The sequence below is a fragment of the Calonectris borealis genome, chromosome 17 (genome assembly GCF_964195595.1).
Source record: "Calonectris borealis chromosome 17, bCalBor7.hap1.2, whole genome shotgun sequence".
Classification (NCBI taxonomy): Eukaryota; Metazoa; Chordata; class Aves; order Procellariiformes; family Procellariidae; genus Calonectris; species Calonectris borealis.
Window position 1 is genome coordinate 12,555,803 of NC_134328.1, and position 288,358 is coordinate 12,844,160.

Here is a 288,358-nt window from a genome sequence, read left to right on the forward strand (position 1 = left end):
CATTAGCCTCAGGCAGACACACGGCATGGAGAGCTTCAGCCAGCATATTTGAAGTTTGGCAAAGTTTGAGCTGCTTCAAACAGGGCCTGGCAATGGAAGGTGTCAGGAAACCTACAGCAGCGCTGCTATAAAAGTGTTACGATGATGGGCTGCTAATGGATGGCATACTGTATTGATGCTAGGATGATGCTCTCTGTATAGAGATCCAAACGGCAAAATAATTACTCTCGCAGTTACAGCTAATGCTGAAGGGATGCTCTGTGCATGTGTAAGCATGGATTTTTTGGGAAGGGGGTGAGGAATCTGGGGGATCCCCTGATCCCTAGGACCAACCATGGCTGTGCAGTCACTCAGCAGCATAAATGTGCATCATCTCTCCCCTTCCCCAGCATATATGCAATCTCTGTGTTAGTGGTAATCTGTATTTTTACTCATTAAATGCCTGGTGGGATAAAGATCATCATCTGTCACTCTAGAGAGGCCGCATTCATGTGTAGCCATGGACCTAATTTCAGAGTTATCAGAGCCTTTTTTTAAAGCTAAAACTCCACCCAACGGTGCTCTCTTTTTGACTATTGCTTTTTTAGCTGTTTGTTCCACCTCTGTTACTCTGAAGGAAGGTGGTTTCCTTCCCACCTGTAGAAAGGATGGCTGTTGCACCTACTGGCATCACACATAGTGAGTGAAACCACCACTCAGGTTTCTCACCTGAAAGAAGTTAAGACTCACCTAGCAAGCAAGTTGACTGGAGTCAGAAGTTTGTTATTAGGGCAGCTGAGTCCTGTGAGGTTTTTCTCTGGGAATGGGAAGAGGTCGGGGAAGAGGGTTTTCAGGTGTGAATGACTTAAAAGGGAAATGCAAACCTGTGGAAGTATCTATGCATAGCCTCTGTTTATAGTTAAAAGTAGCTACCTGCTGAGCAGAATATCAATTATTAAATGGTGACACTTAGGTCTCACCTATGCTGTTATATTTTTAACTAGTGGCTGGCACGGCAGGCTCAAACTGCAGCAGTGCAACAGTTCAGGGCTGGCAGAAGCTTGTCATCCTGTTCTGAGTCAGCATCATCTGTTTCCAGAGCAGACAAAATGTCTTGATTGCTTCTGTGCGACTGTCGGCTCCTTTCTGCACTGGGACACCTTAAATTGAAGTGTCTCCTGTGCAAGGGTTGCTCTAGACCTGGCAGTGTCATGGTCGGGAATAGCTGAGGGAAAGGACCAGCAGTGAAGGAAGGAGAGAGAGGAGGACTGAACCTGACCTGGTGCTTCTTAAAAGAAAAAATCCTTTGGCAATAAATAAAATTTAAAAAAAGAACAGGAAAAGAAGAGAGGAGACCAAGCGCCTTAATGTTATTTATAGTTCAAACTTTACTGCTGTAGTAAAGTACAAGCAAACTCCTTCTGTCTGATTCATGAGGCACTTGCGAAGTTTTTGGAGCTGCCTACAAAAATGTTCAAATCCTCTCATGTTTCTCAGCATCCACCTCCAATCTATGTGTGGAGCTGTGTTTGTGTTATTGTATGCTGCCTTAAGGAGGTGTCTGGGGCAGCTCAGGCAGGACTGGCAGGTGCCTGAAGGTAGAATATCTGGACTATAGAGAAATTTTGTTTTCCTTCCTTGGGTTGCATGAAAACCCTGCAGTCAGGGTTAGGGAAGTAGCCTCCAGCTATGACCACTCTGGTTTTCATACCTGATGTCTACCCATTTTTTTTCTATTAGAAGAATCTAATAATTCCCTGTTAACCCTTGTTCTTCATATAGCTTCCTTGGGAAGGAGGGATGAGAGAGACTCAAAAGAGACGTGTAGAACACCATCCCACCTTGGCTTCAAATATACATTATATCTTCATGGTCATGCATGTCATCATTCCTGCAAAAATTTCGATGCAAAACTAGAAGGGCTTGTGTGTGTGTTTAGCCTATTAGTCTGCCAGTAACATTGCTGGAACATGTGGCTGATGTTTTAATTTTTAACACTTTCAAGTGCTACTGCTAAAAGCATTTGTACTAGCTGGTGGTTTGTTCATGTTCTCCTTTGGCATCTCCTGTAACCTTAAGAGACTCTTCCAGAAATCACTGAATATTTTTGCCCTTTGCAGGGGAAGGGCTTAGGCCCTTCGAGTGTTCCTCATAAATAACTAATCACTTCAACATACTGTTCAGCAGGGTCAGACCTTAGAGTAGAAGAGAGAGAGATACCGGTACATCCATCCTGGCTATAGCGTTTCAATCTAAAGGGTGGGCTTCATGGTATTTGCATGAGCTAATCCCTGTTGCTCTATGCCTAGGTGAGCTTCTCACATGGAAACGTGGGCCACCTTTGCACAAAATTTTGGTGCCTTTCCAGTGCTGTCTGCCCTCGGCCAGCCTCACGCAGACAATACCTCGGCTTCTCCACTTGTGCACAGGCGTCCAGCAAGATGCTGAAAAGTGTGTTCGCCGGCAATCCTAGCTTGATCAAAACCTGTAGTGTCAGAAAAAAGGGATCAATAGGCATCCCAACAGAAATGTGGGTAGTTTCTTTATAACCATTTTGTGTGCTATGGATACCCACACATCTCCATACGGTGTGTTCACGTTCATTGAGGAAAAACCTTGAAGAGCGCAGTTAGTTCTAATTACATGCACTTCTTCCCTGGCTCCCTTAAATTTGGGAGTTCAGAAATATGCATATTTCATTGAATTGCCTTCTAATTGCTATAATTTAGAAAAGGCAAGGAAAAAAAGCTTGTCAATTCCCTGGAGTCAGGACAACTCGGATACTTGTCATAAGAAAGCCTGGTTACCAGGCATATAAATCCATAATGCTTCAGATATTCGGACCTGAAGGATGTGTCTGAAGAAGGGAATTTGAACTCCATGACTTATTCTCATTGTTCCCCTGGTCAATGAAGCATTTGAGGAACAAGCCACTGTATGCTTTATAAATAGCTCAGCTGAAGTTTTCTTTACTTCCTCTAACGTGTTCCCTCTGCAAAGAAAATCCACAGTATCTGTCTCTGCGCAGTGTTTTATAAGATTTGCATGTCACTAAAAGGAAAAAAAAGATGAATATTCTCTGCATTGAGGTGAGGTGGGTGGGGAGGCAAAGGGTGTTAAACAGATGTCAAAGTTGCTACTATTTATTTTTGCCCACTGAAGGAAGTGGATGCTGAGCAGGGCGGGTCGGTTCCTAACAAGGAATAAGATGCAGTTTTACAATCTACAGTCTTGCTCTGTTTAGCCATTTTAGTCTCCGCTGCAGTGTGTTGGAAGAGGGGGAGAGTGCTGAAATTCCTGGGAAAATCCAGATAAATTCTGATTGAAATTGGAGAAAGAGTTGGCGGGGGGGTTCCTCCAACTGAAGGACTATTCCTTCGCCTTTTCCCCATCCTAAGCACAATTAAATCTTCTTGCAAGGAGGATTTGCGTATTGAAATCATAAACAACACACGAACCAAACCAACCTGGTGCCTCCCATCCCCTGGTATGTCTCCATCCCAGAAGGCTGAGCTTGGCACTAGGCTCTCAGGGTCTTCAGCACAATTTTCAGAAACCGAATCCACACGCTTCTACCCCAGCGCAGCTTCACACAGGTTGGTTTGCGCGTAGCAATGCTGCCGCGACTTCGTGACTTTGACCTCAAGGAAGTGTATCGGGTTCAGTGGAAAAACAAATGAAGGGAGGGCCCAACCCCTCACCCACCCCGTGTGTGTGCCCGGCGTGGGGATGGCATTTATCGCTCTGCCAGTGGGAAAGAGCTGTGGGAGCTGCTCGTGGAAATGTCGCCTGCAGCTTTCCCTGTCAGCAAAGGTGATTGACGTGTAAGGTGGAATTCTACCAGCGTGACTGGAAAAGTGGTTTTATATGGATTTTCATGGAAGAGGCTTTCATATTAAAGCACAATTTCAGATGTGATCAGACGTGATGGGAGAGCTTTCTGAGCTCCCGCTGGATCCTCCTGCCCTGGGCTGTCCTGCGCAGTGCTGCGATCCCACCCCTGCGTCCCTACAGTTCTCACACCCGTGCCTACCACAGGCTTCCTCTGCATTAAATTATAGGAAGGCTAACCCAAAATAAGTTGCTTTGAAAAATCTAAGGCTTGCATTTTGGGAACATTCATTGGATTTGGAGATTCAGTGGTATCTTGACCAAGTGCTGCTATTGACCGTGAAGAGCAGGTTGCGTTGCGGAGGAGCTTGTGGGGCGCAGTGCACGTGTGCTGCTCCCTTGGGCATCCAGCTCTGGTGATGGGGCAGTCCGGGCGGCCAGAAACATGAGCCTGAACTATCAATTGTCTGTGTTGCGGAGATTTTTGATTTCCCTGAGGTACTGAAACAATTCTGATCATGGTCTTGCTACTGATGAATGTGTGCTGTGTGCCAGGACGTGCAGGAACCAAAGGCTGGTGGAAGGGATTCTCCAGGCTCCAGGTCTACTCTTTATAAGAAAGTTTTAAAGCTTTTCATCACGGACTAGTTGGCACATGTTTGTGGAGAGTCCAGCTCTGCTTTCTCATCATTGCAAATCAAAATAACCTCAGAACTACGTTTTTACTGTTACTCTAAGTGTCCTTTCTCTTTTTGTCAAGCAAAAATAGCAGAGTACCCCAGGGATCAGGCTGTCTTCCCCATCCCTGTTGAGTCTGAAGGGGCTCCATCTTCACCTCCATCTTCCGTTGCATGATGAAAGGAGCCATGAGGCAGTGCAGCAACTAGCCTGTTGAGTAAGGGTGAGTAAGTGAGGAGTAGCTATAGGTTTAATTGCAGTGTACGGGTGAGTGCCCTAACTGATGCCTGTGCTACATGTGCTCGCTTGGGAACCATACAGAGAGCGCAGTTGCCATCTCCAAGGAAGATATGCTTAGTGTTACTTTGAGCTTCTAATATTGCCTTGCACTGTAGGAGACAAGTTTCAGGCATCGAAGCAAGGCGACTGCTTTGTTAGTCCTTTCTGACTCTCTTAATTTTGCTTTTGGCAGTTTGACTGGGACACCGACAACTCTGCAATCCTGTCGCTTACTTTCTCAGAGTTCATGAGCTCTGCTGTCTTCGTGGTGGAGGTAACAAAGAGGTTTGAGTCCATGTAGCCTGGAGCACAGAGAGCCCGTAGTGGAAACCAGCAGCTGTCTTTCTTGTCTATCCCTGAGCCGAGAGCGGCTCCGGTCCCCCAGGGAGTGCAGGGCGCGGAGCTCGGGCTGCACCTGATCAGCAGCTCCGATGGGGAGATGCTGCTGTGGAAATGAGGGGGAAAAAGCACTTTATAGGGTTTGTCCTTCTCTTTCTTGATGACACCCTCATCACGCGTTACACCACAATCTCTTCCTCTTCCCCTCCCCACCCCCTACCGAACAAAATTTTTAGTATGTGGGCTGTATATTTGTTTGTTTTGCATTTTTCCCAGTTGTTTTCTATGCTGAAATCTCAGGATTGCTGGTTAGCTGGGAGGTTTTCTAGAGCGCTGGGGGATTTGTGGGACTGGGACTTTACAAGGGGAGGAAACGGAGACGCTGAGGAGACGGGCATGCTATTGTGAGCTGAAAATCTGCATTCAGATTTTGTTTTTTATAAATACCAGTCAAAACTGTCTGCTTGGAAGAAAAATACTGCATAAAATACTCTCTTGATGATTTCCCTGCCTTATCTCCACACAGGAAATTCACAATTTGCTAGACCCAATTTTTCTCTGGTGATTAAAAACATACAAGTACCTTTTAGACTGTAAAAGCTGAAAGATATTTTCTCCTCTAAGCCTGACTCCTTAACTACCTGTGCTCTCATTTCTCTCAGCTTCTGTGAACTTTAATCTCTTGTCTGTAGCATTTCATGATTTTAGGTGGTGAGTGATGCAGGACTTGATCTGCAGATGTTTCAGAAGAATATGTATTTGTTTTTAAAAACACTTCAAATATTCACAAGGAAAATACTTCTTCTTGTCTGTTTTCCCCCAAAACAAAAATTGAGATCAAATTTTAGTGGATAGTCCTTAAACACGCATATCCAAAAGTGCCAAGTGCACTGCTTTTGGAAAATCAGAAGCAATTTGCACAGGCCTGTTCGATTAGCAAATAGATGAAATGGGTGAAATTTCATTCTTGGCCTTTGGATCAAACCAGGAGTTCCAGTCTTGCAGACCCCATCGCAGTCCCGGCCATTTCAATGGGATTATTCACATGAGCAGGGCAGTGTCAGCCCGCGGGAACAGTGAGTCGCCTGCGTGCTGCCGTCCCGTCGGCAAGGGGACGCGGGGACAGCACTCCATCCCCCGGGCACGCGCGGGGGGACACCACGAAATCGTCCTTAATTCACTTCAGTGCGGAACCAGCCAGTTTAGCCCAAGTATCACTATCGGGCCCAAACTGTAGTTTTACTCTATAAAGGAGTTTAAGAAAATGTCATTCGAAGCTTTTTCTGCCATCGAATCATTCTGTGTTAGGTTTGAGAATCTGTTGCTCCTGGTAGAGGTCTAAGCAAAAACTAAATACTGCAAAGATATTTACCATTCCGGCTTATTTTGGGAGGGGGGTGAGGAAAGGCCTGATAAGTTATGTCCTTGACCGCATGTAGTTAAAAATACTATTTGGAATATAAACTTCCTTGTCTGAAGACCAGCTTTATGCACGAAGTCAAAAAGCACAAAAAGCAGTTCTCCTCCTGGCCTCCATAAGTATATGTTAATGCTGCTGAATCCTGGAAATTATGCAGGGCATGCTTTTTAAATGTTGATTTTGACTTCTTGCCTGGGACCAAGTGTAAAGTCTTTCCAAGGAAATACTTAGAAGACTTGCAATGAAACCCAAAAGCTGCTGCCAAACCTTAGTTTTTAGAAAGGGAGTAGGGGGCAATCCAGACTGTTAAAAACTTCCAGTTGTTTGTAATTAAATCCACTTCTTCTGTGCACAATAAACATATACTTAGAAAAAGATCATTTTACATAATACTTATGCGGTTTACTGCTGCTCTTCAGCTGCTAAAAATCAAGCAGTAGGTCTGCTATTTTAGTCTGGAAAGGTTACTGGAAGCTGGGAAGCAGGACTGATGCAGCTGTGCCACCACAGTGGCACGTATCCAGCGGTGACACGCAAATCGAGCCAGGGAATCCTTTTCTCATCGAGAACCATCTTTCCCACCTCTAACTAGTTGAAGTTTGTTTTGGATTGACAGGGATGGGAATGGGAATGAAGAGGAGATAAAAATATCCCGTCCGCACATCTCTCCTCGCCAGCAGCAGCACCACTCGTGGCTTCGGTGGAAGCTATGGGATTGCAGGAACTTCTCATTGCACTGCTTGCTTCTTTGAGGGCTGGCAGGAGACAGGACCGCTAAATCCTCATCGCTCTCCCCACCCTGAGGTTGGTCTGCCACAGTTCATTCAAGATCGTTCAGGAGATGCCCCTGGGGCTGAAGCAACTGGTAGGTCTGTCGGAAAGCCCAGCCCAGATAACACCTTGCTAGGGAACAAAGAGGCCAAAGCTTGAATGAGATTTTGTAACCCCTTGTACAGAGAAGGGATGCCATCAGGTTGGGGAATGTGACGGATTCATGATGCCTCTGCTTATGTCCTGGTGAAGGGAGTCAGCTCAGGCTCCAGAGCCGTCCATCTCTTGTCTCTTGTCAGTACTGCAGTCACCTCCAGTTTTGCTGTTATTGTTGCTTAATGCCAAAAATCAAATTCTGTTTGTGTATATACACTTCGTTATGGCCACAAAAGTGGCATCACAGCTTTCAGTGTAGGCACCTTGATTTTCCCAAGCAAAGTACCAAAAAGATCTCTGATTTTCAGTTAATGAAGTTGCTTATAAACCCAGATCTTCTCCCTTTGTTCTTTATATGCTGATTGCTACATGCACGGACACGTAGCCCTAACTAGGAGCTCGAATGAGAGCAGAAGGCTGCTCCCACCCATGAGGGACAAAAACTTTCAGAGCCCTGCCCAGTGCGTGTGACTGTCCTGCCTTAGACATCTTGCAGGTGGCAGCGCTAGCTGGGGAGGGGACAGCCTGAGCGTGAGTCTGCCCAGGAGGTAAATTTTGTATCTACCCTTGGCAAAGGAGGGAATTTTTTCTAGGATGGCGTGAAGAAATTGTCAGTTGTTACTAGGCAGGTTGCAGGGTGCTGTGAAAGAATAGACACGAGGCATGGAAAGAGCAGAGAGGAGCAGCTGAGAGATATTATCTAATAAGTGACATAAGAAAAGCCATGAAGCCTTGCAGAGCAGATTTGTTAGGATTAGAGATGAAAATCCTTGTTGCTTGCTGAGATTATCCCCCAGCATATGGCAGGGAATGTAGCAGAGATGTAGAATTAGCTGCTAATGATCTGGACACCTCTTGAAAACAGATGTTTGTAGTCCTGTATAACTGCACGCTGTTTAATTCGGCTGAAATCTGGATTACTCAACAAGAGGTTTGGTGTGGTATTCGAATGCTTAGTATCTTCATTTCCCACTGATCTCACGCAGTACAGATCATCTTTTTCTTAGGAATACTGCTGGAGTAATTTTATGTGAAATTGGAATTGAGAATTCAGGAAATCACAAGCAATGCGGTGGCAGCAGACGGCGTTAGCCAAGAGCCAAAGAGGCGGCGTGGGGAGCTGTGGTCATCTCTTTGGGCAACCAGTACATCTCCATTGCACCGTGGTGCTACCCTGCTGCTATTGCTTGAGGATGGGCAGTATTTGTAGTTTCTTTAGAGGATGACGTATCGATAGATTAATATGGCTAACGATGCTGCAGTTGAGGAGAAATTTGCTCATGGCGTTAGGTGTGAATGCCTGGCTTTTGGAGGCAGAGGTGTATCGTTAGTGATGCGTGTTTGTTTCTTAGCTGAATACATGTGCATATGTGACAGCGTATTGTCACATGTTGCTTTGGCTGTGGAGGAATGCAGGAGATTTGAGCAAGCCATACATGAATGGAGGACTTTATCCTTATGCCTACTTTAATATCAAACTATAATTGAGATTTTTATGTGTGCAATGTTAGAAAATTCAACACCATTCCAACAGGAAGAGTTTCTGTCAGTTTTTACCAAGTCTTTGTTAAAGGCTGTTTAGTTGGTCCTTATTAAAACCTTTAAGCATCATCAGCTTGAGCATCCACCCATAAGCTATGGATGCTGAACTCCGTGTCCCCGTTCACCGGTTACAGGCTGGATGAACGCAGTGAGCAGAGTGTTGTACTGGAGAGAAGAGAGGAGGGAAGCTGTGTCTGCCCTCGCCACCCCTGGCAGCTCCGGCTTCCCCCAGGAAGCATCTGGGGTGGTCACCAGTCCCCTCCTGGGGCTGTCAGCTGGGGTGGTCACCAGTTTGCTCCTCCACGTGTGCTTTGTATGCCATTAGAAACACGGGGCTTGAGTTATCTGTGGTCTACAGCTTGTGGTCCTGTGAGAAGGGTGATCTCCCCTGACCCAGTGCTGATCTCAGTGGGTGCTCTCCATGACTAGTTGGTCTCTGTCCTGTCTGCTCCATCTTGTTGTCCCTGTTGGTTTGCCTGCTGCTCCGTTCCCTGGCACGCTTTCCACAGCTGCACTATGTCAGATCTGCTTTCAGGAAAATACGTTAGCCTTTCTGAACCCTTACCACTGACAGGATGCTTTCTAAAAACTCACCTCACTTTTATTTTAACAAATGCTTTATCAGAACCTCTTTTTCTACAGCTCCTTCTCTCTGGATTCTCAGTTCATTTTACAGCTTCTTCATTCAGAGCCTGCTCCCTTCCCTCCTGCTGCCATCAGTACAAAACTTCTTGTCACTGCTGGGTTTTCTGTTGTCCTTCCTATCGTTGTCTTATCTCAGAATAACTCAGCTAAAGGGGAGAAGTGCCTAATTTCCTTTCTGATGCCTTAAACTACACTTCAGGTCCTCTGCATCTCACTCAGCTATTTCCTAATCGAGATTGCCGAATTGGTTGGTACCTCTCTTGCTTCCATGAAGTTTTCTGGGTAACTGTGTCTTCTACCGCCCGTGCCCAGGGCTGACCAAGGCTCGACACTGCTGCACCGGCAAATGCAAACCCCCCTTTGTTACCTGTTTCCCATCAGGTAGTTTTGGAAAGCCCTTACTCACCCTGACTTGGAGCTGTTGTTCATAAATACCCGACTCATCCGCTCCGTTGTTTAAGGCACTGAAGTTTCTAACTTAGGGATGTAGTTTCCCCTAGCTTCTCTTTGGGGTCTCTGCATTTACTTAAGCCTTATTTAAGCAATCTGCTCTGATAATGTTCTCACTATGCTTATATTTCTTTATGTTCAAAATAATGCTTCCTAAGGTCTCTTAATTTACTTACCTCAATTTGGGTTATTGGAAGACATCTTCCTGGAGTTGGAAGCCTTTATTGTTCACAGGGGAAAAAAGTTTGTTAGTTGTCAGTTCAGTTCATCTTTTTTCCACCGCTTCCTTCATGCTAAACTTCCTTTTGGACTTAATCTCTTACAGTAAAAGCAAGACCTTAACCTCAACCCTTCTTTGTAAGTGAGATTCTTTTGACCTGGCGTCATCTTTGTTACAAAGCTTCACACGCTGCAGTACAATAATATTTTTCTTGTGGTGCAATGAGCAGCACTGCAGACGCTGTTCCAGATGGGGTCATTTTTTCTCTAAATTAGCAACTGTCTTAATAGATATTTTATGTGGCTTCCAAACTATGTGGTATTGCTTGAACGAAAATGTAATTCCACTGAGAGATTTCAAACCCAACTTTTGCTGGGCTTCCAGAAACAATTTTTTAAAAATTTATTTGCACAGTCAAAACAAGTTTGCTAGCGTACTGTGTTTGCATTTTGAAGCTGCATCTTCAGAATCAGATTGAAAATATGAATATTCTTTGGTATATTTTTCTCACAGAACAGAATTTTCATGCAGGCTTATGTATTAATCTAAGGGTTAAACTATGGCAAATGTGTCTTGAAACAATTGAAATATTTCTTTGCATCAAGAGCGGAAAGCCGAGTTCTCTGCCACTGGAGATACTACACTCATACGTTACACTCAGAGTGGTTCTGTCATTTTAAAATAATCATTTGAGAACGCAGTTTTAATTTGGACAACTTGCCTCCAAATCCAACAGAGTAATTTATTCACTTGAAACTTCCTTGGAGGGGTAAGAGGACTCTTTTATACAAATCAGCCATGCTGCGGGCTAGCAAGCAAACTCCTTTGGTGGCTGCTTTAGCAGGACGGGAGTGGGCTCTCAGGAGCATTCGCTTGAGTTCTCCTTTGTCACGGACAAACGTGGAAAATGCAGTACATGTGAAAAATCCACCAGGATATACTACAGGCCTTTGGGTCACAGGCACCTTCTTACAAATTTAAAGCCCTATGGACAAAATATAAGTCAAGAAGCCTCAAGAACTGAGAGTTTCTGAGAACAGCTGAGGAAGTGATCAAGGGACCGGACTTCGACCCCCTGCAATAGCAGGGACGTTGATAGATGACATGTGAGAGAGGGCCAAACGGAAAAGCTGAGAACAAGAAACTCTGTTTTTTTGTGTCTAAACACCTTTGACACAGACAAGTTGTATAGTTCCATATAATCCTAAACCCTAAATTTTTTGATAGTTGCAACAGATCTAACTTGGTAATTGTCTTTCACTGGGGAATTAGTAGTTCATCCATGTGACCCTGGAAAATGTTGGAGGACACCCATCGAGGTTTGTTGAGAATGGAAAGCTTTCAATAACCTGACAGGCATATGGCCTGTGGTTTTTTTCGCCATGCTTAACACCAAGGAAAGCTGCCCCTTAAAGAACCTGGAGGGTATGGGAACCCCGCACAGGGAAAGGATACAGTTCTCAGTGCAGATGGTTTTGCCTGAGTGAGTGGCAAGAATAATAATATCGGACTGGCGTACTGAAAAACCACGAGTGTTGGTGGTCGCAAGAAAAGCGAGAATTGGTCTTGTGCCACTGGTATCAGTACAGTGCCGGGATGTAGCTACTTTGTGGTTTGGTTTTTTTTTTAATCCCCGGGCTTCAAATAATCTTTATTAATAATAATAAATGAGCTTTCTTATTTAGAACAATTTTCTACAAATGAGTGATTTTTGTTATATTGAATTGCTGTTTGGTAATCCACATGATGGTGAAACTTTATTTTGACTGCTAGAAAGCTCTTACTTAGTTTTCAGAATATCAGTTTCTAAATAGTTGGATTTAATTTATTCCAGAGAAATTCTAAGATTTTTGAATTAGGTTATTCACCTAATATCATTGGCATGGTCAATAGCTAACTATTAAAGTTAAACCTGTGCTGTTTCTAAGTCTTTTAAGGTTGCGGGATCTGTCTACTGCTTTTGAGATGGAGAGTTTGCCGTTGGGTCCCATATTCTCCTTGTAGCTCTGTGTCCATCCTGGCACATCTGGCCTGAGCCGTCGGCACACTCAGGCATTCCCTCTGCTAGGCAGGACTTTTTTTTTATGCCAAGAACAGAAGGACTGTTCCAGTTTTTTTACAATTTCATCAAGTGAAATGCCCTGAACCAACTTCAAGCCTTGCCCCACAGCGTCGCAGCATCCGTGCTTCCGAGGACGGGCAGCTATCGCCCCGCGCGCGATTCACGCCCTGCCCGCGGGAGAATGGCCCGGTGCCGGGCAGCGTGCTCCAGCTCGAGAGTCGTCACGGCAAAGGCGCTGGGCAAGACCTGATTCTGCGCAAGAATAGCTCTTTGTGTTTGTGCGCTCGGAGTCGGGCGCGTTTTGTGTTGGAGTACAGAAATGGCTCGTCCTTTTGACGCTGGAGGCCTGCGAGATGCTGTGGCAGCTATTGTGTTTCAGGAGAGAAAGTGGGATTTTTGTGTAGCCGAAGTGCTGAAGCTGTGCCTGTGGGGTAGGGGGGATCCCTGCCAACTCCCCATGGGAACAGAGCCGGGAGCGCATTAATTTCTTACGTCTGTGGGGGCAGTTTGGTTCGGTTGAACTCTCCTGTGAAGATGTTGCAAGAAGAGTGCGTGTCTGGTCATGAGGAATTTCTCCATGTTGCATTATTAGATTTCTATTTACTTTTTAGCTTTACCCTCTACCTGCATCCCACTCTGCATAAAGAAAATCCTGCTTCTGTCACTTGGGAAGCAGCACTTTTCCAGCACTTCCCAAAATTCCCTCCAGAAAGAGATTATGTCACATCTGACCCAGATGCTTATGGAAAACAAAGTGTCTCAGCGCAGTGAGTTCTGGAAGAGACCCTCACACGCCGGAGCCGATCACGGCAGCGAGGACAGTGTTGGGGGAAGAGGGCTTTTCCTTGGGTTAACTCAAGTAACAGCCAAACACTTAGGTTTTCATTAGTAAGGGAGAGCCAAATGCTGGCTGGCCCTATTTCCAAGCTGGACCTTTCCGTTTCTCAAGTGGGAGTGGTGTTCTTGGACCGCTAAAACCTCCAGTATAGTTTCTCCTGTCCTTCGATGAAGGATTTGTTTGTTGACACTTCAGTGGGTTGTGGCTCTAATGACAGCAGCCCTCGTGGCAACCAAGACAGAGCTGCTTGGTGTTGATAGTTCCTGGCTTTGTCTCTGCTTCCCAGATGTGGTCTGATAGAGGTTCTAATGATCTTGTAAGTCATAAGTAGGAATAATTCTCAGTACAAAAGTTAATTAAGTGGATTTGTATTTCTCCAGCTGTCCCCTCTGCATATCTGTGGACCAGACAATGCTATGCAGATCGCTTTGTCAGGTATTTCTTTTAATAGCTTGTCCGCAAAAAGCAGATGCGTAGGATGAAACAGAAGGCTCCTACTTGCTCAATAAACGTTTAAAAAGTTAGTTCTGGACATATTTTAAGATAACTTTTCAATGGAAAATAACTGACTGAACCTATCATGGTAGTGTTTCCAGTGAAGTAAATGTGGTATAAAGTTCACATTTACATTTCTTTTTATAGCTCAGAGGGTCTCATCTTAAAGGGGTTTTAATAGGTGCCAAATGTTCTCAATATCTGTCAAGGTCAATTATAGATGAGATTTTTTTTTTTTTCTTTTTGCATGGAGCAGGAAACATGAAGCATCTTACTGGAATTGTTCCTAGAAGGTTTGAGCCTAGCAGATGTATGAGGTTTTCGTATGTCTTGGTAAAATGCTAAGTCTGAAGCTCAGCAAATTACTATGCTGGCTGTTAACAGAAGATTCCAGCTATGCTGGTTTGGCAGGAAAAGGTACGAGATTGAAAGATTTCCACCCCCGCCAAATGGAGATCTCTTGGTAGGTAACTGATCCCAGGGAGCAGCTCGGCTGTCCGTCTGCCCACTGTCTCAAGTCGCGTTGAGCCTTCTCGAGGGCTTCAGCAAGCCAAAACTCAGGGGTAGAATGTGCTCCTCTGGTTTCCAGCTATAAACTCGGAGATCGATATCATGTCACAACTAGAGGAACTGTTAAAATTGGACATCACTGTTTGTTATTACTTATTTTTAAAGCTTGACTCTCTTAACTAATCACAGAACACTATAGACGAAAGGATTCATTCATTTGCAGATCAAGTACTGAGTTACTTTGTGCTCTATCCTTTGTTTTCTTATCTTTTCTTGACAAATGTGGATTTTAGGGCATCTTTCTTCGATTTCTTTCCCTTTATTAATTTTATCCCTGCCTTTTTACACTTGCAGATGATTTTTGACATATGAGCAGTAGTCCTTACATTGATGTATTTTTATAGGACTGATGCTGTAGTTGTCTCTAACCTGTGGCAAAACAGTCCGTATACTTTAGGATGTGTTGTCAAGCACACCTGCTTTGTGATGTTTCTGCTCTCTCAAAATTAAGGTCACGCATTTTCTGAAACACTGATAAGGACGTTTTTAATATTAAATTCTTAAGGACACAGACAGTTGTTGAATAAAATGATGGGGAAATAGAGTGCTGCAGGCATATTAAAAAAAGTTGTGAAAGTTCTTTTCAGTCTTCACTCTTTCCCTTTACTCTTTCTCCGTTAAGCAGTCAGTATTAATCGGAAATTCAGATGTAAAATTGACAGGTTTCTCCCCTCCAATATTTTTTTTTAATTGATTTTATGTAATTAATAAACTACTACAGTGAAAAATATTGAGCATACGGCGCAAAACTCAGAAAGAGAACACAATATGGAAGTCCTGTGATTAAAAAAGGATGTTATCAAACGCAACGTTGCATTGGCAGAACTTCTGAACAGAGTTTTCTCAGGCTGGCAAGTTGTAACTTCAGTTAAAAGACTGTTTTTCCTTCAGCCTGTTTCACATCGGAGTAGGAAAAAAATGGGGGACTAGTTACATTAATTCAGAAAAAGCTGAAATATTACCATAACCCATGGAGAACATAGGTGTCCACTACCCAACACTGGAAATAGATGTGCACTTGGGGTAGAATCGAAGAAAACGATCACGGATGTGGGTGGATCTTGGCTCTGGCACTGAGCATCCCACACGGTACGTCAGCATCCTGCAGGACCTGGCTCCTGCAGGAAGGAAGGTGGGAAGGATGCCGTGGAGGATGTAGCAGGTGGAAGGTGCAGGAGGAGTGTGGGTTTATTTGTGAGGGCCAAGAAGCCTTTGTGGGGGAGGATGCTATTAAAGGCCAGGGAAAACGGAGCAAAACAGTGTCATCAGCCTGCCCGTAAAGGACTACAGCAAGTCATCTCTCTCCCTTAAGAGAATGTGGTGTTTGCATCTTCACCCCCAATTTTTTTTTTTAGTTCCATGAACAGATATGATTTCTCACACCTTCTCATTTCACCCAGAGCAAATAAATTATACTAAAAAAAAAAAAAATCTGAATTAAACTGTTTTCTTGTCCTCCTTCCACTTTATCACTTTGTGCGACTATTTGAAAGGGTAACTAGGTGCTAACCTTGAATGTTACATGTTAGTCCTAACTTCTGCTCATTGTTTACCACAATAGTAGGGCCGCTGTGTGACAGCAGTAGTATAAGTAAGTGTCAACATGGGTCGCTGATATTTTAACAGAAGACTCTAATTCATAATAAAACTAAGTAGAGGTTTTTAGGGTGAGTTAAATTTATTGCAGCAGCGCCCTCAAGTGCTACGACACTTTAAAGGTCTGATGGTGTCTCTCCCACAAGACACTGGGGGTTTATTTTCTGGGGCTTGATTCTTTAGCATGTTCAGCCCACTAAGAACATATAAATTATTTTGATGTAATTTTTGAGTGCTCACACAAATCTGTGAGACTATTTAAATTAATAATAGCATGACGGGAAGTGTGCTGGTTTTGGAGTTTCTCTTTTAATTGCTCTGTGGTAAGGAAGGTGTTGTCAGGACCAGTTTGGTTGGAAGTGATGGTAGAAGGAGTCCTGGGCAGAGGCACTTTCAGGTCAGTGATGGGCCGGGTCCTGCACAGGATGCCAATTTGTAGTTTGGGATGCTCAGTGCCAGCAGAGCCCAGTGCATAGCTTTCTAAACTGTTCTTCAGCTCCCATGGCCCTTCCTTAGTTTAGGCTGTGGAGATAAGGAGCAGAATCTTCTCTGGTGTGACTCATTGCCTTAATGAAGAATTTGTCTGGATTTAGACGTGGTATTCATTTGGTACTGGGATAACCATGTCTGGTAGGCTGTCGACCAGTACACTATTTGTAATCGTATAAACTGTATGGACATAACTATGGCAGGATAAAGCAACCGTCTTTAGAGGTCTGCTAGAGGTGTTACACCATCCTAAACATACCAGCATCATTACAGTTGTGCAAGGAGCCTGTAGCCCGTGGACTCGCTGGACTGCGGTTTTGCCAGCAGAATTCCAGCTCTCCTTGAGGCAGCTGCTGGAGGGAGCCCAGGTTGCAAGCCCGCTCTTCAACTTCTGAGCAATAAAGCCACAGTCACTTCCAAAATTGCAGCATCTACTTTAACCGTCTGACAAAGCTGGCTGTGTGATTTCCTCCATTCTCTAGAATTCCCTTCTGTTAAGCTCTCCACCTCTTGTCTCCCAGCACGTATGATCAAAGCAGGTCAAGTCATCTTTGTTCAAAAGCAGACTCTCCGAGTGATACCGGTGTGTCTGGAGAAGCAAATTTAGTCCGAGAGAATTATTCCACAGGGGTAATGCAATCATAGCAACTAATAATTACCTGGATCTGCAAAATGAACTTTCGAGGCATTGCTGTGAGCAGAAGGCATCAATTATAATACTCCCCTTGTAAAAATAATGCCCTTTCTTCCTAATTCTTAAGGATTATTTTTGTAAAGATACTTCAAAGTGTCTATTTTATACTCCTTGCATATACTATTCAAATGTGTATTTTTTAGTGTCCTTTTGTGTGGGTTTCTCGGGATCCAGAGGGAATAGCAATTGCAATAGTGATAGCAATCTGTGGAATGAAGAATTGCAACATTTGGGCCATACCCACTCAATATTTGAGTCTTGAATGAGTATTTCTAGAATAAAACAGGAAGAAAATAAGAGGTCAGAGGGAAGAGAATTTAGAAATCATTCAATTATTTGACTTATGAGAAAAATAAAATAGTGACACATCTTTAAAATAAACAAATATAAAGGTCAACGGCCATCTGGAGACCCAGTAGCCCAGGATCACTTGGGCTTTTTTTGGCCACTTAAACAAGGAAGTTTTAAATCCTTTGACCCAAGTGCTGCTCTCCGCTACACACGTGGGGTTTCACACAACTCCTTCGTTAGGTGACCTGAGGCTGCTTTTGGTTTGCACGAAGCAAAAAATGACGGCTTTTCTTTCGCTGGAAGTTTTACCACTCTGGAGCAGTGCTGTGAAGAGTTGAGTTACTTGGTTCAGTCCCTATTACAGGTGCCTTGGTGCTCCCTGGTACAGGCTGGGGGAAGATGCTCCTAATTATTACAGGTAGATTTTCTCCGTTCTCAGGTGAGACACCCCAGACTCCTTAGATTTTCTGGACCAAAACAGAAGGGCAGTGTGTGAAATACTGCATGTTACGTGTCTGTAGGCAGGCATAAAAGACGGTGAGCTTTGTATTCATAGGAAAGCTGTTGTCTCTTAACTGTCTCTTTTTCCCCAGCATAATTTATTTTTTTTAGTGTAGAGGACTTATCTACATATACAACGTTATTTCTGTTTTATTACATTCTAATCCATTTAAGGAGCAAGATGACTCCATTCCAGTAGGAATTATCCCAGAATAAATATGGCCTCATACAAAGCCAGGTTTTTGCTGCTATCACACCCAGTTTGGCTCATGGGGACCGGTCTGCCTGTTTGTCTCCGTACCCTGCACAGCTCTGGGGTTGTTCTCCCTGGATGTCCCCCTCCCACTTGAATTCTGACATGCGGTTACATGCACCCCTGCGGTCACGGTTTCATATACCTCGAATTCCTAATCCTGCCCTGTAATCCTGCATGACCACAGCTAGAGATGCTAGATTTCTAGTCTTTTTCTGAAGGTGAAATGCCCAGTCATGTCTTAGCAGGGGACGCTGGACTGTGACATCTGGAAGCAGCAAGGCACTCCCCGGTCAGGAGCTTTGGCAGAAATGTGGAAGTGCTTCAAGGCAGAAATGGTCTCCAAGAACATCTTGCAGGGTGGATGCATGTTAGTAAGAACTGGAGTGTATTTTCACAAGAGATACACATGCTCCCTTTTCTCCTCCCCTTTGCTTCTGCCAGGCTGGAGGTGGATATCTGCAGGATATTGAGTGATGAGATCTCTACAACACTACTCTTAAATATAGTGAACCCCAAGCCAGGCACTCTTGACACCAGAAATGGCCATGAGACCTGTGTTGGAGCCCATGCAGTTCTGCTGGGGAGGACACCAACAAACATCATGCCCTGTATTCCAGTATTGCAGGGACAACTTGCATTGGCTCTTTGTTCTCTGTGCACCTGCTCCACCATTGCCCTCCAAAAAGGAGGGGGGGGAAAAAGAAGAAAAAAAAAGGGGGGGGGGGGAAGAAGTGGCATTGCCACTTAATGAATACTTGGCAAACCTCCAAGGGGAACACCAGGGAGTTTGTTTTTTCTAACAGAAGAGGGGGCCAAAGCTGCAAGGACTGAGGGTGGGTTTCAGGGTTCCAGGTTAAGAAAGGAAGAGGGTGAAAATGGGAGGGAGCCAGGGAAGTGAAGGAGCAGAGAAAAGGGACTGAGGGGTTTGCAAGCTTGTGTGGCTGGGAAGCAGTTGAAAATGGAGACTTGCTCAGGACTCAGCCCGAGCAGTGGGCTGGGGGGGAGAGGAGCTCCAGGCTGGAGAGGACGCGGCAGGCAGCTGGCTTTGCAAAGTGCGTAGGGCAGGAGTAGCAGGGAGGCTGCGATCCAGGAGCCTCACCAGGTGGGATAAGGACCTACTGGCTCAGGGTTTAGAGACGCATTCAGAAGAAAGATGCCAGTACTGGAAAAACTTGTTGCATTTTGTAGCTGCCCAAGCCAGCTGGGTCCTTTTGGTTTTAAACCTGGGTCTCTGGGTGCACAGGACAAGCATCTCCAAACAGCATTCTGTGTGTGAGACGGGGGGGGGCAGTCAGCCTGCCCAGGGAAGCTGGGGCCATGCCTGCCCAGCTCTGGGGTATGGCTGCCACCGTCCTCTGGCTACGGTTTTTACATCTGCAATGGGTTATTATTTGCAACTCAGTTGGGAAAAAAAAAAAAAAAAAGTAGTTCCTCGAGCTATACTTTGCCTTAATAATAATATCAATTTCTGTAACGTTACTGCACAAGCATTTATTCATAGCTTGGGTGGAGTTGTACTTTTTTGTCTCTGTCTTGCTTCTGCTTTTGAAACCCGGGGGCATAGCGCTTCCATAGCAAATTCAGGCCTTTTGCAGAGATTTCCACTCTCTGCCTGGTTAGAAAGTACTCCCAGCCCTTGGGCTGAACTCTTTCTCTTGCTCAGAAAAATACTTTGCACAGCAACCGCAACAGGACAGGTTTCTCATGGCAGGTTTGCCCAGGGATGCTCACATCTTCCTGTGTCTTCTGAATGCATGCTTGACTGTCGTTCTGCAACAACTCAGTGAAGACTGAAAGAAAGGATAATCTGAATTTCTTGCAAACACAGAGACAGTTACAACACTGATAGCAATGTGGCAGTGAAGTTTCCATTTCCCTGCTTAAAGCATCTCCTCCCAGAAAGGCATTTGCAGAACCACTGCTGCATTCTCATATTAATGACTTTCAGGATCATGGTTTCCAGTGATTGTGCTTCTAGCCTTTCTGAAAGCAGCCTAAAAATGGAAATTGGTAGAAATCTGTATATTACAATAAAAAATTTAAAATGCATACGAGCACAGCTCCAAGAAAAGCCTGACCAGCTTGCTGCACGTCTGTTTTGGTGATACGTGAAATTTTGGAAAGGCACCAGTACACATAGACGCTTTTTGTTCCTGTATAAACAAAGCAATGTGAGTGTATACGTGGTGGAACTATGGAGGGAAAACTCTTGTGCAGACAAGACGTGAGGTGATGTGATTTCGCAGTGAGAAGCCAAAATCAAGAATAATATCAGAAAAGCAAGTGAAACAGGGCTATTAGGAAGAATAAATGTAGGTAATGGTGTTGCCAACTGTTAGAATCATTTTTTCTCTGGGTCCCACCATGGTTATTACTTTTTTCCTCAGAGCTACAATCTGTGGAGCGCTGGCACTGAACTTCTGCTGTCAGTCCAAACAAACCACATTTTCTTGCTCTTAAGAGTACTGAGAAACGTTTCAAGTGTACCCAAAAGACTCATAACTGGAAGGTATATTTTCCTTTAAACTCTCATAACTTTTGGAGGGTTTGACCCCTTATTTTTAAGTGGCTGGGATTTGCACATTTGTGATAAATTGCACTAAAATACTGTTGTTTGCTGGTGGTGGTGTTTTTTGTTGCCACTGCTCGGTGATGTGTAACTTGTCATCCTGCCTCTGAACCAGGATTCTTTGTTTCGGTAACGAGAGAGTAAAGCGAGGAAACCTATGCTTCCAAGAGAGGAAATTTTAAAACTCCGAAGCGTGTCGGTATTAGATGGGAGGTGGCATTAATGTGGCACCTGGGTTTCCTAAGCGGGAAGGTGTGGCTTCCACTGAACCGGGCGCTGCGCCTCACCCTTGGGACTTCGTTTCAGTCTCGCAGCTCTTTCTGCTGCACATGCAGCTTGTGAGTCCTGCACAGCTGCTAATGGAAATTTTTAACATCGGATTCAGAAGCCATTAGTAACAGTGAAGGGATAAATTCCACATTGTTAAAATCTCCTGCGTGAATAATTATTGCAGATAACGCTGTGTATTTATGTCTTTGCCAGTTGTGGTGCCACTTGTAGACCAACTCCTCGAGCTGACTCTAGCATCGCCCTCGAGCCGGCTCCAGCCCCTCTCCACCCCCAAACCCAAGAACCACGTGTAGAGTTGTCTGGAGTCAAACCAGGAGCCGTTTCCAGCATCATGTCTAGAGCCACCTCTAAAGCCATGTCTAGAGTCGTTTCCAGCATCCACCTCTCAGTGCAACTCTAAAGTCATTTCCAGAGCAACCTTCAGACCTGCCCTTGGGTCTGGGTCTGCAGTGGCTCCCACCGCTCCTCTAGAGTGAATTAACGTGTTGATCACATACGGAGCCAAGCTGGAGCTGCCTCTGGAGCCCCCCCGTTGCTGTATGCCAGGCGAGGTCCTGCCCGGCGCTGGGGCTGCCTGCCAGTCCCCGACCACCTCAGCTTTCCGTGCTGCCTCCCTAATTGTTCATTTTTCAAGCATGCCAGGAAGGGCATGGGGCAGCCTGCATGGGTGTCTGTCTTTTTTTTCTTTTCCTTTTTTTTCCCCCGTCCCTTATCCTGATCTCCCCTGGAAGCAGCAGTCCCTTCAATGTGTGCTTTGTGGAAGCAGAGCTGTCTGAGCCCTTTAAGCGGGAGATGAGCTCAGGTAGAAGGAACGCAAAGAGCTCCTTTCATCAGCCAGGGCCCCGCCAGCGGCTTCGGGGCATGTCCGGCCAGTTATAAATGGATCATGTGTTGCTATTTTTAGCTAAGAGAGGATTGTAAATATAAAAGGGTATAAAGTGCAAAACTTAGCAACAGTGGCGTTTGTTTGCTTTTTCTTTTTTCTTTTTTTTTTTTCCCCCCTCCCCGTTGGCAGGAATGTGTTTGGAGAGGAATGAAGTTAAAGCAGGAGATTTGCTGGGTGATCGCCTTTGGACTTTGCACTGCATGCAACTTTTTTTTGTATATGTGTGTGTATATATATATGTGTATCTCCATACAAAGGAGGGGCAGGAGGAGGGGGGAGTACGGGCTTTTCTGATACTGTTTAAAGAGATCCAAAAGTGCAGCCTGACATGAAGTGCAAGCGCTGGAGGGAGAAGCGGGGGGAGCGAGCGGGCCGTGCGTGCAGGGAGGACGGGGGGAGCGGGGGCCGTGGCGGGGGGAAGCCGCGGGGAGCGGGGCGGGACGGGGGGAGCGGTGGGTGGTGGGGAGGAGCGGAGCCCTGCCTGCATGGGGACAGAGTTCAGCAAATGGAAAACACTGACATGGGTAAAAATAGTAACAGCGGGGTTAAAAATAGCATCTGGTGAAATAAATGTGCAGTAACTTCTGAAACCCTCTTGGGAACTTTTTCCTTCTGATCCGCTTCTGCCCTGCTCCCTCTTCCTTCTCCAGCAAGAAATCCCAAAGCAAAACCCTCTGCAGATTGAAAACATTAAAGCAGCACCCTGCACACTGCAGAGGATGAGCTTTGGTTACTTTTTGACATTTTTATGGATTTTTTTGTTTGTTTGTTTGTTTGCTGAAACTTTGTGCCAGAGAGGGGGGACAAATTCCTCTTTCGCTGAGCCTCTCGCGTAGTCCTGGGACAGACCAGTTAGAAGGTCCTTGGGGTTGTTTCTCACTTTTTTTCTTTCCTTTTCACCCTTTTGGTGTGGGTTTTTTTGGTCATCTTTTTTTTTCTTTTTTTTTTTTTTTGGATGGTGGTGTTCTTGCTTTGGTTTTTAAGACCCTCTTATCGCTTCTAGGCACGTAGACTTCAGTGCTGTCGTCCTGCTCCGGCCCCTCAGCCCTGGCAGCAGCAAACCCAGCAGGCAGACGGATGACAAACCTTCCGCAGATGTGCGGAGCTGCGGCTCAGGGGTCAGCGGCCATTCCGGGGGTGTCGGGGAGCACCGGGGCTCCCTGCAGAGGAGAAGGTGCAGGCTGTTCTCCAGGGGACCGCAGGATGGCAAAGGGAGGGAGCAGCGAACTGGGCAATAGGAAAGGACAGAGAGACCTTGAGTAGCTTGTTCTGTGGAGCAAAGGGTTGGCTGGTCCCTTCTCTCAGTGGGGCTGAAGATGCTGAGGGCTCGGGGCGTGACGGTGGTGCTGGGAGGGGGTCAGGAGGAGGAGAGGCTGCTGGGGGTGGGATGGGCAGGGGTGCAGGGGAGATGCTTAGGAGGGCAGGAGGGATTGCAGAAATCTCCTTAGAGATCTTTTTGCAGCTCTGGCTATAAACTTGGCTTGTTTTGACTCGACTAGATAACTGAGGCAGAAGCAATTGTTGTGACAGACAGGCAGACCTGGTTCCTGAAGCTGCCCCACCACAGGATAGGGACAAACGGAAGGGTCCTGTAGTTTAGAGGCAATTACAATTTTGATCACATTTTTTTTTTTTCTTTTTTAACTAAGCAGCTGAAACTTTCCACCTGGCTCTTTGTCGCTCAGGTTAAAGGCACCGGGTGTTTCGGGGGTGCATTTTGTAACGTCTCCTCTCTGGTTAGTTATCTTTACTGGCTTTGGATGGAGGAAGTGTCCTGGCGGGGCTGGCAGCCTGGGCTCGGCGCCGTGCTGCGGGCTGTGCCCAGCCTCCGCTGCGCCCTGGGCAGAGCTGCGCTGAATAACCTGCCCTGCCCATGGAACCCCTCTGTTTGTATGCTCCTCGGCTAATAAACACGAAAAACAAACACGATAAATGAGATTACGCGAGTTTCTGTATGGAGACATTACTGATGCATCTGGAAGTCATTGGTTTTAAAAGGCAGGTTGATGCCTCTCCCTTTTTTCAGGTCCGGTGTTAGTCTTCAAGGTGGTTTCAAGTGCTTCTGCCATGGCTGGAGGTGAAGGGGAGGGCATTTTATCTGGCAAAGTGAGAAGGGAGGCGAATGTCCTTAATTGTATTTAGCAAGCTAAGCTCTGAGCATTTAATTACTTTTTTTTTTTTTTTAAGGATTGGACATTCCACAGCTTGTTTCTCTAGATCATTTTAAATTAGTTTTGATGTTTAAATATACTTCATATGAAGCCTGTCTAAATCCTTTAACCAGTATATTTTTGAAAGCACAAATATGCTTTCATTTGATAGAGTAGCTAAAAAAAATATTTTTTGTATTTGAGCAAAGCTGTTTTGTTTTTAAATTAGGTTGTTCATATCCTTCTAATTTGATCATTTCATATTTGATTCAGCACATAAAAATGGTGCAGAAACTCCTGTTATGAATCTAAACTGAACATTCATTTTCTTATCAAAATATTATTATAGAAAAATATTAGTCATTCTTCTTGGCATAGTAAGCAAAGAAACATGTGGATGTGTTAATTTATTCCAGACCCAGCAAAGAGGGATAGTTTATATAAGTAAAATAAATAATTCTTGCCTATTTAATAATTGGATCACTTTAACAATAGTTGACTAATAGTCAGATGTCTGAAACACATCTTGCCTGTTTCTATTCTTTAGGGAATGTAACACTTAAAGAGTGTTTTTTCCAGGAATTGTCATTTTTAAATTGTTACCTTTTTACATACTTAATATTTGTTGCCCTCCATAATTTATTAAGTCAGAACTAGGAGAAAACAGCTCAAATGTAGTTGAAATTAATCCCTTGGGAGTCTGCAAAGAAATTAAACTGAGATGATAAATCTTGTGAAGGAGTAAGAGTTATTTTAAAAGTGTATTATTTTACTGTCTAGCATAGGTAAAAAAGATTTTGATTCTCAGAAATAGTGATGCATTGGTTAGTCATTTATTGGTTTTGATTGTGTTAATGGATTGTCTAATATGTCTAATTCCAAATTGCATTGGTGGTACCGGAGTGAAAGTAAAAAGAGTGAAAAAATTTTCTCACTGCTGTAGTATAAATGTGTCTGCCTATAGCATATGAAATTCCTGTATTTCTACATACGGCTCTGCTAACTTGTTAGTTGTTAAATTGTTAGCATTGCCTTTCCAGTTATTTTGCTCCTGTTCATAACTGCTTTAACATTTTGTTATGTTTTCCCAACTTTGAGAATGCAGGTGGCATGTCTCTTCATGGTGGTAATTGATAAGAGCTAGCTAAGATTAACTCCTAGGATTATATTGTTTTAGATAACAAAATTCCACAATTGTATTTTTTCATTTGCCTGAGCTTTAAAGAAATCAATCCCGTGATTGTTACTTGTAAGTAATAAAAGTTAACCCCCCTCCTGCCAATGGTATGATGGTGAGGATATTGTACATAGAGTGCAAACATACACAGTAAGTACTTAAACACTCATGGGTATTTTTACTACCCTCTAAAATAATAAAAAATATATAAGTATCAGAATCTAGAGTGCACTAATAACTTACATTTTATTTGAAAGGGATAACTTATATTATTAAAATGTCAGATAAACTGTATTTATTTTATATAGAGAATATATTAGAGAGTTTTGAGAACATGTACAATATTAGTAATTTTTTGACAATGTAAAGATAGAATATCTCTGGAAAGTCACAGCTGACGTCTTGCATTCCTTGTTTGTTCAGAATGATTTTTACAGAAGTAGAATTTTTGGATGCATGGTAGGGAATTCAATACTGTTCTCTAGAAACTTAAAAGAATTACATTTTGTTAGCAAAAATTAAGACAGTAATTGCAAAGCAAAAAATCTCTAAAAAGAAGATAATTACCATTTTTCTTGATAAACTTTTCCTATTGCATGTTATCACAGTAAGGACACAAGGCGGGGGAAGTTTTGAATCAACCTTTTTGATACTTGCATTTTTCCTTGGAACCTGCCCCCCTCTCCTTATATTTAATGCATTGAGTTCAAAACGGCATAAATAAAATTTGTTAATTTAAATTATTGGATGTGTCTTCCTCATATTATAGTTACAAATTTATACATAGATGAATAAGATGGATATAGTTAATGTTTTTCATAATTTTGATGTAGTTTTTAAAATGAATTTAGAGTTGGTCCAATTTTTCATGTAAATAGTTCTACATGATTATCAGATTAGTATACTTAATTTTGTCAGCGTTACTATAAACTCAGTACTCAAAGGCATGGAGACACATGAGACAAATGAAACTGCTTTACATGTATTTGAAGATTATTCTGTACATTTATGCTGGCTCAGTGCTAAGGAGTCAGCTTTGTCCGAAATGTGAACTGTAACCGTAGCATTAAACATGCAATTGCAACATCTATTTTTAAAGGAAAAGCAGGGAATTTGATAGCAGCAACCATGATTAGAAATTTAGAAATCTTAAATAATGGGAGAAAGTAATACCCAATAATTTATTTTTTAACTCTAAAAATAAAATCAAAATTCCTAAATCTTGGTGAAAATTGATTTTTTAGCATTTTTCTAGATACTAAAAAATGAGCACAGGGAAACTAATATTCTGAGAAGCTGTAGCATGGCATTTCTAAATAAAAGAAGGAATGGAATTAGTGAGATACTAATTATGACACTTGTTACTGATCCTTAGTATTTTTTTTCCCCAGGAAGAGTTAGTTAATCAACACAAGGAGAATGCTGAAGGTCTTTGGTGAGAGAACAGGAGCCCAACTTACTCTTGACACAATTCAGATAGTAAACCCCACCAAAGAGTGTCTCAAACCAGCAGACTCGCAGCTCGTGGGAACGGCCTCTGCCAGGAGCTCGCTGGAGATCTGCTCGCGCTTTCCCAACCTCTGCGCTTCTCTTTCCTGTGTGCGATAGCAGGAGCAGACATTTAAATTACTTCTTATTACAAGGGAGGACATTAACATCAGGAGGCCACACTGGATGAGTAGATGCATGACTAGTTTAGCGCTGATTTTGATTATCTATAACTATTTGGCAATACTAGACCTGCTAAACTCTAGTCCCTTTCCATTTATTTGAATGTATTTTTAATCATTTTCCTGAGTGAGAGATGTAGGGAAAAGGAAGCTTGGCAAAAAAACTCAGAGTATTGACTTGCTGCTTGCATATTTGGGAAGGATTCCCTCTGAAATATTCCTAAGGCTTTAGAAAACTGGAAAGGAAAAAGAAACTTATTACAGTAAAACCACTGATGTAATTAACATTTCCTAAAGTGATGCAAGGCTTTCAGTTACCTAAACACTTTGTTTCCATGTTAATAACAAAACTGAGAGAGATTACCAACCTACAATTTTAATTTTTTCTGTCAGATCGTGCCGGTTCTGTTACTATACTGAGATCCTAGTTTTAATTGTTGAAGTCTTTTCTCTTGCTCATTAGCTCTGCAGCTCTAACCCCTGCCACACAGCTCGTGTGGTGGATGGAGAGCTGCCGGTGGGTCTCCTTCCGTGGGGCAGCCCCCAGCCCCAGCTCCCCGGTGCAGGTCTGAAACCTGCAGAATATAAAATGTCTGTTGGGAAGCTCATGTGGTTGATTTGCTTGATTTTAACAAATGTGAAAAAAAAAAAATTTGTAGTCATGATTATGTAGTGATTAATAGCGCTTACCCAGAATTTTAAAATTTTTTTCCCCTCTGCAGATCCCTTGCAGTCAGAAGTACGTAGCCAGGTATCCAGCACATACCACTGATATCTTAAAAAATCACCTCTCAAAGATCTCTCCCTTAGGCAGCATAGAGCTGCCAAAACAGACTCCTGCCGAGTATCAAAGGGCATCCCCTGCAAAGGAACCAGGTTTCTCCCAGCAGTTTTGGCAGAGCAGCTGTCTGGCATAACCAGAGCTGCAGCTGGATAGTCCCAGCCCTGCTCATCCTGCTTTTTTTGTAAGGAGTTTATAAATACACACCGCTGCTCATACAGTTACCCAGAGTTACAATTTTGTGAGCGGATAGGCTGTTAGATTGAGTCAAAAGTACTAAATGCAACGTGCGTTATCAAACCCACGGAAGAAACTGTTCCCAGTGAAAACTCTCCAGCTGCCGGCAGTGGCCCTGGCTGCTCCGCCGCAGTCGCTGGCACTGGTTTCTCTGCACTTTCTACACATTTAAAACAATGGAATATTCCCAAAAAACAGACAGCTGCTGCCAGCGGTTCAGAGGGAGCCCCTGCCCGCGGTCCTTCGCCCTCCGTCGGGGGCTCCGCAGCCACGAGGTCTGCAGCAACGTGCTTGCTCAAATGCTTTCGCGCAGCCCGAGGGTCTCAGACGTCTGTTAGCGCTCATCCTACAAAGGGCCACTCTCGGGGTTTTAATGCGTGAGCATTAAAATTTGGCCCAACAGGGTCCCTCGACCCTGCGCAGGGCTCTCGAGTGGAGCTCACGAGCCCCAGGGAGCCTCCAAAGGGAGCAAAGCCCAAGCCCAGAGGAGGATGCAGGTGCTTAGACCTCGGTGTCAGCGCTGCTGTAGGCACAGGAGTAATGCATGTACAAATGCAACTTTAGATAGAAGGATTGGAAAAACATACTAGCTTTATTGTTATGGGTTCAGTCAAGCTGGCAAGCGAACCCACTGCAGAAATAATGTGGCTACAGACTTCTGGCAAAGCAGCGTCACCCCAGACCGCTCAAGGGAGCACCCATACTTTCTACTGAGCGCAGTCGAAGCGGCAGGCAGGGTTTGTAAGGCTCCGGCTCCTCTTCTGCGCGCTGCCCGGGGAGCGGGCCGACGCTGGTACAACAGCGGCAGGTCAGCTTTCCCATATATGGGAAAACCCTGCTCTAATTTTTAAAGCTATGTGTTGTGGCAGTGCTGAATATGGGAATTTTATAAGCAAAGCTGAATGCTCGTTATGTTCATTTGTGTGCCAGGATCTGGATCACTGTCGTTGCGGTCCCCACTGCAAGGTATGCGTGCAGCCGTTATGCAGGCAGGTTCCCAGCGGTTTTCCACCTATTTAGAATTCTCTAACAGAAGTGTGAACCAGGAATATGGCACGGGGGAAGGCATGATCCTGAGATGCTCTAGAAAAGCAAATGAGCAGAGGGCCCCATACACAGGACATCTTGCATTGGTAGTTTGGTGAGATAGCCAGTAGAGGATAAGGATGGGCATTGCAGCAGTAAATGTGCAGGTTCAGAGGCATTATTTATTAATACGTATTATTTGGATTTACACTGAGCTCATCCCTCTACTAATCTGAATGCTTTACTCTTATCCAAGCCGTTGCAGGCTGCCCATACAGCGAGTAGACAACCAGCCTGTCATTTCTGTAATTCTCGTAATCTAATTACTGCCTGCCAGAGCAGCGAGTAACTTCTGCTAAAAATCCATGATGTACTGCCTTGATGCAGATGTCTGATCTGGAATAAGGATCAGCCAAAAATTTACTGAGGGCTCCTGGGTGTATCAGGAGGCTGAGGTGCCTATGGGACTGTGACCATGGTTGAATTTTTCTCTTGGTTGGTGTTCACCTGTGTGTGATTCTTACCTACAGCAATTAAAAGGCTGAGGAAAATGGGAAGGAAACAACCATGGCTGCCTCTAGGACAAGGTAGCTGCTTTGTCCTGTGGGCAAATAGTTGTATGAAAAAGGCTCTCGCCCTGGCAGCCTGGGACAGGCAGACCTGCCCTCCAGGCACTGCTTAGCATTTTGGGTGCTCTAAATCCGCTCATTTGGGTTTTTTGTTTGTTTGCTTTTAAGGAAAAAATAGAACATTAATTATTATTTGTAAAGGGCTAGATTCTCACTACAGAACAGCCCCAGTAAAGTTAAATCATACAGTAGTTACTTTGCTTAATATTTTAAGCAAAGTTTTGCTGCCATTGCCGTGCTGACCACTATTTTTGAGCCAGCAAGTGTTCAGAAGTGCCTGGTGGTGCTGTTTGTGGCTCCCCTGATGTTTATCTATTGATTTGGGGTGGCAATGAAAACTTTCCTTTGATGCAAGCCTGCCTAGTCCAGCAACAGAAGTGCCAGCATGAGCAGGATGTGAATCGAGAAATTTTTTTTATGGACTTGTTTAAAACCAGCCATTTTGCAGCCCTTCCAAAAAGAAACCAGAAATGAAACCCACGCTGGCAATTCCTTTCGTGGTCCAGGTCACTGCTGGTTATTCCCACCACGTGCCCTGTTTTAGGGGCAGCACCTGTGAGAATGTGCCGTTTTCTCAGTAGCTGGAGAGGAAAACATTACAGGTACTTGCTGGCTGGAAAAGAAAGATGCAGCAAGCAGCAGCTAGTTGCAAAATAGCCGCTTTAAAGCAGAAGCTGCCTGGCTCTGCCAAAGCTGAAGGGCCAGCCCCAGAATGGAATGCTTATAAAAATAAGATGGTAACCATGCAGCAGAGAAGAAGTAGAGACCAGGAAGTTTCAGTGTTACATACAACATGATACTCTGCTTGGAAAAATATTGTCACAATTATAGAGATATGGGCCTGGATCCATAGCTGAAAGGCATAACCCAGTACCTATCATTAGGGTGATTTTAATCTCTCATTTCCAATTTTGTCTGTGGAAGAAACTCTTTTTGGCTTGAAAATTCTCATGTGAAACGTTGAGCCAAAGGAGATGTGTCTCGTCTGGGGAAAAGTTTGAAGTAATTGGTTAAGGCTGGTTTTGAATTATAGAGGGGGAGAAATTTGTCTTATACCATTTCAAAACATAACAGTGTATTGATTTATTTAAAAATTTACAGGATGATGGATTTATTTTAGTTTAACCATGTTGATACTTATTTGATGGTTTGGATTTTCAACAAAATGAAAGAAAGTGCTCCTTTCATGCAACCTGATGGGGAAATGAAAACAAGACAGCGACATTTGAAAACATGAATGCTGCAGCTCCTCAGTCATCCTGAATAACAGTGGGATATCTTGATTTTCAATACTTGAGAAATCTTGCAGTCTGTACAAAGAAGGTTTTTCTCCTTTTCATTTTTTTTTTAATAGCGGAACCTGACTTCTGTCATCTTGCTTTAAAAGACAGGCTATTCCTTGAGCTCTAATTACATCCAGAGAGCCAAGTTTCTGCTGGGACAGGGGCTGCAGATATGCAAGAACTAGTGTAAACTCTCTGACTTCTTTCTCCTTCAGGAGTTGCAGAGATGCTTCAATAAGCCCATGGGGGGCACTGGGGAAGGGACAAATCTCATCAGAGGAGGAGTGCTGGGCTGACACTTCTCCTATTTGTGCTGTCAACTGGGAAGATGCTAAGTTCTAGCACTCCTCTGGGTTTAAAAAATATTTAAGAACATATAGTCAAAGTGCTAAAGAGAAGGTGTACTAAAATTCCTGCTAGCCTCAAATCTTACAAATTTTAAAAAAATGCTAAAGCCCTATTTAAGTACTCTGTCTTGCTGTCTTGCTCTCTCTTCTGTTCTTCCCCCACTTCATAGAGCATCAGAACAACAACACAGACACTGAATTTTCATCTTTACCTATTAAAGACTACTTCCACAAAAAAATCACTTTCTGGCTTTATAACGAAGATGTCTCTGCTGAAAATCTCTTTCCAAAGAAGGTGTGCCGCCTTTTGAGCTGTTGGTTTACAGGCAAGCTGTGGTATCCTGGCACGAAATTAATAAATTACAGACACTTAACCACTCTTCTTTTCTTTACAAATGCGTAACAGCCTTTGCAATCAGAGAAATGTGTTGACATAATAACTTAGCCTATAGAATATTATTCCAACAATTAATTTACTTTCCTTGTTTTTTTGCTCTTATCTTACCACAGCAGGGACAGAGTGGTTCATCTCTTGGGTATCTAGTTGCAGGGCAGACAGTTTGTGTGTAGGTGGAGGGTATTCCACATGCGTTTTCCTGCGTTTTCCTGCATTTTGTGCATTGTCTTGAACTTTCAACCCTCTTAGCCTCGTCTTCAGTGGAGGACGTGCACCCGAAGTGAAATCACCCTACGGGCCGGTGCTTTGGTTATTTGTGTTATGTCAGGCTCTATCCGTGTCTGTCAAAAATGCTCTTCTAGCTCTCCATGGGGTGCTGTGTCTGTTACGCTGGAGGTTTGGCAAATCCTACCAGGGCTAGAAAGCACTGAGAGGAGACCCAACCCTTGACTGCATTATTTGGGTCCAACCCTCCCCTTTTGCAGCCCCGACGTTTGATACACGTACTGGTTTATATCACAGCCCCAGACCCTGCTCTGGTTCTGTTGCCAAAATTTTCTGCTTCTGCTGTCCTCTATCTTTAATAGATAATGCTTTGAAAGAATTTTATTTATTAGAAAGACCTTGGCTGACATGATTCACCTCAGCAAGCAGTGAACGTATATATATATATGTCACCTTTATGAGATCTGCTGAGACACTCTGTGGGCACTCAAAGGTGGTGCTTCTGTCAAAGATGTTGGTGTTTACTTTGCAAGCAAGGCAAAACTCTTTAGAACCAGCAAAAACTAGGTCTAACAAAAATAGTTTAAGTAAACAAAGATGTTTCTCTTTTGAGAGGAGGTAGATGTGCCTGTGTAAGGACATGATCCCTATGGAGTCTGCCCCACCACAGAGTATAAACAAAAAACAAATCCACAGTGGAAAGTAAAAAAAATCAGCTTTGTTGCTCTTCCTTTTCAAGCGTCTCGTCATTAGGACATGGTTGGTTGGTGTGTGCTGGCTGCTGCCTGACGGTGTTTCCCCAATAGCATTTTCCTTACTAGATGTCTTGAAGAACAAGAGCAGATTCCTCCTCTACATGTGTGGCTGAAGAGTTTCAGTTTCCCACCAAAATTAAATGGGGGCATGTATAACTTAATTACATGAGCAGGTCGTGTATAGCGATGTTGCAGAGCGTCCCCCTCCCCATACCTTAGCCTCGGTAAATCTCTGCCTGCCTTGAACTGATGGGATCTCTCGACCTTTTTTTATAGATGTTGTGGAAGGCAGGTGACCTCTGTAACTTAGCAGCTGCTAATTATTGTCCTCTGCTCCACCTCGGTATCACCTGTATTTCCAGGAAAAATATGAAAACGTTGTGAAGCATGCAGGATGGAGGTCACCTTTAAGAGGCATCCTACAAAGTTTCTTTCCTTGGGAAAGGATTTGTTTCTTGTTAGGAAGCTTGTACCTCTACTTAAACTTTTTTTAGTCCGTAAAAACAGAAGGAAGATGCCGTAGCCTAACTGCATAGCCTGTTTTGTATTGCTTGAAAACAAATTGTTTCCCTTGACCTTGGTGGGAGTTTGGATGGAGTTGCAGCAAAGGAATATAGCTTAAAATATAGGGTAGAGGATGATGTCTGCCCCCTTTTAAATCTATGATAACCAATAAGCTTAAGTAACTTCGTAAGAAGTTATTTCAGAAGGAGCCTGAACAGTGGAGAGGACTGGTATTTTAATTTTAATAGATTATGATCATTTGTCTAGGCAGAAAATTTAATTCATTTCTGCGTCAAGCTGTATTTTTGGCTTATAAGACTTAATGCCTTTAAAAAACACCAGTCTTGATTTAAAGACTTTAAGATGTAATATAAATACTTTGAAATGCAGACAGTAACATTATGTTATTTAAAAAAAGTAACAGAAAAATGTAATATCTGTGATACTATCAGCATGCCAGATATCATACCACCTGAAACTTCTTGGGAGGTTTTCTTACAGCCCTGTTAGCTCAGACCCTGTGGATCAACTTTTGCACATTTTTCAAGTCAGCAAGACTGCAAACAAGGATTTAGAGACTGTAAAGTAGTAAAATTGCAAAGGAGAGACACTGGAGTTGGAGAAAAGGGACTCTCATATTTAGTTTCTTTTTCTTGGCATTATTTAGACTCCCAAATGACAAAGTTTCTAGTTTTCTAGCACAAAGGAGGCCTCATGCTGTTCAGGATCTGCTGTAAAGTTCTAGTACAGATCATTCTGTATCCCAAACAATTTATCTAGTTCAACGATATTTTTATTTCACAGCTACAGTTTATAGACCCTAGTCTAATAGATGGTATTTTTGGAAACCTCCCATTTATCTAACAATAAAAGCCAGGATGGACTGTCAGCTTCCTTTTAGATTTTCCTGAATTCTCTCCCATTAAATCAATAACATTTTTTTTTTAAATTAAACTTTCTTTTGCTTTTAAGGAGAAAGACTAAAAAGGAAAAATTAAAATTTATTTAAAACAAATACTGAGGCATAGAAAAGATATACAACATTAATTTCAAATAAGTTAAATGATCTGGGTGGGTTTTGTTACAACATTTACATCATAATAAAATGTAATTTTAATCGCAGGAATGTAACTGATTTGCAACATATACTGTGAATGCTAGAAGTAAATGTGAGCAGACCGTTGTAACTTTTAGTTTGTGCACATCAGTCTCACGTCTTAAATCCGAGCTGTCGGGAGAGAGACCGGGAGACTGGAGAGAGAGAATCCGATCAAAAAACTCTTTGACAAATGGACTTCCAGAAAATAACAACATGCCACCTCCGTTTTTGACTAGACCCAACTACCTGAAAGGAGCTTTATGCACATAATCACTCGCAGTAGCCCTTTCATTTCTGTCACAAAGGTCTAAATAAATGAATTGGCCATCTGCAATTAATTCGCATTGTACAAATAGTTTGAAGACTGAGTCGTCTGTCTTCCGAACAGAACAATCTATTTTTAGCTTTTCAAGCAAGCCTGTTTTGTGTTCTTTGTAGAGTCAGCGACATTCTTTCAATTTTTCAGCTTAATTAACACAAAAGAAATTGTAATCTGAGAAGGCAGCAGAAACAAGAACCCCCTGAAAACCATGAATTTGCAAGAAAGCAGAAGATGGCAGCTTTGCAAAAGATAGCTAGCAAAAAGAAAGAAAAAAAAGTTCAGAACAGTTTGTGGATTTTGCCTGCATAATATATAGGCTAAATTTATACATACAGTTTATTGATTTACAGTGAATACTCACAGGTCTCGCAAGTAATTTTGGATTCTTCATTCTGAAAATTATGAGGGACACAGAAAGAACATTTTTGCAGGAGATAGTAACTACAACAGAAGAATACTTGTGAATAAAGCAGGTTTCTGTAGAATTACGTACACACGTCTGGCCTGGGTGTGAACGTTGGTGTGTGCCCCTGGATGGTTGAGCGAACACCGAATCCCCTCCGGATGGACTCTGTGTGCTTGAGTTGTGGATAAATCCTTATTTCAAGCTCAGATATAATCATATAGATATAATTTTTATTAGAATCATGCCCTGGGAAATGCAAAAATATCCATGCATCACAAGATGTATTCTGCACTACGTTAGTTAGAAGATTTGTAGTGGTCGTTGGAGGAAAGGAAGGCACAGCTTACTGCTCCGAGGGGTGCAAGTTAAAATGTTAGTTCTAGGTACAGCAAAAGGAAGTGAAAAGCTGAATAACCAACAGAATACCAACTGCAATCAGTGAATGTTCAGAAATAGTACTTTGAAATAACAACTAGATTTCTGTGCCTGCTGGCAGGTGCTTTTCTGTTTAGATATACTAAATATACAGCATTAGCATTTGCTGTGCATTAATATCATGCACGCATAGCATGTAAGCTTCCCAATTAAATATCTTCCCAGGTATCCGTTTGTGGGTGCTTGTTTGAAATACACAAACAGAAGGAGGAGCAGCCATAAACACTCAGCCTCCCCTCTTTGAATCCAGGCAAAGAGCTCGGAAGCCTGAAGTACAACTCCAAAAAGCATGCCGGGGACCTCGGCTGGTGGCCGCTGCAGCACAGGGAGTGGGAACACGTATTCCTGCAACAACCGGTGCGACTATAGCCTTACGTTTCTAAGTCACTTGCACCATCTTTTAAAAATAAAATGTAGATTCTAAGTCGTGCAGTATTTAGAGGCATTTAATTGCCTAAAAATACAGCAAAGTTCCTAATGGGATTCTTTTTCAAATGGCAAATAGGTATGGTATGGCAAATAGATCCAGCTGGAAGCCCTTTCAGAGGTCTACCTGCATCTTTACGTACAAAGGTACCTTTTGAAATCTCATCTCCAGGTGCTTTTGAAAACTATTCCCAACGGATTTCACCAGCCCAGCCATCCTGAGTATCAGCTTAATCTGGTTCCTTCCCAATACTTCTGTACGAAGAAGTCATATCACACATTACAGAAAAAATGTGCAGAAAAAGGGTTTGTTTAACAAGCTGAATTTAGTTCCCAGAACTGTAAGTACCTTCAAATGTATCAAATTAAAGTAGAAGCTGTGACTGCTGATTAAAATATGATTCTTCGGTTTGTTGCAGAATGCCACCAACTTCTCTAGCTGTAACCGGTTTTGCAATAACAGAGCCTCACCTTTTAAAATAAGTGCTGGGGGAGATTTCTTTCAGTGCCAAGGGCTTATAAGACTGTATCCTCTTTTTCCTTCACTGTAGAAACAGGCTCTATTTTCCATGTGTAAATGAAAAGTGCAGCTGAGCAGCTAGGGGGGAGGAGGAGGAACATCAACGTTCTTACTAAGAAACAATAAGAAAGTTATAAAGCTGCTGCAAAGTCCCAGTGAAGGATTAAGAAGGTGTGTAACTGGTGTGTCCAATCAACTGGCAACGACACTGAAAATAAAAGGGAATCGCGAGCAGTGGTGGGACGGTTGGTTTGCTCACCTAGAAACTCAGGAAACCCGAGTACGGTAACCTGTAACAGTTTCTTTAAAAGTTATCTCACTTGTTTTAACTTCAAGGTCTTCACAGTGCCAGATTTGATATGCAATTCTAACTACAGGTAGTATGAAAGCTGCTGATCAACGCTGAAATTCCTGATGAATATTAAATACTACAAAAAAAATCAGTTTGCATGCTTGTGCATGAATTTGCACTGTGAATTTGCCCCACACAATACCAGAGGAGGTAGAGGAGAATGAATATTATATCATCTTTTTCAGTATCTAAAAGCAGGTGGAAGAAAGTAACAGGCACAACTAATCAATGAACTGGGATTTAATTATTATTTGAATTTTACTTGCAGAAGTTTTCCATTCTGGGCAATATGCAGGCATGCCTTTTGTGTCTCAGGGCTAAATATAATCATACTACTAATATGTTAATAAGTGTTCACTGCTTTGATTTTTATAACGATTGTGGATATTCATGAAACAATTTCAGTGCATTAAAAGCAACAAGATAGATTTCTGTGATCTCCATACTCTTAAATTTTTGAGTCTTTGTTCAAGGAAAAGTAAATTTAATTCTTAAAGTATAGTTAAATACCGTAACAAAACAGGAAATATGTCCTAAAGTATGTTTGTTTTAAGCCCCATAAGAAAGTCTATTTAAGGATTCTTCTGTAAGGATGTAAATTCTGAAATACTTATTTAGTGTAACTGTTGTAAAATATGTGAGGTAGTCAATCATACCTTTGGCTTTTATACCCAGCCAGGTTACTTGCCAACATAAACAAAGACTTAAAGGCTTATTTTTCAGACATTTCAGACAGAATCCAGTGTAAACCTTTCACTTAATCCATAATATCCTAAATATTAATTAAGTATTTCTGAAAGTAATCAACCAAAATTGTAATTTCTAAAGACAGCATGAAGGTATCTTCCACTTCATCCATTTTATTCTCGCATGCTCGTCTCTTAAAAGAAATAAAATATTTCCTTTTTTTTTTAATGCAAGGCATAATTTGTTGATCATTTCTTTAAGAGGTCTGCACCCAATATATTCTCTGTTGAGTCATAAGTCAAGTCTGTAGACCACTGCATTGTTAAATAACAGTAACTGTTCTTCGCTGCTGAATCACCCATGGGAAGGGTAGATACAGCACCCAGACTATGGGCACTGAGCGCTCCAGCAAGTAGAGGGACAAAGTACTCCATGCCCTTAAGGATTCAAGAGAATTGTTTAGGTAATTGGCTTCCACAGCCCTTCTCCATACTCTTAGCCCTGAAAATACCCTCCTCAACAGAAGTGAAGAGACATACCCTTAAACCTCTGTCATCAGCTGGAAACTAACCTTCTTGCAGAAGGAGTTCTACAACAGGCTTCTCAGAGACAGCAGGTTCAGCAGCGGCGTCAAGGGCCATGTAACAGGCAAATTGCAACTAATCCTTAGAAATTGGCTGGCCCGCTTTCCGTGAGGAATGGCCAGAAATCAAAACTGGATAGTGTTGTTCAGCTGTCCCATCCATTCACGTTCTTTACTCCCTACCGGTGGTCTTCCCTACACCTCTTCAGGGACCCTGGCATGAGTCCCTTACCTCTTTGATCTACATGCAAGCCACACAAGAGGTCCTTCAAGAATATTGAGAAGAGGTTTCACTGCTCAGCGTTTTTCGGTTTTGTTTCATTTTCTTCACAGACGTTATCTTGTTATGGCATCGCATATAAATATGAAGGCAGTCTTCATGTACCATATGCACGAAGAATCAGATACCTTCAGGATGTATTCAACATAATGCATCCATTTGGCATAGATAGCCTTCTCATCTAGGAGGCTGAACAAGCAGACCAATGGTATTTGTGCATATAGTTTGTTCTGCACGTCCACAGTGGCCCTTTGGTCAGATTATATTTGAAAAAAACGCAAATGTATGGAATAATTTGTTCAGTTGATGCTCCTCACTGTACGGAGAGGGTATTACTTGCTGGTCTCCATCACTGTGAGCCACATCAGAACATAGATTAAGTACTCCAGCAGTCTAGCTCTCCAGCAGTAAGTAGCTGTGGTGCTTCACTGTTTGATCTGTAGACGGTGCTGACTCCAAGGCTCACTCTCTGTTCCACGCCTCATAGTCCTCGACAGGAGCTTCTATTTGTAATTTAAAGTTGTCTTCACTGCTTTCATCTGTCTTGCAAAAAGCAGAGGAGAACGTCCATGTTCATGAAAAGGCATCACAGAAGGGTCACCAGGTCTTTTCCTGTTCCTCCTCCTCTCCCTACTTTACGGATGCTTACTGCCAGCGTAAAACACGAAAATGCTTTTTCCATGACAAATAAGGAGTGAGGGACCATGTCAAGCAAAAGCCGTGGGTCTAACTAAGCATGGCACAAATCCCTGGGTCAGAACTCGGAACTCAGCCTCCTGTTCTCTTATTGAGGACTTTTCTGGTCTACTAATCAAAACTGAAAGGGCCTGGCCTTTTAAGGGAGGGAGGAACCTAAGTATTTGTGGCTTACATTGATTTTGATGGGAGTTGTGGCTGCTTGGCTGTTCTAAAGTATTTTACCCTCGCTACCATAGTTGCTTCATGAGGCTCCCTCATTTCACACCGGGCAGTCCCAGCAGAGCAAGACAAAATGTCCATAATATATGGAGTTCTGGATAAGTGATATGGTAGTTGGAGATCTGTATGTTTAGCACCTTAATATTCTAAGTATGCATTTTCCTAAGTGTAACAGAGTAAGTTTTCACATTGTGGTGAGTAAGAGACCTTTCTGCCAAGACGGAATTGCCGTTTCCTCACAATATATTCCTATGTTGCTGCAAAGCCCATCAGACAGTAGAGGGAGCACAAGATAGCAGTCACTTTTCCCCGTGCCATGGGATAGCAGCACTAATTGTATGTAAAACAGCTAACAGAAATGGAAGAAAGAAGTAAAAGGGTGAAAGCCGTGTTGGTTAGTAGTATACTGGAAGTGGATGAAAGGGCTGGAGGGAACAGGTTAAATGCCTGAGTATTAGGGAATGAGGAGCTAAATATGGCATCTTAATACGGCACGTGGCAAGAGTCCAGATCTGTTAGTTCACAGATCTTAACCTGCTTCCAATATTTGGGTTTAAGCAGGATTAAAAACCAGGAGGGGAGGTTTTTTGGGTTCTGGTTTCGACAGCGATGGAATCTCTGAAGAGCAATTTCAGTGCTGTGGCATCCAAACCCAAATTCTTGTCTTGTGGGACCTTGGGATCCAAGCTGCAATCCAAGCGTCGTTTCTTCAGTCCGTGTGTACCAAACGTTTGATAACTATGCTCTACAAAATAATTTGTGTGCAGCTACAAGATGTAGTTAGGTGATCACGGCTCTCTGGAAATAAAACATAACACTGACAACTGATGTTCATATCACAAATAGTGTGTGAATTTAGCTTCTACCCCTGGTTTAAAAAATGTAGCATCTCCAAGGTATAATTTTCTTATGCTCTGCATTAGACATGTTTACGTTATGCAGTACCAGAGCTAGGACAAGTTGCTAAAATGTAAGGTTTCTTAGGAATCAGCTGCTTTAATGACTTTGTTATAACCGAGGATATAAATGAGAGTGACATTTATATAACAGACTTTCCAGTATAAAAGCCAAAATCTGTTGGCTATAAACACTCACAAAGCTTTAACATGAAAAATTATAACAATCAGGGGTTAGATGGTACATTTAGAGAAAATGTAGGGCGAGATGCATGAATCTACTGCTTTTTTCATCGCCTTTTTCCAAGTGGAATGACTTGAGCTGAAGTTAACTTTTTACTACTTAAGAAGATTATATGGTTCATAGAAAAATAATTCAAACTGCTTAATTTTTAAAGCTTTTTTAATAAGAAAACTTCAAAGAGGTTCATTTTAGAGTAGGATTCAAGTAATGTAGGTAAGGTAGTTAAATATTCCCTCACTGAAATGTAGTTTGAAAAATAGTCTTTCATGGCACCTATACAAGTATTTCTATAGATCCTTATCTGTAAGAACCGCAACATATTTCTTTTTTTTAATTAAAGATCATTATAATTGCTAATGTATGATTGTTTGGGGGCATATGTGAGTCAAACTGTGGTTTTGAGAACACAATTTTTGAGAACACCTTAACCTTCACTGAATCCTTCGCCCTGTGCTGTAATGTCTGTGCTGAATTACAATATAGGCTGGTGTTGGAGGTGCCCTATGTCCTTGCCAAGGGGAGGAGCACCTCCAAGAGGACAAATGAGAAAGCTGGGAATCATTCAGCATAACTGAGGAACAAAATTTTGTAAGACAGTGACCATTTTGCAGAGAAGCTGATTAGCAGTTTGGGAAAGGAACAAAACAAAGAACCTTTGAAACCAAAGTGAAGGGGTAGAAGAGGGGTTCAAATTATTTAGGGAAGGGACAATCTCTCACAAAGAAGCAAAACTTTCTAGAGAGAGCAGAGGCAGACTCATTGCTGCTAGAAATGGCGTAATCAGGCCAAGAGGTGAATTCAAGCCTGTTTGGTTTTTTCCATGTATTTGTTCCTTGCTTATGTGTTTTTGTTAGGTTTTTATTGTTTTTTGGGGGGCAGTGGGGGTTTTTTTAAGACTTATGCCTCTGTGATTAAGAGGTTCCTTTGCTAAGCCTATATTGCTTTCTTTCATGGTCCTTTAAGGATACTACTGGAAAACCAGAGTTTCTCACAGCCGATATACCCTAGGGTAATGTACCGAAAGAACTGTCTCCAGAAAATTGTTCCATAAGCGTTGATGTGTCCAGATAGTGGCTTACACCATGGAGTGCTCTTCAGCTCGGGTCTTCAAAGCTAGTCAGGAGTGATTCATTCACGATGTATATCTGTCTAGACATGAGAACTTGATGCAATAAAAAGGTTTCTTACTCAGGTAGTAAGAGACTGTAACAATTACATAATTGTTACTAGGGCAGGAGGTCTCAAGTCATGGTAGATTATTACTGTCATGTCTTGCCCCATCTTCTTCTCCGCATGCAGACCAGTTTGGAGTCTTTAGATCCAGCCAGTGAATTTAGGTGCTTTTACTACCTCTCACCTGAGTCGTTTGCTCCTGCTTACAGGTTTCACATTGATGCTTCTATAAAGTGACCTCCTGTAGGACAGGACACTCTTTGGGGCAGTGAGATTCTGCAGTCCATTTTCTTAGCCAGTGAAAGCACTGCTTCAGTGCTTCACGTGCTTAATTTCATAATAGAATTTCAGTTTCAACTCTCTGGTAATGCGGGTTCCTTTATTCATCCTTAGGCAAGGAATTTCTTAGCCTTTTTGACTTTACTCTTAAACAGTACTAAGCATATACAAATTGCTGAAAAATGGCATTCTTGCAAGTCTTTACTGCACAGTTTGATGTTGTAGCTCGTGTGACAGATTGGGTCACCATCCTTATGCGCATCAGCTCGTCATGCCTTCCCTCTGATCTGCTTGGCCAGTGTGGGCTGATGCAGTTCCTTTCATAGAGAGTCTGAAGTCCATTCTTTCTAGCCCCCTTTCTTCCCTCCAAGCCAGCGTTTAGGGTGGAGAAGAATTAATTCTTCTTACTTCTAGGCTGAAAGTTGGGAGACAGTCTGTGATAGTAGATCATGGTGGCTCTGTTTCTGCTTTGTGGCATCGTCGTTCAGCTGGGTGCGGAGTCTCTCCAGCAACATGAATGCTTTGATCCACCATCGAGGGTATGATACCAAATAAATGTAAACAAACCTTATAGCCAAGATGATGTTCACAAAATAAAACGGGGTTATCATTTTGATGGAGAACTATTGTCGGGGTGTCACAATTGCCTTGGTCCCTTTTGCCTGCCAGAACTGTGAATTTATAAACTCCCTCAGTTTCCTCACTCAAGGAAAGCAAAACCAGGAAGCTTAAACTCCATTTTTCTTTCAAATTAATATTAATGGCAAACGTTATGAGGTACTTGCTCAGCTGTGTAATAATACACGTCCATTCATGAGATGGTCCAGACAGAATGGAGGATTAGGAATACAGAATTTAAGACTGAATTCGAAAAGGCAGCACAGGAACTTCAGGCCCCAAAATATCCTCAGAAAGTTTGGCTGTATTTCATGCTGTCGGCCAGGATTCTCCTTACAGCACCACGATATTCATAATAAAGAAATAAATTAAATCCACCCCTTCCTGTATGCCTCACAACACACAGCACTGTGCATGCTCAGCACATGTGTAGTTTTGATAAAGAGACATTATCGAGCCTGAAATCATTTTAAACAAAACAAATAATGTGGCTGCCCAGCACTTCCTCTGGAAGTAGTTCCTTGGACAAATCTTCCTTAACTCTCACATGTATGGAGTTAGTATATATATCCCTCAGTAACACCAATTCATAGAAAGAATGTTTCAGAATAAATGTACGGCTGTGTATTTTATATATAGGGTGTGAAATGCAGCCATGCAGGAGGGCCCTGCCTTCAGCCTGGGATCGCCGGTGCCAGGAGGGACTCGGCGTCTTCCAGATGCCCCACAGCACCGGGCAGGCGGGGGGAACAGATGCCCCCGTGCTGTCACCCAGGGCTGCTGGCTGAGGGCAGGGCGGGTTCCCGGTCTCTCTTCTTGTTTATGGGCTGTTTATGGGCAGAGCAGCTGCAGCTTGGAGGAGGCAGCGGTGATGGCAGCGGGGTAAAAGCCGTTGGATCCCCTGCCCCTTGCAGCATCCCTGGGTCCTTGGCCGTTCTGAGGGCAAGGTGGCTTTCCGTCAAAGCCCTCCGCTGACATGGCTATGACCCCACCGAGCAGAGCGGAGGGGGGCTCTCTGCGTGCAGCCTTGCAGTCTTCGTTCCCACCGGGCTCGCCGGGAGCTCGGTCACTTGGGCTGACACCCGGAAAGCGGGTAGCAGCCTCCGAGGCTGGTTCGGGTCCCTGGGGTGGAGCGTGCTCCTCGCCTCCGAGGAGCGGGGGCTCAGCCGCGCCACTTGCTCTCTGTTTACATAGCATAGACTAAGCTGTAAAAAGCCGATTGCTTCAGAAGCGAATAGGTCACTCTTAGACAAGAGAGCACGCACAGAGCAATGGAAAAACAAATTCGTTATTGTAACACCAGAGAGCATAAAGCAAACCTGGAGGTGACCTGCAAAAGAACACAGCACCGGGTTTCTGCCCTCTTTGGTGCTTTATGGTGTACAAAGAAAGATTGAGAAGTGTGCAGGCATTTTTTTTTTTTTTCTATTTTCAAAATAAAAAGTATCTTTGTCTGGTACTTTGAATGTAGCGAGCATGCTGATTCTAGCTTTCCCTGGTTTTGCTGGAGGGCCTGTGGGAGAAGGACTCAACAGATTACTAGCAGCTTTCTCAGCGTTTTCATTTAAGAAAAACAGTGTTAAGATTTTGAACAGAGTCTTTTTTTTTCTTCTAATGCTGCTGAGAACGTCTGAGTTAAAGAGGTGTTAAGAAAAGGAAGACAGACTATTAAAAAAAATCGCTTCCTTTTTGAATAATTATTTTATGATGAAACGTGTAGCAGAAGGGCTTAAAGGTCACCAGTGAGATCAGGGCCCCTTGGTTCTCGATACTGTGCAGACATGTCGGAAGTAAACAGCTTACAACCTATATGAGAGAGGCAGATAAAAGACAGTTGGAAAAAGAGGCACAGAAAGGGGAAGTGGCTCGTCCAAGGTCACGCACGGATCGGTGGCTGTGCTGGATCGAACCATCTGCGGTAGATCAGGTCTGCTGGATCCTGTTCCCCTGTTTGATCCCCACGCTCATCAATTCTCTGTTGACATTTTGTGAGTGTTCCAACAGGCCCGAGCATCCCCCTGGGCTGGGTCCGTAGGAGGGGATAATCCTTCACCTCTGCTGGTTTTAATGTGGCAGAAGCAAAATCCCAGTGTTGGATTCTGGGTTCTGACCCAACCTGAGGCTGGAGCTGGGTCCAGACCCCGACTCCTGCCTGGTTCCTACAGCTCTGGCAATGAACGTCTTTCCTGGCTTTGTCCGAGGTAGAGCAACAAGGGAAACCTTTCACTGCACACCTAAAGACTTGGAGATAATCGATTGGTTTATATACATTTCTAAAATCTGACACACACACACCCACACACCCCCAGAAGGACTCATTTGGAACACTGGGAAAGGGTCTAAATTCTGCAACTGCCCTAGGGTGTGTGGGGCACTCTAATTTAACATCAAGGCACTTAAGAAGTAATGATGCCATTAGTTTGCCAGACAGGCGGATTCTTCCAGGAAAAATAGGGTACAAAAGACCCCTATTCTATAATTGTGTCTGTATGTAATTTTAGGATCTAGGCTTAACGTTGTTCCATCTAAAGAAAAAGATGGGAGAAAATACCCTTTCTTAAAGGGAACACTTTCAGGCCTTTAGCAGGGCAGAGACAGAGGAGCAAAATCACAGTTCTGTTTTCCTTGCAGATCGTCTCTAATAATGGCTCCTGGTATGGAGAGTATTGTGGTTTGCTAGCACTAAAATGTAAAGTTATTTTGACCGTGAAAGTCTGAACGTTGTTCTATTTAAAAAAAACGTAAAAGAAGGAGAGGAATGTTTACAGCACATTAAAACCTGTGTGACAACTTAGCAAGAACTATTTTAACAATCCTCTTATTCCCCTTCCTGTTAAGTGCCATAAAATGAGAACGCAGTGTCAGTAGTAACATTAGCACGGAGGGATGGCTCACCGTGCTGCTGGAGAGCAGGCTGGGTCAGGCTGAGCCTAAGCTACGCTCAGCCCCAGCTCCCACCCTGCTCCGGTGGGAACCGCGGCCGGTGCCGGGCTGCTCGGCTGCCCTGTGTGCTGGGGAGGGGAAGCCAGGAGCCTCTCCTCCTCCGCTGACCCCCTCGGCAGGAGAAAGGCTTGGGAGTTTCGTGCTTTTTGCAGGAGCTAACTATAACCCGGTATTTAGAAAACACAGCCTCTGCTACTACTGCCTCTGTGGGTTTTGTGACCCAAACGTAACAAGGATTAAAGCAGAATAATTCTTTATAAAAAAGTTTGCGGTCGGGGGTAGGTCTGCAGTGAATGTTGACAAGTATCGAAACTAAATCTGAGAAAAGACTTGTTCCAATTTTTTTTTGTAATCGGCATTCCATATGTGTTATGCGGAGAGCGAGGATGTGCTGCTACTTCTGTTACATAAGAGGGTTTTTTTTAATAAAGCGCCATGCAGAATGCATGAGTAGTGAGAAGGAATATCAGGAAAAAAACCTGCCAGAAAATAAGAAAAGCTACTAGGTGAAAAGCTCTTACTCAGTCTGTTATTTCCATAATTCCATGGGTTCCTTAAAGTCTCTTCTAATGTTTCTGAGGAAAAGCCTCAAAGTGGAAGGAGGGAAGCAAGGGGTTTTTTTCTTTGGTTTAAAGGAAGGTCTTGGTTAATTCTATTAGTAGACTTTGGGCTTGTTTTTATTTAAAAACAAAACAAAAATCCCTCTCAAGTTTAGAATTTCTGTATGGAAAAATTCTTCTTCTTTGCCAGAGAGGGAAGTATCTCCTTTTCATTCTGTTTGTTTTGGAGTATCTGTACTTAAGTGTTTTGTGTTTGTTCTTTATTGAATACATTAGTGGTGCATTAATTTCTTCCTGACAATGCTCGTTTCATTGCATTCGGATAGGCTTGCTCCTTCCCATATGACAGACAAACTTGTCGTTTTACTTGATGACCCTGCTTTGCCCTCCCTGGGTTTGATTGATAATGGCCTAATTTCCTACCTTGTTTACCTTTTAATGCTTTTTAAAGTGATTTTTGTTCTGGCCGCCGCAAAGGAAACAGCTGAAAAAAACCCCACGTTGGATTCTTGCTCCAATTCCAATCTGTTTGCTTTGTTTTTCCTTTTTAGATTATTGTTTGGCTTTTTTGTTTGTTTCTCCTTTAAACGGGCTTGAGATTACTCAAGGGTTCCTTGTTCAGCAGGTCAAAGGGTAACTTGGAGACTTTGAAACCGTCTCCCTTTTTATCACCGAGTTTCGTTCTTCCAAGAGTCCAAAGGGTTTTGCAGGACGATAGCTCGTGGAGGATGCCTCCATCTAAGGAAAGCGTGAGCAGCAGACCTGAGTCATTGCAAGAGGCCACGGGAGCCTTTTTAGTGTTCAAAGCAGATGAAAAAAACACTGATCTAAGTCTAAATCAGAACCTTAATTAATCCTTACATAAACTAACTAAAAGACTAAGTTTACTGGGGATTAAACGCATTGAGATTGATAGGTTTGATACTCAACTACCAGTCACTTCTATGGCCCAGGATGAAGGCCCACAGTTCTGTATTTCTGAAGCTAAAAATTTTAACAGACTTCAAACCAGAGAGGTATCGATACACAAAAATATACAGTGTGTGCTATTAAAAAATGTCCTTTAACTGAAAGAGTCAATCTGTCCCAGAGGTAATCCCTGCTTTTAAAAGAGGGAAGTTTGTTCGAACTGCTCAGCCACGGCACTGTGAATTTGGAGGACAGCAAAATGAAGCGTTGGGTAATGTAGGCTCCTTAACAAAAATTCACAGCTACTTTTATTTCTGCATAAGATTTTAATCCTCAAAGGTGCTATGCACAGGGGGAACTTCTTCTGCACCTTTCTAATATAAATTCACTCACTGTTTATTTTTTCCCAGTGCTTTAAATCCCTTGAAAACCTTAGCCAGAAAAAAAAAGCACCTCTAAAATCTTCATTTCTTACAAAGATATACAAAGATAATAAATTTCAAATCAATTGCAGCATGGAGAAGAATGCATAGTGGGGTGGTTTTTTTTTTAGACAAAGCAAGGTATAGACATTGTCCCACAATAGCATATGTTCAGCTGTGGGGGAATTATAGTGTTGCAGATTCTCAGTGAAAAAAGATTAAACTATCTTCCCCTTGGGAGTTCACCTTGACAAGATTAGCAGCTCTGCCCCAAACTCTTAGGGGTGGAACAGTCTCACAGGTGTGGGGACTAGGGAGAGGAGAAAACTGAGATGCATGGCTGTAACTGCATTTTCAGGTTTGTAGTGAAGGGACCCATAGTTTGTTGTTCACTGCTCCACTCCTTGACAGCTTTAAATCAGAGAGTATTTTTCTGTTTGGTTTTTTTTTCCATACACGCAAGCCTAGCTCTCTTTCGGTTCATCCTGATATCAATAGAGAGGAATGTTACAAAGTTTACAGTCTAGGTTTTCAAGTGGAAAGAGTCTGAAGTAAATCAGAGAGAGAGGTGTTGCTATAAGAACCATTCGTTTCATGTGTTCCCCAGATTAATTGAGCTCTGTATCCTTCCATGAAAAAGACTTGCTGGAAATAGGCTCTTTCCTATCAACAGAAACAAAGGAAATTGTACAGTTAGATCACCACTATCGCTTTTTCTTTTTGAGCTACAAATTTTGTCTTCTCTGCTGTGTCTCCTCAGCCGCGGTAGGAACCGAAATACAGGCTATTCCAGTGGCAAGGAAGGCTGACAACCTCCTCAAAAGCTGCAGTGCCATTTCAGTCCGGTTGCTAAGGGATGCTCAAGGGTGATGTCGTCTGTATCTTCCCTTCCAAATGAGCACATTGGTTTGGTCACAACTCTACCCCCACAGTTCACAGCCTAAAGTTTAGGAGGTCATGTTCACTGTGGACAGCATGAGCCTGTAAGGGACTGTACAACTGTCCCATCTGAAAACTAATTAACCGTTCCTTTTTTCTGGAGGCTGGGGCACCCGAAGTGCTCAGTACCTTCAACGTACTACCAAATGTGAATTGTTTGCAATAGGAAATAAGGGTGTTTGTCACCTGGAGGGTTTGGAAGGCTCTATGGTATAGGATGGACATCCTGATCTGGGTCTCATAATCACCTGCAAAAACAAAGAGTAACTCGAGTGAATTCAGAGCTTAGGCTCTTGTCAATTGAGAGTAAAACTGATACAACATCAGAATCGTAAGCAGAAAGTTTTATCCATTCAGTTAGAAAGAGAAAAGAATGGAACAACATGAAGTATGTGTCTCAGAAGCATTTTTTCAACAGGCTTAAAATCTACTCTGTTAAGAAAATAGTAACTGCAAAAACAACTCTTGCATCTACATTGTCCAGCCAATGTCTGTGAATTTTACCACAGTATTTCCTTGTTTCTTACCTATACAAGTGTGAGTATCCTCATGCACAATAAGGGAGACTACCACAAGGAAAATGCATTAAAATGTATGCAATGGTCTGTCAAATATAAAGTAAATATATTAAAATGGGAAAAAGATAGTATTTTTCTTGAGGTCCTTTTGAGTGATTATACCAATAGGTATTATATGTAAATCTTAAAAGGACAGAAGTTTATGTGTGTAGGGTGGGGAAAGCTTAAATGTGTACTTTTCAAAAAGTTCTCTCTCATTTGTACTGTTATTGATAGTCTACTTCTACTTTATTTCTGAATCTTTTTAACCAGTTGTGTATCAAGCTAATAGAGTTGTCCTAGCTGGGAAGAGTAAAGTCCGCATAAACAATGCACTTCAATAGGACTACTCAACTGAGTAGAGTACATGTTTATTTACAGGATCGGGCTATTGTTACAAATCTTCCCTTGGTCTCAGACACCAAACAGTAGTTTTTGGGGCAAAAGCTGTGGAGGGAAAATGGAGAAAAGAATTACAGTGAAATTCCTCTTTCCCAAAAAATTATGAAAATTAAGAGATCTGATGATTTCCATTAGAATGTAATAGAAGTTGGGCCAATGGGACTAAAAAGCCATTAACTGAAGTTATCAGGTAGACTGAAATGGATTACAGATACATGAAACTTTCCTATACACGTCCCCCACAAATATTCCATTGAAATATTATTCACTTTGAATTATCCTGCCGCCTCTCCTTGTGAGATCTTTTCTGGTTTGAGAAGTGAAACAGCAGAATATTGTCTCACACTGCCAAACTCCCTGTTCTTTTTGAGAAATCCTTAAGCTAAGGTGCATGTTGGTCTCTCAGAGTCTTTGCATTCACTTCAGGCTGAAAAAAAATGCAACAGAATCTGAGGCTGTTGGCTGTTACATTTAGACACAGAAGGAATATCAATGAATTTGAATTTCATGTGTAAGAGTGCAATGCTCACAATCTTCTGTGTGTAAACTCTTATCTCCCATTAATTTAAATAGTGCAGGATTGAGTCAATAGACATAAGTCTTCTAATGTCTCTTACAGCCACTTCCACATTCGTGTTACTTTGCATTTTTGGAAAATATTTCTGCTTAACATGCAGCAGTGTCCTTTAACACCCTCTTTTGAGTATTTTCAAGCCTCAGAGAGTTAGACTTTTATCACAGAGGCACTATGCCCATATATATAGTTATTTCATCTTTGCATTTATTTGTTCCTAAGACTGCAGGTTCTTCAGAAGTGAGCTTTAATTTTACGGTGAGTTAGGGGTCAGATTTTGCCTGTACTTACCCTTCTGGTGGCAGGAGTCTCATGAAAATGCAGTTCATGGATTTTTACAAGATGGAAGCTGATGTGACTAGTTCCAATAAGAAACACAATTTACTCTAAAGACGCATCAGCAGCATTATGTTATTTAAACAAATAAAAAAGAATGAGAACAGCTAATGTGTTGGTATGCTCGCTCTTCAAATGATGCTCTCCTAATCAGAACAGCACTAGAAAAAAATCATGGCAATTGGGTGGGTTTGTGAAGTACAGTTGGTGCCTTATGTCTTGTGTCCTGTCGTATTTCAGAAAGACAAAAAAAGTTTGTAATTGCTGATAGGTTTAACAATTTGGGAGTTTTCTTTTTTTTTCTGTCGCTTTTGACACTTCCAGACTTTAATAACACCTGTAATACAAGGAGCTAGTTATTAATTCTGTCATAACTGGGAGTTTTGTGAATTAGCCGAGTGTGTTTTCCCTTTTCAACTACCTCATGCTGTGTTCAACCTAAAGAGACAGAGGCACAGGGTATACATACCAGGAGGGCAGCAATTCCTGTGCCCCAGCGTGGTGGCTGACGGCTGTTAGAGTTTAACCTCGCAGAGCCCGTCGCGGTTTGTGTTTGGGACAGGGATGGGTGTGCGCTGCTGGACAACGGCGTTTACACAGCAATGACTCCATTGTCAGCAGATGCTTTGGCATTTTTACTGCTCCTCTATACCTACACTAACGCCGTTCACCAAGATTTTAGCCTTTTGTACATCTCCAGCAATAATTTTTATCTTGTTTGTGTATTCCTTCGTGTTTGGAGCCTGAGATAGGCTCCCTTCCCCCCAGCTGGAGGGAAGCAAAGCCTGGAGGCTGGGGCAGATTTTCGCTGCTGCGTGAGGTGGCAGATACTGGCATTTCTGCATTCTCTTCATACCTGCGACCATAAAAAAGCTATGAGGTTTTATAATTTTCAGTCTGAATTCTGCTTTATTGAGTCCTTTATGCCGTCTAAACGCCACAGTTAAAATATATTTGAATAATGTATATTACATGGGAACAAGACAAATAAATAAAAAACCTATAAAAGATACAAGGAATTATAATCTTTGCTTCAGATGAATTTGGGCATTGCTGAGCCAAGTCTCTGCAAGACCTTTTAAAACTGCCTTGGCTCAAAACAACACCTGGAGAAGTCAGTAAGAGTCTCCCCACTGACTGCAAAGCTCAGGCTCTGTGTACCCCAAAGTTGTGGCATTTAAGAATAGACTGAAAGTGCCAATAACTCGTCAAAGACCAAGATTTGGTGGTGGTGGTCCCTGTTTCTCCTGAGGTCCACCCCTCTTTCAGCCAGGGCAGCTAAATAGGTGTATCTGATGACACTGACTGTGACCTTCTAGTTGTTTGCTCTATTCACATAATTGTTTTACTGTAGGTGGTTCTAAATATAGTAACTGGATGATGTAAGAAGGTGTTCATGGGAATAGCATTGTAGATAATAGAATTTTGCAAATGAGGATAAATAATTTATGTATAGTAAAGGGCATTTCACTAATCTCAGGAGGGTAGAGAAAAAAATACCTGTGTATTTTAGGGAACCAGGTTTTACAAAGAGTGAAGCACCAGTCTTTGTTTTCCAGACGTAGCTGATACGCTTGTGCATGAAAACTACTGTGTCATTTATACAATGAGGTTTGAAAAAGTATTTTGTAAAACAAAATGGAGCTAGATACCAAAGGCAAAACCATCGTAGAAGCGACTGCACGCATCAAGTTGTACTCCCCCGGTCCAGCCAGCATAATTTGTTAGCTTGTTTCCCCCTGTCCCACCTGGGTCCCTGGCCGCAGCCCTGAGGAGGGCACCGCATGGGCTCGCCCGAACCCGGCGCCCCGTGGGCCGCGTTGCGTGCGAGGGAGCTGCCCAGCGCTCGGGAAATGTAATTGCCCAGAAACACGCGCATTGGTAAAAATTAATTCATACACATCAGCGTCTGCAGGATCGTTCTGTAGGTCACTAGGTGGATATTCAAAGTTCATCAACTGAGAAAATGTATAAATATATACATACAAAAATATTTAGTATAGTAACTTCTGCAATAATTATTTTTCAAGTGTAGTATAAAGTGCCCCGGGGCACGACTCCGTTAAAACTTATTCAGAATTCTACGAATTTACCCCCCAACTCCTGCAAATATTTTCTCGGCTGCTTCCACCCCGTAAAGCCCTTCCTGAAGACCGCTCGCCATCAGAGCGACTGCCGTACCCCTGCGCTGAGCGTCCGAGGGGAGGGGTGCCGTTAGTTCCAGCACCGCACCGCGCTCCCCAGCTGTCCCCGGGCTCCCTGCGCGGCAGCACCCGCCGGGGCGGCGCGGGGCCGGGCTGCCCGCTCCACCGCGGGGCGGGAGCGGCGGGGCCGGTTCGAAGAGGGCGCCGGCGGCGGCGCGGGCTGACGCGGGCTGTCATGTGAGCGGCCCCGCTCCCAGGGTTCAGTGTGGGCCTGCTTGCCCCACCCCGCCGCTCCGCCGCCTCCGTGCAGCTCAATAGGGGGAAGGAAAAAAAAAAAAAAAAAAAAAAAGGGGGGGGGGGAGGGAAAAAAAAAAAAGAAATGCGGGAGAGAGCAGGAAAAATAAGACGGGGAAAAATCCTCCCGTGAGGGACAGGTTTTGCTCGGGGGGAGAGACCAAACGGGCCTCTTTTTTTTTTTCTTTTCTCCCCCCGCTCCCCGTTCGCTGGAGAAGCCGAGAGGATTCAGCCGCCTGGAAACCTGATGTGAAAAAGCAGCACAAGGAGAGGGGAAAAAAAAAAAAAAAAAAGAAAGGAAAAAAAGGGGGGGGGCTTGGATTGGACCCCCCCGCCCCGGTGAGGGAGGAAGGACCCGCGGCGGCCGGAGGGCGAGGAGCTGCGGCGCCCGGCGAGCGAAGGGGACCCGACCTCCGCCGAGAGCCGCGGCTGGCGTGACCCCCTCGGCGCTTCAGCCCGTCGGCGCGGGGGGAGAGGCGAGGAAGAGACATTTTCCGATCCTCCCTGCCGAGGATTTGGGGAGGTTTCCGCGCCTGCAGCCCGTGCCTTTGGATCTAAAGAGGATTATTTTTTTTTTGGGGGTGGCACTGAAGCTGGATTTGTTCCTGTGCGTGCGGCGCGGGGGGGGGCATTACTGTTCCCTCTAGAGGAGCCGGCGGCCCGGCCGGGGGCGCGGAGATCCCCGCGGATCGCTCCGCATCGGGCCCTGCCGCCACCCCCCTCCGGGGAAAGGTGCGCTGAGGGGATCGGCGCGGGGCTGAGCGGGGGGGCGGGGGAGGAGAAGCAGCTGCAGCTGCCGGGGAGGAGGCCCGGCGGAGCAGCAGCAAAGTCATCGCCATCGGCCCCCCCTCGGCTGGCTCCGCGCTCGGCTCTCTCCATGTCTCTGGCTCTGGGCAGCGGCCGCCACAGCAGCGAGTAGGGGGGGAGGAGGAGGAGGAGGAGGAGGAAGAAGAAGGGAGCCCGGGAGAGTGCCTCCCTCCCTCCCTCCCTCCCCCCGGCAGCCCCGGCCGCCTCCCGTCCCCTCGCCCCGCGTCCCCTGCCTCCCCCTCCCCAAGATGGGCTGTTTAGGGAACAGCAAGACGGAGGATCAGCGCAACGAGGAGAAGGCGCAGCGGGAGGCCAACAAGAAGATCGAAAAGCAGCTGCAGAAGGACAAGCAGGTCTATAGGGCCACGCACCGGCTCCTCCTGCTGGGTAAGGGGGCCGCGGGCAGCGCGGCGCCGGGGCAGCGGGCCGGGGGCCGGCGGCCGTCCCCTCCCCGCCGGGGGGAGGGCGGCGGGGCCGCGCACCGGCCCCCTGCCCGGGCACGGGGAGGCCCGAGGGAGAGGTGGGGCCCGGGGGGAGCGGAGCTGCAGGGCCCACCCGTTCCGCGGGGCCGGGGGGCGGCCGGCGAGCCCGCTCCCGCCGGGGCCGCGGGGATCCGCTAGCGCCCGGGGAGGTGGGCCCGGGGGCGCCGAGGAGACCGGTGCGGTCCGGAGCAGCCTGCCGGGCTCCTCGGCCTGGCGGCGGCGGGGAGGTCTCGGGCACCACCCGGGGCGCCGCGGGAGGGGGGCCGGGGGCAGGCCCCGCAGGTATGGGGCTGCGGCTCGGGGCCGCTCTCCGCCCGCGGGGGCAGCGCCCCGCCGCCGGGGCAGAGGGGGGAGCCAGGCCGGGGCGGGGAGCGGGCCTCGGGGCCGGGCGTGAGGAGGTGGCCGGGATGCCGGGCCGGCCGCCGGCGAGGGGCGCGGGAGCGTCGGGCCCGAGGGGGAACCTGGGAGATAAACAGGGCAGGGCGCTGACAGGGGCCGCGGGCCTGCCCCGGGCGTGCGGAGCGGCGAGCAGCTGCCGCCGGGAAGGCCGGTCACCGCGGCCTGGCAGGAGCCGGGGGCCGGGCGGGGGAGGCGGCCGGGGCTCGGCCGGCCCGGGGCGCTCCCCTCGCCGGGGGCTGAGGCAGGGGTGCCGAGAAACGTGCGTCCAGGCCGGGGAGAGGAGGAAGAGGAAGGGAGGAAGTCGGGGAATCGTTTGGGGGAAACGGAGGGAGGATGTCGGTCCCGGAGGGAAGCGCGGCGGCCGGCGCTGGGGATGAGGGAGCTCCTGTGGCGGGGGGAGCAGCGGCAGGGCCGGGCTGGGAGCGGGCGGCCCGGCGGGTCTTGGGCACGTCCTCCGTCCCTCGGCAGGCTCGTTAGGCTTACTTCTGTCGCACCATTAATTAAGGCATCGCGCGTTTGGAGGGAGGGGAACGTTTGTAGCTTGGTTTCAGGTATTATTTCAGCGGTTAATTAAGGTTACCTGCATGTGTCATGTTTTTCAAGAGATACGTTTAGAAATGCAGGTTATGGCTTCAAGGAAGGGGAAGGTCCAAAAAGCGTTACCGGAGAGAACAAGAAATGTTTGTCAGACTCATTATTTCAAAGTATTTTAAAGTAGTGTTTTAAAATAAGATACAGTTACGAGATCTCGGTTGTTTTGGTCACGCTGAGGGACCGCTTGTGCATGTTGTGCAGGGGTTTTAGCGTGGAGCAGAGGCTAGGCCTCAGTGAGCCGACTCAGTTTTGGTGTGAAACAACCATAATTTGGAAGAAAAAAGAATTTTTGAAAGTTGTGAATTTGGAAGTGTACTCTTAGCCGTAAAATCTTCCAAATACTAATTTGAAGAAGGAGGCTTAACATAAATGGAGAATGACTGTGGGACTACAGCAGCACCTGCAGCACTGAGGAGTCTGCCAGGGCTCCAGCAGAAATCTTTTAACAGGATAATTTGGACTTCAGCTCTTGTGGAATGTCTTGGACTTCCAGATTTCCAGCTGAACATTACAGAGATACGTGGAAACCATTTCTCACCAGATGGGTTACTTTCATCAGAGGCAGAATTTCAGAAAAGAGAAACATGATGGGCTCGCCTGGATTTTCTTTCTGTTTTCTTTAGTTTTGGTGGCTGAAAAATAGGTACCTGTAGATAAAAATTTGCGGGTGTTTAGCGATGGCTGTAAGGTAATCCGTGTGCGTGTTTTAAAGTGATAGTTCAGCTGTTGCAGTTTCTAACGGTAGCTGTCATGAACTGTGGACAGTATAATACAAACTCACTGGTAAAAAATAAAAAAGCTCACATCCCTAATTATGTTACGTTTACTTTATAAGACGCGTGAAATAGAAAAACAAGTACTTGGGAAGTATTCTTAATATTTTCACATCATGTTCAAACAGCAACGAAGAAGAGCTGCTAGATATTCTAACGGGTTTATACTATTCTTTGTAGGCCCCACCGCTGTACACATGTTTGCCCTTTCTGCTACGAGCAGGCTCACTGAAATTAATGGAACTCTCCTTGGTGGTGAAGTTAAATGTATGTGTAATTGTTGGTAGGAATAGGGCCTTAATGAGTAGCCAAATAATAGAAATAGTCTTATTCAGAAATTTAGATGTAATACTTCATTTTGGTTCACTGGTGGTGTTTCTGATCCAGAGAACCCAGAAACGTCAATACCAAACTGTATGCGTTTATAGCAAAAGCAACAGCTATCTCCTCCCGTTCTTGGCCTAAGTGAAGTAAAGATTTTGGCTCCCAATGCTTATAAATATAAGATGTGATTTAGAGTTACAGCTGAAATTTTGCTATTAATTATTCTGAATGGAAATACGACTACAGCATATACCACTATTCCTGAATAATTCTTAGTTGTGAAGAGGACCCAGTCTCTATCTTAACCTGTGTTACTCATTCTTGATTAGTTTTGCCACCTATCTTCATTGCATGATGCAGTATGCCTGAAGAGACAGAGTGTGTATGTTATAAAATAGTAGTTTAGGGGAGAAATGGCGCTTGTATAAAGAGTTGTAGATAAAAACTGCTCTCTAAATGCTTACAAAACATCAGTGAGCAAGGAGAGGAAAAAGGAATAAGGCTCTGGTATTAAGATGGCAAAACATGCAAGCAGATTTTATGGAGAGAAGAGCAGGACTATTAGGAATTCATAGGGGGGAAGGAAAGGAAGGAGAAAGCAGAGGGGAATGCATTTGTCAGAAAATGAAAAATATAACTGCTAAAATACAGTTTTGAACGTGAGGCTCAAAATGGAGGCTTGTGCTGTCAGTGTGTGCTAGCAGAGACCTGGCATCCTATAAATACAAACTGTACCTCTGAGCCCATTCTGCCACAGACATACGTTTTCTGTTGTTCAGACATAGGCTAATGAGAAGAATAAACGAGTAGCCAGGAGACGCAAAGGGGAATCTTGCTAAATTTTGCCAGGTTATGATACTACTCTTGCGAAAATACGTTTGCTTTACATAGAAAGCTACCGATCTGGTAGCGTGGAGCAGCTCAATTAAATGCTGCTGTTCGAGTCTTTTTAGCGTGCATGGAAAAGCGGGTACTATAGGCGGATGGGTTGCCCTGTGCGCTGGCATCCGTGCAGCACCGCAGAAATAGCATACATCTACTTATGGAAACTGGAGTAAAGTGGAGTGGGTTTTTTGTACTGCAGGTATATAAGGGAATCAGAGGAGAGCTGCAGGGGGCTGTTTGGAGCATGCAGCCACAAAAGGTGGTCTTTGCGTCTCGTTGCGTATGTGATTGATTTGGAACGTGTAGAGAGGGTGGGAGGTTGCTTACAAGACACAAATTAGAGGAGGTTTCTGTAGTTTTGTGGGTGGAGGCTTAAAGGGGATGCCTTCCTTTTTCAGATGTGAGTATCCACGTATTTTATTTCTTGTGATTTAAGTTACAGTCTTTTAACTGGGTGATGATAACTGCAGCCAAACTTAAAATATTTTAAGGATCTAACAAAAATGCTTCAGTTTAGTATAGACTTCAGTCAGTCTTTCTCTCCATCAAATAGTAGTGACAAGGCAAGCAGATTTTCAAGTTCCCTATCTTGTTCTCTATAAAACGTTGAAGTTGTCCGTTTTCCTTCCAAACCCTGCAATCTGCTTTTAACGTTGACACTGGAAAAAGGACAGAGAAATGATCCAAGATTCAGATCTGACACATGACTTGAGCTGGGCATTTATTTTTAGCTACAACTGAAGTTTCCAGTGGCAATTATTTCTTTTTCTTTCACTTTTCACTCTTGCACTAAGAAAACCAACTTTCTCGATTTTACCCTGAAGAAAAAATTCTAGTGTGTCCCTTCATCACTCATGCTTCCTTCTGAAATTTATTTGCTTTCATTTTCTAGGTGCTGGTGAATCCGGTAAAAGCACAATAGTCAAACAAATGAGGATCTTGCATGTGAATGGATTTAATGCTGAGTAAGTGCATTTGTTTTTTCACTTTACAACCTACCTTGTGTCTGTGTGCTGCACAGTAGTCATTGCTGTTGCTTTATATCTTGATGTATTTTCCTCTTGCTACTGTTAGGACCTCTAGAATTTGGATGTGTATTTTTAGATGAGATTAATAGACGTTAACTTGAAGAAATCATACACCAATAATAAGTAAGAGCTAACGGTATAAAATGATTTATATCAAGGTTCAGTATAGCTGATTTGATTAAGGCTTAAGTTTTGTGGGTTTTTTTTTTTAAACTGCAGTTTCTTTCACAACATGGCTGACACTGATTTACCTCTGCTATAGCACATTGATTCATACTGCTGTAAACATGCCTCCTGTTAGTGTACAAAATGAATGCAATTTTCTTTATTTAGAGCAAGTAAGGCTTTTGTTTCTGTCTCCTCACAAAATGAGACTGTACTATGAATTTTGGGGGTAATAGGTCAGATTTTCTTCTCTCTTCTGTTGTGTTTGCTTGACCAGAGGTTTGTGTTAAATTATGTTTATAAAAGTTTTTCTTGTTTACACTTAAAATCTGTTCAATTATTTGATAGTTGTGAGGAAGGGGATGGCATTAAGATATAGAAAATGGAAATCTATTATTCCGTCTGAGAAAGATTTGTGTTTGCTAACTTTTCATCTAACCTTGCTAGGGAGTAGGAAGAGATTCTTCTGCATGTTAGTTTACGCTTGCAAGCATCTCTGTGTGTGTGTGTGCGTGTATACCAAAACCTGCTAAATTAATTCTAATTGAATTAAGCTGTTGGAATTTCAGAGCTTATTTTCTGTGTTTAATTTCTTTAGATTATATTACTGGTTTTGTCTTTCTTGTTTTCAAACATAATGTTTTTGTATTGGCATCCTCTAGCTTCTAGTAGTATCATCTATTTTGTGACTCCTGCCTGTTTGGGAAGATTAAGCTTTCACTAGTCTTTCCGTAGTTAATTCTTTAGTAAGAATGTCTGAGCTGAAAGTTTAGCCAAGGAGCCTGGACAATACTTCTTCCTAATCCCCAAATGCTAGTTCAGGATAAGGTACACAGTCTTTTGGAAGAAAGTTCAGACTGATTAGTAATACATTACATTCTGTGCTACATGTTTGTAGCTCCTCTTTATAGGGAATATTTTCTTTATCCAAGACAACTCTTTTTCTTAAGTGCCCAGTCCTGCATCCTGTTACTGCTGAGTTGTCCTGTTATTTTGGCTGCTCTTGTTACTAAAGACCTCTTAAAAGACTTGTGTGACTTAAAAGATTTGCGTAAGTTGACTTCAGTATAGCAGCTCTCAACATTAGGTGCTAAGAAAAAAGTTCATCAGTGAAAGTGGAAGTCAGGGATCCCTGGCACCTTTAAAAATATCAATCCATTTAACCAACACAGTTCTAAGTTTTCTAAGCAAACCGGTGTTCTTAAAGAGATGCTGCTGCTGTGTAATGAATGGTGTATTACATGGGTAGATAACCTTCTCAACCCTGCAAGCTGCATACCCAAATTTGTGCGAAACTGGGAGCCCAGAGACCCATTATACAAAGCCTGCAGAGCTGGGGAGGGACTGGGACACACTCTGGGATTTGCAACAGAGGTGCATTCCTCGACTATCTCACTTCGGTGTTGTACGTTGGGGCTGAGTTGAGCGTGCAGCTGGATTCCAGGGCAACATGGCAAATTTGGCCTCAGGAGCCTCTGCTGGCTTCTGCCTTCTCAGAGCAAGGGATTTGGACTACCTAGCAGCCCCATGCCAGCACAGCCCTGCTGCCAGTCACATAGCATACCCCAGTGTGTGAGCCACACTTGAATTGCTGGGGAGCTGCATGCAGCTCAGGAACCATAGGCTGTCCATCCCATGGCATATTGTCTTGCAGTCAATCCTTTGTGCTTGTCCTTTTGTGGGTGTATGTATTGGAACATTCAGGTGCATAAAATATCAAATTAAAAAGTGGTATGTATAAAATGTACAAGAAATAAGTTATAATGCATCTAGTTTTAGGTTTTTGTTGCCCAAAATAATCAGTAGATCGTAACATACACTTTACATGGGGGAGAAGGCTGTTTTTCAGTGTTTTGAAGTTCTTGCAAGTTAGACATTAGTCCTGAAGTAACTTGTATTTTCTTCGAAGTAACTAACTGTTCCCTACATTGTCCTGCTTTCCCTGCTATCCTTTTTGCCCGATTCATTCCCTTTCTGCCCTACTTACCTTGTGGAAAAATGTTGTGGGATTCACCTAATGAGAGAGAGAGCATGGAGGTTTTTTGGAAGAGTAGGAAAAGTAAAGCATTATATCTCTTAATGTTCTTATTGGTCGTTCTAGAACATAAACTTGTTTGCATACAACACCACAGCTGATGTGATGAATAACACCAGAGAGGTTGTGAAAACTGTAGTATGCTGGAGATGAAGAGACATTTTTTAGTGTTAGTGTCCATGTACATAACTGTAGTTTTGAATTACTTCTGTTGATGGGGCTTATTCATGTGGCTTGAAAGAAATGCAGTTTAAAGCCCTGTCTAAAACTAGTTTGCCTTTGATTTGGTTGCCCTGTGATAATTGATGTTTGAAGCAGAAAGAGGATACCTGTTACAAAAGGTGTCTAATGTGCTACGAATAAGGGAATTGAAAGTTTTTCTTTAGTGTTACTCAAATACTCTTCTTAATTTCTGGTGACTAAACAGGATATCCAGTGCTAAATCTACTAGCTTCCTTCAGTGAGTGTGGTGGTTTTTCGCTTTGTTTTTAGGATTCTGCTGCTAAACAGGTGAAGGGACAGTTGTCATGTGCATGTAGGTTAATTGGCCTCATGTAGAGTTGTAGCATTTAACAAGGCGAAATCTATGTAGTTCTACAAAACTAGGAAAAATTTCCTCTGGGATTCCAATCCTTGATTGCTTTAGCTAATTAATTATTTGAGGCACTGTATGGAATCAAGTGTTCCAGGTAATTAATATGCTTAATAGTTAACAATGCTAAGGTGAATTTGAAGGTGGTTAAGGTTCTAGCCAAGTTAACTACAGTAAAGACTGTTTAAAAATTTTTCAATTTTTATAATCTGTAGCTGAGTTAGAGACAAATTTTTTTTGTGTGTGTGTGTTCCTGTTGTGAAGGTGTTATGTGGGAAGTAACTGTGCTGTGGCATTGGTAAGCGGAGTAGAATATTGGAGAAGCAAGGCATGGTCTACAGCACAGGTTTTTCTGGATGGAGTTTTTGAAAGGGCTTAGCCCGCTTCCAGCTCTTGCAGAAGAGCTTCAGTTGGCTGTGCTATCAATTGACGTCTTCCTACAGCAATTTCATAAGTAATGGGAGTGTGGCTTCCCCACAGTATTCTTCCAGTGTGCCTCATCTTTAACGTGGAAGAGCTGCATTTTAAGCATAATGAAGACTCCATATCAACCAAATTCTCTACTCTTTGCATTACTGCCAACAACAGAGCCCCTTGTTATGTAGAAAGGGTTTAAATTTGACTTGTAATAGCAGGAAGCCTGTGACTTCCCTTCCTTTCCTTCCCTCGCTCCTCAACACTTCAGCTGTCTTTTCATGAGGCTGTTCCAGAGGACTAGGTCTCTCCTGTTGCATACTGCATTTTGTGAGCATCTACTGATAAAGTGGAGCTAAAACCTTCTCTTCTTGACTGTGCAGAAGTTGAGATGCCAATCTTTATGAACCAGAAAGGATTAAAAATGGGAAAGGGAGGACAGGAGGAGTAAGGAATATAGTTGGAAGAATTAATGTAAATGTATGATTCAGGTTGAAGAGGAAAAAAAAAAACCTCTTTTCTGTGTTATCTTGGGGCTGGGGTTCTTTGCTTCTAAGACGATGGCCTTTCACTGACTTTTATTTTAAAGTCATCTTTCCCCTCTGTGATCACTGTGGGTTTGGCTGACAGACCCTAAGGAGAGGGTCATTGTCATGCATGATTTTAGCAAGTGGGAAATTGGCAAGGGTGATAGACAATTTTGAAGCGTCATGGGAAAAACTAGGACAAGCAGAAATATTTAGATAGAAATAAATTGTTGAAATGTGACTTACGACATCCACTACAAAGATTGACAAATAAGGGGAATGTGCCTTTGTGATTAGTAAGTTTGGATAGTATTTATGATTCAGGAAGTCTTGAGATTATAGAGAATTTCAGATAACGCTTCTCAGCCTCAGTTTGCCAAATGACGTTGTATAATGATGACTTTATTTCTTAAACTGGTATGTTGAAATGTTGAATAGGAGTTTGTATACTTACCAAATCTGTTAATGATGATGGCAGAAGCAGAACTGAATAGCTTTATTTTCAAGACTTAGATGACAAATATGTTTGCATTTCTCTTGTACTTTTAAAAATTATTTTCTCTTAGCTGGGAAGTTAAGAAAGCCAAGTCGCCCTCTTATAGGTTTGGAACTTTTTCTCTTTTCTCACCTAGATTTAGTAGTTTGTGAGGAAGGGGAAGTAGTCATTGATGCTTTCTGATCTTTTCTTTATACATTTCATCCACCAAAAGTTGAACTGCAGTACCACCATTATTTCACATAAACGAGTAAATGATGTTACCTAGTCACATTGGTCAGTGTCAATCTCTTTTGTGACTGAAATGACTTCTCTCTCAGTAACTTTACTCTTCTGCTATCTGATACTGTGTTTTGTTTTTTTAACTTTGGTCTTTTTATGTGTGTGATTCTACGGGAGGGAAGTTAATGTTATGAGTGAGGAAAAAGTATAATATTTTTAACTATGTCTTTTAAAATAATGAATTCCCTCCTAATGGCTAATATTAGTTTGTATACACAAACGTTATTGCTCTGTTTTTATAGTTCCTTTAGATTTGTGTACCAATACCATGTTTTTAGAATGGTCACATCAGTTCCTTGCCAAGAAACAAACTGACTTTATTGTATTTTACTCTACTGGCAACAAAAATAATTTTTTCCTGGTGTTTGAATAACATTGAAAATTGGAGGGGGGGGGCTTGGTGTGTGTGATTTCCCTCCCCCCCCTCTTCTTTCTGTCTTTGCATCATAGTGTATATTGGAAGGCTTCTGCAGATTTGAGGCAGAGAGCTTTTTTTTTTTTTTCTCAGCTCCTGTTCCAGGACACAGACGAGGTGTTGCTGTGCTGGAAAATTTGTGTGTACATGTCTGTTCAAGACTATCAAAAGTTCCATTCCAGCTGAACAACTAGCTACGGGTTTTGATCAAAATTTGTGCCGTAGAACATAAAGTGAAGGTGTGGGCGGAGAGGGGAGCAGGATATGTATTTCAGTCTATTTTAGGTCTTTTCCTAAGAACTGACACAGCTGTATAATTGAGTTTTGTCAATAGACAAGAATATACCAACAGCACATAAATACTATGATTAATAACTGAATGCTGCATATAGCTTGTAAAAGTTTATGCAAAATGTTTATGCAAGTTAAATATAACTTCCATCAACTTGAAAGAAATGGGAGGTAATATCTGGTGATGTTAAACAACCTAAGCAAACAATAAATTCCTTAATTGTTAGGATGTTTAATGTTATGTTTACGTGCTTGAAATTATCTTTTCTTTGGAAATACTTTTATTTCTACAAAGGGGAAAATTCCATTCTGTGAAAAAGTAAACTCAATTAAGCAGCATTAATATTTCGTTATGTTATAAAGAAAAAAGGAAAAAAAAGTTCCCAGTTTTTGGGTTTTTCAAATTTCTTGTGGTATCTTGCCCTAAGATATGAGACATTCTCCATTAGGAACGTGTGTAAATGTTTTGCATTTAAATCTACTACTCAGGTGTGATTTTAAATATTGTCAGATGAGTTTTCAGAAAATTCTGACAGGTTATACCTACACTGGGCCTTATTTGGCAAAGAGCATTAACATACTGTGGTGCTGAATATTCTAATAGGCAATGGAATAACTCCTTTACCTTGCTCAGAGGCATTCTGAAATCAAGCCATTAAAATATTTCCATGTGCATGTGAAGGGAAATTTCTTTTTCAGGGTGCAAAATGATGTTATTTAGGTTCCTGAAAGTATCACAGAAAAGCGATGCATGAAGGAATCTAAAAGTTTAAAAAGCTGGGTAGTTCTGTCTGTTTTTAGATGCTCGTGGCAGGCTCAGGCTAACCATAAGTGGAGAGATGACAACACAGTATTGAAAGAAAGCATAGACTTTCATTTTTACATTATGCTTTATTTTCAACTGCCTGTTTTGTGTATTTGCTTTGTCAAGAAACTCTTACTTAGGTAAAAGAAGGAAAGTGAGAATTGAACATAAAAATGTCGTTATTTTTATAATTGCATGGGAAACAAAGTGTTGCTCATAGCAGAGCATGCATCTTATCTGCATTTACAGGTTGGTGGGAAATGTTGAATTCTCCTAGCAAAGCAATATTTAAACTACCAGTTTTATGTTGTTGCACGTTGAGAGCTCTCTGTCCTCTGAATTACTGTTTCTGGCCTTGCAACTTGACATTTGTGCCTTCAGTTAAATATTTCAATTTTCTGATTTAAAACAACAACAACAACAACAAAACCAATAGTAAACTCATCCCTTAAGCTAAATTTGCGTATGTTGCAGACATGATTTGGCATGTAAAGAGACTGGCCAAAAATATGGCAGTAGTTTTATTTGTTTTGAGGTTTAAATTTCACAAAAGCTTTTTCAGTATGCCTAAGCAGCTATCAACCTAGTAGAAAGCTTTATAGTTAGAGTTGTAGAGAGCTTGGAGGGTAATAACTATGAATAGTGGAATAAGCATGAGTGATGTAATCTGAGAAGCAAAAGAGAGAGACAGAAGAGAGCTTAAGACTTAACTATGTGGAAAACATTGTGAATGGGTCTGGGAGGATTTTGACTTTTGATTGTAGATGTGGGATTTTATCCATTAGTTTTGGTAAAAACAAACAAATGAAAATAAACCCTGTTTTACAAAATTTACAAGTTTCCTTTTACCTTTTCAAAACATAAAATAAACTGTTCTGTGGGTAGCTGAGCTAATGAAGTCTGATTTCTGTAACTTGTTCTGTGTCTCCCAACTCTTTCTGCAGTAGTCCCTCCCAGTCCCCTACAGCATCTGCAGTTCCTCCCCACGGGACCCATAGCTTTCCAATTATCTCCTGTTTCCTCCAACCGATGCAGTCCTCGTTCTAGTCCATAGCCCTGATGTTCCCTGCAAATTGACCCCTAAGTACTCTTGAATCTTCCTGTCCTTTATCTTTATTTTTTTCTGCTTTTCCTGCTACCTGGACAAAGTCAGCATGTGCTGTGGCTGGTGGAGATCTACATGAACTCTTCCTGCTTTTCCTCATTGGAGCACTAATTCTGGTCTCTCTTCTACTCAACCTCTGATCTTCATTTCTGGAAATTAATCTCTGCAACAGCAACCCTCCTTCAAGTTTGGTTGAAGTTGGACAACAGTATCTGAGAGAGAGTGAGACTGAGAGAAAACAGCTAAAAAAAGTCCTACTTTTCCTCAATTCACTCTGAATATTTTTTGAAGTATTTTTAATCTGCACATTCATGAGTTAAAGTAGAAGTGGTGTGTTTTTCTCCATTTTCTTATCTTAAGCAAACATCTACTAGTATAAGCCAATCTATCATATTCTATTTAACTTGTTATTTAATAAATCACAAACTACATTAAATACCCCCAAAAAAAGCTTTAGATAACTTCAAAAATATAGCTCTGTATGGAGACTATTAAATATATATCTATATTCCACACTTCAGTGTCCTTTCTGAAAAAAATTCAGTGTATCAGGTTTTCCCCAACTCTTCTCAAGAATTAGACCTGCAGCGTGATTACCTTTTCTCTAGCCAGTGTTATGGAATCAGTATTATGTGAAGAATTTTCTTCTGTAGTATCTCACTGGATTTCTTCTTGTCCTGTATATTTTGGATGGGCAAACTGACCAGTACTCTGATTTCCCCAGTAAAAAATGGTTTACTGATTTATCCAGATGGATGCTTGAATTACTTTATATATGATCAGAATACTTTTTATCATCATAAGCTCATGGAAGGTTACCTTTTTGGTATTAAAACTATACCTTCACATTATTGCAGTCCCTGAAGATTCCCCTTACTTGATTACATAGCTACGTTTTATCTGTTGCCAGTCATTCCAGCTGGGGAATTTTTTTCAATTTCATTATGTTAAAACCTAGTGTGTTTGTCCCATAAGATATAATTCATTATTAATAAATGCTGTCCCTTTCTCAGCTCCTTCTAGCAATCTAGATATGAGTGTTATTTCTTGTTCCTGTTTCTTAGGTTGCTGGGCTACCTGCGTTGTAATGGTCTCTGTGGGATAGGTTCAGTAAGAGCAAAGATGTGTCCTGTTGTTTCTCTTCTCTTGGGCTGGGGGAACAGGTTTGTGGGGTTCTGAGGGATTTTTTAAAAATGAAAAACACTACTCTTGTTCCAGTTTTGTAAGCATCCTTCCTGAGCGTCTCCTAGATCAAGGCAGGCGTAGCTGATGCTTTGAAGTATAATCCAGCAGGCAAATTTATCTCTATCTTTATTTTTAGATATATCATGCGTTTGTATATTAGGATTGCCCAAGTCCCAGCTCTGATGAAGATCTGAGATACAGAAATTGTTCAGCTTAATCTTGGTCAGTCAAAGCGCTCAGGTTGAAATGAAGGAATTTCCACTGATGAGGGTTTTTTTTTTAACATGTAACTTGAATCCTGATGTCAGATATAATATGCCCTCCATTTTACTTTGACAGTTGAATCTTGAGTTCCTAGTAAATGCAAGAGTATTTAGGATACAGGGCAAGTGTAACTGCACCAGCTTTTAATAGTTATTTCCACAACTGTACTCTAATGTAAACATGCAGTTAATTAGAATTATTTGTTTACAGCTGAGCTTGCTTGCTTACTTAGAAACAGCAATACACTGAGGTATGTTTTTGACAGCTAAGGGGCAAAATTACCCGCTTTTTGAGGAATGTAGTAGTGGAATGCCTTGATGAGATGTTCTGTTTTAAGGTGTTTGCTATTACAAACATGCATGAGAAAGCTTGTGACCTTCTCTATTAGCTACCTGTTGCTGACTGTATTCTCCAAAGGGCTATTTAATAAGCCATTGTGTTCACTTGTCTTTTTAGTTAAGGCACCAGAAAATAATCATCTCTCCCAGCTGCACCCTTGTAGCCTCCCAAGAGTGGTGGGTGAACTAATGGAGCAGGCAGAGGTATGCTGTATTTCCTTCTGAGGTTTAGTGTAGTCCCAGGAGACGTTACATTTAGCCTTGAATGGCAACTTCACAGCTAGCTGGAGGATTTACTATTGCCTTCTTAAACATTGTGATTTAAATACTCTCTTCCTGTCTGTAGGTCTACGTGCATAGATACACTTTTGTTTCCTTCAAGTTAAGACATTTTTATTCTGTTTTGCCAATACAATTATCTATATAATATAAATGTTCATATTAATTAGAAAATGTTGCAAGGAAATGGGTATCAGTGAAGTAAGTTTCTTCCTTAAGTTTGTAATGAAGAAGGATGTCTTGCGCATATCTTGCTTTTTTTTTCTTTTTTTTAATAGATAAAAATGTGTAATGGGACACTTAGCACAGTAAGTTCAGAAAACTGTGTGTAATACCTGTTTTAACCCTGATAATTTAAATAACTTAAAAATAAATATGCTAGCTAAATTTGATTTAACGTGGCATTACTGTGGAAAAATTAAACCAACTGGTTTCATTAATTTTAACTTAATTGCATAACAGTGATGGGCATAGCTTCACATATTTTGTGTTGCTTTTAACAGTTTAAGACCATTTAAGATAAAGATGAAAACTTAAAGTTGTAATAACTTTTTTTTTAAATAAGCAGAAGATAATAATAAGGACGTAGCCATTTGCTGAAAAGATTTTATTAAGTACCTTTTATTTAATTTTTTTTGTCTTCTGAAATGGGAATATAATCACAGCACTGCATTATTCATGGAAAAAACTATAAGCACAATGCAAACTGAGGAAATTTATTTTTTCTTTAAAGGAGTGAGAAAACTGAAAGGAGAAAGGCTCAGTTGTACTCAGGGTTCTCGGGAAAGCTAATAATACTCTGACCCAATCTACTACACAAGCCCCAAGTCCATATGCAGTTCAGAAAGAGCAGCTCTAGTTCTGTCCTGGCCTGTATTTTCTACACTTCCAAATATTTGACAAAACAGTTGCAGAGGTCAGTGTCAGTAAGAATTTTAAGTTTTCTGATACTTTGTCTCAATGTATTTTGCAGCAAGCATGTTATACAACTTTCTGGAAGATTTGCTTTATGGGGTTGTTTGGGGTTTTTTGTTGTTAAATTTCTATAGTGTAGGAAGTTAATGAATTTTCAGTACTGGGTTTTGAAGCATACAAAAATAGATGCCTGTAAATTAGATGCAACCTTTTACTTTTGGTATGTAAAAATGATTAATGTTGTTTCAAAATAGTTACTCATAGGAACACATTCTGCTTATGCTGAACATTGTAGATAAAAATACGTTCCATAACTTACACATAAGAGACTTAAAAATTGCAAATGTAACTATTTTGCCTTTTAGTTTTTTGAATTGAAATTGGGAGGGAACTGCGTCACTGGACTCTAATTTCACCAAGCTACTGGGAACTTGGGATGCTTCATACCTGCTCTGTGTTTTGCCTTCACTTAATTGGACAGTCTTCATTTTATGTAATTGCATCTTATGCAATCGTATGTTTACTTTCCTTATGTTTATCACTGAAGAACTTCACAGCGTTCTGTTACCTCAATATCTTTTTGACACTACTGGCAAATAAGGGGCTAGAAAAAAGTAAAAAAGACTGAGTTTAGTAAAGCATTTCTGCTTATTTTGCACAATCGTAGGAAGTCAGAAAAAACACTTTGAAATAATGTAGGCAACATACTGTCTGGCTTTTTTCCTCACAATTTTATTCATACTTTGGAAACATAAAAAGAGTTGTCCAAAAGAGGGAGGGAAGGAGAAGGGAAAGTACATAGAAGTGATAGTCTTAGATGATGTCCATAAGTAATATTTAATATGCACACATTATTTAAAAAAAAAAAAAAAAGGCAGGCCTACTAGATATATCACCCTTAGACAGAAATGGAAAGTTAATCCGATTCAGTCCCAGAATAAATTTTAAAAATTTACTTCTCTATGGGATTAACTGGAATCAGCTGAGACCTCTGTTTTGTTAGTTAAAATTAATCAATTCCATTCTGATAATTTTTTTTACTTAATTTTATTTTTAATAGTATTGTTCGGGCACAGATTTATTACTGAATGCAGAAGGTAAAATGATACATAGATTTTTATTCCTTACCAAAAAAAATATGTTAATTTCTTTGTAATTCTTAGAAAAAAGGGAACAATTTCCATTGCTTAAAGTAAGAGATTGCCCAGATGCTTGGCATCAAATTTGGGCATTTTAATTTATTGTTACTACTTACTATGGTTTCTTGCAACAAGGGTGTATAGGAAGATCGTGTTGAATGAATCTGTGCATTGTGTGAATGTAAAAGTTGGCTTACTGATAGATCTCTCTGTGCAGTGGTTAATATAGGCAATGAGTGGGACCGCTGCTGGGAAAGCCTCCGGGGAACTAGTGGTTACATATATAAAATCATTCCTTAGATTGCTGACTGATTCAGTCTGAAACCCCTCTCTGCAAACTGGCCACGTAGTTAACTGGGAAGGTCAGGTTACTCTTTTAGGGATCTGAATAACGTGTTTAAAAGTTGTACTTCAGAAATTTGTTTTAATACAGCTGAATGTGAGACAGTCTCAGGGGAGTCAGAATGTAGATTGTATCTGTAAAATTGGAACAGGACTTGACAGTCAATTAGTTAATTACCTTAGTATGCTTTTTTTGTGGCAAAAAGACAAATGCAGGCTAGGATGCCTAAAACAAGGGAGAGTGAAACATAAGTAATAAAGTGGACTTCCAACACTGATAAAAGTGTTATTAAAATAGTATAACACATGCTGGTGTCTTCACTTAATGAAGGATGTAGAATTACTGGGAAGAATTTAAAAGAAAGGTCACAGGAGTTGTACAAGGTTCTGAAGTAGGGTGTCCAAACGCGATTTCATTGCCATGTAGAGGTAGTGCTATGCAAGAAAGATACGTAAAAATGAAGGCAGGTGTGAGATTCAGTTCCTTAACATTAGAGACACTTTAATTGAAATAAACTGTTGGGGATTTGAGCTCTCAGGGAAGGACAGGTTTATTTTTAAACTGTATTTCAATCCAGCTTCTGGAGCTTTTCTGATGCAAGTGTGCGTGCTGGTGGTGGCCGCTCTGGCCTTGGGAAGCACGAAGCTTGTTTCATGTGCTGCAAATTACCCACTTCCTTTGCAGCTATGGGCTTTTATTTTTGCTTTTATTACCCTGAACATCATTGTGATATACGCAATTCTGTGTTGGTATTTGAAGCCTTGAAGCCCTGGAGTCCTGTGTTTGCCTGCAGGCATTAGAGAAGTGGGGAAGCGTGGGGGTTGACTTTTGGTTTTGTTTTTTCCCTTTAGATAGTTCGCTAGTTGTGTTTTGTCACTGTTTTCACTTCCTTCTGAAGCATCAAAGATTGGGCAGGGTCTGAGGTGATGTTAGAAGATCCTTTTTTGTGCCAGACTGGTTGATTCTTACTCACATGATCCAGATAAAGTTAGCTGAAGAGCTTGAGATAAGAAAGAAACTCTTTCACTAGGAACTGTTAGGCGTGTTTCCATGTTCTGCTGTATAAGGCTTTTTTGACCCCCTTGAGTTATTAGGGCAGACTTTCTGTAATCAGTTCTCTGCCATTGCAGGAGTCTTGGGTGCTCAATCTCACCTCATTTCGAATCATGACCTTCAGGAAAAATTGTTTCATTTGAAATTTCAACTTGATACTAAAGTATATGGAGAAGCACAGTGGCTTATGGTACACTAAAAGCAGACTGAAGTATTCAACTGTCCTCTCTGGCCTAAAATTCTTCAAAATACTTATGAAATGTCTGTGTTGCCTGGTTGTTCCTTGCTGCACCAAACTGCTAACCCAGGTACAAGCCCTGATTCTGAAGTCTCTTCTGTACAGGCAGACACGTATGTGCCTGAGGAGGTGGCTTAATGGATTTAGTGGGACTCTGTGATTATGGATGTCTGTATTTTGAAAGAAATAGAAAAATTTCACCTTAGTGTGGATAATTCAAATGGGTATAGCTTGAGTGCATTAGTATCTCTTAATGAAACCAAATATAGTTCTCTTCAATTCCATTCATTCTGGACCTTATCTCTCTTTCTGATACGTCTCACTAGTTGCCAAGCAACCTCAACAGTAGTTCTGCACATCCAGCAGCATTTAAAAAAAAAAGAAGAAAGAAGTGAGTAGTTGTTGCTGAAAATAAGATGCCTTCTGATGACATGAATGAAAAGAGTTACGAGAGAAGGAAATGGGGAGTGGCGAGTTTGGAGCTGATGTTCTGAAAAAGCTAATAATATTTAGCACTTAAGTAGTGCTTTTTATTTTCCAAGCACTAATCAAGCAATTGTAAGACTATTAAATAAAGACTATTTTTTCCTTTCAGCGAGTGAAGCACAATTATGTTTATGCTTCATAGAGCAGAGGGCAGGATTTAGTCCCAAGAGGGCGGGAGTTAGTTTAGCGTATGTATTTCTTTCTCTGACCTGCATTGACTTCCTGTGTTTCTAGTTGGACTGCAGATTAACTGGAAGGTCTTGGAAGATTTTTGTTTGTGTGTTTGCTGATATGTAGCCATCACTATTCATTTCATGCTGATGCACCTGCAATGTGTTTTGTTAAAATATTTATCACCTGGAAGGCCCTCCAAACTAGAAGTATGACAGATTTTGTGTAGGTCCTTCATTACTTGATAATGTTGTAATGCTTATGAAGCAATAAATAGAGCTTATGTTTATATTCTGTCTCCTGTGCGAAATGTGATGGGAGCAGCAAACAAACTACCATAGCAAAGGGTATTGTAGTGAAAATGAAATCCTATTTGGGAAAATGATTCTGGTTTTAGATTGTTAAGTTTCTATGATAGCTTCATTTCAGTTTAAAAAGAAAACTATATATTACACGTAGACTGACTAAAGCAACATTATTGAGGACACAAATAAGTTAGAAAGTATCTGAATTAAGATTGCCTTGAGTTCATTTTAATTTAGGATGCCATTGCCAATGACTGCCTATATGAAAAGTAATGTTAAATTCTAAACTAACTCCTAAAAAGCAGTAAGTAATTCTAATGCATTTTTTTTAAAGCAGGTTCTGACACTGTGAACACTCACTTTCCCTCAGTCACAGTCTGTCTGGAATTACTTAGTTGTGTGCCTTTAAGCTATCGGTGAATTAAGCTATCCCACAAGTTTTGGTTTGGAGAACTGTTGGTCCAGTCACAATTTAATGCTTTCCTTCTCGCTCTTTTTTTTTCTGAAGGTGGTGGTCTTAGAAACGCGCTTATTCCACTTCTGGGTGAAAGTAGTAAAAAAGGGATGTACTGCAAATGTGTCAGAAATGGGCATATGTCAAGCCCCTGGTTCAATTTATACACAAACTAGAATGTATTCTGAATTACACATTCAGTGTCCGTGGAAGACACATACACGTGACGGACATGCTTCAGACATAGTGAGGCTTTTATATGGTGTTTTGTGCTAAGTCTGTGTTTACACATTGGATGTCCACAGGTGTTTTTGTCAAGAGGCTTCCATTTTGCCATTGCTCAGGATAAAATGAACAAGAAGAAACAGTGTAATGTAAGAGGCATTTTCTGTGTGATGCAGATAAACACAAAAAATGAACACTCAGTGTGCAAATTCACAGCTTATCGCTGCAAAGCGACTTCCTGATATCCTGCTTCCGCAGGAGTGTAAGATGTTTTAAAGGTAGTATGATACTTTAAGCTGTATTAAGAGAACATACACATTTTGAAATACAGTCTGTCTGTTCATTGTCTGCATCACAGACCCAAAGGAGTGCATGCCTGAGAAGAGTTGGTTTTTGCCGTATGTGTGAGAGGGGTGGTACATTATTCACCAACTGCAGTCGCAGTGAATTTGAGTCAGCTGGTGCTAGGTTGCTTGTTGCTTTTAATGTGAGGACTAAAAGCAATACTAGATAATTCTAGGTTTAAGGATAAATTGAATTAATGAAGGCATACAAAAGAACTACACTTGGAAAAGTTAAAACATAATGAAAAAACATCCCAGTGTCATGTAGCATTTTTACCATGTTCAACATCTAAGGTTTATTTGTGTTGGATGAAAATTTCTTTTGACACACTGCAGCAAATAGAGGTAATTTAGAGATAGAAAAGTAGTCTCTGCATGTGTCTGTGTGTGTGATGTGTATACAAAATCTGTTTGTAGTGGTGGTATTTTTATCCTCATCTTCTAAGAGAAAAAGACCAGTCTTCGTTCATGCTTTTTTGTAATGCATAAAATGTGTGGATTTTGGCAGCTGTCTTTTGCCTCTGGGCTTATAAGTAGGTTTGTCCGTGCAAGATGTGTGTAATTACTATATATAATGTGATGTGTTAGCTGTTGCACCAGTATTGCCATGTAAACTCAGCTGCCCTTTTTTATATATATGTATTCTCTGTGTACCTAGTTTTAAAAGGGTAGATATTATGAACTGGTTGCTCAAGAGCAGTATGCTATAAAAAAAGTAATAAGCACATCAGTAAAAGTGTTGGAGGTAGTAATAAAACTGCACTATAATCCTTCTACCAATTTATTGAACTCTAACTATTGTTATCTATGACAATTAACTGCTACATATTGTATGTTAACCCTTTGTATAGTAGTTGTATAGGGAATGGTACTCAATATGACTGCAGTGCCTTAAACTTTAGGTTTTCAAGCAAATGTGTTATCTAATTTGATAGTATTCACAGTTTGCTTGTTGCCTTTCTTTTTTTGTCTAGCTTTTGTTTCAACAGAAAAGGACACCCAGTTACTTTGTGGAGAACATCTTTGTCACAAAAATAAATGTCCTTTTTGCAAGATAAAAGTAAATACATTACTTATTTCAGATTTTTCTTCAGTATCTTTAAAAATAATAATACTGCAAAAGGTGGTAAACATTTAAGCACTGAAATCTCTACTTCTTGGGTTAGATTTTTTAAGAAGCTTCATTTGAAGGTATTATAAAAGTGATTACAATAGAATTGTATCTGAATGTCGCTGGACTTCTGAATTCTCTGTTAATTCTGTTGGGGAAATCTAATGAATTAAGATTTGGTAGAAGGCAAGTTGCAGGACCCCTTGCAGTTGGTGCACGTGAAGGGGCTTGGCAGATGCAGTGCATCGTCTTCCATCATCACTACCGTCACTGCTGGGAGAACGGGTTGAACCCCCATTCGGAAACAGCCTGTTTCAGGACCTCACCACAGCCTGTTTGAGGACTCAACAGCTGTTTATGTGTTGTAGGGGTTAGTTGGGCGTGAGTGCAGTCAGAGGTGTCAGAGTGGTCCAGGCCCACCTCTCGTCTACAGGGGCATTGTCTGAGCTGGTGCAGGGGCGGCCATGAAGGGCCTGCAGGTACCCGCCAGCTGCCTGCCTTCTGGATTCATTGCGTGTGCGGGCGCCTGCTGAAGCAGTTGTCACTGAATGTAACATGGGACTCCTGCGCGATGCTGGGTGTCCAGGGGTGGTTTTGATTCCTAGAGCAATTTGCATGTGCTTAATGTTCACTAAAAGCTGGGTTGTCTAAGCTCAGGAGTGCGGCTGTAAATATTTTGGAAAGTTGTGTAGCGGATGTATGATAGTAAGGGAGGTGAAATGATAAAGGATTGCTTCTCATTAAATACAAGGAGTCCCTCTTAGTCTAAGGTTCAAATTATCTAAATTCAGTCTTCCTGAAGGTGATTGTTTATATTTAAAAATGTCCTGGTATGTCCTCAAACTGTTGAGGAGTTGGAAGTTGAGACTACAGCTTTTTTAATTCAGTTGTGTTGCCTTGGCACAGAGGTGGAGTTTATATATGCTTGTAGCCAGCGTCCCTTAATTCTGAGAAGATCTTTAAAATGGCAGGCAATTATGTTTGAAGTTTGGATCTCATGATGTCAATACAGATACGTAGTAAAATATTCCAGGGTGTGGTGATACTTAATCATTAATGATTGAGACTTGGGGCATTTCCTGAATATTAACGCTGGATATGAATGTTGATTGCCCAAGGTGAAATTATTGCCCAGTTACTTATTCTCTCCCCTCTCGTTTTTCATCGATTGCTAATGCAGAAATGATAAATGCATAGTTAGGTCAGACAAATATTTGAAGTATTCTCTGAGGCACGGTGCTCGAGACAGAACACTTTTACTGCCTTTGTAGCTTGCGGATTGTATAATTATCATGTAGTGTGAAAATGGTTATTTTAATTTTTTTCCCTGTAGTGACTTAATATGTAGTTACACAACTCAGACTGTAAGTTGTCCAGTGGGATTTCTTCCCTCAGAATCACTTGGTAAAATTCAGCATTGTCATAGGATTCTGGTTTCGAATGATGAAGCTGATAAGACAATTTTCTCTAATTGTGCAAGTGTAACTGCCACTAAGGGTAAACTGATACGATGCCACACCTTGGATGTACTTTAATATTTAATCTGCCCCTTAGGAAAGGTTGAGGATTGACTAGCTAATGTCAGTACAGTGCTTTATAAAAAACCTACTCATAAAAATGTTTATGACTAGGTTTATGTGATTTACGTTTTTAGAGAAATGTAGCTTTTCTCTGCCAACACCAACTATTAATAACCTACTAAAATACATGACTTGTTTAAGTAAATGTATTTGGAACATGCAGCATATGCGGTTGGTTATGTTGTGTTCTATAGGAGGTCTAAACTCCTGAAAAGTCTTGCTTAATTCCTGCATGAAAGTCTGTGAGGAGATGCCAGTGAATATCATTATGCTGTAGGTAGATCTGTGATGTTATCTGGTTTCCAGGTAGTAGATTCATAGGGCATTTCTGCATATTGTTTTCATGTGTTGAAAATACGCTCTTGTAGCTTGTGGGAATAAACTTGATTTCTCTTTCTGTTAAGCTTTTTGTGGAGAAAGAGATTTTGTAATTCTGTATGTTAAACATTTCGGAGGAAAGCCTTGTCTGTCTTGCTGTTAGTGGTTACTAAAGTGGGGTGCATTCTTCCCTTTCTCCTCCCAGTAGCTGGGAACGCATCTGGAAGGAGCACAGTCTGCCAGGGCCAGGAGCGCAGCAGGAGCCACAGCGCCCGTCCTCGTGCCTCTCTGCGGGACCCACGACAGGCTGAGCGGTTGCTGGCAGGGTGGCTCCTGCTCACCCAGCCTTCCCTCCGGCACACGGCTTTCCCAGGGCAGCCCAGCTCTCCTAAGCTGTGTCTCCCCCCCTGCCTTTCAGCAACTTTCTAACAGCGTACCTTTCCCCAGGTACAATCCGGCCCATTCTTATACAGAAAAAGGGAGGAACAAAAAAGTTTGAGAACTGCTTTTTCAGAAAGTTGACAAACAGAGCTGAGAACTGTAGCTGCAGCTGACTGAGCAAAAGAGCTGTACTGGTGAGCTGTGCCGAGCAAAAGAGCTGTGCTGGTGAGCTGTGCCGAGCAAAAGACCTGTACTGGTGAGCTGTGCCGAGCAAAAGACCTGTACTGGTGAGCTGTGCCGAGCAAAAGACCTGTACTGGTGAGCTGTGCCGAGCAAAAGACCTGTACTGGTGAGCTGTGTTGCACTGCTGCAGCAGCCGAGTTACAGCAGTACCCTTGACAAGGTGGGCGACATTCAGTAAATTGCTATTGGACCTCTCTGGTCAGGCATATAAAAGTAAGCCAAACGCAAGTGTTTTGGCTCTTTGTTGAGGCAGGTCGTTTTTTTTTTTTTTTAATTATTATTTTTAAGGGGAAGGGGGAGAGGAGACATGCTCTGTTTCGTCTCTTGTTCTCTCCCTCTCTTTTCCTCTCCCTTTCCACCCCACCTTGTGTTTGACCCCTTGGCTGTGAAGCAGCTTCTCTTATTTAAATGAAGAAATGTTTCGTGTAATCTGTTTTATATATCTGATAAATAATATATTTTAGAATTTTACAGATATTGATGAGTAGCCAAATTCTTTTAAATTTTTTTAATCAAATTTGTGGTACTAAGCACATATTCTCTGTAACATAGTGGCATCTTGGTCTGCTGAAATTTCTAGGAAGAGAATTTCTAAGAATCCATGCCACACTAGGTTAGACCAATGGTTTGTGTAGTCCAGTATCATGTGTCAGAAATGGCACTTGTGGAGGATTAGGGAAAAAGTGTAAGAGAAAGATTCACAGTGATTCCTCTTCAGGTCTCTTGCCAGATTCTGCCACTGGCACTTCAGGAACTCCAAGAACTGAGATTCATAACAAGTTTTAAAGTTGAGTCACATTCAGAACGTTTTTCTGTTTCTTTAAAAAGACTAATACTTGAATAATCTAAAAAGTTCTCTGTTTCCTTTGAAGTTTCTTGTTTTCCTTTTTTCATTTTATTGTCCATGAATAGAATGCAAATCTTGCAAATTAGTTGTGCTGCCTGGTTAATACCTCTGCATTAGCTGGGACGCCATGGAGGTCAATCAGATTCAAATAAAGCCAAGGTAACTCCAGCTTCTCAATGCTTTTGATACGTTTCTGTTGCAGCCTGGTAGCAGCAGGTTGGATCAGTAATTGTGCCCAAGCTATACTAAGTAATTTGCAGTGTTATAACTTACAGCAATATACACGCTCTCTTGAGATTATTTTCTTCAGCCGGGTGTAAGTTTCTCATTTAAACAATATTATTAATATTTAAAGGACCATATGTTATGAAAGTAATTGACAATTATAGGAGAGTGCTATATATTCTAACTGATGTGCTAAGTATCAGCAAATTATTTCTCATATAACTTTTGGCCTAACATTCTCATTTATTATATACTGTCGGTATGAACTGTATCTTTTACTTTTCTGTTACCATTTAGAAATGTCAGGTCAGGGCCAGGACACGATAATTGTGCCGTTGTCATAGCTTGACTTAAATTACAGCAGTATAACTTCCCTTTTATCAGGGGAAATTATAATGTGCTTATTCAGGTATAATTAATTTCCAATTTTAAGCTCCGTAAAAGGTCATTCTTCTTACCGGTTGAGTCCAAATACATGTAGATGTTGAATACACTAAAGTGAAAGTTTCTTCACTGCATCCAGTGTGACTTTGAGACTTCTCAACAAGAGCTGTTTGGAATTTTTTTCCAGTTAATTTGTGTGGCATCGGAGAAGGCGCTAATTTGGATCCAGAATGTTTGTCCAAAACATCAGTGAACCTTCCTGGTTCTAAATGGTACCTTCCTGGTTAAATGAACTCTCCTGGTACTAAAGATGGGGTTCCCTGGAGGCCCAGGGTCATGGTATATTGTGGCCTGCGGGGAACGTTCTTCGCTTCCAGAAACAACATTTACTAAGCAGATTGTTTAAAAAAATACATATTTTTTTGTGTTTTACCTGAAATGTTTGGGTTTTTAATATTGATATTTTAAATGGGAAAGACTTTTTCATTTTGGTGGTGTTTGTTTTCAACAACCTATTTGTTAAACTGAGCGGTTGTTCAAGTTTTTTCTTTTACACCGCGTACGTTCAGGCTTAGGTTTGCACAAACGGGAGCTAAGTAGGCAATGAATCAGGTTATAGATGCTCTGTATCTACTTTGTGCTCAATTTAATATAAATAACTCCACAAGGAGCAAAGACTCAGCCTCTTGTGTTTGTTGGGAAGTAATCTGCATAAGAGGAAACTCACGTGGAAAAACTACTCTGCCAACCTAAAAAAAATTGCTTAGAAAGTAGTCTTGTAAGACTCAACTGCCTGGCACAGAAGCAGATTTTGTAAGGCACATGAGATAAGAAGCTGAGAAGAAAGTTTTTTTGTATCTACCCATCTGTTTAGGGCTAACTTAGGATTAGTTCAGGAGTCAGTCCTAACTGTGTGCCTAAAAACCATAGTTGCATTCTGTATTCACTTAAGCTTTTGTAACTAAAAATAGCTTGCTGTGACACAGTTAAGGAAAGTATTGTTCTCTTACTACGCAGTTGTAAGTGAATGGGCGTAATGGGAAATACAATATTTAGGTAAGGGAAATGTGTATCGTGTTTTCAGATTCATTTCTACAGCTCCTCTGTACTGAAAGAAGATTTTTTTTTTCCCCCCTATTTTGTTAAATGTATGGGATTTGTTTAATAAAGCATTTCATCAGTTAACTTGTAGTATAGTTTTATGTAGATTGGCTTAATCCAGCGCAAAATTATTTCAGAAGTAGCAGCACAGAAACTTGCACTTCTTTCAATAAATTGACTCCAACTTTTCTGTAAATAGACCCCTAGATGGCTAGAAATAAAATATGTATTTTTGATGTCTTTTAGTTGACAGCGTCTTCTAAAGTCAGGCCGGCAAGAAGAACAGGTAGGTGGAACCTGTTGCCTGAAACAATACTCCCTGACGCTGGCTGAAGAATTTCACTAATGAGTTTAATGTGATGATGACTATATCTGTGCTTGGAAGGAAGTGAGGGTATTTTTGTTGTTGTTGCCTGGTAATATTTAATGTTTATTTCCAAATATTTTTCTTATATCATCTTCACTTCTGGTAGTGCAAAACTTTTAATAACTGGAAAAGAAATGAAAAGATTTCGTATCATATTAAATATAATTATAGAAATCAGGGTGATACTTTAAAGGCAGCTATTGCCTGATACATGTTGAACTCTGAACCATACCTCTTCCTAATCTGCTTTCAGAAAAACCTTTGTGTTACTGTTAGGAACTATTTACATGTGTGATTTTTGTTCAGTTTTCAACATTACCTTCTAGTCTAGGTGGAAAATAGAATATAATCTTACAAACTCCAGGTAGAAGACCAGTTTTTGTTTGGCTTTTTTAATTGATTATATGTGGGGGGTTGTTTCTCGTGGGGTGAGTCGTCTTCCTATCAGCAAAGCAGTTCTTGTCCAGAGACGCTCAGCTGCCATGTGCGGGTCTCCCCGTGCTGGCAGCACCTGGTGGCTCCTCTCCTGTCCCTGCCCAGGTGGGAGGGGAGGAGTGCGGAGTAACAATTAAAACCAGTAGAAGTGTTGCTTTAACCTGTTTGAGTACACTGTTTATACAGGTGGTTGCAAACAGAGGTGGTTACAGTGTTAACACAGAGTAGTATGCTCTGCTGTATTTTTTTCTAGACCTCTTCTGCTGAATTGGCATGGGTAAAGTGGCAGTGCTGCTTGGGTTTGCTGTCCTCTTCTGTTTTGATTGCAGTTACATACACAAATAAGTATTGCAAAAATATTTTTTTTTTCCTTAAAGCATGGACATGGGAAATGGTTTATAAAGGCATTTACGTAAACTCTGCAGAAATAAAAAATCCAGACCATCAGAGGTAAATGGTACTAAAAGGTCAGAGTTCGGGCTTGTTACCAGTGTGGTGTAGCCTTTGAGACCGGTTTGGTTTTGGTGTCAAGTTGCTTTTAGAGAATTTCTTTATGCAAAAATTTGATTCTTTGCACTTTTGCCTTATGCTTGCTCTTTCCAGTGCTGGCTTTGAAATTCAGCATAGTTGATCTCTTTTGCATGGAAACTTGATTATAATTAAACAATTTCTGTGTTAGTTCTTGCGCTGTTAAGAGAGTTACTTTGCTTGTATAAGTGTGTAAAGGTATCTGTGTGTAAATACATTGGAACTTTACTTGAGTTTAAAGTTTAATTTGGCTGTACTTAGAGACTGCCTTTCTTAAGATCGTAATTTCTTCAAGTGATTTTTCATTCCTGTTACTTTGTGAAGGGCTAAAACAGAGAAAACTTTTTCAGAACGTGAAACTGATTGTCCAAAAACGCTGGCAATTGCACAAGTAAGGTAAAATGGAAACTTTTCCTTCTGTAATTTTACAGTTTCAGGAGACATAGGTGGTGTTTGTAGAAATAGGAGATTTTAAAATATCCGAAATCAGATTTTAAAACATCCTTTTGTATCAGGAGAGTCTGTGCTTCGTTGACTTCTTTGTTTAAGGCTAATAATCACAAAAGTTTCCCGTGAGCTGTGTAGGAGACGTGAATACTTCGGTTGTTCACTTAACAGATACAAACTATATCTTTTTCTTTTATGTTGAGGGCAGCCTTAACTTGATATGAATGACCCTTTGCTATAACTGAGCCGATGTTATTGTACCTCAGAGCTTTAGGATTGGAACATGCTAATCTAGAGAGTAAAGTTTTCTATTCCCCTAGAGGAAAGCATCACTCAAGTGAGGTTACGGGAGGTGTCAGAACAGGTTCGGTGTTGCAGTTACTGTCTGCAGAGGGCTGAATGTCACCCAGCTTTTTCTTTTCGTAAGAAAAAGCAGGTTGGTTTAGACCAACAACCTTTTACTCCTGAAATTTTCTTTAGAACGATGCTAAGACTTGTGCAAGATTTCCCCTGCTGGATTCCCTCTTGCGAGTCTTGCTCAGTCCCCAGTCCCCACAGCGGTATTGCATTGTCGTAGCTGCTCTGAGCAATTCCCAGCTATGGTAAGCAGTGCAGTCCACGTCTCATGCAACCTCGAGTTTTGGCACAGTCTCATCTCAGTAAAAATGTAGTACTAACATTAGTGATATGGGAGATGCAATATAAACAGCAATGCAGTCAGGTTACTTGGAACTGTGCGGGAGTTTTGATTTTGTGATACAAATGCTCTTTTAATGAAAATAACTGATACTGAATTTTGCTTGTTTTAACTCTCATTGTCTCATGTCATGATATGGTTGTTTCTTACTACATAGAAATGAACAAGAAGTGTGTGACTGCGGCATTGGCAAACCTGTCCTTTATAAACATGAGGGTGGGTGTTAACCTGCGAAGCTTCATGTGAGCTGTAAGAATAAACATCAGTGTTTAGGGGTAATGAAACTACGTGTTTTGTTTCTAGTGAATGTTGGTAGACTTGCTCTGTTGAGGATTGCCTGCTCACTGACACTTGTGCTAGATGTAAGGGAAGATCATTTAACAATGATTGGGACTTTGGAAAAAATACTTTAAAACCACTCTGAATAAAGAAGAAACTGCTTTGAATTCTAAAGACAGGAAAATGTAGCAAAAACATTGGGCATACTAACCTGAAATAAAGACGACCTTGGTTGAGAGTTGTGTGTGATGCTGAGGAATTTGCTCATAGAAGAGTAATGAGATGTATTTTTTTTGGAGGTGTGGTATGTGGCGTGGTTTTTTTTTTCGTTTGCTTTTTGGCTTAAAAAAGGAACCTAACATGATGCTTTGATCTCCTGAATGTTTTTTGGAGAAAAGCTTACTTCTGTCATAGTTACTCTGAATTGCCTTTTGGAGACATAGTCACTTTGCCTCCATTCCCTTATCTACAAGGGTAATAAGCTTGTACTCTCACACAGTACTGCTATGATAGATGTACACAAGTGAAGTAGAGGTACTAGAAGACAAAGATAAACTCACTTGTTATACAAAAATAATCATAAACTCTATTGTGATAACTTAAAAAGCTTTTTGTTAGAAATTGTCAGAATTATTATTAAAACTGTTAACAGTAGTAGCACTACAAAATGTGTTGATGTACCACACTAGACACACTGTTTTAATAAGCTGAGAATTCTGGCAAAAATTAGAGACTCTTGCAGTGACATAGATTCAAAGCATTCTCTTTTTGAATTGTATCTAAGGGAATTTCAAAGTTCCCTACTAGTGTACTTCATTTTCTATAAATTCCATCTAATAAGTAGTACTATATAATTCCCTTGCTGAAGATATCTCAGAAAACATAATCCACAAAAAAGCTATTTATTTTTGTCTTTGCTGTGTGTTCACTAGCAAGTAAAAAAAAAAAATTAAGAAAAAAACAAGAAGAAAGGAAAAAAAAAATAGCAAAACCCCAACTTAAACACACATTTGTTCTCAATCATACTTGTTGACAAATCAAGGAGTGAAATAGCTGTGTTAATTTTAGGTTCTATTAGGAACAGTCAGAGGAAAAACTACACTGTACCAAATTTTGAGTGGTAGTAAGGGAGGGAATAAATTTTAGTTGAAAGGTCTGAGACAGCATTAGAATCAAGACAGACCTACAAGTGGTGGTCTTGCATGGCCTTCGTTTTCCCTGTGCTTGAAAAGAAGTTTTGAGTCCCCCTAACTTACACCACAAGAAAAGTAGAACTAGCTGCTTTGGTTTTATACCGTATGGGATGCTTACATGATATAATGGGGAAGGAAAGACAAATAATAATCAGCTTCAATTTTATTCCACTCTAAAGTGAGGAAAAGGTTTGGAATTCTTGAGATGTTTGGCAGAAGAGATTTGTTTCTCAGTTAGCCATACGTTTCCCTTCTGCATTTGTTACTGGCTGGGGATTTGGTAGTAAGCAGACAAACTGTAACATTAGCTTTGGTATGGAGAGGGAGAGTTGGTCCCTGGGTGCAGGGATCATTTAATTGACATTGACTTCTTCTCCATTGTTTGTTTCAGAGCAGGTATTACTTTGTATTATATTAGAAACTGTTAAAATTCACTTTACATTTGGGACAATATGGCTATATAACCAAAATTTTTCTGGAGCTTTTCCGATTTACGTTATGAGTGCAGGGGTAGATCTAGATGACTCTTGTGTGTTACTATTTAGTGAGACTGATTTTCTCCTGGAAAACGTCTGTAAAGGATTTTTCAAATTGTTCTGTTCTCTTCCTTTTTTAGGAAACTGTTTTCTAAAACTTGGTAACAATTTTTGGAGCCATATTCAGATAAAACAAGATCCAGAATTTTCTAGTGAGTGGTTTAGAGGTCAAGTCAGTCACCTCTGATTTACAGAGGCTGTCCTAGCTAGACATTTGCAGAGCAGGTGGTTGGTTTTTTTTTAACATCTTTAACACTGCCTGTATAAAATATTTTAAAGAAATGATATTTTTATTTTAAAACATCTGAATTTGCCACACATTATACGGGTATGAGAGAGGCATGTGTACAGCTTTGAATATCCAAAATAATTGATGTTACAGAGGAGTTACTGAACTATTAAGCCAGTTACAGTTGAAACTGTATTACACTGGTGTCTATACAGGCAAGCTTACGTTTGAAAGGCTGTAGTACTAATATTTTCAAACTGCATCTAATAGCATCTTATTTAAGAAGTGTAACTAGTAGCTAAGGTTTTGATCTTCTCTGCAAAAGACTGCTTAACTGTGAATCCCCCCTGTTTCGAAGCAAAGTGTGATGGGCATAGGTGACATATGGCCATAACACAGAGCTGTGGGAGAAGAAGAACAAACTAAAGATATGTGGACATCTTGCATATGAGAACTTGCATCTTGTTTTATCTTCAAAGACTGCGGAATAACTTGCATCTCTGTGTTTACATAAGCAGAGCTATGTTCAACTTATGGCAAATTTTGCTTCCAAAGCTTTTATAACTTAATTGTTCAGTGGAAGAATGCCGTTTTTTCTAAATATAACATAGGATATGCAGCATTCTTAAAGGTTCTGCGCATTCTGGCCCCCATCCATCACAGTACTTAAACCATGAGTAGCCCTATTAAAGTTGATAGAATTACTCATGTGCTTAAAATTAAACATGTGCTTAAGTGCTTTGATGGATTAGAGCCAAAGTTGTCAGCACCTTGCTTTGTTATGTGCTGTGTTACACCTGCCTCTCCGTGCGCTAGCCTGGATCTTTAAGGGAGAGATTTTCAGATTTGCTCGTTCCAATATTTAGTTACTGTATGTTCTAAAAATGCAGTTTACATGCTCAGTCATAGTAAATTCATACACTGTCTGGAAGTATAAATACACAACTACAACTCTTGAAATCTAACAGTACTTGACAAATTTCACAAGATTTTTTTCTGGGAATTTCAGTGGGAATGTAGTGCTAATTGTTTACATGGAAACATGACATCTATAACGTTTTTCACAAAACTAGCTTTCTATTGAAATCTGGATTTTAATAAAGTGTATAATGGAAGTCACGATTTAGATATGACAGCACACTGTTAAGAATGGCTGTGAACTTGAACTTCCCAAAAGTTAAGATCAGTAGCGGCTGTTCTAGTTTCTGCTGATAATGCTGAGTTTGTAAGCATTTAGGCAATTCTTTAAGGCTGATGCTAAAGTTCCGTGTACCTGACAGCTCTTCATCCTTGGAGATAACTCTGGAAATCTTCCTTGATTCAGATTTTGTCAATGGTAAAAATTCCAGATTTACAGCTGTAAAGAAAGTAGTTGATTCAGTGAAAGCAGTCTTAACACTGCCATAAGAAACGTGTGGTGAACAAAGCATTTAACATTAATATCTCACTGAAATCTAAGGTCAGCTTTCAGTGACAGCTGCGTAGTTTAATAAACAGTTCCTGTGTTCCTGTCCAAATTGTCCCCCCTGTTTTTTGGGTACTAAAAGTCTACATTGACTGCCTTAACTGCTTTCCTCTTCAGGAAATGAAACTCATAGGGCGCTCATCAAATCAATATTTCAAAGTTTAGACAAAAGTGCTTTGAAAGTGCCTGAAAACTAAGGTGAGAACGAGACCCCCAGTAATGTTGCCTCTTCAGACTGTCATTCTGAACTTAAGGGCTATCAATACTAAATCCTGCAGCATTTAGAAAACTTAAAGGTTTGGGTCACTGAGAATTTAATTGAATTTTTAAAAAGTAACAGGAAGAATGGTGAAATATGTTAGATAATTATTTTTTTGAGTGAAGCAAAAGCAAAATTTTTAGGAAAATGCAGTCATGTTGTAGGTCATTTCACAGTGAAGGGGAAGCCTTCTTTGTTTCATGCCTTGATTAACATTTGGAACTGAGTTTTAAATTGAAATTAATAATTGAGTGAATATTTCATAGTGCAGTGTGTATTCGAATTTTCTGTCCTAACTCTCAGACATTTTTTTAATTAACTTAAGAGCTATTTGGTAGCAAATAGCTCTTTCTAAGTACCTGTTGTTAACTGTTACTGATCAGATGACTCAGTGACACTTTGTATTTGCCCAGGTCAGATATATCTGTAAGAATTTTTGGGATCAAATTACACTTAAATTTGAATCTTTATGAGCACATGTGCATTTGAATATTGTAATAATTTTCCTAGGTGTTATGTTAGCAAATCTTGATTGCACAAAAATTTTTTGAACAACTAAAGTGTATGTCCCCCATAAGCAAAAAAGTAGCTATTTCAGTTGTTCTCTCAGTGAAATTGGAAAGCTTTGTTATCACATTCAAAGCTCTTTGCATATTTTAGTGGCCTTTAGTCGTATTAAATGAAGAGATTGGAAAGGTGGAGTGAGAATGGAAGTAAGTAATTCAGACAAAAGTTACAGTGAATGCTTGTAGAAACATGTTTTGTAGAACTTACCTTGTTTCTGGTAGGACACCACACTGTACGAATTTGAGCCTTCCCCTTTTTCCGTTTCTATTGTGCTGTTGTCCTTCCGACATCTGTCTTAACCTGCTAACGTGCAGGGTTTTGGATTAAAAACCTTGGGGTTTGTCACTGTTAGAGGCAAACACCTTGCAGATCGCCTGTCTACAATATCACGTGCCAGAAGTGTTTCAGATGATAATGGATATAATCACTAAAAAAATCAGATGATTTTCAGGACTGACCATCTTCCGCCTGTCTCGTTACTACCTTCCCTACCGCATTGCATCCTGCTTGGGCTGGTCTGTGTGTATGCTTACTTGGCACCCAGTGTTCCGGCCATTTTTGTTTTAGGGCTTCTTTCCATTTAATATTGGCAGTTAGCCAGCTGTGTACTTTTTTAGTTTTAAGTAGCAGTGAAGTCATTAGCCGTTATAAGAGTTACTCCTCTCATTCTTGTACACGAACACCTGAAGAGCTCTGCGACATGATTGCCCTCTTTGGAAAGCTTCATACCTTCTCCTGGTTGAAGAAATAACTAGAATACAGACACTTACAAAACAGTGTCAGAGCAAATGAAACTCATAGGGTGCTCATCAAATCAATATTTCAAAGTTTAGACAAAAGTGCTTTGAAAACTAAGGCGAGAACGAGACCCCCAGTAACATTGCCATTACCTTGTCTGTATTTTAAAGCAAAGTCTCTGCAGTACCAAGGGTGAAGTGATGAACAATACAGCAAATATCCCAGTTTTAACAGAAGGTGCTGCTGACCCATGTATACTGCAGTGTCGGGTCAGCATGTACTCACACGACAGTATTTTTTCTGGACGTGAAGAGATCGATAGACCCAATCAGGTAACTCAGGAGACCCTAGCAGATTGGATCTGCTGTGAAGGATGGCTGTACAAGCAGACAACTTGAAACAGCAGAGAGTATGTCCTGAGAGGTGTCGTGTGCTGTATTTCAGTGCTATTGCACATAAACGTTTCAAAAAGGTGACAGCCAATGTGCATGTTTCCTTTTTTTCTGCGTTAATAATGACCACATTCACAGTGTAAAAATAAATAAACAAATAAAAATGTCTTTGTGCTTCCTGACAGCAGTTTGAAATGGTTATCTCAAAATAGTGAATTGTACAAGGCAAGATGATTCAGCAAGTTTGACTTGAATCCTCCTATTCCTGCTGGTTCTTTCCGTACCAGAAAAGAATCACAAAGTGTACTCTGAAGACTCTAGCCTTGTTAATTATTCTATGAGTATCTAAAGAGAATGCTAAACTTTTGAGGACACCTTTTATTGTAATATGCTTAATTACCTGTACTTAGAGGAAGAAAACGAAACTGGTGTGTTACCCTCTGTATGCATGCCTGAGGAACTAGAGACCGAGTTTGCAATTTACAAAAGTGTTTAATTGCAGGAATTAAAAGGCCTTTGTCAACCCCATACATCACAGAGCTCTTTGCGAACGCTTCTATTTTCATTCCTTACCTAAACTATTGCTAGTTAATTAGCTGAGGTAAATGGAGCAGCATAAGCAGAATTATGCTTCTTAATATTGGGTCTGTGATGGTCTCTTTGTGCCACTTACAGGTATAAAGGGACTGTAAACCAGTTAAACTGGTTTTACATAGGAATTTGCAAAGCCGAAGGGGAGTCCCAAGGCGGCTGAGACCCAGAATAGCATCTCTGTGCCACATCCACCTGGGCAGATGGAATGACAGGGTGCCATGTGCCTGGGGTGTTCCTGCCTGCTGGAGCAGCCCCGGGGACAGAGCCTGCGGGTGCACGTCCAGCCACCCTCCGGGCTCCCGAACTTCATCAGGAGCCAGACCTGCCCACAACCAGGCTTCGCATCAGGGAGCCATGGAGGCAGAATAAAGTTACCCTTTAACCTTTACACCTGGGATATCACAATGAGCACAGGTGAAATAAACCTAAATATTGAGTTAATTAGGTTTATATTTAGGGACACCTTTTTTTGAGTTTTATAGTAATTTCATTATGGTACTGTTCCCTAAGATAAGAAACAAGTCACGCTCCTAGCCCCTAACACTCCAGTGTAAATAATGATCAAAAATAACATCATCTCTGCTTTCACAGAGCTGTGATGCATTTTTTATCAATGCTTTGTATTTCTTGCCTTTTAACTTAGAGAATGATTCTGTCATTCTGTAAATAGAAGGTATCTCTTTCTGCTTATATTTCTTATCATATGTTCATCTGTTTATGGCCACATAGTAAGATACGCATGTAACTCGTGGAGGTAAATATTGTAATGTATTAAAACAAGCAATGGTAAAGCAGTTTGTAGTGGTTTTTGCAATATTTGAAAGGGAACTTGTGGAAGCCCTGTGTGTATTGTCTGTTCCACATATTGTATTACATGTGTGTGTGAAAGTGATTATGCTAAGTTCTCCCAAATCATTTAGGTCACAGTTAGATCTGTGCAACATAATTAATTTGTAACCGTGTCTTTAAATCAAAGTATGACAAATCATGACAAAATTATTCAACCTGTTGGGTTTTTCTTTTTCCAAAAGGTGTTCTTTACAGAGAAAGCAAATAGTCTATCCTCATAGCTATTCTTTTTCTACTATTATTATTATTATTTCTTCTCACAGTAAATCATCTTTGATAGCTGGATGGTACAATTTATTGTTACCCAGAATCTCAGAGAAATAAAACCAAGAATCTTCAAAGTGAAGTAGATATTGGGGGGGAAAGGTGGTGTAAGAGGAAGAGCATAGTATTAGGGAGGGGGAATGACATTTCTGCATCCAGCAGCAAGGGTCTGTTGCTTTCGGTGAGATGCTTGATATGTATGTGGTCAGTGTTACCAGCACAGCATTGACTGTAGGGTGCTTAGATTACATTTTGTCAGCTAGCTATGCCTTTGGGTAACTTTATTTCATCTTACAAGGTGACGCAGTTATCAAGAACAAAGTATTGATGTGGTTAGAAAATCTCTTTCAATTCTGCTGCAAGTGAGGACCCAACTAAATCATATTTCCTGTCGAAAGCTGTACAGAGTTACGGCTGTGCAGCTGATGCATGGTAGCTCCTACCCCATGGTACCGCGTGTGCTCGTCCTTTTTGTTCTTGAACAGTACAAAATAGAAAATCTCTTTGAAGTTGGCAGTATTACTGAGGTATCTCTGTGGTGTGATATAAATGAGGAGTTCGATTTGCAAAAGATATTCAGTGGGTTTTGCTATTGCTTTTTAGCAGTTTTGGCTGTAGAATTGTACTTTGTTATAGGTCTAAGATGAATTACTTCAGCTTCACTCTGAATACTCTAGCACGTATTTTCCCCCGTTTTCAAGTGCCTCTACCTTGGCCTCTGCCCTGTTTGCCGTTCTAGCTGTTATATTTTGAGATAATTGCCATGTTGTTCTGTTAGAAATAACCCAGGCTGCTAAACCAAATTTATCTTATTGTTGAATTGTAAAGTACCACAGAATTTTTGTAATGTCGATTGGTAGCAAAATCTTAATTGAATTTCCTTGCTTGTGGTCTCGTGTCTGAAGATCTTGACTGCACTGCTCTGTTTTTATGAGGTGGATTGGCAGGTAGTGCTGTTTGCATTTTTGTTACCTTCCATAAGGTGCAGTAAACAAATTTTAATGCAGATTTTATGGAATCCATGAGCATGTTTCACTGCATCAGAGACACCATATTTAGATGAATAGCTATGTTTAAAGCCCACATGCCTGTGAAGTGTGTGACTGCCTGTCAAAGAACTGAATTGTATTTTAAAATGAAACTGATACGTTAACTTTTCATTTGCTTTCAATGTGTAATTGCGATGGGCTTTTGGAGGTGAGCAGAAAGGGGACAGCTACTTCCCTGTGCGTTCGTGTTTGCTGGTAATACCTGAAAGCAAACCGAGATGCACCTGTGTTGAAACACAACAATGTCATTTTCTCCTATAAAAAGCCAGGGGCAAATTAATTGTTTTGTAAGATTTTTGTTCTGGCTCTTGTACTTGCAAATTGATTCACTTAACTGGCAGTGCTTTGCACGGGCAAGGGAAGCTTTTCACTTGCTATGTCAGCAAGTTCAAGAGTGAGCGAAGTTTAACAGTGCTTCAGAAATAAAGGTAATTTATGCATTATCCCGATCACTGAAGGTAGATAGAACTGGCTGTTTACAACCCTGTAAAGAAGACAAAGGCTAATGCTCTGTATTAACATTACGTGATTACATTTTAATATGCCCTGTTAAAATGGTCTATATATACTCTCCAGGCATGTAGATTTTGCAGTACAAGTTTAAAGAGAAACTTTCTGCTTTTTTATTATTTGCAACAGCATCCTGAGAACTACAAAAAAGTGGGAACATAATTAATAAAGAACATTTTAACATGGTTTGGGGGTATTATTATATATACAAAGCCAGTCATTTTAAGTAGGTGTCCTTGTGTCGTATGGTGTGCTAGACAGGCTCACTTGTAGTGAAATAATGTATACACACTACTCAATTGCAAACCATTATGTGGCATTATTTATTATGCTAAGGCTGCATATAGGAAATCATGTGTTAAAAAACAAATTGAGAAAGAAAATGACATTTTTCAAAAATGAAAGCTAGCATTTATATCTGCAGTATGCAAAGAGCATTCGAATATTTTGTATTCACATGGTAAGTATTCATGTTCCAGGGTATGTTCCTTTTTTAGGCCATGTTCATAGTAGGATTAATTGACAATTATAATTTACCCTCATTAAAAGCCTTTTTCTGTTGCATATTATCTGATCAAAGTCTTTTCACATTCACTCAAATGATGCACCCCACAGCATTAAATTCACCTCTTCACAGTGTTCTTCATGACACGTCTAATGTTGGGTTCCTAAAATATTCCTACGTTTAAAATGTAGAGTTTCCTGTGTAATCAGGGGATTTGGGGGAGATGTGGGGAGGCTTTCCCCACTAACATAGATAACTGATATATGTTAAAATGATAACGCTATATTGCCATGGCTATCTTTCCTTTTAAAGGAGAAAAAAAATGTATTGTTGTTGCTTTACACTGCATGTTTCAGATTTTTTTCTAGCTATCTTATCGTGGATTTGTAGGGTTTGAAGAAACGTATCACTTCATTTCTGTTCATAAAACCTATCTACTTTTTCCTGGAAAAAAGATACTACATTCTGATTTAAAACTAGGTAGTTCTTTGCATTTTTCTCTTCAATCTTGTCTGATCTCTGCTGGTTGAACAGAACTTTGCAACAAGGCATACAGCTTTTTAACCTGTCAGTAGTGACCAGGAAATTCAAACTTCTTTGCTTTCAGGGATTTAGATTAATGGTATAAAGGGATCACAGGATTTATTACTTCTTTTTGTACATATTTTGTTTTGACCATTCATTTTGGCACTGAATTTTTTAAACTTTTCTACCTGTGAGATGTTTATACTGGGTGAGCTGAATCCTTGGTCCTCTGGAATGTTCTTTTTAAACTTTAAATATTTTTTCCAAGATCCAAGTAATGGTTATTCATATTATCTGGAAGGTAAACCAGAAATGAACATAAAAATTAAATTAGTTTACTTTCTGATAATCTGTTTGGTAATGTGTTCATTGCATAAGATTTGATAAAGTCTAAGTAAAAAGGTTGCCATTTTAATGGTAAAGCTCAGCCACAGGTGGAAAAGTTCTTTACTAAATACTGATTAAGTTTGTTTTCAAGGAACATTTGATTTTCCTGACCTTTTATGTCATTCTAATTTCATGTAATTTGAATTAAAATGTCATCTTTTTTTATAGTACCTAAAATAGACTTTATTAGTTTTCCTGAAAGCTATGTGCAGCTTTGCTTTGGCCCATGTAAATATTGAAACCAGCAGGATTTGAGATTTTTCTTATAATCCTCAACTAATAGAGTTTAATGCTTTGTTTGGCCTACCCTACACAGCCTAAGCAAAAGTTTTAAACAAGATTAAAAATATGACCTTATTAACCCATGGCATCTAAAGATACAGAACAGGCCTGCAGAGACATCAGTCATTCATTAGCCAGGATAGCATGGTGCCATTCCCAATCTACTCAGTCTGTTCCAGGGGAAAGCATTTTGGGAGCCCAGCTTTTTTCTTTTGTAGTTTTGGCCATCGTGCCAGCATCCGGGAATAAGAAAGAAAAAAGCAAGAATCTGTTTCTAAGTTGAACATTCAGTCTTCGTGGTTGGGGAAAATAAAGTTCAATTACTTTTGGAAATGTGAGGTGCAACCTGGCTGGGATTTCTCAAAAACAATTGTGGCAAAGATAAGGGACAGCAGAGGTGAGGCTTAGCTTTTGTTTACTGCACTTCATTAGTCCCTGAATAAAATGAGTTTCACCTTTCTTTGTTTGAAGAGAAGTTACAGTTGTATGTAAGCTGTTGGATGGGTAATTGATGAACATGTTGAGTTCCAGAAGAATAAAATACCTCATTGTCATGGAAAATTTATGCTTAGTAAACATTACAAAACACAAAATGACATGATACATTCATTGCTGTGTAATAAGAGTCCTTGTTTACCAGGCATGCTATAGGGCCATGGCAACAAAACCAGAAATAGGAACTATGAGTATTCTTGTTGTAAAGATGATGATGGTTATCAAGCAGTTTGTTAATTGCTGGAGTTTTATATCACTCCATATTCATTATCACTTTGCAGTGCTGCTAATAGCATGAGGATCATTGAAGAGGTGTAAATGTGAAAGTTTGACCGAAATCTATAATAAAAATAATCTGTTTTATTGTATGGTATGGAAGAATCAGGTAAATGTTAGCCACAAGTGTTCCAGGGGAGAGAATATAACTACAGTTTGCTTTAAAAAAACAGAACAAAACAACACACTGAAGACTGTCTAAATTTCTGTCTTTCTAATGATGTTCCAAAACAAAGCAAAATGACAGAATATTATTTCTTTACTTAATCCTTTAAAAATACTGGTATCTTGCTTAACTTTCAGCATATCAGTTGCCCTTTTGATCTCAATAGGGTGGAATCTGGATACATGCTCATTAAGTTCAAGACCCAGCTGAAAATTGGAGGCAAAATCAAGCCAGACAAATTGCTTACACAGTCATTGATAAACATTTCCGGCTTTCATACCATTATTTACATTTTCTTAATAAAGGAACATAATTTTTAAAAAACAGTAAGTGGCTGATGTTTTTGCAACCATACGTGCACTAGCTGAAAAATACAGTATTTGTACACCTACTGTAAGTCTTGGTTTGTGGAATGGAGAGTTTCTTAAGACCTGGGGCAATAGAAAGTATGGAAGATGGGAAGGAAGAGGGTGAAAAGGCCTCAGTTTTTCCTCTCTTTTTCTGTCTTATTTATTTTCCTTAGTTCAGTGCTTTTGGCCTTTCCTGGCTCACTGCCTTGTTCCCATCAGCGGTGCCAAATCCCTAAAGCAAAAAACTGGTAGTCTTCAGGAATAAGGTGGTCTGTAGGTGGATCAAGAAGTCTAGGGAAACCAAGAATTTATGTCTGATTATTGATCATTTCATTTTCTTTCTGCATCAAGCTTCACTGACCTTCCTTGCCCTGCCCCATAATTTTGAGAACATATGCAGTGGTCAGTGATGAGGAGCTGATGTTTAGGGATAATCGTATTTGTGTTTGGTAGAGTTCTGCCACTGATTCAGACGTGTTCTCTACACAGCTAGGTCATCCTGAGTGAGGTGATTTGATGCTGCTGTTTGCTTTCCCTCTGTAAGAGCAGCACTTGCATTGCAATCATGCTTTCACAACTGTAGAATGTATAGCGAGATCCTCCACGTCTATATCTAAAAGGCAGCTAACATGCGCCTGGCACGGTGATGTTTTCCTTGACCCTATCTTTTACAGAAGTTGCATTAATCTTTCATTTGGTAACCAAATTCCCACCACTCTTGGACGTCTGTGTCTGCCTTGTTATTTAAGTACTTTTTTTTTCTGCTGTTCTTCTGCATTCTTGATTGGTGAATATGCTTTCAGTTTCGTTTTGGTTGTTGGTTGTGAATGATTATAGAAAGGAAAAAGTGATAAAAAGCATTTGAAATATGAGTACTTGATTAACTCAGTACAATGAGGTTTTCAAGCTGTGGTCTGTAAACTGAAAGTGTGAGCACTACCTTTTAAAGGGTAAAAAAAGAAAACATACTGTTGGTAGTTTCAAGTCTGGGATACTGTGCTGGAAAATGTTAGTTTTCAAAATGAAAAAAATTAAAAATAGTTGGTATAAATATGCAGATAATAAAAGCGTTCTGTAAAAACAGTTTAATGAAGATTAAAAGGTCACTTAGTCAATTTAGGTGGGTTTTTTTAGTAATTACATGGCTAGCTTGGTTTACCTCAAAGTAGTAATTTTATGCGAGAAATTAATAATGTAAAGATTTTGTCTTAGTGCGTTGCAATTAAATTACAGTTTACAGACTCAATACTAGTAATACCTTCAGGATGCTAATTCCTGGTTATACCAAATGTTTGATTATGCATTTCATTTGATTGCACTATTTAGCATTGAAAATAACTATTGTCAGATTTGACATAAAATACAATACAAATATAGTAGAGCAATGGTTTACACTCTAGCTTGCTTGAGCCTGGTGCTTTTTAATTTGGCTGCAGTTAATCTCAAATGATAGTGCTCATACAAAGCATTCCAAGTGTTTTTTTAGCCTACTCTTCTGCTTGTAGTTAAAAGGTAATTTTACATATTTGCACTAGTCCTTTTATGATTTATTTTAGATTTCGTGTTCGAACTGTTAGTTTAAACGTCTCTGTCAGGTTGAGTTCTCTGTCCTAGCTTTTTCTGCTATGACATCATTTTTGTGCTGTAATTTTTTTGTACTTTGAGGTTCTTTGGTCTCATTTGTTTCTACTTTTAATAACTTACCTGTTTTTTTTTTTTACTCTATTTGTTCCAGTTTATCCTTTTCTAAATAACTTCTACATATGTCTAGTATTTTGCATTCAAATGAACCAAAATCTGTTGGATTTTGCAGAATGTCTTAGTCCCAGTCTAAGACTGCAGTAAGTTTTTATTTAAGCACAATTAGATACTAACTTTTGGATACAAATAGATGTTTACTGTTTAAGTAGAAAAGTTATGAGATAGTTAATCAAGTCTATCTACAAAAGTATTCAATGACTGAGAGCACTTTAGTCAAGAGTGACAATACAGTTTTGATAGAATACTTTTCAAGTTCATGTTCTGTTTCAAAAAGATATTCTGCTTTTATGGTTTACAAATTAATAATGTATTTTTTTATTACAGGGAGAAGAAAATGAAAATTCAGGATATTAAAAACAATATTAAAGAAGCTATAGAGGTAAACTTACGAGCTATTGTTTTTAACTATTCAAAGCTAGCTATTTAGATACTCTCTGCAATTTTTTTTTTTTTTCCTTTGCAGACAATAGTGACAGCAATGGGCAATTTGGCACCTCCAGTTGAACTAGCCAATCCAGAGAACCAGTTTCGAATCGACTACATCTTAAATTTAGCCAACCAGATAGACTTTGATTTCCCACCGGTAAGTAAATAATTCGAGTTGGCTGCAGCCATGTTTTTTGCAAATGATTGTATTTCACTGCACTGTAGTAAATATTTACAAAAAACAGTGAGCTGCTCTTTTGGGAATTACTACAGTAGGTGTCTTTGGTCAGTGCTAATCAAATAAAGAATGTAGCAACGCAGCTAGAATATTCAGGCTGATCCTTTATGAACACAGAGACCCTTGTCTCCTCTCTACCAAAATAATCAGCTACAGTTAAGGTGAGCAGTGCTGGCAGTAATGTTTGGATATTGTTGGGAATTGCCCTGCCCAAAAGGAGTGAAGATATGCACAGCAGTCTGTTGATGATTAGCTGGCATTTAGTGATACTGTATTTTTCTCTTTTGGAAGAATAGTAGAGTTTTCTTCCTGATTCAGACATGTTCTCTGACAGCTGTGTCAGCCAGACTTTCTGCAGAGGCTCCACATATTACGGCCTTGCCCCAACCCTCCCAGTCCTGGTTAATCATTCAAAATGCCAGCAGCTGTAGAGCAAATGCAGAAAATACAATTATTTGTTTGATGGCATAACTTTGTGCCCACTCACTGTGATTAATTTCTACTGTATCTCAACCAGGCCAGTAGCAGAAGCCCATGAAAATACAGTTTGCAAACACTGAACTCTTAAACACTGAGAAGGTATTAATTACCATGAAGTACCTTACACTTGCTGTAATACAGGACTGTTCCAAAGTTTGTATTCTCTCTCTGTGCACTGTTCCAGAGGGCTGAGGGTAGGAATTATGATGATGTACCAAAATCATGATCCGTTTACACCAGAATTTTGTTTCCAGCAGTAGTCAGTCCCAGATGCTTGAAAGTGCAAGTGCAAATAGTAGTAAGGTGTGGGATAGTTTGCACCACAGCAAAGTTTTCGTAACTCTGATTTATAAACATTATTGAACAAGTGAGTCTGTGAAACCAGTGACAGTTACCTTTTGCAACTGTTGCCACTTCTGGGAATTTCTCTGCTTCGGTCAGCCTTTATTAAAAGAAAAAACCAAACAACCAAAACCACAGACTTTGTGTACAAGGCAGAAGTAATGTGCTATTAGCAATTAATTGGAAATATTGGCATTTTAAACTTCAAATCCAGTAATTTTCAAAGTTAAGAAAGCACAGGCAGGTTGATGGAGAGGGGGATGTATGATTCTTCTGTAGCACATAAAATGTAATATTAGTCATTTTAGCTTAAAGAATCTTAAATAAATTAGAGATTTTGAGATTTTTAACTTAACAGCTCTTTAATTTTGACACTTGTCAGTGTTATTCATAGGAATATTTGGTGCCTTCATGGATGATCTCTCCTGCTAGGGGGACAAAAAAATTCGTGCTTTGAAGGTAGTTTTAGGAGAATATTCGAGAGAAAAGACAGCGGCTCCTTACTCCACCCTGTGGCTCTTGAACTGGCTGTGTGCCCGCAGCTCTCCTACTGCCCATTGTTTTGTGATAGTTCAGGTTGTGATCTGTAACAATGCTGTAACAAGTTCCTGTGACCTACCTCGTACTGAAATACTTGATTTTCCTTGTCTCTTCTATCTCAGAGGGTTTTTTTCCTTGCATTCAATCAGAGTGCAGTGATTTTTTTAATTTTTTTTTCTTTGCCCTGAAAGCAAGGGGTAATTGTGTGGTGGTAAGTGAATAAGCCAAGTGTGTATGTGTTACATTAATTTTTATATAAAAACCAGTTAATATTCAGTATGTATTATCTCTGGTAGGATACATTGTAGCAAGCCCTTGATGTCTAGAGGAATAGAAATATACTTACCAGGTCCATAAATAATTTCAAGTTCAGTGAAGAGTCTTTGATGTGTTGAATGACACACAACTTCAGAAATAACAGTGCTCCAATAAAACTAGTTTTTCTTCTCTGGCCAAAGGTGTTGTGTTAAATTTTTAAGCCCTGAGTCTACAGAGGTTTAGGCGTGTGCATAACTGACTAGTGGCTAGCTTCATTGGCATGATTAACTATTTCATATGTAAATGTTTGTAGGGTTGAGGTTTTAAACTGGATTTACATTAGCCACTAATTTTGACAGAGTATAGTTGGCCCTTGGTAATTATATAAGCTAATATGTATCTGATTTCTGAGTTTGTCTGAATGTAGGTTATAGTCCTTTGGTACCTGAAAAACTGAACCTCCATTTTAATTACATATTTTAAATCAAGTTAAGATTTAGAATATCCCTAGATGCCAGCTCTTAGTGCATAGTATCAAAAATACATGATCCTTGGGTACCTCTATAAAAATAATTTTTACTTCAGATTAATTAAAAGTACTTTGAAGAAAAAATAATTTTCTGTAAGTGGAAAGGATAGCCTTATGCTAGTTATGCTTTATGTCTAAGGAAGTCTTGATTATCTACTTTCTCTTCTAGTACACTGGTGGGAGGATTTCATAAACTAGCAGCTTAACTTTTTCCTATATAGCATATTAATGCAGAAGAAGGGAGGGGAATTTTTAGCAATGTTAGCAGTATGTAATGCTGTCTGTTTTGAGTTGTAGAACTTGCTTTCTGTCTCTTCCATTTTCTTCATGGGGAATCATATTTCAGCTGTTAAGAAGACATACTTTCCTCAGTATAGTATTTGATGCTGCTCTTCTCTGCCATAGGAAGAACATGAAGGTAGGGAGAAAGAACACTCACGTACCAAGGAGATACTTTTGAGGGCTGTGAGTACTTAGCGCCATACTCTTTTAAAATACAAGGCCGTTTTGCTTTCCTTTAAATGCCCATTCATCTTTTCCTAAACGTTAATTTAGCAAGCTCTCCAGAAGGCAATGCACGGACATACAGAGTTCAGCACTAGGATTGTGTAATTCTCCAAATACAGGAAATCTTCTTCAGAACATAAGAGGCCTCATCCTTCTTCTGTACATGAAGAAGTATTTTAAATGAAGTTTAAAGTACACACCAAAATCTGTGTTTATAATCACCTGTTGTACAGGTGGAGCTAGAACTCAAGCCTCCTAACAGCAAGGTTCAGTGTGATGTGAAAGGCAGAAGAAAGTAAAGGAAGAATGTAGGAGCTTTACAGTGCAATGATAGTATAGGGGTCTGGTTCTACATATCTAGGATTCAAAGAGCAAGTTCTGTATTCTGATATTCTAATTCTTTTCTTAGTCTGTGTCTCCATCTGTTTGCTTTGCAGTTTTTGACTTAGAGGAAATGTGTGTCATTTGTATAGAGCGTATTGTATTGAATTAAAAAAAGAAGGAAAAAACCCAACTCAATTTAAAAATAATGTTGGTACAGTACAATGCTAGGTTAAACATTCCCTTTAAAACTGAAAAATTAGTATGTTGGAGATTTATTAATTCAGCATGCTTGGTAATAAGCAATTAGATTTCTTGAATACAAATAGTAGCATATGGGGAAAGGAAAAGGGTAGTACTTACTGAAAGGAATTCTGTCCACATAACCATGCTGATGATTTAAAGTATTGCAATATTTAGTAGATCAAATCTGTAGTTCCTTTTGTAGTCCTTCCGTGTTGTTTCACCATATTGTTGTTTCACTCTATATACCATTGGCAAGAACCTAAAAGAGTTTCACTCTTACAGCTGATAGTCCAATTTGTCTTGTCTTCGGTATGTTTTCAACAGACAGCTTCTAAAATGCAAATTACAAAAAGAAACCCAAAACTATGTGACTGAAGTGAATTGATAAAAGCTAGGAACATAACCACATTGAAAACCTGTGGAGAATGCCAAGTAGTAATATTCTAGGCAAAACAACTGAGTACTAAGTTCATGTTTTTATGTGAATGTTTTTACCTCGTTGTGGATTTCTAAAATAGCTTGAGGGCATAATATCTCCATGGGTAATGGAGTGCTGTTCTGATTTAGTTTTGCAAAATACTTTGCTGCTTTTGGGGGTAAAATCTATCCTTAATTAGTATTAGGCTTGTTGCACAGCCTTTTCCTAGAGCAGAGCAGAATGGAAATAACAGAAGTCTGATCAGGTCCATGTAATCTATTGTTAATATGAATAACACTGATAAATATTTTATGTAGTATTCTATTTGCATCGTTGGGAAACATATTCTTGCTAAAATGACAGGACATTAAAGTCTTGCAAAAAAACTCTAGCCCTGCTAGTTTGAATGAACACTGAGAATAACAGAGAGATCATGCTTTTCGTGGAGAAGTACTGAAAGCAGAACTCTATTTTTTCTAAACCAGTACCAATTTTTAATGAAAGATTATCATTTAAGGAGGACCGTTATCATTCCCTTTATTCAAGTTGGGTTTTTATCATGTGATTAAGTTGTCACTGGCCAGCATGATGACTTTAAGTAAAGGAAAAGGAAGTTGAAGTAAGAAAACCTCCAAGTTAATCAAACTGAACTCAGTTGAGATAGCTGAAGCATTTAATTTTAATAATAGAGCTGGTTGTGAATGCACATTAGTTAAAGCCTTAGAAATGAGGTAGTAACCTTTCTGTGTCGATGTATTGCTACAGATTTGAAGGTACACATGTAATTACTGCTGCTGGGCTTGTGTTTTAAGATTATATCATGATAAATAATATTTTTAAAAAAGAAATTTGTAAGTGATTTAGAAATTATAAAATGAACTATGCTCATCATTGGGGCTCTCTAATGAAACAAGTAGAAAAATCAGTTTGCTTGAGCAGTAAATTTGAGAGCTTGCCCAAGTTTGTGCTAGAACTGTTTTTTAGTTATCTCTCAGTAGCTATACTTCATAGGAGTAAATTTTACTCTTTAATTTTACATGTAACCAGATTAATACATGCTTTACAGGGACAATGTGGTGTGTAAGAACAAACACCTCACAAGTCAAAATTTCAGGCTGTTTTTACAACTATTCCATCAGTTAAAATGGAAAATAAAAACAAATGATGCTCGTAGCTGAGGCTTCCAAAATGGCATTTCTGTTACTATTGTCCTTTGATGCATTTAGCTCAACACAATTGTATGTATATGTTTTCAATGTCAAAAATCAACCTCATAAGTATTTTCAATAATTCTGACTAGCTGTATATCTGTTTCAAATATAGGGTGGTGTTGGGTTAGCTGGGTTATAGAGGTGATATTTTTATTCCTGTTCTGCACACCAGGCAGTGGTTAGGGTATTTTCTCCATCCCTAGTACCAACTAGAATAGCGGCCTTTTTTCTCATCCCTTTCTTTTTGCTCTTACTTTTAGAAGAGGAAAAGAAATGCTCTTGTTCTATGAACATTTCTCTTTCCATGATCAACCAATTTGATCCAAGCTGCCAAATAAAACCTATTTATTTTGGGTCGCAGTCCCTTTATAATTCTCTGGTTTTAATGAAATACTCAAAATAGCAGAACAGTATTAACAACTGCCTATTTTTAATTGATCTGGACTCAGCTGAGGAAGATGTCTCTTGAAAATACCATAATAACTTCAGAAAGATTGTATTCAAAAAGTAGTAGAATCACAATATTAGCTATGGAAATGCAAAATAACTGGAGAATCACTCCAGCCTAGATCTCTCTGGCTCTCCAAATCTAGGAAAATGCATGCTTAAAAGAGATGGGATCGTTTTTAGGGTGTTGGTGAAATTGTCTCCAGGTTTTTTGGTCCCGGTTTATTTTTTATTACACTGCTCCATTGTAGTTATTTTGAACCTCCCACTACCAGTGCTGCTGAATAGTTTTATTATGGTTTCTGAGTGGTGTCTTTGAGGCCGAGCTTTACCACACGCTGGCTGCAGCCCCAAAGCCAGCTTGGCATCCCTTCTGCCCACAGCCATCCCTTCCCTCTCCTCCACACCATGATGTGCCACCCTCACTTGCGCCAAAAAAACCTCTGTTGGGTCCCCAGCGTAAATCAGACCATTGAACTGATCCAGGTTAAAAATAACCCCAGTAACCCTTACTCCTTCTCTCTTCTATTTTGGAGGGGTTATTTTTAACAGGGATCAGTTTTGAGGGCTGGTTTACAACATGGCAGTGTTGGTATAAATGAGGTGGTACAAATTGTGTAATACGTTAATGCGCAGCAGGGTCAGAGGTAGGGGTAGGAGTCCTTAAAATTATTTTGACACCAAAATCTTCAAGAAAATAACAGGAGAATATAGTCTCAGTAAGAAAAGATGTGAACTGGGATCTCTTTGCTGCCAAAAGTGTTCCTTAATTATGTAGGCAACAGAACAAAATTATCTGTCCCTGTAGATAATCACCCTGATGTGTATAATGATAGATATATTATTATTCCTGTCTAAATACATCATGGAAGAAGACGACAGCTGTTCTGGTTTGACAGCATCGCTAGCTTTATAATGTAATGACAAACACATTTGCTCTAATGGGGGACATTTCCCATGAGGCCATCTTAAATGTCACAGATTTTGGGGTGGGGAAGTAGGCAAAACATTTTCTCTGGTGGGTATAGCCATGGGAAGCTGGGAAGGCTGGGAGATGGAGCCTGGTTTCTTGGGTGTCTGGATAGTATTGTATAGAAGTTAGGCAGCTATCACAGCAAGAAGATTCGGGGCTCTTGCTCTTTCTTGTGTAGACTTGCCTTTATTATTTTGACTGTCCTCACTGTCACCACTGTCACTTTCTTTTTTTAATGCTCTATATATCTTAAAATCTCTAAAATAGTGATAATATATGTATCTTGGAGATGTATTTAAGCATTTTGAGGTGCAAAACTGGTAGAAAATGTGGATATGTGAAGTATTTTTAACTCAAGAATGTTAATGTTAACAAAAAGGAATGGGGAGTATTACAGACAGTATCAGCAGAGTGATGTAGTACTAGATCCTCTGAAATAATCTTTACTTACTCTTTTTTAAATCTCCATTATCTTATCTACACAGAGCAGCTCCTTCTAAATGGACTTCTAGATAATCCAATTAAGTTTACCTGATCAGAGTTTAACACGACTTAAATAAAGCTGTTTTTCCTATCCTTTAATAGCAGAAATAAATTCTTGAATACAGATTAATTAAAGAGTTATTTTGAAGCTGCCTTCTAGTATAGGGACTCTGAGGTAGACAGCCACTTGACTTCGTTTCTGTTTCTCATCATTAAAACATGTGTAACTAGTAATTATTTGCAAACAAATCTCCTGAAATCTCTGATTTTTGTCCACATGGGTAGATGCCCGATAGGAATGTTTTATTCTTATGAATGAATAGCAGTATCTAGCAAATTCTGACATTGCTAACCTATTTATTGGAAGTGATTTTTTAAATTTCAGCTTCAGTCTGCAGTACCCTGAGTTTTAGTTAGGCTGTGAACTAGCCCATTGCATCATACTAAGAAATATTATGTTGACACAAAGCTTTTTTCATGAATAATTGAAATGAAAATGTATTGAGTATAACCATAAAGTAGTACGACTTATTTGGTGACTAGACATTATTTTAGTAAGTAAAAGCAAATACTACTACAAAACTTAGTTTTTAGGTTCCCAGGCAAATTCCTGGTGGCCATCTTTTTTGACAGCAGTTGTCATAGTAGTTGTTACCTGGAATGGCAAGCTTTCGGATGTGCCGGAATTCCCCGGTGGTCCCACGTGGCCGCTGTGGCTGTGCTGGGAGCAGCTGCCTACGGCGCGTGGTGGAGAGGCTCTTGCACTCTGGCACGTGTGCGCTGAGAGGCAGGGGTGTCTGTGTCCGTTGGCAGCTGGTAGGTGAATTCAGTGCAAACCACTTTCAATACCATGCATTCTACTGTCCTGTTTCTTTTGGTCGACGAAACAATAAAGTCTTTGGGATTTCTGTAGGAGGATGCATAATTCATGCAAAGCTTTTTTTATTTACAGCGGACAACTTGATTTTTTTTTAAAAAAAGTAATTCTTCAGTAAAATATATAATTAGAAAGAGCGTGTGCATATATAGTAAATAAACTTTAATATGGGAAGTCCTTTCTTTTTATGCCTAAGTGTAAAGCTATTTAAATTAAGTAAAAAATATTTATGCTGTATATGTTTTGACTGCTAAAGTTTTCCAGAAATCAAAGCACTGACTAGGTAGGAACCTGGGCTTTTTTGAAGTGAAGAAACAATTTGTAGCATCCTGTAGAAAAATTAATTGCTCTAGTCCATTTATTTTGCTATACCATTCGGTAATTTGACATTAGACATTAAAAAAAGGTTAGTTTCATAATAAAACTGGAAAAAAGAAAAAATATCCTTGAAAAGTACAAACTCATTGCTTCCACAAAGCAGAATGCTGTGGTGACTGGAAACAATTACTTAATTCACCAGCTGCATTAAAAAAGCTTCTTTTTTAAAAAATGTTTTTTGGTAAGCCTTTAGTTTTGCTATACTTCATGCATCCAGCTAGAATTACTTACTAAATAAAGTTAATATGCTGTTTTTCTTCATTTACATGGAACTTTGGTCTCCATCTAAAACAAAGCTCATGGACAAAAAGAAAATGTAGCAAATAAGAAAGTGGCATTGCCTGGCTGGTGATGAAGTAAAAAAAGTAAAAATCATTTTAAAACATATTAAGTTATAAAATTGCTTACATCCATTTATACCATATTGATCTGTTTAGCAAAAGTAACACACCCAGACTGTATGTATCAGGAAATCAACATATTTGATGGATACCAACTAATGAGCATGAAGCTTTGAGAAATACCAATTTAAATATTATGCATGGTAGGTTTGATTTTGATAATTCAAGTCAGCGGTTTATATTTTTACTTTAATAGAAAATCTGGTTTATCTTGCTGTCTAGTAATGAAGGTTGTATTTTTGTTGATTTGTCTAATTGTCCCTCTTTTCCTCAAATACAGGTTAAGTCCCCTAGTTTGCACCTTGGTTTAGAGTTTCTTTTCTTCACGAGTTTTAATTTGTAGGAAAAAGCTTGAGAATGTATTTTTCTGAAGAAAGTAGAAAGCTATCAACTAGCGCATCTCTGTAGGAGGAATTTCATGAATTGTTAAGCCTGTATTCAGTAAAATTACATACATATTTAGGCCAGTCTTTCAGAAGAACAGTAATATTACAGTACCTTGACTTTAAATATAGCCTAAATAATGAGTACATGTGTATTTAATAAAAAAAAAAAAAGTCAGTCTCCCTTCTGACTTCTGTGAACAGAAATGAGATGAAATGTAAGAGCTAAGCAGCTTTACTAATTAGCATTGCTTTTCTATATAGTGATTAGTCTCTCGATTTGGTTCCTGCGGTACTTCTTGCTACACCTGATTTGATTCTTAAATGTGGCAGCATCTGCAGGAACAACTCTTGTCTCACCTTCTGGTAATCCAGATTTTATTGCCAGTAACAGCAATTTCTAACTGCAGTGAAAATGGGGATGCCGTTACTTCTTATGCTTCAGTTTGTTACATGCAATAAAATAAAACATATTCTGTGCATGAAGTGAAAATATTTTTGGCTACAAAATTAAAGGAATGTGCCCTTTGAATTCTGCAGTGCCTTCACTGAGGTGTTCACGTAGTTCTGTTGAAATCCCATAAAGTATTTCCTTAACTTGGAGAATCTACAATCCAGGACTTTAGACAATGACATTATCTGCACATCTTTTCTGTAGTGCAGTTGTTTTTATAGTACAAAAAACCCACCCTATATTTTGCTTTATTATTAATTTATTTGATTAACATTTGAAGTAAGTGCTAATGCTTTATTCTGCACTTGTATTTTTATGCAGTAAATTCCCACCATACCATATTTATAGGTTCATAAGTTCACGTTTAGAAATTCATTTGAAGAAATCGTGACTTAATTTCTCTTGATACATCTTCTTTGTTTTCCTCAGAGCAGTCTTAAAGAGCAAGAACAGATTAATTCAATTTCTCTTGAAATAGAAGAGCTGTCAGCTGAATTAAACAGGAAATAGGCATAAATTTAATATAGAAATTCTTAAGCATTTTCTGGTTTTAATCACCGTAACAGACTATCACAAAATGGTGTACACATAGATGAAATAAAATTTTACCTGTGAGCCTGCCTGGTATTTTATGGCTTGAGAAGAGTTTCTGTGAGAGTCTATGTTAAGACTAAGCAGCACGCAAATGTGCAAATTGCCCTGTGGACATGCTTTTTGGGCATACAACAAAAAGTGCCTTTGGGCCTAAAAATTCTGTAATGTACAAAGACTTGGAAATGTGATGGTAAACGTGCTTCTAAAAAAATCATGACTTTGGAATTTTAATTTAATTTACATCATGTCAGATAAGTAAAGGATGAGCTTGGATAAGCATGGAAGTAGCTAAAAAGAAAAAAGTGAAAAATATTGTGATCTATTTTACATTTTGATTCTCTGGAACACTCTTGGCTCTTTTTACACGTGTCCCTCAGTGCTAAATTTAGACTTGTTTTTCATTATTGCAATACAATATATACAATATATTGTATTCGGCAAAGTTGTGCAAGGTTACCTTTTTACGTGCAGTCATCTGTGACTTCCCAACAGGGAGACTTTTACACGGAACAGAGGAACAGCGAGTGTGCCGTTAGTTTATGAAGTTATGACAGAATTTTAAAAACATGTCAGGTCTCAAATCTTGAGAGAGATCCACAAGCACAGGCCTTTCACTTGTCAAACTCGAATGGAAGCTGGCGAGAGCTCATGTGGGAATGAAGGTGTGTGGATGCACCGGTATTTGCTTGTGTATTTGCTGCGTGTGTGACTCTGAGTTTTGATTCTGCCACAGACCTGTTGTGCCCGTAGCTGACTGGGGCTGTTAAGGGTATCGTGTATTCTAAATGCGAGCATCTCTTCTGGTAGAGTCCTGCTGTTCAGAGAACCACAGGTTGTCAGGGGTTTCAACTTGCCTTTGGAGAGTACATGACATTTCTTCAGTGTTCCAGTAAAATTTAAGATTTCTTAAGCTCCCAGGAAACTGGGTAGCTTTTTACTCTTAAAAAAAATCCTAGCAAATAAACAGAACTTTTAATTAAATCTATTGTAAGTGTATGTGAGCTTGATTTCTTCATGTAGACTTGTATTATTAGTCTGTGAATGCTTCTATGAATACAGATTCTGCTTCTTCAGAAAGATTGTAAGATGATTAGTGATCTGTCCTTGGGATTTGTCTGAATTTAGAATGAGGAGGAACTATTTATCTTTTACCCTTTTCTGTTGGTGGAAGTTTCTGGCAGAAATAGGCAAAATTTTTTTTTGCCAAAAATAGGCTTTCCAACCTGAAAGGGGGCAGCAAAGTTGCAGTATGGTCCTGGGTTCAATCCATTATTTGAAATGGCATTTGTTCTTAGCACTGCATAAAGTAATAAGGTCATTTGATTTGACTATTTGTTTTAAGTTTATTGTATATTCATTACACAAAAAGCAACTAAATGACGTCGTATGAAAGACATTTTCCAAACCCTAATTTAAGGCTCAAAGGAAATTTCTCAGAGTTTTATTAAACCTTCCTCCTTAGCCAGAGGTCTACAAAAATAGCTGATGGTTGAAATGCCTCTACTGCCCCAAGAGAGAGCTGGAATGGTATAGAAGACTTCTTTGTGAGACTTTTGTGCTATCAGTAAGTTTAATCCATTAATTAATGGCCTTCTTTCCGTGTATGAGTATACTCTGAAGAAGCAGAGGTACATTGATTACTCGGTTTAAAATTGCAGAGGAATCTTGATGAAATGGGGAGTAGGGTCCACATCTGCCAACTTCCATCTTAGTGCTCTCACAAAAGTGAGTTCTTCCTCCCTAATGAGCGTGATGTGCTTTAAATAGGAGTTGTGTGAAAGGATTAAATCTGAGCAGTGTTCTTGTATCAACAGATTAAGCTTCTGTGGCGACTAAACTTCTTGTGAAAGTAGAAATAAAAGAGAAATAGTGTGATACCATGCTAGTGAGGCCTTTTAACCAAAGGCACTTTGTAGATTATGGGTATGGAATTGTGTGTTGGCACAATATTTCTCAAATACTGTGGTGTTTTGAAACTCTTAACAAAGGGGAAAAATGAAAGTTCAAACTTCACAGGAGCTTCTTAAATAAAATTCCCTTCTCATTCTCCATTCCTTGCAGCCATATTGAGTTTAATTTGTGCTACTAGAAATGTGAAGATACCATAAGCAGAAACCCAAAATATTTCAGCATCATTCTTCTTTTCTAAGTATGAAAAACTATTGATAATGAGACTGAATCCTTGCTGAAAATATTTCTGACTCAGTTATGGGAAGTGCTGAGTACTCTGGCCTCTCCCAAAGAGTTTTGTGTTCAGCTCTGGACACGTGCCAGTAACTGGAGAATATCTTCAACTATTTGTAGGTATGCGTTTCCTTTGTGATATCATCGGCATATTTTCCCTAAAATAGCAAGCAATAATTAACACTTGTTCACACCATTAGGAATGCAGATGTTTCCCTAGTCAAGTAAGTGGCTTATTAAACTGTCTGATTTGACAAATTTAACACATTCTAGTATCCCTGCCCAAACCCAGGGAGAATGACAAGATGCCATCAGGTTCCTTGTCTGAGTCGCCTTACAGTTAATAGTAATCACTTGATTTCAGATATGAGCAATGAAAAATAAATCAGTTTGTCGTGTATTTACTTATCCTGGAAGGAGAAAATCAACTTGTGTAGTTTGTCTTGGAATGCACCATGCTGCCTTGCCGTCCTGTGACCTTGTCTTGTTCTAATGCAGTTCATTAGTGGAATGCAGCAGAACTGCCTGACTGCCATGAAAGTAAAGTTCATGTGCCCTCACCTTGCAGAGTTGGTTTGTAAAGGGGTTTGAAACCAATGGTCAATGTTATTTTTAAAAGCTGAACACGTTGGGAAGCAAATGTCCTCCAAGATACAGTTTTACAGTTAGAAGCTGGTTTGGTTTGACCTTTAATCATTAGGTTTGTAAGTGGATGACCTATTTAAAACTCTTATTATGAAATGTGCAACTCCATGGGACAGTGAACTTTGCCCAGGAATTGAATCCCGGTTTTAACCACAACATTGTGTAATGGTTGTACACACCTTTTAGTAGGTAAGGTTTTTTTTCAATAGCATTGACTTTTGCTGGAATTAGTAAATAAGCTGTTCTAATGACATATCCACCCTATATTATATTTTACAAAGAAAAGGTAATGTTGCATGTCCATGCTAAGGTTCCTGTGAACATGGTGTCATAGTGGCAAGAACTGTGCCAATGTTTTTCCCTGCCAACATCCTAATACCTATAAAACATTTCTTCATAAACATTTTTTAAAAGTCTCTTGAGTATTTATATATCTGGAGGGAACAAAACCTTGTAGACAGTATGTCCAGTTTTTCTCTTTCATTTTTCTACGAGTATTTTATCCTTTTAGAATGCCTCTCCAAAGCTGATCTTGGTTCCTTTATTTTTTCCCAGGCCTGGAGTTTGTCTCTTGAGGATTTTTTTTTTTAACAAGCAAAATGCTCAACCTCCAAGTTCTTCAACACTTTCTCTCATTTGACTTGTAATAAAACCACTGTTTACCTGCTGCCATTTATTCAATTTGCTGACATTTTCTAATACAAGTACATTTTTAACTTGATTAGACTCTGCATTGCCCCTTTTCTAATCCATAATTGTGTCAGTAAGATCTTTCTGGAACAAAGTTCTGTTTTCCAAGCATCCCTTTTACATGATGATTTCCGCTGATGGGTTTTTTCTCTAGAGGTCTGTGTAGATTCCTGTAAGTGAGTACAAGTGATTTACAAATGTTGCCTGTTGACTCGTTGTATTGGGAAACTTTCATCAGGTGGAGAAAGTGTTGTCTAATAAATAAAACGTTCATACCGAAATACATTTCTTTTCACATAATATGACTTTTTGAGTATCATGGTGTTTTGGTATGATGAGAGATGAGGCTTCCTCACCATCAGCAAGTCATGGTCCTTGATACTTCAGTTATCTAAGTAAGACCAGAGAAGGTTTACCCAGACAGTGGATTTTCTCAGAGTTTTTTATAGTTTCACAGAAGCTTAGCCTGTTAGTTAGGGATTGTGCCTGGAATTCAAACTATGCCCCTGCCCAGCCTGAACACATTCAAAGTCAAGCCCTGTTCATTCTGTTCAGATTTGTGTTACATTGGCATTGTTTTCCCTAGGTGTTCTACACAAGGATTTATCCCTCTTTAGGGTTATGTTAGCACTTTGAAAAGTGTAAATTCTGGTCTAGTGGTAAATAAATGCTACAATCTTGACGTAATTCTTAGGAAGAATTCACTTCTCGCCTTCCTTGGTGATCCCATGCTGTCATCGCTTATGTTGACTTTTGTTGCTTTACACAGCTTCAGCAACAGTTTGAACAGGATCTTGGGTGTGTATTGTGTGACTGCAGCATTTTTTGTTAATGGAAAATGACATAACTTGAATATTTTTTTCATTTTTAAGTACGCATAGGGCAAGAATGGATAATGTGACCTTCTTTGCAAATACTATGGATCATTTGGAAGCTAACACTTAAATCCTGTTTATTGTGGAATGTCATCTCAAACCAAATTGTTATTTAGTATTATTTGTTTATTTTAGCTGTTTTGTTAGGAGTTCCATTTTATAGTGCAAGAGAAACCTGTGTGGATGCTGCTGTAGAGTCTGTTACATTAGAATGTGCCAGCAAATGAATCAGTGTTACGGAAACAAGAACCAGACATGTAAGGACTAGTTTTCTGGCTATGTCTTTTCAGGAAATTTGCCTGCTACTTTTGGTTAATTTGTTTCCTAACTCATTATTTTTAGAGATCTCATACAAATTAGACCTATTTAACTCACAAAAACCACCCCTGTTGCTAACTTGATTTTTCTAGTGGCCTCTGAAGCCCCTGTTTTACCTAAATACGTAACAAATCTTGTGGTTTTACTTGCCTTCCCTGAGAGTATCCCCAGGCTACATTCCATGACTCAAATGGGATGCTGAGGATTTCTTATGTTATTCTTTTTCTTAAATATTATTTCAGAATTGTGGTTAGTGTAGGTGTATTGGGGAGGAGGGAGAATCTGGTTTTTTGCAACTAGCTACTATGTCTTAATTCCAAAATCAGTCACTAGTATAAGTAGGCTTCTATAAAGCAAGAGTGGAACTCCGTAAGCCTGGTTCCAGCTTTTCTTTGGTGATACAGTTGTGTAAGCTGGGTCAGCATTAGTCCCAAAATGTGTGAAGATGTATTTGATGTGGCGTAAAGACAAAAGGTTCTTTATTAATAACAGGCCTTCATATTTGGCTATTACAAGTCATGTAGTTCGGTTTTAAAAACAAAATGAAAACAAACAAACAACAAAAGAAGACCAAAAGAAACAGAAAAAACCCACCCCCAAAAAAACCCACTGTGTCTTAGTATAATAATCTATTACTCATTACTTGTTGTAGATCCTGATTTTGAAATGCCAATGAAAAGTTCAAAGAATGTGGACTTAAATTCTTTTTCCATCCCACATGAACAGTTAATAACCATATTGAAAAGATTGCATAAATATTGCTGGTTATAGTTCAGATTAGCAGGACAGACATAAAGGGAGTATTAAGTATTTTATTGCTAATTTGGCCTAACGAGGCACAAACATTGATCATTATCCCATTATTATAATCCACATATTTTCTTAGAAGTTAAGAACTGCCTGTAAAACACAGGGTGGACTCTTCTGAACAATACGTAACTGTTCTGTTAAACTAAATCCTAGGCTCTTTATTATCAATGTGTTTATGCTAGGGCCAGGAACTGGATTTACTTTTCATCCCATTTTAAGAGTCTGATTGCAGAAACTACTCCAAATGTTTCTCCAAAGGTATGATGGAGTTCATAAGTTGTTTGAAATAATTGCTTTATGTCAGTTCTCTACCAGAATGTCATAGTTGTAGTGAGAAACAGTAGTGAGGAAGGCTTTTGTATCTCATTTTTGTGGCAGAGTTTCATTATGCTATGACTTTTTTTTCATTAAGGCACTGCCTCTTTTCACTTTAAATGTGCATTTGTAGGTGATGAAAAATCTTTGTTTTATTGCATTTTCTGTAAACTTATCTTCGCCTAGTTATTTGTTTACTTACTGTAATGCAGGATGAAGCAAGTATTTTGGGGTATATTTGGAGATAATTGGCTTGGCAGATGCTGACCCCAGTTTGAAGTAGATGTCTATTTTAGAACCATATCTCTGCCAAGTAGTTCAATTAACTATCTGAAGTCTGGTGTAAGTTATCTTGATTAGATGGGAAATTTAAATGGTGTGTGTCCATTTGAACCAGCTGCTGTTTCAGGAAAAAACCTTGTACAATTGACGATTCAATTTTTCAATTTCCCAGCTTAGTAGTAATAAGTTGAGTGAGTCATAAGATGTTCTGTATTAGACTACTGTTACTTTTAAAAATAAATATATAAAGCCACCCCAAAATGGGTTTGGCTCAAATACAGTGAGATTCCAGATAATTCCCCTTCTCTACTTTCTCTTCCTACTCCTTTTTGCTTTGGAAAGATATTTTCCTCACTATGCTGTGATACAGTTGAAGATTGAAGATAATTGATAGTCCCCCAACTGCCAAAATATTGGAAACCTTCAAAATGAAAGCATCCAATGAACATAATTCCAGCAGTGAGAGAAAGAAAACTGAGGACTGGAATTAAGATTTTGATTAATCTTTTACTTCCTTTAACAGCAAATGGTCGTACAATCTACAAATACTAAAAATCAAGTAAAATCTTCTTATCTATTTATGAAAGAAATTGTCTTCTTGTTCATAAAAGCAGGGAACAAACTGAAAAGATTCATCTAATACTATCTATAAACTTTTTAATCTCTTTAAGAAATTAGAACAGAATTTTACCATAGAGTTTTTTAGATGTGTAGTTTACTATCTTTGTGTCTATGTGCAGCTAGTGAATATTCAGTAGCAATAAAAGCAAGATCAAATTTACATTTGATAGGCTGTTTCCATCACTGTTATTCACAATTGTATGATCACACAATCACATATGCATCTTGTACCTGCCAAAAAGAGGATGGCTTGAAAATCTGTATCACTAAATTTACTTTAAGATGCCATTTTGCATCTTCAAGATGCCATTTAAAGCATCTACTGTTCTGGCACAGTTCAGGTGTTGGTTAACATTCTGGTAGGAAAGTGAATTTTTTAAAATGATATTTTCAAGTGAGACCTTGGAAGTCAGATTTGGATGTGACCCCTTTTTTTGTACTACCCTGATAGTAAAAGAATGCGAGAGACTGATAACCCAAGAGAGGGAGCGATTCCAAAGCTAAGTTAATGGAGGAACCTTGAAGCAGTAAAATGGTGATTTAAAATAATATATTCTTTTTCTTTAAAATATTTCGACTGTAAAGAAAAGGGGTGGGAGGAGAAATAGAATATATACAGAAACTATTTTAAAGATCCTGGATGCAAAAAAGCTGATTTGAAATAAGTTACCTGATCCACTTAAAATCACAATAAAAGTATTTAGTCCAAAATACTTTAAAAGCTCTGAGAGATAGCCAAGAAAAATCCACGGTCATTGATGAAAGTAATGCCCACAGTGGTGTGTGTATTTAAGTCACTAGGCTGCTGCTGTTCTTTCTAAGTCTATTCAAAGTTCTTAGACTGATAGCCAGAAATACAATTACATTGCACACGCCCCTGTTGGAGCCAAAGTACATCTTTTATATGCAAAAAGAATGGGCTTCTGGTTGTGTTTTATACTTGTGTTACAGGTTCAACAAAACTGAAGCATTGCATTTTTGGCTGTCTGCTTTCGTATCTTGGCTCATAAATTTTTAAGGTTGACACAATCAAAACACGATTTAGCTTTGTATCACTGTATTTCTTCTGTAGTTCAGTATCCTTTTCACTGTAAAAGAATAAATTCTGCAAATATTTAGAATTACGGGATACAGAGTTAAGTAAGATACAGATGTCTATGTAGTCCCCGAAGATCCTCACTAGCTTGGAAAGTCAAGTAAAACCTAATCATCATTTGCTACCTTTATGTAAGAATTACTGAGAAGTAGTGTTTCATTGAAGAAAAAAAAATCTTGACAGCCAAATAAATATAACATGCAGTGGAATCATGAGTTAAAGAATAAATGTTGCCAAATAGTATTGCTTATTAAAAATGCCAACAGAATTGCCATTAATGAAAAGTTAACCCTCCTTTCAATATATAGTTGGACTCAATCAAAGTGGTTGAGAAGCAGTTCTTTAAGTGTTACAAAATGTTAACGTCAAAACAACTAAGAAAGCCAACTGAACTTGTAGGCAGGTTCTAAAAAATGTTTAAAGTTTTTTGTTAATCGTGCTACCATTTATTGTTCATTACAGCAGTAACAATACGTTACCGTTTGCTGATTCTCTTTATGTATAATCCATTTTGCTAATACTATTTTTACTCTTTCAGGAGTTTTATGAACATACAAAAACACTTTGGCAAGACGAAGGTGTGAAAGCCTGCTACGAGAGATCTAATGAGTATCAACTGATCGATTGTGCACAGTAGTAAGTATTGTTTCTATTCTCCTGGATATTGACTGCGATATACACATTTTTTTATTGAATATTAATGACAGTGATTTGGATGGTCCTGATGCTTACTTTTCCTTACCTTGGAAGAGGAGCGTATGCTACATAGTGAATTCTTGGTAATCAGCTATTCAGAGAGGTAAGATAAAATGGCATTCAGTTAGACAACAATATCTGTATCGAAAACCTTGCAGATGCTTTCAAATGGTCTTAATACAGGCTGACAGCTTAATGCAGTGGACAACTGTGTTGTCTCAAAGACCACATTCCCTGCTTCTTCCACTTAGACCAGTTCCTTTCCAAATGACGTTTTCAGATACTGCAGCAAGTTGTAGTGAGTTGGAAGGCACGTTGGTGTGAAACATGCTCATGTTTGTAGCTTTTGTTTTTAGTGCAGTTTGTTTATTTGAAAACAAAGAGATGGCAGCAACAATCATGGGCAGCAGCCTGTGATCAGTCACCAAGACTTCTGCTTGTGTGTCTTCATGCACATATCAGAGCATGATTCATTCTCTTCAGCTATTTATACCACTGTGATAATTAGTATTGTCATGAGAAACTGCTGCATGTTTGCAGTTATTTATCACATATAACAATATAGTATGGTTCAGAACTTTTTTATGGCAAGATGTTTGTGATAATTGTGACCATTCCTGGTATTTTTGTTGTGTATACTCAAGAATTGCAGGACTTAAGTTTGGAATAGTAGTGGTTAAAACTGTTCTTTGATAGTTTATACTCTCTCTACTTCTTTTGGAGAAGGGTCAAGGAAATGCAGGTTTCTCATTTCGCATGATGATGGACGGCTGCAGTTTGTCTACTGCTGCATGTCTTAAACCACATTTGATGAAATGAAATTTGTAAGGTTCTTTTTTTGTTTGTTTCTTTAGGTAGACTTAAAGGTAAATCAACAATTAGCTATGTTTGAAAAGAGACCAGGGGGATAATTTTACTATTACTTGCACAGCTCCAGGTCTTTAGGAGCCTCTTTGAAGTTCTGCCATTGTTTCTAGTGTGAATTTGTTTCATGTGTAGCGATGTCTTTTGCATTAGGTGACTAATGTTTGATTATTTGGCATGGATCTTTTTGCAAGTTCAGTTGCTACAAAATAAAAGATACTACAAGATTTTCGTTTTCTGTCAACTATCCAGTAAATTTTGTCTTTCCAGTGTAAAGCTGATAGAAATGGGGAAAAACCAGTTTTGTTTCTGATAGTGTTTGGTTGTCTGTTTCTGGTTAGCATTTGTTAATCGTCAACTTCTATGACGGGAAGAAGTAAATATTGTTAAGCACTGAGGGGATTTTGTGTTGCCCTTTTTTGGAAGAGGAACAAATTTTGTTCTGCCCTGAATGCACAAAAGAAAGCTAAAATTCTTATCATCCCTGATTGCTGGACATTGACTTTTTCATGGGCCAGTAAGGGGGGTGGCCTTCATGATGGTTTTACCATCCTGCTCCATCTAGTGGAACACTTAATTCTACATCATGGGCTGTTGAGCCAAAAATAAACCTTGTACATTGCTGACAAATTTTTTTTCTAAGATACCATTGCTGTCTCCTTCTAAAAATATTTCATAATTCTAATATTTATTCAATTTGATAGTAAAGTATATGGCATTATTTTCTTGCAGAAGGCGCTGTCTGATTGTTAGTTTTGGTAGTTCTTGTCCTTCCTGGCATTTTTGATCATGCAGTGGTGGTGTTTTTAGTAACAGAATATGCAAAGTAAGAGCTTTTTAAAGCAAAATGTTTGCTTGCACGTTAACGTCACTTTGAAATTCTGAACTTGTTTTTATCGTATTAAATTTTCAAGGGACCTGACAAAAATTACTTCCTGTAAAATCTGACATGATTGGTATCTTGATATTAACCTGGTGAGCACACTCCAAAAAAAAAAAAAAAAAGTAGCAAAGGCAAAATACAAAATGTAGTTGAGATTTATCAAGTAACGACTATTTTAATTTGAATGTGCAAGTTACTGTCATTAGGGATAATAGAATTTAAAAGAGAAAGTTGAGCAAAATGTGTTGGAGTTGTCAGTTCTTTCAGAGAAGAGTCTTGGGTTCTAAACACTTTCCCCTTTTGAAGCTCCTGTTTAAAACAAGAAAGGCATACTTAAAATGGAAGGGGGAAAAGTGGCTTTTCTCTTTCAAGATCAGTTCAGCTTCCAAAAATCCCTTCTTGCTCTTGAAAGTTGAATAAATTCTTAAATATTAATGGATTCTTTGTTCGGTCAATTATTTTAAAATTCTAAACAATGTTTCTCGTTCACAAAAACTAACTTTTTATAGTTGTTTGTAAAATTCTTAATTTTTTTTAAACTGTCATTTTTTGAAATGTGAATTGCTTAGTGTAAAGTTTGTCTTGTATGGGCTCATTTAACATTCTGCATTTTTTAAAAAAAGGTTTTTTCAGTTTTGGAAGTGACACGTTTATATATAGGAAGCTTCGCAAGGAGATTCTGCAGAAAGTTTAAAAATCAATTTTGTCTGTCTTTTAGCAGGGAACAGTGAGTTTAGGGGCTGGTCTGTGTCGCCTGCCCTCGGGCAGCGGGCACATCGCAGGGCTTGTGGTCTGCCTGTGCGGCAGCTCTCCCGGGCAGCAGGCCGCGGCAGCACCCGGCATCCTGCCTGCTGTCTTCTGCGAACTGGCGCAAGTCCTTTCCCTCCTCTATTTCCATCTTTTGTTAATGGTGTGATGGTGGCAGTGAGGTACTGGGAAGGCCACCAGGACTTACCTAGTTCCCTTCTGTTCGACGTTGCCGCTTCTACAGTTCTGCTTGTCATGGATAAAAACTGGTTCTCCGTGTAGGCAGCTTAGCTGTAGTCCAACAGCAGGTCTTTTCAGAGTTAAGGGCTGTACGGCATAGCTGCAGGATGCTAGAGTATCTTGAAAAGAAAGGTGTTGGGGAGATGGAGGCTTAAACTTTTGCAGTTTGTGCTGAGGAAAGAAGGGAACTAGCTGATGAGTCGGGAGCTCTCCTAGATGAACAAAGGGCGAGGGGAAAGCCACTTTTTGCTGCTTGTCCTTACCCAGGAAAGTGGGAACGAATATAATTCTCAACCTAATGTGTTGCATCTACCTAACTCGAATGTAGGTGTTTAGAGTCTGGGAATGGTATTTTTCATCTGCTCCTGAGCAGTAACTTTAAATACTACAATACTTCCTGCTGACTTGCTACAATTTTTCGGTGTCTCCCCATAAGAAGTTAACGTTAATATGCACTATTACTGTTGCTCCACCAAGTTCCTGGTTGCATTGGCTCTGAAAAGACGACTTTACCAAAAGCCACAGGTACCGTCCTGGCTTTCCATTTAACTGCAGTTGTGATCTTCGGAGGTGTGAAGCTGGGAGGCCCGGCCAGTAACCTCATCTGCTGGAGAGCCCTGCTGGTATCCTGCCCTTTATCCTCAAGCTCACTGGCTAAATGAAAATGTCACTTCGGAGGAACCCTGTTCATTTTGAAAGAGTAGCTGCCTCTGCTCACTGTGAGCTTTACTGTACTTCCTGCCTAGGCATATTTTACAGTCTTGAGAGGCAGAGAAAGGAAAGGAGGCTGTTTCCCTTTTCTTAACTGGACTTACTAAGTAATTAGTTTCAATTCTGCTTTTAGAACAGCATGGTCTGTGAGGTTGTCACCAGTTTCTCTCTGAGAGGAATGTATTTTAGCTGTGAGGAGGGAGCATCATCTATGAGGAGACCAAATTTCATTGCTCTTGCATCTTGTGGGGATGTATAGAGAAGGGAACGAATGTTTGTGCTGAAGCTGCTGTGTGATACCGCTCTTGGCTAATAATAAACAGAAGAACACAGAAGAGTCTAGAATATAGAAAACCCCGAACGGTGATAAATAAATGATTTACCATCCTTCATATTTCTTCCCTGAAGGCACAGGATTGCATTTTATTTAGAATATATTACTTAATATTAAGAATATAGGAGCCATTTCCACTGTAATGTGCCAAGACCTGTTTGTCAAATATATGCCTTCTGTCAAATGCAAACAAACATGATCTCTTTGAAGTGCTATTGTTGCTAATACTTCTACCTCAGTTTTCATTTGAGGAGCTCTGTTCCTAAAGCCTCACAAATACACAGAGTAGTCAGAGTAAGTAGGATCTCTCCCATACAAATGTGCTGTTTGTGGCACGAGGGCATGAAGGATGCCAGCACTATCCTGTAAGGGCTGACCCAAAGTCTGTGGATGTCCTGAAGAAAATTGCTTTGATGTCAGTAGTCTTTGGATTAGCTATGTAGCAAATCAAAAGCAAAGCCCGGGTACATGAGCATCCTAGCGCTTTTTCTAGACTTGCTAATATTACGCTGTGCCCCCAGATCCTTGAATTTTTGCTTTAGTTAGCCTTGGCCACCAATTTGATTTTGTGCTTCATTTTACACTATGCTTTCTCTGCGTATCTCCTAGCTGGCGCTTCCTGGTTTTGGCTGGGGTGGAAAAGGAAATAATGTGAGAGACAGTCTTTGCAACCCATTTCACACCCTCTGATATCAGGAAGGGCTGGAAGTAGCATGAGGGAGCCCATTCTCACGCTATTTCCTGCCGCCGGCCGCGCGGCTTTTCTCCTGCCGCCTGCCATTTCGGGGAAGGAGAAAGCACGGGGAGGCGGCTGCTAGGTGCGGAGTCGCGTTTCTCGAACTTCAGCACCAGCAGAGTCACTCCGATAGCTTGAAACTGTGCCAGGCTGCTCCAGAAGAGTTTTATGAGAAGTATTTTTTAAGATGTTTGTTTTTAAAATACTTATCAAAGAAAGGCGGGGAGTGCAGCTATTAGCTGACTGCTGTGCAGGGCTGCTAAAGGATCAGCAGATGTGGACGCACTGTTTTTTTAATTTCTAATTTGTTATGGGTTGTAAATTCTTTATATTTTTATTAAGACTTACGGTGTGTTTTATTTCTGCATTTGCTGACTTGTAGAGAGCAATTAAGAGCCCCGATTTGAGCACTTAATGATTTTCTTCCATGTTGGTTTCACTTCATGACAAAGTTCCCTTCATGGAACATGTAGTAAAGTGCATTTGCTTTTTAAATAGTGGCTGATTTATCAGTGGTACTACTGTTAGTCTAGTTTCTTATTCATATTATTTATTACTTTTTTTTTCTTTTTACTTTCTTTCCACTTGATGTGATTTTGGCAGAGTGGTTGCTCTTGTCTCCTCCAGCTCTGCAAGCTATGTCTGCATATTCACATTCAACAGGACAGGAATTTCCCTGGCCTATATTCCTGGCATACATGAGCTTCTTACGGACATTAACAATTATATTGTTAAACATTCCTGTGAGGAAGAATAATATTCATGTCCCCTTTCACTGATCTAAAACTGATGAGCTTGCCTACTGCTGCGTGAATTCTTTGGCAAGCCAAAGAATAGACCCAGATCATCTAACTTGTAAACCTTAGTCTTGATTATAAAACGCACCTTACTTTATTCCAGAGCACTTAGACATAACTGAATTAGGGTCTTCTCCCTCCTCTTCCTCAGCCTGAGGGAATAGAGGATCATGTTTTAAACAAGGCTAAATTTCAATTTTAAAAAGAAAAAAAATACAGCCCTGGTTATATTTCTTCTGCAATCCAATGGGGTATTAGGTGCAGAAATAGGTTGCTGTAGATGATGGGAAGCACGGTAACTCCTGTCTTTGCATGGCTTTAGTGAAGTCACTACCAACAAAACGAGTCCAAATATGTAAGTAGCTGAATTATACCTAACTACTCCATGTGTCTGCCCTTTCTTGCTGACTGTCAATACAAGGGATGTGCCTGCTGGCAAGTGCTGTGAAAACCAGATTACCTAAATTTAGCCAATAAATGGATTATGAATCCAACACATGTTCCCACTGTTGTCACAGCTAATCATAAACTCATAATTTCAAGCTACACTCAACCCCAGATAAACTTCTCTGTCTTCAAAATAAATTACATCCCATTATGAAGCAAGATAAAACAAAAGGTGTCCTGGAATAGCTTGCCTGAGTCTTACGAATTAGGAGCACCAATAAGTGAAAATACTAAAAGTGATGAGCCATAATGACAGAAAGACCTTTACAAGTCCAAAATGTGAATAATTTAAGAAGTCATACCACAGGCTTTTGAGGTCTGTGCAATGCCCACCACATCATTCTGAACTATTGTGAAAGGGTTTAACTGTTTGCTCCAGGAATCTGATTTCTGCCTCCACTTTCACTCGCTCTGCCACTTATAACCCCCCCAACCCCCCCCGCACCCATCACCTTCATTCATTTGCCTCTTTTATTTCTCCTTTGTTCCACACATCTGTTAATGTGTCAGTTCCTTTCTGGCCTTCGGCTACAGATGCAACTTCCTTTCCATGTCTAGTTGTAAATATTAGGGATTTGCCTTCAGCCGGAGGCAGGGCTGACCTGATACGAAGAGCGTGAAAAAGCTGGGTTGGAATTTCTTCCCCAATTTCTTGACCCAGTCCTGCATCCAAATAGTCACTTTGCCTTTTAGTTTAAGTGTATCACTTGCTAATGCCTGCAAGAGTTAAGGATAAACCCTAGTGCAAGTGTTCATGGGTGCCTGATTTAGTGGAAATGGATGTTCATTTCTCAATGTGTTATATTTACTTTCACATGGAAATGGAGCATTTGCTCGCACAACAGCTATTTCTTTCTTTCAGTAACAAATTCACATGCACAAAATTTGCTCGGGTTACGCACAAGCTTGCTCAAGAGATTTTTGAAACTTTGGCATGAATGTTAACATTTTGTTTAAATAAAATTTGTCCATAAAATAGTAAATTTCCTCTGTGATCATAGTAGACATCCACATGATTTGTTCAGTAGATTGCTGTAGATAGTAGGTTTTCCTCTGACAGCTACGTTTCATTTTGAATGGCAAAAGCACATCACGACAGTGTTGTGAAGGCAGGACTAAGTAACAAGCATATTGACCTTTTAGTTAGCCGGTGAAGAATACTGTGTTGAGTCCAGCTGGTAGTTTGCTCAGGATGTCTCTCTTGGCTAATATTTTACTTTAATAGTCTGCTTTAAAACCAAAGTTGATGTTATCAAACAATGTGAATGTATGAGTAACTACTACTGTATAAACCTAAGAATGATGCAGCTTCATAAGATAATTCGGTGCTAAAATACTTGGCTACAGTTCAGAATTCTGCAGATGAACAAAGTTGTTCTGTAGCCCAATTTTCTTGATGGTTTGCCTATACCCATAGAGTTGATTAACACAGAGTTAAAAATAATTCACTAGAGGGAATAACAGATTCCTTGTTACTAGTGGTAAAAATGCCAAACTGTGTTGTTTGATAAAGAATATTATACTGCATCATCAAGTGATTTTAGACATTTTAATAAACAAATAATACAGATAAATGACAAAATGTGCATAAGCCCTGAGATTTCTATTTCAAAAAGAGAAAATAAAATAATCTTGAGCTTTTTTAAAGCAAATGTGAGATGCATATTTTTGTAATTGCTTTCAAGTCTGTTTGGTACAGTAATATGTGGACTTCTTAGTCAACATATTTCTGATACCTATCCATGCTTCTGCTTTTTTTTTTGTGGCACTGTTCTCTGCAAACGTACAAATGCAAATGCAGTGGAATTTTTTTGTGGGTGACGGGGAAGAGTTGAAATGCAATACAGCAGGAGATGGAATATAAGCCAAAACCTTCTGTTAATTAAACTTTTACTAATTTCTGCATTTTAATGGCAACAGTTTCCCCTTTTCTTCCCACTCTTTCCTTTTTCTGTCCTCAAAGTTTTTGTTGTGGCATTAATTAGTAGTGTGAGAGAGTATGCTAGAAATAATTTTAAAACATCTTTTTTCCACTGAGGGTTTTGGAAGAGATGCTGTGAATATCATATTGGTCTCTTGCACTGTTGATAGGTAGAAGTTTGTAATAGAATGAGAATTAGTGAACTACGGTGGCAGGGTGCTTGTTCTGCAGATAACTCTGTGATTTGTATACATGTGTATATCTAAAGCTAAACTTACCTGGGTTTAGTTATGCAAAACAGTTAGAGTTGCCACCTTGAAAAGTAGCGTTTCCAGCTTTTAGTCAAGAGGGACTTTGAAACCCATTCCATATGGTCATTAATTCAAAGACATGTTTTCAGGGTGGGGTCAGATCAGTTGCTTCAACATGCGTAGGGTTGATTTTTGTTGATTATTTTTGTCGATTATTTGTTAAGTTTTGAGACTTCATAAGTCATTTTCCATGTAATTAAAATGACCAGTATTTTTCAAACAACTAATATATTCATAAACAAGATTTCATGTATGCATTCAAAGCCCTAACTCAACGCGCAATCCATTTTGAGCGATTAATCAGTGTTGTTATAACTTGACACACAATAATTTATTCAAGAAATTAGTATGTTGCATTGTTACACAAGATCATTAAATGCAGCTACTAACATAGCATTACTACACAATTTTGTTTTTCTTTCATGATTGCAAAGATTAAGAAAAATTCAAGAGGCTGGATTCATCCTTAGAGGAACTCTCTTAAAGTAGATGGAGTTTCTCCTACTGTGAGTTAATTCATTAACAACAGGTTTCACAAATATCGCTGATCGCATGGATTCCTTGGTATTCTGCCGAGCAGCCGTTCATCCTGTAAGCGATGCCATGCATTCCTGGCGTGAGGGGATCTCACTATTGTAGTAAATGCTGTATCGGGCTACGAGGGCGAAGCTGATAAACACGCAATTGGTGCATTTACTGCAAGACAGGCCCAACGTTTGACGAGGTTTGACGTACTCAGAAAGCCAGACAATTGGCGGAGCTACAAGTTAGAATAAGAGGAGGATTTGTGTTTATGTAGACTCTGTAAGGTTGTCATGCACGTAGGGTATACTAGACTTTTGTATTTATTGAGGTTTTACCCATTAATTTAAAAAATGTGCTCAGTTTTACTGTAAAATCCCCATAACTTTATTAAAAAACAGAGCAAACATCATCGTGAACTGTTAGTATCGGACTTAATGGTATAGTGGACTTGGATTACTGTAGTGGTGTAAAAACCATAGCTGTCAAGTGTTGAGAATCAATCAAAGCGACTGTTAAAACTTGTATTAGTTCCTGAGAATTAATTTTCACTCACCCTTTCCTCCCATGCTTTTGCAACCTCCCTTTGTGCAAATAGAAAAAGCCTTGAATGAGGTTTGTTTTGAGCTGTGATTCGAACAAACAATTCGATATGATACAGAAACAAGCAGAATAAAAGACTTCCATACGGGCTGGAACAGCCTTCACTAGGAATCCCTCCCGCAGGAGGAAGATCTGCAGCCGCAAAATACAGGGCAAGCTATAAATAAATGCTTGAGGAAAAGAGAAGGAGTGCGGCGTTGATTGCATCATTTTTGCATTACCTATGTAACAGCCTGGCGTTCCCTGGGTGGATTTGGTATTAGGAGTGCCGGGACAGCTGACGCGGGGTGCAGCGCTGGACTGGCTGTAGGCGCTTGCGGGGGGGACCCCTCGGGTCTGGCTGCTGCTGTGGAAGCAACAGTAAATGCTGCTCCAGCAGGAAATGGCTTGCTGAAATGGTGTGCTTCTCCGGGCGCTCCGACAGCGGCGAACGCGGAGCAGGTGTGACCGGTATTTTTAGGATTTTGCAGTTTACTCGCCTTGGTGGGTGAGTAGCTGCTGGAACTTTTTGCCTGACCTTGGGATCTGCTGTTTCTGATGTTCGCCGTCAGCAAGCACGACAGCTTTTGGAGCATGGGTTGTTGTTTTTATGAGAGCTCTTATCGCTCATGCTGTATTGCTGCAGAAAAGGAACATTTCAAGATTAGAAGATGACAATTAGGAGAATAATTTTATCAAACTAAGACCTAAAAAGATATTGTAAAGGACAATTAAAAAAGGACTTTAAAAAAGGACTTAAAAGCAAGAGTGTTCCGAAAGATAGGAGGCAACAGAAAATTTCTGATACAAGGATGAAATGAGGCCAGTACATTTGCTGGTAGAATGTGAAAGCGCCAGGTTCGATTCCCAATTATTCCCTGGGCTGAAACACTGCAAATACATCACTGCCAGTCCCAGGGAGAGGGAGGACTCGATGCCGTTGCCTTGCATGTTCTCGCCCTCCTTTTCCTCCTCTGTTAACTCCACTGTTTGATGATACACCGAAGCCTTTCCTTCAGTGGGGACTTAAATTTAGATCTCTTTTGTCTGGGTGCTTGCCTGCACTCGTAGGTATTGCTGAATTTATTATTTCTGAGAGACCCCTGACAAAGATGTCTGCAGTACATTTGGTATAAATTTACCAGCAGGCTCAAAAGTTTATTGAGACCATGTGCTTGCATGCAGAGAACATGGTCATAAAATCCTTACTTCAGGAGGGGCAAGCTGAAAATTAAAAAAATAGATTAAGCTCATATTAGGTGAGCAAGTTTATCAAACTGAAGCTGAACTTAAGTATTCTTTAAGTATTTTTTATAGTATGTGACTGAATCCTAAATAAACTGAAAGAAATTGCTAGCTAATTTTACATGTGATTAAGAATAATTTTGTAGGCAGGATGTCATTTATAGGTTTTGTGATTTGAAATACCATTTTTGAACTGATTACTGTGTGGTATATTATACATTGATTTTGAGGCTGAAAAGTGTTAAAATCCATTGTATTGTTAGATATAATTCTGTGTTAACTATATTTGTATTGTGGTACACTAATTAAGTCTCCGAGAAGGACATCCACCAATAAAGCTAAATTGTAGCGTATTCATTATGCAAGTGAGGGTTTTCAGTGTCTGGATGGTAATTTACACTTGAAAGGTGTTGGCTGCCCAGTAAATTTGCTGTGAAGTGCCTTGGGTGCTCTGCAAGGTTCCCCTTCCCCCAGAGGGCTTATGTAAACTGCAGCCGGAGTAAAAGCTAGCGGGGGGGCTATTTTTAGCGAGGCTGTTGCAGCTGGGGGAGGGAAAGAGCCTTGGGTCCTGGAGGAGGGTCTGCCAGAGGAGCGTGGTGCTGGTGGGAGCCGCATCCAGCCCGGTTCAGGTGGCCAGGTAGTGCTGTATGATCTTTGCTGAGAGATTCGTGGTTTTACAATTAAAAAAAAAACCAAAAAATCTTCCGAAGCTTAGGTGATTTTTATAAAATAAATTAAAATAGCAATATACATGCAAAATCCCCACAGATTGTGTTAATTTGCCATTTTTTTTCATATACTACCAACGTTAGTAATAGTTGCAAAGTTGCTGAAGACCACATCTGGAACACACTGTCCACCACTTTTGCTGTTAAGGCATCTCAGTTAGATTTTAATTACTCATTTGTGATGTTCTAAAATCAGGGTCAGTGTGGAAAAGTTAGGCATCTTGAAGCTTCGTACCTGGCAAGGCAATCTTCTTAGATTAGTGTGTGGCTGGTCTCTGGATATTCTTTCATCACACTGAGTCTCAAGAGTGAACCAATCTTGCTTGAGTCTACTGATCGTTATTTTATTTTTGTCTTTTCATTAGCTCTGCCTATCTATGTGTGCCATGAAGAACAGATTTTGCAGTTAAGGTGTAAAGTCTCAGTTCTTTTCTTGGTTCAGCCGGAATGGCTTCTCTTCACCATTTCTGCTGGAGGACTTCACTGTTCATTGCTGTTCCATGGAGATGAACTGCTTTAGGATCCACACGTTTTGTTATTAAAGGCCAGACTGGGGTGACACTTAGTTTCCCCATTTGTAAATGGTGTTGTGATATGTCTTGTCTTCAAGAGGAATATAAAAGCTCACATCTGCAAAAACTCCTGGATGATTTTGGATAGTGTGAGGTTTTAAATGAAATCAGATGAGTGAAGGATGTTATTGTTCAATCTTTCATGGTACTAATGCCAAGAAGTATTGCAATGTCATCAAGAATCTTGACACGATGAAGTGGTTTTGTAGAAGGCATGAGAGGATGGATTTAGAGATCTTCTCTTGTCTTACCAGCATAGATGATATATTCCCCAAATGGGCATTCCAGACTCTAGGATCTGCTATGTCACATTAAAATGTAGGTATTAGTATGTTATCTCTGTATTTTCAATGCCAACTCTAATTCTCTACACCTATTGTTAAAAGTTTGTTTCAAAAATAAGGCATGCAGCATGTATGAAGTGTGGAATCGTCTTCTATGAGGTTACAAGTATAACATATATTCATTATTGTCACAGTGTGTTATCAAGGGAACCAGTAATTAAAATTTCTAGTTTTAAAGAGCTATTTGGAAAAGAACGTGTCGGATTATAACTCACTTTATTGTGATTTATGTGGCTCGTTCAGTAAATTTGCAAATATCGATACGCTCCGTGTTGTGAATTCCTCTGTGCTCTTTCAGAGCTCTTTGCTACGCGAGATCCTTGACCCTTCACCATTGCCTCTGGAGTACTTCACCATCCACCTCTCCTCCACGGAGCTGAACTACTCTCAGATCCAAGCAGTTCGTTATCATTTATCATTTTCACCAGCTCTCTTCAGACATTTCAGTTTTCCGTTTCTGTTTTCCTCTCCACCTTCTCGCGCGGGCGGGTTGAGAATTATGCAGCTGCGCAGAGGCATTCCCTGCTCATAAGGAGGGTGATTGGGGAACGGGCAGGGAAAAACAGGGCAAGGCAGGACTGGACAGGTCAAAGCAGAACTGCTTTCATTAAACTAAAAAAAAAAAAACCCCACCAAACCCCGAGCCTGGCCCTCAACCGATTTTTAGGATCAGAAAGGTGTTGAGCCGTTTCCCAGTTTCAGTCTGATTGGAGCCAAGCCTTACCAGACGCTTGGGAAGCCGTAGCTCCACTGCTGCTTAATTGCTTCTTGTTTTGAAAGATAATGAGGAACTTTATTTAAAAATAGTAACTTCAGTGTTCAGTCCATTAAATTTGTCACTAAGATATTTTCATTAGACTCCCAACTGTTTTCTTATTGGAATTGTGAACTAAAAATAGGTAGGATTTCTGCTGTTCTGTGCAGAGGCTGGTACCTCTATTTCAGCTCTGACTTTCCCTAATGATGTGAAATGTGTTTGTTTCCCTCAGAGCCTTCTTCTGGGCTGTATTTAAGAAGGTCCTGCTAATTATGCCAAAATTGTGCGCTGTGGTTTTCTGATAAAGTCACGTGGCTGTAGAGAATATGAAACTGATTTCCCTCAAGACAAGTCTTACAAATGAAAGATTAGTGCCGCACCCACTACATTTTTCTTTTTTCACCAGTCTGTAAGACATGTTTGTAATAATGCTACAACTACCTTTTAAAAACAAACAAACAAACATACACTAATGAACACAGGTTTGTTACTATTATTATGAGGGGTGCAATTTATCCTCTCAGTTCTCATGAGCAGTCCCTTTGTTGTGCATAATTGAAATCACGGTGTAGATTGTGAGATAAAGTGATAATTACCATGTTTATATTGTATGAAACATGGCATTTTTTTGAAACAAAACTCTGTAATTACCAGAATCTGTACAAGCGTATACTGCTTTTATACATATATGGATTACAGGGCGAACTGGGTTGTAGTATCCACATTTAAATAGTGTATCTTCTAAATTCTGAACTGTTTCACATTTATTCCTAACGTCCGGACCACAAAGCATCATAATAGATTAACGCTGGACATGCAGAAAATGGAAACAGATTTTTACTCTACGGAGATAGATACATGTATGTCTATGTAAATGTCTGCAGTTTGCCTGCATACTTACTTAGAAATCAGTAATACCTTAGAAAAGTTGCATTTTTCAATTGTGATGTTAGTTGAAGATTTTTTTTCTTCCTTGGGATACCTTTTGAGTGTAACTCCACTAAACATCTGCAGCTTACACTGATGAAAATGAATGTAGGTAACAGGAGGAAGTTGTACTGCAGAGCAGTGTGGGGCTTGGGTGGTTGGGTTTTTTCCTTTTTAAAGGCTTGGTGTTTGAAGCCACAATCAAGAAAGTCAGTGACCCGAATGTAAATTATATCGGCCTTTATTTTTTTTTCTTCTCCATTCTATTGTCTTTAAGCAAAGAAACAGAAAATCGTAAGACATGTTAATAAAACGTAGGTCTCTCAAATGGAATTGGGTTCATTCAAAGGAGGGAATTTTCTTTTTTAGTTAAAATGAAGGGTATGCTTATCTGCAGAAGTACTCCAATGATGTTCCCTTAAAACCTGTATTTAGATGCAGTGTATAATTCTGGCATGGTTTATTAGCGTCTCGGATCTTTTTTAATTTTCTCATCTGCTTGTTGGCAGTCTGTTCCTTGGACTTACTGTGCATTTATACAAAGAAGGTAACTAGTTTTACAAGCTGAAGCTATAGGATCTAAAGGGTGGGATGGGGTGAGGGAAAAGTGCCATGTTAAGAGCTCTGCACCTGTCACTAGTTTTGAGCATCACAATCAATACAGGGCAGCTAGTGTGTTCAAGATGCTGGAAAATGTAGAAGAAAATAGAGAATGGCTATATTTAGTAGTTGCATATTATTAACTTCTGTGTAATATATCAGTTGCTGTGCTTAGGCACCCTTTTTTGTGGTGAATCTAATAATTTGCTGCTGAGTGGAGGAAGTAGAATTAAAATACTGCAATGTGATAAAAGCTGTGTTTCACATATGGTTATAATGTTTATAGACTGTGTATATATAGGCACCTAATATAGTTTAGGTAATGTAAGAACACACCTCCTTTCCACCAGAACCATTGAGCTTTCTCTCCAGACTTTCTCCCTGTCTGACCCATCTGATCTGAGTCTCTTCCACCTTGCAGTCTTTGCTAGCGTTCTTAGTGTAAACCATGATCCGGAAGCTCTAATTATAGTAATGCAGAACAAATGGAAATCCTGGAATTGTCTTCAGCACTCTTGAATCGCAGTTTCTGGTGACAGGTATCAGAGCAATAGGTGAGCCAGTTCAGGCTACAGCTGGGTCACGATCGTTCCACTAGAGCTGCTGCATGCCTCTGCTTCCTAGCACAGCTTTGAATTGCACGTGTATTACCAGATCTGTGGGCTGTGAATGTCAGATGCCCACTAAGTTTTAGGCACATATTTGAACCGAGACTGCAACACTGAAGGGTGCTGTACATCCTTTAGTGCTTCTTTGCAGTGAGACATTACTTGGATGTTGAGCACAGCTGTGTAAGGGCGGCCAAAGCCCCAGCTGGGTTCATAACCCCTTAACGTATGTTGATGTGGGAATATGCACTACATTTGGGGAAGAGAAATACCTTCTTAGAGCCCTTCTTGTCTTCCCCACTGCAGCAATTCTACTCACGATTTTTAGTGTCTGTTTTAGTTCAGCTCTTCTCCTGAGGCTGTTTAAATGTTCCTTTCACGTAGAAGAGGAAATTTTTAATCTGTTAATAAATAATTCAGGTTTAGGGTTTCAACCATTTAAAACGCAAACATGAGACACTGCCCTCTGCAGACAAAGAGATGGTCGAGATGTGTGTGTCCTCTACTGGAATCTTATGGCTTTCAGTCATCCAGTGGAATTTGGAAATTTTCTGGAACTTGAATGCATATCTTGGGCTCTTCAGTTTGGCTTTTCTTTCCCTCGGATTCCCTGCTGCCCGGTTATGATTGAGTGTATGGGGGCGGGGAGTCCACCCACTTGTGGTGCAAAAATGAGTTGTTATTCATAGCTTTGTGATACTTTCTTTTCAGTGTAATAAAATAAAAAAAGCATAAACAAGCATCCCTGGAGTTTCAGAATTAATGCCCGCTGAGATGAAATTCTTTTCTACCTCTCGGTGTTCGTTTCATGCTACCTGCATAGGTAGAGCTCAACACAGCATTTTGTACTTGCTTCACAACCATAATGGCTGGAATCTTTCTTTCTCCTTTCTCCTTCCCCCCATCCCCTGAGGAAAGGGGGGCTAAAATTAAGGTTTCCAGAGAACATGGCAGTAATTTAAATTTAGCAGAGTTTTGTACAGTATACCTCAGCGCAGAGGTTCTCTTCAACCTCGGTAGAGGGTGGTTTGTGGTCAAGGCTCTGGCACTGCCTGGAGGCACAGAGACCCATGTCAGAAGAGAAGGATGGGGTTGTGGGAGAAGACTCCCTGCCCAGGCTTTCTCAGTCCTTGGCCTCTGTGTAAAGCGTGCCGAGAAGGAGGCCAGTGAGGATGCTGAGACTGCAAGGGCGGTGCGTGTGTGTCACCTTTACTACCTCCTGAATCTTAATATTCTCCTGAGTATAGGGTTCCATTTCAAGATAGAGCTATCCGTTCTGCTCTTGAGGGTTTTTTAAATTATAATGCTGAAATAATTATGTTCTATGAATAATATATTTAGTAATTGTGTAGATAATTACAACACGTTTACATAACTAATAAATAGAGTCAATAAAGCTAGTTTAAAAGAACTAATTCCACCTGAAGCAGATACATTATCACTTCCTCATTGTAACATTGTCTTAAGCTAGTTAGAGAATAAGGGATTTTAAAAGTCCTTCCAAAACTTCCCCTTGCCTCCTTTTTCTGTGCACTCACCCAACAACTCTTTCTCAGACATGCACGTCCATCACCCACAGGCATCTCTGCGCACTTACTCCAGTCCTATCTCGGTTCCATGTTTTGCAGCACCTGACTGCTCGTCTATGAGTCAGGGAGCTGCCATGGAAAACCTCTCTGTGCCGAAACAGCGACGTGACTCTTGGCTGAGAGAGGAAGCAGGCTAAGGTTGTGCCTTGTCAGGGATTTTACTTTTCCTGTGCACACTTCATTCTAAATTCTTTGTTACTTTAATCTTAAAAGCACACAGCTTAGAAAAGTCCACGTTATAAAATAGATTTTGCAAATGTTAAAATATGTTTTGCAAATATAAAGTATATCCTACTGTCTGTTTTACAGACATTTGAACGATTAGAGCTTCTAATATTGTTTTTAAGGTCTTTTATAGCCAGTTTTCTGTTTTGAGAGGTGAAATTTAAAGGAGTTCATATTTTTATAATTATTAAAATTCTGCTTCAGGATAAGTTAAGTCAAGTTAGCAGGTCAGTGGGGAAGAGAGGGGTAAGGGCCAAAGTATTTTATTTAAAAGATTCTAAAATGGCATATCATGTCACTAGCTAAATTAGTGCTGTTTGTGAGCCTTTGTAAAGCCACAGTATTCTCCAAGGTATCCATCTTAATTGTAAGCTTAAAAGCATTAAATATTCAAATGCAGTTTGGGGAAGTATTCCGTAGTCAATGACTATGTATTGATGTTATCACAAACAACGTGTGAGTAAGCGAAGGTGGAGGGTCTGTATTAGATTTTCCTTTTTAGGGCAGTGAAAATTTAAGCAAAGAGCAAAATCATGAAACTGGATGACTGACAGTTCTTTTTGTTTGATGTGTTAAATTTCTATGAGAATAAAAGAGGGCTCCACTTTTCTGGAAACATTGTCATTCCCTGTGAATGACTCTCCCACAGTAGTATGTTCACCTTTATTGTTTACCTTTGAATTTGGCTTCAAGCTTGATTTCTTGCTCCTTTTATCTGCCTGAATGTAATGTGTACCAGGGAGAGACAAGCACTTAAATTTGCTTTCTTCATTTTATTGTACGGCAAGAGAAAGGTATTTGCAGGCGATGCTTTTCATAGTAGCCAAAGATCAGTGTCACTTACTGCTCAAAATTAACAGTATAAAATTGCTATTGTAACTTTGTATCACTTGCTTGTTTTAAAATGAATTTTTTAAAGTATGTCTGGTATTAAATTTCATTTCAAGAAAAAAGAAGAATAATTTTATATTATAACTCACTTCAGAATGAGAGGTGTGCTCTTTACAGATGCTTTTAATACTAGATGCCAGGTTGTGTGCCTCCTTTTACAGAGGCCTGGAGTTGTTTTTCCCAAGTTGGAAAAAGAACGTTTAAAAAAAAAGGGGGGGAGGCCGGGGAGCATGCCTCTGAGAAAAGCAAAAACTGAAATGTGAGCTGCTGTGAGCTGTTCAAACTGTCGGCTCCCGAACAGGTATTGACAGGTAGTCCTGTGAAGACACTGACTGCTGTTCCAGTCCTGAGCGCCTGCAGCAAGCATCACGTGTGACGCTGGCGTAAAAGCAATGAAACGTTTGAGCGTCCTATGAGCAGAATAACAGTCAAAATTGCAGAATAGCAGTCAAAATTACTGCCTTTTTGCAAAAGAACCTAACTCCCTAAAATAGCGAACAAAAAAATCTCAGTTGGGATGGCGCCTAAGTAGGCAAAATTCCAGTGTTGGATTTATATTTTTGCATGTTAAATACATGTGAGCTATTTCTCTGAAGACCTTTGTACAAGTGTATTTAAATAAGGCAGTGAAGTCCTCCCTACCACCCTGCTCAAAACCCAGCAGCGGTTTGTCCTCCCATTGTTTTGGGCTCGTCTGGGGCCTGATTCCTTCCCCGAGCTATCACTGCTTCCCTAGTTCCTGCGGAAACTCACTCCTGGGATCAAAATTGCTTTTCTGTCACGTGAGATCATGGCAGCTCCACCTACCTCCGTCTCTAAAATTTCTGTTAAAAATGATGTTGCCCGGTTTTCAGATAGCAGTTGGGGAAGTGTCTGGTCCTGTATTCTCAGTGTTTGGGGTTTAGGTTATACAAGCCACACGCAAGCTGAAAAACGTGGGAGCTGTCTGAACCTTTGATTTGTCTGTTTTTGCAGATAGCTCTGTTTCTTCAAATTATAGAAACTAGTATTAAGTATTAGCTTATTAATTCTTTTATCATCTGAAAGGCATGTGCAAATATCAATAAATAATGCTGATAAAGCATTTTGTGGCTGTCAGATAGTATATATAGAGTCTTATTCCTATTTTAGATCTAGCTCTTTGGTTGTTTGGGGTTTTTTTTTTACTTCTGGCTGTGTTTTTTGGTCCCAGTTGTTGAGGGAATACACTTTTTTTAACATTTTAAATTATTAACAAAATTTTTATTTTATTTATTATTGATGTCACTAATTTTGCCAGAATAATGCAATTTTAAAATTATATCTACATGGTGGTCTTTATCAACTGAAAGCAATTCTACTGATTTGATGGCACTGGAGGGAGCTAAAGACCATGAGGACAAGGTTCATATAAATACTTTGTTGAAACACAATGAAAGGATATCCCATTAGGTTCACCTGTTTTAATTGCTCAGAGCAGCCTACGGTAGGGGACATATACTTACAAAATGCATAGGTTGTTGCCAGATTAAAAATGACATCTGAAATTGAAGCAAGCATTCATTTGCTGATTTGAACTCAAAGATGTTGGGGGGTTTTCAAATAAATTTATATTCTCTATATTCTATACTCTTTAATTCCATTAAAAATTATTCATATTGATTTTTGCCTAAATGACTTTGCTTAAACAGTCTCCTTAGTCTAAGTTAGCAGCAAATATTCTTAAACCTGTCTAAGAAGATCCTTATTGCACCTGATTGATTTAAATAGATTTTGAAAAATGATTAAATTTCAAATTTCCCTCCAAGTTCAGCCCCCACAGAGCACAGGAGTGATCCAGTCAGTGATGCAGTTACGTTGGTTTCTTCTGCTGTATATAAGATCTGTGACTTCAGCTTACAATTAAAAACAGCTTACAACAGAAAAATCCCTGACCTTGTTCGTAGATATAGACCTTTTTCTACCTTCCAGAAAACAGGCACGGCAAAAAAATATATTAAGAATATGGATATTTAAGGAGGGGGCAGATTGGGAGAGAAGTTCACAATCAGCCATACTTGAGTCCTCACTAGTCCGCCTTGATGGCTTTATAGATAGTAAAGACCATGGAAACAATATGTTGTTTTCTTACAATTAAGTATTAGATTTCAGCTTTTCATTCCTTGTGTAAAATTAAAAATGGTAGTCTTCAGTGTGCTGAACAAGCTATCAAACTTGATGGAGTAACTGAAAAAGATACCAAACTTGGTGGACTACCTAGGAGTTTGATTCTTCAAGGTGACAGTCTTTGAGAGTCACAGGAGGTCAAAACCATTTCAAGCATCAGGAAAGACAGAAATTGCAGCAGGTAAGTCACAGAACAGCCCAGCTCCCACTCACCATGCCCGATTCCCACCCCTCACGTCCAGGGATGGATTTCCCTGGGAACTCTCCAGGCCCAACGTACCACTCGCCTTTCGTTCTGCTTCCAGTAACGCACGAATTGTTCAGAGATGGCCGATAGGTTGATTTCTGATTAATTCGCTTCTTGTTTTACTTTAAACACTGATTTGTTAATAGAGATAAGTAAAAATGAAGGCAGGCAGACAAAAGTGTGAGGAAGAGAGAACATCCCGTATCTAAAGCCATAGATTTGATAGTGTTTTGCAAGAGACGGGATCCTTAGATCCGAGTCTCTGGTGTGTTTGGCCCACCAAAATTCAGGAAGAAAAGTTGGAGAAGAGGGGCAGAAAGCAAAGTGAAGTGAGAGATTTTGTTACGTGAACGTTTGATCGCTTCACCTTTTCCCATGTTTTTTGTCTTTTTTGCAGCCTACTTAAAAAAAAGAAAGAAAATGTTAATAGGGATTACACCTTGTTCCTCCCCGCTCACGCACACCACGTTCCCGCCCCGGGCTTGCCCTGGAATCAGATCACGACGTAGTGATCTCATCCATACCGTTACCTTTCATTTCTGTACCCAACCTTGGCCGTGGATCCGCTTACGTTTCTTCCTGGCATGGCGAAGTAATTTTCTGGGGCGGGGTGAGGGGCTGTTCTGAAGTTATTTGACATATACAGGCTTGTATTGCGGAGTGAGCCTCGGAGGCACGCAGCAGTGAGTTGTTTTTAATCGGTCTGTTTTGGTGGTTGTGAGAGTGTGAAAATACCTTCGTACAAGTTCGCAAAGTAGGAGCGAAGGCAGCTGGAGCAGCGTCAAGTGTTTGGGATTTGTGTTGGTTATCGGTGGGGGGGGGCTGTGCGGGGCGGGTTTCGTTTGGAAACTGGTAATCGAGTACGGTCACAGGCAGATGGCTGCAATGTTCGGGATAACATGTGCCCCCGGTCAGTGGGAAGCGTAAAGGAGCACAAACGATCTGCCTGGGGGAGGCATCCCTCCGAAGCCATCGCTGGAGGAGGAGGGATCCGTAAGCAGCATCAGGTCGAGGTGAAGAGTTAATGGCAGAGGGGATCTGGCAGGCTTTGTGTACACAGGCGTCCTGGGGGTGCTGTGGAGGCCCTTCCAACGACGACTGGAGTGTTGGCCAGGTTTGGGTTACCTTGTAGAGTTTTCTGCTTTACAGCCCTCTCCCTCTCACGATTCTCCCAGGCAAAATCAGAACGTTTGTTCATTATATGAGCCAGAAAGGGCTATCTCGTAATAATTTATGAATTGCTTTCTTAAGGAAGGAAAAAAAAACATAGTTCTTTTTTATATAATTTAAATCAAAACTTGCAGTTGATTATAGGCTCTTAAACTAACTTGGAGTATCTTTATAAAAACCAATAAATCCTGAATTGCACTGCATTGCATGTTATAAAGTACATTTTCCAAAATACTTCTGTGAAAACTGCTGTTTTCTGAAACGTACATTGTTCAGATGGCAAATGAGCAAACTGGATGTGGTAAAAGAAGGGGGAAGGGGAGGGAAGTTTACATACAGCTTTAAGCCTGGATGGAAGTTACTCTACAATTTTTAGAAATGAAAATATCCATGTAGGGACCTAAAGGAATCCTGTGGGCTGATGGTGCAGTTTGTGTGGAGCGCGTGCACAGTGCCTTTATGGCATACGGAAGATATTTTACTGTGGCTTAAATGCTTATTATAGTTGCAGTTTTTTGATTGCTGTCTGTCGTCTCTATTGGTTTTTGATAGAGCAACTAAGCTTTTGTATTTTGGGAGCGGTGTTCACTGTGTTATATCACGCTGCCTACTATTTCCCGTGTCTGTGAAATAGCAAAGTCTTACAACTTCAGTCTGATTCCTGAACTGTTGCTTTCATATGCTGCAGAAAATATTGAATCTCCTGATTATACAAATGTCTTCTGTTGGGTAATATTGACAAATACACTGAATAACATTTTTGACATAACATTCTGTTCCCACACAGATAATTTGGATGTAATTGAATGGGTTGATCAAGAGTCTGTGCTAAAAATACGACATTTTCTCACCCACTAAGTGAAAGAAAATGCTTGCTCAAAAGGCAGTTTTGTCAAGCAGAGCCGTTGGAAAGTGGGCTGGGTTATGCCGCGACTACTGATTCTGCCTTCCACCTCTGCAGGCACGGCTCAGGTCTGGCCTGAGTTGCAGGCACGGCTGGTTTGTAACCTCGGGGTAGCTTTGTCCCTGGTGAGGGTCCGCAGCGACGACGTTGGGGGTGAGGAGAGCAGCCGCGCTGCAGCCTGGCAGCGGGGCTTGGGGAACCTCGTCTCCTGCCAGGCTCGTGGAGGCACTGGGCGGCCTGTGGGTGACTTTAGCCGGAGCAAAGCGCTCCAGCCCGTGCAGGACCCCATCCAGGGTGCCTGTCAGACTTGCAGGAGCGCTTAAATACACCGGAGCCAAAAATGTACAGAAATAGAGGGGGAAGTTTTGAAGATGTCTTTTCTTCTGTTTTTCCTTATTTTAATGGTCTCCTGGGCAAAAGACTGCATTGTTACAGTTTCAAAAGCGGTATGGTTTTGCTGCAGACTAGGCAAAAAGAAAGAAAAATAGACCTTAGAGAAAGATTGACTGTTTAGTATGCAATAAAGTAACTTTTATACTTTTCCCAATCTCCTATCAAATAAATCTCGTGCTAACAAGCAATCAAAACCGTTCCTCTGCCTGCCGCTCCGCACAAGCCGAGCCGCATTGTACCTTTCCAGCCTTTGAAACTGCCTGTGCCTATTTTTATTTGTCAGGCCGGGGCTGGGCTGGCCCCATTCCAGATGTGTCTCACAAGATTTGGTGCCGATGAGCTATTTATAGCACTGTGGTTCCATTGTCATGGCAACCGTGCTAGAGGCCAAGGCGGCTGGGAGCTATTTCTGGACTTGTGCTGTAATGTAAAACTGATTGGGAAAGTTAGTGCATCCTCTAAGCCAGACTAACTTTAGACAGGCAGAGAAAAAAAAAAAAAAAGGACAACTACAACCTCTTTAAATAGATTTTTTTCTTTCTCTCCTACCTTTTCCCCATTTCTCTTTTTGATCGCTAGCAGTTTTTGAAGGGATGGTTTGCCTTCTGCTGGATTTCTCTAAATTCATTCATGCCTCCTGGCCTCCCGGCGGATTACGCTTTTTTAATTATGCAGTTTAGGAAGCAGGGCGCGTAACCAGCCTTGGTTTTAGGGCAAGGTTTGTATTTCATGGGAACACAAAAATAAGGGGGCTTGGCTGGCTGGCTGCTGGGGTATGTTCAGGGGGTTTTGCAATAGTTGCAGTTCTTTATACCCCGTAGTTTTAATATTCTATTTTTTGTGTGTGCTTCATGTTCTCCACACCATATAAGGAACTGTAACCTTGATTACCACAAGATGATTCCAAATATATGGAGTCATACTTTTCAGCTTTCTCATTATTTGCTTCAAAATTAGACCCATGGTGCCCCTCCGCCTCCAAGTGGCTGGAATGCTGCGAGGTTCTTCTGTAATTACAGCGGGGGCCGCTCTCAAAATCACTTTTCTGGTATATGTTCGCCTTAATACTATCTATAATGAAATTCTGAGCTTTAGACTGCTTTTAAATCTTTTTGTGTGACTTGCTGCTTCGATAAGAAAAACATAATAACCAGTTGACTTGAAATTGGAAATAAAAAAAAATATTTGCAGCTTCTTGGGAAAGTTTTCTAAAGAGTTGTCTTTTGGTTTACTTCTGTTCTTATATATATATATAAGTCTTATACTGCGTTTTGAAGTTCATTTCCAATATAAATCTGGTTTTGAGTGGGGTCTTTATGTCTGAGAACTGACATGCAGAATTTCGTTACAGGAACATCGTATGTGAGGTGTTTTTACGTGCAATATAGTGCTCTCATAATTATACCAATAATATTTATTACAGTACTGGCTCTATGTGCCTGTCTCTGAAGGCTTTTTTTTTTCCCCCCTTAATTTTCTTTGTGAAGTAGTTATGAAGTAATTGCAAAGGTTTTGATGGAATTTTTTTTCTCTCCGCTTATCTAGTTTTCTTTAGGGGGAAAAAAGAGCTATGCCTTTCTCAATATTTTTCAATCGTTCAGTAATATGTTTGTGGCATGTCTTCTATGACCACCTGAACAGAAAAACTCCACTTCTGCAAATCATAGAAAATATCAGTATACCTTTAAAAACAAACAAAAAAGTGTACTAATGCCCCAATTTTAATTTTTAACTTCATTTTGATGAAAAACATGACAAGTTTGTTTCATATACTGTCCGTGTTTGCAGGATACCATAAATACTAGCAGATTGACTGTTTGCTTATTTTATTTGTATCGTTCCTGTAACTTTGCCTGCTTTTCTCCTTCTCTTGCAAAATAAACCAGCTGAAATGTAAAAGAAATCTTTACCACCAGTTTAAGGAATAGGATTTCCCCCCCCCCAATATCCTGCTTGCTCCCAAGAAGAGCAGAAACGGGCAGACTTGAGGGTCAGTCGATGTGCACATGCATGCTTGCAGCTGAAAATAACTCCTGTGCCCTGGGGTTATTGTCGGTGTATTGGCCTGCGTGGAAGCCTTGGTTTTGACACTGTAACAGACCTGGCTTTCCAGGGTTTGGAAAACTCGTCTGTATTAACATGTTTCTAAACTGTGTTAAAGTTACAGCTCGAATACCCTTTTAAAGAGAGTATTATATCTTTGTACTAATCCTGTGACTCTGGCTTCAGCATAGACAAAATAGCTAAAGAAAGAATTTATCAAATAGTTAACTGTTTAGCTTTTAGAAAGTTGTTACTGAATGACTGAAAAGGGAGTGAAGTAGAAGTAAAGCATGATCAGTTCTGAGAAATAAAAAATACACTGTTGTTTATAAACACTATTAATGTTGAGTTAAACTTCAACTTAAAACTACTTGGGGGAGCTTTGAGTTAGTTTTGTAGTCTTGATAGGGTATAGATAAATAAATAAAAATCTGCTGGGCATTTGCACAGTTTCGTCTTTAGGAAGATTAGTAAACAAATACTAATTTATTTTCGGACATAGAAACCTGAATTGTAAAGACTTTTAGAGGTGATCAGGGTAAATACAACTTTAATTCTTAGTAAAATCTTGATATTTCTTAGTAATATTCTGGTTAATTCTTAGTAATATCTTGATAAAAACACATGACTCAGAGGAAATGAAAATTCTGTTTCCAGTGACTCAAGGGACTCTGGGCAATTAACTTACTCCCTCTGTGCCTACCTTTAAAACAGGGTTAATGTGAGGTGTGCATTTCAGGATGCGATGGTAGAGGCAGGAAATGCAGCATGAATGAAGGCAGGCAGGAGTTGAGAGTATGATTTACTGTCTGTAAAATACCTGGAGGCTTTCAGAGGCAAGAAACTTCACAAATACGGAGTTCCAGTACTACAGTTGAGCGTTACAAGTTATAAACAAATGTTGTATTTAGTTGCGATTTAAATTTTGAATTCTTGATTTGCAGTGTCTTACTGACACTAAAGATGAGATCTTAATATGTGTTTTAAAAGAGACATTTTGTACACAAATTCAGGTTATGACTTGACAAAAAAAAAACTGATGGAAATAAAGCTCTTCAAATATAGGTGTGTTGTCAGTTTGAAGAGATCTTTCCAGTGTTGCTCTAGACTGAAAAAAAAAAAGCTCTTCTTCACAAAGCAAAAAAAAATTCTTGTCTGCCAACCATTTCGTCAGATCACAGAGAGTAAAATTTCAAGTTACTGTTTATTGAAAAGACTATCAGGGTATGCTCAAGGAAAGGCAGTCTGATTTCCCCCTCCCCGTTCCTCCCAAAACGGCGAAGTTGTGTTGTTTCTTGAGGTGGAAGATTTAATGTGTTATATGCCTTCTCAGTGGGGAAAAGTGAGTGCAGGCTGCAGTTCTTAGTCTGGCAGCAGCATTGTTCATTCAGGAAATTCCCCCCACATAGGGATAAACCAACTCTCTGTATTAAAGAACTCCAGAATAAATCAGTAGCTGCTATATATCTTGATCTGAAAATTGGGACATGGTTTTGACATAAGAGGCTTATTAAAAATTCGGAAAGAATTGGGGATATGTGTATGACTTAATTACTTTGACCTGCAGGAGCTAAGGAAAGCTTCTGTGTATCTTTCTGTATGAAGTCTGCCTCCTAAGTGCACCCCTTAAGATTAAAGACATCTGTTTAAAACATTCCACGTGTGTGTTTCCTTCCCTGAAGCTGAAGAAAGGGACCCAAAAATAAAATGCATTTTTTATTTCAGGTTGGTTTAAATTTTTATTAATACCTTTCATTTTAATACCTCAGGGACATATCTGCTGCTGTCCTAGAGATGCTTCTTCTCCAGTGTTGCTGACTACAAATGACCTAAAGTTGTCTTTTTTTTGTTTTTTTTTTTTGTTTGGTAACGTGTCATGGCAGTATCGATTTTTTATAACAAAGGCAAAAGTGACAGTATTTTGCAGAGCAATAACTGATCCTGTTATTTAGTCATGTCCAGAATCTGGCCCTAAGTGAGAATTGGCAGCAACGCTGAATGAATGATTTGCTTTCTGGAAAACAGCTTTCCCATATAATCTCTGGGAAAATTTTGCAGAAGAAAAAAACTGACTTTGTAACTTGGTGCAAGACTTGCTCGCAGTATAAAATTGGGTTTCATGGTTTGACAGTTTTATTTGAATTATTTCACCAAGGTCACTTTTCTTTCTCCCTGTGAAATTCATTGCTGACATAGTAAATGGGCATATCTCCAGTAGACTTAGAACAATCTATAACAGCAGTGAATTCAGCACACAAAGTAGTACTGAAGTGGCCTCACTTATGTTTTGGGTAGAGCATAACAAGAACTAAAAATAGAAATTAATGATGGTGAATTTGTTTTTATTTTGAATTAGGCTTTGTTCTCATCTGACTTCATTGTCAGTTTAATTTACTGGATAAATTATTTGGTCTTGACTAACATTGACTTAGAAGTCTCTGGACATAGTGTATTGATCTTTTCTGAACTCTCATGCTCCCACTGTTGCTCCTTATTTTAGAAGTATCGGACTAGATCGAATTTCTGCTACTCTTTCCTCCTTACAGACACATTTATTTTTCAGTTGACCGACTGAAAGAATAATCCCCTTTCTTTATGTTTGAGCAAAAAAGCAAACTGGTTTTTAATGTCTTTAGCCCTTTCTAAAGTTGCTAGAGCAGACTTTTATGAAAAGGCACATGCACAGGAGGAAATCTTCATTTAACGTATTGCTTTGCTCCATTTTCCATAAAATGCCACTGGAAGCAGGGTGAGTTTTCTGGTAACTATCACACAGCGAAAGACTTCCTTCTTGAATGAGCATTGTTACGATATGAGATGTTACTGAATGTTGGAACTTGTTTTGGGGGGAAGAAGAAATGTTTATTCCATTTGAACTTGTTTTACCTGGCATGAACGTTGCTATTGGAATTCATCTCAAGTACAGTACTGCTGCTCCTATGTGGCTGATGTTTTTCAAGGAAATCATAGGCCTAAAAATAGTCTGCATAAACAACAGTAAGAGGTTTGTACTTTCAGTTCCAGGTTTTAGCAATATCTTGTTGTTATTTTCTAATTGTCAGTTTCCAAAATCCACTAAGCTGATTAGCAGGGTATTTAAAAACAAAACAAAACAAACAAAAAAAAAACCAAAATGAAAAACCCACCTCTTGTGGAACCTTGCATAAAATGTTACGCTTAGATAAATTCAGTACAGAAAGGCTGGGTCATTGTAGTAATCACCTTTATATCCTTATGAACATGTTATGTCCTGAACATTCCTCAAGCATCCTCCAACTTGTGAAATAGCCACATGACTCTGAAACTGTGGTCTTAGGGGAGAATATAATGTGGAAACACTCGCACTAGTTGGAATTCATGGTTGTTGTACGTATTTAACATCCTCTGCGTACTGAACAAAAAGCTTTACTCCTTTCCCTTTGGATCAAAAAAAGAAAAATAAAATTACTTAACAGCCTGGAAGAGACAAGGAAAAAATCCAGCTTGCAAATTGCAGAACACAATTTGTCATCAATTTTATCCTTGTATATCTGTCTCCACGTCACTTTTTGTGATGGAAATTGATCTTTACGCTTTGTCTTGTGTTTTTAGTAGCATGTTTACTAAGATACATTTTAATGTGTTTAAAATCCTGTAATTCAGACTAAACAAAAACTACTTTTCATTTGTCTCTGAAACAAGACGGTCATCTAGTTCCTGGTGAAAAGGGCTGAAGCCGCTGTTAAAACATAGGTTTTTTTTCTCCTTCCCCTGCTCTTCATTAGGTGTTTTAGAAAGTCAGTTGGGAAGCAGGGGCCGAAACTGAGGGCTAAGACCCTTTCTGATTGTAATGGGGGTTTGGTTTCTGATTTGTGAGTCTGGGGCATGGCTTCCTTTCCCCCCCGCCTTTAAATTGTTGCCTGCAACCGTAGTTAATGCACTTCCAGCATACCTACCTATGTTTAGGGATCGGAAGGGAAAACTCACCTTTTCTTTGCAATTTCTGCTTCATAAAGAAAAGAATTTGTGCAAAGGAATTTAAAAGGAAACTTAAAGTATATTGGTTTTAAGACTGTGATTAATCATTAATGTTACGGATAAAGTTAACTGCAGAAGCATTGCTAGATCTCCGAATAATACTGAAATGGGAGGTGTCTGAGCACGGTGTAGCCCTGCTGCATACTTGGTGTTGGACAATGAGATTGGGGTGCGAATAGCATAAAACCTGCGTCCTGAAGCTGCTGGTTTGCTACGTCTTCGAGTCTCATAGTAACACCACAACAAAACAGAGTTAACAAATTGGTTCCTTGAGATTTTTGCTCTTTGAGTTGAAGTGAAAGATAATTAGGAGGTTACAGTTAATTGGTAAAAAGATTTTAAAAGACTCCAGGATATCCTCTTTTAGGTAATGCCTAATGAGTTTGAATAAAATACATCTTTTTATACCCATTTGGCCTACTACTGCTACTTCTCCAGAAAGTAAACGGAAAAACTACTACGACAATTGACAGAAGGATCAGTATTCCCTCTCACTTAACTGAACTTGTGATGAAATTGGTTGAGGGATTTCGTTTATTAAAAGAATTATAGTGACGATAAATTTTTAAAAAATACTCATTTTACTTTCAGGAAAGTTACATGTAGGCAATTTATTTGAGTCATTGCTTTACTGTTAGCAGTAGCAGATTATATTGTACAATTTATATGGACAAATTACCTAAATTAAACTACTTGTATGTTTGTTAGCAGAGGGAGCAGAGTGGGAGGGGGTTGGAATGAGATTACCAGACCTGATTAATAAAACTGTGGATTTGGCCCTCTGCTGGGTGGTGCTAGGAAATGCATGTTTTAAATACTAGCGTGTGTATGTTGAGCAATTTAAGTGTATTCAGCATTTTGTGAATCTGAGTGCATTAAAATATAACAAATCTTATCTGGGAACCTGTCATTTACTAAAGCATTAGATAGTTTGTCTAATTTGAGAATGAAAAGTTACTCTTTTTCTTTCCACTCCCCAGTTTTCTAGACAAGATTGACATAGTCAAACAAAATGAATATACACCGTCTGACCAGGTAAGGAAAGTTTCGTTAAGAAATTACACAATTTATCTACTCCTTCCGTCTTTGAGGAAGACTATCTCATTAATTTTCTAATTGCCATTTGTGGCACTAAGACAGATATTACCATGTACTGTACATATTTAGTATTCCAGTAAAAATTACTTTGTTATTTGGATTGAGATTATGTTTATATATGTAAATGTACTGTGAAATGAAGATCTGCCTAGATTCCAGACTTACATCATGCTTCTGTGACACTTAAAATTCAAATAACCATTTGAATGAGTAATTTATAATGTTTTGCGCCCCTTGCTGAATAACCATCGTGCACTTTCTTTGATGCAAAGTTGGTTGGTATCTTCTCAGCCCCGCTGGCTCCCACTGTAAACCAGATTTTGTAAAAATAACCATGTTAGAAGATTCTGGGTTTTTATCAGAATAGGAATTGTAGTTTTCATTTTGTTACAGATAATCTGAGGATCTTTTTAGGACCAAATCCCTAATCCAAAATATTCCTAACTTTCTGCCCATAAATAATGCAATTAAAGTTGTTCAAGAATAAGTTAATCACTCATCCTTTTAAAAATCTAAGTTTTTTTATAAATGAGGCTTTCTTATTACTGAAATAATTCTATTTTCAAGAAACAAAGTATTAAAAATATGGGTTATTATATTTGAAATTTGGAGCAACTAATCTTCAGACATGAAATTTAAAACAAGTATCGGTTTTATATTGGAGGCTAACGGTGTCAGGAGTTTAACTTGTATTTACTTATACTTAGTATATAGTACTAAGTATAGTACTTACAATTTACCTCTAGTAATTACTTAAGTAAAGTGAGTATTTAAGTAGTTACTTAAGTGAAATAATTACATACTTTTACTTCTGTAAGTAACTGTAAGCACAAGTACTTATGGTGCTTGTTTTGGGACCATTGACTGCATTGAAACTTCCCACAAGTATACTGTAAAACAGACCCATTTGGATTATCCTCTGCGATGTTACATGTTTCTCCTAAAAGAACTCTTGAGCGTAATTATCAAATCACTTCCTTTCTTCCCCCCCCCCCCCCCTTGAGGTGGGTGAGTGCTTTTTTTTTTTTTTAAAAAAACATCATACTTGTATTGATTTCTAGAGATGCAGAGCTCCCGAGAGTCCAGTTTTCCAAATTTGCTTCTATTTATTGGGGTGTTTGAATTTTTAAACTGTTTCAAACACAAGTTAGAACAATGTTTAAATATATACACATTTCAATATGAGTATTAAAATAGCCAGACAACAATAATTTACTATCAGAAAACTGATGTTAAAATGTAGCCATTTTGTTTAATGATTTATCAGTGTTGTCTAACCTTTGGATTTTGTGTGGTTTTGACTTTGACTAACCAGTTTGGTACCTATGTAGTAAGAACAGAGCTTTTATTGTGCGTATAATTTTTTTTTACAGTCTGTTCCACTTACCATGATCTTGTCTGCTGCAAATATTAAAATTTATCTGCTACTTAGACCCATTATGAAGAACACCAAAACTTTCAGTCCTAAATTATAAAACTTCTAGTTGAATTCAAAGTGGTATTTTGTAGTTAGTTATGTTTGGACTGCGTATTCAGTCTGCAGCCTATGCAAATGAGGTTCTTCTAGATCAATTACCCACTAGGCACTGTATATGGCCGGCAGTGCTTTGCAATACACAGTAAATAAAAGCCAATACAGTTTGTTTTTAATAGGATTTTGTAGCACTTACAACAATTCCAATTGTTCGTAGCTCACAACTTCTGATTGTTGTTTTTGTCTCTACAGGAAATTTCAAATTTTATCTTTGAAAAGCCCAATTCTTATAAGATTTAACCAGTTGAGCTCTCAGTTCTTTGAAAGAAAAAATGGAAAATTCTGACACCTAGACACTTCTTTTAATAGCCAAGCACTGAACAGTTGGGGAAGAGATCTATCTTCTGGGGTTGGGAATTATTTGGTGGTAGTTTAAAGATCCTGTTGTGTGCCACAATTCCACTGAAATCTGTGAATGCATGTTCTAATCCCTAGGGATGGGTCTGCACTGTTCTGAACTCTTGCGTTTGCTTTAAGTGGCCTGTAAATGTTTCCTCCTGTTCCAGGATTGGTCCTTACAACCTGCTTGTGAAAATATACGTACTTTAAAAGTTGAGCACACCCATATGTGTGCACACCTATTCAAGATCAAAACCTTAAATGCAGCTTCATAATGCTCTGTTCCCTGTTTTTGCAGTACAGAATACACTGTCAGCACTGGGTAAAAGGTTTTTATTTCTGTTGCTGGATATATGAAGAATTACAAAGTGTCTGTGTTGAATCAATTACTTTTCCTTTACGCTCTAGGATCTTCTCAGATGCAGAGTTTTGACATCAGGAATTTTTGAAACCAAGTTTCAGGTGGATAAAGTAAATTTTCAGTAAGTATCCTTCCCCCGCCCTGCCCCCCCAATGCAGACAAACACCAGGGTAAATTGGAGGACAATATACTATGTAGTCATTGAGACTACTGTATTTCTCAAGTTGTTGTTTAATAGAAAGCAAGTATTTTATGACTTTTTAATTTCGGAGTCTGGCTTTAAAAAGAAATGCAAATTGGTGTGCAATTTTCTGCTTTTATTTTAAATCACAAAGAACAAAATGTTTTAAATCTATTTTTACTAACACTTTTTCTGAGTATTTGATTCATTGCTAGTTTATATAGTGAAATATTTGACCAAAAACTTTGTACATATCTAAGTAACAGAAAATGCATGTTCTCTTTACTGTCCCAGTTTAGAAAGATTGCTTGACCCAAACAAAAACTGCTGAGTTTTGGTCTGGTCTTGTTGACTTTAGATCTGTGATACTTGTTTCAGCAATTGACTTGTTGTAGGACCTTTTTTAATGTCTTGGCTTGTAAGGGTGAAAATGAATCTGCAATGTACATACGCCAGAATTTCTTACCTTCAAGTGTTGTAGGTGTTAGTGAAAGTAAACATATTTTGTGATGAAAGCTCTGCGTGCATATGTTGGTGGACTGTTACCTGTTCAGGTTCTCATAATCCTCAATTCCTTTTAGCTTCTATGACACAAGTCCTAGAATTTCTTGCATTTTCTGTTTGCATTTGGGGAAAAAAAACCCCAAACACAAAATGTATTCTGACTCGATTTATGTTTTTTTCTTAGTATGTTTGATGTTGGAGGGCAACGAGATGAACGCCGAAAATGGATCCAGTGTTTTAATGGTATGATTAGAATTTGTTTGTTTTATAAAGTAGTTCTCTGCAAAATTTTAATGCCCAATCTTAATTTTCTCACTGTGTGAAAGCCATCTTCTTTTCCATGTAGCTTGATAAGGAATTATCTGAACAGTCATACAGGATGGAATTTCTCTTGACATGTAAACTTCTGTAACTGCGTAGAATATCTTTAGGGAGAATGTAGGTGGAAAGCAGTTAAAGTTTGATAACTCAGCATAGCTTGTCCATTTCCTTCAACTTTCCTCTCTTCATTTAATTAGGTTTTTTTGGTGGCGGGTTTGTGCATTATTTGCCAGCTATGTGAAGGTTTACATATGTTTGTGCCTATACAAAATATACAATTACAGGATAATTAATATATGCATAAAATCAGAATATCATATTTTTGCATATAATTGCAGTCACATTGCTATGTCATGGGTCCTTCTTTCTGAATCAGCACCAACCCATTAATGCAGTATGAGATTGTAGGGAACGTCTGTCCTGTTAGACATGGTGTTGCATACAGTATGTAATATACTATAGCATTATATAGTGTAGCCCCAAAATGCCCTTGTCAAAAAAGTTTATGATGTAGTTTATAGATCTGCACTTTTCTGGGGAGCCATGCATACTAATATAATTTCTTGAAAATCAGCCCTAAGGGGAAGGCCCTTACTGAAAACGTACAAACAAATGCCCTCATTTAAGTAACCTACATATAAGCTGGTTTCCTTAGAATGCTAACATAGCACCAGGCTAGATACGGGTAAGACCTGAAACATGTCCAGGCGTTTTGTAAGATCTGGTGTTTTAACACTGATATCCCCAATCAGTTTAGTTCAGGTGATTATGTTCTTTACTCCCATACAATTTAAATCAGGTAGTTTTGTGCGTATCCTGAAGTGCCGCATGTACCTTCACTACAGCTGTTTATTTTACTCTGTATCTCTGTTTAGATGTGCAACCTTTCTGCACACAAGTTTTCTTACAGCTAGAGTTGGTGAAAATATTTTTGTCTTTTTTTTTGTTGTTTGGACAAAATATTTATGAAGCTATGCAAAAGTCTCTTTTTGTAGAAAATTATAATGAGATCCTACAGAATAGATAAAGTAGAATGCAACTTAGAATTCATTGTATTTTGCTGCGGTTACTGTTACAGAGTATCGCCTGAACACTTAGATATGTGTGGACCTACTATGCAATATTTTCTTCTGTGCTATTAATAACAGATTTGTTTGGGTTTTACCTCTGCTCCTTCCCCTTCCTGTTACCTCATGATCTGACTCATCTCTTCTGCTGTTGATGTCTGGGGTAGATGAGCCTGGAAGTCAGTGTGAGGGGTCTGTAGCAGCACAGCCGCACAGAAACGCAGAGATCTGGGTTCTGTGATCCTGGGAATATCTCCCAGGAAAGAGAGAGAGGCCTCTAAGCAGTGTAGTACGCTATAGGAGGACTAGAGCTATTGACCATGAATTTACAGGAATGTACTATTTTTATTACTACTATTCACACAGCTCAAAAGTGCCATTTGTCCCTGAGGTTTTCCCCCAAGGGCCTGTCCTTTCTTGATGGCTCAGAGTTGCTTTCTAAATTTCTTCACACCTTTTAAATCTTCTTTAAGTTCTCCGCTTAGCGTTCTTCAGTTTCTCTCTCTTGCTTCTGTTCCTTTCTTTGCTACATTTTCTGTCATTCTGTCAGCTTCTGTTCTGTGGCCTGCCTTTCCTATCTTTAATGGTTTCTTCACTTCCTTTTTTTATTTCTGGTACTTAGAAAGCTGTCAGAAATAGCATTCCAGCCCGTTCTCTTCATGAAGCTGAAAAAGTCTGGCAGCTTTTTATTGAACTTTGGGATTCCTGGATATTTCTTCTGAAGTTTGGTATTAACTAATGGGTATTTCTTGATTTAGATGTGACTGCTATCATATTTGTGGTGGCGAGCAGTAGCTACAACATGGTTATACGAGAGGACAATCAGACCAATCGGCTTCAAGAAGCACTAAACCTCTTCAAGAGTATCTGGAACAACAGGTCTGTGAATTGAAGTTTCATTGTTCATATCACATAAATTAGTAATCCTGTCTTATACTACAGTCAAGACTTGTGTACTGGGCCTGGCTAAGATAGAGTTAATTTTCTTCATAGCAGCTCATATGATGCCGTGTTTTAGATTTTGACCGAAACAACACTGATAACACACTAATGTTGTAGCTGTTGCTGAACAGTGTTTACAGAGCATCAAGGCCTTCTCTGTTTCTCACTCTGCCCCCCGCAGCGAATAGATTGGGGGTGCACAGTAGGTTGGGAGGGGACACGAGCGGGCAGATGACCCAAACTAACCAAAGAGGTATTCTGTACCATATAACATGCTCAGCAATAAAAGGGAAAAGAGGGGGGTTTAGGAGGGTTAGCCATCTTGCTGGGTGTTGTTCTACCCACCCAAGGTGGTGAGTCATTGCCTTTGCATCACTTGTTTTGTTTTGTTTTGTTTTCTTCCCTCTTCCACTTATCCTTCACTTATTAAACAAATTTTTTTTTTTTTTTTACCTTGACCTCCAGATTTTCTTGCTTTTATTCTTCCTTTCCCCTTCCCCCATCCCACTGAGGGGGAACGCGAGTGAGCAGCTTGTGCTTTGCTGCTCACCAGGGTTAGCCCACACCAGCAGCCTAGCCTGTGTTACTTGCTTCTCTCCGCGCAGTCCAAGCTAGTCTTTGATCACAGCTGCCTACCTGTTACGTTGATGTCTAACACACTCATCTAACTGAAGAAAACTCTGGAGACTTACAAATTGGTAGTTGCCATATTGAGGCTGAAGTAATTAAAGCAGTGATAGAGTAGCACACTAAAAAGTGGATATGCTCACCGATTTGATGTATTTGGATTAGCAGTAGAAGTTAGAAGTTAGAAGCACACAAACCAAACTCGGGTGTGTACACCCGGAATTACACCATTGGATTCAGGTATAAAAGGAACCTTTCAAGAGTATTATAGCGTGTCATATGTCTGTTGTCTCCAGAACTGGATTAAGTTTCTTTTTGCTGTATGATCCTAGCTGTGCCTTCTCAGAGTGTTTGGTTTCAATTTTCCACAGGTGGCTACGGACCATTTCAGTAATTCTTTTCCTGAATAAACAAGATTTGCTAGCAGAGAAAGTTTTGGCAGGGAAATCTAAAATTGAAGACTACTTTCCAGAATTTGCTCGCTACACTACACCAGATGATGGTAAGATTTTTAAGTTTTATTAGCAATTTATCGTTTCCATGTTAGTCACATTTATAATGTTTTTGGTAATTGCAGCTAAGACTCGAAAACTCTTAAGTAGATATAATCTTCATTGTCTTTCAGCCAAACTGCAATGTCAAATTTTAGGTATTATAATGAGAGAATCCTGTCCGTTGTACATTTAATATATTAATAATTTCATCATGCCAAAATCCTGTTACTTTGCTGGTGTAGACCACAGTACAGCATGTCACAAATATGTCCTCTGGACTAGTCATACCTGTGGTCATTTCTCTAACCTGCCAAATGCCTGGTACTATGGCCACTGTAATATTCCTTTGTTCTCCTGAAATCTTGCTGTTTTAAATAATATGTTATGGTTTGTCTTATCTCATAGTCAGTTTTGCAAAGTATGTTTCTATCACGTGTGAGCAGAAAACAGAACAAGTTATGATTTTTAGGCGCTATCACCAAAACCCATCCGTTTTAATGAGATACTTATTTTATTATTAATCAGCAACACCAGAGCCTGGTGAGGATCCCAGAGTTACAAGGGCCAAGTATTTTATTAGAGATGAGTTTCTTGTAAGTATTTCCTTTCTTTCAGTATTTCTTAACGTGATTCTTCTCTTATGCACCTTATACTATTGCAAAATGCTGTCACTTTTTGTGTTGTTTATATTTAACATCCACACTGCATAAAACACTGTTATGTTTAAGAGCTTTATTGCTGTTTGTTAGCTGCTCTTTGGATATTTGTTTGTTGACACAGTGCATAATTAAATAGCAAAAGAATTGGTGAGAATTCAGAAACCTCAAATAGAATGATGAGTGAAGTCCTGCTGTTATTAATGGGGCCAGATTTTTATTCCATGCATTGTTTCTAAAGATAAAGACTAATCAAAAGATGCATAATCTGTAAAATATTAATGTTCTTTTCATATTATCTTTCCCATTACTGGTCAGCTGAAGCTATAATAGATATAGATTTTTTTAAATATTATTACAGTTACTTGTAATGCTGAGCATGGCAATCAAATTGTGGACTCATTTTAAGATGGAGCAAAATAAAATTTTGAGGGAGGCTTTCTGTAAGTGTAAAGCAGGGATAAAAGCCTCGTACAAGGAGGCAAAATCCCACTTTCTTCATGGACAAATTGACTAGGAGTTGAGTGGCTAAATTCTGCAAAGTTTCAGGTAAATAACAGCACTTTCTTGAGTTCTCGTTCAACTCTGAAATTCCCCAGTATGCAGTGACCTTCCCACCGTGTAATTCTGATCATTTTAAATTTCATGTTTTAGGTGAGAGAGTGAAAAATTGTGGGCATTTTGCCACTTTAGTTATACCCTTTGAAAACACAACTCGCACATACCTATCTTAACCTTCATTCTTCTGAGTTTTGAGAACGTGGGGTTTTTTCCCCAATCAGTTCTATTTTAACCCAGTATCTCTCTTACTTTTAACAGAGAATCAGCACAGCAAGTGGAGATGGAAGGCACTATTGCTATCCTCACTTCACATGTGCAGTGGATACAGAGAACATCCGGAGGGTTTTCAATGACTGTCGGGACATTATTCAGCGCATGCACCTTCGCCAATACGAGTTGTTGTGATGGAGAGCACTTTTTTCTGTGTTTTGGACTCCTTATTCCTTATTAAAAAAAGAAAAAAAACACCCTTGCCCACATAGGGTGGAAGAGAACTGTTTGAATCTCCCATTGATTTGCACCCCTCAACTTTTTCTCCTTGCTGGACAATAGCAGCACTTCTAAGCTTGCTTCTGTACCCCTCGGACAGTTTGAGATGGCCCCTAACACTTAAAAGGCCATTTCCATGAGGATTCCCTAACACTGTTATTAACAAAAAAGAAAAAAAAAAAAAGAAATAAAAACGAATTAATTAAAAGCCCTGAATGTGGAGCACCTGAAAGAATTGGGGATAAAAAATTAAAACGTAAAACAAAAATTGGGGAGAGAAAACTTTAGGTAATTTAGCACTGTTGTGGGCATAATCATATAACCCGTGATCTCCACTTTGTATCATTCACTGCATCAGACTAAAGAAGGTGCCAAGTCACAGACCAAGTTTGAAGACAGACACTTGAGTTTGGTTCTCTGACTGTAATGTGGCTTTGAACGGAAATACTGACAATTCTACAACAGACCTAGACAGTGCAAAAACCAACTGCTACCTTTCAGAAGGGTATTTTTAAAACCAGTCTTGGTGGTCTAAAGACAACCATGGACATTTATGAATTGAACTGCGTATGGCCTGTGATTGCAGAAAGAGTTAACCACACACTGTTTTCAGTTTGTCCACTGATGATCCCGTCTGCTATAAAAATCATTATCTGGACTGTAGTCCTCACAGTCTTTCCCTTCTTTTTCTTCTTCCCTCCCCTCATTTTTTATTTTACTGCTGGATTATTATTCTTGTACAGACTGTAAAATGTATTATTTTGTACAACTTTATTGAAAAAAAATAACTTGTAGAAGATCTTTGTGCCTTGATTATGGCTGTACCTGTACAATGAGCTAAGATGTAAGTATGTTTGATTGCGCTGTACAGCTTTGTCAACCCTATCTGCAGCATTAGCTCAAGGTAGGGAAAATTTATCTGTAGTTTAGTTTTTCTGGTTTATAAAAGAAGGAAAAATACTGTTTAGTAAAAAAAAAAAAAAGAAAAAAAGAAAAAAAAAGAAAAAAGTACAAATTGTGCAAACTTAACCACTTTAAAAGTGAGGTCTTCAACAAGTGACCAGATGTTGCAGCATCATGCTTTTTAATTTTTAGCTTTAATTCATTTAAATCTCTATCCAAATGCAAAACATGGCTTGTTTCTACATAAACCAAATTTTGCTACAAATTATAAATGTTAGTCTTTGGTCATTCATAGTCCTTTTTGCTGAAGACAAAACCAGAACAATAACAGACACATAGGGCATCATGCAGGTCTGGTGACCATCTCTAGACTGGGCCAAATACCCCACCAACCTCCACTTACGCTGCGTGGGCATACTACTACCAGAATGACAAGGTGTGCACTGCCCTTGGATTTGGCCACTGAATTCCAGTTTCAAATGACATTTTTATTTCTCTTTTAATAAAGAGATACTTTAGAACCTTTTTGTTTTATATTAACTATATAAGTAGCTTAAAGTGAAGATGTGTGGATTTTTCTTAAACTTGAATAATTTATGCAAATTATATGCTTAGAACAACATGTGGTACAGTAAAAAGAAAAAGAGCAAAAATCACTGTAGCAATAAGAGAGCATGTAATTTTAGTAACTACTACACTGCTTTATATTTTATACCTAGGTGTTTTATGTCTCTGTGAGTGTGTTACTTTTTCATGTGTCTAAACCTACGTGTACAATTTGTACAGTCAGAAATTACAGCTGTAATAACACATCTAGAACAGTGTTAGCCTATATTACTCAACACCCCTGTTCCTCCTTCATTTACACCCCTAAACTGATCTGGATCTTACTGCAGTGACTTTAAAAGGAAAACAAAAGAAACAAAACAAAAAACAAACACCAAAATACTTGCCTCTTTGCCTTTCACACTAGCTTCCCTCCACCCAAGAGACTGTGTTAACTTTCTTTTTTGGGAAGAGGTCCGGTTTAAATTAAAATTAGGGTGTGGTCCGTGATGTCTGTGCAGCTAGATTTGCTTCAGGTATCGGATGCCTTTTTAATATTAAGAACTGCAACTGTTCAGAATTGTGAGTTTTCATTGCTTTTGTGGCTAAACTTTTAAATGAAAATTAATCGCCTAGTCCATTTTCACGTAAAGAGCAGTGACTTGATGGAGTTACTGTCCCCTCTCTCTTAATTCAAAATTACTAGTGATCTTCCAGTAGACACTAAATCGTCTAAAAATTTTAGCTGCGGTTGCTACTCATCTTTTTAAAATGATCTTTCCTGTTCACAGGTTTAGAAAGTTGCCACCTGAACTTTGTGAACTATAGGAGAACATGGCCAAAAATAGCCCCCTACAATTTCGGAATGTATCCAGTGCCTGTAGGTTAAGGGCTGGTGTTTCCACTAGGTAAAAACGGGAAACAAATAGTGGAAAGGAAGTACATTGTGAGCCTTAATTTCAGTTACAGGAGCCAAAATCTTCAATTTAGTGCCAACCCTGATCTTTTTAAGCCTAGGAGGAGTTGGTGTAACCACCAAATTTATAAATGGGGAAAACCTGTAGTGGTGTGAGGAATGTAATCTCTCATTTGAGAGAAACAAAGCACCTCCATTAAAAAATTTTTTTAAAAAAATGCTTCTTCCTTTGATAGTGAGAAGGATACATAATAACAATGAGCTATATAAGACAGCAAAAGTTTAAGAAACCTAAAGCTTTATATGAACAGAAATATTTAGGGGATGCTTTTTTTTTTCTTAAGTGAGGAAAAAGGCAATTGTTTTGAATATGGTTGAGTTGCACAAGTATGGAGTGTGTGTGTGTCTTAATGTCTCAGTATTGCCTTTGTTAGTCTCTTTATTAGTCCATGCAGTTTGGTGGCCTGGTAAATGCAAGTCTTATTTTTAACAGCTTTCTTTTTTTTTTTTTTTTTAAATACAAAACCATAAAGCTTTAATGCTTGCTATTTAATAAGTAACTGTGTTTTCTTCTGTCTCTAATTTAGTGGCCATAATTTGCAGTTAATTGAACCATTCCAACCTAATGCTTACCCATATTTCCTAGTTTTGTTTTATTTATTTATTTGAACTTCTTGTTTTCATGATTGAGGACTTCGATTTCTGTCTCATTCATCTGTTTGGAAACTTCTGACCCTACAGCCAAAACTTAACTCATTCTACTCAGTATTCATCATGATGCTGAAGTGTAAGATACCTGCAAATGTAAACACTACCACTTTTATTAATAAAAGCAAATACAGTGTTTTAGGGCACATTTGCATCACTATAGTTGAGGTTGTGTCAGTATTTCCATTATAAACCCATAGAGGGTCTATATCTTGGCACTAAATTGCCCTAAGCTAATCTTTGCCATACAAGGCTTCTGCTCAAGCATGATTTGATGGGTTGGTTTTTAAACAGTTTCCAACACAAACTCTTGTTTCTGTTTTAAGTTATACAACTGTTTTGTTGGATGGGGGTTGGTTTAAAAAAACACAACAAAAACAACAAACCAACCTGGTTCAAGATTGTTTTTGGCACTTCTGTAACTCAGAGAATGGTTTTGATTTTAAAACATAACCTTTGGCAAGCCAGTAACCTACAATATGGTCTGATCACTTTGGGTATTTTGTAAAAATAATAATAAATTGTAGAGATGTTGTGGTTTCAAAATCAGCTACTGTGCATTTGCAGTAACTTATTTCAACCCAAGAACTTTCAGTAATTTGTACATCAGTACACACACTCAGCAGCCAGTGTGATGCAGCAGAATAGTGATAACTCCTGAAGGGTTTTTTTTAATGATGTGGAGAAGTAAATCTACTACAGCCTAAAAAAAGATTCAGCTGCTTCTGAAAGCATCAGAAACTGCTCTCTTAGAGGCTGAAACTGGAGCCCTGTAAGTTGTTACGAGCAGACTTTGATGCAAAAGCATATGAAGGCATGCTGGATCAGTTGTCATAGACAGGAGCCCTGAGGGCTTATCTTCATTTATCTAAAAACTATTTTGAATCATGGCATCGAGGATAGGATTTAACTTGGAGTATGTCATTAACTCCAGAGGAACTGAAGCTAATTCTGTTCCAGTGTGTTGCACATAATTGATACCTGCAGGATAATTTTCTTTTACCAGTAAATCTATGCACAGAAATATTAATGTTCATCACTTTAGAATCTGAGCACCTTGTAATTAGTCGTGGCACAATATTCCTGTAAATGATGTAGGATGTTTTGTATTTTATCCTATTTTCCAATGTCGAAAGTTATGTACCAGGAAAAACAAAAGATATAAACAGGATTACACAGGAAGTTGACCACAGATACGGAGATAGACCCCATGACAGCTGAGTACCAGTCCAGTGCCTTAGTGACAATACTGTTGGTGATTGGTGCTATACAAATGTTTAAGATTAATGAAGTTGTTACAAAATTATGTAACTTATTCTGGAAGAGAGTTAAGTTCTCTTCTTGCCCCAACTGTATCTAATACGCTATGTGTATTTCTAACAATGCTGGCACTATCAGACCTCTTCCATGGAAGTAGATGGTAAAATTCCTACTAACTGTAAGAAGCAGGATCAGGGCCATAGATTACTATCGGTGGAAATCTCGTACAGGATCAGGTCCTCATCCCTAAAATACATGTTGAGTTTGTATAACAGTAAAAATATTTACAAGCAAACATCTGTTTGCAGTCCAAACCAGAACTGTACCCTTCTTCCTCAGCTTGATATTTCTGAAAATTCATCCATTGGGAAAAAGTCTTTCTGTTCTATGACAAACTTTGAAGTGTTTTTGTAAATAAAATAAGCTACAAAGGGGATTTCTGAACCTCTGCTGATGAAAGCCGTTACACTGAAAAATCTCTCTGGTGACTGACAAGATAGAAATTCCAAGAGTGAACCTATTTTAATCCTGGTCATAACCAGTTAGCTTAAATACTGTGAGTGGATGTGTTTCAGTTAGGTAGGTAAACTGCTTTAGAGTATTTTACTGTATTGCAGAGATTGCTAAAATTTCAGCCATGAGTACTGGCTTCATAATTAATTGTTTTCAACCCTGATTCTCATCTTATTAAAAGTTAAAACTACTTTTTACCCTGTCTACTTTTAATGTACTGAGCTGAGCAAAACGGGTGCAGTTTAAAGCACAAGTCTACTCGGAAAAACAACTTGGGAGGCGGTGGGGAGGCAAACCAATCTCTCATTGCATTAAACATAAAAATAATAAGGTGGTGGGGTTTTTTTTCCTAACTTCTGGATCCTATAAACTTAGCCTAGTTCTGTGGAAAAAATAGGGAGTTCTTCTCTAGGTTAACAACAGCAAGTGCACACTGATACCTCTGCAACGAGGGGTAACTGATCAAATATGTAACAGATAATTTTCTTTTTAAGAAAAACAAAAAAAACACCAAACCAGAATTTTCAGGTTTTCCTAATTTTTTTCACTTAGAAAGTCTGACTCAAAAATCTTTATTTTAATGACAGGACAAAATAAAGCCTTTAAACAAATACAGAGAGAATGATACATTTTTGAGGGAGAAGATGCTGACGTTGGGGTTTTTTATGTAACATAACATGCTTCTACGGCTGGGGTACCAGTAGACAAATGTAAGCAAATTCAAAATTAAAATGTGAATGTATCTCTTCACTTTAATTTACCCAGTTGTTTTATTAAATGAGTTGTCTAATACTTTTTTTTTTTTTAAATATACTACTACTCAAGTTTGGAGAAAGAACAAGCCTAGGACAGAGGTAGTAATGTTGGGAATTCTCTCAGTTCTGTTGTTCCGTTATGCAAACTAACGTTTTTAGGCTGTGAATTTTACGTGAATTATTAATAGTGAAGTATAGTGGTTCTACTTGTAGTTTGCCAGTATTTGATATGACTTTGGAATTGTATCATTCTTGCAACTAAAATGCTCGAGTGCCAGCAGAGATCAGGCAAAGAAAGGAGCTGCTGTGTAAGGGTTATGAATTACCGCATCAGGCTTGTGACTGTAAGGCCACTTGGAGAGGGGCCCCATTCTAGTTCTTTTTCACTACGTTATCAGTTTTGTGTTGGCAGGATCAGAAGAGCTTCCATAGAAAGACAAACGAAGGCCTTGAGTGATAGAAGCAAGTACATGTCTGTGTAAGACCTCAAAGTATTAATGAAAGGTATTTCAAACTTGTATTAAGCTAGAGCCATAGGAGACAGCATGTCTTTCCTGGCGTGTGTGTGTGTGATGATTCATATGTATCTCGATATTTTTAATCTCCATTCTCTTTTTGCTTGAAGGCACAACATCCAAAATGAAGTAACAAATTTCATGAAAGTTTTGGTGCTAACCTTGAGTTCTGTTTCCCACAGGGCAAAACTCTGCTGGGCTACAAAGGTTCATCTATGTAAGACAGTCTGGAAGCCCAGTGCTGCCACAAGCAACGGCTCCTGTTAACCTATTTGTGATTTAAAACTGGGGAGCTTACAACCAATTGTGTCCAACATCATGGCCCAAAAACTGCTACCTTTGGATTCAGCTACTTTCTCCTGTCCTCACCCCCACCCCACCTACTCTTACAACGTATATGGTTGATAAGAGAGAATAGAGCAGCTATGAAAGAAAGTTATGAGACAACCTCACTGAAGTTCAAAGGACCTAGGGAAAGCTAGATAAACAAGACTCCTAAATCCATCACCTTGGACACTGAAAAATATATTTATGGGGGAAATTCTTCATTCCCCAGGTAAGTGACCCAGTCTGGGATCCTTATACAAATTTTCAAGGTCAGAGAACATACTTATCTAAAAGGCCGGGCTATCTCCAACTAAGGAACTACAAAAAATGCACTTACTACATACATTATAGAACTGGGAGATACTTCAGTGAAGTGTAAGTTTAATGATCAGTATGCAAATCAACTGGAACTTGCTTTGAAGCAACAAAATGTTTCCACTGTAGGCTCATCTTGAAAAGTACTTGGGGCATTGTGAGGCTCTGCTTTAGCAATCCACAGTATATAAATACAGTTCCAACTTTTAAGTTGATGTTTGAAGGAGACTAGAATGACATTATGTCGGCAACCTAAAAACCACCTTGTTTTGTCTCAGAATGTTTCTCGGTTACCTAGCAAAGTGTATTGGTGTTCAATGTCTGGAATAACACTGTTATCAGTAATTGTGAATCTCGAGGTACAAACAAAAATGCTTAATCTTGAGGTTCTGCTTGAGAAGGGAGAACTTTTTAGCCAAAATTCATTAGCCTAACTTGATGCTGCTGTAATTTCCTACTCGATTTGAAAGTTTTTACCTTATCTCTAGTTGAATGTATTGGCTGATTTGTAAAGGGCTAACGATTACAAAATACAATTTTATGCTAAAAGAATTTGCAGAAGGCAAGGAGCAGAGGTAATTAGCATACAGAGAATGCCAGGGTGGATATTTTTTAAAAAGCATACGAATAAAAGGCAAACAGTTTTGTTGGAAGTCGGCTCTTCTGTTTGGGATTTTTCTTTTATTCTAGGAAGGAACCAAATTAAGTTGGATGATTTCATCAGCTGTATTATATTCAGCCCTTCTTTAGGTAGGAAATCTTGAAGCATAATTGTTAAGTAATTTGCTCAAAAATCAAGCAACAAATTTTGATAGTTGGGTGGAATTGAAACTTCAGCATTTGATACTTGATTTATTCTTTACACCCTTAGAAGAGCCATTCCCAACCTTTACGAAACCAACCTTCACTTCTGGTTAAAAAAAAAAAAAAAAAGTTGTTTTCCACATTTCTCTAGATCAGGCTCTTCTTCACCCACATCTACTTTCCAGGATGCCTTTACTGCTTCTTAAAAGCATGCAGCAGAGGCAGAGGCTGGCCTTCACAGTATATTTATTGGGCTCAAAATTTTATCTCTAATACGCTCATTGCCTCATGATTGCCTCATCAAAATCTCATTAGATGGGAATTGTGATTCAAAAATATTTTACGCACAAGATGTGGTCAAATATTGATTCATTTGCGGGATAATAAAATCTTTCAGGGACATGCAGGTAAATCTAACTGCTTTTATTTATGAAGATTTTACTGAAACTTTGTAAAACACAAATACATATGGGAGAACACAGTTAAACCCAAGAAGACAAACAAAATTGTTTCCATTCAAAGTTGTAAAAGTTTAGTTTGCAAAATCAATTTCTGGTACATTTAGTGTTTCATCACAGTTTAAATGATACCTTGAAACTGTTGGTTTTGATCTGACTTTGCCTCTTGTTCATTGACCTGAAGTGGGGAAAGCTTGGATATTGCAATTCTTCTGCAAAGGGCTATTCAGCAAATGTCTGGCTCTGTTACAGGTCCCTAGTTTTCTCCTCAAGGAAAGTTGAAAGTAAATGCTTTGACTATTGTTCATTCCTTATATATTAAAAAAAAAAAAAAAACAAACCTCATTTTCTGTTACTGCAATCAAAATAAAGAGATATATAAAGACAAAAGAACCTCTACTTTTAAGATTCAGACACTGAAATTACTGGTATCATTAATGTCTAATACCACTATGTCTCTCGCTGGCAGTTGGTGCTGTGGACTGTTCCCTTTTTCTACTCAACTAAGCAGTAATTTTTGTAGCATAATTACCTTGAAGTCCTACAAGTCCAACTGTTGTCACTAGACAAAACTTTTACCTGCTCTGAAAGTGCTTTACTGAAGCTAAGATGTACTATTTCAGGCCATAAGCTCCGGGCACAATGAAATTCTCCAGACTGCAGATCCAAGTATCCTACCTAGGAGATGCACAGGAAATTTCAGTCATGGGAAGGAAGCCTCCCCTACCTACCTAAAGACATCTGTCGTACAAAGCGTATTTATTTGAGCCTTAAGTAAAGAACTAGGATCTCCTCCTAAACCTCACAAAGTCAGCTTTGTGGTTTTCTGATCCAGTGTCATTGGAATGTTTAGTTAAGTTCTGGACTCGCTTTTTCTCCAATTTTAAATTTTCTGAACCTTCTGTTAGTGTAATATAAAATCACCTTCAGAGAACTTCCCCTGCGTCTTATAACACCGTGCATCATTACAAGCCAAAAAGAAGAGCTGATGAAGCACAGGAGGTGTACAGATCTTTCTTATTTGACTCTCAGAAAATACTTTTTCATTCTTGGTTTGGGATAGATTAAATTCAGGTCCGGTATTTTCTTAGGAGTTCTGACTGGTTAATCACACTCTGTTCTGAGTACGATATTATTTTCTCACGTCTACGAGATGGAAATTGCCCACTAACTGAATGGAGATAAGCCAAAAACTTTTTCTCAAGGATATTTCCATTGGCTTCCAGCCTCAGCCTGTCACTTCACTCCCAGTTCTTTCCTCATAAAAAGTGGCCAGTGCTTCCATAAGCGTTGAAATGTCACCTTACTGTCTTCCTGACTGCAGGCAATCGAGCAATCTTTTAGCACTGGTAGAGAATATGTCTGTTGTGCTCTACTTCAATCCATGCCTTTTATTCTGAAAAAGTCTCTTTTCCTCTCTGTTGACAGAGCAAAAAGAACATTATCCTGGGCTCACAAAACTGTTGAAGAAATGTTTCAGAAAGGGGTGTTTCACCACTGTAGGGCAGCATATGACAGCACAACTCGTGCTGTGCTATAGTTCAGGTGGTGGTGTACATTTTCTATACTGAAATTTTAAATGCAGTAAGCCCTTTAGTACGGTGACCACACTTGAACAAGGACTGCATCTCTTGAAGATCCTGTGACAACTTATTTCTGAACAGGGTTTTTTGGCCTTTCCTACCAAGCGATTTCATGGACTGCATGGAAGACTATGTAATTTCTTTTTACTATTTTTCAGTTAGAAACTGAATGAGAATAAAGGACCTTTTAAATAATTAATCAGCAATGCTCTTGGCTGCCCTCCAAATCCCAGAACACACCCTCACCGTCCCCTTTCTCACAGTTAAACTCTTATACAACTGAAGAACAGGAGTTGATCTGAAGAGAGACAAAGGGACTCTGTTTCTCTCACATGGTCTCCGTTTCAGTAATGCCCATCTCCTTGCCTAAGGTCAGATTGTATGATCAGTTTTCATTTTAGACTTACCCCCTCTTCATGCGTCTGTAACTTTCTCGTCCCTCCCGTCGCTGGGGGCCCTCTCGGCCTCTTGCCAGCTCAGCCAGTCCCCTTTGGGACCCTCTCGCGGCACCCCAAGAAGGGCTATAGGTCCTGAGGTTAGCACAACCACTGCTCTGGGGATTCAGCTTCACATACAGGGGGACAAACCCCGTGTAATGAGCTGCGCTGTGGTAACAGACGGCCTAAGAGCCCCAGAAACAGCGAACTTGGCTCACACAGCACACACCTCTGCCGCCCAGAAATGAAACTGCTAACTGTAACGCCAATAGTGTTATTTATAGGGACTACGGTTGGTTTATTAAGATTTTTTTTTAGATGAAAGACTTCAGGGTTTTGTCTTGGGCTAAAAGTGACCCCTAAGAAATTTGTTTGCAATGAGAAAAGGCAGAAATATTACTTAATGTTATTCTCCGGCAAGTTTTGGGTACAGAGAGTTACACCAATGCTGGTCCTAAAACTTTACCACTAAAATCTGCTCCTAAAAATCTTACCACTGCTATTCCACCATATTCTATTCCTTAACGTTTTTTTTCTACTTGTTAGTTTTTTAATTCTACCATAACATTTGACCATTACTATCAACTTGTTGCTGTTGTTCAATATCCTCTTCACGCTTCAGAAACTGCTGTTAGACCAACTGCAGCCAGAGGAGCAACACAACAGACTTTTTCCTCTTCCCTGGCAATCCCCGTCTAATTGCTGCTGCGCTGGGAGGCTTTGGGGGTTTTGCAGGGTAGGGAAGTTTGCTTTTAAATTTCCATTGGCTTCTTCTTCCCTCTGATTTTATTTTTTCCCTCTGACTATGCTGTCTTCTGCCTTGGCACTGCGGCAGTGACTAACCGGGGATGAACTGCTTGACCTGGGCCAGAGCGAACCTCCACCTCCTTGGGAACCACCGCCACGGGGCCAGCTTTTACGTTTCCGTATTTCATTTTTATCTGCTGGCGTTCGTGGGTGGTTTCAGCCATAATTCACCAAGCAACGGCTTCACCGCCGTGAACGCCAGCTCCAGCAAAGAGCAGCGCTGGGGCTGAGGTAACGGCCGCCCCGGCACCCCGCCCCGCCGGCACAGGCCGCGCTGCCGCCGGCTCCTGTCAGCACGTCCCGGGGCGGGGGGCGGGAAATTCCCCACCATCCCGGAGCAGCAGAAAGGTGACGGGCTTCACGCACCAGCCGCCCCCCTCTCCGAGAGCCGCTGCCGCGGCGATCCCCCCCCTCCTCAGCCCTGCCCGGCGGTGGCAGCGGCTCCGCCCTCTCGGCGCCCGCCATTCCGCGCCGCTCCGCCCAGGGGGGCGGTCGCGGCCTGGTTCCGGCCGTCGCCGCGGCTGTTTCGGCCCGGGGCGGGACGGGAGGAGCCATGGAGGACGCCGATTACTTCGAAGGCAGCGCGGCGGAGTGGGGGAACGAGGCGGACGGAGGGACGGTGAGCACTTGCGGGCGCCTTAGCGGCGGCGCGGGGCTGCCCGGTCGTGCGGCGGGAGCTGGCAGCTCGTCGTCGGGCCTGAAGCGGCCTGTGAGGGGGAGCGCTCTCCCTCCGCGTCGCTCTGGAGAGCGGGGGGCTTCTCCCGAGGGACGCCGCCTGCTCCCCGGGTGGGTCCCGGAGGAGCTTCCGGGCCCTCTTCCCTGCGGGGGAGAGCGGGGAGCCGCGTCTGGGGCTCCGAGCTGAGGCGAAAAGCGCTGAGCGTGAAGGTGGGCGGGGAAGTCTTCCCTGTGGGGGGCCTGGGGCTTGGGGGGATTAACAAGGAGGAAAACAACTGCGAGGCGGTGCTTGCTTTTGCGCCTTCTCTGATAAGAAGCCGTGTTTGGGGAGCAGGTGGCTTGCTGTGGTAAACTACGGTGTGTGAGTTTCTGTGGGCAAAAAAAGCTCAAATACGGGAGTACAAGGGGGAAACGGGACGAGAGCTGGCTGACTTGACTGTGTTTGCAATAGCAAGACGATGAAGATGGAGAGGGAGAAGATGATGCTGAAGTCCAGCAAGAATGCCTGAAGAAATTTTCAACCCCAGACTATATAATGGAGCCGTCTATATTTAACACGTTAAAGAGGTGAGCGTAACCTTATGTGTGTTATGGTGCATGTTATGTTATAGATGCAGTGTTATTGCTTTGTATGGAAGTGTGTGTGAAAACGGATAAATGATGCTATTGTTTTCCCTTTATTTAGAGTTCAGTTGGTTTGGTTTTTTGATATAACTTTCAAATAGTTCTTTTCCAATCCTTTCATCAGATATTTCCAAGCAGGAGGTTCTCCAGAGAATGTTATCCAGCTCCTCTCTGAAAACTACACTGCAGTGGCACAGACTGTAAATTTGCTGGCAGAGTGGCTCATTCAAACAGGTACGATAAGTGATACAGTGTAATTTGGGTCTATAGTCTGTCTTAAGTTGTCATCCTGTATTTGTATGTGACTGAATTCTTTATAATAATACATTTATTCTGCCTAGAGAATAGGTGATCTGTTGATGAACGTTTTGAAATGCCCGCGAACTGTATTATAAAGGGTAATATGGTTGAAACAACTGCATAAACTATAGTTTCTTTTTGTTTTTATGCAGAAGGGCAAGGGTACTGTTACATAGATGGTATTAGCAATATTGAATATTTTGTAATAGTATTATATAATTAATATTGAAAAAAAAATTTGCCTTATTACTAGTTACTATTCACTTTCAGTGGATCAGTGGTTAGATGGAAGGCTCTCATACGGATGCCTGTATTTTCTGAGACAAGAATTCTGTATTACCAGTCTGCTTATTAATTCTTCGGCAGCCCTTTGCAAGACGTGCAGCATTAACTTGTGGTATCTTTGTCCCTTAGCTAGTGTAAACTTTATCAGAAGTATTATACTCTGATCTCAGAAATGTGGAACTACTTATTACTACTTTGTGTATTGTTTTGTAGTATACTATCAAAGCCACTGATAGCCAATATATTAAAAGGATGGACTTTAGTCTGTAGTAAGTTGGGTTTATGCACCAATCCTGGTAATCCCTTTTGTGTTTAAGATATATGCATTTTGGTATCATGCCCAGTAACAGTCTTGTGAGATGGCTGGCATTGCTGTTTGCATGACTGATGAAGAGAGCAAGAGGAAAAGGACTAGTGTAACCTGCCTGTGATCCTAAATGCAGAAAGAAACTCCATTTAGGAAAAAAGATTGAGAATCTCTAAATCTGTCTGTATCAGTGTGGCAGTAGAACTGATGGCTCTCCTCTCATCTTCTGTGTGTTGATAAATTTCTGAGTAGTTTCTGTTCTTGTTGAAAAATTTAAGATGTTGCTGCTATGTTTGATTGGATTGCATCTGCCAAGTTTTTTGTTCCTTCTGTACAGGTGTTGAGCCAGTGCAAGTTCAGGAGACTGTAGAAAACCATTTAAAGAGCTTACTTATCAAGCATTTTGACCCTCGGAAAGCAGATTCCATCTTTACAGAGGAAGGAGAGGTGTGCATGGAATCCATGTTGCTATCTTTACATGAGTGGATCCTACATAGACGCCTTCATCTGATGGAGTAGTAGATGGTGGGGGAAGGGAAATTGTATCATCAAAGCTCTTTTGTTAAGAAACAACTGGTTTCAGAAAACTAACTGTATTTCACTGGAGTCCTCAGAGGCTTAGAGAACTTAGAAACTTTGACTGCATCCTCCTTTGTAATAAAGTCCTGTATAATGACTCACAGGACTCCTGAGAGGGAAAAGGATTACTCTTAATGATCTTGACAACTAGATATTCTTACATTTCTCTCTATTGCTCTGATCTTTTCAGACTCCAGCCTGGCTTGAGCAAATGATAGCACATACTACATGGAGAGATCTCTTTTACAAGTTGGCAGAAGCCCATCCCGACTGTTTAATGCTTAATTTTACTGTGAAGGTAGTATACTCAAGTCTAATAAAGGAGAATATCCATAAAAGGCTAATTGTTCTGGAATCAAATATTGGCTGTGATCTTCCTGTATCTTTTATGTATTCCTGCATAATACTGCTTATTCAAACAGTACGCCTACATATTGGTGGGAGTAACTATGTTACAGGTTGCAAGTAGCGAGTGTAGTTTCCCAGTTTGAAGTACTGCTTTTTGAGTTTTTTGTTGGGTTTTGTTTTGTTTTGTTTTGTTGTGGGTTTTTTGTTCTAGTTTGTTGGGTTTTGTTTCTTTTTTCTTTGATCTGTATTTGAAAATTCTGGATTTCTGGTGCAGCGGAACATTTCAGTCAGTTTTGTATGTTTCTGTGATAGGGAAAGAATGTTATGACATATCTTGGTGTGTTCTGAAGTACTCTTATATCATTATGGTTTACATTCTTTTTGCTACATCTTTATTGGTTTCCTTTTCTGTAGTCTAAAAAATGAATGTGAATTCCAGTAAGTGTATGCAGACGCAAATCTTGCATTCTGTGTGTTCTTCTAGACTTGTTAGGATATCTGAAATATAAATGTAAATAATACAAGTTTTCTGCAATGTTTTTGTTTTTATAGCTTATATCTGATGCTGGGTATCAAGGGGAAATAACCAGTGTTTCAACAGCGTGTCAGCAACTAGAAGTGTTTTCCAGAGTCCTGCGTACATCTCTGGCAACAATTTTAGATGGAGGAGAAGAAAACCTTGAAAAAAACCTCCCTGAGTTTGCTGTAAGTTTTTTTCCTTTTTATGTGGAAAGAAAATAGTGTTTTCCTTTCCAGTTGGAATATACAAATCATCGCAGAATTGTAGAGAATCTTGACATCAAGGCTTACAAAATCTTATGGAGAGAAGGTGTATCTGAGTTGAAAAATAGAAATTTATGCTTTTTGATCATTCTGTGGCCAAGAATTCCTTGGGTTGCTTACGTGGCACGTCTTATATTTATTAAATGGATTGTAAAAAGGTGAAGGTAGAACTGTTGTCTTTCACATTTAATGCAAGATCCAAAGATCAGTCCAGTCAGTCCCCTAGCAAATTAAAATAATTCTTTTATCATCCATGTCAGTGTGAAAGTTGCCATCTGAATCGGCCCAGCATATGTTCTGTGTTGTGAAATAGGATAATGACTTTTGGATAGCTTTGTACTTCTCTTACTTTTTAAATACTGCAGAGAAAGTACCGAGTGTAAGTAGGATAGAATTTCCTCTCAATTTTGGCATTTAAGAAACGAAGTTCTCAATTTAGTCATTTCTTCTTGCATGGTATCAATGCACAGTGATACCATGCTTTTCTGTACTTTCTTTTTGGCTCTTGGGTTTTTGGTTTTCTTGTTTAGTTGTTTGTGTTTTGTTTTTTTTTTCTTTTGATTAGTAGATTTCAGTGAAATCTTTGCTATTACGGCAATGTAATCACAGAAGCATACTTGCGTATTTCTTGTTGACTGGTAAGATTTTTGATGTGCACTTTCACAGAAGATGGTGTGCCATGGAGAACACACTTACCTTTTTGCTCAATCTATGATGTCCATATTAGCTCAAGAAGAGCAAGGAGGGTCAGCTGTCAGACGGATTGCTCAGGAGGTTCAGCGATATGCTCATGAAAAGTAAGTGGGACTTATATTATTAGTGAAATGTAAGTCACTGGAATTTGTAAACTGCTGTCTTTTCATCATTCTTGATTACCTTTTACCAGCAAAAGGAGAATCCTTAGCTGCAACAGAGCAGTTCTTGTAGCAAGCTTTAATTTGTAGAACAACAAAAAAGTTCAATGTCCTGTACTGGGAGACCTGAAATAAGAAGAGCAAAGAATTGGAGTTTCTGTCTATTAAAAATTACATATTTTTATTATTCTATGAACATTTTAGAAACAGGCAAGGGAAGTACAGGCCTATTTCTACAATTATCCAGGATAAGGGGTTCTGCCCTAAGGCATTACACTCCATAGGATGTGCTCTTTTGACTCAGTGAGGCTAAAACTAAAATGTCTGAATTAAGAAAGTAAGTTGCTATGTATGTTTGCTCTTCATCTAGAGGCCATGATGCTAGTCAGATCACTTTAGCTTTGGGTACTGCAGCCTCCTATCCTCGAGCGTGTCAGGCTCTTGGTGCGATGTTGTCCAAGGGAGCTCTGAATCCAGCAGATATCACTGTCTTGTTCAAAATGTTTACAAGCATGGACCCACCTCCAGTAGAACTGGTTAGTAGTTATCTTTTTATAACCTCTGAAACTTACTTCTATTACAGTCGCACTCGGAAATATGAGGTCTTGTTGTGCTAAGTGTTGTATTAACACAAAATAAAAGCACTCAGACTCATTCTTTATCATTTTAAGTAATGTCTAAATGTGAAACTACTACTTGTATTCTATTTTGCGTTAGCTTGTGGATTGATTGATTTGATTATTTATTTTAATAATTCCAAGTTGTCTTTTTACATATCATTAAATTAATTAGAGAACTCAAGAGGAGATAAAGATGGCAAGGAATTAATTAACTTCCTTTAATAAAAAATAATAAAAAAACACACGCAGTTTTGCAATTTGTTATAAGCAGGCCTAAATGGCACATTTCAGATTTCTCACTGCCTCATTCTAACATGGGTTCTGGTAACAAATGGTGGCATTTAAATACTTCAGTGTTGTAGTCTGTAACTCAGTTTCCCTCCCCCTGTACCGCCCCCTCCCTGCCCTGTGTCAAAAGTTTGGGTCTCTTCAGAAAACTATCTAACCTACTCCCAAGGGGGAATGTGTTATATCTCATTCTATGCAAGGTATATCAGATGCAAAAATTTTATTTTTAGTCACCTCGCATAATTCTCAGGCTCTAATAAACCATTTGTTTTCTTCACAGATTCGAGTACCTGCCTTTCTGGACCTCTTCATGCAGTCACTGTTTAAGCCAGGTGCTAAGATCAACCAGGACCACAAACATAAATATATTCACATACTGGCATATGCAGCTAGTGTAGTAGAGATGTGGAAAAAGGTAATGTTCAGTTCTGTGAAAAACGTTATTTTTACCTACAGTGGCCTGACTGTGCTGAAGAAAATGTATGGTCATAAAGTTACTCAGTTTAAAATAATGTATTCAGCTTGATTTACTTATTTTAATATGAAATGTTTCTGGCTTCAACTGAAATGACTAAAAAATGTAGATTCTGAAGATGCCTGATGATGAAATAGTACTATCAAAGTCTTGAGTGCACTGAGTATTTTTGCTCTCTTCTCCCACCTCCCCCCAAAGGTTATCAGTAGCAGTTCTCTGCTATTAGAATGGCATGTGCTTCTTCAGAGGAAGAGGAATTTAATTCTATGAAGTGGATAAAGTAATTCTTAGGGAATTAAATAAAGCAAAATCCTTGTACTTCAGCTCATTGATACTTAGTTCTTCTGAAACTTGCAGTGGAGTCTAAATTTTGAGAAACATGATGTAGTCTTAGGCTTATCGCAGGTTACAATTCCTTTCCTTAAATAACCGAAGACATCCTGTACATTCATGACTCTTGCATTCAAACTTTGCAATTTTTCAGAACAAGAGAGTCAGCATAAACAAGGATGAACTCAAGTCAACTTCAAAAGCCATTGAAACTGTTCACAATCTGTGTTGCAATGAGAACAAAGGAGCATCGGAGTTGGTTGCAGAACTGAGCACTCTTTATCAGTGCATCAGGTGAGCAGAGAGACTGGTCCCAAGCTTCATTTGTTGGAAGTAGTATTATTTAGGAGAGACAGTACTGCTAAAGGGAAATGCCTTTGTGGGCTACTCTGTGAGAACATCCTCATTGTAGGATACGTGAAGATGTGGTCTGAAAGCAGCTTTCAAAATTGTACATCTGACTTTTTGGAATCTCTCTCATGAGGACATGGATTCTGGCTTTCACGGACAATTTGTACTTCTAGTGTCACAGAATATGCTTTTCTCTGCCACTGGAAAAAGATGACAGATTACTTTGTCTTCCTAATAAAGCTTTGCTAGCAATAGATGTGTCCTTTCTTCTCCTCTTAAAAGTGTGAAATAGCACACATTGAATAAACTGGAACAAACTTGGAGTGTACATGAATTTTGTTGCCCTTTTTTTGCATTTTGTGCTGAGGAGGGAGTGTCTTTGTAGAAGGAATTTTCCTCTACTATTTTTTTTTTTCTTATGTGCTGGCAACTTTTCAAACAAAACTGTTTTTGAGCTTTAGTAATTCTGTAAGTTAAACTGAAACTAGCAACCATTAGAATATACTGAAAGATTTTTTTTTTAATTTACTGAGAGTTGTTTTGTTTTGGGGTTGTTTGGAGTTTTTTGTGTGTTGGTGTTGATTGGTTTTGGTGGTGGTTTTGGTCTTTTTTTTTGATGCTCCTGTGCTAAAGTGATCTCTTCTTCTGTAGGTTCCCAGTGGTGGCAATGGGTGTATTAAAGTGGGTGGATTGGACAGTGTCAGAACCACGATACTTCCAGCTGCAGACTGATCACACTCCGGTTCATCTGGCATTACTGGATGAGGTAAAAGCGTACATAAAATCTTGCTGGAGAGTAAAAACGCTTTTGATGCTTGTAACTGGAAGTACATCCAGTTTACTGGATGCCTATTGTTTGCCGTAAGTCAGTAAATACACAGAGATTAATCTGTTTCTATTCAGACTTAATTATTTGGTTTTGTCATCTCAGCATTATTTACACTAGGAAAACTTAGGCATCAAAGAAAGAAATGGTGGAATACTTTTCTAAAAGAATTTACTGAATGGCACTGAACATCAATGTAAACTTGTCTAATAAAGACTGGTGCATTGTTTTTTAAATTGAAGTTCTGAGAATCTAACTTTCTTGTCTTGTTTGCAGATCAGTACGTGCCATCAGCTGCTTCATCCCCAAGTTCTACAACTTCTTGTCAAGCTCTTCGAAACAGAACATTCACAGCTTGATGTAATGGAGCAGGTGATTCTCAAAGGATTCAGTATTTGTCTTCCCTCGTATTAGTTACGCTTATTCAAAATGACAGCTTTTGCTGTTACAGGAGTTTTTAAGAGTTTAATTTAGAAATATGGTCATGGTTAAAAAGTAACATAGCAGATACTGAATCAATAAGAACGAGCAATAAAAATTGCACACTTTCGAGAGGAAGTTCTAATCTGTTGGTTTCTTCTCCACCCCCCCGACCCCCGCCATCAGCTGGAATTGAAGAAGACTCTCTTGGATAGAATGGTGCACTTACTCAGTCGAGGATATGTCCTGCCTGTTGTCAGCTATATCCGCAAATGCCTGGAGAAGCTAGATACAGATATCTCTCTCATCAGATATTTTGTTACAGAGGTCAGCAGCAAAACTTGTGTTTACTAACGTATAGAAATACTTTCATATCAGTTGTATGTGTTTGGATATTAAATCACCTTGCCTCAGATTCAAAAATATTTTAAGATACGCGATCAGATTTTGAGCAATATATGTAATATCAGTATTCACTAGGATGTGACTTAGTCCTACTGACTCCTGACTTCTGAAAGTATTAAGGTACTGGGTAGAGTACCACAAGAATACATAATTACTTGTGTGGAGAACAAGAGGTCTTAAGTGCAACTACTTGTATGCTTTCAAGACTAGTATTGTGAATTAAATATTGTTGCTGCTACCCCTCTAACTGGAAGAATAATCCGTTTTTGTCTGCTGTTTCAGGTGCTGGATGTGATCGCTCCTCCGTATACTTCAGACTTCGTACAGCTTTTTCTTCCAATCTTGGAGAATGAAAGTATTGCAGGTACTATTAAAACAGAAGGCGAACACGATCCTGTCACTGAGTTTATAGGTAAGTGACATTTATTCATTGCATACCTGCTTCCTTTTGTATTTGTTACAATCTGCAAATAATGTTTAGGAGGAGGACTGCTAAAAATAGGAATGCCTGCCAGATATTTTCACAGATAACTTCCCTTTTAGGGGCCTGTGTTTAGCAACTTTCCTTTAATCAAGAACCTCTAAGTAGTAGTGAGGAACTTCGGGACCTGCTTTTTGAGGACCAGCACTGTAGTAAGAAAAGGATAGGAAGGGAAGTAGTCTGTATAATACACTCCTATCCTAAAACAAAAACATCTGTCACCCTTAAAATCCTAATTATTTACATAATGCAGAAATCCACATGCAAACAGATAAATCAGAGTAATGTACTGAACACTTTTTTTTTTTCTTCTTTTAAGCTCATTGCAAATCTAACTTTATTATGATGAACTAAGCAGTGGAAAATATCAAGAATGCAGAGCACGTGATCACTACTTTGCCATATTCTCCACCAGTAAGGTTCTATAACTGGGCAACACAGCAGCCAAAAAAAAAAAAAAAACGCAAAAACCCAAACCAACAACCCAAAACAAGGAAGAAAGGGCTGAAGGGCATTTGATTGACTTGTGTGGTGACCTTGATCATCTTATATCAGAGGACTGTTAATGTACTTTGGAAAATGGAATAATACTGAATAATACTTACACAAATCAGTATAAATCTGAATATTCTGAAGGGGATAGCAAGAGAGAAAGAGATTTACTTCAAAGAGTGTTATTTTGGTTACTTGCAGAATTTGTCACTGATTCTTTGTGTAATATACAAAACCTGAAGAATGGGGAAGGTAGTTCCTGCTAAAAACACTTTGCAGATAGTTCTCTGAAGACAAGATCTGGAATGCTCGGGTTTTTGACGTTGCAGGTTGTAAAAAAGGAATCTGTGTGATTAGCTCTGTGCTGCAGAGAAGCCATAATGCCTCTTTCTCACCTTTGCATTGTATTAGAATTCTAAATATCCTACATATTTACTGATATGAAAAAAAAACACCACATTTTGTGTAACACAAGGGGAGTTGTAACAGTCAAGGTTAGTTTTTCATTAACAGATAAATCCTATGTGAGTGTGTTATCTTTCAGAATCTATTTTTTTGTTAAATAGATGCATTAAATGTTACTGGTAAGTTTCATTACCATGTCAGAATTCTACTGCTGTCCAAAAATACGAATGTGTGCAGAAATTTCATTACTGCTTGTTGTGGCTTGGTTTTTGTACTTATCGCTACTCTGTCCTTGTTGATGCCAAACAGTGGGGATACACCCAAGATTGTAATTTACCTCTAAATAAAGATTTTTTCTTTTCCAGAGGTTTCTTTCAAAGTTTCATTAAGACCACTCTCTTTCTGTTCATTGGGCTGGATTTCTCTCTGTGCAGGTGAATACTGTTTGTTTAAAAGTGGGGGGTATATACAAGCCCATTGTGCTTTTCCAAGTACATCTGTTTTTTAAAGAACCTGTTTTCTAAAAGACAGTGACATTTTAAGTCTAACTGGATGTAAATTTAGAAAGGAAGTCACTTTGTTCTTCTCTGTTGTCAGTGATTCACGAATGGAAACTCTAAACTACCAGGATAACTCTATAGATTCTTAACTCCTTTTTAAAAGGAGTGTGTCTGCCCTTTCCTCAGCCAGTCCCTCACCTACATACTCCACAGTGACTGAGCTTACCATAATAACACTTACAGTGCTCTGATCAACTTAAAGCATGGCCTGAAAAGGGCAAAACTTGCTTTCTGCAGCAACTGTTCTGAATTTCTTTGCATATCTATAGATGTACTATCATTCCAGCTAACTCTCATCACTTAAACCTGCATGAGACCTACCTTTCATAATATTTTAAGTAGAATTAGCATACACGTTTGGCTCCTTTCTTTGTGGAATTAACTACAAAAACAATTCACCCTATAGAGCTTCATTTTAGGATGTAACCCTTTATCATCTTTTAGTGATAATCAAGAGCAGTTTGTTGCCAGCTGTTCAAAGAAAGTGTACTTTTGCTTTCCTCTGTGTTCAAGCTTGGTATTGCTTTCTCTAAACACTTGAGTTCCTCTGTACTTATCCATGTAGATGATTTTTAACTAGTTAAAACTTCCATGATGCTGTGATCATCTACATGTGATCATCTACATACTACCATGTCCATATCTCAATGCAACTTAAGTTACAGCAGGCACTGCAGCTTGGCAGAACTAATCCTTATTGGCAGTAGTCTGCCACATGAGACTGCTTGTTAGGCAACAATAGAAGATGACTGAAAACATGTATTAATAAGTACACAGTCATGTAAGAGAAAAAGGTCCATTTATTAAATGCAATTAACAATGCCAGTTAGTAACACTTGATATGGCACTGATTTGCCACTTAAAACTGAGCCAGTTACTGAGGAAGAGAATTGCTACCTTTCTTTAAAGTAGTGAAGAGTTCTGGCTTATGGCAATTTATACTTTGCCTCTTTAGGAGAAAAGTGGCACAGTCAATCGCATATTAAAGCAAGGAATGTGAGCAAAGAAAAGACTAATTAAATAACTAGGAAGTGTTTAGACTTGACTTTGTCTTTTGATCAAAGTAATTCATGTTACATCATTTCGGTTGGATAAAGCAACTGTATTATAAAAGACTTCCAAGAACACTGTTTCACTGGGAGGCCAAAGAAACAACAGGGGATTTAGTTTTTGAATATATCATGTCTAAACTTAGCTTTGCTCACCTGCATCATTGTGAGATGATATTTGGTCAATACTGTCAGAGAATTTAATATAAGCTCTAGACCCAAATATTGAGTACACTTTTTCCTTCCCAGTATGTCTACATAATTTGTATTTTTTTAAATAAAATATTTACATATACAGTTTCTGTGACTAAGTCAATATGATTTAAGTACTCCGCATCAAAGCGGACAACTTTTTAATAGGTAAATTACTTTTTTTAAGTTGTAAATAATTATCTAAAGGCAGTTCTGTATTTATTTTACTTTGAAGACATTGTGTGTTGCTATCTGGGCTAATTTTGCAGAACTGCCTGATGGTGTTGAACTATGAAAGAGTTTTAGACTGCTATTCTTTAAACTGAAAAAGGTTGTTCTGGGAATCTTCCAAACATAGTAGTTCTAAACAGAAAGATGTACAATACAGAATCAAGGAAGTACAGCATCTCCATATGCACAGTCCTCTTCAATAGCAAGATTGTACTCTGCTCCTCTTCCACCTTTATATGCACTTGTCACAATTCTCAGCCACCCTCTTTCACCCTGTGTGAAAGAATTAATTTGCATTGTGAATTAGAAAACATAACTACAGAAAATGTATGCTATTGAGTCTGTTCTGTCTTCCAAATACGAGTGATTTATATACGAGCGTTTCTAGGAATTCACTCAAGATGAAGTACAACACCGGGTTCACAGGGCAACCTTGTTTAAAGGGGCAATCTGCTTTGGTAAATTTCCATCCCCTTCATCTATTCCAGGTATGTGACTTGATTTTTGCCTACAACTAACAGTAATTTACAGCTGCCCATAATAGGAGCTGCATGTCCGTCGAAGAGTAGCATTTGGGATTGAGTTGACATTACTCAAGTAACTTCGGCTGAACATCCTTGTCTTCAGATTAGTTAGGTTTCATTTTTTAATTGCTAGTCTAGTTCAAAGAAAGTTTTACTTTTCCTAGCCACAGGCTAGCTTTGCAGCTTTCTGTTTGCAAGTGGAAAAACCCACCTTTCCTCTAAAGTCATTCTGCAAACGTGTTTGTTCCCATGTTTCCTTACCCAGGGTTCACCCCATGAGTTACGAACAATCCAGTATTCTGTTCCATTTTCTACGCCCCAGCCAGCCACGGATACAATGTGATTCACCGCAGGCGAGGGGTTGTACTCTGTGTAAAGTCCTCCAGTGTAAGCATCCAACTTTTCAGTAGCCATTATGCCACAGCTGTAAGAAAACAGAGAAAGCATTTTTATACAGGCGGTCAGGGCAGGGGCCTGGCTAAAAAACAATTGGTTTTCTTGCATTTTTACTTCAGACCTCAATTTATCTACAAACAAGCTAAAGTGCGTATTAATGCAGAGCTGCTAACATATGCTAGAGAACTACACTTCAGTCATTAGAATGAGTTTCAAGTATTTCAATCCCAATATTACTAGTAAATAAACATTTTCTTTTTTACCATTGAAGATACTTTTTTTTACCTAATTGGTCCATTAGTATAGATTTCTGCCATCATTTTTTCTCTTCCACTGACAGACCCATAGTCAGCAACTTTCCAGAGAGTGTAGTTCTTTATCACGTGGCATTCTCCAAAAGTGACACAAGTTCCACACTGGTTAAACTTCTTACACTCTACAAAACAAAAGTGAGATTATCACGGCAAGAGAATGCTTTTCTTCAAGTGAATTAATGGTATCACACTAAGCTTTTTTTCCTTTTAACTTATTTGAGGCAGATATTAATTTAATTACTAATACATACTCTTTCTGGTGAACTAAACTCTTTTCTGGAACCACATTTAAAGTCTCTACAATCACTAGTTACTATTCTTTACTTCATAGGTGTAAGCGCTTTAATGAGGAAATGTTTCAGATGTGCTTCTCTATAGATACAGAAACGATTCCGGTCATACATGACCAGACAAAGGTTACATTTCTCCTTTGTTTAGCTTGAAGTAACACTTGTAAATATTTCAGTACATTAGAGATTGTATATCACAGACTTAAGAGATTAAGTTTAAACAATCTAGCTGCGCAAACTTGCCTGGGCATGATTTAATGCTATGCTGTCTGGCTAGAGTAAAAAGACACACACAGGCGTGTAAAGAAAACCTGTTCTGTCAGTCAAACAGCAGGTACTACACTGAAAGGCAGGAACCAGTACACTGAAAACCCCCCCAAAATTTATTTTTTTTTTGTTACATTAAAATCTGCTAAACCTGGGATGAAGCCTTACAGCAAAGCAAATAGGCATCATACTTTGATCCTTAGCTTGGTAGTTGTTGCAGGTCTCATCTGGAATGCCATGGTCATGGGCATACATCCAAACACCCGAGTGGTCTCCACCTTCACAGGATCCTGCGTTAGCACAATCAATCACGTTCTGAACAGAGAGGTAGGCAGAAGGCCATGCACCTTTTCTCTTTATGTTGATTCTATCTGTAAGGATAAGAAATTGGTTTTCGTTAGTGAAATACGTGGGTGGTTACACATTGCAACTAGTGTTAAAACTGTCTCTCCATCATTGAACCTGTAACTGTTTGCAGGCAACAGTACTTGTGGTTGGAAAAGCCCCTACTGTCGACAGTGAGGCACATGGCACAACATAACTCAAGCCAGCAGGCTGAGTTATTATTGTGGGTTTCCATTAGAAATTTTTTCCATTAAAAACTCAGCAAAAATACGCAGATGAGTAAGATTGGTTTAAAGCCTTGAAGTGCTCTAGACCTCTTTTAATTCAAGTCATAGCTTCTGAAAACTTCCAGATCTGTTTCCTGGCTTTGGCAGCAAAGAGTTTTCAAAAACCAGCTCTCACTAGCCTCTTTTACAGGAGTAAAGATTTATGCATAAACCCATGCAGAGAGTCATAAGCCCATGCAGCCCAGGTCTCTGGCTCTGAGAGACAGTCTTAAATTTAAAGCAAGGAAAAGCTTTCAGAAGTATATCCTCGCTGTTATTCAACACCTCACTGTTATCCTGCCATCTCAGACAGGCATCGCCACCCCGCTACCTTATTTTGTCAGAAACAACTAGCTTGCTTGGCAGAAAAGCTTCCCAATGAGTATTTATAAACTGCTTCTCAGTGTATTAGCAGTCTTAACTGATGCCACTGTAGTACTTTTAATCCTATTAGACATTCAACTATATGTGACAGAGCTGGGAGGCATTATCCCAGCCTAGCCTTCCAGCAACAAGAGATGGAATAAATGCTTTAACTATTCACAGCAGTTAAGAAAAAATACCCTGATTTTTAAAATCAGCCTTTTATACTTATAAAGATGCACATACTGGCATACCTACATACACAATTAAGTTTTAACTCAAGTTATATAATTAAGAAGTTGCTATATTTTATCTATCCTAGTGCTTCACTACATCATGGCAGGTTTCATACATCTGTATTCTTGTACTGCTTAAGAACAGATCCTTCGTGATTCCTGCCGTCTGCTCACACCTGCATTGCCTTCCCATTTCTGCACAATTTCCTCTATTTCTCCTTCACAGTTAATCCTCTTACAGCTTCCCTAGGCAAACAGTACTTCTGCAGCACATTACTCTTGCATGCAAATCATCAGGTATTCTCTCTAGATAAAATATTTCTCCAACTGAAGCAAACCCCTACTTCCTTTTCCCAAGAAAAAGGCTGATAGATATCTGCTGAAACTAGATTTGTCTGTATGCTGTGGTAGTCAGTTCATTTGAATGACAGGGCTCTTGAAGCTAATACCCTGCGGGCCCTTCCCACGAGAGGCAACTTCTTTCATTTCCGCAAATCCAGGCACCACTGGAGCTGCCCTTTGCCGCTGTAGATATAGTGCAGCAGGCTGAGGTACCAAAAAAAGGAAGGAGACATGGTAACTGCTTTCACATCTGCTGCTACCATCACCACGCCTCCAAGAAGAGGGGCAGAAAACTCAGTTCTTACTCCAGGCCCTAAACGGCAGTTTGGCAGGAGCTATGAACGTATTCCTTCTGCAAACAGCTTTTTAACCATGCCAGTGTTCCCCCCTCGACAATTCTGAGAGGGTGGGGACAGCCTCGCTCCAATTGCTTTCTCTATTGAAACCAAACCTCCTTGCCTTCAGCTGCCAGCTTGGGAATTCCCACTGTTCTGGTGTATTCACAGACATCTCAGTCTCGGTTTGTGCTGCATCAGTCACTGCAGTAATTTGGCACCTCTTCTTTATACCAGCTATTTTGTAAGCTGAAGATAAACACAAGAAAGACATGGACCTGTTCGAGTGAGTCCAGAGGCGGCCACAAAAATGATCAGGGGGATGGAACACCTCTCCTGTGAAGAAAGGCTGAGAGGGTTGGGGTTGTTCAGCCTGGAGAAGAGAAGGCTCCAGGGAGACCTTATTGCTTAGTACTTAAAGGGGGCTTATTAAGAAAGATGGGGACAAACTTTTTAGCAGGGCCGTTGCAACAGGACAAGGGGTAATGGTTTTAAACTAAAAGAGGGGAGATTTAGATTAGATATAAGGAGGAGAATTTTTTATGATGAAGGTGGTGAAACACCGGCACAGGTTGCCCAGAGAAGTGGTAGATGCCCCATCCCTGGAAACATTCAAGGTCAGGCTGGACGGGGCTCTGAGCTACCTGATCTAGTTGAAGATGTCCCTGCCCACGGCAGGGGGGTTGGACTAGATGACCTGTAAAGGTCCCTTCCAACCCAAACCAGTCTGTGATTCTACAATCCTAAACTTCCTTTGCTTACCAAAAACTACAAATCACTGGGGGCAACAGCTTGGCGGGTGAGCAGGCCGCAGGCAGCCCCAAGCACAGCATACCTGCTAACGCGCTGGTGCTGCCGTGGGCCCAGCAGGACCCGCAGTACTGGGGGATGTGCTGGTTCCGAGTGGTGCTGGCGTAATTGACGCCGTCTACGTTCCTCCAGTCCCAGCTCTCGGGCAGCGCGGAGACGTCCAGGTACTCGTGCGGGCGGGGGTAGGTCCTGCGTTGAGGCAGAAAGAAGAACCAGCTCCCGCGCTGCCCGAGCCTCTATTTTCAGGCAAACGAGGGGATTTTTTTTTAAAAAAAAAACAGCTTTCACGGAATTTCGTAACGAGGCCGCGAGTGTCCGGCGAGCAGCGCGGGTCACGTGACAGCGGGCAGCGTGACCAGTCCTGCCCGCGCGGTCTCGTGACCCCCACTGCGCCCCGCGGAGCCCCCCCCGTGCACCGCCCGGGCAGCGGGGGGCCAGGGCTGCCCCGGGGAGCCCCTCCTGAGCCCCCCCCGGGGAGCGGGGGGCCAGGACTGCCCCGGGGAGCCCCTCCTGAGCCCCCCCCGGGGAGCGGGGGGCCAGGGCTGCCCCGGGGAGCCCCCCCCAGACCAGGCGATGCCGGGTTTGCAAAGCCCCCGTGCAGGCGGGCCGCGTGCCGGCCCAGCCCCTTCCCGGGGCGCCCCCGAACTCCTCTCCGCGACGCCGCTTGGAGGGGGCCGGGGGAGGCGGCCGGGGCTGCCCGCAGCCGGGCGGCAGCCCCGTGAGGAGACGGGGCGGCGGGGGCGAACCTCACCTCAGCCCGGGAGCCTTGCGCGGGGCCGGCTTGTAGCAGTGCTGCCCTTCCCTGAAGTAAAGGCCGGCGCGGGCGGGCGGGCAGAGGCAGCCCCAGAGCAGCAGCAGGAGGGACGCGAAGCGCCGGGACGGCCCGGCCATGCTGCGGGCAGCACCACCTTCCTCCACAGCGCGGCCCCGGCGCCGGCATTTAAGGGCGGCGGAGGGGCGGGCGGCCGCGGGCCGGGGGCGGCACCGGCGGTGGGGGCGGCGCGGCGCGGCGCGGCGGTGCGTGACCACCTGCGGCGGGCGGGGGATGCGAAGACTCCCTTGAGTTCCTTATTTCGTGTTTATCAACGTCTGTCTGGTGGAAGCTGGACTCAGTAACGCCAAGTACAGCGTGTACGTGGCTAAGTCCTTCCTGATGGTATCTAATTAATTTATGAGGGGGTAAGGAACAAACGTAGAGAGCCCTTACATCGCGGTGTTCGCGCTCCCTGCTCCCGGGCCCTGCAGCACCCCCTCCGCGGGCAGCCCCGCTGGGTGCTCTGTAGGGAATGCAGGCGTCCCGCTGTGCCCCCAGGTGAGGTCTCCATCTCACATGCTCAAAAATGAAGCAATTTTGATCACACCACACCCCCCCCAAAAAAAAAAAAAAGGAAAAGCTATTAAAATACTGTGATGATTCAATATATGCTGTTGCTGTCAACACAGGGGTGATGACAAGAGGACTTGTATCTGGGACAGACGCAGGCCCTGTGTGGCTGGGTTACAGGTTTCTTTACCTTCGGCCTAACACATCAGCATTCTGTAAGGCTGCGCCCAGCGACTGTGTGATTGCATAGAGCAGGTAGGCCGTTTTTTTTTGTTTGGTTGGGATTTTTTTGCTAGTCCCAAGTTTTGAATTTCTCAAGCCCTTTTATGCTACAATTTACAAAGGAATACAAGCTTGTGTCCATTTTTTAGACTATTCTTTAGGGTTTAGGACATTTGAAGATTCTTTATTATCTGCTACAAGATTTAGTCAGTAGTAAAAATAGTTTTCTTATTTTCCTGCAGAAGGTTTAAGTATCTGTGTGAGACAACTACCTGTCTCTTTTCCATACGTTGGCTAGAGCTTTCATGTTTGGTAAACAGGTTTAGTAAACCACAGCCAGTTCTTCCCTCACAGCTTTTCTTCCTTAGCTCTCAGCACTTTTTATAAAAGGCATGAGGTTTATTAGCTCCACATGATGAATAGAGAAACTGAGGCACTGAGAACCAATGCAACAAAAGGAGAAGCAGAGCAAGAACTGAGCCTGCCTGTGGAGCAGTTGACCTTTTTGGTAATTCATCAAATGATCCAAACGCAACAGTTGTGGTGGTAGGGCCCAAGTAAGGGCACTACCCAGCAGATGAATTCACATGCTGCAAGCCCCAGCTTTTTCCTGGGTCATAGCTCTGCAGTGTGAGGAAGGTAAAGAACTGCTCGGTTGTCCACTCTGATTGTAAAAACCTATTTGTTTAAACATACGGGCTCATTATGCGGATGATAACTTACAGTGGGCAGTCCTGCCTTATTTCCTTTGGACCACCTGCCAGAGGGAGGCAGTCTTTACATAGTTTTTCTTAACTGAAATGAAAATGTGAAGTAGGTAGTCTTTATTGCCTGTTGAATGCAACTTTTCTTGGTAGCATTCCTAAGGATGATGTAGCTAGCCCAGATTAGTTGAGACTGGCATCAGCTCATCTCGTAGCCATTCACAGATCTCTCTAAAATTATCTGGTGGCCTGTAGCCCGGCTTATCCCAAGTTGAACAGGCTTTCTTCTCAACAATCTTCTCTGCTACTGTGAAAAGCTAGTTCCTCCCAAGCAAACCATATTAAAAAAAAAAAAGTATCCTAGAATGCCTCCCTGCACATGCGTATTTGCTGCTGGTGGGTACTGTGGTGGCATTAAAAAAAAAACATCCAAGAAAAAAAGACACAAAACCACCCCCAGTAACCAAAAAAACCTGGCTTGTTTGTGGTCTTAACTTATGCCCATCACCAGGGCTTTGGTATCTGGGGCCCACTCTGAAGGCAATGGAAGCAGTGGGCAGCCTGATAATGGACACACCAGGATGGGCTGGTAAGAGCTGTGCCCAGTGCCAGGCTGCTCCTAATCTCCGCAGTGCCCAAAGTCCCTCGAAGCCAACCCTTCCGTCACCATCTCCTCTTTCTCTGGGGACGCTCACTCCGCTAATCTGCAATAGCACATGTTCAATGGCTGTGCCTGGGAAGCGCACTCGGGCAGTTAACAGGCTTGAGGTTTCTCAGAGCTGAGGAATGACAGGCCTGCAAACAAAATCTATAGAGAAACAGGCTTTTTGTGTACCAGGTTTGGTGTAAAGACAGACTTGGATGTTCACAGAAATGCAGTTGGGGAGGAGAGGGAAAAGAGGCACAAAACCACCTCCGCTTCAGAAACCACCTCAGGTACTTTGTGTCATGTGCCTTAATTTTTAAGGCTAATAAGGAAGTGCTTCAGAGGAGGCACATGATTCCAGGGAGCTATTTTTAGCAAAAGAAAAACCAATGTTAAGTGATTGCATATTTCTTTCACTTCCCCTTTTTTTTCTTTGCTTGTGAGATGCTCTCAGTGAGTATATTTATTGCTGAAATTATTTTGCCAAATTTTTTGGACAGTGAATTAGCGTCTTCAGCGCCTTCATAAGTTGTGGCTGTTGTAGATTAATACATTGCATATTTTGAGTAGCATTTATTTAGTGTCAGTAGCTCTCTGACACATTGTGTCAATGCAGCTCCCATTCAGAATGCAGCAATTGAATACACAACTCAGAATTGCACTATTACTTTCAGCTAAGCATGGTTGGAGAAAACAAATATGAAATGTGCATGAATAAAATGAAATTTGCGTTCAAAGCAAATGTCCAAATAACCTTTCCCTAATTTTGTCTTAGGTAATTGTAGAAGATATCCACTGCCATTGTAGAAAATATCTACAATGTGGCAATGGAACATAACTGTTATGTTTTCTTGCTGAGTAAACTAAACTGTTTAGAGAACACTTATTTTTTTGAAAATGATAAAGCTATTGTGTTTTAAGGAAACAAAATTAATCTACCTGAATTTAAAGTCTTGCTTTTATTGCTCCCTACTGAGGACGGCTCATAGCTTGGCAGAAGATGACAGAATGTTGGCTAGCTACTTTTTTGCAATGCACTTCTAAACTTTGTCTCAGGAGCAGTTGTCTGTTCCTCCATTGGCTGGTGGAACAAGTGGAAGTCATCCGTGGTGGGGAAGTCTGGAATAAGCTGATTTTTCTTTTGGAACAATATGCAAGCTCAGAGATTCCTTATCTCTAGCGACCCATAAAGTGGTAAAGTAGTTACTTTCAATGAGTCAAGTCCTTCCACTGTCATCTTTTTATACAAAATAATTTAAGGTGCTTTCCTAATTATAGTTCCTTTTCCTATCCTTAAAAGGAACACTTGCAAAGTGCTGACGGTCATCTGGCATGTAATAAAACTACTATAAGCTTCCCGAAGGCAGTCCATTCTGGGCTTCTGTTGCTCAGTGATATTAGTCCTGTTTATCAGCAGGCAACATGACTGTGTCATGTTTTGCTCAGCCTTGCATCGTTTCCTTTAATGCAGTGAAACATTACAGTTAACTTCAGTGGAACTGGGTTTTCACCTCTAGCATTTTCCTGGCAATTTCTGAAATACTACATCTCAGAAAATAAGAAATATAAGAAATACTGTGTTTCTTAATGGCAAGAAAGGAAGAGAGAGAAAAAGAGGAAGAGAAGCTGTGCCAGTTAGTCAAAAGGTGATTTAGATTTTAGTTTGGCTGAAATTGATGGATTCTTATTAAATGTTTAAGGAACATATATCACTGAGAGTGCAGTGTTATATTTATGTTTTACAAAGTATTTTTTTGCAACTGATCCTGTCCCCCTCCTTCATGCAGTTAGACACTGAGAATGCTGCTTATTAGTGAACTGCAAGTTTGCCTGGCAATGCACTGAATGTTGTGATTATAGGAGGCTACTGCTCAAAAGTAGTTATTGTTTTTATTATGGATGTTGTCCTGTATGACTCATATGATGTTAAAATTTAAATTACGTGGCAGAAGCATAGGTACTTAATAAATTAAGATTGGTCATTTTTGGCTATAATCTCTATATATGTGTATATATTTATATATATATAATGTATAAAATAATGAAACACAAATACAATGTGCACAGATATTCATGAATCATACTGTTTGCTGCACAGAGAACTGGAATTCATTGGAAGGGGGTGCGTGTGACAGTTTTCTTTTCCAAGCCACTCAGTAATGTACCTGTGCTCTTGTACCCTGGACACAGGCAGGGAATAGGCACTTTGCCTCCTTGTGAAATGCCTTGATGAGCAGCCTGAGGAGCTGGCTACTCCCTTTGCTGGCTGAGTGACAGTCCCACTAGTATAAAAAGGCCCCTTGGGGCGGACTGCGCTGGGTGTAGCTGATACAGCAGCAGAAAGAGGGCTTGTTCTGGGGACTGCGACTGAAAACCTGTGTTAGGTTGTAGCCACCAACAGGTCTAAGCTACACAAAATGCGTGAAATCGTGCATCTTCAGATTGGCCAGTGTGGGAACCAAATTGGAGCTAAGGTAAGGTCTCTTTTCAATATTGGTCATTAATAGTAAGTGCTATCAGTGGTAGCAGGTCACACATCGTTAACAGATGGGGACTTTCGTGGGGAACAATTACTTTGTTAACTCAATGGTAGGATGCATGGCATGTTAGCAGCGAATATGAGCATTTTGATGTGAAAATCATACGATGGGCTTGCTCCTCATGCAAAGGTTAATGTTAAGACGGTCGAATGAAACATGGCACAGTGATTGTAAGTGCTCCAGAGCATTTCTGCTGGGACTCATGTTCCCAGGGGCACTAACCTAGTCTGCAAAATACTGGGAAAAGTGAAAGAGCCAGTAATTCCAGGGCTGCAAAGTTGTGATTAGTGCTTTAGTTCAGTCATACAGCAGTAACTCTGCCACGTTATAATCATTACTATGGGATTGTATTAGTCAACAGAATGACCTGTGCTATCAGTGACCAATTAGGTTTTTCTGAGCGTGGCACAAAGTGCAGTTAAGGATTCCTGCCTAACTGGCCTCCTGCGAGAGGTAGTCATGTCATTTGGAGTACTTTTGTGTAGTTCTAACACTGCCATCTGTTACTTAGAGAGAAGTTGCTCATTGCTGACTTTGTGTGCAAGGAGAAAAAAACCAAAACTTTTTGCTGTGTGCTGTCCATCTTTTTTTTATTATTATTGATTAGTAGGAAGTTGTCAAAAAAAAAGTATCTGGCTTAATTTAGGTCTGGAAGGTCTTTGAGGACGCATGATAGCTGAAGGATTGTTCCAGCGTGTTCTTCCTCCATTTCTTGCTCCCACAAATCTCACCTTGATTCCTTTTATTGGAACATGAAGCTGTGGATGGCCAGGGAATGTCATGTCAGACCCAGATAGTTGGAATGCAGCCAGTGTGATAGTTGAAAGGTTTATATTTTTTCTGTTGGCTTTGACCTGGAAACCACTTATGTCTAATAAGACACGTAGAAAAGCGCACACACACACAAAACCACCATGCACATGTTAGCAATGGTGTGTTTGTACACTCAAAATGAGACTGGATGCTAAACCAGAAGACCTTTAAAATTAAAATAGCCTGGTCATTATAGTGGGTGGGTGTGTCTACATTAACGCTGCTGTGGCTGCTGCCTAGATAAGAGCCCCAGTACAAGACATCCATATGAATGTCAAGATAGGACGTTTAGGGCCAACATCTGTTTGTGGAAAGCATTGCTCTCATACAAATTTGTCTGAGCCAGCTTTGCCATGCCACAGTGCCACTGTGCATGACAGGCCTCAAAGCAACCCTCCCCATCCCACACCTCCCCCCCCGACTTTTTTGTTAAGCTCATACCAACTAGTACCTCTGTTATTTAAACTAAGATCAATTTTTCTTTACTATAAAGGGAACAAATTGAGGTCCTCCACCTATTAGTGCATGGGTGATAGCTAAGCAGCGTAAATGGTCTACTAAACTTTCCCCTTGGACTTATTTGGGGAGGGGGGAGAGGAGGATCCCCGCTCTGATCTAATATGTAAATGGCAAAACATCCCCCACTTCAGGCACAGTTCCCACTTTATGTGCAGTCAGGCATGAGCCCAGCAGAGCTGGTGCTGAACACATTGTGCTGAAAAAAAAAACCCAAACCTTTGTGAGTGTATTGAACCTCTTTCCTTTTTCAGTTCTGGGAGGTGATAAGTGATGAACATGGGATTGACATCGCTGGAAACTACCGTGGGGATGCAACACTGCAGCTTGAGCGAATTAACGTGTACTTCAATGAGGCTTACTGTAAGTGTTTAGCACTGTTAAGGTGTTGGCAGAGCAATTTGCAGAGCCAACATGAAGGCTAAAGTAAGTAATTTAAAAAAAAAACATATATCCCCAAATCACTGTAGGTGAGTTGGATCTTTCAGAGAGATTATAAGCCTGTCTCTTTGACTTCTAACTGTAACTGTTCGCATTCATTTTCTTTTGTCCTAGCCCATAAATACGTGCCCCGTTCTATCTTGGTGGACCTGGAACCTGGTACAATGGACAGTGTACGGTCTAGCAAAATAGGCCCACTCTTTCGACCTGACAATTTTATTCACGGTATGTACTGCATCCTGTCAGCAAACTAACCGGAATCAACTGTCCCCAAAACGGCCTTTTAACTCCCATCTTTGTAGCCTTTAAAAATTCTCTTCTTAACTTTGTGGCTGTTCTTTCTGCAATTCTGTTTACAGGTAATTCAGGTGCTGGAAACAACTGGGCAAAGGGCCATTACACAGAAGGCGCTGAACTGATTGAAAATGTCATGGATGTGGTCAGGAATGAGTGCGAGAGCTGTGACTGCCTTCAGGGATTCCAGCTCATCCATTCGCTTGGTGGTGGTACAGGCTCAGGTATGGGCACGCTCCTCATCAACAAAATCAGAGAAGAGTATCCCGACAGGATTATGAACACTTTCAGTGTTGTGCCTTCACCCAAAGTATCCGACACGGTCGTAGAGCCGTATAATGCCATCCTCTCCATCCATCAACTAATAGAGAATACAGATGAAACCTTTTGCATTGACAATGAAGCTCTGTACGATATATGTTTTAGAACTTTAAAGCTCACCAATCCCACCTATGGTGACCTCAACCACTTGGTGTCCCTAACAATGAGCGGTGTCACAACCTCACTCCGTTTTCCTGGTCAACTGAATGCAGATCTGAGGAAGCTGGCTGTTAACATGGTGCCCTTTCCTCGCCTGCATTTCTTTATGCCTGGCTTTGCTCCACTGACAGCTCGAGGTAGCCAACAGTACAGAGCCCTCTCAGTGCCAGAGCTTACTCAACAAATGTTTGATGCACGCAACATGATGGCAGCCTGTGACCCTCGTCGTGGACGTTACTTGACCGTGGCATGCATCTTCAGAGGCCGAATGTCTACCAGAGAAGTGGATGAGCAGTTGCTGGCTGTCCAGACCAAGAATAGTTCCTACTTTGTGGAGTGGATCCCTAATAATGTCAAAGTAGCTGTGTGTGACATACCACCTCGAGGACTGAAGATGGCAGCTACCTTTATTGGCAATAACACAGCCATTCAGGAGCTCTTCATCAGGGTTTCTGAACAGTTCTCAGCTATGTTCAGAAGAAAAGCATTTCTCCATTGGTATACTGGTGAAGGTATGGATGAGATGGAGTTTTCTGAAGCAGAAGGTAACACCAATGACCTTGTGTCCGAGTACCAACAGTACCAGGATGCCACTGCAGATGTTGAGGAATATGAAGAGGTAGAAGTGGAAGCCAGCCCAGAAAAGGAAGCACTGTAAAAACAATGGTAAAATCAAAACATTCTCTGAATAAGCCTGTTAACGTTCACTAGAGAAAAAGCAGTAGCGATCATCTGCATACCAAAAATAACACCTTTCTTATTTTTTTTCTGCATCTGGCCAAAATATATCCAATATTACAATACAATGCTTTTGAAATTAATGGCAGCTATGCTTTACTCTCCTAAACAACTGTTGATACTGAATCTCTCCCAAAAAAGAGCCACTAGGAAGACAAGTTGTCTCATAACAGCCTTTCTTGTAAATGTATTCACTTTTAGAATATCATCACCAGACACTGAATGTAATACACAGCCTGTGTGTGTGTATATATCAGGATCGTAAGCAACAGCAAAATATGCTGTCAACTCATCAGATTTATTTATTCTCAGGTAAACACCGTTTGTGTTTTGTTTGCGAACTTGTTACTGTTTTAAGAACACATGTGCATCTTAAGGCCTATAAAGGCAGTATCGATTTTATTACACACTCCACAGACTGATCTAGATCTCAGACAAGTTCAGTTCCTTCAGTTGCAGGGAGAGGGGAGGGCAAACAACATGGGGCAAAAGGCTGAATATGTACATTCTTACTTTTTTTTTAAAGTACTTTAATAGTTCTCTCACATTGCTGGGTTATGTTATTGCAGAGCTTGTATTCATTATCGTTGTGTGGTTTGTTTCTATTTCAAGCTATAGATTGAGTTATATTAGCATACAAAGTTGTAAACACTGTGTAAAAGTTTTGGTGTGGTATTTTTTTCCCCCCACCCATGTACTAACTACTGTAAATTTTCTTCCTATCCTTCAGTACAGCAAAATGGATGAAATGGTTTGCAGCTAGTTAGATGTAAGTTCAATGACAATCACTAAATCAAAAACATCACTTCAGGACAAAAAGTTCCTTGCCATTTACAGCCATATACTTAAGACTGTATTTATAATATTCTTTAAAATAAAAACTATATACCATTCTATAAAATACTTTATTACTTGAAACATGATAGACAAAAATCAGTTTATTCATGTAGGGACTAGCTTTAAATTACATGAAAAATTGAGCTTGTTTTATTATGTTCTTAGAAGAGAGAGTTTATTATACTGTGAAGAAAGTAATGCCTCATGTTTGAGTCAACAGCAGAAGTGTCTACATGAACGCAAACCTGAAGCCAGTTCTGTAAGCACGCTGTACTCCTTGCTGTGCAGTGGGACAATGTTGGACTTGCTGTGAAGACACACAGCAGCAGAAACATGCAAACACTTCCCCCACACCGATACAGCTGAAAGCCAAGAGGGGACGGAGTGTCACCTCCATTCCTACTGTTTCCTAGTGAACGCGTGTCCCTCTCCCTCCCAGCACAGTGACAAAGCGGTAACAGGAAGGACAACCGGTAGCTGAGCGATCAGAGCACAGTCCAGGGATTTCTGCGCCTCCCTCCCCACCTCGTACAGGTAGCCAGTCTCCAACTCCGGATTCACTGCTCAGTGTTCCAGACAGCTTTGGAGATTAGATCCCACGCAGCACATGCATGGCGAAATATCCTGCTTCTACTTCAGTCTTAACGCTAAGCCTCATCAAATTGATTATCCCGGAGTTAGTTTTGTTCGAAGCACAAATGGAAGATGAACACCATGAAGACAGAGAATTTGAAAGCCAACAGTGTACCACTTCCAGCAGAGAGAACTGACAGAGGTATTTTTAATTATCGAAGTGATATGCCTATATTCTCTGTTGACATGGGCTTTAGTGAAGAAAACTTTTTTCCAAAGTAATCATTAATCACTGAAATGAAGTAGGCAGAAAAGTTTTAAACAACAATTAAATCTCTCACTCATTGATGTACTTGAAATATCAGCATGAAATCCAACAAGATATTTGCCTTTAAAAAAAACATATGTTGCTACTGAATGGTAGACTGATAAAAACAGTCTTCTATTTTAATGCAAGCGAAAGATAAATGTCTCTGCAAAATGGAGTACTTTGTTTCAAGAGGAACAACACTTTCCACACATTCGTTTAACAGAAATTACATTTATTAGCATGCTGATTTACATACGGAGGCAAGTTTTACAGTTAATGCGATGACATTATCTTGCAGAGTCTTGAGCTTGCCTACAGCTTTGCAGTTTGCTCTTAAGAGTATTCACCACAGATCAGCTCCTATGAGAGATTTAAAATACAATTATTCAATTCAACACTATGTACAGGGTATGCTTCAAACAAAAGGTAGTAATATTTAATCTCAGGTCAGGAATAGAAGCTGTTCTACTTAGAAGAGATTTCAGATGTTCTCGACGTATGCAGCGTCACAAATAAAAGTACAAGTAGCATCTGTCTTAGACAGTAGATAACCCTTACACAAATAAGTCTGCTGATTAAGGGAAACAGTATTCAGACAGGCCATCTCTTGGCTTAGTAAAGTAAGAGACAGGAAACCTATGAACATCACTGCAGAAACTCAGCTGTTTTGTAAGTCCATAATAACTTTGACCAAAGCCCAAATCATTCAAAGCAGGGCTTGATGGAGACAACATCTCATTTTACTGAACTAATGAGATTATGCAGTTCCCTATCCCACACGTAATCAGGATGCAGAGACATCGGCACACGGCTGCACTAACCCGGTCAGCAATCCATTCCAGTTTCACGCATGAAGATCAGAGCTGGTTTTCCACATACAGCACAAAATGAGCCAAGCAGTTACAGACTATCATTAACCCGACTCACATGGGGAAACCAACACTCCTCGTATAAAAAGCTACAATAAGGCACCCCAGCCCATCCAGTTTACTCACATTTTACTCCTTCTTGGGTTTCACGGTTTTCACGTTGGCCATTGCAGCCCTCTCTGCCTCTGCTTTGTATTGAGGCTTCATTGCCGCTCTGACAACCTGGGCGCAGATCTGGGAGTACCGGATGTAGCTAAAGACAGGAGAGAGAAGGGGGGACAAAACGACGGTGAAACTCAAACGCATCCCACAAGCTCCTCCACCCCCTCCAGCGGCACCGCTGTGACCCGCCAGCCCTCCCTGCGAGGCCCTCGCCTCCGGCCGTTACAGCTATCGCAAGGAAGTCGCGAGAGGAGCCTTGTCGGCGCCAGGCGGGTACCTGAGCCCGGCCTGCCGCCAGTACGCCACCATGGCTACGGCTGCGGGAGACACAGGGCAACAGGCGGCTCCGCTCCCGGGCAAGGTCAGCGCCCACCGGAACGGGAAAGACCGCAGCGCTGCGTCCTAGCCAATCAACGAGCAGGAACGATTCCTCCGCCAATCGGAATCCGAATTACCTCAGGGAGGCTGACCAATGGCAACTATACAGTCGCCCCTCCAGTCACAAGCGCTCTCCTCTGGCAGCAACCAATCAGAGGACTGAATAAGGCGCGCGACTCCCGGCCTTTCCTCCTGAGGAGCCCCGGCCGCGGCCCGCCTCTTTCCCCTCAGCCGAGGCAGCTCAGCGCGGGCCCGCGGCAGGGGGGGTGGAGGTGGCCAACAGGCCAGCGGGGCCGGAGTGCTGTCCTCCCGCAGGCACAGGGAGGACAGCACCACACTACACCGACGTGTTTCTCCCACTCCCTCCCGCCCCGTTAGGAACTGTGTGGGAAAGGTTTGGGGCCTTCCCTGGCCTCAGCTCCGCTTCCAGGTGTGGCCAGCAGGGACCTGCCTCGGGGGCCCAGAAGAGCGTGTGTGTGTGGTCTTCCGCAGCCGGTAATTTGCCAGAAACACAAACACTACACGTCAATTACCTAAAGAACATTAAAGAAATTAAAGCTTGACTCTTCCATGAGGCTAATGGCTAGTTATATAGCATTTATGGTAGGTAAGTATGGACTCAATCCTAAGTAGTACTGTTGTAATCTAAGAATCCAAGCAGGTGGTTAAAAGCATTTTTTTCCCAGCTAAATCAGTTGTCATTGCCTGTCTATGCCATCAGTTCTTAGCTTTTTCTAGATAAGACTGTAAAGAAGAAAATGGTTTACAAGCATGTGGAGCTAATGATTTTTATAACACAAACTGTCTTCAATTTGGAGTTTTAATCTGTGTGTGGCCAAGCTGTGCTGTATTCAGTTTTATCCCATTGGACATGATGCCTTGGCATGGGATTCTTTTGGATGTAAGACCATTTATGCATACACTTGAAATTATATTCAATCGTTTGCTCTAAGCAGATTGATAAAAGACAACATAGCAAACTAGAAGCTACCATCATATGTCGACACTTGATGGAAAAATAGACAATTTTCCATATATAATAAGCAAAAAGTTATGAGAAGACTGGAATCATGTTTGATAAGGAATCAATTTGGTCTTAATCTAATATTCATTTAAGTAATTAGGACTAAGGATTTAAAGAGATTATGAATTGGGTTTTTATTAAATTCTTGCACTTAAGTAGGTATACCTCTTCTCTCTATTCCTTCCGTCCAGACCCAAACCACATCACAAAATATATAAGAATCCTTCAGAAGCTGTACAGGCCTTGAGGAAATGCTGGTGACTTTGGTCCTCTTTGCACAGAGGCCTTGTGTCTTCCTGCCGATTTTGGTATTTGCTGAAGTGCAAATCCCTGGAAATCACACAGTGGTTTCACATCACTACACAGCGATGTTTTCACTTACAAGCACAGAGTAATTTTCAGCTTTATTAGAGATCTCACTTAGTCCAGAGCCATTGCAATTAACAGTCCACACATCATCATGTCAGTATAGCTCCACCAGAACAAAAAGAGCAATTGTTCACCAGATGTGTCAGAGTCTGTCTCCAGGATAGCATATGACAGTAAGAGAAGATTGCCTATTAGTGTAATTAGTAGGAACACCAACCAGGAAGAAAGAATGGGAGGATGGAAAGAATTTCCTTAATTTGCCTAGTTAATCTCTCTACTGAGATTACTGAAGAAGACTCTAGTGCCAGTTGTGATGACATTTTGAAAGTGGACACTTTAGGATGCTGCATTACACTAGTTTATTCCATCTGGACCAACGCTTTGTGATTTTTTTTTTTTTATAACTGCTAAACAACTTTGCTCCTATTGAATTTGGGGCTCATTTCTAAAATCCATGTATTACAATCTTCTTAATTGTAAAGAAATAACTAGTATAAATGAGACAGAAGATAATTCTTATTCCATGCATTTATTTCTGTATTTATTTTTTGTGTGAGCCATTTTTGTCCTCCTAATTTTGAGATATACATGGCATATTGGAGCAAAGCTTTCCAACTTGTAAAAACTAAATCCATTAAAAAACGTTCATTGTGACAGGCAGTGTTTTTAACACAGAAAGGGTGCCAGTGATATGATATTGAAACAAAACATACTTGTTTTCTAAAAACCTGACTATAACAATGATAAGAAAAAGGTACAAGAAAGCACCAAAGATTTAAGGAAGCCCCTTTCTGCTACCTACGCAACATATTTGATGCAACACAAGTAACTGCACTGCTTACATGTATTGATAAAGGGATGTTATATACAAATGCTGTTTTAGTGGTAACATCTGATGATTTGATAGGTAAAATAATTATCTATAAGATTAATTAAAGCCTCATGGGCAGCCCAGGCCACAAATATAGCTTGGCAAAAAAAAATTATGCTAGCAGAGGTAGACATCTTCCTTCCAGCTACATATCCTCTGTTCCCGTCCCACATCATCTCTGATTCCTCCCTACCCCTGTCTCTTATCTGCTCTTTTCTTTCCAGTTTTCTTTTCCCACCACATCTCTCTCTGTACCTCCATGTGAAATGCCTCTGCCAGCAATTCTGTGCAGTATGTACTCAGGTTTAAATCCATAATAGAGATATACAACTTGGATGCAATTATTTGCACATTTAGCTCTATTTACTATTTGTTGATCTTGAAAGAGAGAAATTCATCATGAATTAAAAAAGGTAAACCTTTGGGAAAGGTACCATGTTGAGACAGAATGAAAATTAGATTAGTGACAGAAACTGTGCTCTACAAAAATTCCAGAATATATATTGACATTTATGCAGCTGTAAACAAGGCACCATTATAGATTTGTATGACCTGTTTTCATGCCCAGTTCTGTTTAGATGCTAGGATATATTTGTACAGCGCTAAACTTTCCTCAGATAAAAGAACTTTCAGAAATAAAACTTAGGAAAGAGCACATAAAGGAGGAAAGTTTAGAAAGGTATAGAGAGGTTGCAGAGAGAAAAAGGGGTATGTACTTTAAGAGGGTTAGATGCAGAGATCAAGAGAAGCTGAAGCAGTGTGATTAGCAACATCCAGAAACGTGAGAGTGGCTAGGTCTGGGGGAACTAAAGATGTGAGATTAGAAATGTCCAAAGATACCGAGGAAGTGAGGGAAGAAGCATCCTGAAAGGTGAGATTGGAGACATCCAGAAAGGGTGTAGAGGTGAGACTAGAAACATCCTCAGAGGTCGATGAAGATAATTCAGAGGAGCTCTGAAACATGAAATAGTTAAAATCGGTGAGATCTAGTGACTCTGAAGAGGTTGCGGAGGTGTGCTCTGAGACACCTAGTGAGGATGGAGGGATTGTACAGGAAAAGTCCAAGGAAGTTGAGGAGGTGTGACTGGAAACATCTAGGGAGGGTGAAGAAGTAAGACTGGAGAGGTCTAGAGAGGGTGAAGAAGTAGGACTGGAGAAATCTAGGGAGGGTATAGAGGTGAGACTTGAGAGATCTAAGGAGATTGAAGAACTGTTGCCAGAGAGATCCAGAGAGCCTGATGAAGAGAGACTTGATAGGTCCAGTGAAATGGAAGAGGTGAAACTGGAGCGCTCCCAGGAATCTGAAGAGGTGAGACTGGAGAGCTCTAAGGAGATTGAAGAGGAGGTACTGGAAAAGTCCGAAGAGGCTGAAGATGTGAGACTTGAAAGGTCCAGAGAAGATGAAGCAGCGAGACTGGAGAAGTCCACAGAGGATGAAGAGCTCAGACTGGATAAATCCAAAGAATCTGAAAAGGGGATTTTAAAGAGTTCCAAGGAGGCTGAAGTCTTGACACTGGAGGGGTCCAGGGAGGCCAAAAAAGAGAGCCCAAGTAGGTCCAGGTAGATTGAAGAGATGACACTGAAAAGCCAAGTTAATCCACAACATGACTGGTGTTAAATCATAAGTATTTTAAACTAAAGATCTCTAATAACATGCCAAAACAAACCAAAAAGACATAATGAACCCAAATAATATTACGTTTGAAAATAACTAAGCATACAGTTTTAATCTTTATGTCTCATAGCAGTTTCTCTTATGGTGCAGAAAACTCTAGTAATAAGATCTCACAGACTTATTTAGCATATTGCTCTTTCACAGAGGACCAGTACAGAAGTGCAAGTACAGAATAATACATACCGTAGCAGACGTTCTTCTGTCCTGGCATGTCTCTCCTTGTTCAACCAGATTTTAGCATCTATGATAGCCTGACAAAGAATACCCTCTTGTCAAATGCCGTCTCCCTGTCCTGAGGGTCTGGAATAAAAGAATAGTTATGTAATAGAATGGAAATTAAAACGGTTTTGTTCTTCTTTTCCCGATACCATAGGATATTCAGATACTAGGCTGCTTACTGGTTATGGAGAGAAATTTAAAAAAAAAATACACAGTTGTAAATGGCAACTACAAGCCAAACTGGGCCTCTGACTATAAAGGTATGAGGAATTATTTCCTTTTGATTCATAACATCTGACTAAAAAATGTGGATCTTCCTGATGAGGCTAACAAAAATGGCAAAGAAAACAGTATTTTTCTCTGCAGCATGTGCAGAATTTATTTTTGGAAGCTAGCAGTATGCTAAACTGATTCTGTCACTAAGAAATACACTTTTCAGCAATATCAGTTCTACTTGTTTTTCAGGTAAAGAGAGGTCTTATTTTATTACTTTTATTTTGTACCTCTGGACACAAAACCTATACTGTAATAACAGTAATTTTTAATTTGTGGTTAGTTTGAATTGTTTAATAAAAATATACTAAAGAGAAGTTCTGATAGAAGGCAGACATCTAATTAAAAAGGGAACAGAACAGCTTATATTTCAGTTAATAAAGGTGCATCTAATTATAGTATGAGTAGATCAAGAGGCTGATCTACAGCTGCCTTCTCTCGTCTCAAGACTGTGCTGCGAAGCAGAGAGTTGTTGAAACCTGCTGTTGTCTTTCCAGACGTAGACACAGGAATGCACATAAAGTTTTTCAGAGAGTCATCACAGAAGTATTTTATGGACCAAGAAAGTCAAAGATACACACATACAGGAGACTGCAGGTTCTCAGGTTTGAGAATACACCCAAGTTTTGCCTGTGTTATTACACGGCTGATGTCCAGATGCGTGTATAATGGATTTAACATAATCACCATGGGTGGAACTCCCACTGAGGTCACCTCTTAATCGAAGCAGGTGTCTGCTGAACATGGACTGAAGTTGACAGGAATGATGTCTTACTATGCAAATATTAAAATTGTGGGGATTTAGCACAACACAAAAATTACCAGACTAAAAAAAAGCTGCTTATGTACCAAGGATGAAACCTGAAATAGTTCTTGAATACACTTAATATGTATTCATAACGCATCTGTAATTTTAGAGCTCATGCAACATGAGCTGTAATTCTATCAAAAGCACAATGTTTATAGATCAAAAGACAAAACAAATGAATTTTTCTTAACATGCATAATTTGTGATGAAATTACAAGTTTCCTTGCTGACCTATATTCTTAATAAAACAACAAAAATAATTAATCCCTTAAAAAAATCTCTTGCTATCTAACACCACTATAATTTTGTGACTGACTTTATCTTTCTTGAAAGGTTCTCAAGTGCATTGTACAGGGAGAACAAATAATTATACAAAAGGCAAATTACAATACAATAAAAAACCAGTATCAACATGATTTCAAAGAGACTGTGAATTCCATCATCCCTTCACTGTGTTCCTTCTGCCTTAATTTAAAATGGCAAAGTTATTGCACATTTTCCTATGAAATAACACTGTCAAGAAACATGGAATTATGGCCACTATTGTATAAAATGTACAGGTCAGTAATAATGCTTCTTACCTTTGATAGCTGTGGATTTACCTCCGTTTTCTGCCTGTGTAAGCCATATTGGGCTCTGCTGGTAAAGCTCTGCCGTTCTCTCTGCTGATGACCCTAATCTGTTCTACAGCTACTGGAACTCATGCCAATGCTGATGACAATAAGGGTCATCTCCTATTAAATCTCCGTTTGTCTAAGTACAGCACTCAGCACAGAGCACCAGCAGAAAACATACTCTGAAATCAGCTCTAATCTTAAAAATAAAGTTGCACTTCTGTGCTGTTTCCTATTACAGGACAACATTTTGAAGGTTAGTTGATGAAGCAGATGAAGACATTAATTTTTAACTTTTGGACACCTGGATTCAAAGTAAAAAATAATTTTGCAGTGTCATCCAAGTTCTCAGCTGTCCGTTCTACAAAATCTGGCATAAATAGTTTCTGGAGGGACCCAGGACCTGCAGTGCAGAATTCAGGTACACTCAAATTCTAAGAATCTTCTGCATTACTTCCTATTTTAATGTGTTTAATAACTTTTGTTAGCTATGTTACTTTTTAAATGTTGTTGTAATGAAATATTTTTTTAGTTCAGTGTTTTTAAACTTTTTGATTAAAGGACTGTCAAACCTTTCTGGAGCAGAAGAAAATGTAAAAAAGCCATCTTGTGTTGAACTACTTTTGATATGTGTGTCTGAGAAGAAAGACTTTAAGTTAACAATGTTACTGTTTTACAAAACTGTAATTTTCTCTGTTATAACAACATACATTGTTTACAGCATCAAATAGTAGTAGATGCGATATGGAATTATTGTACTACACATTGCAGAGGCAACATAATTTCAGCCCCACCTAAGAGCTTCCTATAGATAAGGAGATCCTCCATTTCTCCTCTTTCAGTGTGTCTCATCTTGCTGCTGGCTGCATAAAGATTTTATCATTTCTGGTATTCATGCTTTTTTGGCTCAACAAGTTGACTTGGCTCAACAAAGAGTGTGAAGACCACTATCTTCAGTGCAAGGGAAGAAGTAGGATAGCACAGCCAGGAACAAGGCGGCAGGCAGACAGACACAGGACTGTTTCTTTTCGCTGAAGGTAAGCAATTAGTTCAGCTTAGTTGTAACATTTATCCTCATCTTCAGAATATTTCAATTTTATAGCAACGTATAAAGCAAAGCTATCAAATTATTTGAGAAAGGAACAGGTCCGTTGCAAGTGAAAGAACAACCTTCACCTTGAGAAATGGAAGGATTCTAAAATGACTCAGTGCTTTCACACAAGCTCTCTTTATCAGCACTCTTCAGTTCTTCTATAAACATGAACCTCAACAGGATGCTGATCTTTCCTTTGAACCAACTATCTGTCAATGCCAGGGGGCTTTGAAAGGTTGCAGTTACCAGACACTGGGTGCTTAGTTTTACTGTATATGACATTTATTGGAAATATGCTAGACTGTACAGTTTAACTGCAAATATAGACCACAATAGACAGATCAGCAATGTTGTAGGAAATGGTGGTTAAAGTTTTTTCTGTTTTTTTCCAAAACAAAGAACTGGTTTACATTTATAGTTAACTGCTATATGACTGAACAGGTGCTGACACCCATTATCAGCAAGAAGAAATACTTCTCAGACAAATTAAACCTTTTAAAAAGAGCTTCATTTCTATTGCTTACTGAAGAAAGTGGTATTATTTTAGTGGTCATATAGATACAAGTCGTTTCAGTATCACAGTAAATTTAGGATTCTGCTTTCTTCCATGGTAGCAGCTTTCATCATTTTAGATTGTCAAAAGCAGTACCTTGTGGAACACAAGAGTAGTAGGCAATTAGCAAGGTGCACAAACACAACGCTTTAACAAGTTTATAGCGCAGATGGGTACATGGAAGCTAGACAACTACACACCATAGAAAAAATTTAAAACCCTGTAGATCTGTTTTTCTTAGAATGCCTTGCAGTTAATGTAAAACAAGTTAATCCATTATACTGCTGCTTTAGCCATCCCGAGCCTGTTTAAATCAAGGAGTGAAGGACAAGGTGAGTGTAATTTACAGTAAAAAAAAATCTTTACTAAGTTAACACCAAAATCCCACCACTGCTATGGCCAATTCTTATATCAAACCTGAGGGAAAGTAATTTTTCCATTCCTTGTTTCAACTTTTAGATACAAATCAGGTAAGCAGTTTCATTCAGAAGAATCTCTCCATAGGCATATGGCTATATCCATACAAATATTTGAGAATTCAAGAGCACTAAGTTTCCATTAGAACCAGCAGATGATGCAAGTGTTCAGTCTCAACAGAAGAGGGCATTAAGCTTGCCAAGACCTCAAACTTCCAGCTACTGCAATTTAAACTTCTGGTTTTAAATTAACTGTAATAGCATTTCTGGATGCAACTTGCTTTAAAAGGATGCTTTGGAGACTTGTAGCATGTCCCTCCTCCTGGCAAGACATCCTTAGTAGCTGTGTTGAGTACTTACAAGGGTCACAGGAACATGAGAAAGACAATGGATTAAGACCATAAACCGCAAAGAAACTTATTGATTTATTACTGAAAACTTCAGGTGGTGAGCAATGAGAACAAAAGATTTAACAGTGCCACTCTTTAGGCCATTGAGCTTTGCATCTAAAGCTTACTCACTTCTGTTCTATTTCTCAGCAAATTTTTACTGATTTAACAGCCTAAATATGCAGATAAGGTAAAACATGAATCCATTTAGGCAAACTGAAGCAGGTAGGGATCCATCAGACACCACACCACCGATTTGTTCACATCACATTCCTCCACCTCTGCCCCTTCCATCCCCCTCCCCTCTCCCTTTTTTCTTTCTTCCTGGTCCTTTAGTTTTGTCCCTCCAGCTGTAGTTCCTTTCTCTTAGCCACCTCCTCCATTCCTTCTAACCACCAGAACACACAGCTTCTTTGCACTATCTCAGGGCACACTCGCTGCAGTATCGGTGCATTCATCCATAGCACCCTACATTCATCAGAGAATTGCCAGCCATGACACAGCCCTGCAGTGCACTTTGAAGTTGATCCACGGGGAACATATGACTTGCTGAAGTGGCTAGCAAAGAAACCATCTGGGTACATATGCATACCGAGCAGCAGGCAGGTATCTACTTCCTTCTCCTGTGATGGGGCAGCACATACCTTGTAATTGCTGCACACACAGTCCCACACTCCCCATCAAGCAAAGCTTCTTTTGGTGCAGTCTCCTATTCTGAGACTTCTGGGTAAACAGGCAAACTGTTACGTGACTGTACAGACCCAAACATTTTGTTCTCTTTTGCTCTTAACAATAGCGAGCATTTGATTCCACATGCAGAGAGAGACACATTCCTTAACAGGTAGATTATAGCATACAAAACTCGGTCCAAGTAGACTGAAAATCTTTCCACAGGATCTAGCAAAGTATGAAATCTTGTCACTAGTTAATGTGTCAGATTTGCAGAAAAGCAGTTATTAAGAAGCAAAAAAGACCACTGCAGCTGTAAATGTGCATTTTAGAATATGCATTTCAATAAAAGAAGCTATTAACTCCAGAGTATTTCTTCACCTTCACCCTCCTCATTTTAGGTTTACTCACCTCGCAGATAAAAAACCCAAATAGATCAGAAAGTTTCAGGAACTAGCCAGAACTCAGATAACATTTTATTTAAAAAGTGCCACATACAGAAAGCCATACTCCCTGACAGAATGAGAATGCAGGCATATAAATAAAATAGAACAAAGAAAATAATGATCTTTCAAGAAGTTGTTGAATGCTTGCAAATATTAAAGTTTTTTTCAGTGCAAGGGCAAACTGTGAGTTCATACTATACAGTCCTTAGTGCAGAAAAAATAGGAAAAGAAAAAATCGACTTTAAAATGCCAAGTGATGCTAATAGCTAAACAAACATTTAAAATCAGTTTCAAGCATTGCATTTTTATCAGAAATGATGGTACAGTGTTGCAGAAGTTTCGCATACACTTTTTAAATTGAAATGCTGTTTCAGCTGTAATAACCTCCTGCAAAAGCATGGCAAACCTCAATGATTTCAATTTATTAAGGTAGCCTCAAACCATTTCTTTTTGGAAAAATATTTAGAATAGTTAAATTTTTAGACGTTATATGTACCTTTTTTTTTCCCCCTACATAAATCTTAAGGAAGATTGTGTTCCCATGTGTTTACCACTTAAAATAAGCTCTGGTTCTCTATATAGCAGACTCTGTTCAATAGGCAATTCTGATGTAACAGAAATGGTATGCAACGTAAAATGTGCTGGAACAGGTGACATTACAGTTCTTAAAGGCTAAGAGAGAGTCTTGAAATTACTTGTAAGCTTAGAATCAAAATTCCAGGAAAAACCTCTGGCACCAAAATACAAGCATCAGCTAATTCAGGACTGTGTCTTTTCATTTTTCCTTCACACTGAAGGAGCCTCATGGGACAGATAGCCTCTGCTGAAGGGAACAGGACTACGAGCAGACTAGTATACTATGTAAGGAAGGATGTCAAGGTCTGACCTTTAAGTTCCCACAGCTAATGACTGGTGACAGTACCAAGAATCTACAGCAAGTACCAAGAAACAAACACAAACTGTAGAACACTTTTTATTCTCAAGGTTTTCATTTAAAGAGCCTTATATTGTGAGCAAATTAGTTCAAAAGGTAAAGGACCTTCTGGAACTTAGAACACTATGTTTAAATTAAGGACAACACAATATTCAGTTGATGTAACAGGTTATTTTTAGAACATTAATGCATGTATCGTTAACATTCTTTAGTATCACTTCCTCTTATGTTTAGGCATCTCTTTAGCCAACTTCACAAAGGTTTTTTAATCCTTTAAATGGTTCTTTGAAATTTTGAAGTGAACACCTACTATTCTTAGATGGCCTAGCAGCTTTCAAGATTTTAAGGCTCTATGCTTATTGTACCCCTTTATTTAATGGGCTTTTAGAAACAGATACTTACTCTAGAAGTTTAAGATAAAATTTTATTTTAAATTACTGCATGCCCAGCTCATTAATGTCGCATTTAGGAAGAGAATTTAGGTCTTAGTAGATAAGAGACACTTTGTATGTTTTATCTATATTGTCTGAAAAACAATTTGAGTACCATGTTAGCTCAACCAGTCAAACAAGTTAAAAAGCTTATCAAAAAATATTTTGTACATACTTTTGTATTTCAAGCGTCAAGTAATAAACTTTCTATTAAACCAAGTTGTATCACACAACTATCAAAAATCAACGAACAGAACAATGCTGGAACAAACCATTCTGCTTAATTTTGGGCTTGGTCCCAAAAGAGGTAGTCCACAAGTCACACAAAAGTAAAAATTCCACAGAAGTTAACCTAACATGCCAGTCTCCTCCACCATATGCAGCCTCATCGCTAAATGAGGCTGTTTCATATCTGAAAACATTTTAAGTTAGTGTTCATGTAAATACAGGAACAATACTTGAAAATTACTTCTTCATCTGTAACCAAAATTCGGTCCAGCTGAACCAATATATTAACTAGGCTTTGCGCATCAGCCTCGTTAGTAAGAATTCAGCTTTTCTCCAAATTAAATTTGAAACATGCCTAATACACAGGTATGCCTTTAAATAACAAAGGATACATGTATTTAGGTTTGGAGAGAAGCTTCAGATTGTTAAATCTCGTTAGTAATACAGATATATTTACTATCATTTCTCTACAAATGCTGCTGCCGCCATTGAATTCCTCATGGTTCCTCTTGCTGAAGCTGTGAACTCTTCAATTTCAGCATTCAGTCTATTAATTACCCATTCCAGTGCTTCGCGGCCCTACAGTTAAAGAAAAGTTTATCAGTGTGTAAATCTTTGCAAATAAGTAAATAGGTTAAACCCTGTCTTACTGAAAATGACTAAAGACACAATAGTTGAAAAAGGAGGAAAAGGTACAGAAATACACGCCTCTGTGATTTTTTTTACTTCAATAACCAGAGTACTGCAGGAACAGGTACTGCCTTACGTTTCATGAAAAAACTCCTTATGTCAGCAGTGCTCACGTTATGAACCACAAAAGACTTTTTATCCAGATTGTTTTATCATTCTTGAGGCTGAACTCAAGACAACTTTGGATTCCCAGAGGATAAACTCTCAACTAAAACACCACTTCATTATTCCCACATAACCACTTCACATCTGGCTCAATGTATATCCTTTTCCAATAGCAAAAACTAATAGAAGGCATCAAGAGGGCAGCAAAAGAGTGACAGCGCCAGGCTGTTAAGTGAGTGGAGATGTTTTTCCAGTGAAGATTCAGAAAGCTTTGCCAATAATAACATATTACCTCCATTCACAAGAGGAAAAAAAAAAGAGGAAGTTCAGCAAGCTGAGCATTCAGTCTCTACAGTAAAGGCAGAACTATGCGGACCCTTCTGAAGATAGCTGACAAAGCCAAAAAGTAAAATAGAGATTTTTATTCCCTTTGTCATTTAGCCAGTGGTCACACATTTTATACAAAGGTCACACTTACTTTTTTAGCATTGGAGGAAATTGTGTTTGCCATTAGCCCTTCTAGGTAACTGCTGAGACTGACACCTTTTACAGATATTATTGCTTCTTGTGTCAAAATGGTTCTGAAATAGAGAGCAGGAAACTGAATTATTCTGAGCAGTTTAAAAAAGAACGCATTGATGAAAGAAACTTGCTCCTCCCCTACAAGTATATTCCCTCATCAGCTTTGCTGTATAACACAGAACTTCTTGCCCCATAAACACAACTCACTTCCACAGTGCTTAACTGCTTTATGTTTCAACTCATAAAAATAAAAACAAAGAGTCCTCACTAAGTCCAAGTGTCTCTTTGTGGCACTCAACTATTTCCGTCTTCAGCAGCAGCAAGTTAAGAGTGGAAACAGCAGATTTGGAGTGAAGGTATACTGGGAAAACAGTATTAAGACATACCCTTCAACAATAGGGATTTAACATTTCTTACTGTCATGAGAGAAAAAAACCTCTTATGTTAGAATCCCTAAAAAGATCCCTCAGAATTATCACTCGTTCCGGGAGTCTGGACTCAGCAAGCTCTAAAGGTGCCTTAAAAAAGAAAAACGAAACCTCAAACCTCCAAAATCACAGACTAAAGGCAGATAAATGTGCTTCTAGTGCAGGTTCTGTGCTCAGGCTGATGAAGAGATCAGAAATAATTGAAGACGTATACAAACTCAGTTACAGATAGGACACAAGACAACTCCCTAAAAAGCTGATCTGAATTGCACTCCATCATAGCATGACAGCAAGTTTCCCAGTAGTGCTCTGCAGAAGCAATGTCACTGGAAAAAATGACTGTCCATTTAATTATTTTTTAGACAAGTTACCATAACAAAGCTGATGTAAACCTCATCTTCTGTTCAAGGGAAAACATGGGAATTTTCAAAGCCAAAGTCTGCACTACTTCAGGGCAATCTCAGAACAAAGAGGTACTTACTTGTCTGGTTCGTGAGGGTGTGGTTTATAGACAAGCCTCTCATCTACTGACACTAGGTTTGTAAATGAAATCTGTAGAATATAAGACAAGATTACCCCTCGATAAAAATATTAAAGGAATGTAGTAAATAAAACTGCAGATGCAAAACTAATGCTTATATCTGATTTAAACATTATACTTTTCCTGCAAGTATTACTACTACAGATGGAGTACTACAAAGAGCAAAATGTTGCATGATTAGGAAATGGTGACAGTGTACACCAAATGGCTTTTAATTTTTTTTTCTTAACACCACCCCCCCCAAACTACTGCTATCCTGCTCATCGGTGTGTTCAGATGCTTTGGTCCTGACAAGTTCAAAAAACATAGTAGCTCCTTTCTGAAAAACAGAACCAGTCAACTATAAACCTTTAACTTGTATTGTTCTAATGCAATTTTCAAGTCATTTTCAAGATGATTTTCCTTTTCAAATTTACAAGGAATTATTATAATCTGTAATCTATTTCAATTGCCTAAACACAGCTACTTACATTGCTGGATTTAAGCTCCATTGTTTTTTTCACTGGGTCAACAACAGAGTGCTCCTGAACATATGTCTTTGTTCTGCACGTGCCAATGAGCTAGAAGACAGGCAAACGTATACGGAATTAATTATGCTAAACACTTGCAATTTTTTTAGTGCCTAGAAATGCATAAGTAGTGGTCATTGTATTGAACAGACACTAAAACAACAGAATTAGGGTTTAGCTTAAAATAAAACTATTAAGGTATTGAGGTAGATCTCATTTTCAAGATGGAAGCAATCTAAGGTCTAGGCAATTTCTGGCTATCAGGAAGTCACTACGTGTACTGCTATTGAGCTTTCTCGATACATAAATGCTTGTATTTTTAAACCATTAAAGTTATGAAATGATACACGTCTATTACAACACCTGGTCCACAAGTTTCCCCTCCCTCCGGCATCCTTTTCAAGCTCTGCAATACAACACGTACCGATTTCACAATGGCGGGTATTCCCCATTCTGTACTGAGGAGCCTGTGGCTGTGCAACTTCCCACTGGGGTCTACGTGTCTGTCCAGGACATCGACTCCAACCACACTGGGGTTCATGGGATTTGGGTATTTCTGCATGGCGGCCGTCGTTACCGTTTCCCAGGGGTGACTGTCAAAAATCAAGACAGAAAGTTGTACACCTTCATTTTTTAACAGGATTTCTATTAAAACGGAACACAACACATCAATTGATTTATATTTTTAAAGCAGTTCAATTTCCAGTTCTCAACCCTACAAATATCCTTCCCTAGAGAAAAACATCTATTTCATGGATTGGACAGTGGTACATGCAAGTTAAGCATACAATACACCTGATTAATCAGGACTCCTGAGTTCAATTACCTTCTAGCTTATAATTTGGTTAAGAACATCTTCCCTGTGACATAACGCTGAAAGATTGCAATTTTTTTCAGGTTTCAGTAATACTTGACTAATTTATTAAGCTGTTACTTTCCTCTAACGAGTATTTCCTTCGGATTATTTTTCACCATAGGTGTTTTGGAGCACTTGAGCACTGACAACACGAGGCGACTCACAGTGCTTTGGTAAGTCCCACACCTGGAAGGCGAGGACAGCATAAAGACCACCCTTAACGCGACCAACACCGCAGATGGATCCGCGCTATACTGGTACGCCTCCGGGTTTGCTTTGTAAGTGCCTTCCATGGTCTCACCGGCCGCGATTCCTCAGACCTCCCGGCTGCCGGCAGTCACCCGCACACTGCCCACCCCGCTGGCGGCAGCGGCGCGCCCGCGTTCCGGTAGCCGGGCTGCGACCCGGCCGCCCGGGCTGCACCCCCGAGAGGAGCGGCCTCAGAGCCGGCAGCCGGCTCGGTGCTGTGCCCGCCGCGGCCACAGGCCTCGGAGCTGCGCCCGCCGCGCCCCGCCACCCGGCGAACGGCTCCCCACGGCGAGTGACCCCGGGGGGCAAGGACGCGCAGGGGGAAGGTCAACGGAGGCGAGCGAGCCGCGGCGGCCGGAGCAGGGCTGCGACGCCGAGCCGGCCCGGGGGGCGGACGGTCTAGAGGCGGCGAAGCCCCCTCGGCCCGTCGGAGGAGCAGCCGCCCTCCCCGAGGCCAGCCCTGCTTCTCCCCTCCCACCGCCGCCGCGCTGCACTTACTCGAAAACGTGCTCCGAGGTCCAGATCTTCATGGCGGCGGCAGCGGCGGCGGGCACGGGGCGGGGGCGGGGATGGGGCTGGGAGAGCCGCCGCCGCGCTCTCCTCGCACCCCGCCGCCCCGGCACCCGGAGCCAGGCACTGCCGGCGGCAGCCGCTGCGCCTGCGCAGCGAAGAGCGAGCCGCAGCGGTGCCGTGGGGCGCGGAACGCTGGCCTCCAATCGCCGCGCGGCGCCACGTTAACGTCAGGCGTCACGAATCGCGTGAAAGTCACGCAGAGGGCCCTCGGCCGCTGTGCCCGAGCAGCGGAGGGTGTCACGCGCCTGCCTGATGGCCTGGCCCGGCCGCGCTCACTGCGCCTGCGCGCTGCGGCGGCCCGGGAGGCGCGTGGCGGATCCGCTTCGGCTGGCGGGGGCGCTGCAGGAGGCGGCCTGCCCTGGTGGAGTTCTCGTGTGTCACCAGCCACCACGCTTAAGGGTGACGTTACGTCACGTTTCTCGAGTTCTTCCCCCCGCCCGTGAGCTGAGGTGTGGATAAAGAGTGCAACTAAGTAGCTTCCGTCAACTAAGAACTGAGTTTTAGTTACATTTGAAAACGTTTCAAGTTAGCAAATGTGTTATAAGACGCTCATTTCATAAATATAACCGGTTAGCTTTTGTAAGGCTTAATCAGTGAAAGTTGGAATTAATGGGCATTTCATACCAACTCAGACCCTCAGGAGCCCTTCTTTTACTGCCTTGGGTACAACGGGCCGACGTTGCAGCTGACTGGGGGTACCTGCACCGTTCCGCCGTTGGCTGCGTTCGGGGTAAACCGTCATACGGTTGTCGGTCAGCAGAGGGCGCAGAGGTCCGCCGAGCCTCGCTGGTGCAGCAGGGGCACGTGCTGGATTGAAAGGCGGGACACGTATAAATGTTATTTAACTGCTGCATCAGCGGTCATACCAGTGCCCCTCCCAGGCTAGCTTACTGGTGTCCTTAGCCAACTTGTTTTGTAAGTACACTGCCTGGAAGTTATTTTATAACCGACAGTTACAAAACAGCCCCTTTACTATTTTCTATGTTGAGAAGCACCTTCTGTAACAGGCAGGCTGTTCCAGAATGGAAGGGTTTCAACTAACTGTCCTGAACTGTTTCTCTTACTCATCCTTGGAAGAAATCACAAGTGATTTACTAGACTAATAAAGCAGTAAGGGATCAGTTATAGCCACAAACAAACCCACATGCATTTCCTGGCACATCATCAAGCGTTTTCTTCTACAATTCTCAAGATAACAATGTTGAAAGTGCCTTGAGTTGTGTAGAAATTGTATTTTTTTCAAACAGGGAGACAGCAGGACAGCATTTCATGCACACAACTCTCAACCAGTGAGTGACTGTTATGTATTCATAACTGCACAGTAATGGCCTCACTGGAAAAGGTTGAGAGGGAAATTTCCCAGAAACAGGTTACTTCACACAGTGAAATTTCTAGCATCTTTCTGCAGTGCCACATCCTAGCCAGTCTGTGGAAAGACTCAGATTCAGTGAATATTCCTATGCATTCTTGTTGTTCGCACTGAACATCAAATACAGAAGCTATTATACAGAGAAGCTACTATTTAATGATAAACTACCAGATTCTGTCAGTAGCAAATACTTAAGTGAGAGCTGTTAAGAGAATAAATTTTTGCTGGAGAGAACTATCTTGATCTTATTTTTCCTGACTCTTTCACCTCATGGGACTATTCCTAAACATTGTCAACATGCTAGTAATCTATCATAGTGTACAAAGTAATTTCTGCAAGATTGCAAGTCAGTTCTAAATCCATTGTAGTCTTAATACCCACTGAGTGATATTTGCAACTGGAGAATTTTGCAAAGGATGTTAAAAATGCTAAGCATTTTGAGAGGTCTCAGAATGCAATATATAGCTGTGGAAAATGGTGACCCTTAAGTAGACAATGGCAATTCAGCAGATACCCATCTCCTATCCATTAGGCTATCCATAGCCTCTTACCATTTTTTTCCATAAAAGAAATGTTAACTACTGGAAGCAAAGCAAAATGACATCTCCAGGAATGACGCATGCCAACATATGGTGCAGATTAGGAGCTAGATCTCAACAGTTCTTGCTCATATAAACTTCAGTTTATTTTAGCAGGAGTTTTATTCAAGTAAGCTTCTGTATTTGAGTGATATCAAGGGCTGAACTACTTATAACCTTGACTTTTAAAAGGAATGATAAAATTATAAATAATAAAGCCAGACTTTAGGAAAATAAAATGCTCATTTGTAACTGCAGAGGAAAAAGTTGCACATCCTAAACGTTAAAATTCTTTACGTTGGTGATGTTGCATCTTGAGAATATTGTGTCCATCTTTATGACCAATAATTTAATACTACAAAATTCAATATCTTCCCCTGTATGTTGACAGTATCTGTCTAATAACTGAAATCAAAGAAAACATTCTTTCAGTTAAGTCTGTCCAGTCCCAGGTACTACCAAGATGATCATTAAGGACCAAAATGGACATCTACAAAAGGATATAAAAATCTATGGAAACCCATGGTGAGATTACTTAGTTCATATGTATCTTTCAGGGGCTGTTTGCATATGACTCTGCTAAATGCAACTGATGCATGAAATGGGCCTTGTGATTATATGCTTCATAGGGATTTTGGCAGAGCAGTCTCCTTGGTGTGGCTAAGAAAGACTTGAAATTGCTCTTGGCCTTGTATATGAATGCGCTCTGAGGTTCCAGTGAATTTATTTGCAGAACAAGGCATTATGATTTTGTATTTTCAGACCCATGTTTGCCAAGCAGGGAGGTGTGAGTTGTCCCCTTTAAGCAGCCTCATAAAGTATCCATCATTTTGACTGAAAAGCCTAAACCTCAGGAAATAGCTCACAAACCAAAAGTCACTTTATCTCCAGCATTAGGTCCAGATGATTCATGCACTCCATAATGGCTACCAAAACCCCAGATTGTCAAACCCACTCAGGCTTAGACAATTATGTTTTTAGCCTTCTGTAGGATAAATACAGGTATTGTGTCACACTTAGAAAAGCAAACACCATCCTGGTTCAAAGCCCTAATCCCAGAGATCAACTAGACCACTGTGCGGTACAAAATGTCACTAAATTCTAAACTGAAAAGGGTTTGGTGACAATGGCTGTGATTCAAGCTGCACTTCTGAATGAAATGAATGCAAGTCAGAAGTGGCATTCATAATGGATCACCACAACCAATTTTTACTGTAGTAAGATTGCAGATGACTGATACAGTGAAGAGTAAGTGGGGAAAGTTCCGTATTTAACTGCTGCACTTCCTTGCAATAGGCAGGATATGAGCTCCGGTTGCTTGCCCTGCTTCATGTATCACAACACTTCACAGTTTTCAAATTACAACTGAGGCAAGTTTACTATTTCATACACTTAAGAAAAATGTATTTGGTAGTGTATTTTTTCCCTGTCATATTCTGAAATACAGCTAACACTACAGTAATACTGCATCAGTTCCTTGATCTGAAATTAAAAGTTTTGATATGTGTGAAATATTGGTATTCGCATGCAGTATTAATGAAAACCATTCGAAGGTCTTGCTCTTTTTTTGAGCTGGAAAAACAAGTTCCCACTCCCTTTGTCAGTCTGGCAGTTGTACTGGCAGAAAACTGACATTATCGATGTTTTCTTTTCCAGACATACCTCTTCAATGACTTTCATGATACAATTCTTAATGACTACCCCACCTATAAACACTCTTTCACCATCAGCAGTCAATTCAGTATACGAGACTGTTAGTGCTTGCCTGTATTTTCCTATATGTACTTCTTAAAAAAGCTTTGTTGGATAGCAAAGCTCTCTTTTCAGTGCTTCCAGAATCAGCTCTTTAATGCCTTGCAAGTCATTATACATGTCTGTATGAAAAGGTCACCTCAAATTGTACTTTTAATAAGCAAATACCCTTCTTTTCTGAAAGAAAGCACAGCAATATCTCAATATAGGATAGTGCCAACTCCTCTAGTTTTTGCTCATACTTTAATAGGAGTTTTGTTCAAGTAATTTTGATCCTTCCAGATTTCTGATTAGTATCAAAAGGAAACTAATGGGGAAATGCCACCACTACACAATGTATCACAATTGGTGAAAAACATGGTGTTAGTTGCAAATGAGTTTACATGATGACACACTTACTAGGTCAGGACAGAGCTCTAAGTATATAATGGATTAGCATTCAGATGCTTCAGTGCATCTCCTTCTCTCTTCAGAGAAACATAGATGGAATAAAAATATTTCCTCTTCAATACTGAAAATATGGTTTTATCGAAATAACCAGCATTCTTTACCAGTTTTTTCTCCTTGGAATGGCATTAGCAGTTCCACTGCTGATGTTGAGTCCTAACAGCTGCTTCCCACTGCTTCAGCAAGCTGGTTTCCCACTCCAAAACCTTTCAGCTTCCTTCTTCATAACTGATGTAGTCCCAAATTCCTTGTCACAGCTGAGGACTGGCCTCATCGTTTGACCCAGAGCGGAGGGAAGGGACAGGAATGCAGCAAACAACATTTAAGACCACCGAGCTCTATACAATCTTAAAGCTACCTACCTCAATCAAGATAGCTGCACTGTCAAACTACACTCTATACAACTATTTCTCAACTTTTGTCAAAGCTGTTTAAGCTGGCTAGAACAGATGCCGAGGCCCCATACTCCCATTCTCGAGCTGCTACTCGTGTTGCACTGGAACAGCTGTTCTTATGGCCAGGATGAGCGCTATAAGGGAACAATGCAGCTGAATTTTTGTTTTCTGCACTGTGAACCATAAATGGAACTGAAAATCACAGAAAGGCCATGCTAGTATTGCAGAGGGGGAAGTGAGGTTGCAAGAACAAGCGGTCAGGGCTGATTAAGCCAATGCTGTGTACTCACCAGAATGCCTACTGGAATCATAGCTTAGTTTTAGCTAGACATTCAACAGTTCTCTAAGTTCAGTGCATTTGTTCTTCATCCACTAACGAACACTGACTTGGTATTTGTAAGTACCATGCAATTTGGTTCAACCCAAAATAAAACACAAGTCACTGTGAGAGAACCAAATGCCTGTATTTGTTTCTATACTTTATCAGTCAACCAGGAGAGTCTTTTTTTTTAATTTATTCTGTAGTATTTAGGGCTCTTCCTCCCTCAATTTGAAGAAAAATCAGATTATAGAAATAGCCAACAAATCCCTTTCCCCTAATCCCCCATGTTCTGGTGAAAATGACTGTCAAGTTGCATATGAAATACAAGTAAAAATTTTTACAGATTATCGTTTTCTATCCTGATACTAATACCTATCATCCCCTAAGAAGAGGTGAAATAGCAGTAACCATATCAACCTTCAGAGAAAAGTTGCAGGTATATATATTTTTATTTAGAAATAAGGTTGAATCGAGTCATGCCTTTTGTGTGGAAAAACCACAAGAGGGGGCTAGATTTCCATGAGGTTCTCCACGTGAAGACCTGTTGCTTCTAATTCCTTCAGAGGGAAAGGGCTCACAAGCAAGCTCACCTCGAAGTATCCAAATCTCTAAGCATTGCCGTATAAAAGAGGACAAGATCCCTACTCTGATCCTGCATCCCAGCAGCAACCACTGTCAAAGGGCTGGCCACCCCTAAATTCAGAGCATATTTTTCTGCAAAAATAAATTGTTCCTCTGCTTCCATGTTAAAATGTGATCTAGACAGAAATTCCTTGCTGGAAACAAATCCGAAAGATACATTCAGGCTCTTTTTTTCAGTACTTCAAAAGTATTAATGAAAACTCAACAATGAGACATCCCCAAATAAAAAAATAAAGGTCCCTTTTATGTCTTCTAGTTAAACCTGGTTAATTTGACAGAAACTTAAACCTACAAAAAAGACCTGACTTACTGCTGGACCAGTTTACTGATACTACTGTCTGCTCAGTGGCATGAATTCAGCAGCAGAAAAATGGATGAGACAGGAACATAGGTCCACAAACAGTCCTTTGACAACAGCGTGATCTTAGACCAGTTTAATTAATTTCTGAAAGTATAGCCTAAGTGGCCCTGTACATACACACCATAGTATTTTACACCACAGGAAAGTGCTACCCCTCCAACATGCTAGTGATCTATTCTCATCTTTTGCTAGTGAAAGGATAAAAGGGACTGTAATTGGCAATCTGATCTCTGACATAGGTAATCTACAATGAATAATAAACATATACATCCAAAAATCCATTGCTTTTACCAGTGCCTTCCCAAAAGGACTGAAAAAACCCAGAAGTTTTCAGGTAACATATATAAATAACAATCTTCTAGCATCTTTGTATGCTCACCTTCAACATTTGCCTTCATCACAAGGACAAGTGAAATATAGGCAGCTGGAACCCCGTGAGACTCTAAAGATTCAGAACATCTGGTTGCCTGGCCAGAAAGTCTCCAGACCACTTTTTTATGCCAGGAATTTAAATCACATGTAAACCTATGGAATGGAAATAAAGGACAGAGAAGTCAATTGCTCATGGGGCAGTATCAAAACCAGAGTCGTACAATTTGATTCTATGTACTATTGCTCATGTACATGTCTTATTGCAGGAATGAAATGCAGTGAGTGCAAACCACAACATAGAAATTGTATCAGACAGCTTTTCTCATCTTTTGGGGGAAAAAAGATGTCACAAAAGGCAAAGTGTATAATGAGAATTATTAATTCTCAGCTGCCATATTCTATTTCCTATATCATAAAAAAGGGGAGATATACTTTCTTCCTTTTTATGACTAAAACTAAACTCTTTTCCACAGATTTATATGCAGATTCAGAATTTGTTTTCCAATATTGAATGCATAAAAGGATTCTTCCTGGAGTTTCTTAATATATATTATTTTTCTACTGCTTAAATCTTTCGCATATATGTATGCATGCACAACTGTTGTACAAAGGCCACAGTCAAAAAGTGCTGCTGTTCTCTAGCATGGTGATACAGAGAGCTAAAAAAAAAGGGATGTAATTTCTTAACAATACTATTGCAAATCTATTTCCTGTTTCAAAATTATGCTCATTTCCTTCTCGGACACACTTAAAACAGTCTGGCTCCCAAAATAATTTCTAAGCTCTAAGGTGACATATGATCTTTTGAAAGCCAGCTGAGATTTGTTTGTGGGAAGGAGGTGTCTATACTGGTATTTCCACTTACTCAATAAAGCAGCCAATTTACTAGCTCATCAACATTATCTACCAGGTTGCATAAATTACTTCAACACTGGACAATTATAGTGAATGTGGTTTGGTGACGTTTTGCTGAGTCAACAAATCCCTCTGTAAGGGTGACAGCAAATGAACAGAACAACAGCACATCCTTCCCTCATAAGGCTGTAGGTCTTTCTGACAACTTTTTATCATCTACAATGATTGGCTGCATTTTGGATAGGTACCTGCCCTACAGAAAAGGTTAAGTTTAGAAGTAAGTCACATGCTCTTCCTTTGCTCAGTTTTTACACACTAACACATTGGCTCTGCTCACTGTCTACACAAAGAGCTGCATACACAAATCACAGGATTTTGCTGTCTATGCCAGTAAGTTTGCATGAAGAAACCTAGAAGGGGTAAAAATTACATTTAATGAACTCACAAATATTTATTAATGCAAATTTAGGTGTCAAGAACCTGCTATGACAAATATATAATATAAATATATATATAATCAAGAGATGGCTAATTTTTAACAAATAGTTTAAAAAATGTAGCTTTAAAAGTGTATATGGTAAGTATGTAGCTACTAGGAAGAGGGAACTTTTGAATAACTGATAACATAGCAGTATTTCAAAAAGCCTTTTGAAAATCTAATGAGGCAGAAAGTTGAAATTATACAGTGAATGAGTAGTGTCAATGGTCTTACATTATCCATGCTAAAAAGCATTCAGAGTATCTTATTGATTAGGTTTGTAATCATAGCTGAAAAATGCAGCTATTTTCTCTCTGTTGTACGATCTTTTTGTTCTTTGTAATCATAAAGCTAAAATCATATTCAACTTTGTTTAGTATGAGGCTGACCTCATCCGTTGGTAAAAAGCAGGCAAAACCATTTTGCCTTTTCACTTGAACAGGTATCTGAATCTTCTCTATTCAGTCAAAAAAGAGCTGATGCTACCAAGGTGACACTTTTTTAACAGTATTTCTGAAACAGTCAACTTGAATGCGCTGTTTAATAATTGTTTTTAAAGAAACATTGACATTTTTTTCCTATTCATAAGCATCTGACTCCTGCACCAAAGGACTGTCTTAAACTACAACAAACACCACTCACAATCAGTGGAATATGTCGGATTACGTGTTGTCTATGTATTCCACTCTATACGTGATGCCTCATATACTCAAGAACAGTCTTTTAGACTTCAATTTCCAGAAGTCCACATCTATGATGAAGTAGCTTTTCTTTCCTTTGCAGATTCTTGTCACCACATATGCAATGGTCAGTGGCCTGATTTAAATAAAGCGTGTATGATGTCTCAGGTAAAGGCAGACTGAGATTTCAAGACCTGAGGAAAATCCAGAGTGCAAGCTTCTACTGTAGTATACTGTTGTAGACGTGCATTAAATGTCAGATAAGAGTGTTTGGTACTTTAACTACGGAAATAGTGAAGTATGCCTAGGATAACATTCACAGAATGTAATTTAGTAAGCTCTTAACAGAAGGTGATGCATATTTCAAAAAGATTTAAAGTAGTCTTTGGTTGAAAAGAGAATGGCCTCTTCGTCTTGACCATGGAATTGACTTTTCTTGGAGAAGCTGTGAAAGGCAGAGTTGCAGTCAGAAACTATATATGAAAGAGATATATAGAAGATGATAAATCTTCCATCAGGTTCTACCCTGGATCTCCCATACTACCCACAGAGGGAATGACACACCCCAGAGAACCCCTTTTTAAATTTACAGGGTATTCTGACCGAATGTCACAGGATCAGTAAGCAAATTCATTTACTATTCCACTCACACTTGAAGTCATTCTTAACAAGTAAAAAATGAAAAATTTGTGATAAGATCTTCAGAAACCTGTGGCCATCTGACTGTGAAATAATAGCATGGTATATGAACTGTTAATTGATGATACTGCTACACTGCTGCTAAAGCACACTCATTTTTAGCTAATTGAAGCTAAGAACATCAAGGAGAGATTGAGTTTTTGTTACCTAGTATTTAATATCTCTCCCTTCCCCAAAAAACCCCCACACCTTGGAAAAAAACCCCAAACCCCACCAACTTCCTCCCCCCACCTTCTCCCCCCCAAAAAAAAGAAAATTCAAATCCAGACATTATCTTTGCTTGCTAACATTAGTTTAAGTTAGAGTATATTAAAAATGTGCATTTAATAGATCTGGCAGTAGTCCTGGAACAAACATTTGATTTTCCGATCCCTTTTATTTTATTCTTCTGCCATAAAATGTCCTAAGAGGCTGAAAGCTGCACACCTTCAGAGTACTGTTGCCTCATATGCAAAACTGGCCAAATACCTTCCTTATCAAGCATGTGATACATCTACTGCAGTTGTGAAACATATTATCTAATGCTGTCTACACTAACTACGCTCTAATACTGTTTATATAATTTGAATGCAAATAATTATTTTTCTTATCAGCTTTCTCCCCCACCTGACAACATACAAAATGTAAAAAATGAATGTACACACAATCACACACAGCTGGCCATCACATTGCCTCATCATTAGCATACTGGCTACTCTTAAGGTTAGGTCTTCCATCTGCTATCTGTGGTGTTTTGTTTTAACGTACTCAAATTGCCATAGTGAAATTATATACCATATTATACAGGTGCGCTTGTATTTATGTTTTGCAGCAGAGGTCTTAAACAGGTAGTACATGTCTCTTAAATGGTTTTTGGCTAGTGAATGACTTCATTTCAATTTAAAAACCGACTCAAAATTTGTAACAAGGTATGTGCTGTATGACTTGTTAGAACCCTGAATTTTGACTTTTTTTTTTTTTTTGAAACTGTGGAATTTCCCCCACTTCCATAGTTCAGGGAGTTTCATTATGGCTATACAAACAGTTCCATCTTGTCCGTGTCATTAGTGGGAGCAGCAGCTGCCACTGGGTGTTTGACTTAAGTGCAGATACACGATGGTGTGCAGTTCATGGATGCAATAAGACTATTCTGTTGTCTGGGAAACAGTCTCTTAAACTCTGCATAATATGACAGTTACCAGCCAGATAATGTTTTTTCTTGCAAGCATCACAAATGTGCATGTGATCAAGTAGGCAGGTGATAATCACATGTTATCACCCACAACTCATGAGCAAGCACAGTAACAGCACAATTAAAGACAAAACCACATATTCTAATGTACTTTGAAATTGCAGATAATTTTGTGTTGTGTGGAAATAATCATGCTTCTCCCCTACATCTGATCCTTGTTTAATTCTAAAGACGACAACATTTCTTATGAAAACACACCATGCTATCAAACATTTGTTGAATGCAACTTTCTAATATAAAACCTTGAAGAACCAGAGATGACAGGTAGTGGTCATAATATAGTTATAACTATATAATATAACATGTTAAATCACAAACATAGAAATATGTATTCACTCATGGTCTTCAAACCTTGCTTCTGTATCCAAAATTTATATTAAGCCCTTTGTTTCAGAAATCTTGTACTCAATCAGCTATCTTTTGATGTGGTTTAAAGGAACCACAATCTGGAAATAAAAGTTGAGAATTCTTCATACACAAACTACTGCATGAAAGTGGCTACTTAGTCATCAGCGCTGACATCTTAACTATCACAGAGATAATTATGAGATCAATTATAAATCAAAAAGTCTCAAGACACCTCTAGCTTACATTTATTTGTCAATGGCTGACCACAGAGCTATAATGAAGGCAAGCCATTAAATCATTTTTGTTCAAAGTTTTGTGGGCCAGAGAACAGGTAGATCCTGGATTTAAGTTTATTTATGCTGTCCTTAGTACTGGGATTGTATCTGTCACCTCTTTGGGAGGGGGAGGATCCAGTCTCAGCAATCAAGAGCGCAAGACCTCATCTCTGGGACTACAGTCCTTAGACCTTTAATAGTAGCAGCAACTTAAGGCTCAGTCCCAACCTTCTCAGCTGGGCTTACCAGCCGGAATTCCCAACTCCAAGCTGAGAAGACATTCTGATGTTTGGATGGAATTAACAATCCACAGAGGAACAGCTAGTTTCTGAAAGTCAAAAACTGCACCAGAAAATGGCCCTTCTCCTTCTGGGGATGAGGCACTCCAACAGTTTAAAAGTTTTGATATCTTGTCAGGCCAGTGGTAGTTTCCTGTTTGTAGCTTCACCAAAAATATGTATCTTTTCCAAGTAGTCTTCTGAGGGTTTTTCATGAGTTTATTTCATCCATTCATTCATTCATAAGGGATAAACTATAAAAGAAAAACAAATAAAAAATATTAGTCAAATAGGAGAGTTTAAGATGGAAACATAATGCAAGTATCTTCTACGCAAATAAAGTAATAGAATACTCTTCATGTGCAGTTGGGACAAAAGTATTTTCTTTCATGGTATTGTCTAATAAACATTCTAAACTAATAAACAGATTCCATAAAAATCTTCATTTATGTAAAAATAATAGATTTCCATTTAGGAAAAATCAAAATCAAAATCAAAGGCAACGGATGGTGAGATCAAAATTAAGTGGCAGAGTCCAGCTAGATAAAATGCCTGAATCTGCATTGTACTGTAACCACTATCTGACACTCACTACAGGCTATGGATGTTTTTAACATACTTAACTGTGAGATCTTATAGCACTTAAGGAAACTGAAAGGAATATGTGGGAAAAGTTATAATCTTCGAAGTCCTGTGAAAGAACTCCACTACTTTTTCTAGAACTGTCCTGATCCAAAGCCAAACACATTTAACAGGCTTGTACAAGCCTGGTACATAAAGAATAAGAAAATTTGAGTAAAAATTATGTAACAACTTAAAGAGGATCTAAGAATTTAGTAAGTATTACAAGAACAAACAAGCTGTTAAAAATACATTTACAGAACAGTACTTGAAGTGTTGCACTTCGTGAAGAATACTAAGTTAATGTCATCGCAGCCTTAACTCCCACCTGTGCATGTAGTATACCTGCAAAATCATACACTTGTTTTTCTCCATACTGTTACATCTTACTCTGTACCAAGGATCGAAAGTGTTCAGTGCACACGACAGTTCTTAGATATGGAATTTAGGCATGGAAACTTGGACTCTTCTAGGCCTTCCCCTACCCCCATTATTGTTATTAATTTGTGCAGCTTCATTAGTGATGATTAGTTAGAAAGCACTTTGGGAGACAAAAGCTTTTTCATCATTGTACTACCTACACTTAATGTGATGCTGAAACTAAGCTGTATACTAAGCTGTCTGCAACTTAGTGTTTCAGCAAAAGCAATAATTAAATGAATAAACAACATGTATAAATGAAAAAAAAATGTTAAATTCAAAGCACTGAGAAAGCATCAAACTTACCATAGTATGATTAAACCAACTTGGATTAATGCCATCCATCTTTTCAGGATATATATACGTTCTCTGTTGCATGCATATAGAGTCCAAAACGTAACAGTCACAAACTGAAGTTAAAAATATTTTTAAAAGGAATAAATATTTGCAAAAACTAGTTTTAACAATGACTAGTCTTCTCACAAAACAACCATTTAAAATGTAATTTTTCATATCTAGTTTTTGCATAGTGTATATTAAAGCACTTTCTTACTAGCTGCCTCAATTTATTTTCTTCTCTGAACTTCAGTCATTTAAGAACTACTTGAAGTTGCTGCACAAGTAAATAATATTTATATCAGTTCTACTGCACTAAATCAATAGGATATGCATTGTTTTTCCAGCAGGTTCATGACTAATAAGATGATAGCAAAATTAGAGTTTGACCTTCTTGGTTAGTGTCAATGTATGGTTTTCATGCTCAGAAATAAGTAGTTTTTATATACACTTTCTCCTCGTGACAAATTCCGAGTGTACAGCAGCTCTCTGAAATACATAAAATACTGTAAATCAATAATTATTAGAAATCAAGGTCTATAAAAAGGTAAGATGAAGAGTATAGGAGCCACAGCAGCTTTTCTTTTTCATCAAGATATGCATACTATGTATCTTCTAAGTAAGGGGCTCCCAAATGTACGGTGGTATGAGTATCATAGGAACAGAAAAAACAAATACTGTCTGAACAGCTGAACACTCCCTTGAGCATATGGACTCAAACAGGGACTGACGCTGCCAGATACATTAGCAATGAAAGCAGTAGGCAAGGCGAGTTATAAGTAAAACTATGATATTAATAAAAAACCTCCACAAAGCTTTATTAAACACTGAACTTGGAGACAACCCAGTATCAGAAGCAATTAAAACTTATTTAATTTGGTTACTCCAAAATCAGTGTTTGTTCCTTTTATAAATGTGTATTTCAGTGTGTCATATATATCTTAATCCTTGCTGATATACTTAAAATTAGAGGAGTACTTTCAAAACCATCTGAACCCTCATACAAGGGATCTGCACGGATTTAAACAAAAGTTAACGACAACTACCTGTAAGAAAGACCCTTCCTTAGAAAAGGGATAGTGAATATTCTTTTTAGTTCAATAATTATTCATCTAATTATTTAAATAATTGTGACAATCAAAAACATGAAAAAAATGTCTGCAGAATTAGGACTTAGGCAAACCTCAGATGTCAAATCTCTTCTGTGCTCACTTAGAAAAGACTTTCTTCAAAAAATAATTCCTACTTCATCTACTTGTAGACTTTTTTTTTAAGGCCTATATTGAGAGTATGGTATGTCATCTGTTTTTTAATTACTATATTTTGTTGTTGCCTCTTAGAAAATCTAGTTAGCATGGGCATGCATTCCAAAAGCTGCAATACTAAAAAATAAATATCAGAGAATCTGTTTTCTGAAAAACACGGTTATAAATGGAGAGAAGGAGAACATCTGTTAGCCTCACTAAAACACTCTCAATTTTTGGAAGATGAACAAAATGGGATTATACCTGTCAGCTTTGTTAGTTAAATTGAGCACATCAATTTATTCTGTCTTTTCAGAAATAATATGAGAAAGCACTGAGAGCTCTGACAGTTCATCGAGACTACTTACTAAGCCAATGGGGAATACCAGCACTGCGAAGATGGCATCTTTCACAGGTAACAATCTCGATAACAAACTCTTCCCTTTGGCAGTTGTGAATATAAAAACAAAATAAATTATGACACATATCCCAAACAACAAAGCTTGCAGAATCTAAACAGTTAAAGAAAATGTTAAGAAAAAGATATATTTTTTTCAGTACTTTATTTTTGCTGTATTGATTTTCCAAGGGAAAAATATGAAAGTACCTAGCAATTGCTTGTCCTGAAAATAACTGACATTCCTTTTCACTTGACTTAAATCTACTTAAACATTTACCAGGTTTTGACACATTTATTTACTAATATTAGAGAAGCTGTAAATATTTTGAAGGAAAAAAATATCATTTTCTGTGTTGACATCTTAATTGGTCCATTACATATCCCAAAAGTGGAATGCCAACAAGTTTCCCACCGACTGAGAGTTTTCCTGTGAGTTTGGCATTGGCCTACGAGCTGTACCAGCCCCAACAGCTCCTCAGTCCTGCGACTGCGCTCTCAGACTGCAGACAGTCACGTCTGTGCCCAGAGCCGAGCGAGTTCTAGTTTGAAAACCTTTTTTGGGGAGATTCGATGGACTAATTTTTAATGTTCTTCAAGCTGAATTCAAGAACATGGTCTTTAGTAGTTTGGTTTAGGAAAGAAAAAGTGTCTAAGGAGTCAAATTCAAGGCTAAATTAGAAGGACATAACAAAAACATTACTCCATTTAAATGATTATAAGAATATTGCTGAGGTATTGCATCACTGGCCTTATGAGGGGAAATTAGCTGAGTTTCAAAACTGACATGTTTCTGAGTAGTTTTTGTTTTCCTGCTTCCCTGAAGCTCAGTGAAGGTACTTGAATTTTACCAATAAATTCATTATGTTTGGATGTTTTCTTTATACATGTTAAAATGCTATCTGTAGTTCATATCTTTTCAGATTTTCAGTGTTAGGAAACATTCCCATTACAAGCCGTAATAACTAGTATTTTGTGTAGGAATAAAGAGGTAGGAGATAACCTTCTTGGTATAGATGATTTTGATTAAAAAAAAAAGTCAAAGACATAAAAGTTAAAGATAAAAAATCTGCATTTACAGTCTTAAATTGCAGTAACTAAATAGTATAATCAATATAAGTAGCCAGGAAACTATTTACATCTGACAAGTTAAGTGATGAATGACCACTAACTCTAACAAAAACTTACAATTGTGTCACAGATGCTTCAATGGCTTTATTCAAGAAAATTAAGAAATACTTACGCTCACAGGATTCTAGTGAAATAAGTAAGTAGTAGCATCTAAGATGTTACAAATATGAAAATATTGAGGACATTTTCTCAAAGCTCTAGGATCAGCTAAGGACTCAATTCCCAGGAAAATTTAGTGGGAGTTGAGCTTCCAACTCACATGTATCTTTTTCAAGATCTCTCTTAGATGTCTTTTCCAAGACAAAAGAATGGTCCATCTGTGATTACAATTTAAGAATTCACGGTTCCCGGTTCAGTCAACTAAGCCACATTTTCTCACTGAACCTTCTTATGTTGTTTCTTTCATTTCTATGCACGCATGCATGTAGGATGTGTGTGCAAAGGAGTCCTTGCACAGAACACATGGCTTAAAAATTTGCTTTCCTAAAGTAGTTTTACTAATGATTGCTGGGGTGGACAGACCATCTTTTTCCCCAAACCTTTGCAGATGCTAGAGATTTTGAAAGGTAGGTAATTATTGAAAAGGCACTGTAATTTTAATATACATTTTGTTCTAATGCTGTATTTTTAATTTGGAGCAGCCTTGAGGTGTTTATTAAATTGCTAAATACTTCAGAGACTTAGTTTTTATTAAAATGAATCCCGAAAGGATAGTTTAGTAATGGATATTTGCAAACACAGTAATTGAAATATATAACACGAGGACAGCTGTTAAGATGAATGTTTCCATAACAGTACGCATCTACAGTAAGGTCCACAATGACACAGGATACTGTTTCTATGGTAATAGAATGTCTTAGCCTCAAGGATGCACAGAAATCCATTATGAAAAGGAGGAACTAATATTTTAGATTAAAGGGACTTCCTTACTTATACTTACCGGTGTCTAAGCCACTTGTCACCTTTTTCTTATACCTAGATTGTAAACTTTTGAGGTTGGTGACTCTCTTTAGCTTGTTTTTCTAAAGAAATAGGTGCTATCTAGTCATTCTGTCTGTCCTCCTCTTACAACTTTTTAAACTGTTGGTTAATTTTAATCAAGTTAGACTGTGGGACTTATATATGTCTACTGACTGAGACTCAGTAGACAGAGTGCAGAACCCCAGAGCGGTGACACCGCTGATAGGAAGACCATATGGTGAATTCAGTTGCTTTCTGTTCAGCCTGCTGCTTGGCCAGGCAGCCACAACTGGGGATGCCTCCTAATTAGGGGATATGGGACAAGCCGTGCTGAGTCTGAGGACAGGAGGAACTGGAGATACTGGAAAGGAAGGGTAAGGGTATAGAATATGCATTTATGGTGCTTTGTAGACACTTCAAACAGGCAAGTAAGTTGTAACAAATAAATTAGAAGTGTTAGCAGGTGCCATGGTAACAATTTCAGCATGGTAGGAGTGTGCATACAGACACAGACAGACAGACACGCAGATCAGCCTGTCTAGGAGTTTCAGTTTTTGTCTTCAGAAAATGTGAGTTATGACCCTGCTAAGTAATACCAGTTCTTGGCAACACTGGTGCTCTCAATTCTTCATGCTTTTTCCATGTTCCTGTATCCAGAGTGTGCTAGATATTTGGCTGTAAAAATTCTCCCAGATTACTTTTCTGGGGTCAAATTTACAAAGGATCAGTAATATGTTAGATGTTGGGGTTAACATCTAGCAGATTCACAATAGAACCTCTGCACTTCTTTGTAGATGCCCATCAGAAATTAAAACTAATACAACTAAAAAGCAGACTATTTTCAGTAGTTTCAGTCCATATTTTGTGCCAAGATGAAGGCATTTTGAGACAGGTGTTTGGAAATTCAGCTTGTGCCAAATAGATGCTCATTCAGTACAGACATGATCAGGGAAACTTCCAATTAAATGTTAACTGTCACATTTCATTGTGATTATTTAAGGAATCTTTAGTAACTTGTAACAGAAGAACAAACAGGCTAAATCTCCACAGTTTTGCATATAACTTAGTAGCATGAACAGAAAACCACATTTAAATATAACAACAGATTGCCCATTCCTGTTAAGAACTCAATGACTTAAGTTAGAGTACCATGTATAGAGTCTCAGTCTGGGTGCGGTGAGTGTTTGGATGCTGAAGACTTTTCTTAGCATGTACGCAGTATTTCAGGACAAGGAGATAACAAATGTTAATAGCTGAAAAACTGCTGATACAGTTTTGGTGTCTGCTTTTGAAAATCAGAGCCATTAATCGTGTCAATAAGTTACAAAAAGTCATGGTAATCCAATTACTGCTATTTTAAAACACTGAGGTTCCTTTGTAGCTATGGAAACAAAAATGCAGACATTAATGAGCAAGGGGGAAAAACCTGGTGTTTCCTTGACAACAGATAAAAGCATAGCTCCATGAAACCCAAAGGAGAGAATGACAGAAATACCTTTTACCATGACATACAACTGAAATACAAGTCCAGTGCAATAATATACTTCACTCTGCCAGAAGCTACTCTTTTCACACGACCACTTCCCATCTTTATATTGAAGTTACCCAGTAGCATGAGGCATTCTGTACGTTTCACTGATCATCTTCATGAGGGTAAGAATTAAAATGGCATATTAAAGCCTGTGATAAGAACTGGAACGCTTTTGTGGCATGCATGGAGCAGATGAGTGTTGTATATAGCATGCTGAAAGAACTTTTCAGACAACAGGCATGAGAAGTAAACAGTAGGTGCCAACCCTGAGATTGACCTAGTGCTTTGCAGTGTGGATGTGACTGGTGCACTCTACAGAAAGCTAACCATGGGCAGAGTGGACACTATTATTTCACAACCAGGTGTTGAAAAGCAATTGTTCCCTGGAGTGCATCATAAATTCTGTGTACATGTACATATAGTACCTCTTTTCCCAGTGAAAAACTGTAGAAATATTAGGTAAGATTATGACACAGAAAGGGATACAAGGAGTGTGCAACTTTGACTTAATTATTGTAACTCGAAATTTAGCTGGCAGCTCTCACACAATCCAAAAATATTTTTGTCAGAGGAACTCGACATTGTTCAAAGACAATAAAATAAGAGAGGAAGTGTGATAGATGTAAATAAGAGCGCACCAGTAAGATTGCAGGGCTATTTTTCAGTGGATAGCATACAACATAATAGAATATTGATAAAATAATTTAATGAAATTAATAAATAGAAGAGTTATTTGGCAAATTTCCCATAGGCATTTTGGAAGAACTGAATCTTCAAAAAAAGGTCTTCCTTCAACTCTATCCAGCTTATGGTATTAAAAGCATGCCTTCATAATGGGGAGGAAAGTTTATCAATCAGTTCAAAATCCTAAATTGTTTTGTGTCTATAGCAATAAGGACCTGGATACTAAGCTACAAGAATGTAGGGTTTCCTTGACAACATGTTGAGAAAAAACACAACTACATAAAAGCTTATGGAGAAAATAAAAAAAAATATAGTTTAGTTGGCTGAATGGTGTGGGACATGGGTTTACCTATGTGACAGGTACTGGTCTGGGGTCACGGTGATGGGAATGCTGTGTTTCTACAGTTCTAGTTATTGATGCTTCCTTTTACTAGTTTTGACATTGATCTGAAAGTTGGTTCAAATGATCAATGACACTGTCAAATTCTAGTCTCATTTTCTGTAAAGTACATTTAAGTTAATGTAGCTGGTAGTTTTTAGAACATTTCTGAATGTTATCAGAAGTTCTGAAGTTATCTGTTTTCCTATGACAAATAAGAAACAGATGGAAAAATTAGTATGACTATACTCCAGCAATCTAAAAGACTTGGAAATACCCTTCATATTCCTCCCGCAAAACATCTATTTTGTAGAAGGGGCACCATAACGTCCTCCACTTTTTAACCTTTTAACTGTCAGCAAAAGAATGACTTGAGCGAGGAGGAGTAATTGAAGCTCTCTTCATTACCACCTTATCAGCTGGTACTTTAGAAGCAAAGCTAGACTCACATCTGCTTTTTCTCTCAGATGTCTAAGTTTTTTCTTTTGTTGTAGACTATCCTTGTGAATTAATCCATAAAACAGTCCTTCACCAGACCTGCTTATGCTGAAATACTAAAAACCCAAACCAAATAAAACCACAAATCAATCCTGTATGATGATTCAGCATTTAGAGCCTTACCTAAAACACATTAAATCTAAATTTGGAAAAAAGGTCTGTGGGATTTTAATGGAAGATGGTTTGAGGCTAGCTTTTTTTTTTTTTCTCCTTCGGGGGAGCATCTACATGCACAGCCCTGCTGTTGGGGTGTGAAAATAACCCAAGCACTTTAAAGAAGAAATTGAATTCTTGGTGAAATGCTTAGGTTGTATGCACAACCAGCTGTACCTTTTCTTTTTCTGATTGCCTTAGCATTTTCTCAGCAGCCCTTGAGTCTTTTCCCTATGGGAACTATTACTTTTGTCTTGTGTTTTAGTTTTTTTCCTTGTACTGGCTTTTCTTTGGCAAGTAGACCCGTGTTTGCTTCTAATGAAGCTGTGTCTCTCCTTTATGCTGTTAAAGCACATTTTTGTCTTTAAGTTCTTTTCTCTTGGACTTTATTTTTTTGGTATGGTCTGACCAGTATGTGAAGGTTACACTCCTCTTCAGGGTGGCAGGTCCTGCTGTCTTGACAAAATATACAGAAGTGCCACATGAATCTTAGTAGTTGTTATGCAGTATTGATATGAGGGTAATAGTTGGCTGTCCAATTTACTAGAATGCCTTAATTCCTCCTGCTTTGAATATATTTTTATATTCAAATTTTTCCAGATTTTTAATACTTGCTTTAAAGATTCTGTCAATTTACAGAGCTGTGATCTTTGGGGAAAAAACATCATGTTAAGTACCATGGTGGAAATGTGCCTTTGGTCAAATGAAAGTTGTGTAGGCAACCATGATTTCTGTACATTCAAAACTTAAGAATCCACATCTATAGAAGAAATATTGCTATTTGTGATACCCAATAGCAATATTATGTAATGATTCTTCATGGGGATTAGTCCTCAGAGGAGGATTAGGTGCATTTAGACATTCCAGATGTTACTTTGTCTACAGCAAAGTGGCCAATGCCATGGCAGAAATGATGAATGCTGCAGTGACTTGAAAATACAACTACTACAGAGTCACTATACATAGTTGTCCATGACATACTGAGACAAAAATGAGCAACATATACCTTTCAGAGTTACTGCTTCAGGTTATGTATTTTGTAACTACACTTTTCAAACTGGGTCAAGAAAATTGTAATTGGTATTTTTTAAAAAATATGAGTTGTAGTAAAAGATTCAAATGATACTACTCATTAATAATGCATGGTGTTTAACTGGGCAAAAAGTGTCTTCATTGAGCAGACAGTACACAAAGATTAATTTAGAGTTTAGAGAAAGACAAAGTAATAAAAAAGGTAAAAATCTGTCTTTCTTATTTCTATACACATAAAAAAATTACAATGCTCGGAAAATTACCAGTTTTACTGAATTAATTTAAGAAATTTCAGTTTGCGATCTACATCATGTTGTACAATTGCACTCAGTCTGCATGAATGTAACCCTGCTGGGAGCCATATTTCTTTTCTCTCTGAACATGCACTTTTCTGTATCAGCTGAGGCCACAGACATTTCTCTGGCAAAATTTTCCTGGAGCTGACCTCAGCTGTTAGTTTATACATGAAAGAAAAATTTAAGTTTCTACTGTGGCTAGTAGCCAGACCCCACTTAATACCAAATCAGCCTGTACGTCTGTGTATTAGCGGTAATATCTCTTTGACAGTTTTGCCAGATAGATATAGAATTGAAGATCGTTTTTCATTCACTATAGTGTGATTCATTGTTTAACTACCTCTATAAGATTCTTTGTTAAAGGTTGGGATTAGTAGTCTGAAGTCTTCAAGTCCAGTCTTGCTGTTTTTACTCACTCACTGAATTCTGCTCATTTGGCATTCAGCTCTGGATCCTCCACACTGGGAGCTCTCAGCTGCTTGCTTCACACTGCGGCCAGGAGATGAGATGAAGAACTGCCAGTGATACTACGCACTAAATAGCAATATGGGCATCATGAATGATGCCTAGGTATCATTCCCATCCCCCTTTGCCTAGGTATCCAGTTGCCCTGCTTTTTATTGTCAGCAGAATACCAAATGCAATAGAAATCCTGGTTGATTTGGGGCTCATTTGAATGTTTGAAAAAATACACACCTAAACCATTACACTCAAGAATGCATATGCCTTGCGTCCAAGCACATGATTTTCAAGCTGGATGTCTTCTCTCATACATACATGAAGATATGCATCTAACAAGTGCTAGTCCCTTACTATCATGGAGCAGCCAAGTCATAAAGGTTCCTTGAAGTGTTCAAGCTCCTTTCTAAAACTGTTTTGTCTCCGTTTCACTCTTTGTGGTCAAGAATATGTTCGAGAAGTGTTCTCGTCTGACAAAAAACTTCCACCTGTCCCTCCCAACAACATAGCCATTCATACGATTATACATAACATAACGTAACATAACGTGTATTCATATACACGTAACATAACCATTTATATTTCCCTTCTCTTGTGCCAGCAATTATATTTTAGCTTAAATAGCAATCTCCTCTCATTCCCCATGATATTACAGAGAACAGCCCCTTTGCTCACTCCTGTTGGTCTTCTTTATATCCATTAATTACAACAACCATTCAAGCCTGTTTTCTGTCTGATTTGGATCAGTAAGCCTGATGCGTTGCTAGACTACTGAACAAAAATGGGCTGCCAGGATGTCCCTTTTTTTCTTGGCTGTGTTTTGTGGAATATTCAAGGGAATATTCATGACCTAAGATTTCCTACCTGGCCGGTTGTGGAGTGGCTGCTATGTCTATCGTACCATGCTACTCAGTGCTAACAAGATTTGGGTACCTATTTAGCATGTTCAAAGGCAGAAATACAGGTGTCCTGTGAAGATTTTTACTGTGGAAATCTGGATGCCTTTTGGAATACGGGCTCTTGTAGGTTAATTAAAAAATTGCAGCAAAAATCATAACAAAATGTTCACACTACATAAAATCAAAAACCTTCCTAAATACTTAATCCACCTTTTGTAATTTAGAGGCTGAGGAAGAAACTTGACTGGATTACATCTGTTAAGTTAAAAAAAAACAACAAACAAACCTTAGAAAAAGATAAAAGAAAAAAAGTAATAATTTCTCATTTGTGCCTGATGGGGTTGTGTTTTTTTTTTTTTAACTGTTTGCAAATCTTCAGTGTAATGGTTTGAAACCCAGTCGTGTCATTTCTTTACGCCCACACACAGAGCTGCAGTAGTGCAGACACTGTAGCAGGCAAACCATGTTACCAGCATCGGCCATTAAAACTCTTCCCACACCAAGCGTGGGCTGACTTCACCCCCTCCTCGCTTTGCACACACCCCACCACCCACCCTTCAATTTTCAAATGCTTAAAAAAAAAGAGACGAGAGAGACACTGAAAAAAGAAAACAGGATGCTTCGTTTCAACGCTATTCCAGAGAGACCTGAACCTCTCCACCTGCTTGTGAATTGGCCACCTAAAGGTTAGCAAGTGTTTTGTTATCATTTTATATAGACAGAGATGTAATTAAATTCTAGATGTTAAGACAGAAATTTTAAAGTTATAATTTTTTCAATGTGATGGTTCTTTCAATTAGCAATGAGAAAGACTTTTTCCTAAAACACAAAGCATTTTATTACTGACCCCACTTCTGGTTTTAAGAGGGCTTTAATCAGTATTTTTTCATCATTTAGTCCAACCTCCTAAACTTTAAAAGATGGATTAGGGTTATTATTTTTCTGTTAGAGCAACCTGTTGATTACAGACTGCTGGCTGGAGGTTGTTAACTCTTTCCTAACAAGGGAAATGCACAGGAGTGAATTTGATGAAAGGACAAAAGAATGGAAATCCTTTGAGGTTTTTAGATTTTTTACGCACTAACAATCCTATTTTTTTTCATTGTGAAGCCACCAACGGTGTTACAAAACCAACAGATGTGTTAGATGTGTTTCTTTTTAGAAAGAAGTGGTGTAAATTTAAAATAAAGACATAATAAACTAGAAAGCATTTCTTATGCCTGGAGCTGAGAAAAGTAGCAGCATAAGAAGTATAATATGAAATATTCTCTGATACAAATTGCATGAAGAGATCAAAAGGGCCAATACAATGTTTACTTACACACTAAAATATATTTTAGCTAACAATGTTGTTATTGATTTAAGCCTTTTGAATTTTTTCATTTATGGATATTCAAGAACAGGAGAATCAAAAGGATATAAAACTGTATATTTAATAATGATCAAAACGGTGCTATTCTAGATTGAAGGAAAGGTATTACAGATCATATTCTTCTTAAAAGGTTTTAATACTGTATTCTGGTACAATGTTTACAAAAATTAAAAAATAAAACGATTTCACTGATATTACACAATTGTGGAAGTACAGTGTCAAAAATGTTTGTCCTCAGGATATGGCACAAGAATTTCAAAGTTCGATCAGTGTGTTTTGTAGTTGCTTTGTACTTTTATAACATATGAAGCAGGGCAAAACTTCAAGAACAACGACTTCGTAACAAGTAGCAAGATTTCCCAAAGTCAGAATTTGAGCAAGAAATGTTACCATTGAAAGATTATGAGGGTTTCAGAAGATTAGAGAATTACACATTTTCATCCTAATTCTGCAGGGGACTGAGGCTCTCAACTTCGTTAATAAGGTTATAAGCAGTCTGCACACTGCTGTTGGAACTTGCAGTCTTGTAAGATCAGATACATCCCTTATGAACAAGTGAAAAGGTGAAGTCGGTACTTCTGTTATGAGACATTTCAAGGTATGAAGTCAAACTGAGAAAAGAGCAAAGGCCGAAATAGTTTTTAAGTAAAACAAGATTAACAGTAATTTCTGGCCTAAGCAGGAAATGTATCAGTTCCGTTTTGCTAGTCTGAATTGAGGTCTAGAAAGCGCCAGAATTAGGGTACACTCATAAACTTTTCCATCAAACAAGTAGTGTTTAAAGTACCTGCACAAAATTTATTTCAGACCCTATGGTTCACTATTACTTTATTATACTAATATTTAAGTAGAAGTTTTGTCTAGTCAACTGAGGGAGTTCTTCATAAACATTGGCACCTTATGCTAGCCGTCAGTGGTACACTAGCAACTGGAAATGATAATTCCAGTATCTGTATCTTCTGCTGACAGTAAGATACTGTGTGCTGTTCTCAGCATCATTGTCCTCATAAGAAAAATTAATAGTTAACAATCCTGTAAGATACTTCCTTTTCATTTAAGTTTTTAAAAGTACTTTAAAACATGTAGTTGATAGGATCTTTGAAATCGATTTCCTTATTAGTATAGGAAGCATGCTTATTGCTACTTTCACCTGATCACATCTTTGACTAAAACCCTGTAGGTATTTTTGAAGGATACCGGGTTTTAGACACCTGGGAAGGAGCCCATTCCAGAGATACTTGGAACCTAGTATGTAGTATACCAATGGTATGTGGGTTTATCTCCTCAAATCCTGATTAAGACATGAATTGAGAGTAAAGTGCAATATAGCACCACATACTCCCTACTGTGTAGTATCTGACAGTAGGTTTATCTTTATACATAGTTAAAATAGATATTTTGCTGTATATTGAGCCAACTGACGTTAACTGGGTTTCTCTGAGCAGGATAATGTTTTGAACTTAAATGAATGTAAGTAATCTTGCGTAGAGATTCCAGCTTAGGAAGTGACATCCAAAAATAGATTGGGTAAAAAGAGAAAACAAAAATCACTTAATTTCAAATAGAACTAATGTGGTGTAATCCTGGTCCTCTGTATTAAGTGTACAGTTCAAATTACTTCTAGCCATTACAGCAATATGTTCATCCATATAAATGGGAAGAATCATAAGATGCTGTGGAGTCAGTCTGATTCCAGAGTCACTTATTCAAGATTTAGAGATTTTAAATCAAGCTTCAAAAGATTCTGCTAAGCCCTGAAACCTGTGTGATAGTGATAGTGGCAGACATCCATGCAGTCACTTGCTTTAGTTGTAACTTGATTTCTTTAATTACTGCTTCTTTAAGCCTCTCAGGATAAGAAGTTTGCAGTTTTAGCATTTAGAATTTGATATGCTACTGAGTGTTCTAAATAACGAATTTTAAAAGCTTAGATATGTTTTAGAGTTGTTACTAGTTCCAGCATACTAGTGTCCCTTTTAAGTAAGTTCATCTTAACTTAAAATAATAATAGTCAGTCTCAAATTGGAATAAAATGTAATGTACTTCAGATGTGATAAAACTGAAGAGAAACTAATTTTGACTGGTTATGTAAAATACCCATAATCATCTGTTTGTATGATTTGATTCATGCCAGTATTCTATTATAAGATGTGCATCTTTTTTTCTCCGTTAGTTTGTTGACTGTTGCGTGCAATAATCCTCCAGAAGATCTCACTTATATGTGAGAATCCATTCCTTTAGGAAAGTATCTCCCAGTAGAGCTGAAACTAGTTGCTGCATGTAGTTTTATCCATATGGACAGAACGAATCTGTAGATCAGAAGCTTGAGTCATTGTAAAGCAAGTTCACAATGTCAAGTAGTTTTCTAGATTCACTGATTTTAAGCATGTGCAGTGCCATTACCAATTACTGGGAGCATTTCAGGGTATAATAAAAACTAGAAGGATTTTAAGCAACAATACTATGCCCTGTTAAGAGCTTTTTTGCCCCCTGAATAACTAAATGACAGGCAAGAAAGATAGGAAGAATAAGACAGAAATATTTCTCCACCTCCAAAATTACAGGCCTACTAAAATAGTGTCCAGAAACAAACTGAAAGCAATCCATACAACAGGCAAAACTCTCCAAGATCAATAAAGCTGTGTAGAATGAAAATCCATTGACACCTCAATCATTAGTCTATCATCTGAATTACTAAAAGAGAGAACTTCCACTAACGTGGATATTGGATAAACAATCATAATACTACAGTTTCACCACTACCCAATTTACAAGATACAGGCTGCAGCCATCTGAATTGGGCAGATAGTCATTGCAGTAAGTTATAACCAGCTTCAAAGCTACATCTTCCAAAATACAGTGTTCCTAAGGAATTTTTACAGGCCAGATATGCTGATTTTGTAACGTTATAGGGAATGCATATTCCAGTTTGGGATTTACTTAGTCTAATAGCAGTGGAGGAAGTAGCCATTCCAGTCCATATTTTAAACAGGTGTTTGCATAACTAACAGCTGTCCCCATAACAGGACACCGTGGCTCTGCTGACTGCTTTATCTGAGGACTCTTTATGAAGTCAACCCACAAACGAAATCCAAATTCTTAAAATGATCTTTTCACTCCTCTTGATTGTCTCCTATCCCATTTTCCCTACAGCTTTTCACAAATTTTAGGGAGGTTTGTTGAGCATGACCTAAACACTTTTAACATTCCTGAAGTATTTTCCCTCCCAGTTACTGCTTTATACCCTACTGCAGGGCACCATTAGAAGAAGGTGGTAGATAATACCCATACTGGATAAGTTTAGCATTTCATATGTAGCAAGTGTCTTTTCTCCACCATTCTTTTCTTTTCCAACACATTTTAAGAGAGATCTTTACTGTAAAGTTATAAGCAAATTACCTTTAGGGTTATAAAGAAAAAAATTCTACCATTGTGTCAGTGTGTTTCACTGAATGACACAATTGAATGCAGTGTACAAAATGCCTACATTTCGAAGACAGCTGATTCTGTTTATAGATTCCTACATGAATAATGATAAAGGATACGAAGAGATTGAAATGCTACTTCATTTTCTTCAGTTTCATCTCTTCCTGTTTTCTGAAGGTTGTTACTGTGACACCAATGTAAAAAAAAAAGAAAAAAACCCAACTTCCTACTTCTAATCTGTTTCACGTCTTTGTCCTCGTTTCTTTCTGCTTGCATCAAGTATTGACAGAAATGAGACTTCTTTTGCTGAAATGCCTGGCTCAGTAAAAGGTATGTAAGCTAAAATTATTTACAAACTAAAGAGGGTTCCACTTCTGTTTGTTCTCTGGTATTATATTTAAGGAAGGGATCACCAAAAGCTTTTAAAAAAGGCAAAGACTTTCAGTATAATACAGTATATTATGTATGTTCAGAATGTTGAAAAGCTGCTTCTGGGTGGTTACAAAAATAAACTAACTCTATCATGTCTACAGATCATATTTGTAGACCAAGCCAGGGGATTGAGCACTGCATCTGCTTAAAGACTATGACACTCCTCTCAATGGTGTGTCAAAAAATTATATGTAAGTGCAGGAAATAAGTAGTTACATTTTTATTTAATGATTTTATTAATAATGATGGCCAGCTGACAGAGCATTTATGTGTGCCATGCAGAAGACAAAAATCTTTTGGTTGTATAATCCAAGATTATTATAACAGTGCTGATAAAATGAAGCAAATTTTATAAAATATATAATGGAAAAAATTATATAGAAAGGAGGAACACATTGGATTTAAAATGAGGGTTTTTTATACTTCTCCTCTTATTAAAATAGTTTATACTTATTCTTATATACAGAATAAGACAGTTTCTGCTACGCTGATTTGTCATCTGAAACTACTCCACTTTTTGACTTTTCAGTGTTCCACAGGCCTACCTATGGTGTATACCTGAAGGTGTAATTCAAACTAGGAACAAAATAATTGTATTTAAATGGAATTTTATTGACCAGTTTTGATAGCTTAAGAAACTAATTTAGAAAATTTTGGACAGGCCAAATCCTACTTTTAGTTTTGTTTATTGGAAATTCTTCCTTATCTAATTAGGATCAAGTTTTTATACTAGTAGTTTGATGCTACAAGTTAAAAATTGAGCTCAGAACATCAGGTAGATGCTCAACAGAACCTGGGGGACAATTAACACAGGAAGTTTTTCTCCTTTAGGCACGGACTACTCAGAATTAGCCTTGGGGTAGAATTAGTTTGAGATAAGCTATTTTTTCAATGTACAAAGAAATATAGTGGGTTTTTTTGTATATAAACGACAGATGTGAAAAGTATGATCATATTCACCACAGTAGAATACAAGCCACAGAACTTTCACTTAGGAGGAAAGTATCTTTTGTTTGCTGTGAAAAGCGGCAAACTACCACAGCTGGTAGAAACAGATTATTAAACTCTTACAAGTAATGAGATTGTGTATCACCATTTAGTTTAATTGTTTAGCATTAGTTAAAACTTCCCTTTAAATCTTCTGTAATCATTTAGGTATTTTCTTTGTAGAACATTACAGAGCACTGAAATGATTCTCAGAATAATTTCTTGCGCTGTATTTTGGGCCCCAGAAACCGAACAGAATAAGTGAAATTACACAGACAGTCTGGTACTTTGGAACTACGGGATTCATATTAAAAACATCTGTCCACTGCACGTTCTACTAACTTACAGGCTGGCCTTGAAGGGCCCATCAATATGCACACGCGTGAGGATATTCAAAGGGAGAACACAGTTTGTGACACTGGAGCAGGCTTATTGGAGTGGAAATGTAAATTCCGCATTTCCACACTTCTCTCCAGGGGAAAGCAGGGAGCATAGATACTATGGCTTGTTTCGTCTGGTGTGGTACTTGTTACATGTTCTAGCTACATGGTATTCAGATTTCACTTTTCTTCTTTGAGTCTTGTCTCTGCAGCATATTATTTTCCCCTCAACTTTTCTTTATTTTCACATCTTTGGAAAAACTACTGCATGCTTAGTACGTGCTTTATGAGTACCGTTGGCTCATGTCTTACCACTTGCTGCTGTTTTTATTGTATGCTGTGTTTAAATTGCTATAAATAAAGATGACTGTATAGCTCAAGAACCATCTCAAGTGGACTTGAAATGTCTATAACCTCACTTTGCAGATTAGAGAAATCCACTTTTATCCCGTAGTGTTAACCACACTGCAGAATATGGATAATAACTTAATTCCTTTAACAAGCCATATTCCTTTAACTTTCTTTTATCAATATAGTCAATACCCATATTACAAAGCCACTTCAGTGATTGTTCCATGTAGAAGTCTCTGAAGTGGACAAGAAAAGTCCATGCTTGATAACTGAGTTTGATTTATAAAATTAATGAGAAAAGAAAAAAGGCAAAGTCTAACACATTGCTGTGCACAGATCAGTTCATTTTACAGGTTGTTTTCTGGGATTTTTATTACACTAAAATCTTTGGGTGAAGACCATCAGGCATTGATACCTTTCCCATAAATGGTCTAACCCTGAGCCCACTACAGTTGGTAGCAACTCAGTTGCTTCAGTGGCTCATCAGCAGTTTTGTTGGTGCATGTAATGCATGCAGAGAAGCTAATGGCCTTGCTCGTGACCAGAAGGAAAGTCAGAGAACACATCCCAGGGACTGCATTGCTGGTTTTAACTCCACTTTTCCAATTCTTGCAATAAGCAAAGCAGATCAGAGAGAAACTGGAAGAAGCCTTGGCTGTGAAACATCAGTTGCCAGCCAGCAACAGAACTTCCAGAAGTGGTGCAGAGTGAGGAGCGCAGAGTAATAGGTACCGGGTTCTTGATACATTAGTTTTCTGTTGCTCAAGGAGACGAGTATTTACAGTTGCATTGTGAGCTACGCATAGGGATGAAATAATCAGTGGGATTAAAGGCAATATCCTAATATGCAAAACCTTTTCCTTTGCAGAAGACTGATAACCAAGAGGATGGCTTTATCTTTCAGTTTCAATGGTGCATACATTTAATATGAAAACTACCTGAATTCCTAGTCTGTTTATTGAGATGCTAATTACATTTATTACTGAGCACATAACTCATTGACCTTAACCTGTTCCATCTGATCATTAATAGAAAGTTATTTTCCCATTTTTTTCATGTGACGTGAGTGAGATGCTATAATTTTCAGTTGTGAAGTAACAGAACTTCTCTTGGATCTCCATGCAACTTTATATCAACTTACCAGCTTTATTAACTGCGCTAACAGTAACTGAGGAATACTCAAAAACAATTACATTGAGTTTGCCATGTCTCCTTTATGTGAATTATTTGCAAAATTCTCAGTAACTACATGCAACAGAGATTTTGCTTTGAATAACAGTAACATAGTGTGTGTGTCATATGGAACCAGTCTAAATTTCAAACAACATTTTTGAGTAATTTTTTTTACTGTTTCCCAGTAATGATTACCTATTAAAATGATCCAAGGAAGGTACAGAAACACCGCTACAGATTATGCAGTAAGGCAACAAATTGCAGATTTCACATTAGCCACTGATTATGTTATTTCAAATGGGGGTTTTATGACTGTTTGCATAAGAACAGCCTATTACTCATAACAGCCAATGGATACAAAGCTGTGAGTACAGCTGAATAAGAATTTGAATAAACATTCACAGATCACCTTCTAATTTTCACCCAAACTATAATTACAAGAGGTTATGCTGATGCCTCTATCAGCTCTTCCATTTTCAACCAGCTTATTTTGATCGTTTCCTAGTTTGTTTCTAAGAAAGAAAGAAGACAAGACAAATTTTTGTTAAAATAAGAAGTAGTCTGGACCAGCACCAACCCTGAATATATTTGGACAGATTTCATAAAAATAGGTTGACTTTTTCCAAAAACTGTATCTACAAAACGTTTTCATCTGGCATTGAAAGCATCTAAAAATAAGCAGTATACTATAATATCGCCTTTAATTAGACAAAATTAATTTGGGCTAACAAAAGACAGCTTTAATTTATCCCACTATTTTCCTATGATACCATCTTTTCTACTTTGTACATATTTATGTAAATCTCACTTGTAAAACAGGACATCCATTTCACCTTGTTCACATATTTTCATTTTGCATCACTTGTTGCAATGTGTTTAGCCTTAGCTCACTTACGTTGGGTAAATACAGATAATATGCAGCCATGTTTAATGTCCTGTGTTTGGAACAGGTTGCCCAAAGAAGCTGTGCAGTTTTTATCCTCAGAGGTTTTCAAAACCAGACTGGATAACGCCCTGAGCGACCTCATCTGACCCCAGTGCTAACTCTGCTTTGAGCAGGTGTTTGAACTAGAGACCTCCTGAGGTCCCTTCTAATCTTAATTGTTCTGTGTTTCTATATTAACATTTATTAATGTAAATTCTTAAATTAAAAAACATAGTACAAATACGTAATGGGAATATGGTTCCAGAAAATTAAAATTGTATTATTTCTGGGGTGCTGAGAGCCTTCATTTGCAAATCTGATACTCAGATTTATTTCTAATACTTTGGGTACTTATTGTAGGTTTTAAGTGCAATATTCAATGATCTTTACACTGTACCGAACTTTAATTCCTAGCTAAGAAGTGAAGATGAATCAATTGGAAAATGAAGTAATTACTGTCTGTATAATGCCTGTATTTAAGATTTGTGATATTCTTAATTGCTAACTTTCCCAGTCCAGCAGCTGAAAGTGTTTATTTTATTTTGCTATCTGAAGATTCCTACTTGTTTTGTTTCCCCTCCCCTACAGATACATGAGCATATGGCAGATAACCTTTGAAATGGAGGCACAGAAGCAGCCTGGTTTTACAGTTGCACTAGCAGATCGACCAGTTCCAACCTCTTCTCTTCAGCCTGCGCAGGGTTCTTCAGATCTCAGCCAAGGCAGTGTGATTCCTCAACAGGAACAAGCACTGTCTCAGCTTCTGTATCTAAAAGCCCTTACCATACCACTGTACCAGCCCGTCCAGGCAGGATGCTTTCAGCCAAACAGTCAGTTAGTGACTGGCAGGAGCTGTCTAAATCTAGACAGCAGTAACATACCTCTAATCCTGAATCCACTTGTTCCTTCAGAAGGCACGGATCAGCCTCAGTCAGTTTTTCAGAAACAACTTGGGCAAACTCTAACATTGAACATAGTGAGCTCTTTGCCAGTTTTATCATCACCAAATTCCTGTATAAATGCAGGAAAATCAAAAAAAGCTGGGAAATATATCTGCAAACATTGTGGACGAGATTGTTTGAAGCCAAGTGTCCTTGAGAAACATATTCGCTCTCACACAGGAGAGAGGCCCTTTCCATGCACCACTTGTGGTATTGCATTTAAAACTCAAAGCAATTTGTATAAACACAGAAGAACTCAAACACATGTCAACAATACCAGGCTGCCCTCAGACTCCGACAACAGTGGCATATTGGAGCAAAGTGAGAAATCAACAGAGAGCATCACATCACATCAAGGCAGCAAACTACGTAGTAGCACCTGTGAAGACAAGGGGATACAGATGAAACAAATGAGTTCAGAGACCAGTGCTGTAACAGATACTAAGAAACTTCCTAATGACCTTTCACTGCCGGCAACAAGCAATTCATCATTTGCTTCAGAAAATCAAGAAACAACAAATCAGTCCTTTACTTCAAAGGCTAATCAGGGGGTTCCTGAAAGAGAACCTCAAAGTTTGTCATCTCCAGGAGCTTTGCCAAATGGTCAGTGCCAGAGAAAGAAGATAGAGGAGCAAAGAACTCCACCTGCCAATAAGCATATTCAGTTGCAAAGGCAGCAAGCAACCTCTTCAGAAAAACAGTGGGATTACAAGCCATTTGACTGCAAGCTAAAGAAGTGTGAGAGCACTGACTCAGGGTATCTGTCACGCTCTGATAGTACAGAACAACAGATGGCATCATCCAGCCCGTTGCATAGTCTCTATGAACACAGCACAGAACTGGAAAATGAAACTGCCTTCAGCAGCTTAAGGTGTACCTCCGGAAGCAGTGCAAAGCTAGATGCAGCTGAGAAAGCTACAGCCTTGATGCTAGAGAAAAAGAGGCTGGAAGAACACATTTCAAAACTTATTTCTCATAACAAAAGTGTGGTGGATGATACCCAGTTAGACAACGTTAGGCCCAGAAAAACCGTCCTTTCTAAACAGGGAAGCATCGATCTGCCAATGCCTTATACATACAAAGACTCTTTCCATTTTGACATCAGAACTTGTGATGTAAACAGGAAAAAGAATCTTTCCCTTTGTCCAGCAAAATCTACCTTTGCACCCCTAGAAAAATGCAAGCCAATGTTTTTTCATTCAGTCCCCACCCAGTTCTCCACAACGATAGATACTGTGCCTGTTACACGAAGCAACTCTTTGCCAATTGTGGAGGGCACAAGAATGGCACATGACAAAGCAGGTTGCTCAAAACCACTTTCTCTTACTCAGCAGTCTGTAAATACAGGCACTGCTAGTTTGCTGCCTAGCAACAATCTTGCTGCAAATTCAGTGGATTTTCCTAATAGCCATCCCCGAGCTCTAGTCAGACAAACAGCAGTGGATGATTTGCCACTAAGTAACGTGGTTGATCATCCTCCGGAGGAGGAGTTGCAAGGGAGTAAAAAGCTTGGGGCTGGAGAAGTAATCAGTGCTAAAAATAAGAAACACAATCAAAGGAAGTTAAAGATGTTCTCTCAAGAAAAATGGCAAATGTATGGAGATGAAACATTTAAGAAAATCTACCAAAAAATGAAAAGCAGTCAAAATGCCAAGAAAATTAAACAAAGGGGGGATAAGATTACAGGTATTACAAGCTTCACTCCTGATTCAAAGGAATCAGTCAGCAGTACTGAAATTACTGAGGAAAGAGATGGCAGGAGCTCTGCAAGTGACAGTCTTTCCTCCCTTGGGACGACAGGTTTAAACACTGGTAAATCAGAAACATGTACTAATGGTAATCATATTCTACAGAATGTGTCCTCCGAGGAAACTGCAGACAGTGTAACCTACGTAACAGTGACATCACATTCAGTAAACGCTAGTGCACATACTGTAATGAGCAAAACTTCCCAAGACCTCAGTGGCAGTGGCACAGATAAATACACAAGTGGCAACAGCACATTACTAGCTCCAAGCACTTGTGAGCTCAGGCTTCAAAATACTCAGTGTCAGCTGAACACTAACAGAAGGAATGATGACTGCTTGCCAGTACAGAGTAGCAAATGGGAAAAACCAAGCCCTGGGAAAGAATCCGGTAAATTTGAATCAGATTGTAAAAGCACTTCAAACAATTGTGGAAACCATAGCAGGAATAAGGAAACTGGCCAGCATGCCCTGACGCCCCTGTGGGTCCATTGCAGCAACAATAGAGAAGCTGCAGGGAAATCCCAGAATTTACCATCAGAAAGAAAAAAGCTGAAATTTGAAGTGGAGAAGACACAAAACATTATTTCAAAGTCCTGCCCTAGTCCCAGTAGTGAAAACAATGCAGTAAATGAAGCAGAGAGAGTCTATTGCACTAGCACTCAGTCTCTTTCCACAGCACCAGTGAAATCCTCCAGTAAAGCAGAGGAGCAAAAATTAAGCACAGGAATTAATGAATCCACTGGAAGTACTGAGAATGTGGAGTATATGAAAACAATCAAACTCCCCACAAAAGCTCTTAAGTATAGTGATGTTAACCTTCTTTCACATCCAGCAGGTATCTCAAAAGCTTCATTTGTGGGATTTCTAGGGCCTGAATTAAGGGGAAGTGATTGCAATTCTTTTGCCTTGCACAATGCAACAGATAAAGATGTCAAAACATGTCTTGTGAAAACGGGAGCAAAAGTACCACTTTTTGATGACAATGCTGTTGACCTGTCTTCTAGAATTCATCATCTGCAATCTGGTCATTTAACTCCAGTCCCACAACAAAATGCCTTTTCTCCAAAATATATCCTTAAATTGCCGCAAGACAAGAGAGCTTCAGATTTGTCGCTTTTGCTTAGATCAGAACAGAAGATTACACCTTGCACATCTGTGACAGACACCTTAACCAACCCCCCCTGCTCTTCCAACAGCGGATCACTCAGTTCTCATTCTAATGATCTGTTTTGGTCCCCTTTAAAATTTGAAGTGAGACAAAAGGCCAGCAAAGGAGAACTACGATGGAACGTACATGCAAACTGGAAAACTCCAGTATTTTGTTCACCAGTCAATTCAGAAACAACAAATATCTTAACCACAGCAGATAACACCTTTTATAATCAAAACTTCAGGCAGCAGGATATTATAAGAGATGCTTGGAAAAACAAACAGAACAAAAATAAATTAAATTGTCAAAGGCAAACAGAAGAGAAGTGGATGAGCATAACTACTTCCCCTACACAGACCCCAAAGAAGAAAATATGCTTTACTTCTATGTATACAAGTGGTTTTTTCATATCAGCTGACATCAAAGAAGAGAGGAAGGTTTTGCATCAGCTTTGCTCAGGAAGTGACTCTTTGATAATGACGTCAGCTTCTAGCAAGGGTGCAGAGCCAACAATCATGGGATGTGACAGAGGTGGAAGTCCATGCATTCTGAAGGACATTTCACCAACACTGCAGGATACACAGCATTCTCAGAGCTTAACAGACAACCCCACTTATTTTTGCCATTCTTTTGGCACTTTTTATTGCCACACTCTCACCACTCACTGTAAAGAATTGCCAGCACTACCCCACAATAATCTGACTTGCTACTCTGGAAGTTTAACAGTATCAAGCACGAAGAGCACCTTCCCATCACTAAATGCTGAACCTCGATTAACTTGGTGTTGTTTAACAAGAAGCCTTCCTCTGCCTGCTGAGCAGAAGGGGAGTGCAGACTCTGCTTATTCCTCTATGCACACCTGTGACAAGGAATCTAGCAATGAACGCAAACTGTCAAAATACGATATTTCTATTTTCAAGATGAAAAATATTAGGAAGACTGTAGCATATGGCCTAACAAACAGGAGTTTAAAAACTTTGGTTTCATCCTTTTCTAAAGGACAACAAATGCAGGAGGTAATATTAATAATCCTATTTCCTTTCTCAAGAGGAATTGGCTGAACCCTCCCCTCTTATTAGAAGAATAAAAGAATTATCAAAAGTATATTTATGGATATTTACAGGCATTTGTCGATACAGAATTTACAATTTATGTTTTTATAAAATAAGTTACAAATTTATTTGATGTATGAAAAATACATACTTTTGTGTGAATATTTAAGCTTCTTTCACTTGGGAATTTCAGTAGGAATGCTGTCTAGTGAGAAGAGTGTATTTCTATTTCTTGATTTTTCCCCTTATGAGTATATTTTATATTCTTCTGTAACAGCATATGTATTTCACTGTTTTCATTTGAATTAGAGTAGGACTTAAGTAGACCATTAATGTCAAGACTTTATTATACTTGGAGATATTTGGAGTCAAAGACAGACTGTGTACTAGATCTCTCATCATTTAGATACACTGAAATGTCAACAAAACCAAATTGCATTTATACGCTGTGAAGTGTTTAAGGCTTGAAAGCTTTTCTTTTTTAGGTCAGTGAAGATAGACTAGTCTATCTGTACAGGTCCTAGAACAGCTCTGTAAGACTAAGCTTACTTTTTATATAGGAAGAAGAATATGAAAAACCATACACATACACATATGAAAGAAGATCCACAAAAGCAGTGAGTTGTTTTAATTTTGTTTTATAAAAGTAGATGGACAAAGGGGTTAGAAAAAACTCACACACAAATTCTAGGAAAAATTCAGAGTTGTGCTATTTAACTACTATGTGCTACTACAGTGCTATTTAAAAAGAGCATAGATTTCCCATCTCTCAGTTAATGTAATTCACAATTTTCATGTACTTCATTTTTTTTCCAATATTCTCAACAGTTAAGCTCAGCAGCTTCTGGTGATGCTTCCAGAAATATTTCAGAGCAAAAGAAGAAAACAGTAGTTTGCAAAAAGGAAAAAATCTCAACGAATAAACTCAAGAGGAGCCACAAACAGAAAAAGATTAAAGTCACCCCAAAATGGTACGGAATATGGTTTTCAGCTTCCCTAGATACAAACATAATTTTGCTAAAATGGCTGTAAAAAGTCCACAGAAAATAAAAAGTCATCCCCAAAATTCAACCGTGTCAAAAGCAGGGGAAAAAATACATCTCAGAAAGAGCTATTCCCACATTGCGGCAGTTCCACAAAGGTAAACTATAAAAAATATCAATATGTTGTTTACTCTCAGGAACAGACTTTTCTAAGCAAAACAGACATATACCAAAGAAAGATGATGACTGGTCAGTTGACTCTCACTATGCTTTAGAAATTATTCTTATCTGCCAAAATTGTCAGCATTTACTTTTGTTGGAAGGGAACCAGTTTTTAATCCTGTTACAGCTAAAAGCAGTGTGAGAGACCTTTTTGTCCTCAGAAGATCTGTATCCTGAACTTGTATTCACTAGAGAATGCAGAAGAATAAATATCAAGTTCTAACACAATCTAACAAAACCACCTGTAGTTTAAAGGATCATTTGGTTTAAATAAAAAGACAGAAGAATTTGAGTATAAAACTGTCAAAGGCACATTGTATTAATCAGCACAGTTTCTCCGTATTTAACAGGAGTTCATATCAGTGGAAGATTTAGCCTCTAATCTTTCAAGAGTGTGGGGTAGCAGAATGTCTGATGAATTGCTTCAATAAGAAACACATATTGTGTGCATACATCCCTTTTATTTTATTTCATGACCAAAATCAGACAGACTGACTCCCTTGTGGACAAATCAGTGTCAGTAACTCAATCACCATGTCTAGTTTGGCAAACAGCACTGCAATTTTGAAGAATTATAAGAACAAAAATAGAAGAGTCAGGTCTATGTTATCCAGTCTAGTGACATTCTTCTAGGACTTTTTTCTGGTTTGTTTTTTGGGTGGTGTTTTGTTTTGTTTTGTTTTCCCTGCTGGTCTCAGAATTTATGTATTTGGCTATATCAAAGAAGTACAGGGACTCAATTAAGTACAGGGTCCTGAAAGCTCAGGTCGTACATATTAGTAGCTAACTGGCCAAACTATTAATCATTAAATTTGATATATTTTTCTAATACACCAAACACCTGAATAAGCACGTCCTTTTAGATTTACTTATTACTCTGTGTATATTAACTGATTCTATCGATATAGGAATGGGACCTTCCAATGTACTTTAGTCTCAATCATTAAGAGTTACTGAGATCTCGCTAGAGTAGAAAACAAAGCAGAGTTGGATTATTCAGCATGAGTTTTCTAAATAACTGAAATACTCATGTTGTTCATTAGTGATGATGAATAGGTAGCACAAAAGAAGTGTAATGAAAAGTAAAAAAGCCAACAACTATGCAGTCTCAGGTGATGCCTGTGTGATTCAAGTCTTTATGAAGTATGTTGTTTTAAAATTCCAGATACAGGAAAAAGGATCTCTTATTCCTGAATACTTTTCTCTTAGCAAACCAGTAAATTGAATCCTACTGAGGAAATAGTATTTAATAAAATAGTTGTGGGTCTCTTGCCTAAAATCCTGATTTTTTTTTGAGTCGACATAAACGAACATCTCCTTCACAGTAGGAAATTCCTGTTAGACTTAAATTTACCTGATGATGTGGTATTATTCTACTCTGGCTGCTTTTAAATAGCACTTTTTTTTTTACCCTTTCAATGCCATTGGCAATGCAGGTACAGAGGGAGGCATGTACATGGATATGCTCAGTTGAACCGACTAAGCAAGCGGCACTGTTTTACAAGTAGAACCCTGGATGCTTTGAAAAAGGGCTATTCATCACAATTTAATAAGTATAAGAAGTGCCATTCTCCTCAATCAAAGGTACAAGGTAAGTATTTTGAATATTTTTTAATGTATTGAATGTTTATTTTTTAAGATAATGAATGTTAGCAGTATCTCTGATATGCACCTGTTCCACATAGTTCCACAGAACTGCAAAATCAGTTTTACCCTTCAGTATGTTCTGCGAGTAAAAATATAAACATCTCACGCATTTTCAAAACTGAACACACAATGATTTTCATATACATACTTGCATATGTAAATTTGACAATTAGGAGGGCATTTTTAAAAGAAATAGTTCAAAATAACCTTCCACTAAAAGCCTAAACAGTTTTAAGGTGGATCTTTATCAGTTTCTGAAACAAGATTGTATGTTTGCAGTGTGAAATGAGTTTGGTGTGTTGACTTGTTTTCTGTGTTTCAATGACCACTCCTCCATGTAATTAGCAGTATTAATGCAAATGATGTTTATGCCACAACCATCTTGGAAGCAGGGACAATACCTTGTGTTCGTTCATAGCAGATATGAATAGCTATTACTTTGCGGGGCAGTAATGGCCAATAAAAAAAACCAAAACCCAAACACATATACAGTAAATGAGAAAATGTATCAGGCCTAGAATAAACATTTATAGAAAATAGTAAAAGTTAGTTCAGTGATATGATGAGAAATTTAGTAAGTTCTAGCATGTGGGGGAATAAAAATCAAAGTAAAAGTTTCTTCAACCTCTTTTCAATAGAAAATTACCTACAACAGCAAAAAGACACATCTTGTTCCACCTCAGACAAGCCACTTTGCAGAAGGAAAAAAGAAGGAAAGAATAACTCAGGAATATTTTCCCATACTGAAAATCTAAACCATGTTAAACAAAAAGAGAATATGGATAAAAAAGTAGGTATTGTACCTTAATTCATGTATTACTTTTTATTAAAAGAAAAAAAAAATATATTGGTAATTAAAACTTGAATTATATTCAGCTGTTTTAAAGTTCAACTTGAGACTACTTTGTGTCACATTTAAAAATGTGTTAAAGGTATTTTTGGAGTTAAAATATAATGAAAACTTACTAATGTTAGAATTAGCTTTTTTAAAAGACCAATTAAACAATCAATTAAAAAAGATATTTCTCGTGCTTGCTGTCAGAGGATCAATTAGCACTGGTGTCAGAGGTGCCAGTAGATGTAGCACAGAGCATCCTGAGACAGAAACAAGTAAGCTTGAAACTAGAAAAGTGGGGAGGGTAGTAATGGCCACGTAGCGGTGGGAAGAATGTGCACCCAGCGTCGCAACTGAATTTCTTTAGGCCTTTGTGGCAGCCAGTGCTGCTGTGGTTTCAATGCTACCGATAGCTGCATTAGCTAGAAGGGGCCTTAGACCCATCTGCACGTGCTGCACACAACACTGCTGTATGCAGCGTCAGCACAGCTTCTGGGAGTATTCTATGCTTATCCTAGTTCTTACACTTTTCCCTAGACTTCTGCTGGCCACACTTGAAGACAAAAGCTACTGAGCCAGACTGCTGTTGTGTAGCATGAGCACTGGTTCTTCATGTAGCATAAGCAGTATCATATTTAGGAACCTAATCCTTTAAGTGTTTTTTATTAAGTAATCTTATTTCCTACACATATGTTACCACCTCGGACATTGTAATATTTCTTACAGACTCATCACAAACCTTCCCCCCTACATTGCACAAACATTGTTGCAATATGTATATTAAAATATCTTAATGAAGAGAACATCATCCTAGACAGTACATAAGAATGCAGCTTGAAAGCCCTAAGCCCTATCATCCATAAATTACTAGCATGATCTGTCACCTAACGAAGAAGAAAAAAACACCTGAGGAAAAAGTACATCCTTTACTACACCTCCCACACGCACTGGAAGAAAAAAAAGTTTTCTCATCAAAAGAGGGATGAGTAACTTGGTCTGCAGTAATGAAAAAAAAAGAGTGCAAATATAATCACAGTTGTATAAATAAAGGTTGACATTATGCTTAATTACTCAGTTGATATGAGTTATAGCAGAGGTAAATGTTTTCTACCGATATAGTCAATTTAGTTATCATTGCACTTTTATAAAGGATGGAATTGCTCTGGATTGAAAATTTTAAGTGTAAATTTCTTTTTTCCCCCTAATTTCTACAGGACATTTCTGGGCAAATCAGGGAACACACAAGAACAAACTTCTCTTTTCAGAACATTACAGCTCCTCTGGAAATATCTATGACAGCTCATTCCTTTTCATCCACAGTTAATACAGCCATGCAGCAAGTCAGCAGTGATGTGGAAATCTGCTGTTTAGTGACACAACCACTTGTGCTTCAGCGATCCGTCCCAGGGGAGTCACAGCCAAATGTTCAGAGCCACTCAATGGCATCTCCTTTTTGGTCTTGCCCTTCTGATTTTACAAATACAGGCACAGGTGACCAACTTGACAGCACAAACTCAGAGACTACTGGTCCTCTTTCCTTACATCTAGAAGCAAGCCAGGAAAACATACTAAATGTAGAGTCGGAGAGTCAAAGATTTGGTACATTAGACCCGGTGATCCAGGCCTCAGGAAGGGAGAAACCTCCAACTGAAGAAAACACATACTCATCTCCAAAAGAAAACTCAACTGCCAGTTCGCAGCCTGGATGCTCACGTTTATGCGGATCAAAAGCAGAGTCTCTTCCTGAGTCAGTCACAAGGGCTGTATCACCCAGTATAGAATACACAGAGCGGGCAAACTTTTCTCAAAAAATCCTTGACCTTCATGGAAGTGCTGACAAGAAGGGAACCCACCTGCAGCCAAATAGCTATGGAAGGCAACATGAAACAGCTACTACTACCTTTAAAAAGCCCCCAATTACTCTCAGGTCCCTCGAGTTCAAGACTTACTCTGCAACACCTTCCAAGACATACAAAAAGAGAGGTTTAGAGATGATGAGGAAGCAAACCAGAGTTGAGTATGATGACCCTAGCAGTGATGATGAAGATAGGCTTGTTATAGAAATATAGCAAATAGGCTGCTAACCAGATGCTTGTATCATGGCCCATTCCGGAAGGAAATACTACGGATGTTTGATCTGTATTTCTGAAGCACCTTAAAATCAGAAAAGCCATTCCTCTGTGCAATAGGCAGCATTCTCTTCTGAAGAGTCCTTTCTTTCAAGGACTTTAAAAGTCTTTCAAGGACTTTAAAAAAGCTTATTTGAAGCAAAGAGGGAGCTGGCATCACACATTTAAATGCGAGTGGTAAACCTGTGTTTATGAGGGGTTTCCAGCATTGTTAGCATTCTTACCAGTCTTACATAATTCCCACAAGTGCTAGCTGCAAGTGATTGAATTATTAAAAGGCTGCAGTGTATTTATTTACTACTAACAATAATATAGCAGCAGCTTCCTCAATATATGAGCTACGATTTCCTGGAAGGGTATGGATGTATTCTCTTCTATATACTCCTCTTGTCTTGTAGTCACTGCCATCTGTACTGGGAATGATACACTGGCATTAAGGGGAAGATCTGTTCCCTAAGTATCCGTGATATTGGAAGAGTCTGGAAAAATGCTGATCTTTTTCCGTGTTGCACAAATGTCAATGCTTCTTTGTGACAAATAACACAAGTATGCTTTGCTTTCTGTTTTGTGCCTTTTATGCCAAGATCTACTCAAATATTCTTGATTTCTAGTTGGAGAATATGGGTGTTAGCTATTGATATTTCCTTGTGGTAAAATTTCTGACAAGGATTTTCTCATTATATTCATCACATTGTGCTCCAACCAATGTAATCTGGAATGTTTTATTTTTATTGTAATCTTAAGTTTAACTGCAATTATGCTATTTTATTGAGAGTAAAGAAGCTATATGGCATAGCTTGTTTTCTTTTTTTTAACAAAAATTTTTGTGCTACGAACCCTAAAACTTACTGGTTTCTATGTGAATAAATAATTAGATATTTTAATTTCACCAAGTGTATTCACTTGCTTAATTAAACCAATAAACATTAAAAACTTTCAACTTCTACATTATAGTCAAATTCGATACTTCTACCATTCTTATATTGTGCATCATACATATGGATTTTTTGGATTAACCTACATGGGATATTTAGAATTGCTTTTACTTTAATCATGCACAGGTAAGCTTATATAGATCATACCCACAAAGAAATCTAGTACACTACATGCGAAAAATAAATATTGCATATGCATATTTTGCATATGTGCAAAAAGATGCCAGAACAGCTAACAGAGATAAAACAAGTGCTAAGTCCCATGTGATTCCTGTGTTTTCAGACGTCTTACAAACATGACAAGACTTGAGGTTGTCCATATAGAGCTTCACCGTTAGCCTCAAATTATGTTCATAAATTTATTATTGGTACAGAAAACAAAAATCATGATGGAAATATTACACCAATTCCTAATTCTAATGTGTAAAAAAAAAAAGTTAGGAAAAAAATCTACTCTTCCAGAATAGAGGATGAACCATCAAAGATATTTTTCCCTTTCTAAAAATGTTACAATAGTACACCAATTACACCAATAATTGGTGTCAAAAATGCAAGGAAAAAATCTAGGAATATTAGTTTAAGGAATTATGCATTTTTATTCTCCTGCTTTACTTCTCATTTACCAAGAGCTCAGGTTTTATAACAATAGTATTACTACTTATCTGTTGGGTTGTGATCAGAATTCGCAGCTCAGACATACAGCGAACCGGTCTGTTCTTTTGCTACATTTTATGGTAGACTTCTGTAAACCTCAGTTTTATCTCCACATACCACACAATGAGAGGATAAGGTGAAGTAACAGCCTCCTTTACTTGGGAAGCTTGGTATTTAGAGCTTAGCAAGCACGAGCATATAGTTGAAGAATGAATGGCATCAACAAGGGTGGACAAGGCACTGCAAATTGCCTATTCTGTTGACTGAGATACAGTACAAAAAATACCTTTTTGTTTAGAATGATACAGCTGAAAAGAATGATATAGCTGCAGATTGGTTTTATATTAGATTTTTCTCTTTATATTGTTAAATTATTTTATCTTAATAAAAATTAAACATGAAGATCTTAGTACATGCACTAGTATTATAGTTTAAGCATATTAACATTTAATGATTTTTAGTAGCAATTATGCTAAATTTCTTGGTCTACCTCAAACCTTAGCAGAACTAACATGGTACTCAGGAAACTTATGAGTGAGATTATAAGCAAGAAAAATGTTGGTAACATCACTAATATGACGAGTTTCACTAGGTTTGGTATTACAAGGAGAAGAAAGATCAAAGAAAAAACTGTCTTGAAATCTTTCTTGCACTGTTCAGTCTTTGTGCTCCAAGACAAACTGGAGAGGTATTTGGGTGAATCCCAGGTGCAAAGAATTTAAATGGTGTGAGTTCAAAGTACACTAATATAACTCCAATTTGGGAGAAAAAGAGGAAAAGAAGAGGGAAGAGGGATGGGGAGGAGATGCCATCAATATTGCCACAATACTGAACCATTCAAAGTTTTGGAACTTTTTGTCTGATGGAATCATTCAAAGTTGCAGCTGGATCCTGAATCTGTGGAAGAAGCATGAGAAAACGAAACGCAATGCTTACAGAGATACACAAGTCACAGTGTTCCCAGCAACACTGTTGGGCACACTTTAGTACAGGCTATACAACTGCTGTCATGCAGGTACTTGCATGACTACATTCATTAGATAATCATACTAACAAAAAAGCATACGCGTGGTTTCAGCTGCTTTAGCTTCAGATCTTTTCCCATCTTCCTTTGCGAACTCCCTATATATCTTTGTAAATAGTAGTGTGGATGACAAGAAAGTGGTTTTTTTCAAATTTTTAATCAGAATTTTCAATTCTGTGCCATCCATCCAAAAATTTGACGAAGTAAAATTTCAAGTGTTTCAAAATTCTGCAAAGACTCTTAAAAATATATAGTCTTTTAGAGCTAATAGGAAATTTCCATACCTATTAAATCTATCTGATCCAGCTGTAAAGAAAAGCGTTGATAAGTGCCTTTAGAAAGCACAGTACAAGAAAGCCATTGCATCAAACCACACCAGCAGCCTCCACAGCAACCGCATTCACCTCTTGCTTGTGCAAGAGTTTTTTTATTATAATTTATGGACATGTAATGAATATGCCATATAAAGTTTTTTGCATAATGTTTGTGGCTAAATGATGTTTTAAAGTGGAATTTCTAGATCAGTAATTTAGAAATTTAATTTTCTAAATTACTGATTCAGAAGTGCTGTGCAAAGAAACATTTATCCTGTGTATATTTTACAGCATTAAATATTGAAATTTCTTTATCATACCGCAGCTGTAGCTGGAAGAAAAATGGGACAATTTTAAGTTAGCTGAGAAAGTACATTTTAAACTCTATTTCCTGACAGAAGTAATCCTTGATATTTTAGCTCAGTATGCAGTGTAAAAATCTGACCTAACATTAGAGTTGAAAACCAAAAAATCATAGTTCTTTAAAAGCACCAGTAGATCTATGGTGGCATTTTTAACAGTATCACAAAAGAAAGTAGCAACTCTAGCACAAATCTTTTTAGCCAAAACAGCCCTTGGAGGACTAAGGTCTGAATCACGTACACCAATGCGTGAAGACTGTGAGAAATGTTCTTGGTTTAAGTTAGGGAACTCAAGGAGTTTGCATATCCAAACCAACTGGCCATATGGCAAACAGCATATTTTGGCTTTCCAGAAGATGCTGTCTTGACAGAAAAACATACAAGGCTATACAGGCAAACTATTCTCTACCTTTTACACAGCAGAAGTGTCAGTCATGCAGTGATGTATTTAACTAATCTGCAAGAAGCTGAACATCGAAGCCACATGAGGGCACCAGGCACAGAGAAAAATCTGTGTTTCTTTATCCTTCAAAGTCAGCAGCAGTTCTGATGCATCATTGCTTTGCTATAGGCAAATTTGAAATTCCTTTGCACAATAATGTATCTCATCAACTTTTTCCTCCTTCTATTGAAGGAAGCAAATTAATAAGGAATGCTGATCACTGATAAGATCTATATTCGACACCTACTTCTACTCAAATAGACCGTAAATAAGTGGATGTTTCAGATTCTCCCTCTTTCAGATGTGAATAAACTATTTCTTATTGTTTCAAACCTTTATATTAGATCTTATTAGTTACAGATAGTTCACTGATCTGTCTGGCAAACCCTAACTCAGGCACAAGGGTGGATGGGAGCAAGAGCAAGCCAGAGATCACCAACAAATATAAAGATATACCTTGAATACATAATTTATGAGAAAAGATATACAAGAGCTGGCTAGCTATCAGAAGAGAAAATTAAGGAAATATGCATAAAGAAGTTCAGAAGAAGAATGTGGGAAGACTATCATAATCATCTGTCTTCCACATCCATTCCGGGAGGATATGAAATGATGGGCTTAATTTGCAGCATATAAACGAGGTATTAAGAAAAGCTTCCTATTTAAGGAGCAACTAAGCTCCTTAACAAATAACCCAGGGAGTTATAGACTCTTCATCACTCGGGAACTTCAGTAACAGTTTAGGCAAGTATTTTTTATTATAAGTATGATATTATTTAGGGCCGGAACAGCCTTCCTTTCCAGCCCTATTTTTTATTCATAAATTCTAGTTTGTCAATAGCTTCCCCAAAACATCATGCCTAAAATATTTAGTACTTATGTGGCTATGTATACGCTACTGATACACACAGAGAGTGGTATCTAAACACATTTGTTTTGCATTACTCGCAATGTATATCTGTTTTTTTATGTTGCCTATGTTTTATTTACACAACCAAATTTGTTCCTATTCATGAATGTTTAGATTATAATCATTTTCATGTAGTTAAGTAGCTTTGCTAAACCATTAATTTTACCTTAAGGATTTGCGTGGAATTATGGCTGCAGATTAAGACTCCTGGCCTGTATTTCTCATTTACCATGAGCATTCCACCAAAGTCACATGGATGAAAAGGTCAATATTTTTTTTTTAGATGTTAAAATACTGAGAGATTTTAACTGCACATTTAAAGTGTCCTGGTGGAACTGGATAGATGTCACATAGAAGCACATAACTTAAAAGCTGTGTCTTCCAGGGAACTGTAATGTTACCACAGTTCGGTTACAAGCCCTTCTCTTAAGTTTAAGCAGTACTTAAATATAAAAAAGCAGTTTTCTTTCTCACAATTAAAGTCAATGTACCTATTGACTACTCACGACAACTGCCTAAATATGTTCTGTATTTATGTAATGCTTGAGTTTAAAAGAACTACAAGAGCCAGTTAAACAAGGGATGGACTCAGCTGAACATATTTGTGAGTGCTCTGCAAAGTAGTCAAGAAGGATTCTTGTGCCAGGGATGTATAGACTATTTTGGCCTTAAAAAAAACACTGTATAATTCTCATTATCAGTCCCTAATGATTGTTATGGTTTAAAAAACAAAACAAAACAAGGTGATTCTAATACAGTCAATTAATTAATCCATAATCCAGTTTTTTAAGCATCACAAGTTTTGTGTATATGCATTTGCAGCATGTTTTTGTTTCACTGATTGACAAAACAAGCAATTCTAAGTACAACATTGGATATAATATTAAGATTATGTACTTAATCCAGCAATGACTGGAAGTGGTTCAGAGTGAGCTAGTTCAGATATATTAGACTGGTTCTTTTCAAAGATTCTTATGCCATTAACAAAACGAGCAATTGGATGAAAGCCGTGGGAGCTGTGTTTCATAACCTACTGCGGTCTTGTTTTCCAGACGTCTTTGAATGCTACTTAGGTTCAGTAGTACTGCTGATGAGGTCAATCATTCTAGACAAACGTAGACACTAAGCCTTTATGGAGTCAGGCTTCAATGTATCTTTCTGAATTACACTTAACCTCTGCAGAGCAAAGCTTCTTACACATTACAGAGGTATTCACGGGGCAAAATTAAGGTCACATCAACAGCCCTCCCCACTCTTTTTACACTGATAGAGCTATAGTCAGTGTTTATATCTAAAAATCTTTCTATGATTTATCATTCTTTATTATACATGTCATATTCAGATTTTTCTTGAAAACATCCTTCTCATTTCATCGTACATTCCCAAATAAAACATTTTGTCTCGAATACGCAGCTGGGAGTATGACAGGGTCATTCAAATGTAAGCCATTACAGAAACTTACCCCTCTCCATCAAAATGGTTAATGCAAAAAGAAAAGAACAAAATTTATTTCCATAGCATGCTTTGGCAGCAACCTAGGTTAGCAACTAAATAGGGGAAAGGGAGCCAGGGTTGTTCCTACCTATGTTAGGAAACCACAGTCTGAGAAAAGGAATACTTTACTGGGAAGCTAAGCCAGGGCTCTAATAGCTCAAATCTCAAAACCTGTATGTACAAATGCAGTTACCAGATTGGCACAACTAGCAATTTAGATAGCTATGTGCACATACACGTTTGTGTGTGCTGGCTGGAAGGAGGAACAGGGAAAATTACACCTCTTAAAAAGTAATTTGACCATTAACTGTACAATGCCTCTTAATGTTCCCATTGCTTACAGAGGATAATTTGCATTGAGCTGCTCAAATGGAAGGCGATACAAGCATAAAACACATCATCACAGCCTCTGCAGCCCACGAGTGGTTTTTATTCCAACTCATCCCTCTTATGAAGAAGTTTTGCATAACCTTGTTGATTCTAGTTATGAGTTATGCTAGCTCCAAACGGAGCAAACATTCAAAAGGGAAATGATACAAAGGTCTCAGATCTCAAATCACTAGTTGTCCAGAAGCAAGAAAGTAAATATAGCTAAGTAAAGCATAAAAAAGCTGCCTCATCCTGTGCAATATTATAAAGCTTAAGAGATTATATAAAAAGGATTTACAAACTTGGATTTAAAAATAAGAACAAAAGCAAAATGGTCATTTTTACATGTTTGATATGAAAAGCACAAAAACTTTTTTTCATTTGTACCAGATGTGGACAGGCAGATGTGAACTGTTGGACAATAGTCAGAGAAGTGGAATTAGGGAAATATCCATAATTAATAACATGCCTGCGGAAACATGTTCTGTGCTTCAAAAAGAATTCAGGTGCTATTAGAACTGGGATAACCTCCTTACCCTGAAGATGTTGACAAATTTGAAGAAACTCCAAGCAGGGAAAAAAAACTGATGGGGGAAATAGACTACTTATGCAGAAAGATTAAAGGAACCAATCTTCTGCTCTCAATTACACCAATGTCATCCAATTAAATTCAGTGACGATGTACCAATATAACCAGGAGAAAAGCTTGACTGAAACACATGATATGAAGAATTTGCTTAGAAATGCTCAGAGGAAGAATTCTCTTTAGGAAGGAAAGGAATTGGTAAAATATTTTAGGGAAACAATAGGTTCTGTAATAAGATTTAAACTGAAAAGAAGGAAAATACAGCCAGAGAATGTTCCACTGCAGTTATATCTACTAAATACCTCCTCTGGGATATTTAACGTGAAGCTAGAACACAGCCACTTACTGTACAAAATAATTATACACAGGAGGTCGCCAGAGAATGCAGTCAAGCAGTTCTTCTCTTAGATATCCCTGTCATTCATAGAATCAGACACAATGTCTACATCCATTGTTTCCATGCCTACATCCATTATTTCTCTCCACCTTAATTCACATAGTAGTGACTAATGCATTATGAAAATTTATCCAAGCTGGATCAGTTACTAAAATGTAATTGCATTGCCTTTATTGCTAAGTCTACCAGATGTTCCATTTTGTATTCATCAAGAACACACTGTGTAAGAAGAGCTCCTCAAAGGAAAAAAAAAATCATCATTCTTGGTTTAATTACAATGCCCCTGCAAAAAAAATGGGGCTAGAAGGAGAGCAATCTTACCACTTATCCTTGCCTCCTGGATAATATGATCAAGAGAGAGTTTCTGAGGTAGATCTGAAAATACCTACATTTGCTGGTATTTTGCTTTTGGAAGCAACAACAATCCTTGCCAATGTTTTAATTTACTAATTACTATGCAAAGAGATTCAGAGCATGTGCACTTATGCCCAAAATGCATCGAAATTCTGCAAGTGGGAATTCAGATAGGAATACAGAAGGCTGAAAAATGTTTGGAAACATTCATATTACTATCGTGTTCAGGGTTAACAACTGGAAATTTAGCCTCATTGTAAAAAGTACCCTGGCAGCAATCACTTGAACCTATTTTCATGATGAAAAGTATCTGCCAAATCTCTGAAATCAGTCAGTCACAGTTCAGACGTGCGACTGTGTTCTTGACTGTATTCTTCCTCTTCCAACTCCGTATCTTCCCCTTAAGATTCCTTCCTCCAGTCTTACAACTAAAATCTCTGTCTAGAGATAACAGCTTTTAGACAGAATGACTAAGTCAAATCTACACTAGTGTGATGAAACTCATAAAGCAAAGGTGACTGTCTCACTACATTTCTTAGCAGACGAACATTCAACATCCACATTCTGGTGGTAGTTTCTGTAGGCAGAATAAAACCCTCCATAAGGAGACAAGTGGACTGGATTACTTTTATTTGCTTAGATGTTATTTCATAGAATCATTCAGATTGGAAGGCACCCGAGGGCTTTGCCCAGTCAGATTTTGAAAACCTCTATGAATGGAGATTCAAGAATCTCTCTGAGAAACTTGTTCCAATGCATAATTATCCTCAGAATGATTTCCCCCCCCCCCTTTTGTATGCAGCTGGAATCTCCTGTTTCAACTTATGACTATTGTGTCTCGTTTTCCCAACACGCAGCTCAGTGAAGAGTCTGGTTCCATCTAGTTGGTAACTGCCTCAGAGCTATCGGCATGCTGGTATTCAAACCCAAAGACATCTTCTCTTCTCAAGGGTCAACATTGTCTCAGCCTCATCTCACTCATCACGCCCTCCAGCCTCCAGATCATCTTGGTGGCCCTGCACTTACCATCTTTCTTGTATTGGGGAGCCTAAAACTGGACACAGTAATCAGGATGGGGTCTAATAAGTGCTGAGTAAAGGGGGATAATCACGTCCCTCAATCTACTGGTTATGTTCCTGTTGACACAGCCCAGGATACTGCTGGCTCATGTTTAGCCCACCAGAACTCCTGATCCTGTTCAGAAGAGCTGCTATCCAGCCAGTCATCCATTGAACGAGGTCAATCTGTCCCAGATGCAGGACTTTGCATTTGTCCTTGCTGAATTTCATGAGGTTCTGGTTGGTCCATTCCTCCAGGCTATCTAGGTCATTCTAAACAGCACGTGTATTGACTGCTCCCTCCAATCTGGTGTCATGCAAATTTAGTGAAGCTGCATTCCATTTTCTCCTCCAGGTCATCAATAAAGATATTAAACAGGATATTACACAGATAAGTCCAAGAACAGACTCTCAGGAACTCCACTGGTAACTGGACTCCAGGTACAGTATCAACTATTAACCAGCACCCTCTGAGCCCAATAGCCCAGCCGTTTTTTGCATCCACCTAGTATTTCACCTGTCTACACTAACGTCCCAAATTGGACACAAGAATGCCATGGGAGGCCATGTCAAAAGTCTTGCTAAAGTTAAGGCAGACAATATCCATAGATGTAGCCATTTCATCAGAGAAGGCAATGAATCCATGCTGACATTCCCAATCATGACCCTCTTTGCGTGTCCAGGAATTTCTCCAGGATACAGCTGAGGTTCACATGCCGAGCAAGAGACGTGCTTTACTCATCTTAGGAAAACAAACCTGAAAGATGTAGATCTGCTACTGTTTAAGTGGAACAAAGAAAACGGGTAGCAAGTTAGCTTGATGCTATCTATACATGAGCATCCGTATTGCATGAATAGGAATTCCAGAAGCATTATGTTCATCGTATTTTTAATTCAGCTCAGCTGAAACAAAGTTAGGCTAATATCAAACATTTTAAAAAAATACATGTCTTAGTCTACACACAAAGCACATATCTCATGCCAAGTTACTTGAGCCATTCAGATGACTGTGCTACCCACCTGTAATGTTTCTGACTTCAGAAATCAATAGAACTCTTAAGCCAAAAAAGTAACAAAACCAAATCTGTTCTTTAGCATAGCAAATCATCCATCTGAAATTAAATGGGATTTAATTTGCCTCTAGATGTGACAAATTTCAGAACAATGAGATATGAAACATTTAGAAGTCAGTACTCAAAATAGCATTTCTGATGGAAAGATTCCAGATCGGACTATAGCAACAGTAACTATGTTGCAGTAAGGCCAAGTCTAAAAAAGCCACTAAGATATACAAAGAGAGAGAGCCATTTCTTCACGCTTCCTCACATGCATATTTCCACCACCCTTGATCCCATGCTGCGTGACAATAAGAAAAAGAGTGCTTGAGTCAACAGAAAACTATTTAGTTGACTATCCCTAAGCTCTTTACATAGCTTGTATTGCTTTAAATATCTTTGCCCCCTGAAAAGTTAAATTCATTCTACATTCTTCTGGGAAGACTCAGGGCTAGTGTTCCAACAGGCAGTTAATTTGGATGTTGAATTCCCTCTTTTTAAGTGTGTCGGATAACTTTGTTGAAAAAAAGAATATGTTTAAATTACCCATGAATGGATCTTCCAGTTATTTTCCATAATCTACATAAATTATAACACAGTAGCAAGCTACATGCCTTGATTCAAACATCTTCTGAAAAGAAAGCCAAAAAAGGCAGTTAGGAGCAATAGTTATTTAACTAGTGCCTGACTTCTGCTTAAAAAAAAAATAGTCTTTTTAATATATGTACACCAGTGGCAGAACATGTTTATAGCTTGCTCTTCTTTTGTCTCACTATATGCATTCTACTACTCTAAAATCTGCAATTTGATATTTTAATAAAGTAGTTTCATTGGAGACATCTAAAACATTTATTACTAAAAACAAACATAAAACTTAGCAAGTTTTTCTCAGCTAGTCTGTTCACAGCAAGTACTGCGTCTTCTGGGAGGGCTTTTCAGGAACATGTTGATTTCTCACTACCACATGTCTTTCCACTTCATTCCATTGTTCTCACTTCCCTTGGCTCCATTTACATGCTGGTTTTCTCCATTTACATGCTGGGTGGACATTGCTACATGCTTTTGCGTACAGGAAGAATTAAGCTGGCTCTGTCCAAACTCTCTTAACTCGGGTTAATACTGGAAACATGGAAGATCAGAACAGACATATCAAGTTGGCTTGAAGTAAACCAATTCAGAGTCTAGTCGTGCTTATGGGGAGCTGACCTAAGCCAATAAGCCATGTTGAGAAGCCCTGGAACTTCCACAAGTGATAAAAAAAGGAATTTCAAAGCATTTAATGAATAGCTGTGCCATCAGACTACTTCCAACATATCCTTGAAGATTGGTTTCAACGCAACATTTCAGGCCTGAGTATGCTTCCAGTTTACTCAGAAAATCTCTAATTCACCAAGTCCCTCTTCACTTGCCAAGTTAACATACTTGAGGGAATTGAAGAAAAAGCAGCAAGGGCACCCAGTCAGGTAGAGTTTTAATTCATTTGTGGGTTCTTTATTTCCAAATTCAAATGGGTGAGGAGGAAAATGGCTAGGTTGTGAGTCATTGTGGAAAAAATACTAGAGGAAGGATAGCAATAACTATCTGCCAGAAGACAACTCTGTTATTCAAGCAACCAAAGAGAGGAAGCGTCATTCTGGAGTACAGGAATTCAGGGCAGGAAATGATGCACAAGAATTCAAAGCAATGGGATGCTGAAGGAAGACTGGATGTAGCTGCGGAGCAAAGTTCAAATAGAAAACCTTCTTATTCAGCCATGGATATAATTTAGGGAGTTAATGCTGAAGAGCTACATTTTTAGGGCAGAGAGCATCAAAGAGACCTTTGGTGCTTTCCCTTGCTATGAAAGATGGCAGAGGCTCAGGGGATTAGCTGATGAGCAGGTGCTGAAACCAACAGAGATAACAGCCTGAAAAATGGGCATGGGAGCGAGATCAGCAGCAAATAAAGGAAAGCCACAAACATGAATTCAGAAGAACATTGCCCAGACACATAGGAAAGTGTAGGTTTGTGAAGCCCTTCTCTCAGCGGCAGTAGAAGCAGTGTCAGGAGGAGACTCGGAGCACCAGAGCAATATCAGACCAAGAAGATAAGACGTTCCTCTGTCTCCCAGAGAACTGAGTGGCCTATGTAAGTAGCCATTTGCTTGCAGCACCTAAGAAGAGCCTTACAGAACTGAAATGTATTCACAGGTTCTTTCCCTTTCTCCACCAAGTGGGAAATCAAAATTATGCAATGCAGGGAGAAATAACATTATTTGGGAGACAAAGGCTTCATAGGATAGCACAACTTAAAACAGACCACAAGCCTGCATTAAACACAGTCAACTCCAAAAAAAAAATACAGAAAGCAGTACATTGCTCCAAGGGTTCCTAAGCCTACAAGTCTTTTTTTTTTTGTGGGAGAACACTAGCTATTCTGCAAAAGAGCACAAATATAAAGAAGTTCTACAAGCAACGAAATCCTAATAAGTACTTTATCAGACTAAAAGGATTTAAATTCTTCCACTAAATCAATGAAGTCATGAGATTAATTCAGAAAAATTTATACTGTACCAATGATGGTCTTCAGGATTGTATGATCCTGGCAAACATAAATGTTGTAGTCAATGAAAATAAGACTTGTTCTTTGACTCAAAGCTACAGATCTGATCATGCTTCAGGTTGTTTGTAGAGTTGATATGTTCTGGTATGTTTTACATGAAAGTGAGTCTGAACGTAGAGTGCAGTCTTACAAAATTGAACATTACTTGCAAATCATGATTTAGTGAAAACTGCGGTTTTCAAGTTTTCTAATTACGTTTTGCCAACATAGTGAATTTAGCATAATATTTTCCTTTAAGCACTGTCTGAAGGGGGTGTGAGATGCAAACAAATGTATATGGAAAGATTTTCAGACAGGAAGTAGGTACTTTTCTGTGTAACCAATAAGTACTTTAACAGATCTCATCTCTTTGGGATTGCACAGAAGTCCTGCCTCCCTGAAAAGATCTCAATGTCTTGGCAAGGTGTAACTAGCTGCTAGCTTTAATATCTTCACTTTACCAATATAAAGTAACTTAGACTTCACCAGTTTAGGTGGCACATTTACAGTAAATTTGATGTACTCTGCCTAATTTCTATTACACTGACATTATGCGAAAATGAGATGCTTTTCTATTCTTCTTTCACCTAAACGGGGATGAAATGGAACTCTGGCAATAGCACATTTCAAGAGAAAATGTAAACTCCATTGTTTGAGAATATTACTAGCCCATTTTGTTCAACAGTGGAACAGAAATACTTGTTAGTCATTGCAGCTAAACCACTTTATAACTGGCCTAGTCAAAATTGATAAGAAATCAATTCCTTGTGCCAGCTGCATAATTTCATTCACAATTATACTTCATCTTTTAAGTAATCCCAAAAGCCCTCAGGCCCTCCCCAGATGCAGAAAGAAGGAAGCCTGTGTTATTTTGTTTTGAGAATACCCTCAATTGCTAGTTCAATTTAACACGTTACGGATTTCTATATATCCTATTTTTTTAGGCTGCCATTGCAAAGCAGGTACTTTTATTCATAGAACAAAATTATCTGCTACAATGCAGGACATCTGACTTGCACATCAGGTTGCAGAGTAATTTTTAAATTTTCTATAAATATTTCTCTACTGTACAACCTTTTCTTTCAGATAATGCTGTGTACAGAATGGTTATAGCCAGCAGTATTTGCAGGCTTTTTATCTACTCAATGAGCATTTCTAGTTCTACCTAACACTGGATTTTCCTTCCATGAATAGTTCATGTCACATGTATCAGCTCATAAGTTTCATCTTTATCTTAGTCATACAGGCCTTAGCATCTTCTATGGCATTTTATTACACGGGAAGAATATGATCCCTTATGAAAAATGTAAATTATTTACTTAATCCTTAATTCCAGAGCTATTAATGTGCTAAGAAAGAACGCTCTTTCAATTGAGGGTAAAGGTTTTAGGCTTCTTTAAAGGATAAAATAAAAAAAAACAGCATGACATAATGCTGTCCAACAATTCGCACACAAACCACAAGTTTCCAGTTTTCTGTTGATAGAGAACAGCCATCCACAGTGTTAAAAAAGCAGTTTCCCCATTAGGTGCCCTAACAAAGTTTTCAAACTATTCAAACACAGAGGCATAAATCAAGAAAACAACGCTGGTGCAAGATGTTACATGTAAGTCATACTAAGACGTTAAAGAAAACCATCTGGGCATAAAATGTAAATACAGCCAGCATACAAAAATTAAGAGGAAAATAAAACCAACCACACATTTCAAACGCCCCAAATACAGAGCCTTTATTCTGTAAGGCCACTGAATTTTAACTCCAAACATCCATCTCAAACAAAACATTCAGCTTTCAAAATATCACTGAAACGAAATACTAAAGCTTATGCAAGATGCAGCTTTTTTCAACTTTTTGGCTTACTTAAGATCTAGTTCTTTGAGATGGGAAATAATCAGCCTATCTTCAGTGGTCGTTAGGAATCAAAGCTGGAGCTTACTAGAGGGACTTACCATTACATATTGTGTATTTCAGTCAAAATGCAAACACCGAGGCAGTACTCACACAAAAGACGAGGAGAATTTGCCTCAAACAGCTTATAACCTAAATAGACAGGCCTGAAGAACACCACTTGCCCAGCTTGTCAGATACTACCAGGAAGAGATGGTGACTTCCTAAATCATAATGGAAAATTTATATCAGAATTAAACCTAAAAGGTTTGGTTCAGCTCCCTATATTGCTGTATCTTCAGTTTCTGAACAGTAAAACAACCTCGACATGCTTTATACACCCAAGAGATTATGAGTAATCCTGAGAAACAGAAAGAGAGAGGAAAAAAGAAATGGCTAGATACACACCCCAAAGACAGAAGGAGACTGTAGTATTGGAGGAAAGTTAGAAAATAATCCTCAAAAGGCACTATATCTGTAAAGCAACTGTTTTTCAGAGGTGTCTAAAACAAACCAAAAAATAAAAAGATTTTTTTAAAATCAAAACCTAGATCTTAAGGGGATAAAATACCAGAACTCTGGATTTTTCATGCTGACTTAGTTCAGATCACTTGCATAAGCAACATACTTGAGATTTGATTACATAGCTAGATATTTTGTTTATTTATTTACTTTTAAACAGGATGCTTGCTTGGGTTTAACTTAGTTTGGGGAAAGGGAAGTAAGGAAGGTTTTGAAAACAAAAAAATTACTTACAGACAGACAAGTTAAAAGAAAAAAATCTGTTATGCCACCCCCGCCCTCTAGAGGCTGGTACCTTTGGATTCCCAGCACATTCCTCTTCCTTCTGAGCTACGTAGTAACTGGTAGCGACCAGCAGTCTGTCACCCTTGACAGAGCCCAGCTCACAGATGATGAGACTCAGTTTGTCACTGATTTCTGAGATAATTATCGAGATAGGGAATCCTGGCTTCAGTTCCTGATTCAAGAAGGGAGTACGTGATCCCAATTATAAACCATACTGTGAGCAGCAAATGATGTCTTAATAGCATTTAGAGCTGAAGTTTAAAATACTCATGCAGTTTGTACAAAACAGATGTGAATTTTCAAACTAAACAACAGATTTTTACTGAGAGGAAAGAAGGTGAAGCAACAGAGGAAAACACTGTGTCCCCCTCTGCTTCTGAGGAATCAGAAAGTGAATGATGGTTCTCTGACAGCTAATGTACTAAGCTTCAATTTTCCTGCTGATCTGTTTTTATTCTCTTTTTCCAAACAATTTTTTCCTATTCTGCTTTTCATATTTCTAGAAAATTCTAGCTACATGTAACTTTGTTGATAGGTCTTATCTATTTATTTAAAAATATATGTTTTTTTCCCCCACAGATATGAATTTTTATTACAGTCTTCTGCGTTGAAGTTATTGTCCCAGATGTTGTATTTACTTGGGCCTTTTGTCTGGAATCTGCATCCTTTCTTAACCCATCTATAGGAGCCCTAACGTATCTATAGTAGGATCTGAAATCACAAAAATGTGTTAGCTTTTTTCTCCCTCCTCTCCCAGACCACGTAATGTGGAATAGCCTGGGCCATATCCTGGACAGACTATGTTTTCTAGCGGATAGATCAGTTTCTGGATTTAATTGCACTTGGCTTCGTCATGCTTTGTGTAATAAAGAGGGACTGCTAGACACTGCTCGTATTGAACACGTTCTGTATAAAAAAAAGTTACTGTCAGTTATTTATTCTATCTGATGTCAGGCAAATGTGCTTCACAGGATTTTCCTTTCTTAGTCAATCTTTTCTAAATCATCTGACCTATCACTGCCTTCAGTTTTCCAGCTGTGCAAACCTACTGTCTTGACCAGGAACAATCGGAATGGAGGAGGTAGGAACTGCTTCCTATGCACATGCGGTGTATCTAGCAATCACATCCTTCTTCTGTTTTGGCCCTTTAAGTTGATGCTACAAAACAAACATTAAAATAAAATAAAATAAAAAATAAAATAGCTTCATGTCATTTTCAGGGAGGCCTGTGTAGCCAAATGTTCTTTAACTCTGTAAAGCACATACTGAAAAATTCATATTGATCATAATTTAGCTGTGAAGTCATGGTGAGTGTCAGGAAGTTGAGTGTCAGTGAGTTGAGTGTCAGTGTTGCAAGAGCAGCAAAATAAAATAGTGAATAAAAGAAAAGTTCACTGAAAACTGGCAACTAAATCTGAACCTTAATAGAAAACCACAGACTTAGAGCAGAATTTTCTTTATGCATTAGAAATAAAACATACCCTTTAATTAAAGCTTAACATGTTTCTGCCAAAGCATTGATGTGAATACATGCAGAAAGTGCAATGGAGATTTCCAATGCCTGATGTGGCATTGCCTTGAGTGGTGCTGGATTGGAAAGAAGTGGGGTTTTAGAAACAATTTGAACTGTGACCCAAACTTTTCATGAATGACAGTCTCAATGGATTGAGACATTCTGAAATTACAGGAACTGTTTGTCTGAAAAAAATGTATCCAGAATATCAGGAAAACAACTTTTAATTTTTGGAAAAATACACAAGAAGTAACAATGGCACAGGGCCATCGTACTGGAACTCTGCAGAGTAAGAGTAGAAGAAATGCATTCAATTAACTCAGCATTCAAATCCCTCCCTCCAAACCTATGACAAATGGCTTCTGATTCTTGCAATAAATAATCACGGGGGATTTACTACATGTGAGAAGCATACTGAGTTTAAACAGTGTTATGCCCTTTATCCCCCTGCACACTGCAATATCTGGACATTTGGCATAGCTACTGTCCCTGTGTACACTCACAATTTGGTATCAGGAACCACAAACATAACACCTCTGGCAACTGTAAATTTGTTACATTATTTTTGTTGCTGCCTTATAACTTCTCCTCCTTCATCTTGCTTTCTCTACTTATTTTACTGGCAGTAAAACTCAGTAGATTAATAACGCTGTTAATACTTTATTTCTCTGCCAGATCTTCTTGGGTGGCCAGTTTCCAGCAATGTAACTATCTTTACTTGCTCACATCTCCTTATTCTCGATGCCAACCCTTTTTAGCATTTTTATTAGATTCTGCAAATTTTAAGGTCCTGGTGCATTTTCAGAATCCCAAATATAAACTATTTGAAGCAAATACATTAAAGCAATAGTTAGTTATAATTTATTAGTAACTCATGCATCTTTTCACCAAGTAACTAAAAGCAAATAAAGCTATCTGAATGAATCTCTATCTGATCAGACATCTATTAGATTCAGTGAAAAACTATTCAGTGAAAAACTGACAGTCATTACTCAATTTATATTTATGCTATTTAACTGGAGCCTATAATAATCCCCATCATCCTTTTTGCAGCTACCTTATAGTAAGACACTGAATTTCTGCCCATCACGATTATGACAATGATGGACATATAAAATCCTTGCCCCTAGATTCTGATTCATCACAAAATGAGTAAGTGTCCTGCATCCTCTTCAGCTATATATCATTACAACAGATAGTCACTACCAGTCTAACTTTAACTGGTATAGACATTAGGTCAATCTTCACTTGCAAAATTGCAAATATCAAAAGCAGAAAGTCCGACTCCTACTTCTCTATTCTTAGTCTGAGAAAACATAAAACAGTAGAAGAGAAAAACATCAAAACAACAATAAATTATTTCAGAGCCAGGGATAATAGATTTCATTATTATGAAATAAGTAGCCCTTCTAATGTGTGAAGTGCTGTTCTTCAAAACTCAAAAGGCATAGAAGCAATTGCACTTCAGAGTGAGAAAAATAAGATCACAACTCTTTTGTTCATCTAGTACAAATGTGTGTACACACATGCAACCCTTGCTAACAGCTGCGATGCATTCTGCCTCGTTAGTTCAGCAAGGTATATCCAGACTTCAGAGAACAGCTTGAAGCATCATCGTTTCCTTAGAAGTGAAAGTCAATTAAAATACTGACAAAAGAATGCAGCCACACTGTTAACAAGAGTTGTACAAATTCCAGTCCTTCTTCATTCCCTCCCTCATCAAGCCTTTCAATCAATAAAATAGCTTTTTGAACTTGCCTTTTGTTGTAGTTTGCCTCAATATTCTTTTCAATACTTACCACAATGTATCTTCTAAAATAGATGAAAAGTAACACTGTACTAAGAAATTATCTCAGATTGTCTCTTTTCTCCATGACCTTAACAACACAACCATGGCCTGAAAACGTTTGCAGCTGAAGAATTTTTGCCAGGGAAATAGCATAATACCTAGGAAGCTCAAACGACAATCAACTAATCTAAACAGCCTGGTGCCTGGTTAGCTATTTGCTTTTAAGAAGCACTCAGAGGCAAAAAGCAGAAACAAAATCTTAGCCATGTTAACTGTTAGAGGGATATACTTGACCCTTGGAAAGAGATTAGCATCTCATTTTCTTCCTCTACCCTGTTTCTTTATTCCTTTTCTCTACTTCCCCCATTAAGTCTCCTATTGTATTTTTTTATTTTTTGTTTATTCCTCCTTCTTTTTCCTTTTGTTGTCTTTACATAGAAAAGATACTTCTGTGAAAAGTGAGTTAATTGACTTTCTCTTTTCCCCTTCTTTTGCCTATTGGCTTTTCCCCATTATCTGTTTTCCCACAAAACACTGCTACTTTCCCTGTCCTATTTTGGTTAATGCCCCAGTATAAGAATAGCAGCTAGGGGAGAACATTCTTTTGGCACCCACTCCTTTCTTATAATCTGATTTACTAGCACTTGCTTTACCAACCCTGATAAGGTAGGGTGAGATGCAGTTGTGGAAAATGTGAGAAAGGGAAAAGCTACATCAGCTCCATTCAAAACTTACATGCAGGTTGTATGGTGCACTTACTCTTCCTCTACCTCTCTTCCTATACTGATGTTTCAACCACAGAGAAGATAATATATGTACAAAATGTACAGAAGTCCTCTGTGTCTGAAGTACTGCATTGCTATTATTCCCAGGCTTATGTTATTAAACTGAATGTGAGGTTGAGACCCTCCAGAATAAGTACAACCATGTCAATGAGAACAGCTAAACACATTAAGAATTCCCATGTTACATTAGGCGTATGTTCATCTTGTAACTCTGTATACAGTTTATTTTGCAGACTTTGCCTCTTCTGGAAAGAGCTGTTCCTTTTGAACCATCAAGAAGGATGCTGCAACTCTTGTTCTTCCAACAAATCAGACTAAACACAACATAGCCACAAACATGAATTTCATAACTATGACTACCTTGGATATCTGTGCCATCTGTTATTTATCAGCAGCATCTCAAGCTGAAAACGACACGGTTATCTGGATCTGAAAGGCAATTAGCTCTTTGCCATAAGATGTGCTAGGCCTGTAACGCACACCTAAGTGGATTTTTAGAATGCACAAAAATAGCTGTGCACCCTATGTGCACTGCAGAAAGGGTTAAAGTATAGCGATACACTTTGGCAATGCATAAGCTTCCTTAACCTCATTTAGTTAAACCTGCACCAGCCCTAGGCCACGCAACCTGCACAGACAGTCCGCAGTTGTTACCCCAGATTTCATGCTACAGCGCCCTGATCCCCCAACACACAGTCTTTCTAGGTACTAGAATGATTTAACCTACTCAGCCTCTGCACCAAACTTGAATACTCCCAGAGGACTGAGAGTCAGATCACTCACAACACTGATGCCCAACTTGGCCTTTCTTTCTGTTCAGACATTTGCGTGATTTCATCCCAACAAACGGTCTGAAGAAAATCTGGAGGATTATAATATCATGCCATTGCAAAATGGAATGTATTCATAAAGCTAGGTTCAGTAACCAAAGGTTCAGGTTCAATCAAAGCTTATCAACACAGAAAGCTGCTCTCAGAGGGCTAGGTGTGAGCAGCACTTGCAGTTTGTCATGTCACACTGTTTAAATAATACAGGTTCATTTTTCATTTTATTTTCCCTTTACTAGTTCATACAGGCAGACACTTGTTTATTTCTCTCTGAAAGTCTTTTCTTAGCGAGAGATAAGTTACTTGGGGAGAAGAAAGGTTATATATTCAAACAAGGTGTCAAGGTTGTTGCTAGACTGATGAGTCTCAGCTGTGGATCCTCCAGAAAAAGAAATGGTCTGACCTGTACTTGTCTTTAAAATTGGTTTTACCAAGAACCTGCAGTAAGGAGACACTAACTTCATTAGTAGCTGGTAACTGCACCAGAACTTTCATTTATACTACAAGGCAGCACCAGAAACATTAATCTCTTACTAATGTTGTTAAATACAAATTTGAAGAGGAGATTTGCCACAGAATAACAGTAGTTATGACCAGCCTGTTCGGTTTTCATATAGGTGAATAAATTATTATCACACAGTATACTGACTGCTGCATGTACATTAACAGTCTTGTCCACCTGAACACATCATATAAAATAAATCAGGTTTTTTTACTGATGTGCACATTTTTTGCTACTGCACACTTTATTAAGCTTTGGTCCAGACTGCCCTTATTATGTAACAAGATTGGCTGTTAGAAGACACCCATCTCATCCACAGATTTGTAAAAGATGCTCCTGCATATCAATGGTCCAACACAGGGTTTTTTAAACTTCTGCAATCACCTGCATGTCACATCACAAAGTCACACTAAGAAAAAAGCCCCAAAACTGCTTAACTAGGCAAACAGGAATTGTCACCACACAAAGAGGCCAACCATTTCTGCAAAATCCATGCTCTTAATTAAAATCCAGCAGATGTTGTAAAGCTCTCTTCACAGCCAGAGGGGCTACGAACCACATGATTTGCAACACAAGCTTTAGGCTTTTATTCCACCCAAGCTGCTACATCTTTGGACAAAGGGAGCCGTAAAAAGCAGCATCATTGCAGTACCCCAGTACACTTCATGTTGTTGCTCCATCCAGCTCCTAGGAGCACAGCAATGGCAATGGCAGACACTCACCTCTCCAGCAGTCCAGTGTATCCTTCCCTGCAGATTCTGCTCCAGACAGGACAGTCGATTCAGGGTTTCTGGTCCTTTGGCTTTCCAACAAATGCAGAAAACGCCCTCTTCAAAGGCATCCAGGCAGGTTTCAGCTCAGTGCACTCCAAGAAGGGGAGCTCTCAAGGAAGTGCGGTCAGAGAAGCACATGAATTTCACTTTTTGTATAATAGCCTGAGGGCCAGCCATAGTCTTCAGGACATACCTAGTCTCTAGCCACCTTCCTCCAGCTTATCCGTACACCTCCCTTTCCTCCCAGGACTACAGACTTCCCCAGTCACTCACACTACAAACAACTGACCACAAGTTTCCTACCAGGCTGCTGAGGAAGGAAAACCAGGCCAGAAACCAAAATCCTTATATGTCCACACCGCTCCCTCCCTCTTCTCATCGCCCTCCAGACTGGCTTCTGCCCAAACTGATTTGCTTTGGTACTTGTGCTTTCTTCCTCCTGCCAGCACACCTCCAGAAACAAGCTGTCCCTCCCAAGTGGCCTGCCTCTCTGCCTTATTCATTTTTAAATGCGCTAAGTTCTTTTGGCAAGACAGCCACCTCAGTTTTCCATATCTAGCTTCTTATTTGCTGGCAGCTCTCCGTCCATTCTTTACAAACACAAGAAGTGTTCAGATTGATCATATTTTGATATGGAATTTTCTTTGTTCAGTAACATGCCCAAACCTGAATAAATGTCGAGGAAAAGAACTGTTTCACATAATAATTATAGAAAATTCTCTTCCTGTAAAATCCTGTTATTTTCACAAAGACAGAAATTGTTTGGATCCAGGAAGTGAGGTCAGGTTCAGATCCTGGGGAGAGTGGTGGCTAGTGATAATAACACTTAGGATTTTTGCAGCATTCCTTATCCAGAGATCTCAGCCCTGTCTCCAGTATATTACAACAGCAGGATACGTTATCTTATGCAAACTCCTTCCTAAATTTCACAATAGCTGAAACAAGCAGGAATCATTAAATTAGTGTGCTATTGCTCTACTGCTATGAAGGCTGAAAAACAGCCATACAGTACCTTCTTTACTCTGCTTTTATCTAAATAAATTATAATTGGTCAGAGCAGAGGTGTTTGTCTCTTCACTGTTTACCAAGTATCTACATTACTTTTAATGGTATATAAATATTAAAAATAATAAAAAGAATGGGAAAACAGAAATAAGTAACAGAACTCTCCTCCTTTAAGCAAGTTACCCAACTGCAACCCCTACAAAATGCTCAGTTGCGCTTTTACTACATCTGGTTCAAAGGCCACTAAAAATGGGATTCTTTACACTGACATCAAAGGGCTCTGAATAGGGCTGTCTTTAACAGGAGGGGAGACAAGATTAACTTCAGCTTTCTGGCTATAGAACCCAAGCAAAAAGTAACAAATAATAATCAGAAGATAAGGTTTTTTTGAGAACCTACTGATTTCAGCACGTTTTTTCAAACATCAGCTACCATCTATTAAGTTACTTGCTTTGTGAGAGTGATGCAGAGTGTGCTATTAAATACACAGAGTTTGCAGCTTAGTATGATCTTTTCTTTCAACAACGCTAAAGAACATTGTGATTATCAAGGAAGCAAGAGAGTGGGAAAAGAGGTACGAATGGTTTATAAGTGTAATAAATAGACTGGTTGCCTTTACTTAGTATCATATCTGTATTAATGAGGCTTTCCTCTTGGCCTGCTGTGAAGCTGTGAGGATAGATACCAGTGCCAAAAAATTCTCCACTGCTGCTGAAACCCTACCGTACCTTTTAAATACAGGCTTTATTACTAGTGTAAATATATCCCAGAAAGTTACCTTTTTAAGTGGTTTCTCTCAGTAACCAACCTTATTTAACCACATCTGGAACTTCTTTATAATTCATAACTATTTTGTGTAGTCACCTGTATGATGAAGGTTAAATGCTATGGAATTACTGCTAGGGTCTCTGATTGCTTCACAATCGCATAAGTGTATTTATAAAGTAGGGATACAAGGGGCAGAGAAGTACTAAACAAAACCAAGATTATGTTCCTAACTGAAATGGCAGCCCGGGGTTTTCAAATATAAAATCTGGAATCTGAGCTTACTTTTCTTAACATCATCTGTTTCAGCTGCTCCACATTCCAGGACTCCTTCAGCCTTGACCTCATCTCTAAGATATATTCTCCCTTCAGTCATTAGAAGTTCTCAAATATACAATATTTACACCTGGCAACAGGGCAGATCTGCTGATTGTCTTCCTTAAGCTGCTTGGGTGGCCCTAAGAATGAGGAAGTGTCCTAGCACAGGGGAATTCCCACTGTGTGGAGAGTATAGCTGGCTCTTACAGCACTGCTGTGCTGTTCCTGCACAAGGGCAGGAAGGAGTATGTTGGAGGTGGGAAGATTAGCAGGTATAAAGAGAAGGCTTAACTCCACACGTTCAGGGCTCTCAAGATTTTTGCAAAGTACCCATCCACCCTAAAGATCTTGAAATTGAAATAGAAAAAGGAACCTATGAAGCGAAAACAATTTTAAAGGAAAAGCTGTAAAATAATATGAATTGGATCTCTTAGCTTCCAATCTATGCCAGCTACCTCAATAGCTGCTACTCTTTTTTTTTAACCAAATGAAAATATAATGCTTAAATAGATTTATAAAATGATTTTGCATCACATGTTAATATCACTGACACCAATATCCAGACATCATTTATTACTACCCCAACTCAAAATAGACCCTGGATTTTTAAAATTTATTTGTTGCTATTCGCTTAACCAGCATTCTTGTTTTGCGACTGCTATATTTATTAAATAAAAAGGTCTCAAGTTATTAGGTAATATGTGACACAAATAACTTGATAATCAATGTAAATGAGAATCAGGCCCACCATGTCCAGAAGTATTAATTCCTTTGATAAGAGTCTCTTTCTTCCTGTAGAGTCTATGTCCTTTTAAAGCTTACAAGAGGTCATTTGACCAAAACCTTGCCCTTCTTAATTTCTAAACCCTGATAGCTAATTTCAGAATATATTTTATTGCTTCTTTTGTTTACACAGCACTCAGTATCAGTGCTGATATGGCCTCCCCTGGCTTTTCAGAGATTAAACAGCACACAGAAGAAAAAGCAGAGCAATGTAGAAGAGGCCTTCAAAATATTATTTAAAAAAATAGAACAATATTTTTTAGGAAAATGTCATTAAATCAATTCACAACACATGACCTTTTTCTGCCATAACAAACCTATACGTATGATACAGTTATATATTACTCATTTTAAACTTTTTGTTACCATAATAATTTTACATCATTATTAACAAAAAAAAAAATTTGCAATGAAGAAAATGAAATTCATAAATCAGAATTTGGACTCATGTCATTGTGCCTTATCACACCAGCAACATATAACGAGTACTTCCTACTCACTGCAGTGAAGAGTCTGTTAAACAGTAACTGCACAATAAATCTCTATTTTTTTCCTTTTTCAGATAAGTTAAAATGCAATCATAAGCATTGGTCAAAATCAATCCTGTATCCAACAGTATCAGAGTACAATATCTACAACTTCCTGATTGAAGCAATTAATTTTTCTACTTATATAAGAAATGGAAATAACTTCAGAAACATTCTTTTTTTCAGAGATGTTTTGTCATGGTATTTTTCAAAATAACAGCAGCTATACAACTGTGAAGCCTAACTGTAACTCTGCTGATGCTTGGAGAGCATGACTTTAATACACACAAACCCACAATCCAGCAGAGCAAACTATATAAACATTCAGGTCACTGCAGTTACTCATCCTTAAAGGTAAGTAAGCACTTACTTTCCTAGATCAAGCATGAACTTCAATATAATACTAAGTTCAGTAATTTACACAGGATCTATTTTCCCCCCACTGTATTAGCTATGAGAACATTAGTCACTGCAGTGAAACTATTTAAAATTAGCAGAACTAAAATCAATCAGGTACTTTCACAGTTCTGTTTTAGTACTTGAATGTTGTCAATACCTGAGCAAACTACTTGCAGCTATGTCCTCATGAACTGCACTCACTGCAGTGGGTACAAACCTTAGAAATTTACTGAAATCTTGTCTTTGCTAACTGGGTTTTGGAGATAGGGCATGATTAATGCTTCTGACATTTCAATTCTATATTGCAAAGTCTTGTCATTTGCACAAACTGTGCGAAACAAAAGCAATTTAAGTTTCCACAGAGAGCCATGGTCTCAGCAAAACTTGAGAAAAAGGAACTTTCTAGCTATTACTCTGTCTTTGATGACCATCGTGCTTTTGTTATTAGCTGGGAATATGGTCAACTAAAGTTCTCCCACGAAACTCTCAATCTTTAGAAACTGACAAAAGGCAAGGTTTGACAAACTGACAAAACAGGACATCTTAATGAGATTTTTCTGTATGTGGTGTTACTGAATAGTCCACACCAGAAACTGGAATCGGGGGCAGGGCTGGAGAAGAATGTGATGTGGTAGAGAACGGCGTTCCTCTTGCGGATAACATAACCTGAGTGATCCTGCAACTAGTTTTCTACTCACAAAAAAGATTTTAGTGAGTATGTCAAATTGGCGTGATACATAAAAGCAAGTTTGGCTGCAGCTCTTTCTGTTAGTACTGAAACATTCTTAAATAAAACATCATGTTTTGATTTAAGATAGCCACAATTAAATTTGCTAACCTTTCTCCACGTGCTATGTACAACATATGTTTCCTATAACAGGATATATTACACATACTACTGTAGGAAAAGATATAGCCAACTCCCTTAACCCTTAAACCCTTACCTATTATCACTTAATAGCTGATATTATGATAACAAATGGGCCACATGCAGGAGTGTTTTTCTAGGCACAAGTGTCAGGTATTTCACACAATATGAAATCCCCTTTTACCTTAAATTTTGCACTCTAGGTAGGTTTGTCTGCAAAGAGGTGTTCATAATTAACTGGGGAAAAAGAAAGTAGTAATAAATTGGTGACTTAATTTCACCTGGACAAGAACTGGCAGAGTCCTGGGAAAAAAAGCCCCAAACAATTCCCAATCTGTAGCCCCGATTTGAGTCAAAACTTTGCATTTTTATCGCGCAAGCGATCCTCTGTCCTCCTGGAATTGCACATAGAACAACAGGCTCAGGTCATGTAGAAGTGATGAACAAAGATCAGCATTGCCAATAACAAAGGGGTTGTGCCTCCTGTTCCAGGGGAGGATGTGCTGCTTCATCCCGGCCTTTTACCTGCGCGGGGTGGGAAGCGGGGGGCGGCCGGGGGCGGGGAGCGCGGGCCGTGGGCCGTGGGAGGGGGAGGCAGAGGCAGGCAGCTGTCCGCGGGTGGGAGGCGTCTGCAGCTGGAAAACAGCAGCTCCGGTTTCTGATCAGATTTGGGGGTGGGGTGGGAGGTGTGTGTGGGAAAAGCCAAGCGATGGATCTTCCCTTCTTTTGACAACACTCTCCCCTTCAGGACTAACTCTGCACTGGAGGAGAATAACTGCAAGGGAGAACCACTAATCACACCTCCGTGTGGGAACTAACTCTGGGGAGCAGCGTTTGCCGCCAGCCTCAGGATATTCCCTGCCTCCAACCTGAGGTGATTCCTCCTGGAACGGTTCAGTCGCCCCTGCAGTTCACCTTTGCCTGCAGTTAACAAGCGTGCAATTTGGGTTTAATGGAGCTGGGTTTATTGTTCCTCTTTGGACTTACAATTACGTCGACTGCAGGTAACGTGAATTTCTTTCTTTCTTAGCCACTTCCACGCATGCACACAAAGAAAGGCTGGGTGGTGTTTTCTTTTTTTTCTTCTTCTTCCAAAAGGCTGTAAGCAATAGCCCACTCCCATGCGTGGTAAATAACTACACGCCAAAGACGTCCGTAGGTTTAAAACAAAACACTCGCTACCGATGCACCCCAAGCCTGCGGGTGCTACTGGTGCACCCCACCATGCTGCAGTAAATGTAAACATAACGGTGCTTTTAACAGCCCTGAAACTTTTCAGGGCCTGGTGATGGTTCGGGTCCTGTTACAAAAGGGGCTGTAAGGCACGGGGGGTTACTCCCCGTGTGGGGGTGGGCGGGGGTGCGCGGGGGCAGGGGCGCTGGGGTGGCGCAGGGGGAGCTGAGCGCTGCTCTTTCCTTCCCGCGGTGCAGGGTCCGCGCTGCCCCGGGCTCGCTCCCTGCCGCTGCCGGCCGGCGGCGAGCCGCGCTCGGCGGCGCTGGGGCAGAAGGAGCGGGAGGAGAGCGAAGCGGCGGCGCTGCCGGCCGGCGGCAGGGCCAAGGTGGACGGCGGGGCGCTGCGAAGGCGAGCCCGGCGCTGCACTTGCTACACCTACAAGGACAAGGAGTGCGTCTACTACTGCCACCTCGACATCATCTGGATCAACACCCCCGAGTGAGTGCGGGCGGGCGGCGGGACGCGAAATGGCGGGCCGGGCTGCGAAGGGAGCGACCCTCGCGGGCAGGGGGAGGCGAGGGGGCCGCCCGGCGCCGGTCGCCGCGAGGGCTGTGCGGCGGACGGGCCTCTGCCGCGGGGCGGTAACGGGCGGGGCTTCCGTGCCCGCCCCCGGGGGACCCCGAGGGAGAGGCCGGGCGGGGGCGCCGCGGGCCCGGCTGAAGGCGGAGCCGTCCGCCGCCCGGGTCAGGGAGGGACGAGAGGCGTCCGCCGCGCTGCCCGGGTAGCCGGTAGCCCGGTCTCTGCTGCTGGGGTAGGCGCTGCTGGCGGGGCCTCCCGAGCCCCCAGGGAGCGGAGCGAGCCCGGTGGCGTGGCGGGCCGTGCCGCTCCCCCGCCGCCTCGACACCTGCCGGGTGTCGCTGGGTGGCCCGGGCGGAGGGACGCCGGGGTGCTGATGAGCCAAGGAGAGCCTCGGGCCCGTGCCTGCAGTCCCAGCCGCCTCAGTCCGGCAGATTCCCGGTACCTACACACACGTAGCGGCACGGCTGTACGGGTGTACCTTGCTGTACGCAGCACGTGGGTACTGTGTATAGCCCGAGTGAAACTGGCCAGGGGGAAAAAAGTAGTTATTTTTTAGGAGAAATGTGTTTCTAATAAACCACTCACTGGGAAGGGAAGAATAGTGTGTGTGTGCAACTGTCATGTTTTTGATAAAAAATCATGTGGAAAAATACTTTGACATTAAAATAGTAATTTTTGAAAACCTCAATATACCAGATTTAAGATGTTACAAAAGAACGTCTTCTGCAATTATGTTTTATGGGAATGGAGAACATAAGTTTTTGTTTCAACTCATCATAAAAACAATTTTTGAAAACAACATTTCCCATGAATTGGAAATTCTGGGTTTCACACAGATCAGTGGGGGTGAGCACGTATGCAGAAAAACAGGGTCTGGTACTAACAGCACTTAATGAAAAGAATTCATCCAGGAAGAATGACACTTTGCCTACATCCTAAAGGTTAGAGGCCTCCTTTTCCTAGACCATTGTATATATCATGTCTCCCTGAGTAACTAAAACAGTCTTAAAGATTTGTAAAGATTTTCATAGGCTAATAGGTTTCAGTCCTGTAGCAACCACAGCAATCAGTTCATTGAAAAATAATCAGGAGATCAGATGAACCTAAAACCAGATTTCTCTTGATGAACTTCATGAATTAAAGATCTTGAGACTATATGACTGTGAACTTCTACACTCACCATCAAGTATTCCATTGACTAGTTTGGGAACATTTGTACTAACTTGGATCTGCCTTTGAATCAATTGCAAAGCTTTTAATCAGATTATAATAACAAAAGGAATAGACAAATAGAAAGTAGCCGTAAGATAGGTTAAGTCAAATGGGGTTTAGGGCACTTAATTTGTAAATTCATGTCTGTGTCCTGGCTAGAGGCCATGTCTGATGACAAGTCTTTTGAACTTCTACCAACCTGTTAGTATCAAGTATTCACACAAGTCTTTCAATTCTTTGAGTTCCATACCTGCACTAATCCACCCCAGGATTACTTAGAATTATTTTAGCCAAATATTTATGACTCAGTATATTTAAGTCAGAGCTCACCAGTGAAAATGGGGGAATGACATTCCTTTTCCTCTACACACTGAATAAATAGAATTCTGCTAATTTTAAACACACACACACTTTTTTTTTTTAAGGATATCCTGTTTTAAGTCTACAGAAATTATACTTTTCATTCCAGTGGGAAAAGTATTTAGTGTGCATTAATGGTGTGCATTAATTCAGTGATGTGGAGAATTTTTTCCTACCTGAAAGTTTTGTGTAAAGACCACCAAAGAAAGAACAAAAAATAGAGAATAGAGATACATAACATTTTCATGATACCTATAGCATTAGCAATGAAGTACGTATAATAATCCAAATACTAAAGAGTTGGGGCTATAAGTCTCCACTTTCTTAACTGAAGTCAGTTGTACATAAAATAACAGCAAATCTCTCAGATATGTAAAGTCTACCCCCTCTGTCCAGTGTATAGGTTAGCCTGTGACGATTTGACGTGAGTTCTAGGAGATTCTGATTCTTATCACACATAATTTTTATGCCATTTGACTGGACGTTTCTATGCAAGCTGTAGAATGAATATATTCAATTTCAATATTCAATTTGAATATTAAATATTCACACGGAATGATACATTTTAGCTACTCTGCACCAAAGACATGAACCTGTATAACCTAATAACGCTGTAGGAACTAGGTTAATCAGGATGCTGGGGGGCCTCTGGGGTTGATAAATAGGGAGTGGATAATGGTGGAAAGCAGGGGAATTAGTCCAGTAGGAACTGAATTTTCTGGAATCTGTAAGTGCTCATTAGAACTGGAGAAAGGAGGTCCTCTCAAAGTTGGCCGGCTGCGGCGTTTAGAGAGTGGTGCTCTTTGGCTGGCAGAGCCGGGTGTCTGAACTGGGCTGCCTTGCCGTCCTGCTCCTCTAGCTGTTTCTGGGCACTTGCCTGGTCTGAGCCAGCAAGGTGAGCAGTGAAAGGAAAAGCTGTGTTTACAGGTGAGGTGGATGTACAAATCTCCCTCTAAGCTGAAAGAGAGCAGTCTCAATTTTCAAAAGTCCTAGGATTCTTCCTAGGAATGCTTAGTCACTGAAACAAGTATGTAGGCAGATACTAGACATTTTGGACCATGTTCAGTGCAACAGAGGCAGGATTAAGATTTCACATCACACGTCTGAATGAACAGGCACTAATTCTGGCCTCGTGTCCCACCTGGAACAATGTCTTAGTAAGTCAAAAGGTACTTCTGGATGAGAATGAGAGAAATCAGGCCTGCTTGTGGAATTTAATATCCTAAGAAAATTATGCTACTTCTTTTAAATGGAAGTAACCACTGGATCTGTACAGACTGGCTGTATGTAAATGGGGCTTTTACGTTGCTGTTATACGCATGTTGTTGAAAGTTTTCATATTTACTAAAAATTTGGCTCAAATGCAACTTTGAGGACCATAGACACGATGGGAGGCCAGAAAGATGGTGTTAAAGACTGGAGAAGTTTTCCTGACGTGCTGATTCTGATCTTTTTCCTGCTTATTTACTTATCACATCTTTTTTGGTTTTATTTCCTACATCAAACACTACAATTGCTTTTTATTGTTTTTTCCTTTCATATTTCTCCTGACTTATGTTCTTCACTTATCATTTCTTATTCCCGTCACAAATTCCTTAATATTTTGTTTCCAGGTTACTCTCTCCTCCATACTTCAAAGACAAACTTTACTTCCTCCTCTGGTTTCTTCCCCCTGCTTTTCCCAATGGAAGATGCTGTTAAGCATTGTTGTAATATATTCAAAACAAATCTTGGTCATGGCCTCCCCTCCTTTTCTGGAGAAGTGGTTAAAGTTTTTATTGAAACTGTTGGAGGCAGAGTCACGATAGAGGGTCTATTCCTATCCTTGCTGAGAAACCACTTAGGTCAGCAGGGTGACAGTTGTAGAAAAGCACAAAACAGCAGAATATGCAGCCTCTGACTCTCTGCAGCTTTTGCCAATTAAATGAGAAATTATCTCTGCACATATGTTTGAGTATTGCTTTATACTTGTCCATGAACCACTGCTGTTAGTCCAGACCACTAAGCACACCAGTGTTATTTTGACATAGTAAGTCTCTTATGCTGGGAACAACGAGAGCCTTAAGTGGAAAAGAAGACAACCTAAAGAAAGTCAGGTAAGTCAGAATAGAGTAATGCAATTATGTGGTGTAGACAAAGGTTGCATAACAAAGATAATTAAAAGCTAGTAAATTGTTCTTACTGATAAGATTGATTATTCAGGAATTAGTTTGCAGTGTATTTTTTGTCAAGTGATTAATTATGCTTATCTTGATCTATAGCTACAGACACATTTTAAAGAAGAATGAATGAATTGTTGTTTAAACAGTACCCACTAATGTAATACAGCCACGACTTGATACTTAATTCTGTAAATTAAAGAAGAAAATATAGGCAAGACTTCTTCTACATCTGCACTTCTTTAAAGGGGTCCTATATTTCAATATGAACTGAGCTTGTGCATCCAACAGCAAAATGTGGTTCAATTAATGACATTAATGTTTCTGTGTGAAGCTTTAGAGATGCTCAGAATGATTAGTAAAAGATTAAAAGGTGACAACTGTAAGAAAATGATACTATCGTGAAGACACAATATCAGATACTCTTTAATTCTAAAATAAAAGTATAACGGGAATTTATGGCAATAATCCAGACACTTTCAAAGGAGAGTTAGCGTAGATCCACAATGGTAAAGTTATTTCCTCACTCAGACTAATCACCAAAAATTATTATTGCTTTAAGCATCTAAATCAAAGCAAAAGTGTTGGGTTTTTTTTTAGATGACATGTCTAATTTCAGTATTTGCTATTACGCTCAAAAGAGGCTTAACTGAGTGAAATTCTGTGACCATGTTATAAAGACCAGCTTACATGATGATCTAAGAGTTCTGTCATTACATGAATTTCTGAATCAGTAGAATTGGATGGACAGAGCGAAAGGAAGAATTTGATCTAACATCCTTGTGTTTGCAGCTCTGATCCTCTGTACTTACATGTTCTGTTTCCTCCGTGGAAGGACAAGGGCATGCACAGACTTGCAGTCTGTTGCTTTGCTCCACGGGATATATTAGTAGAGGATATGGTGAGTGTTTCACATTGTGTGGTCACAGGCTGACACTACAAGGATGTGCTGTTTTGTCACTTTAATAAAGAAGAAATTTGTTTCTGTAACATATGCAAGTCAGATATTCCTAAGTGGCCATCAAAATTTAGCACTAGATTGTTCCAGATAGTTCCCCTGTAGAAATCTGTTTTCCTGACCTAATGTGACCACCTGTTGCGGTGAGAAAGGCTTTTCATACACTTTCATTTTTTTGGTCTTTCCTGAAAGTGCTGACAAATGGGTCTGTTAGGGGTCCAGGACTTACCAGACTCACAGACAACAGCAGCTGATTCCACATACAGTCAGCTCTCTAACAGTTATAAGTTAATGATCTTTGCTCACTACTGGCTTAGGTCACCATCAGAAAGTCATCTTAGAATGGGAATAATCTATACTCTATCATCGCTTCACTCATAGTTTTGCTCATATATAGAGAGGAAGTGATGTCTTGGGATGTTGTTACGAAAGAGAAGACTTAAGACAACCAATTGGATACTCTTGTTCTAACTGTATGCTGTGCTGGTTAACTTTTCCTTCATAACATCTTTTTGTTACCTGCATCTCATTGATGATTGAATTTTGTTGAACAGAAGCCCATATAATGTAATTTAAAATACTTTTCATCCTTACGGATATTAAGTGGTATTATAAAGTATTACAGTTACCCCATTTTTTGAGAATTACCTTCATCATTAGATAAGTGTAGGTGATGTCCCATATATTACTGGAAGTAAAAATACACAACTAAAGATCTCTTGTTCAGCAAAACAATTAAGCATGCGCTTATAATCTTAATATATCAGACTGAAAATACCTGCTAGCCAAAGGCATGATGATAAAACAGTGGCTACAAGCCAGGCAGTTCAAATAAGGAAGCTGATCTGTTGGTTAAACAGTGCGCATGGTTAACCATCAGAACCAAGTGCCAAAAGTGAAGTGATGAATCTTCTGTTGAGTGGATTTTATTTTTCTGAATGAAGTTTGCCCTGCATTTTGCAGACTTTACATGTTCACTGAAATCTATTTGTCTTACATGTGTGAATGCTACCAAGATTAGACTATGTATATGCACTGTATGTCCTAATGTAGCCTGAATGTTGAAGGATAAAAAGAAAAATCTTAACAAGCTAGTAACAATTAAAATAACTAAAGCTATGGAATCTGTGATTATATTCACTGGCAGAAAAAATACGAAGTATAAAGTAGATCATCTTCCTTATCTCCATCAATTCCTTTTAGTTTTTTCCTTTTTTTTTTAGTTACAAATTTTTGAGAAAATTTAAATGACATTGTAAATATCTGTAATCCTAAAAATTGGAGGATCTTTGGTGTTAAGAAGCTGCACAAATCTTCACATCAAACGGAGAGTATTTCAAATAGATTTACTGAACATAGTAACAGGATTATGCTGTTATTGTTATGTTTTATGACAGACAAACCGATTTGATTTTTAGGCCTGTTATTCAAACACAGTTATTCTGATTGCATATTTAAATCGTGTACTGACTTCACACTTTCAGTGTCTTACCATCTGAAACGTGCACAGCTTGCATGCCCTCCACAGTCTAAAAGTAGAATATACCGTCTTAGTCTTCCTGTAAAGCTAGTACTATTTACAGTACTCACAGTATTGATGTCTTAACAGCAGTATTCTCAGAAAGACTTGAAATGATTTGGCTCTGCAGACTAAAATCCCACGTCACTGCAGGAGCTGGCCCTGCAGAACATGGGGTCAGGGATGAGACACACTAGTAGCTAGTGTCGTGAAATCTCACTACTGCTGCTCATGTTGGTCTAATTCTAAGAATAAACAGTCTTAAGGGCTGTCAAACCACAGTCACTTTCATCAGTCTTAAATTTTAACACCATGTGTTTATTTTCCCCCAGGTTTTTGTTTTATTTGTTTTTAAACCAGCAGTGGATTTTGAACTATACACACTGTGGAGAGTGGTAGAAACATGCATTAGCGTGTGTGTTCTTGGTGGTGTGGTGGCTTCAGAAGCTAGCAATAAGTACTCTGAATTTTAGTTTGAAAAAACTACCATTTGATTCCTTTCATCCGTATTTTCCAGCTGCTCTGCCTTTTGGGATTTACCTCAGTGTATTTGCGTTCTAACTTACTAACAGCACTCCCTGCCAGTCAGAGGAAGAAAAAGGAATTGTGGGAGTTTGGGCCTCACAGACAGAAAATGCTGCACATTTTTTTTTACTTATTTATTTAAACTAACAATCACATTTCTTGCCACAAAACTGGGAGCAGATTAGGATTGGTATGAGGTACTGAAGGATATGAGCAGTGTTGTTTTGAGAGAGGTATTTCTGTGAAACAAGGGCTCAGTTTATTAGGTCAGGTGAGCTCTAGCCAGCCTCTCTGCGTATTTCTCTGCGTATTTGGGGTGTTAATGGAAAAATCCCCCTTCCTGCTTGCTTCATATTGCTTACCTCAAGAAACGTACCCTGGTTTTTCACTCAACAACTCAGATATTTTTCTGATCATATTTGAAATACAAAACATGTAACACACTTTTGACAGCTACAGGAGGAGGATGACTAGTGATAAAAAGCCTTCAGATTCTCTCACAGTACTTAACTTGGGTACCGTGAAGTCCCAGTAGGAGGGAAATCAAAGAACTCGTGTGGTCAGTGAAACTGTATGATGAAGCAGATGTGTGCAATCCTTAGTTATTACCTAAGTTAGCTATAACTAATTAACTATTAACTAATTTGGGGTCCTAACAAATTAGCAAGTATTACTTAAAGAATAAGACTGAAAAAAAAAAAGTGAAGGTTAAACTAAATCTAGAAGGATCGTGGAGGTACATCTTTTTAGATACCTACATCTTTAGGTATCTAGGAACATTGACTACTACTAAACTGAGGATGTGGAAAATAAAGGTGTGGCTATAAAGGGTAAAAGTTTTTTTCCTATGAAAATAATTTTAACTGCAAAAAGCTAAGAAAAAGTACAGCTTCTGTGAATGGAGCATGTGGTTAGGATGACAGAAGACCAACAAGTCAGGCACTCTGAGGAAGGTGTTTCACTTCTTAAACGATGATGATGAGAAGGAGGGTATAATATGGAGGTACACCTATTGTGAACTACTCCATTAAAAATACGCCTGTTACAGAAAGAGTTGGAGCCAACGTTCAGAGCAGCCAAGGATCCCTTCATCTACAGAGCTACATAATATTACTGCAGTAGCTTTATATGAAAGCATACACAGAAATATGTGTTATTTCCCCCAAGCATCTCTCATTCTGGAGATGTTTTGTGTCACTTGGAGGATGTTAAATTTTGCTTCCTTTCCACGTTCTTTGTTCTCAGTGGTCCTTACAGCGATCTCATACATTTTAAGATTGTCTGAAAACACTGGAGACTGCTGGGAGCCTTGCTGGCCTGGATGCATGCCAGAAAATATATTGCTGAATACTGAAATCACAGCATCTAAGATGATTGCTGCAACCCCCTCATCCCTTTGTTTTGGCTGAAACTCAAGTGCCCTGGAGGTATCTACTGTGTTTAAGTGGCTGGGAAAGTAGAAAATAATAGCAGCTCATAGGTCAATTATAACATAGCATGAGAAACTCAGCCACATGTTATAAAAATTAAAATAAACCAATTGGATTTGTCTGCCTGAATTCTGAACATTCACTATAGTATAAATGAGGGACAGCAGGACTTAGGCAAATCATACTACCCAGTTAGACTTGGAGGTAGTAGTCATTCAATGGGCTTTTTTTTTTCTGTGGGAAATTTTCACTGGTACCACTGGTTCAGAATGGCTCTTTCACTATTACTTAATACTTCTTGTCTTTTTCAACAAACAAATGCCTATCTCTGTTAATTTAATGGGAAAACCTTGCTTCAAGACCTAGCTGACTTTCAGGGGGAGAGCTTTTATGATTGTGTTTTGTGGACACAAAGTACAGAAATAATCTAGGTTATTTCAGAATCTCAGAATCCAATCTGCAGATCTATACTTTTTTTCTTTTAAAATTCTAGGAGGAACATTGGCTGACCTAAAGATCGCTTTCCATTGCAGAAATCAAAAGTATGTTTCAAGACAAGAACACACTGTGCTTTTATTAGCTTTGTGCTGCTCTATATTATACATGGAATTATCTTCAGATAACAGATCTGTTGCACTGACTAATCATAATTTTATCACATGGAATAATTCCAGGTACTGGAGAGTTGTGTTAGCATCTTCTTTTTTTTTGCATACAGAATAAAGAACAAATAGCTTATACTGAAGAAGAAACTATTTTCTTAAACTCAGACCTTCTGTAATTTAGAAAGTGTTTTAAAACTGAGCATGCAGACTTTTATGCACCTACTCACTGGCTGCAGTAATCATACTGGTAACTGAACTCTACCAAAGAGGGTCATTTCCACATAAATCTCAGGTTTGTATGTTGCCACACAGATTTTAAAAATCTGTGGATTTTGCATCGAAATTTCCAAAAAGTTTGTAAATGGCTCTTCACCAGTACTTTGGCCAGGGACCTGGTCATAACCACAAGGAACACAGTGTAAGGGAACTGACTGTTCAGGATCCCCAGAAACCTAGCAGCTGGCTAGCCAACAAATCTGCCCCTGCCTAGTTCAGCTATTCCTCATCTTCATTGTGGAGACACAAACTGCCCCGTGTATACTAAAGTCAGCAAGCTTTGACTAAAGAAAACAGATGCCTCACCTGAAATGGAAAGCAAAGAGACTTAGCAACACAAATGCTGGGTGACAATTACATGTTGACAGTAATTCGCATTCAGCATGTAGAAATTGTGATTCTATTTACCTCATTTTGAACCTGAACATTGCAGCACCATAAAAAATAATAAAAAGCAGCATTTGTTAATCGCATGTAACAATGTAAGATTAAGCAAGCTGCTAGGCAAATGTTTCTGATACTTGTTCAACTGAATCTCTTCGGCATCTCCTCTCACTTCTGAAGTGCTGAGAAAGAGGCATGAACTAACTTGAAATACTGACATTTTCAGCTGCTGGAATGATAACCATACACACGCTAACACTTGCTTAAACGTGATTTATGAGTTGCATCAGAGTAACTGACAGGCAAGAAAACATCTACTATATTTTTTAGCTTTTTCTGAATACTGTTGGAAAGGCTCTGGGATGCTATTGAAGTTTATCTGTTTTGGGTTTGAATTTTTGGATTAGCAAAACCAGGCATGTGGGGAGAATTATTATATTTCTATCTCTGATTAGCAGATCTGCCCATTAGCTTACATCATAAAAATTTTTGCTTGGGCGTTCTAGTTAAAATTCTTACACTTGAAAATGTCATTGCATCGGCATGTATTTCTGGACCCTTGAGAATGAAGTGGTCTTGAATACATTTTCCAAGCTATGAAGCATACTCTTATAAGCATTATAAGTTTCATAGAACATAAGGCACTTTATTAGAAAGATTAGAAGCAGTATCTAAAATATCAGTCTCCTCCTTTGCTTGGGGCTGTGATTCATGGTTCTTATAACTTATACTATATACTCCACTCCTGCCTGTTTGCTGGAATTTACTGTCTTTTAGGAAAGACAGTAGGCTGGTACTGGGCCTGTTCCTCAATCACTGGAGTTCACATACTGATGTATTAAGATAAAATTGAAGTTGATGACAATTCTAGTTGGTCCATTAATTTGTAAGCTGCGGCAACTAAGGAATAGAACACGTGCCCTTCTTCCTCTCTGGCTATTCAGGCAGAACCTCTGACAGAGGGCAAACCGCAGCTCAGTCCCGAAGAGATTCTTATTTAGAGAAGTAGAGTAAGAAGAAACAGTATCGTATTTTGGAAAAGTGGACTTTTTAACAAGGAACCACTTTAAATGATGAGAATAAAATACTACGGTATTTTATGTCTTGTTAGCACAATGTGGGATGACATCTGCAAAAGCTGTAAAAAGCTTCTTTATCCCCTGGCAAGCTCTCTGCCATGGAATAGGGGTTTCACGTTTGGCTAGACCAAGCAAAATACATCTTTTCATTTCAGCCTAAATCTGAGCAGGAAGTTGAATAACAGAATTTTACCAGACAGTTTTCGTAGAGGGTTCGCCACTCTTAAACTCCTGTTCCTGTCTCTAAATACTAGCCATTACTTCGTAAAAAACATGAATGTATCCAATAACTGCTGTATGGTCATACTTTTTATGTCCGAAGTTACCTACATTAGCCATTTATCATTCATTATTTTAAAGTAAATGGCAGTATAGAATTATTAATACTCTTCAATTATGAAATGGGACTCACCCCTAATCCTGAAAACAACAAAAAGCTTTTTAAATGACTGAGAAGGGGGGCCAAAATCAAGTCCTAAAGTCTTTTAAGACTAATATGCATATTCTTGGTCTCTCCCAGTGTCTAGGCATAGCCATAGAATGAAGGAAGTAGTGAAAATATGTAACAGTTTCTGCATATAGGCATATCTCCAGGCATCTGCTGGAGAAAGACCATGTCATGGTCTCTGACACACAGAAATACTGCTTGTGATTTTCTATTTTTCAGTATGATTTTATGATAAATCTATATATGATAGGTGTGCTCTGGTTCAGGCTATGAAAGATGAGATGCACTGTTAGAAGCTCATATGTACTGTAAGTGCAGAGGTTTGAAGAAATGATTTGCATCAACCGTACTGATGTTACATCAAAAGTTATTGCAGAGATGAGGAAAATAATGTTTCTGAACCTTTCAGCCCACCATGAGTGTGGGAAAACGGAAAATTTGCAGCTTTCCAATTAATAGCCTAATGATGTTTTCGTGAAAGCAAAGGAAAGAAGTACAACTGTGAAATTAGTGGTTGTAGACTGATTATTCAGACTTTGTTCTGTAACCTTTCTGTAACCCTTCTAGATCTATTCTTACTTCCTGTCCCCTGCCTTTTTTTTTCCCTCCACTCCTCTTTCTTGCTTTTGAACATGAGATTCTTTTCAGAATTTTTGTGTTTGTGGATTTGTGGGTTGCTTAGCCCATCCCTCAAGTACACAGGAACTTTTATGAGTCTCCAGAAGTTCCATGTGGTGTACACCTGCTATCAATTGAGATTCTTTAACAACTTGTAGGAGAATAATTTATGACATCAGTCTAAACTATCCAGCGCTTTTTGGGGATGTTAGCAGGCAGTGATGAAGCATGTCCTTTTCTGATAATAATATTGACTATAACCCATTAAAGAACAAAGCATGCCAGACTGAGAAATAAAGAGAACTACCTCTAGTATTTCTTGGTGTGCTGTGATAGAGTATGATCTCTCATAGGAAAGTTCTAGTAGATACATATGAGGAAGATTATCTAGCTGTTTCTCGCATTTATAACTCCATGGGTCATGTTCCAAACATGATGCAGTAAATGAATCATGCTGACAGTTTTCTCCAGTTCTCAATGATAAAATTAATGGCAAATCAGGGTCTGAATCATGAAGGTGACAACACCGACATGATGTTACTTATCTGTTGGAAATCGGCACAGCTCCCGTGTCACTTCATACCAGCTATGGCACTGAACATAACAAATTTTGTGCATTTTTGGGGGGTAACCAACACAATAAAGGAATAAGCAGTAAAATAAGCAATAACCTGGGGATGTATTTTGTATCAGCTGTTAGGTAATCAAAATTTTTTTAGATAGTCAGTGTAGCTGCCAATTAATTCTGCCAGTTAAGCTGATTGTCTGCTACTTTATAACTTCATGAAAGCCTGAGCTGATTGAGCAGAAGTTGTAATTTGTTATAGGGAGAACTTGTTACATAAGCATAGAGTTTGATTTTTGTGCCGCTATTTATAGCTTTGCATCAATAGATCTATTTTCTAAAACAGAAAAAATATGGAATATCATTTTAATTGGCTCCTAAAATACACACTATTTGTGATTCTCACAACAGG

General features: G+C 39.5%; 8 protein-coding genes and 1 long non-coding RNA gene across 21 annotated transcripts in view; 6 read left to right on the plus strand and 3 right to left on the minus strand.

The window, feature by feature from the left end:
- The first annotated feature begins 52,320 nt into the window (after positions 1–52,320).
- GNAS (GNAS complex locus) lies at positions 52,321–154,428 on the plus strand. Of its 10 annotated transcripts, XM_075166613.1 has the most exons (14): positions 52,321–53,541; positions 55,583–55,669; positions 57,504–57,576; positions 95,165–95,219; positions 95,304–95,423; positions 98,059–98,118; positions 113,721–113,818; positions 143,359–143,413; positions 145,758–145,831; positions 146,580–146,638; positions 148,542–148,662; positions 149,724–149,854; positions 150,372–150,439; positions 151,322–154,428. In XM_075166613.1, the coding sequence occupies exons 1-14, from the start codon at positions 53,403–53,405 to the stop codon at positions 151,466–151,468; spliced, it is 1,287 nt and encodes a 428-aa protein (XP_075022714.1). In that variant the 5' UTR covers positions 52,321–53,402; the 3' UTR covers positions 151,469–154,428. The 10 variants fall into 10 exon arrangements, with proteins under 10 accessions (XP_075022714.1, XP_075022717.1, XP_075022715.1 ...); XM_075166616.1 differs by lacking the exon at positions 150,372–150,439; XM_075166614.1 differs by lacking the exon at positions 98,059–98,118.
- Positions 154,429–162,561: 8,133 nt separating this feature from the next.
- Positions 162,562–172,611, plus strand: NELFCD (negative elongation factor complex member C/D). The gene is made up of 15 exons (XM_075166609.1): positions 162,562–163,018; positions 163,526–163,641; positions 163,823–163,932; positions 164,928–165,037; positions 165,360–165,467; positions 166,070–166,222; positions 166,967–167,097; positions 167,525–167,690; positions 168,343–168,477; positions 169,022–169,161; positions 169,870–169,984; positions 170,321–170,416; positions 170,651–170,791; positions 171,152–171,281; positions 171,670–172,611. The coding sequence occupies exons 1-15, from the start codon at positions 162,953–162,955 to the stop codon at positions 171,702–171,704; spliced, it is 1,752 nt and encodes a 583-aa protein (XP_075022710.1). The 5' UTR covers positions 162,562–162,952; the 3' UTR covers positions 171,705–172,611.
- A 978-nt stretch (positions 172,612–173,589) lies between these two features.
- Positions 173,590–179,789, minus strand: CTSZ (cathepsin Z). Its single transcript, XM_075166624.1, has 6 exons — positions 179,519–179,789; positions 178,793–178,956; positions 176,262–176,441; positions 175,485–175,635; positions 175,065–175,227; positions 173,590–174,552 (listed from the first exon to the last, which is right to left on the minus strand). Exons 1-6 carry the CDS (start codon positions 179,656–179,658, stop codon positions 174,439–174,441), a joined length of 912 nt encoding a protein of 303 aa, XP_075022725.1. The 5' UTR covers positions 179,659–179,789; the 3' UTR covers positions 173,590–174,438.
- Positions 179,790–180,217: 428 nt separating this feature from the next.
- TUBB1 (tubulin beta 1 class VI) lies at positions 180,218–188,134 on the plus strand. 3 transcript variants are annotated; one of them, XM_075166612.1, is made up of 4 exons: positions 180,218–180,346; positions 185,787–185,895; positions 186,088–186,198; positions 186,333–188,134. In XM_075166612.1, exons 3-4 carry the CDS (start codon positions 186,138–186,140, stop codon positions 187,403–187,405), a joined length of 1,134 nt encoding a protein of 377 aa, XP_075022713.1. In that variant the 5' UTR covers positions 180,218–180,346; positions 185,787–185,895; positions 186,088–186,137; the 3' UTR covers positions 187,406–188,134. The 3 variants fall into 3 exon arrangements, with proteins under 3 accessions (XP_075022713.1, XP_075022711.1, XP_075022712.1); XM_075166610.1 differs by lacking the exon at positions 180,218–180,346 and adding an exon at positions 181,800–181,953; XM_075166611.1 differs by lacking the exon at positions 180,218–180,346 and adding an exon at positions 183,891–184,137.
- Positions 188,135–189,420: 1,286 nt separating this feature from the next.
- Positions 189,421–190,660, minus strand: ATP5F1E (ATP synthase F1 subunit epsilon). Its single transcript, XM_075166626.1, has 3 exons — positions 190,514–190,660; positions 190,201–190,327; positions 189,421–189,565 (listed from the first exon to the last, which is right to left on the minus strand). Exons 1-2 carry the CDS (start codon positions 190,543–190,545, stop codon positions 190,204–190,206), a joined length of 156 nt encoding a protein of 51 aa, XP_075022727.1. The 5' UTR covers positions 190,546–190,660; the 3' UTR covers positions 189,421–189,565; positions 190,201–190,203.
- Positions 190,661–194,882: 4,222 nt separating this feature from the next.
- On the plus strand, positions 194,883–227,889 carry LOC142089761 (uncharacterized). 2 transcript variants are annotated; one of them, XR_012676297.1, is made up of 7 exons: positions 194,883–195,032; positions 196,709–196,888; positions 197,310–197,504; positions 205,399–205,534; positions 220,119–220,217; positions 221,401–221,466; positions 227,309–227,889. It is a non-coding gene; the product is annotated as an uncharacterized LOC142089761 (long non-coding RNA). The 2 variants fall into 2 exon arrangements; XR_012676296.1 differs by lacking the exon at positions 221,401–221,466.
- PRELID3B (PRELI domain containing 3B) lies at positions 200,042–206,145 on the minus strand. The gene is given in 8 exon segments (XM_075166625.1): positions 200,042–201,090; positions 202,019–202,136; positions 202,139–202,205; positions 202,900–203,002; positions 203,853–203,923; positions 204,383–204,472; positions 204,846–205,014; positions 206,025–206,145. Coding segments are annotated over 8 exon segments (684 nt in total). The 5' UTR covers positions 206,057–206,145; the 3' UTR covers positions 200,042–201,056.
- A 6-nt stretch (positions 227,890–227,895) lies between the features above and the next one.
- ZNF831 (zinc finger protein 831) lies at positions 227,896–248,863 on the plus strand. The gene is made up of 8 exons (XM_075166607.1): positions 227,896–228,907; positions 233,300–233,349; positions 237,856–242,122; positions 242,719–242,775; positions 242,987–243,129; positions 244,800–244,954; positions 245,649–245,800; positions 247,060–248,863. The coding sequence occupies exons 3-8, from the start codon at positions 237,860–237,862 to the stop codon at positions 247,912–247,914; spliced, it is 5,625 nt and encodes a 1,874-aa protein (XP_075022708.1). The 5' UTR covers positions 227,896–228,907; positions 233,300–233,349; positions 237,856–237,859; the 3' UTR covers positions 247,915–248,863.
- A 25,884-nt stretch (positions 248,864–274,747) lies between these two features.
- Positions 274,748–288,358, plus strand: part of EDN3 (endothelin 3) — a 17,016-nt gene continuing 3,405 nt past the window's right edge. The window contains exons 1-3 of the mRNA XM_075166097.1: positions 274,748–275,060; positions 275,487–275,727; position 288,358. The exon at position 288,358 is cut by the window's right edge and continues 164 nt beyond it. Of these exons, the coding sequence (XP_075022198.1) occupies positions 275,009–275,060; positions 275,487–275,727; position 288,358 (294 nt within the window). The 5' untranslated portion in view covers positions 274,748–275,008. The remainder of the gene's footprint in view (positions 275,061–275,486; positions 275,728–288,357) is intronic.

What these genes read in the sequence shown, in the direction of transcription:
- GNAS (XM_075166613.1), top strand. Translation starts at nt 53,403, where the DNA reads ATGGGCTGTTTAGGGAACAGCAAGACGGAGGATCAGCGCAACGAGGAG. An exon ending in GTGAATGGATTTAATGCTGA is followed by an intron (nt 57,577 to 95,164) that starts GTAAGTGCATTT and finishes TTTTTATTACAG; the next exon opens with GGAGAAGAAAATGAAAATTC. An exon ending in ATGGATCCAGTGTTTTAATG is followed by an intron (nt 146,639 to 148,541) that starts GTATGATTAGAA and finishes TTCTTGATTTAG; the next exon opens with ATGTGACTGCTATCATATTT.
- NELFCD (XM_075166609.1), top strand. Translation starts at nt 162,953, where the DNA reads ATGGAGGACGCCGATTACTTCGAAGGCAGCGCGGCGGAGTGGGGGAAC. An exon ending in AGAGTGGCTCATTCAAACAG is followed by an intron (nt 163,933 to 164,927) that starts GTACGATAAGTG and finishes CCTTCTGTACAG; the next exon opens with GTGTTGAGCCAGTGCAAGTT. An exon ending in TCTTTACAGAGGAAGGAGAG is followed by an intron (nt 165,038 to 165,359) that starts GTGTGCATGGAA and finishes TGATCTTTTCAG; the next exon opens with ACTCCAGCCTGGCTTGAGCA.
- CTSZ (XM_075166624.1), bottom strand. Translation starts at nt 179,658, where the DNA reads ATGGCCGGGCCGTCCCGGCGCTTCGCGTCCCTCCTGCTGCTGCTCTGG. An exon ending in TATACTAATGGACCAATTAG is followed by an intron (nt 175,228 to 175,484) that starts GTAAAAAAAAGT and finishes GTTTTCTTACAG; the next exon opens with CTGTGGCATAATGGCTACTG. An exon ending in ACTCATGGGGTGAACCCTGG is followed by an intron (nt 174,553 to 175,064) that starts GTAAGGAAACAT and finishes TCTTTCACACAG; the next exon opens with GGTGAAAGAGGGTGGCTGAG.
- TUBB1 (XM_075166610.1), top strand. Translation starts at nt 181,879, where the DNA reads ATGTTCACAGAAATGCAGTTGGGGAGGAGAGGGAAAAGAGGCACAAAA. An exon ending in CGCTTCAGAAACCACCTCAG is followed by an intron (nt 181,954 to 185,786) that starts GTACTTTGTGTC and finishes TTCCTTTTTCAG; the next exon opens with TTCTGGGAGGTGATAAGTGA. An exon ending in ACCTGACAATTTTATTCACG is followed by an intron (nt 186,199 to 186,332) that starts GTATGTACTGCA and finishes TTCTGTTTACAG; the next exon opens with GTAATTCAGGTGCTGGAAAC.
- ATP5F1E (XM_075166626.1), bottom strand. Translation starts at nt 190,545, where the DNA reads ATGGTGGCGTACTGGCGGCAGGCCGGGCTCAG. An exon ending in TGGCGGCAGGCCGGGCTCAG is followed by an intron (nt 190,328 to 190,513) that starts GTACCCGCCTGG and finishes TCCTGTCTTTAG; the next exon opens with CTACATCCGGTACTCCCAGA.
- ZNF831 (XM_075166607.1), top strand. Translation starts at nt 237,860, where the DNA reads ATGAGCATATGGCAGATAACCTTTGAAATGGAGGCACAGAAGCAGCCT. An exon ending in TCCTCAATCAAAGGTACAAG is followed by an intron (nt 244,955 to 245,648) that starts GTAAGTATTTTG and finishes TCTTTTCAATAG; the next exon opens with AAAATTACCTACAACAGCAA. An exon ending in AAGAGAATATGGATAAAAAA is followed by an intron (nt 245,801 to 247,059) that starts GTAGGTATTGTA and finishes TAATTTCTACAG; the next exon opens with GACATTTCTGGGCAAATCAG.